At 36.5% G+C, this 214,602-nt stretch overlaps 1 protein-coding gene and 1 long non-coding RNA gene across 3 annotated transcripts; both read left to right on the forward strand.

Moving 5' to 3' along the window:
• The first annotated feature begins 12,426 nt into the window (after window positions 1-12,426).
• On the forward strand, window positions 12,427-200,923 carry LOC119071456 (lachesin). 2 transcript variants are annotated; one of them, XM_037176309.1, is made up of 12 exons: window positions 12,427-12,459; window positions 12,670-13,041; window positions 27,896-28,067; window positions 70,520-70,617; window positions 79,476-79,683; window positions 98,711-98,869; window positions 118,670-118,798; window positions 118,863-119,003; window positions 162,188-162,337; window positions 186,986-187,039; window positions 188,412-188,489; window positions 200,242-200,923. In XM_037176309.1, the coding sequence occupies exons 3-12, from the start codon at window positions 28,004-28,006 to the stop codon at window positions 200,370-200,372; spliced, it is 1,212 nt and encodes a 403-aa protein (XP_037032204.1). In that variant the 5' UTR covers window positions 12,427-12,459; window positions 12,670-13,041; window positions 27,896-28,003; the 3' UTR covers window positions 200,373-200,923. The 2 variants fall into 2 exon arrangements, with proteins under 2 accessions (XP_037032204.1, XP_037032203.1); XM_037176308.1 differs by having other exon boundaries at window positions 12,433-13,041.
• Window positions 153,569-156,719, forward strand: LOC119071457. Its single transcript, XR_005086658.1, has 2 exons — window positions 153,569-153,668; window positions 154,403-156,719. It is a non-coding gene; the product is annotated as an uncharacterized LOC119071457 (long non-coding RNA).
• Window positions 200,924-214,602: the final 13,679 nt, after the last annotated feature.

Consider the following 214,602-nt stretch of genomic DNA (forward strand, 5'->3'; position numbering starts at 1 on the left):
TTATGAGTCATAACGCGAATTCTTCGAACAATTTGTATGGAGGATAAATTCAACGTATCCGGATTTTTGAAGAGTATGGTACCCATCGAATCCTTGTTTCATTACGAGTTCAACGAGGTACATCTCGCCTCTCGCGGAATTGTCGTTTTCGCGCTAGAGCTGTTGGAAATATCAGTGGTTTTCAGGTGGAAATTTTTTCACCCTGATTATCTCGGGTAATAAGGCGTCGAATTTTAGGGGATTGTAGTGCTAGACTAGGCCGATCACACAAGACATCACATACGTCGAACCGTTGGCTGTACTGGCTTCAGTGACTGTATTAACAAAAATGTTTCTCTGACCAGTGACGCCTGCGCGCATCAGCAAACCTGACGGTTGAGGGTTCCATTGGAAGGCATAGACTACCTACTTCCTAAAAGTATAAGAACCTGTGCTGGAGGGACTATTGGCTGTAAGAGATAGGGCAATTTCTAAAATGTCACTTAGTACTCCAAAGAAATTTTGACCGGTTTGTCGACCACTTTCATTTTTTTACCTTAAATTTAATTTACAGTTTGATACCTCAGCTTTCCAATGATGATTTTCCCGACTTTAGTTCTTACAAGAAATGTGATTTTGGTTTACTTTTCCGAAGCAGCTGATTTTGTGGTTGGTTGTATGCGTGCGATAAGGTCCTCGGACCTTGGGCTACATTATGGAACAGTTTGCTGTAACAAGAAAACTAAGTTCACATGAGGGTGGGTGCGAATGGGTTCGAACATACTGTGATGGACTTTAGCAATTAGATTCATCCTTTTACGAATAGGAACGAAAATACTATGTTGGACTTTAGCAATAAGGTTCTTCCTTTTACGAATGGGTCCGTACATTCTGTGATGGACTTTAGCAATTAGATTAATCACTTTACGAATAGGAACGAAAATACTATGTTGGACTTTAGCAATAAGGTTCTTCCTTTTACGAATGGGTCCGTACATTCTGTGATGGACTTTAGCAATTAGATTAATCAGTTTACGAATAGGAACGAAAATACTCTGTTGGACTTTATCAATTAGATTTTTCCTTTTACGAATGGGTCCGAACACACTAGATCGCAACTCAGATATTGAGTTTGAACCTTATCCAAAAGTTATCTACTTCAAAAACAAAGTTCTGTTCTACTACAGATTATCGTATCAGTATGAACAAAACCATCGCCAGTGCTTTGAATTTTCTTGTTTATCTACACATTTCAGGTAATGTGCTGTACTTGCCTCGATTGGTTCCATTTGTTATGTACTGATATTACTGACGCTGCAGCAAAACAAGTAAATGTGACATTCTTTTGCAAATCTTGCAGAATCTAATTTTTTTTTGTGTTCTTGTCCACACTGAAATTCTTTCCTTTTTGTATTTTTGATAATTTTTATCACTAAGTACTTCCTTTGTTACTTTTTAAAAACGTAAGCTCACTCGGAACTTAAACGGCAGCTTTTTCTAATAGTTTCCATATAAAAAAGGCCGTTGCTATTCGCAGTTATCTGCGAATAGTCAATATTAATGCTATTCACAGATAACTGCGAATAGTCAATATTAATACTATTCGCAGATAACTGCAAATAGTCAATATGGATGCTATTCGCAGTTATCTGCAAATAGATGGAATGTGAGCTATTCGCAGATTCACATCCTTACAGGATGTGAATCTGCGAAAAGCTCATATTCCATCTATTTTATGTGTTTTTTTCTTCAATTTTCTTTATGTGAAGGAACTTATATAAATCGGAAGTCATGATTAACGTGGAAAGTGATTTGGAGATGATTTGAATTTTGTCAAATAAACTTTAATTTTTTCTATTTATTCATTTGTTAGAAAATACAATACAGTTCCACGTGGAACTGCAATGCATTTGTCGTGGTACCAGTCCAAACAGCCGAGACACATTATCTGGGTCCCACTTAAGTGTCTCTGACACTTCCGACATGCATATAGTAGTTAACACTTGCACATTCGCCTGCGAAAACATGTCGACACCGCGAATGTGCAAGTGTTAACTACTCATATGGTGTCTTCTTTAAGCGTTCGAGTTCCCCTTCGATGTACTTATATGTTTTCTTGTCGAGATAAAGTTGAATCGATACGAGGTTAATCTGTTTGTGTCTCAAACGGTTAAATGTATGCGGATCTTGTATGATGTCGCTCATTGTAATTTTCTTGTGCCCAATTCGATTTTCAGGCCAATTCAGGGCCTTTTATAAGGAACAAGCGCGTGGGAAAAATCCCCCCCAGGCCCACCTGAATCCCCCCCCACTTTTTATAAATCCCCCCCAGTGCCCCCCACTTTTAAAAAATACTCCACAGTCTCTCACTTACAGTCAGTTACTAAAATTATAAGAAGTTGTTATTCTTTAAAAAAATCGCTGCGCGGCAGCTCATTATTAGTCAACTGCGAAGTATCACAATAAAACTTTCGTCCGTTAAGAGAATTTGAGTAAATGTTATTCGGCTCTCTTTTTTTGTTCCACGTTAGTTAAGTGATTGTTGTGGCTTCTTCAGTTCGTCCTTAAAAATTCGATGGTTAAAGAGTTTAGATTCACAAAATGTAAATAAAAAGGTAACTAAAATTTTAATGAGAAAAGGAAAAGCTTATGAAAATTGGATAGTTTCCAATCTAAGGTCTATTGAGTGACCTAAAGTCTGGCTACTCGACCATAGAAGATTTTTAAAATAGAATCGGAATAATAGAACTAAGAAAAGTTAATCGATTGGTCGCTGAAATGGTGACTTTATGTTCATTGTTCTTTTAGCATTTTAACGGAAGCCCAAAAAGTCGAGGATTATTGGAATTATTAGGAAAATTTTACAATTCTATTTTTTCGTTGCGAACCCAAAAAGCTGAACGGAAGTTGCTTGTGTGGTTACTTGGACAAAGCAACTAACGGATCAAATAGCACAACTCTGATTTCTCTAAAAAGCTACTCTGTAAGCGTAAACTAATTGCCGATTCATTAAGAAGTGTTTGATCTTCACAGTACCAATGATCCCTGCTGGCTTCCGTCAAAATGTTCCAAGAACAAAACTTTGAAACAAAGAAAATCCGGTTCCACTAACTCATTATCAATTATCAATTCCTTAGTATAAAACATCTATTTCGAAAAAGTATGGTATTAAATTCCAGACGGAAAGTTCTGTTAGTTATATAAAAATGTCAAGTACCAAAATATTTAGCGTTAGAAACCAACGTAACTAATTTTCTACTCATAAATGCCTATTCGGATTTCTGATCACCCTCCTCCCAGTAACTAGTAAAAATAAGATTGCGTTGGATCTACTTACAGGGAGACAAAGGTGAAATTCAGCATATTTTCTCATTTGAAAGTTTTGTGGTTTGTGATTGATTCCAAGAAAAGTTCGTTGAACAAGTGAAGATTTTAATTTTTTGAATTTTGATTAGACACGCGCACAAAACAAGGATGAATAAAAAAAATAAACTAGATTTTCATTTGTTAAATAAATTTTTTGTGGAATCATTTACAAACCAAAAAAAATGGCAAAACAGAAAACATGACGAATTACACTTTTCTCTCCCTGTAACTCGTAAAATAACTGCCAAAAAACAAGTAAGGGCCGAAGAACTGACAATAACTCTTTTGAAAACGCCATTAAATCGCGAAAGTTTGACTGAGTTGTCCATGTCCTCCTATGGAAACTTAATAAAGCTTTTTCGGATAGATGATCCATCCTTAGTGTTCCAGGAATTAATATAGAAAATATTGAAAAGATTGTGAAATCATAGTATGTTCTGCAGCTAAAACACACAATATACATGCAACATTAAGCGGCACCTGACAGTACCCTAGTCACTAAAGTTCTCAAATTTGAAACTTGTCTAATTTTTCAAAGAAGGCCCTTCACAATAAAAATATAGGGCCCCTTCACGGAAAAAATTGGGGCCCCCAAATCGAAATCCCCCCCCAGTGCGAAACTCTTATAAAAGGCCCTGGGCCAATTAGTCAACCAAGTGGCGATTAAAATCCCTTGTTCTTTGAGACTTTTATCTTCAAATTTCCTCTTTTTTGGGGGTGTTGGGTTCTGAGATGCTGATGAATTGGATGTTTGTTTTCGTTTCTTTATTCCAATTACGGTATTACCTGCTCCCTTGGGACGACCTAACGGAACATTTTTTGGTGGCAAAATGATTCGTTGGAACGCAGTGCTTGTTTTAAGTATTGGTTGAGACTTGGACGATCCTTCAGCACAATCCGGAGTTGATGATGACGCGAAAGTTTCAAGTTGTTGCTGTGAAAGGATCTGTTGTGGTTGGAATGCTGTTTCGTCTGTTGTTGGATCAAAATTGGCTTGACTGCGCTCAGGTGATATTTCGGTTTCTTTAGCAGAACCACCTTCCTCCAACACATCCCGATTCAATATTCCATCTTGGTTCATTGTTTGTCCATCCGGATTGATTGTTTGTACATTTCGATTTTCAGTTCGTAAAGTGGGAACTTTAGATGAAGAGCTGGAAATTGACGGTTGTGTAGGAATCGGTGCACGATTTACTGTTGATTCAGCTGTAATTTCATTGACGGTTGGTAATCCCTCAATACAAAGTTGTGCGGCGGACGGTTCACCACACATCTCGCTTCTGACATCCTGAACCTTTCCAAGGTAGTAATCGAATTGACTGTTGCTCATATTGGACAGTAAATTGTTAATGTCTTTCGTGATCGTCGCACTTTTTTTGAACTTATCAATTTCCGAAGGAACTCGTAGACGAACGACATGTGTTGGTGGCCGCGGTTGTACGTACTCAAATGAGTTAATTGCTGGATGAGAGTCATAATAATACGACTTATGCCATCGCAACGCACACAGGTCCGGTTGGGCTCTAGGTTAAAATAACCCCAATAAAATATCGACGAGACAAAATAACTACTACCAAAATAACCCCGGTGAAAAAAAAGAGGACAAAACACTGATAATTACCCATAATATTTAGGGTCAGTCTCGAACTCGTTTTCTTATAATTTAAAAGCGGCGAGCTTTTTCATACTTTGCAGACGTTAATGGGGCTCTGCCCTAAACCCCGCTAGGGGCTCCGCCCCTTAGACCCCGCAAGGGGGATAATCCCCCTTGACCCCCTATGCGGGGGCTGCCGCCCCTCGACCCTGCTTTTTTATTTTTTTTAATTCTTCACGGCCTGCGGCGCTAACTTCCCTAAAAATAATAATTGTATTTGCATTTGCGATGTTGTACTTATTGAATTCTGGGCAAGTTCTAGCCACAATTTTTATATCTTCCAATTACAGTCGAACTCGTATATAGTAGATATACTCGAATATAGTCGATATCCTCGAATATAGTCGATATCCTCGAATATAGTCGATATCCTCGAATATAGTCGATATCCTCGAATATAGTCGATATCCTCGAATATAGTCGATATCCTTGAATATAGTCGATATCCTCGAATATAGTCGATATCTTTGAATATAGTCGATATCCTCGAATATAGTCGATATACTCGAATATAGTCGATATCCTCGAATATAGGCGATATCCTCGAATATAGTCGATATCCTCGAATATAGTCGATATACTCGAATATAGTCGATATAATCGAATATAGTCGATATACTCGAATATAGTCAATATCCTCGAATATAGTCGATATACTCGAATATAGTCGATATCCTCGAATATAGTCGTTATCCTCGAATTCTGTCGATACACTAGAATATAGTCATATCCTCGAATATAGTCGATATCCTCGAATATAGTCGATATCCTCGAATATAGTCGATATAATCGAATATAGTCGATATCCTCGAATATAGTCGATAGACTGGAATACTATCGATAGACTCGAATATAGTCGATATCCTCGAATTCTGTCGATATACTCGAATTTTGTCGATATACTGGTCATCTCATAGTAGATATACTCGAATATAGTCGATATCCTCGAATATAGTCGATATCCTCGAATATAGTCGATATCCTCGAATATAGTCGATATCCTCGAATATAGTCGATATCCTCGAATATAGTCGATATCCTCGAATATAGTCGATATCCTCGAATATAGTCGATATCCTCGAATATAGTCGATATCCTCGAATATAGTCGATATCCTCGAATATAGTCGATATCCTCGAATATAGTCGATATCCTCGAATATAGTCGATATCGTCGAATATAGTCGATATCCTCGAACATAGTCGATATCCTCGAACATAGTCGATATCCTCGAATATAGTCGATATCCTCGAATATAGTCGATATCCTCGAATATAGTCGATATAATCGAATATAGTCGATATCCTCGGATATAGTCAATATCCTCGAATATAGTCGATATACTCGAATATAGTCGATATCCTCGAATATAGTCGTTATCCTCGAATTCTGTCGATACACTAGAATATAGTCATATCCTCGAATATAGTCGATATCCTCGAATATAATCGATAGACTCGAATACTATCGATAGCCTCGAATATAGTCGATATCCTCGAATTCTGTCGATATCCTCGAATTTTGTCGATATACTGGTCATTTCGTCATTTATCCAATAATTTTTTTGACATTAGTTATTACTACAATTCGTTATTTTGGTGGGGTTGTTTTGACCGAATACCGTCCGGTTGAAATAAGTCCATTTCTTTCGTCAGCCAAAACTTAAACAAATGTCGACACGGTATCATCATTGCAGAGAAATACATACAGGTGCAATGTCTTTCAGTCACTTTGTGCCCATTTTCATTTTGTTTCACAGTTGTGGCGCTATCGTCTTCTATGGCTGAAAATGCTACCAATTCTGACAATTCGTATTGTAGCTCCAATTTCTTGAAAATGAATGGCGTTAGATGATTGTTGTACTTAGTAAGGAACTCGTCCGCAAAACGCTTCCGGGCAACACGCATTGTCATTTTCACAGCTCGAATATCCCTTTCAGATGCGAGGACAGACACCGTTGTGAAGATATTCTCGAAGAAAGAGAGTAAATTTGCATTTCTGCTGCCAACAATTTTGAACTTTTGGTTGATGCTTTCCGTTCGGTTGTTTATTGCATTTAGATAATTGGCATGAACGTTCCGTCCGAACTGCGTCCATTCATTGCGAATAGGATGCCAATTGTCGTCGAAATATTTAATGACTTTTTCCAGTTTTGTTGCCACTAGTTCTTTGTAAATCGAATTGTACGACTCCTCAGACTCTAAGTACACTATTCGCTGTAATATTTCGAGAACTTTTTGTCTTTGAACTGTTAAAATGTCTCTTTTCGATGTAGTCACTTCACGGTTCATCGCTACGAGCGCATGCCACAGACATATTTGAAGAACTGCGTCCGGATACTTGTCAGTGTAGACACCTCGGTCGGCGAAGTCCTTGTCGCCAAGAATTATTTTTGTTTTTTTCCACGCGGGATACAGCGATTGGAAAATATCCACCATCGATCCAACACTTAAGTAGGATTCGCAGCGTGCGAAGAAAATGCTACATATTTCGCTCTCCGTTACCGTCTACGCACAGTTGTATGATCAAGGGCATGTTAACGTTATTCATTTTGTAGGAGCCGTCGTAGAGCATAAGTTCAGGATACTTGTCAAATATCTGAATCATACGAGCGTCTTGAAAGTATATCCCTGCAATTTTATAATTAAAACGAAATTAATACAAAAAATGTAGCGATCTTAAGTGCTGCAATTATAGTATAGATTAAAGAAGATTCAATTGAATAAGAAAAATGGAAATACTAGTGGTAGGAGCTTTAGGACACGACCAGAGTTTAAACAACAAAATTTGATCAGAGATTGGTGCGAATACATGAATGTTGAATCGATGCTCATGACAGGGACGCTTCTTAGGTAGACATTTTTCCATATTTTCCCGAATTTCTCGACTTTTTTTTCCAATTTTCACAAAAGAAATTGTAAAAACTAAGGAAAACATTGGAAAATCTAGGAAAAGTTCAAGAAAAAAATGGAAAACAGTTTATCGAAAGTAGTACCTTGCTGAATACCAAATAAAGTGACGCAGACGAAAATAGGGCGTATGATATGCTATTCGCAGTTATACATACCAATCAATTCATTTTCTGCGTTCGCAACAACCCGGACGTAGGCATCCTGTATTTGTTCCATTCGTTCGAGTATTTTTTCTAAAATGTCCTTATCATTTGGGCCTTGCTTGCGTCGTTGAACGTTAGTTTGAATGTTGTGCAAATATTTTAACGAAACCACAGTGCTACCATCTGACATCAAGTCAGCCTTCAACTTGTGCTTGTTCACACCAAGTTCAATCATCTTTTCGACGTTTTTCATTTTGTCTGGATCAATTCGCATATTTTCTGGATAATGCTTATAGGTAGCATCGTCCACACTGTGGTTCTCGTGAGTGAGATTTAAATCCTTCACGATCAATTTAGTCTTGTCGAGGGCTAGCCGGATCTATTTGTAAAGATAACAGATTTATCTGTGAGACATTTCTGAAATCAAAAAATGTGAGTTTAGTAAGACCTAACCTTTGCAGGGCATCCCTTTTTGTATGTCGACGATGCACGCAATCCTTTGCTAGTACTTTGTCTTTCCTCACCGGCTTTGCAACGATACAGCAGCCGTTCATAAACCATTTTTTTCTTGATGTCTCCATCACCAACAATAGGTTTACTGCTGTTTTAGGACTGTTTTTGTTGACTGTTCGTATAATTTCTTTGCTTTCAACACAGATTCGAAATCGTCAAACTCTTGGTTCAATGCAAAAATTCCATTTTTGTATCAACTTTCAATCAATTCCGTTATAAAATGAAGCTGGCAACACTTATTAGGAAAGATCACGAATAATGAGAGACAAAATTGAGGTGACAGCTCGTGATCTTTCATAGAAAATTGACGCCACCTACAAGTGTATTTTTAGTACAAATTGAATCCGAAGAGCACACTAAAATACACGGAATAAAAAGTACTAGATTTCATTCTGTGATATAGTAAAGTTTCAACTGCGATATTTTCAAATGGCATGTAATTTTGATCGCAGAGAAAACAAAAAATGGTCTCACGAAAATCAAAAAACGATCGCAGTTAAATATAAAAATGATCGTAGAGAAATTTTTACCCCTGGAAATTGAGAATTGACCAGATTAAAAATAACGGAGTGACTATTCGACACCGGTGTCGAATAGACAAGCAACACAGTGCATGCTATTTGACACTGGTGTCGAATAGCCAAACAACACAGTGCATGCTATTTGACACTGGTGTCGAATAGCCAAACAACACAGTGCATGCAATTTGACACCGGTGTCGAATAGCTAAACAACACAGTGTATGCTATTCGACACCATCACATACTCATTTATTTGGACGAAATGGTTAAAATTCCTATTAAATGTGAAATTCAAATATTGGATAAAGGTTGATGTGAATAGGCAGTGGTTTCCGCCGTTTTGGTATTTCATGAATTTTGAATACAGTAACTGTAATCGAAAGATTTGGTGTCAGGACATAACGTCCAAGGCGATAACGCCTGGTATATTATTAACACCCAGGAGCACGTTATTAGTGCCTTGTGGACGTAGTTACGGGACCAGGGCCATATTGATACTGCCTAAGACGTTTATAACACCCACAGGGATAACTTTTTAAACGTTTCTGGGTTTTTATTAACACTGGGAAGGTGACATTAGCACCCTCTGGCTGTTATTAACGTCCGAACACCGAAAAATTTACCGTCGAAGATGCTATTATCAGCCTGAGTGAAATCGATGTGGACGTTAAGTCTCGTCACTAAAATTTTGCGTCAGTATTCTTTCACTTTATCTTCTCGTATTCGCTTCTATTTTGTTCATCTGAAACAGGTTTTTATAATTAAAAAAGAGCTCAAATCAAGAGGTGCACAATATTATAATAAGGAAACTGCATTTAGTTATTGTTATTAAAAAGTGAAAAATAATAGTATGTTACGTGCTTGGTTAAGTAAGTGAGTCATGATATTACACGTTTGAATGTGTGCGAGAGTATATATCCGAGTGTGAGTGTTTATTGTTTATGTATCGAGTAAGCGCAGCGAACGAGTGGAATAACACTCACACGAGGATATAATACGAGCGCACACATTCAGACACGTGTATTGTATGACTCACTTGCTTCACCAAGAACGTAACACATTTTATCGCAGTTGGCGTACTTGGTAGCGACCTAGATTAATGTGCTAGAAGTGCCGGTATCGAGTCCCGGTTGGGACAATTTTTATTTCAAAATGAATTTCTACTTTACGGTCACTATTCGCAGTGACGGTAAAAACTTTACAATCACTGTTTCAGCTACAGCAGTGACAAAAAGTGACTCTTACCACAGGTGTGGTATCATACACTGCGAACACAACTTACCGATGGCCTTAAAAACAAAAAATGCCGATTCAAAGTGATAACCAAAACCAAATCACTAGCAAAATTATTACATAACGTGTCTGTGGGGAAATTTGTATATCTTCGAGGGGAGGGCTGTATCCCAAGCCGAAGTCTAGATTAGCAACTAAATTGAAACTAAATTTTCCTTTTACGAAATGTTAACAAGGACTGAGGGAATTTTTCTTTTACAAAATTGTGTTCGCACCCCTTTCCAACTTTTACTTTCTTTAAAAATGCTCTAAATCGAGGTCGCACCCATTTCCAACTTTTACTTGACCTAAAATCATCATAAATCAAATTCACACCGAATTCCATAATTCGCGCCGAATTCCAACAACACCAAAAATTCAAGAAATGTATGGGCGCGAAATTACCACTATAGAGTAGGAATTTCGCGCGGCGCGAGATTCCATTTTTTACTATATAAACGTAGGAATCTAGCAACCGTCCTTAATTTACAAACGATTCCCAAAATCTTTTATGAGCAATTCCCTGACGATTTTCGACATCCAACTACAAATTCAGAAAACTGTCAAAAAAAATCATCGATCTGATAGAATGGGAGAGGGATTTCATAGATAGTCTTTCAGAAGCTGAGACCGGATTAGGGAAAAAATTTACAAGCTTAATGGGCATGTGGTTTCCGAAGGAAATTTCAGTCAAGATTTCTCTCAGCTTCAACAAGAAATTACTTCATCAATTTTCGAAATGTTCGAGTGTGACTGTCAGATAAGAGAGAGACTTACAATTACGATCGCTCGATCATATCTTAGTTGAACAAATGAGAACGTGCCATCGAGTAGCATGTCCAGATTAAGAGTTTCGTTTATTCGCACAGTAATATTTCGATCTGGCTTGTACCAACAGTGTTCTCCGGTACAATTACTGCAAATTGTCTGTCAGAACAGAGAGGGAAAATTCGATACGGTCAAAACATCGCTCGCGCGATTTTGAGGTCATTGCACAATAGTTTTGTTTGAAGGGTATTATTTTCCGTTTTTATGTAAAGTGTGTAATTATTACACACTTTTTCCAAAAGTGTGTATTCGCAAAAAGGTAATTACACACTTTTCAAATTTGCGAATAGGTACGTAATAACATTTGAGAAAAACTGTGTAATTTCTCGAAAAGCTTAAAAGTGCCCCTGCTATTCGCAGTTATCTGCGAATAGTATTAATATTGACTATTCGCAGTTATCTGCGAATAGTATTAATATTGACTATTTGCAGATAACTGCGAATAGTCACTTCGTATAAAAAAACGTAATTTCCTTGGATTTTGATATAGTTGGGTGCAAATAGTGTTTATATGACTAATTGCACCCGGGTGCAAATAGTCTTTATATGACTATTTGCACCCGGGTGCAAATAGCATCTACCAATACATTTTTCACTGTACCAACTATGTTATTGAACGATTTAAATGCAAAATGATGCAAGTTAAGGTCATTTTTTTTTGCTGATCTATTAGTTTTGCACATATTGTTACCGTAAGTACAAGATGAGCCAAATAAGATTCCTTCTTCCTTTTCTATACGTCGCTATTCAATGGGCAGCATGTCCTTATAGAAGACTTATTTCCAATTAGATGTACTGGTACCAGCGTGTTGGGCATCACTCAGGACAGTTGTTAGTAGAATCGGCGATGTAGCGACCCGCCGGACTTAAAAAAGAGAAATGAATTACTACTCACGGGTCTTTAAATTATACCCTCAAATTATACCCGTTAGGTTGGCTAAAAATGCTATAAACTAAACATTAACGAATTCATTTTAAACATCTTCATATTCTCATCATTTTCGTTACATATCGCAACTCCCTTTCGATATTTATACCAGACATATATATTCCGTTTACAAAAATTCTTGCAACCGAATTGGTTTTCTCTTTCGCTCTCAACGTTTAACTAGTTATCAAAACATTTATGCAGACGGACGCATGCCTATGTTTTCTCTTGGAGCCACGCGACCGAAAGTCCTTTTTCACGTTATTTGATTAAAATCACAGTCAGTTTATATTCGGTACTTCTTCAGTGAGGATGCAAAAGTATATGGTCTTGTTAAATGGAAGTGAGTTTTATTTTGAAATTTAAACAATGTGCTCGATATGAGCGGTGTCGGAGTTATGATTGCTTCAGTTATGTGTTAGTTTTTTTGGTAATTAATTGAATTTTTTTGTATTTTCGTGACACTGTTCTGCTTGAAGGGATGATGATACGTTTTACAGCCAAATAACCTAAAGCTAATTAAATAATTTAATTATTTGTTTGTTTATATTAGCTAAACCGGGAACTAAATTATATTTGTTATTATACGTTTGATGTGAATAAAAAGGAAACTGAAAGAAATGTTAATGAAAATGTTGTGAAATATCAAAACAAATGAATTATTTATGGAAAACAATGATTTTTATGTTTTTCATTACTTTTGAGGATATAAATAAATCTTTCGCCTGTACAAATCCATGAATGTACGTGTCGAGCATATGTCAGCTAATAATTATTCAAATTCAACGTTCAATTTTTTATTATAAAATTCATCCACTACAAATATTTCATTACTGAAGACATGAATATTTATGGATATTTTATTACTGATGTTAAAATGTTCATACTACAAGTTGTAAACAGTTTTTTGGATTAATTATGTGCCGTAATAAGTCGTTACTACTAATTATTTTTATTTTGTGTGGTTTTTTGAATGATCCCGCAGTAGTGAATACACGCAAAGTTACTTAATTTCACTGTTCCTTATAAAAAAAATCTGAACCGAATTGTTGCGCCTATTAATTCAAAATAACTGATCTCGACGGTTTCTTTGTCACTCTTCCTTTTTTTCTAAGCGAAAAAGTAATAGTAGATTATGCACCTCTGTCCAAAATGTTTATATTTTGACGATTTGGAAGTTAGCTATAATCCAAATCGTCAAAATAAACATCTGGACAGAGGTGCAGACGCTATTTTATATGCCGAGTACAGATACATCGAGATAAACAAAATTGCCCTAGATAGGTATACGAGATACGAAATACGAGATTATCATACTAGGCAGATAAAATAGCAGACTGCACAGGGAAATAATTTCATATCTTGTATCCAGAAAGGTAAAAGTACCTCGGACTGAAGCCTTCGTATACTTTTCCCATCTATCAAATCGAATTGCCTCCCTGGTACATTATTCTAATAATACTCATGATTGTAACGTTTTTTCGTTTAGGCATGGGCGATAATGATTTCGATAATTATCGACTTTTTTTATCGAAAATTATCAAAAAAAAATGTTGACAATCGATAATTATTGATATTTTGATAATTATCAAGATATCGATAATTCGATATTTCGGTCCGAAAATCCGATATTTATCGATATATTCCGATATATTGGTATATTATCATTAATTTTCAGATAAATATCAAAGTATCGAAATTATTAAATTATCGATAACGATATGATTAATCAATTATCGATAATTTCTTTCGATTGATATTATCGATAATTTTGAACGTCTCCCATCCCTACCAAAACGGTTCATTTTCCGACACTTAGTGTTGAGCATCTTTAGTATGCGAAAAAGTGAATCAAAACCAAATAAAATAATTTAAGGGAAAATCTAAGTTTTCTAATTAATTTAAACGTTTTTCGAAGTGAATCAGTAAAATATAATCAAAATTGAATGTGTTTTCATCTTTTAAGTAGCCCGAAATGTTGACACAAGAAACAGTGACTTTTTCGCATGAATTTTCGTCATTTTTGGCTGAAGATTGTTCAACATATAATTAACATAAGAATTTGGGAATCACATTACTAGCATTAATAATGTTTACTTTTAGGAACCAATCTAAAACAACTGTAAAAAGTGATTATTTGCGTGAAATTATGTGATATAAATATTGTTCGCAGTTCGGCAAAATGCATGAAAAATGATGTTCGTACCACAAGTTGCAAAATGCGTGAAAAATGTGTTTAATCGCAGTCCAAAGTTAACAATTTACATTTTATTAGGCTCCAAACTCAGCGCTATTGGTAATTATTTTCGCCAAAGGTACCAATAGCGCATAGTTTGTTTTCCAATAAAATGTAAATTGTTAACTGCGATTAAACGCATTTTTCACGCATTTTGCAACTTGCGTTACGAACATCATTTTCCATGTATTTTGCATGCATTTTTCACGAACTGTGTACCGATCTAAACTAACGATTCACGCGAGTTTTCAGCATATAATAAGCAACAGCAAGTGTTTTTGAACTCAAACTAAATGATAACTAGTTTTTTTTAAATTCATTTAAGGTAAAGTATCGCGATTCGACAAGAATTTTGAAAATCTGAGTTTCAACTCGATTGTTTCCGTTTCTTATAAGAGATATGTACGCGGCGGAAATTGTTTTAGACCATGGGAACAATTAATTTTCTACGAAACTAGCCTAATTATGTTAATTTTAATGTTAATTTCAGTTAATTATTAAGGTTTTAATCGATTTCCGGCTTCGACGTGTTGGATCGCGGTTCGACACGTCATGTTGTTAGAGGTGTATAAAAAAAAATACGAAAATCACAAATTGGTATGGAAAATGATAGTTATCACTTAGTTTGCGCTCAAAAACACTTGCTATTGCGTTTTATAGGCTGAAAACTCACTTAAATCGCTTAATTTTCATCAAAAATCAGCTTTCCATGCAAAATTCAAGGAATACCAACTTTCGATGAATTTTGTATGCACAAACCAAATCTTCCTTGATTGAACTGTTCGTTCAGTATCAATAACTTCTCTAATATCGACTCTTATAATGCAAAAAAACAAAAATTTTCCGATAAAATCGTTGAAGTTGAGCACAGCAATCACTGTCGAACCGCGATTTTTTCCGTGTCGAACCGCGAACCATATTTACTACAGTGTAGTAATTTACTACACATAATTTCACGGGTAATTCCAGCTAATTGGTGACTGTTCGAAATATTTTCACCAATTGAAATGCGATTTCGGCAAACTTTTTTTTCCTTGAAAGCTGTTGACCAGACGCGTCGTTTAAACCCCATATTAGGTCGGTGGCCAAAAATCTCGGGGAGATACCACCAAAAAAATTTATGCTTGTTTTCAGAAATTTTTTGAAAATTCTAGTTTATTTCACGAAACATGAACCGATTTCACTAAACTTTTTTTTTTGCTGAAAGCTATTGACAAGACCCAGGGCCCAAATTTGAAACTTTTTTTGCCATCATTCTATTCGGCATTCAATTATCTCTCAAATAAAACAAAATCTAGCAAAATCGGATGAGATTTACTCGATTTATGAGCAAAAAACACTTAGGGCCGAGTACCGGCCTTAGTCCAAGGGCCCAAATTTGAAACTTTTTTCGCCACGTACTTTTCGGTATTCAATTACCTTCCATAAAAAACTAAATCTAGCAAAATCGGATGAGATTTACTCGATTTATGTGCAAAAAACACTTAGGGCCGAGTAGCGGCCTTAGTCCAAGGGCCCAAATTTGAAACTTTTTTTGCCATCATTCTATTCGGCATTCAATTATCTCTCAAATAAAACAAAATCTAGCAAAATCGGATGAGATTTACTCGATTTATGTGCAAAAAACACTTAGGGCCGAGTAGCGGCCTTAGTCCAAGGGCCCAAATTTGAAACTTTTTTCGACACGTTCTTTTCGGTATTCAATTACCTTCCATAAAAAACTAAATCTGGCAAAATCGGATGAGATTTACTCGATTTATGTGGAAAAAACACTTAGGGCCGAGTAACGACCTTTGAGCCCTTCCAACAAGCTCGCGTTGCATCCTACACAAAAACAATGTTCAGCAACTTTGTTCTACTCGTCAATACCTTTCATTTGATATATCACAAGCAGCTATTGCGTGCGTATTTCGGTAGAAATCGTCGAAAGACTGAAAAACACCTATAGGGCCTTAGCTCTGGAAGGGCCGACCCTGCCATGCCCATTTTCGAACTTGACCTTACTTTTGTCGATACCAATCGGGGAAAAAAAGAATTTTGTAAAAAGGTTGTGATTTGCTCAAGCTAGAGGGTTCACGGACGGACGGACGGACATTTTTTTTATTGCGGATTCGTCATCTATGAACATAACAAAATGCTTTGCCCTTACTGTCTGCTTCCAATTCGACGTGTTACAAACGGCATATTAATCTTATAAGCCCCCAGTACTTCGTACGGGGCTAAAAATATGTGTACAATATGCATTGAAGTCGTCCTGATATTCTTTTGGATTTCTTCTCAGTCCACTCCATATTACCTGAATACAGACTTCGTTTTACCTTATCCTTGCGTGATCCTTGGTACCTCACACAACGCTACGCTGTTCTTGTAAAACGACTAACTTTTATTTCAATGTATGTAAAAAAGAGGTGGTAAAGAATGCGAGCGGAGCGAGCGAAATTTTTTGTGTGATGAAGATTTCGTTGTATTACCGTTCAGAGATTTTCTGACAGAGAAGATTATTAGTTAAATCCGCGCAGCGAAAATTTTTCGTTCTTTAGGTATGAGCTGCATCAAATTTACTTAAATAAGAAGAAGAGCTGAAAAAAGAGGACAAAGACGACGTCTTCTTCAAAAAAGATATGTTCTTAGAATTTTTGTAAAAAAGAAGAACGAGATGAAAAAACAGGACATGTCCTCTAAAAAGAGGACGAATGGGAATTTTAAAAATTTTGTCGAACCGCGATACTTTACCTTACTCACGTTACTTTACTGCTTCAAAATAGCTGATTTGGGTTTTAAAATGAAATAGATGTCTAAATTCTTCATTCTTCAATGGCAATAATACCTTCATTTTAACGCCAATTTGATATCTTTGCGATGTCTGAGGTGAGGTATATATTGAAGGAAAATATCGTCGATGTCGATAGGTTCATATCGGACTTTATAAATTACCACTGCAATAATTTCTATGAGATTTTTTTTAGGACAAGTGGAAAAATATTTTTATATTGTCAGCTTTACTTAATCGAGACTTTTTATATAAACAAACTGTGCATTTTATACTGACACTTCAGCGACTTTAAATGGTCACAGATTTTTTGCTAAAAATATATAAATTTGAATCATTAAAAATAAGAGTTTTAAAGTTCAGAAAGCGTGTCCAAGTAAATAATAGAAAAGAGAAAAGCTTGTTCTTGCTAATTTTTTTTTCAATTATGCCAATAAGTAATTTTGTAATATTTACCGCAGTTAAAAAACTCTGCAATTCATATGAGATCAGAAAAAACATTTTATTAATTTTACTATTTTTGGTTTTAGATAATTTTAAAATATTATTATTGATAATGAACTATTGACCCACAAACAGTGTAATAAAATGTTTTTGTGAAACTTGAAATACATTGTTAGTTGCAAAAATTAAATACTGTGTCAGGTCAGCACTTAAAAACGAAGAAAACATCTACTTGATTTGTGATCAAAGCTTGAATGAGTAATAAGGTATGCTAATATATATATATAATGATGATGCTATCTTAAAGGTCCCTATAATGATTGCTTCGACACTAATTTATTTTACCGGAAAGGTGTACATAATTAACTGATAGCAGGGGGATCTAAAATTTACCTAAAGTAATGGACGTCATTTATGAACGGCCCCTTGTACGTAGCAGCAAAAACATGCTCGCGCTTTGATGTTACAAATTCATACATCAAAAACTGAAATATTCCTTTCAAATGTCTCCAAGTTACGTTATTTCATTTTTAAAAATTTCGCATTGATTTGATTGACTCTTTTTCAAAACATTTTCTTTTATTCTATATACGCTAGTTTCCATACCTTTTGGAGAAACTTTTTCCGTTTTTTTCACAATTTTCCCATTAGTTCAATTAAAACCAGCAAAGGTAAAACATCATCAACATAAATGTAATTGCTATACATATATAAAAAGATAAATAGTTTTGATAAGCTCTTTCATGTCTGAGATATTTTTTTAAACATTCAAATAAATTGTATATATACTATGGATTTATTAGCGGTATGAGACGCCTATCAATCGGTGGAATGATAAAAATTAGATAGGCTCGCTGGTTATATTTGCAGCAAGATCTAAAGTCATATCATAAGATTTAGGACAGTGGCCTTTCTATCAATCGAATGGCTACGAGGCTGTAAAATTGTAATACTGAAAAACGTTGTTCATGAACCTAAGAAGGTCAACCAGCATATTAAACTTTTCTATTTAAGTTTATATGGGTACAAAAAATCTTTAGTAATACACGCCTGAGAGATATGGCCACCGCCACTCTAATCGTGAAATCTTACTCAAAAATCCTTAAGGATTAGAATACAAATTCAACTAAGTTTCAATTTTTCATGCACATAAATCCAATGGTCGGATAAAATTTTTCCAATACTCGTCGGAGACATCTGATCCAGTGTTCGGATACGAATTTAATTAAACGATTTCACTGAATTTTTTTTCATAAATCGACAAAAATGAATTATTAATCATTCGAAAACACTAAGAATCATCTGAAAACACTGAATTACAATAGCCGAAATATATAAAATTGTTATATTAACGTGTGGGCACTACGGTTTTCGCCTTCGGCTCGATCAGCAATGCCCACACGTATCGATAACAATTTTGGCAAGAGGTGCATAATCTTGTATTATACTTTGAGGTATCTAGAATGAAGTAAAAATAAATTTGTAAGAAAATAATTGGAAACTCAGGAAAAATGCTTGCAATTTTTCGGTTTTTCTCGATTTTCCCAAAACACTCAAGTAACATCGAGTGAGACTTCGGGAATATCGTGCAGTGTGGGTCACTAAGATCCATCAAATCCCCAAAATATTGTCTTTTTTGATACTAATTTTTGCAATCACGAAATCTAATGTTCCATACTATCACGAATTTTATATTTTTGTGAAAGAATTAAAACAAAACGTTAATTACACCAAAAAAATGAGATTTTGGATGTACATTAAAATCGCCAGTTTAACGAGTAGCTCGTAGAAAGTACGTTTTAAATGTACAATTTACGGATGAGTGAATCATTGGTCTTATCGTGTTTTGGGGATCCGTACATCGATGTACACTCTATTCGTACACTGCTGTACGAGACTGTATATCCACAAACAAGTTAATTTTGATGTGGTTAGCCAATGCTTAGATTTGTTAAGTAACAACTATTTGCTGACGGGAGACTACCAAAACGATTCATAGTGTCGTGTCAGTTATCAATACAAACGTTCCTTTTTATAGATTTGGCCGACCTCGATTATATGTTTGATTAGTTGGGAAAAATTCAATTGCAGAATAAAACTTTAATAAAATTTGTCAAACATTTTGATAATTAGAAACTGAAATATAAAAAACACAACCATGTTACTGGCCCAATCAATGGTTCACTTTACTTTTCAACCGTGCATTAAAAGCTGTTCGAAATTACATTCACTCTTCTCAGCAGCCCGTTAGCTCAGCTAGTACGTCTGAGCCTGGCAAGCAAGAAGTACTGGGTTCAAATCCAGTGCAAACTTTTTAACTTTTTAGACCCGTACGAAGTACTGGGGTCTTATAGGTTTACGCATACGTTTGTACCACGTCGAATTGGACTCCCTAAGTAAGAAGAAACCTATTGTGGTTGTCCACAGATGCCAAATCAGCGAAAAAAAGTGCCCGTCCGTCTGTCTGCACGATAACTTGAGTAAAACGCATCCGATTTTGAAAATTCTTTTTTTCCCACTTGGTAAAAGACAGGCTAAGTTCGAAGATGAGTGATTTTGGATCGACCCCTCCCGAGCTGGGGCCCAATAAGTGCCTAAGTATTTTTCGACGATATCTCCAGACATTTAAGCACTACACTTGTCGGTGATACGTCAAATAAAAGGTATTTACAATACCGATCGACAAAAAAAAAGTTTATGGAAATCGGATGACCGACTCGTGAGTTAGAGCCCTTGGTGTTAAACAGGCACAGGGCGGCAAGCAGGTTTTGCTTGTAGGTCGGCCATATTTGAACATATTTCGTCTGTGTTAGCTTTATTAGATAGGTTCGACTTCTACCAACCTGTTGAACAAGCTGCTTTCAGATCTGGTTTCAGCACAAACGACCATTTGCAGGTGATGAGAACGCTTATTGAGAAGTATTGACCGTACCAATCAGGGGAAAAAAAGTTTATGAAATTATGTTCTCCGGAGCGTGAGCTAGGTCTCTTGGAGTGAGCTCTTATCTGGCTACTCGGCCGTACAGTGAACGTGGAGTATTTTGTCAATATCTCGAGTAAATTTTGAATTTCATGATTTTTTTTTTGTTTGAAAGGTATTACTATTTCAGGTCTCCTAACAAAATGGCTTCCGGCTGCCATAATGGATTTTAGTAAAATTGAAATATCTTGGGAAAAATGGTACTTAGAGAGTTTCTGTTAACATGGAAATAATTTGTTATGTGTGGGGGTTTTTAGTAATCCCATATGTGGACTTCTATATATATCTATATACAGCTATATTGAGCAATATACAGGCATGTAGAGCTATATAATAGCAAATTCATTTGTGGAATGTTTATTTATAGTGAAATATAGGTAAATATAGCGGTATATAGCTGTTTAAATAGGAATTTATGAAATTTGACTTCGTACAGGGCTGTCTATATTTCCTTCGGAAATTTATTTGTTGATGATAGCAAGGCAAAGAGTGGATAATGCAAGTGATTTTAAAGCGCGAATAGCTTTTCAGCAGAGAAGAAAATGAAGTAAGAGAAATTAAGAGTTTCACATTAAAGGCTTTTGATACGAATAGGTGTTTCGTACGGGTCGGCGTTAGCTATGTTTTTTGCTTGTTTTCTCGTCAAAAACCATAAAAGCAGATGATGTGATATGATTGTTGTTGGAACTTCCAAAGTAATCTTGTTAATTAGTTAACTTAGTAACTTTTCATTCTGATTACGCTACTTCTACAATAAACAATTAAATTCGTCTTGTTCATCGTTCAATAATTTATTCTTCGAAAACGCTAGTTCCTGCAACTTCCAACAGGTTATCGGCCCAATAATTATCTGATAAAGGTTACTGGTGAATAATAAGAAAATCAGAAAATTGGATTAAAAATCGACGTACGGAGAAACGATACATTTTTCCGTTGGTGAAATTGTTGGAAGTCGTATCGAAAATATGCCATGTTTGTGTAGTTGACCGCACGAAATTCCGTACATTTTTCTTCATGGTACAAATTCACCTTCCATGTGCATTGTTGTGTACAAAATGATGTGATTAAAATTCGTTGATATTTTGTGTTTTTATGGGTTTTTAGACCCGTACGAAGTACTGTGGTCTTATAGGTTTACGCATACGTTTGTAACAAGTCGAATTGGACTCCCTAAGTAAGGGGAAACCTATTGTGGTTGTCCAGAGATGCCAAATCAGCGAAAAAAACATAGCTAACGCCGACCCGTACGAAACACCTACTCGTATCAAAAGCCTTTACTGTGACACTCTTCATTTCTTTTACTTCATTCTCTACTGAAAAGCTATTCGCTCTTTAAAATCACTTACATTATCTTTCTTTGCCTTGTTAGCATATACAAATAAATTGCCAGAGGCAATATAGACAGCCCCGTACGAAACCTATAAGACCCCAGTACTTCGTACGGGTCTAAAATCGAAGAAAAAAAATTGGTGGAAAAAATCTGCCATGCGAAAGGGTCATAATTTTCGATGAAAATTGAACAGGCTTGCTCCATGTGCAAAATTCGTAATATGGTTTGTATGGTAAAAAGTCTAGAATTTCAATAATATCAAGAAAAAAAATAACTTTTATAACAATTTCAATCTTTATCGATGGTAAAATTTTCGTGCCTTTGTCATCAAATGCACAAAAAAATCAGTTTGGACCTTAACTATTAAACTGTCAGCTATTAACTCACTTACCTTACATGTCAAATGTCGCAATATTTTTTCCACATTTCCAGTTATTCTCGTTTTGTGCTACATATTTTTTAACAATCTGAGTGAAAATAACTTCCCACGCTTACCACATGTCCATTAGTTCATTTTTAAATCCCGAAATAATTTGACAGTTTTAATAGGGGAATTCCTTGATTTTTTTATACTTATTATTCGCTCGTATATACAGAACTTCGAGTGTATTTGAATATTGCGTATAAAGGGTATAACTTGGATAACTCAGGATCCCGGCAAAGTAATTAGTTTTTCATTCGGACCAATGTGTACCGAGCGATCCAATGACATAAAAGTTAGTATAAATATTATACAAATATTTTGTTCAAGTGGTGAAGCAAAAGCAAATACGAAATATAATTGGTTATAAAATGTGTGTAAAGAGATAGTGACCAGTATAAGTGTAATCGAGAGTAGCGGTTATTTCAAATAAGTCCGCAACAGCTTCACCATCATGTCAAAATTAATTTGAATGTTTAAGTGTGTGTCTCAACTGTATATTACGCTCACTTTATCTTGTCTACGTTATTCCTATCTATTCCAACTTTTATGTCATTGGCGATAACACTTTTAAAAAAGCAGATATTAGTCGCGGTAAGTGAATTCGGATTTGAGGTATATCCATAAAATACATGAGCCGATATGGACCGTGATTTGTGGTAACAAAAAATCACATAAGCCAAATATCGGTTGGTTTTTGAATCCGCGAATCACGGTCAGCGACCCTACCTTTCAGGGCCCCTGAGATCGTTCACTACTCACTGGCAATTTGTTTGACCAAAATCCATGGAGGTAAAATTTAACTACTTTCAGGTGACGGTTGTCAAAGTTATGCTATTTAAGCGCAATATACTCGATATACTGGATAAACGAGCGTGTGTCAAGTATAGAAAAATAAAAGGAATTCCCCTAAAATAATTTAAATTTTTGCTCGATAACTTATATGACTAACAAAAGTTTAAATTGAATAATGAAAACATTTTCAATATTTTATTTTGCGTTGAATAAATCGCATTCTACTGTCAAATTTGTAAATTGGTACAATTTCATGACAATGTAAAATATACTGGCCTTTCTAACTAAATATTTCGTCCAAGGCTAATTTATATTGATACTTCTATAGAATTTTACCAAGTGAATCCTCTTATACACCATTAGTCTCTATAGCAAACCGGTTTCTTCCTTGTACGAAATGATATTCCTCGTTCGAAATTGAAAACACTAGGCTAACAAATATAATAAATTACCGTCGATCTCAGCTAATAACTAGCTGAGTTGTTTTATTTCTTATTTACTACAAGTTCCACATGCGGTGTGGAATACGTTTACATTGCTGAATTTTTTGACATTTGAAATTTTTTGTTGCTAATCTGTTGGTTTCTGGTTTTTGTTTCAAGTGATCAAGTGAAATTTGGTTTTCGATTTTACGTTACAATAGTTTTATCAAAATTCTTAGCTTTTTGTATTTTAAATAAATTTTTTGATTGTTTTTAGCCCCGTACGAAGTACGAAGGGGCTTATAGGATTACAATGCCGTGTGTAATTGATGGAATTCGAAGCAGACGGTAAGGGCAAAGTGTTTGCCTATGTTCATAGATGACGAATCCGCAATAAAAATTTGGGCCGTCTGTCCGTCTGTCCGTCTGTCTGTCACGTCGATATCTTGAGTAAATCAAATCCGATTTCAACAAATTTTTTTTCCCTGAAAGATAGTCAAAATAGTGAGGCTAAGTTCGAAGATGGGCATATTCGGGTCGGCCCTTCGTGAGTTAGGGCCACCTAAGTGATTTAAGGTCTTTTGGTGATATTTATGGCAAAATAAACGATGGAAATGTAAATGAAACGGCAAATGATAGGTATTGTCAATACCAATCCAGGAAAAAAAATCGGGTGAGTGGACCGTGAGTTAGGGCCTTAGAAGTGAAAAGCTACTAGGGCCCTATGTGTATTTTACATAGAACTCGAGTAAATTTCATTCGTTTTTCGTAATTTTTGTGTCATTTGGAAGGTAATCAAAGGCCGAATAGAATGTTGTTGAAAAAAAAATTAAATTTGGGTCCTCGGACTAAGGCCGCTACTAGGGCCCTATGCGTATTTTACATACAACTCGAGTAAATTTCATCCGTTTTTCGTAATTTTTGTTTCATTTGAAAGATAATCGAACACCGAATAGGATGTTGTTGAAAAAAAAATTAAATTTGGGTCCTTGGACTAAGGCCGCTACTAGGGTCCTATGTGTATTTTACATATAACTCGAGCAAATTTCATCCGTTTTTCGTAATTTTTGTTTCATTTGGAAGGTAATCAAAGGCAGAATAGAATGTTGTTGAAAAAAAAAATTAAATTTGGGTCCTCGGACTAAGGCCGCTACTAGGGCCCTATGTGTATTTTACATATAACTCGAGGTAATTTCATCCGTTTTTTGTATTTTTTGTTTCATTTGGAAGGTAATCAAATGCCGAATAGAATGTAGTTGAAAAAAAAAAAATTTGGATCCTCGGACTGAGGCCGATACTAGGCCCTATGTGTATTTATACTCAATAAATTAAAATTTTAGGGCTATTTGAAATTTTTGTTTTATTTGAAAGGAACGTCGTACGGGGCTTCGTAATTGCGCTATGCGCAATTTCTAAGATGTACACATTTCATAATAATTTTACTTTAACTACACTTACGGGCGCAATAGACTTACGGGTTCGTACGGGGCTCAGTCGCAGCAAACGCTTCGACTGTTCTGATGGCTCGTTGTGAAGTTGAATAACGTATAGCTCGATCAATTAATGTAAATAAAAATAAATGTTTTGTTCGTGTTTCGTTAAACCATTCCGAAGTTTTGATGTGTGCCTAATCTAGAAAGTATAAAATTCTACGAATTGCTAAGTCCGCTGTTTCGCTTTCCCAATATTCTAATGAGAACAATTTGCTCTATCAGTAAAGGAATTTACTTTTCTAAATTTTTGTTGAATGAGCAAAAATGTGAAGTGTCTTTTGTCAGCGAATTTAGAGGAATTCTTTTGAAAAGCAGTCCGACCGATTTTCTAGTTGAACAAAGGAGGGACGGATCGATTTTTTTCAAACTTGTACACTTCTTCCGAATTCGTCAGTCAGATCTAAACAGGAAACGGAATAGATCTCTACGGTTGACACTGGCAGTGCGATCGTATGCCAAAATTTGTGTGCAAACAAAACACAGCCAACTTCGCAAAGGGTGGAAATTTTTGAAATATTTTTTAGGAAAATTGAATTAAACAGTTTTAGCAACCGTAAAATGTTGATATTTGAAGTCAAGGAAAATAAAATCGTTGAATTGCTCGAAAAAATGTCTAAAATTTGTTGCTGCATTTGTAGGAATTTAAAAAATATTCCGCTTTTTCGAGGTTGGCTAGATTAGTTTGCACACAAGATCGTCACTGAGCTGTGCTGTCATCAGTTTCGCAAAGCGAGGCGATCTATAGATTTAGATTATACTATTACCCATTGAATTGTATTGAACGAAAAAAAAATGAAAAGCTAGAAAAAATGACAATCTATTGTTGGTGACTGTAATATCAGTAGATATCGCACACAAAATTCACTTTTATTCTTGACGACATTAGCGAAATAGACTGATTAAGGCCCGTCATTGGGAAATGACAGGACAGTTTTCCGAAAATGTATGGAAAATTTTATCACAAAAATTCACGGAAAAAATTCAAAGAAACTCACCTCTTATGCTTTCCATTGTATTCGGGCATAGTCTCTTTAGGTCGCCAAGGCATATTTGAACACTAAACACTTTTTACTCGATGCAAAAACAAAAAGTTTTTTTTTGTTTTGTCGCGACAAAAACACAGAAAATATTTCGACACAACTGTAACACTCCGCTATTATAAGTACTAGAATGAATGTTTGCTGTGTTCACTTCGGCGGTAAAATATTTTCATTCAAAAAAGTGTCCCACACTTCAACGATGGTAGACATTTATTAAAATTGTAACCTCTCCCACTTCTTCAGTATAAGCTAACAAGACTTCGCTGAGCCTAATTATGCCAACTCTTTGAATAAAAATATCGGCTGAGGTCGAACAATTCTCCGCTGAACTTTAACAAACCTCCGCTGAGCTCTAATAATTCTCCTCTGAGCTTTGACAAACCTCTAATGAGGTCTAATAATTCTCCGCTACGCTTCAGTAAGAGTCCGTCAGACCTTAGCACGTTGTAGTAAGGCAATGAAGCTAAGCGAACACTCAATAAGCATCAGCGGATACCTAATAATTGTTGCTATGATTTTATAAGACTGCACTTAGCTTTAACAGATCTCCGCTGAGTGACCGATTCGCTCCATTAAGCCTTCCTGCAACTTGCTTAGACCTAACGGACACTTCCTGAAGCCTAGCGGAGAATTATTAGAGCTCAGCGGAGGTTTGTTAAAGCTCAGCGAAGAATTATTAGAGCTCAGCAGAGAATTATTAGAACTCAGCCGATATTTTTATTCAAAGAGGTGGCATAATTTGACTTCGCGAAGTCTTCTTAGCTTACTAAAGAGGAACGAACATTTATTTACGCTCAGCGCAGACTTACGAGAGGCTAAATTGTTAATGAATACTCTCCCATTGTTGAAAGAATGTCCGCTGAGCTCTCGTAAAGCTTTAAAAAATAGTCGATGAGCATTATTAAATGTATACGCTACCCTTTGTCAACTGTTTCATGATTTTTATAATATGTCCGACACTTTTTTGAATGAAAATATTTTACCGCCGAAGTGAACACAGCAAACATTCATTCTAGTACTTATAGTAGCGGAGTGTCACAGTTGTGTCGAAATATTTTCTGTGTTTTTGTCGCGACAAAACAAAAAAACAACTTTTTGTTTTTGCATCGAGTAAAAAGTGTTTTAGATTTCAATTATGCCTTGACGACCTAAAGAGACTATGCCCGAATACAATGGAAAGCATAAGAGGTGAGTTTCTTTGAATTTTTTCGGTGAATTTTTGTGATAAAATTTTAAATACATTTTCGGGAAACAGTCCTGTCATTTCCTAATGACGGGCCTTAACCGAAAAACCGGGTTTCAGTGCTAAAAACCGCGGTTTTTTCACGGCCAAAGTTGGACAATTAACTGAAAAATTAGATCGGTTTGAATCGGTTTGCATTCCCCATACATAAAAAAAAATTACGACCACAGCTCAATTAAAACACTGAGACCGAAGATCTGATTTCACATTTCTAGATATATTAGAGAACGTCAGATTTTTTTAACGCTAAATGCCACACACTAACGCTAAATCCGTACGGTAATGGCAAATGCCGACGATAAAGGCACTTTTTCATCTCTGAATATATCAACAATCGCTGTTTGAAATTTAAAAATTAATTCATTGCCATAATTCTAAGGTCCATTAATTTGAGATTCGCCATTTATTTGCAAGAAATTTACAAAAATTAAAAATTTAATTATGAAATATGGATACAATATGGTTGCGTACGTCGTTGTGTTTACGTTGAGTCACTTGCTCTCTCCACTGCTTCCATGGCTCAAATGCTCAATCATTGCGCAATAAATAACTGATTAGTATTTGCTATTTTAATTTACTAACATAGTACCATCTAAATATTTCAGGATCGTTTTGGAACAAAATAATAAAAAACTGTGATGCTTACTCCGAGGGATTAACCAAACGAAAACACTACAACTAATAAACTGATTCAGGACGACTATAAACGAACAATGTTATTTTTTTTAACATTTATTTCTTGTACCATACTTAATGGAGTTTCATCGGATATAACAGGTGAATTGAGTTTTTTGTATTACAGTTTTAAGTTGAAATACACTCGCGGAATTTTGAAAACCGACACATTTTCTATTTCGTGGTTTACTGGTTTTTTGTGAATTTTGCATGTATTTTTATATGGAGAAATCAGAAACTCAAGTAAAACACCGAAACAGAAAATGTGTCGGTTTTGAAAATTCCGTGTGTGTAGCTAGTACTTTCACTTCGAGCAAAATCTTTATTTTTCAACTGTCACAACAAAATAATACGGCAGCTCGAATTTCGATAAAAAAAGCTGAGGTTATGTCGATTTGGATCAAAGTCGTCGTTTTTCGGTTGATAAAATTCGTGTTTACAGTTATTTGGAACAAACCTATAGAAATTGGAATTTCTCGATATATTGCATCCAGTTACCATATCCACATATATTAAGAAATGCAATTTTTCAAAACGTATGTTGGTGAAACAGTAACTAATCAGAAAAACAAATTTGAGCTCGATCTACTATTTTCAAAAAAATTGATGAGGTAAAATTTTGGTTCATTTTGGCAGTTTGGCATCTACAAAAAAGATCTATGGCTCATCATCTGGCTATATCAAGTTAGTTTTACTGACTATTATCTCGTAAAACTATAAATAATAAAATTCGCTCGAAAAAATGTTATTTGGGGAACTTTAAAGTTCGAAGATTTTCCAAAATTTGATGGGTTGAGATACATTGTGAAAAATCAACTCCATTTGTATCTGTGATGGTGGGTATGGTAGTGCGGGGTGTCATTGGATAGGGTGTGAAGTAAGTTACAAAACTCCAGGTTAGAGCTTCCTGCTACTTGCTTCCCCAACCACCCAGAGCACTTACAAAATTTCAGTTTTTTGAGGTTTTTCACTTGTTGGGTGGGTCGAACATCGGCGTTTGTTGGTCAATAATATTCAGCTCATCGACCTTCATAAACGTACACAATTTGACATTATTCACATTTTGTATGTTGGAGCTATTGATGAAAAACGATTTTCAAGACAACTCCGGAAAAAAACTTTTCTAAGGGTCGTGTCAGCCCAACAAAAATTTTTCGGGAAAAACGTTGTTCCACGATATTCTCACCATTGAACGACGATTCATTTGAGCCATAGCTTGTTTGGATCGCCGTCGGTTTGAATCCCAACTTTTCGAAGTTATGGCGAATTGACTCTTAAATTCGTAGATTTCCAAAGTATAAAACGGTAAAATTATAATTGTATCTTGTAGCGCGTAAGTGTTTCAGGTCATTATTTTACAAGAACACTATGAACACCACTCATACATTTGGATTTATTTTCAAACATGAACATTGCGCCTGCTCATTTTTGCTGTGCATATTTTCAGTTTATGTTCTCAGATGACATTTCGAATAACCTTGGACTCGATCTTTTGTCAACAACATACAAATGTATGTCTAGTGCGATAGTGCCCTTTTTCAAAATTTCTACCGTCCAGAGTTAATGCTAACTTGTATTACAGATCATATTTCCAAATTTAAAGAAAGCACGACAGGAAAGCAGGACAATTAAAAAATTCCGTAAAATTCTCCAAATTATTATCAGTTGAAAGGCAAACCCTTTCGCGCACCTCCAAAAACTCATCTACAAGGTGATGACCGTGATGAATTCGAAAATTTTATTTCTACTCACTCTACATGTCAAGCTGATGAATATAACACCTTTATTTTGTAATTTAGATTATACAACAGTAAAGCAACGAATGGCTTAAAATTAATTCGATGTATTTTAAAACAAATCAATTTCCATAAATATCGAATTTCACAAAAATTAATTAATGGAAATTGTGGGCAATTGTGGGTAAGATTTCTATACATCGGACCATCTCTGGTTTATATTTATCTCTTGCCTGATATATTTAACGAAACATTGCAGCTTCAAATGTGTGTCTATGTTTATTATGTATATAGTATCCATAAGTATATATATACTTTTAATAGGTTTTATCCATTACATCATTGCCTTTTCATCCGAGGCGAGGGTAGAATAAGTATGCTCCGTTTGTTTGTTCTAATACTCTAAAAATGATTTTTAGACCCGTACGAAGTACTGGGGTCTTATAGGTTTACGCATACGTTTGTAACACGTCAAATTGGACTCCCTGAGTAAGGGGAAACCTTGCATATTGCAAACATCGTGTTTCCAAAGTCTTATCGCTCGGTAAATATTGGTCCGATTGCAAAACTAATTACATTACCGGACTCCTGAGATCGCGCGCTACACACTGGCATTTTGTTTGATGGAAAAACGTCGCGTAGAAAATGTATTTTTTTTTCAGGTGACGGTTGTGAAACTTATACCGATTTATAAGATATACAAGATATACGAAACATAGGACATATACGGAGTATATTTACGTATATTTGACATCGTGAATTCCCTTAATATTTTTTTCTCAAAGTATTTATTTCACTACAAGAGATATCAGTTATTTTGTAAATTAAAACATAAGTAGTTTCGTCACCTTTAAGAGGACTGATTATATATATATATATATATAGTTTTGATAAAGCGGAATTAATAAATTTCACTTTATTTGAGATTAAAGAATGTCCGTTTAATTTAATTAAAGATCTCTTCAGTATCTCTTGCGAATGTAAGTATTCAATATTAAGTATGACAATATGAATCAAGGGGAATTACGATTATGACCCTTCTTGGTTTTCACTATCCAATTAAATAAAGAAATGCGTTTTAATTCTTTATTGTTTCAAAACGAAGTTAACAGTTCAAATGTTAATTTTACACTGGTGTCTTAAATGTTAAAGTCTTACTTATAGTCTGATCAAAACAACTTATGATCAGAGTTTTATCAGATGTTATGATTTAAGTATTTATCTTTGAAAATAGTTTTAATGCTGAATTGCATTTTGGTATTCTTTTAATTAAATGCCAAATTGCATTATGGTGAATTTGATCTTTATTTACTTTAATCTTATCTGCTTTATTTTTGATATTCTCAATCATGAGAATATTTTATGCGTGGGTTCGCCAAATGGATGCGTTGCATTTGGTTCTTTGTTTTCTTCTTGCTTTGGTTCGGTTATCATAACTCTCCCTTTCTTTAATTCAACTACAGGTTGATAAATTTGTAGGGGAACTTTACGTTGTTTACAATAAATGATGCTAGAACCAATAATCACACATAGCAAAAGTGATATAATGATAAATGAACTATTCCTGTATTGAGTTTGTACATACTGTACATCAGTTATTTTGTCCAGGTTATTTATGTTTTGAAAATGTATTTGTTCAAGAGTCATGTTAGAGACATCCACTAACTTTTTCATTTCTTTAAGTACATTTGGTAAAATTACATGATTTACATATTTTTTATTTGAAATTATTGTTTGATTTATCTGAATCTGACAATTTTCGAATTTTAACAGATAAGTTCCGTTTAGTTGAATATTTTGGGTGTTGCAGTTTTGTATTAAGACATCTTTACTATTGACTATCAAGGCCGTATTTTCTGTTATTGTCTTTATAAATGTTTCGCGATTAATCTCGAAGTTACATTCAATCATTGGATTCTCAAAGATAGTCTGGATACATTTGTCATCTATTTTGTTTAATTGATTTTTGTATTTAGTGGGGTAGTATAAAATGTTATTTAGAGAAAGTACTCCTGTAATTTCTGGTTTCAATTGTAGATGACCATTTTTATTAGGGACGGGTTCAATGATGATATTAGCATAGAGTGTTGTTCCATAATTTGGTACACTTAAAATTAGTAGCAGAGTGCTGTTATACATGGCTATTCTTAATTGAATTTCAGAGAATTCGTCTAGGGTGATATTATTATTGATTATCTCATCATAGGTGAGTATGTCTCTACTGAGAATATTTAATCTAGACATTAAAATTATTTCTTTCAGTTTTTCAATTTCACTGATCAAATCATTCATATTTTTTCGTATAAGTATTTCAAAATGAAGTTGATACATTTCTTGCTCGAATTGTGACATAGCGTGAAAGAATTCATCAATTTTGCTCATTATTTTTTTATTAGACTGATTGATGGATGAGGATATGTTTTGTAATTGTTTTGTCATTTTGTCGTTGATAGTAATTTGTTTGTCATTATTTTTTATTAATTTAGTGTTGGTCAATTGTAAATTTACGAAATGATTTTCAATGTTCTGTCTGTCGTTATCGTCCATCGTTCCATAGAGATATTTAAATCCTGTACCAAACGCGTTTACTAGTCCTCTTTTGACACGAGAGTGAGGGATTAGGGTTAGGTACTCTTTTTGTAATCGGTCAAATTCTTGAAGTAACTCGGGGGAATGGTTATTAGTACGATCGAGGCTTGATTTTATCAGTTCAATATTTATTTCGTATTCGGTTAGATTAACCGTGTGGATAATGTATCGATATGAAGACACTAGTTGAGTGTAATTTGTTTGGATCAATGTGAAACCGTTGCCGTGTGTCAAGTCATGGATTTCCAATGTTTGGGATTGTATTTGTGATAGTGTCAGGAGGATCCCTAGGAGGAAGTTCTTCATTAAATTCTTGTTCAAATTTCTTTTTTCGTTTAAATTGATCCTTATGTGAAATTATTTTTGTTGCAGTGTTTTTAATTTTTGTCTTCGAAATGATTTGTCCTTTAATTTTCTTGTATTTGTTTTTCTTATTTTTAGGTCCAGGAATAATTTTCAATAAAGTTGGATTAACGTCCTTGTCTGCTCTATTTTTATTTAATTTGTCAATAATTTTTCTCTTTCTGTTCAATGTCAATTCGTATGTGTCTTGGAAGGTTTGTGGGTTTGAAGAGAAGTGTAAATCGGAGGGTTTCGATTGCGTGGTCAAATGAAGAGTATTGTTATAATAGAAGAGGGCTTCGTATTCAAAGTCGGTATAATATGTGCGATCGTTAGCTCTTTCAGAGTTTCGAAGAACGATTATTTGCTCGTTCAGAGTTCCGTGTAGGCGTTCTATATCCGAATTTCCGGTGTGCCTATTGCTAGTAGTGGAATGATAAGCAATGTTTTTTTCTGTCAGGAATGTAAAGAATTCCAGGCTATTGAGTCCTCCTTCGTTGTCGAAAGTGACATTTTTTGGAGTACCCAAGTAATGGAAGATACGAATAGTAGCATTTAGAAGTGATTTCCATTCTCTTGTTTCTATAGGTTCGATTGCTGCAAATTTTGAAAATTTGTCAATGCAGCTGAGGAATTTTCTTTCGTTTCCTGAGAACCATATATCCATGTAGAAGCTTTGCCTTGGCTTATTAGGTGTTTGCGTTAATTCAAAAGGAAGTTTCACGGGTTGTCGATCGATTTTGGATATTGCACAAGTGTTGCAATTGTTTATCAATTTTGTAATATAAATTTTTAAATTTGGATAATAGAAATCTTTCTTTAAAGTTTGATACGTTTTTTCGATACCTGCGTGATTGCTTGTTTTAAAATGAAATAAATTTATTTTGTCCAGCAGATCTGTTTCATCGAGATTTATCAGATTTTTAGTACATACTTCTAAATTTGTTTTTATTTGGATGGATGCAGTATACGTTTGGAATTGATTATGTAATTCCAGGGTGTCAAATATTATTCCAGTTTTTATATCAGGGTGAGTGGAGATGCATTCAGATAATATTCTGTCAAAGATTTCGTTAGTGTAATTTATTTCTGAGATCGTAATGACTGTGTGGTTATGTACGAATAAATTCGTTTGTTCTGACGGTCCAATAGTCATTTTTATTTGACGAGTGAAATAATTTAAGGGTTTTTCAGAAATAGGAAGGTAATATAGATCGTCTGATTCAGCGCTGTGCTGAGTATCTAGAGATGATTCGTTATCATTAATTTTTAATTGAGACGGTGGGAAAGTCAGCGTTCGTACATTTTGTTTACAAATGTATGAATGGGAATAGAGACTTTTTTTAGTTTGGTAGAAGCGTAAGCAATGGGGACACTGTACGTCTGTCGCGTTTTTTCTTTCTAGAGCATTTATTTCTTCAGTAGGAAGTCGAGATAGAGCGTCAGCTATAACGTTGTCTTTTCCTTTTATGTGTGAGATATCAAAATTGTATTCGTTCAAACGAATTTTCCATCGTTGGAGTTTAGCATTTGGTTCTTTCAAATTAGATAGCCAAATTAATGCTTTATGATCAGTTTGTAATTTAAATTTGACTCCATAGAGATAATGTCTGAATTGTTTACAAGCCCATATTATTGATAAGAGTTCTCTTTCAGTAGTATCGTAATTTTGTTGGGCTTTATCCAAGGCTTTACTTGCATAAGCAATGGGTTTGCCTTTTTGGGATAGGACTGCTCCAAGAGCGAATAAGCTTGCGTCTGTAGTTAATGTAAATATTTCATTAAAATCGGGGTAGACGAGTATAGGGTCAGAAGTTAATAAAAGTTTTAAAGTTTCGAAGGATTTCATACTTTTTTCAGTATGAACTATCTTCTCCGTTTTTCGCGTAAGGTTAGTCAACGGTTTAGCTATTTTTGCATAGTCTTTGATAAATTTGTGATAATAGCCGGTCATTCCTAAAAATGAACGAATATCCTTTAGAGTTTTGGGTAGAGGAAGATTTAGAATGGTTTTAATTTTATCCGGATTCGGCTTGATACCTTCTGGTGTAATTACATGTCCTAAGAGCATAGTTTCTTTTTTCAGGAATTCGGTTTTGTCTAACTGAACTTTAAGGTTAACTTCTCTGAGTCTTTGGAAAACTGTTTTGAGGGCATTTATATGTTCTTGTAGGGATACGCTGAATATGATTATGTCATCCATGTAGACGTAACAAAATTTTCCTATTTCATTTCGTAGAACGTTATTCATCATTCGTTGAAACGTTGCCGGTGCATTTTTCAGGCCAAATGGCATTCGAACAAATTCGTAATGTCCGTCGGAAGTTGAGAAAGCAGTTTTCTCTATGTCTGAGGGGTCGATTTCTATTTGATGAAATCCCTTCGCTAAGTCTAGGACACTGAAGTAATTGCATTTTCCCAGTTTAGATAGAATGTCATCAATGTTTGGAATGGGATATTTATCTTCCTTTGTGGCATCGTTTAATTTACGATAGTCAATTACCATACGCCATTTCTTTTTGGCAGAGGCATCCAGTTTCTTAGGTACTACCCAAATGGGTGCATTATAGGGTGAGTTAGAATGTCTAATTATTCCGTTTTCCAACATTTCTTTTATTTGCCTATCGACTTCTTCTTTCAATGCATAGGGGTATCGATAAATTTTAGTATAGATAGGTTGAGAATTGTTTGTTTGAAGAGAATGTTTTACGTCATTTGTAAATGTAAGGTCGTCGCCGTCTTTATAAAATATGTCTTTAAAATTTTGAGTTAATGTTTTGATTTCTTGGATTTCAAATGGTTTGAGGTGATCAAAACGTAGATCTTCTTCGAAATTAGTAGAACTGTATAGTTCAGGTTGCGGTTCAATTATACATGAATTGATTTCTTCTGATGGTTCTTCATCAGGGTGGAAATATAATGGGGCAATTTGTCCATTGATACGGATGCATTTTTCCGAGAAGCAGATGTCTGCATCATTGGATATCAAAATATCATTTGCGATTAAGCCATCTAATTTTTCATGAAATGGTGTGACGTAGAAGGTAACTTCTTTTTGAGATATGGGGAAATTAAACAATTCTTTTGGGATAATGGCTTTATGATTGATTTCACGATTTCCAGTCATTGTTTTAATATGGAGAGGTTTGTCTAATTGTTGTAAAAATTTAGTTTGGCAAATGCCAGGGTTAATTACAGAAGCTGTTGCACCTGTATCTATAAGAAATCGCATGTATCCTATGCGGGATTTGATTTTTACATATGGTAATTTGTTTGTTTTTCCGAGGCTTCCAAATGAAAATTTTGGATTTCTTCGGGAAGTGAGCTCTCAATTTGTTCGGTTTGGGTTTCAACACATTCTTGATTTTGGTCTTCATAATAATCATTTTCATAATTGTCGTAATCATCATGTTCATCATTAGTGTGTTCGTTATGGTAAAGTCTTCGTACTTGTGAAGAACGTGGATCTATATCCATAGGTTCTGGTTTGTTTTGTTTAGAAAATTCCAAAGGTTTAGGAGGATAATTGTTATTTGGAGGATTGGGATTAAAAGGTCTTGATTGAAAGTTGCTATTTCGTTGAAAATTATTGTTTTGAAAGGGTGGACGTGGTTGAAAGTTTTGTCTTTGAACAAATGGTTTAGGACTAAAATTTTGTTGAACTTGTTTGGGTGGAGACGTTTGGTTTTGTGGATAATTTGATCTTGGATTAACAGTTCTTTCAGGATTAGAACGGTATTCATTCATGGGATTGAATGTATGTTTGTCTTCCACATAGCGGTATTTCGTCAAAATTTCTAACGCTTGGTCCAATGTCTGAACAGTGTTATTTGAAATAACAGTTCGCATATCATTAGGTAAACCCATAGCGAATGTTTCTAATGCTTTTTCACGATACACTTTCAGTAAATTCAATGAATTTGTTTGTTCACATTTTTGAATTAAAGAGCTAAGAATTGCTCTAACTTCGTTATAAAAATTGTATGCGTTGCCTTTAAATTTCAACTCGATCATTTTTGTGTAAAGTCTAGATTCTGAATCTAAACCACCAAAATGTTTGTATAAAATTTCTTTGATTTGATTCCACGTATCAGTTTCACCAATATAAATCTTAATCACTTCGCGAGCTTTCTTAATTAATTTTGACTTAATTTTATTCATGATGATTTTTTGACTATCATCGTCATATTTCAAAATAAAAGGTAAAATATCTTCGATTTCTTGAATGAACGTGCTTAAATCTTTTGTATCACCATTAAAACTTTCTATTTCTTTAATTGCTTTTACAGCGAATGGGTGAGTAATAACATTATAGTTACCCAGGATTCCTGGTTGGATGATGCTTCCTTGAGTCGGCATGATTGCTGTTTCCAGGTTGATTTTTCTTAAGTTTAACTGGTCTTCAAACGGCCCAAATGGTATTCTGCTAGTGCTAAGCCCCAAATTGTGTCGTACTGAAGTTATGAAGAACAATCGGCGTTTGAATAATTCTCTGGAGTTTTATTCAACTTAGGTGATGTTTCTTCACTTAATTTGTGAATCGGGATTCACGGTTTTCTGCCAGGTGCAGTGAGTCACTTTTGCAATTTGTTACGAGTGGTAAGTCCGTAATACTGGATTTACTTTATGGTAAAATTAATTTAATTTTCACTTGGTAAATCCTTCAGGCTGCGCCAGTTTTGATAAAGCGGAATTAATAAATTTCACTTTATTTGAGATTAAAGAATGTCCGTTTAATTTAATTAAAGATCTCTTCAGTATCTCTTGCGAATGTAAGTATTCAATATTAAGTATGACAATATGAATCAAGGGGAATTACGATTATGACCCTTCTTGGTTTTCACTATCCAATTAAATAAAGAAATGCGTTTTAATTCTTTATTGTTTCAAAACGAAGTTAACAGTTCAAATGTTAATTTTACACTGGTGTCTTAAATGTTAAAGTCTTACTTATAGTCTGATCAAAACAACTTATGATCAGAGTTTTATCAGATGTTATGATTTAAGTATTTATCTTTGAAAATAGTTTTAATGCTGAATTGCATTTTGGTATTCTTTTAATTAAATGCCAAATTGCATTATGGTGAATTTGATCTTTATTTACTTTAATCTTATCTGCTTTATTTTTGATATTCTCAATCATGAGAATATTTTATGCGTGGGTTCGCCAAATGGATGCGTTGCATTTGGTTCTTTGTTTTCTTCTTGCTTTGGTTCGGTTATCATAACTATATATATATATATATATTGACAATTTTTTCGAAATTCTTTCTATGATGCTGCAAAAGATTGTCCACAGTTAAGCGCACTTGGGAACTGCCCCCAAGGCCCTGCCTGTGCCCTCTTTTCTTCCCGTAGGAATCGGCGAGTAGTTAGGTCCGAAATTCGGCAATTTTCAGTAGAGTTTGCTTCGCAAGGTGTTAGGTTAATTAATCACCTGTCAAATGATCGCTAACCCGAAAGAAATTCAAAACTAATGCGAACTATATACTACACCGTATACCGGCGGCATTGAGTGCTAAAACAAGACACATTCGCTACACATGTTTGTGCTATGCAAATGGATCAAGTAAGGACACCTATCTTACCAGTGGAGAGTTCACATTAGATTCGAATTTCGTTGCAAAATTGGCCGTTACACATCGATGTGTGACAATTTCCAATGTTTTGGTAGAGATGTTTACTCTTTGACAGCCAATCATCGACTGAAGTATACCAATGTCTTGGCAGAGATGTTTACTCTTTGACACCCAATCATCGACTAAAGTATGTCCTTACTTTGACAGAGATGTATACTCTTTGCCAGCTCATCACCAACCGAAGTATGTCCTTTCTTTGGAAGAGATGCTTTGGTGTACTCTTCGACAGCTGATGAAGCTGATCACCGATTGAAGTTAGTTTAGCATATGAAAAAAATAAATTAGAATGAGATGTAAATTTTTGAATCGGTGATAGTTATTTAAGATGCTTTGGAAGTTTCAGAATGAAAAATGAGCTGATCAAAATTACATTGCAAAAATTATCAGGCAAGCGACTTGTCCCGCCCAAAAGGTGAGACCTAGTACAAATCATATCGCAAATCAATGTTAAAGAGAGTCGTGATTTGTGGTATAATTTATTTTACAAGCAAATTTACATAAGCAAATCATGATCAGATTTTTCGCGTCCGCAAATCACGGCCAGGGACCTTGGTTTGAACGCTTAAAAATCTAAATAATGAAGACAATACTATTTTTGAAGGTCCATACCGAAAAAATCGTGCATTTAATGATAAAAGCGTGAAGTTTTTACCATCAATAAATACTCAAATTCTGAGTGTTTTTGGATATGGTGTCCAAAAAATACCCTACTCCTTCTCCCGCCTTCCCCCCTTCGAAATATTCAGTGTATAGGAAACTTTGGCGAATTCTTGTGAAGCCGCCATTGAAGCTACATAGTTGATATTAGACTCAAATGAAAGCTCAATGTTCAAAGTTTTTTTTTGGTGGAAAAATATTTACCGAATTTTCCATTTTCCACGTGATTTTTCCGGTTTCTCTTTAAAATGAAGTTTTAAATTTGCTGTTAAAAGTAAATATTTTTTTTTTAATTAATTCCAAACAAAAATTTTTTTGTTGCTATTATCGTTCCTAGCCAAAATTGTTTTTCCCAATTTGAATCTGATATTGGTAGGGTTTGCTCAGAATGATTCAAAAGCAAAATAAAACGAGTTCTCCAATTAAAAAAAAGGTTCATCTCTCGAAATCTGCGAAAACCTACAAAATTTTCACCTTCGGGGAACTTTGTCGAGCCCTACAACCAGCAAAATGGACCCAGACAGTAAAAGATGACTTACATCGCAAAGCTGTGACTCTCAACTTTCAAAATTTGCCATGCTAAGAGGTCTAAATTTTCGATGAAAAGTGATCACATTTGCCACAGTTGAGTCACAACCTTTTAGTAAAAAGTTTGTAAACTGGACAAGGAACGATAATAGCAACAAAAAAAATTATGTTTGGAATTAATTAAAAAAAATATTTACTTTTAACAGCAAATTTAAAACTTCATTTTAAAGAGAAACCGGAAAAATCACGTGGAAAATGGAAAATTCGGGAAATATTTTTCCACCAAAAAAAACTTTGAACATTGAGCTTTCATTTGAATCTAATATCAACTATGTAGCTTCAATGGCGGCAAAATTCGCTAAAGTTTCCTATACACTCTAAATTTGGACTCCTTATTAAGGAATTAAGGAGGTTTTAGCACAAAAATAAGGAGAAATAAGGAAATTGTTAGTTGAAATTAAGGAAAAACGAGGAGAAATTTTTCGATAAAAATCGAAATTTATCATGCCCGCACGTTAGTTAGCGGGCGTGACGCAAGTCCACTACCAAAAATGTTTTTAAAAAAATTTTTGGGGACGGCGGAGCATATTTACAGCAACTTTTTGACTTCTCCCCCTTAACTCCAACGACCCCTAAACTAGGATATCTGGAATCTAGGAATCCATACGAGTTCAACGAGCTGTCACACGTTACTGCAGCTTCAAAATTGGCCGAGATATTGAACTTCGAAATATTGATGTTTGTATGAAAATAAGCAAAATTTCGATATCTCCGAACTTAGTCCAAGTCCAAAATTTAGAACCCGCCTCCTGTAGAAGAAGGGACCCGCCTCTTTTCAATTTAAGTTCATAATGTTAACGTTAAAGGTGTGTCTAATTTAAGTGAAATAGCCGTGTCTTTAAAACAGGCAGTCCATTTTAATAAAATAAAATATTTCTTACCGATTCTGGACTGTCCAACTTTTTTCGCAAGTCTTATTTCTGGACTGTCCAACCTTTTCTTCGACTCTTATTTCTGGACAGTCCAATTTTCTACTTACGAATCAATTCTGGACTGTCCAACTTTTTTCGCGAGTCTCATTTCTGGACTGTCCAACTTTTTCTTCGACTCTTATTTCTGGACAGTCCAATTTTTTTCTTACAAATCAATTCTGGACTGTTCATATTTTTTCTTCGACTCTTATTTCTGGACAGTCCAATTTTCTACTTACGAATCAATTCTGGACTGTCCAACTTTTTTCGCGAGTCTTATTTCTGGACTGTCCAACTTTTTTCGCGAGTCTTATTTCTGGAAAGTCCAATTTTCTTCTTACGAATCAATTCTGGACTGTCCAACTTTTTTTGCGAGTCTTATTTCTGGACTGTCCAACTTTTTCTTCGACTCTTATTTCTGGACAGTCCAATTTTCTACTTACGAATCAATTCTGGACTGTCCAACTTTTTTCGCGAGTCTTATTTCTGGACTGTCCAACTTTTTTCGCGAGTCTTATTTCTGGACAGTCCAATTTTCTACTTACGAATCAATAAAAGGTTGAATTCCCTAGGTTTGGAACAAAACGCCTTTACGTTAAATTTCGTAAAAGGATGAATTCCCTAGCCTTCACACAGACTAATTATTAGACGCTGCGAGAGAAAAAAAATTAACTCCTAAGTTACCGACACCGTTCCGGCGCCCGGCTCGCATTGCGGCCCTCCGCTTCGCTACGGGGCAATGGGCCGGATCGCTTGGCGTGTTAAAACGCTTTTTATGTACAATTAAAATTGGTGTTGGGTGGACAGTCCAGAATTGATTCGTAAGAAGAAAATTGGACTGTCCAGAAATAAGAGTCGAAGAAAAAGTTGGACAGTCCAGAAATAAGACTCGCGAAAAAAGTTGGACAGTCCAGAATTGATTCGTAAGTAGAAAATTGGCCTGTCCAGAAATAAGAGTCGAAGAAAAAGTTGGACAGTCCAGAAATAAGACTCGCGAAAAAAGTTGGACAGTCCAGAATTGATTCGTAAGTAGAAAATTGGCCTGTCCAGAAATAAGAATCGAAGAAAAAGTTGGACAGTCCAGAAATAAGACTCGCGAAAAAAGTTGGACAGTCCAGAATTGATTCGTAAGTAGAAAATTGGACCGTCCAGAAATAAGAGTCGAAGAAAAAGTTGGACAGTCCAGAAATAAGACTCGCGAAAAAAGTTGGACAGTCCAGAATTGATTCGTAAGTAGAAAATTGGCCTGTCCAGAAATAAGAGTCGAAGAAAAAGTTGGACAGTCCAGAAATAAGACTCGCGAAAAAAGTTGGACAGTCCAGAATTGATTCGTAAGTAGAAAATTGGCCTGTCCAGAAATAAGAGTCGAAGAAAAAGTTGGACAGTCCAGAATTGATTCGTAAGTAGAAAATTGGACCGTCCAGAAATAAGAGTCGAAGAAAAAGTTGGACAGTCCAGAAATAAGACTCGCGAAAAAAGTTGGACAGTCCAGAATTGATTCGTAAGTAGAAAATTGGCCTGTCCAGAAATAAGAGTCGAAGAAAAAGTTGGACAGTCCAGAAATAAGACTCGAGAAAAAAGATGGACAGTCCAGAATTGATTCGTAAGAAGAAAATTGGACTGTCCAGAAATAAGACTCGCGAAAAAAGTTGGACAGTCCAGAATCGGTAAGAAATATTTTATTTTATTAAAATGGACTGCCCGTTTTAAAGACACGTCTATTTCACTTAAATTAGACACACCTTTAACGTTAACATTATGAACTTAAATTGAAAAGAGGCGGGTCTTTTCTTCTACAGGAGGCGGGTTCTAAATTTTGGACTTGGACTATCTTCGGACATGTAAATTTCGTTTTTTCAGATAACTGAAATCGCCTACGTTAGTTAGTTAGTTACTTACTTAGTTAGATAGTTCCAGGATTCCTGGATCCAGGAACTCCTAAACGTTTCTATAGATTTTCCTGAAATTTTGGTTATAGGCTAATAATGGCCCAAAAATAAGAATGGAATTTTCAAAAGTTGGAAAAAGCGCATATCTTGGGAGCTAGGGCTCCCGGAAGTTTCCATACCTGTCAACGCGTTTACAATTGTGTAGCGGTTGTTTTAAATGCTACAGAGGCGTGCGATACATCAAATGAAAGGTATGGACGGTACGAATCAAAGAAAAAAAAGTTTATGCAAATCGGGTAGCTCGGTGGTGAGCTACAACGCTCCAAGTGGACCATTTTGGAGCTACTCCAACGTACAGCGATCGGTGATGATTTTGAGTTTATCTCGGTTGGTTTGAAAGTTGGACACTTGGTTTCTTCGGCAAAGTTGTTGGGTATAGAAAGAGTGGTTGTGTGGAAGTGACCACAATGTACGCTTTTATGTAATAGTTACCACCCCCTAGATTTTTGTAATTTTTTGTGTGAAGCAGATGGAAAGTTGGTTTCTTCGGCAAAGTTGTTCGGTATAGAAAGAGTCGTTGTGTGTAAGTGACCACAGTGTACGCTTTTATATAATAGTGACCACACCCTCGATTTTTATAACTTTTTGTGTGAATCAGATGGAAAGTTGGCAAAGTTGTTGGCTATCGAAAGAGTTGTCGTCTGAAAGTGACCACAGTGTACGCTTTTATGTATTAGTGACCACCCCTTAGATTTTTGTAACTTTTTGTGTGAAGCAGATGGAAAGTTGGTTTCTTCGGCAAAGTTGTTGGTTATCGAAAGAGTTGTTGTCTGAAAGTGACCACAGTGTACGCTTTTATGTATTAGTGACCACCCCCTCGATTTTTATAACTTTTTGTGTGAAGCAGATGGAAAGTTGGTTTCTTCGGCAAAGTTGTTGGCTATCGAAAGTGTTGTCGTCTGAAAGTGACCACAGTGCACGCTTTTATGTAATAGTGACCACACCCTCGATTTTTGTAACTTTTTGTGTGAAGTAGATGGAAAGTTGGTTTCTTCGGCAAAGTTGTTGGTTATCGAAAGTGTTGTCGTCTGAAAGTGACCACAGTGTACGCTTTTATGTAATAGTGACCATCCCATCGATTTTTGTAACTTTTTGTGTGAAGTAGATGGAAAGTTGGTTTCTTCGGCAAAGTTGTTGGTTATCGAAAGTGTTGTCGCCTGAAAGTGACCACAGTGTACGCTTTTATGTAATAGTGACCATCCCCTCGATTTTTGTAACTTTTTGTGTGAAGTAGATGGAAAGTTGGTTTCTTCGGCAAAGTTGTTGGTTATCGAAAGTGTTGTCGTCTGAAAGTGACCACAGTGTACGCTTTTATGTAATAGTGACCAACTTCTAGATTTTCGTAACTTTGTATGAAGCAGGTGGGAAGTTCCTCTGGCACTTTCTAACTTCCAATGGATTTTTCGATAGATTTGGGTTATTTTCGATATAATTGAAGTGTTTCGAGGTTGATTCCTAAATTTTGGGATGACAGATAATTCCTCTGGCACTTCCTAACTTTCATCGGATTTTTCGATGGACTTGGGTTATTTACGAAGTAAGTAAGGTGTTACAAGGGTGGTTCCTAAATTTTGGGATTACAGATGATTCCTCTGGCACTTCCTAACTTCCATCGGTTTTTTTGATGGATTTGAGGTATTTCCGATATAAGTGAGTTGTTCCAAGGTTGGTTCCTAAATTTTGGGATGACAGATGATACCTCTGGCACTTCCTAACTTCCATCGGACTTTTTGATGGATTTGGGTAATTTTCGACATGAGTGAGGTGTTCTGAGGTTGGTTCCTAAATTTTGGGATGACAGATGATTCCCCTGGCACTACCTAACTTCCATCGGATTTTTTGATGGATTTAGTTTATTTTCTATATAAGGGAAGATTTTGCCAATAACGGTCTGTTGCGTTACAATTTTTAAGGCTGAAAACTCTAGTTTCAAGAAAAAATTGTAGTTTCAGGCATTAGACTGATCCTTCCTCTATTGCCTCAAAGTGTTAAAAATTTGAACTGGTCATACAAAACTATTGCAATTGGCGGAGGTCTGCCTTTTCAAACCCATATTCTACGGCGATCTCCGCTATCAAAATTTTTTCTCCGCCAACAACGGATTTGTTCCATTTGTCTCCACCAAGTTTTATTCGTTTACCATAGAAACTCAGGCGTCCGCTGATAGACGATTTTACAGATTCTGAAAATTTACTATCAGCGAACCGCCGAGTTATGTGGAACTGTGGAACAAATCCGTTATTGGCGGAGAAAAAATTTTGATAGCGGAGAATTGACGAGGCTTTAAAGTTAAAATTCAACAAAATATGCCCATAAGTGAGGTGGTCCAACGTTGGTTCCTAAATTTTGGGATAACAGTTGATTCCTCTGGCAATACCTATCTTCCGTCGGATTTTTTGAAGGATTTGAGCTGTAGTCGACGTGAGATGCTTACAAAACTAGTGACCCTTACCCCTATACTTCCAAAAGAACTGATATCCCCCAAAAAACCCAGAAGGGTAAATGTGACGCAAGTCCTTTATCTTACTTACAAAATAACTGATATCGCTGAGGGTGACGCATTCTGCGCCTGTACGCAAACGTTTTATCAACATAAAAGTGACCCAAAAAGTTTCAGAAAGAAAATTTTACCAAAAAAAAAATTGCGTCACAAGTGGCAGATGTTGAGGAAACCATGGCTATGAAAATAATTAAAATAGGACAAAATCCGTCGTGAAATAATGGAATTTAAACGGAAGAAGGCCGAATCATCTGCCACTTTGTGACGCAATTTTTTTTTGGTAAAATTTTCTTTCTGAAACTTTTTGGGTCACTTTTATGTTGATTAAACGTTTGCGTACAGGCGCAGAATGCGTCACCCTCAGCGATATCAGTTATTTTGTAAGTAAGATAAAGGACTTGCGTCACATTTACCCTTCTGGGTTTTTTGGGGGATCTAAGATACAGTAATTTACATCGGCAGTCCGCCACAACTTTAAAATAAAACGCATTATTGTTTATTTTGACGTATCGTTTTTGTAAAGTTGTATCGTAAAATTCACTTTTATCACGATGAAAATTTGAATATTTTGTGCGTGTTTAAGGCTCGAATTAGATTCTTAGCAAAGCTTAGCTTTACCAATTATCACTGTAAGTGCGCTTCAAAATTCAAAATAAAACGCATCACTGTTTACTTTGTCGTACCTATCGTTGTTGTAGGGTGGCAGTTTTCAATCAGTTTTCGATGCGACAAAATTTTTGAAATTTAAGACGTACTTACGGCGTGAATTCTTACTTGACCCCACCCTCAAGTTTAAAATCTTGCTGGATTAGATTTCGATCTCGTTAACTGCAAAAGCTGTTGTTTGTTATCCCGTTCGAATTTCGAAAAAATAATAAATTGATGAAAGTATAAAAGTATAAATTTGAAAGAAGTAAATGTAAATAAGGCTAAATCCTTCAATTGTTTGTAATAAGGACGCATGTCTGAGACATTGTTAAGGTTGATTTACATGTTAAATCAAATAGTTCTCCTCGAGACTCTCGAGCCGAGAGGCGGCGTGGAACCTCAAAAATATATGTTGAACCAGTCATGTTGGAACGATCATGAGCTACAACACCACCTTTTTATTAGAGTTCTTTGTGCTAAATAGTCAAAATTGTTATTTTTGCCGAGCAGCGTTTTTTTTCTTAATTTTGATTTCCGTCGATGAAATTTGCGAAAAATAAGGAAAATAAGGATTTTTTAATAAAATAAGGAGGAATAAGGAGGTTTTTATAAAAATAAGGAAAAATAAGGAAATAAGGAGGTGTGAGAGGCCTGCTATACACTGAATATTTCGAAGGGGGGAAATGGGGAGAAGGGGTGGGGTATTTTTTGGACCATATCCAAAAACACTCAGAATTTGAGTATTTATCAATGGTAAAAACTTCACGCTTTTATCATTAAATGCACGATTTTTTGCTTTTATGTGAACATGGACCTCCACTATATACAATACAAAAATGTAATAACTGATTGTTTATGTCTAGTGTTGTGGTGAATTCTAGGGGGGTCCAAAATCGTATGGGAAAATAAAGTGGCGATGAAGTTGGCTGACCCCACAGAAAACAAACCTTTATGGCCTCTTGATAAAAAACGTATATGGAGCTGATGCGATCTGAGTTGGTTTAGAGGTCGCGCAAGGACGAAATATGTGGAAAACACGGAAATATGGGTTTAAGAAAAATTGAACGTAATTAACAGATGCTGAGGTTGGTTTATTTCACTTCAGAGTTGTCCGAGTAGACCGATTTAATGATTTGTAAGTGCATCCGCATCTCTCAAGTCAGTCAACGTAGCCCAACCTGTTCACTCAGTCTTTGGGTTCTTCCAAAACCTTTATGGAATATACATCGGATATATTTATATCTAACGATGGCTTACGGCACAAGCTTTCATTGTAAAAAGAAATTTTTTCGAAAACAACTTTTTGAAGCTATATAGATATCGATTTTAGTCCAAAAATACCAGGGTCGTGAACTGAGGGAAATTTCAAATGACTATTAGGACAGTGGCTTTACCTTTACAACGATACCTAACACTAAACTGAAAGAGTAACTTAGCATGACTTTGTATCACTTGGAAAATTGTCTGTGGATTTTTGTCTATACCAATATTGTTAGGTGTGCCCAAACGATGTAAAAATTTCAAAAAATGGAAACAAAGCAATTTTTTGCTAATCTACGTTGTCTGGACCAAAAATGTTTGATATTGTCGAAAAATAATTTTTCCCATAGAAAGTAATGGTAAAAATGTATGGAGAATTTCAGTGTCTTTTCACATATTTCGTCCTTGCGCGATCCCTAAACCAACTCGGATCGCATCGGTCTCATATACATTTGTTATCAGGAGGGCATAGAGATGTCGGGGTCACCATATGTTGTATCCAGAGGCAAAAGGCTACCAGCCAATTGCATAAATTATGGTCACTCTGGTTCTGGTTCTCCGGTCACTCTACTATTTCTACAACTATACTGGTGGGATATTCTCCCCAGCTCGAAAGCGCCAGTAGGACTACTTTTGAGAAACACACACCTTATTTAGGACATGCTACCCGCTCTGTATTTGTTCTGCTTTATTTGGTGCAATTACATCGTATTTATAGGCCAACGCAGTGCCTTTGCGATCAGTTTTAATTCAATGGCACTCTTTGATCAATTTTATTTTGTAGAGTGAAAACACTCGCTGTTCGGGATTCAACAATAGTGCTTTTATTAAATCATTGTAAAACAATTTATATTTTTCTTTTGTTCAGCAGAATCAGTCTCATAGTTTTATATTTTAATGAAAAGAGAAAACAAGTTTTTAGCCCCGTACGAAGTACAAGGGGCTAATAGGATTACGATGCCGTGTGTAATTGATGGAATTCGAAGCAGACGGTAAGGGCAAAGTGTTTGCCTATGTTCATAGATAACGAATCCGCAATAAAAATTTTGTCTGTCCGTCCGTCCGTCCGTCTGTCTGTCCGTCCGTCTGTCACGTCGATATCTTGAGTAAATCAAAATTTTTTTTCCCTGAAATATAGTCGAAATAGTGAGGCTAAGTTCGAAGATGGGCAATTTTGGGTCGACCCCTCCCGAGCTGGGGCCCCATAACTGATTTAACGTTTTCCGAAGATATCTGCGGCCATTCAAAGGCTAAACATGTAAGTGATACGTCAAATAAAAGGTATTTACAATACCGATCGACAAAAAAAAAGTTTATGGAAATCAGATGATCGACTCGTTAGTTAGACCCCTTGGAGTGAACTAGGTACAGGGTGGCAAGCCGTTTTTGCTTGTAGGTTGGCCAAATTTGAACGGATTTCGATGGATTTTGCTTTATTAGATAGGTATTGACCGTACCAATCAGGTGGAATTCATCATGGAATTCGGTTTACAGAAGCGTGAGCTAGGTCTCTTGGAGTGAGCTTATATGTGGCTACTCGGCCGTACAGTGAACGTGGTGTTTTTAGCCCCGTACGAAGTACTGGGGGCTTATAAGATTAATATGCCGTTTGTAACACGTCGAATTGGAAGCAGACAGTAAGGGCAAAGCATTTGGTTATGTTAATAGATGACGAATCTGCAATAAAAAAAATGTCCGTCCGTCCGTCCGTCCGTCCGTCCGTCTGTGACCCCTCTAGCTTGAGTAAATCACAACCTTTTTTCAAAATTCTTTTTTTCCCCGATTGGTATCGACAAAAGTAAGGTCAAGTTCGAAAATGGGCATGTTAGGGTCGGCCCTTCCAGAGCTAGGGCCCTATAGGTGTTTTTCAGTCTTTCGATGATATCTACCGAAACACGCACGCAATAGCTGCTTATGATATATCAAATGAAAGGTATTGACGAGTAGAACAAAGTTGCTGAACATTGTTTTTGGTTAAGATGCAACGCGGGCTCGTTGGGAGTGCTCAAAGGTCGTTCCTCGGTCCTAAGTGTTTTTTGCACATAAATCGAGTAAATCTCATCCGATTTTGCTAGATTTAGTTTTTTATGGAAGGTAATTGAATACCGAAAAGAATGTGTCGAAAAAAGTTTCAAATTTGGGCCCTTGGACTTAGGCCGCTACTTGGCCCTAAGTTTTTATTGTTTTGTTTAACATCCTAAAGTTGTATCAAATTATGGCCCTAAGTGTTTTTTGCACATAAATCGAGTAAATCTCATCCGATTTTGCTAATTTTTGTTTCATTTGAGAGATAATTGAATGCCGAATAGAATGGTGGCAAAAAAAGTTTTAAATTTGGGCCCTTGGACTAAGGCCGCTACTCGGCCCTAAGTGTTTTTTGCACATAAATCGAGTAAATCTCATCCGATTTTGCTAGTCAACCCCTCTTATTACACAAGCGCCGTTTTTAGCTTTTGCCCTGTAAAAGGCGTTTGCGTGGTTCTAAAAATCTGAAACTTCACAGGATGACTCTAAATAGGCGTTAGAATCGATTTTTGATAGTAGGGCCCTACCTTAGGTCCGGCCCTTCGACACGGACCTAACGATTTTTTCGTTGATTTTGGTAGTATTCAATGCGCTGAACACGATGGTGGTGGAGAAAAAAAAAATTTATGTCGTTTTGCCTGTCAAAATGGCCGCCGAAGTGCAAAATTTTGCACTTTTCAATTGCGCATTACGGGCTGTGGTTGATCGATTTCTGCGCGGTTTGTGCCTACTAAGGGGTAATCGAGGGTGTAGATTCCGAAAATCAAGTTTTTACGGCACCTCACGGTGGAAGAAGTGCCGCAAAATGCGAAAAAACCTGTTTTTTTTGGGTACAAAAAATCGTTTTTTTCGTTTCCCATTCAACATTTTTCACTTTATTGAAAACGGCTATTATTAATGAAAAGTACTCTAAAAGACCTTTCAAATGAGTCCCATATCAAGAAAATCCTTGGTGCCGTTTCCGAGCAATTGAGGTTTAAATGTCGAAACAGAGGCCCAACTTTGATCTCAGTACGTCCACAAGATGGCGTGTAAGGCTATAGGTTACTTCGGCAATTTTTTTCTAAATATAAAGTTGAGATAGGTCACAGAACAAACGGATTCAAATCGAAGTCACTGGACCGAGATATGAAAAGATTTGTAAACGAAAATTTTGTGACATTCTTCAGTATATGGCGCACTGCTTCTTAAATGGAAAAATTTTCGTTGTACAAATTTAGATATTGCAACGAAAGAAGTTCCAGCACTTTAGGGTGCACTAATAATTAGAGTGTGAGCGCCACAGCAGTGATTGGGGCAAAACATCCAATATCCGAAGCCTCTGCGTGGAGCGATTATGTGGTCTTAGGGTCATATTTTGCTAAAAGATTTCCACAATAAATTATTTGTTTTACATCTTTTAATGAATTGAATTACCTGAAATCTGATAGAGCCTATCGATTGCACAACATTTTGCCATAAATCACAACACTTTTTGTTGCATTCAATCTATTTGCCATTTTATTATTATTTTTGCAAACAACAACAAAATGTTTTTCGTCTTAAGACGTCAAACGGCAGTGCTAAAGGTACTAGATCAAACTGTGTCATCGTTTGTACGCTTTTGTAGGCGCGAAAATTTAAACAAAAACCAATGCTCGAGATAAATGTACTAAGTGCTTCAATTTTGAGCGTATTTTTGTTAGCGCGAAAATATTCGAAAAGCGAATGGTGGAATAATAACATATTATCGCGTGTGATCGTTCTAAATTTAGTAATGTGCGTTACAGTCTGTCTTTGCAAATTAAATGTATTAGCAGTCGGCAGTTTAACACGTTGCCGGTTATTGTAACTTGTTAACTTTAGGCACACCGGAAAGTTCTAAGGGAGTCGAGGAATACCTCCAAATAAATTTCTAAAAATCAAAAATTTGACTTTTGATTTTTAGAAATTTATTTGGAGGTATTCCTCGACGCCCTTAGCACTTTCCGGCGTGCCTAAAGTGCCTGCTCGAGCATTATCCCCTACGTGTTAAAACTCATAAACTATTCGGTTGCAAAAGTGCGTTGCGGGTGGGTCTAAATAATTTTTGTATTATGTTGATTGCACAAACTCGAGCAAAATTATCATTTTTTTGACTTACACATAGAAACAAGTCTGACATTATTGAATATAAAATAGCGCCAGTTAGCAAATGTACAGGTGAACTTATTCACGCCATAAGTCCGCTGAAAATTCAAAACTTTAAGTGGCAACTACAATTCAAACGCAGCGTCGTATATGAATGATTCACGATATTTTCATATCAGAGTGCGTTGAAATTTATTTTTCAATTCATTTGTTCACCCGAAATCAGCGTTGGGTGGAGTCGGGTGCAAACGAAATGTTTGTTAAATTAATTAATAATTAAGAAATTGTTGTGCAATTTAATTCGGCCGTAATAGATCGACCTCACAAGATTTGTCCTTTTAAAAAATTTAGCAGAAGCACTCATAGAACAAACTCACCGGATTTGACGTTTTACAGATCGCGAAGGCGTTTATAGATCGATATTACCGTATTTTTCCTTCTACAAAATGTAATGAAGACTCTAACCTCTAATAGATCGATCTCACCAGATTTGGCTTTTAGCAAAATCTCTAATGACTTTTCCTTTTGCAAAATGTAGCGATAACGCTAACAGATCAAGCTCACAGGATTTGTCCCTTTAACGAAATGAATTAAAGTTGCTAATGGAATCTCATGGGATCTGTCCTTTAAAAAAATGTAGTGAAGACTCCAATAGATCGACCTCACAGGATTTATCTTTTAACGAAATGAGGCAAAATCGCTAAAATAGATCGACCTCGCCGGATTTGCTATTTTACAAAATGTATTAAAGACGCTAATATATCAACCTCATAGATTTTGTCCTTTTATGAAATGTAGCGAAGGTACTAATAGAACTACCTCAACGGATTTGTTCTTTAACAAAGTGTAAAGGGAATGCTAAAATAGCCCGACCTCATTGGATTTGCCCTTAAACAAAATGTAACGGGAACGCTAAAATCGCTCAACCTCATTGGATTTGTCCTTAAACTAAATTTAACGAAGGCTCTAATAGATCGACCTTACCGGATTTATCCTTTAACAAAATTTAGTGGGATCTCTAAAATAGCTCGACTACACGGGATCCCTTTAAAAAATGTAGCGGGAACGCTTATAGCTCCAACTCATTGGATTTGTCCTTTAACAAAATTAAAGTGAAGGCTCTAATAGACCGACCTTACCGGATTTGTTCTTTTACATAATGTAGCGAGAACGCTAATAGCTCGACCTCATTGGCTTCGCCCTTTTGTGAAATGTAGCGAGAACGCTAAAATAGCCCGACCTCAACGGATTGCCCTTTTACAAAATGTAGCGGGAACGCTAGAATAGATCGACTTCACCGGATTTTCCCTTTTACAAAATGTAGCGGGAACGGTAATACCTCCAGCTAATTGGATTTGTCCTTTAACAAAATGTAGCGGAAACTCTAAAATAGCTCAACTCCACCGGATTTTCCCTTTTACGAAATGTATGCTCAATCTCTATAGGTGAGCAGGAATTTAACAAAAGCGTATACTTCATACATTTTGCTGTACACAGTGGGAAAGGGTCTGATAATCATACTTTTTTGAGCGTGCATTTCTTGAATGACCCTTTAGTCTACATGTCTTTAACGAGAAATTCTACAGCAAATTTGACCACAAAATTTAACAAATGTAACAAACGCAATTACTAAATGAAACCTAGAGTGATGGTTAAGGCAGCTATGCTGCCTTCTCGCATTCAGTTGTAGGCATTGGGTGCAGCTAAAATATACTAGTTTTTGTTTCATTTGAGAGATAATTGAATGCCGAATAGAATGGTGGCAAAAAAAGTTTTAAGTTTGGGCACTTGGACTAAGGCCGCTACTCGGCCCTAAGTGTTTTTTGCACATAAATCGAGCAAATCTCATCCGATTTTGCTAGGTTTTGTTTCATTTGTGAGATAATTGAATGCCCTTGGACTAAGGCCGCTACTCGGCCCTAAGTGTTTTTTGCACATAAATCGAGTAAATATCATCCGATTTTGCTAATTTTTGTTTTATTTGAGAGGTAATTGAATGCCGAATAGAATGGTGGCAAAAAAAGTTTTAAATTTGGGCCGTTGGACTAAGGCTGCTACTAGGCCCTAAGTGTTTTTTGCACATAAATCGAGTAAATATCATCCGATTTTGCTAATTTTTGTTTTATTTGAGAGGTAATTGAATACCCAATGGAAAGTTGGTAAAAAATTTTGGGTTTCTAAAATAATGTCGTAAATTGTTGGTTTTATTTGAGAGGTACTTCGTACGGGCTTTCGTAATTGCGCTATGCGCAATTTTAAAAATGAACACTTTAAGTAAATTTGATCATGCCCAACTTGACTTGCATTTTGGTAGCAGACGCATTAGAGGGTTGTAGACGTATTAGGGTTCCGGGCGTATTACGGCTACGGACGTATTATGGTTACGGACGAAGTAGGATTACGGGTCGTACGGGGCTAAGTCGCAGCAAACGCTCCGACTGTTCTGATGCCTTGTTTGTTAATATATCGAGTAAACTTTGACCGAATTTCATGAATTTTTTTTTGTTTGAAAGGTATTATTGAATGTAAAGCAGCTGTACTAATTTCCACCTCCTAACAAAATGGCCGTCGGCCGCCATTTTGGATTTTTGTAAAAACAATAGAAATCGGTGAAAATGATACTTACAAAGTTACTGATCAGAATAACATATCTTTAGATTAGAGAGCTTACCTGCCATAAGCGTAACAGCTCTTCCTTTCCAAAAAGGATTTGATCGAGATTAACGCTCAATCAGCGCGTCGAACTACCTTTTTATGCCGGTGTTCATGCACCAACATTACCAAAGGTGAGGCCAGAGCCCATCTCAGCCCTTACTGCACTTTCCCCGGGAGCAGTACCCCAGCGCATAAAGCGCAATTGAACCTACAGCCACCACGTTTCAGCCAAGGATAGACTCCTCAACCGACGCTGGGCCCGATACCGAGAGTTTCTCGGGTTCTCGGGGGGCTTCCAGCTCCCGTGGTACCGATACAAACCCTCGGATAGGGTACGTGGTTGGTATGATCAGTTACTGATCAGTGGGAAGTGATTGGTTATGTGTGTGGGGTGTTTCAAGCATCCCAAATATGGATATCTATTTATAAATATATACAGCTATATTGAGCTATATAACGGTGTAGATAGTTCTTTTGAGCTATATAGTAGCATATTTATTCGTAAAATGTTTATTTATAGGTAAATATAGGTTAATATAAATTGTTGCAAAAATTTTTAAGTTTGGGTTACAGTTGAAAGAAACGTCGTACGGGGCTTCGTAATTGCGCTATGCGCAATTTTTAAGACGTGCATATTTCATAAGAATTTTAGGTTAGTAGGTTTAGGGTAAGAGTAGGGCGACCGACGAACTAGGGTCGCGTACGCAATAGATGTACGGGTTCGTACGGGGCTCAGTCGCAGCGAACGCTCCGACTGTTCTGACGGCTCGTTTATTTCAATAATAAAATATAAATATAAACACGAATCATTGCATATGGAATAAACATAACGCGATATCATCATGTACAAATAAAAATTTTCTTAGAAAACTACAAAATTAAATGAAACTTACGTCAAAGTTTTAAAACTGATTGAGTCTGTGTACAACCCTTCATTTCTCAAAGAAAACAAATATTCTTTTGTAAGACGTCGACTGAGCGCACCCTTTATCATGAACCGAAGCAATAGCGGAGGTTTGTGACGCTAGTTCGACTTCCCTAAAAAAGAAAAAAAGAACAACCAACGGGAGAACTAAGGAATCTATATATAGGCGAACATTTCAAATTTTCCATACTAAACCGGATATAAACGAGCCGTCAGAACAGTCGGAGCGTTTGCTTCGACTGAGCCCCGTACAAACCCGTACATCCATTGCGCACGTGACCCTAGTTCGTCCGTCGCCCTACTCTTATAAGAGTATACCGTAAGTCTACTGCGGCCGTAAACGTCGGTAAAGTAAAATTCTTATGAAATGTGTACGTCTTAAAAATTGCGCATAGCGCAATTACGAAGCCCCGTACGACGTTCCTTTCAAATGTAACACAAACTACACTTCTCACTGATCAGTGACTTTGTAATTATCATTTTCATCGATTTATATTGTTTTTACAAAAATCCAAAATGGCGGCCGACGGCCATTTTGTTAGGAGGTGGAATAGTACGGCTGCTTTACATTCGTTAGTATCTTTCAAACGAAAAAAATTCATGAAATTCGGTCAAATTTTACTCGAGATATTAACAAAAAACCACTACCTTCACTGTACGGCCGAGTAGCCACATATAAGCTCAATCCAAGAGACCTAGCTCACGCTCCGGTAAACCGAATTTCATAAACTTTTTTTTCCTTCCCGGATTGGTACGGTCAATACCTATCTAATAAAGCAAAATCTACCTAAATCCGTTCAAATTTGGCCAACGTTCAAGCAAAAACGGGTTGCCGCCCTGTACCTAGTTCACACCAAGGGGTCTAACTCACGAGTCGGTCATCCAATTTCCATAACCTTTTTTTTCGATCGGTATTGTAAATACCTTTCATTTGACGTATCACTTACAAGTGTAGCCTTTAAATGGCCAGAGATATCTTCGGAAAACGTTAAATCACTTATGGGGCCCCAGCTCGGGAGGGGTCGACCCAAAATCGCCCATCTTCGAACTTAGCCTCACTATTTTGACTATCTTTCAGGGAAAAAAAAATTTTGAAATCGGATTTGATTTACTCAAGATATCGACGTAACAGACAGACGGACAGACGGCCCAAATTTTTATTGCGGATTCGTAATCTATCAACATAGGCAAACACTTTGCCCTTACCGTCTGCTTCGAATTCAATCAATTACACACGGCATCGTAATCCTATAAGCCCCTTCGTACTTCGTACGGGGCTAAAAATCAACGTAAACTTGCGTTCGTCATCGAATAGAAATTTCTAATGAGAACTTCCGATAGGAAAACACAACTGTCATTTTCTAAATGAATTGAATGAATGTTCTAGTACAGACGTGGATGTCAGTGCTGTCCAACACGTTTCAAAATTAAATTATTTTTAGCCCCGTACGAAGTACAAAGGGGCTTATAGGATTACGATGCCGTGTGTAATTGATGGAATTCGAAGCAGACGGTAAGGGCAAAGTGTTTGCCTATGTTCATAGATGACGAATCTGCAATAAAAATTTTGTCTGTCCGTCTGTCCGTCTGTCCATCTGTCCGTCTGTCACGTCGATATCTTGAGTAAATCAAATCCGATTTCAAAATTTTTTTTTCCCTGAAAGATAGTCGAAATAGTGAGGCTAAGTTCGAAGATGGGCATATTCGGGTCGGCCCTTCGTGAGTTAGGGCCACCTAAGTGATTTAAGGTCTTTTGGTGATATTTATGGCAAAATAAACGATGGAAATGTAAATGACACGGCAAATGATAGGTATTGTCAATACCAATCCAGGAAAAAAAAGTTTTTTTAAATCGGGTGAGTGGACCGTGAGTTAGGGCCTTAGAAGTGAAATGCTACTAGGGCCCTATGTGTATTTTACATAGAACTCGAGTAAATTTCATTCGTTTTTCGTAATTTTTGTTTGATTTGGAAGGTAATCGAATGCCGAATAGAAAGTTGTTGAAAAAAAAATTAAATTTGGGTCCTTGGCCTAAGGCCGCTACTAGGGCCCTATGTGTATTTCACATATAACTCGAGTAAATTTCATCCGTTTTTCGTAATTTTTGTTTCATTTGGAAGGTAATCAAAGGCCGAATAGAATGTCGTTGAAAAAAAATTAAATTTGGGTCCTTGGACTAAGGCCACTACTAGGGCCCTATGTGTATTTTACATATAACTCGAGCAAATTTCATCCGTTTTTCGTAATTTTTGTTTCATTTGGGAGGTAATCAAAGGCCGAATAGAATGTAGTTGAAAAAAATTTTAAATTTGGGTCCTCGGACTGAGGCCGATACTAGGCCCTATGTGTATTTATACTCAATAAATTAAAATTTTAGGGCGATTTGAAATTTTTGTTTCATTTGAAAGGAACGTCGTACGGGGCTTCGTAATTGCGCTATGCGCAATTTGTTAGATGTACATATTACATAATAATTTTACTTTAACTACATTAACCGGCGCAATAGTCTTACGGTCAAAGTAGGGTGACAGACGCACTAGGGTCACGTACGCAATAGATATACGGGTTTGTACGGGGCTCAGTCGCAGCAAACGCTCCGACTGTTCTGATGGCTCGTTTTTTTGCGTTTTCTAAATATTTTCGAAGTTAGCGGGTTTCAGTATCTGTCGGGTTTCGGGTCACCTCGCTCACCTCCAATGAATAATTCCAAAAAACGCACTTATATGAAAGCCATTATTTCATTTATATGACAAAAATAAATATGACAGCTATAATTATGGTGTATGTAGCATAGCCTATTTTAGGAATTAAATTCCCGAAAATTCTCGAAATTCTCTAAAATTCCCGAAAATTCTTTAAGAAATTACCTAAAATAGGCTATGGATGTAGTAGATCAGTGTTCCCATGCTTCATACAAAATGTGATTATGAAATTATGAAAGATTATGAAATTGAAAAATTTGTTTCTTCACAAAATTTTTGGAACATTTTGGAATTTTAGGTATTTATACATTTGGTTTGCTGGTTTCAATGGGGAATGTGTGTTTAGGGTTAAAATGTCCAACAAAACGGCAGACAGCCACCATCTTGGAAATTGTATCGATTTTTGTAATTAGGCCTATATGGCACGGCACAAACATAGTTGACGTAGATTGCTAATCATATAGTTTCCTTGACGGAAAACTTTTATCGATATTTCAAGAAAATGACGGCCATCTTGAAATTTCGTATTTTTGAGATATTTTTCGGCTATACGGCATGTAGAGAGCTGGGATAAAGCGTCGCTTGTAGAGCTTGCTTAACTCTAAGCATTACCCAAAATTTCCAAAACAACTAATATCCCACAAAAACCTCAAAAGAGGAAGAGGTGACGCTCAAGTGACAGATACTGACGAAACCCCTCATACGACAATTTAAAATCTCATCGGTAAACTTCTCGTTGACATATTTTCTTGTTAAAAATTTCTTGGTCAAAAATTGATTACGTTGAGGCTAGATGTGTGCTCCGGTCAACTTTTGTTCTTTTTTTGGGCGGCTCCCTTCGGCGCAATATAAATGACGAAAAGTATTCTTGGAAATAAAAGTTAGTACCATTCGATAACAGCTTTTGCAAAGACTTGCGGTATTAGTAGGGGGCATTTCGCGAACGTTCATCTTTCGATGATGATTCCACTTAAGTTTCGCGTTGTTCCGTATAAAATGGATATATGCGTGAAACCCCCCCAAGATTACAACCTTGATTATGCACTCAAATGCTTGTAACATCAAAAAAAAAAATCGTAGTTGGACAAACACCTCTTTATGCCTGCGAAAACCAAATATCATTTTCTAAGTCATTTTCTTTTGTAACGAATAAAGAATCAATCGATCACTAAAGTTTCTCAAGAAACTTATTTGTGTTGCTCTAATGGCATGCCGTAATCAAGACAGAAACAGATAGATTATGTTGTTTATGTTTACAGCTTATATTGTGTATTGTTGGGTAAGATAAATATTTCTTTTCTAAAAATTGATCGAATACTCCTCCAGGAATAATTAATGAATATTTCAGCAAATAATAAACAGTAAAAATGTATTGCTACTTATTTGCAGGTATTCTTAGTTTTTAAAGTCTTACAAAGTATTGGAGTCTTATACATTTAGACCTACGTTTATAACGCTTCGAGTTTGACTGAGACTGACTTTCACAATACATGTTCGAGCCGCACTGTATATGGCTCTGATATCACTTTGACAATTGTCATTTCAATAAAAACATTATCAGAGTGTTGAATAAAGTTTCGTACCTAACGAACAGAACAATGAATGAAATAAAATTCAATTTCAATTCAATTCTATTCGCACTTAGAGCGTAATTACTACTAAAATTTCACATTAAAATTGATTGATCAACACAAATAATGAACTTGTTTCGAAGAGAATTTATTTGAATTTGAAAATACGAAATTATATACTCGAGGGATTTTTTTTTCTGAGGTTACCAATTAGAATCCTTTTTCGTAAAAATATTTACCAATATTTTTTCGGGTGTTTACCGTTACAGATACATTTTATACGCTTACGCGTTTGAATGTGTTAATGTATAATGATCATTTAATTTTTTCAATTGGTAATTCGAATGTATGACCATAGTAGAACTGTTTTTAGCCCCGTACGAAGTACAAAGGGGCTCATAGGATTACGATGCCGTGTGGAATTGATGGAATTCGAAGCAGACGGTAAGGGCAAAGTGTTTGCCTATGTTCATAGTTGACGAATCCGCAATAAAAATGTTGTCTGTCTGTCACGTCGATATCTTGAGTAAATCAAATCCGATTAAAAAAAAAATCCTGAAAGATAGTTGAAATAGTGAGGCTAAGTTCGCATATAGGCATATTCGAGTCGGCCCTTCGTGAGTTAGGGCCACCTAAGTGATTTACGGTCTTTTGGTGATATCTATGGCAAAATAAACGATGGAAATGTAAATGACATGGCATATGATAGGTATTATCAATACCAATTCAGGAATTCAGAATTTAAATCGGGTGAGTTAGGGCCTTAGAAGTGAAAGGCTACTCGGCCCTATGTGTATTTTGCATATAACTCGAGAAAATTTCATCCGTTTTTCGTAATTTCGTAACTCAATAAATTAAAATTTTAGGGCTATTTGAAATTTTTGTTACATTTGAAAGGAACGTCGTACGGGGCTTCGTAATTGCGCTATGCGCAATTTCTAAGATGTACACATTTCATAATAATTTTACTTTAACTACACTTACGGGCGCAATAGACTTACGGGTTCGTGCGGGGCTCAGTCGCAGCAAACGCTTCGACTGTTCTGATGGCTCGTTTTTAATGGTAAACTTGGCCTAAAATAACGCTGACGAAATATTTATTTAAAAAATGAACTGACATTACAGTCAAAGTCTAATTACTTGTATGTCAATGGTGCCAATCGACAAAATCAAAAATGGAAATTAATTCGTTGGTTCAATTGAATGTGGCAAGTGTGTAGGATGTAAAAGTAATGCACCCCACACCCCTAGTGATAATAGAATAAATGATGGAATTTGTTTATGTACTGTCCGTTTGACAAGAGGATCGCCACGCTTCAGCAGGGGGTTTTGAACATTTGTTTTTTACACGTTGGCACACGTGCTCTTGTCAGATTCAAGATTCTTTTTACGAATGTTACGCTGATTATACTTTGTGAAAAAGGCCAATACCTTGCAAATATGTCACATCTTGGACAGAATTTGACACTGCAATATCTGCAACATGAAAAAACTAAATGTTCGAAACCCCCTGAAACCCCATGCTTCCACCTACGTAATATACACAAACTAGGTGAGCCAACCTTAATTTATTGGTTAACTGTAGAGAAAACTTAAGCAAAAAAAAATGCGTCACAAGTTGCACTTTTAGTCACAATTTCTTTCCTAACTTATTTATTTCACACGCAAAATTCGTCGCCACCATAGATATTAGTTATTTTGTAAGTTAAAACACAAGGAGTTGCGTCACCCTTTCCTTTAAGGGGAAAGCTGAAAAAGATTGTCCACAGTTTAGCGCACTTAGGAACTGCCACGAAGGCCCTGCCTGTGTGCTCTTTTCTTCCCGTAGGAATCGGCGAGGAGTTAGGTCCAGTGGAGAATTCGCATTAGAATCGAAGTTCTTTGCAAAATTTGTTGTAATACATCGATGGGTGACAGATAAAGGATAACAGATGGCGTTTATGGATGTAGTTTATGCATTCAGTGTGGTTGCGTGCGTAGAAACCGAAATTCTCCATACAGTTTGACACTATGATTTTTGCGTTCCATACAATTTAACAACAACAAAGCGACCTCTTCACTACATTACATCTCAAATGTCAATACAATAATATATATTTCACGAAGAAGTCGAGGCTTGCCGAGACTGATAGTGACAAGTGTGTACTCTATTTTATCACATAAGCGAAAACGAGACAACAACATACAGCCACCTCAAAATGATTAGAAAGAAATTATGTGATTCCTTATATTTTTGAGTTCCAACGTTTCCACACATTTTGAACTTAATACTAGCGTCATCTGTTCGACGCTGATTCACTGAAACAGAACTTTATGTCCACAACGATTCCGCACCAAATTCAAAATTTCTTGACAATTTTTTTTAAACCAATAAATAGTATAAAATCGATAAAATCAAAGAAGAAAATTTGTTTCAGAGCAATCAAACCTTACTGTAAGTTTCAATTACTCACAGACGTACGTATCTCTAATTGAGGAAAATTGAAAATAATATTTTCGATTTTTTCGACATCAACACATGGACGCTAAAAATGTAACAGTGACCATTTAATCATTTGACATGTCTGAAAAGTTACAAAATGTACAAGGCAGTGTCAATGTAAAAATTGCACATACGCATGCATGTGTGTATTTATTGTATTTTTCTACTAAACTAACTAAAGTAACAGAATGTGGCTTCGATATGAAGTAAATTGTTTTGATGACTGTGACTACAACTAATTGGTTAATATTTTGATGGACAAAATGTCGAAATAATTATAAATCATCAAAAGTTGTGTTGTTAACACACTTCAATTAAAATATGGAAAGTGATTCCTACAAATCAATGTACAACACCTTGACGCATGACGTGAATGTTGTTTTTTTCTTCATAATTTCTTTCATTTGATCTATTTATTGTCCAATTGTCAATCAATCGTGTAGTCTTTGAAAGAAAATTTTCGGTGCTTGAATTTTGGATTCCTTTTTATAACTGTGCCTTATAGCAGTAATGTACTATTTTTAAGATGAACCATACACATTTTCATTTTTAGACCCGTACGAAGTACTGGGGTCTTATAGGTTTACGCATACGTTTGTAACACGTCGAATTGGACTCCCTGAGTAAGGGGAAACCTATTGTGGTTGTCTAGAGATGCCAAATCCGCGGAAAAAAAATGTCCGTCTGTCCGTCTGTCCGTCTGCACGATAACTTGAGTAAAACGCATCCGATTTTGAAAATTCTTTTTTTTCCCGTTTGGTAATGTCAAAAGACAGGCTAAGTTCGAAGATGAGTGATTTTGGATCGACCCCTCCCGAGCTGTGGCCCAATAAGTGCTTTACGGTTTTTCGAAGATATCTCCGGACATTTAAACGTTAAACTTGTAAGTGATACGTCAAATAAAAGGTATTTACAATACCGATCGACAAAAAAAAAGTTTATGGAAATCGGATGACCGACTCGTGAGTTAGACCCCTTGGTGTGGAACAGGCACAGGGCGGCAAGCAGTTTTTGCTTGTAGGTCGGCCACATTTGAACATATTTCGTCTGTTTTAGCTTTATTAGATAGGTATTGACCGTACCAATCAGGGAATTTTTTTTTATGAAATTATGTTCTCCGGAGCGTGAGCTAGGTCTCTTGGAGTGAGCTCTTATCTGGCTACTCGGAAGTACAGTGAACGTGGTGTATTTTGACAATATCTCGAGTAAATTTTGACCGAATTTCATGAATTTTTTTATGTTTGAAAGGTATTAACGAATGTAAAGCGTCGGTACTATTTCCGGTCTCCTAACAAAATGGCTGCCGGCGGCCATATTGGATTTTAGTAAAATAGAAATATCTTGGGAAAAATGATACTTAGAGAGTTTCTGTTAACATGGAAATAATTTGTTATGTGTGTGGGGTTTCAGGGATTCCATATACGGACATCTATATATACCTATATACAGTTATGATAACCGAACCAAAGCAAGAAGAAAACAAAGAACCAAATGCAACGCATCCATTTGGCGAACCCACGCATAAAATATTCTCATGATTGAGAATATCAAAAATAAAGCAGATAAGATTAAAGTAAATAAAGATCAAATTCACCATAATGCAATTTGGCATTTAATTAAAAGAATACCAAAATGCAATTCAGCATTAAAACTATTTTCAAAGATAAATACTTAAATCATAACATCTGATAAAACTCTGATCATAAGTTGTTTTGATCAGACTATAAGTAAGACTTTAACATTTAAGACACCAGTGTAAAATTAACATTTGAACTGTTAACTTCGTTTTGAAACAATAAAGAATTAAAACGCATTTCTTTATTTAATTGGATAGTGAAAACCAAGAAGGGTCATAATCGTAATTCCCCTTGATTCATATTGTCATACTTAATATTGAATACTTACATTCGCAAGAGATACTGAAGAGATCTTTAATTAAATTAAACGGACATTCTTTAATCTCAAATAAAGTGAAATTTATTAATTCCGCTTTATCAAAACTGGCGCAGCAGGAAGGATTTACCAAGTGAAAATTAAATTAATTTTACCATAAAGTAAATCCAGTATTACGGACTTACCACTCGTAACAAATTGCAAAAGTGACTCACTGCACCTGGCAGAAAACCGTGAATCCCGATTCACAAATTAAGTGAAGAAACATCACCTAAGTTGAATAAAACTCCAGAGAATTATTCAAACGCCGATTGTTCTTCATAACTTCAGTACGACACAATTTGGGGCTTAGCACTAGCAGAATACCATTTGGGCCGTTTGAAGACCAGTTAAACTTAAGAAAAATCAACCTGGAAACAGCAATCATGCCGACTCAAGGAAGCATCATCCAACCAGGAATCCTGGGTAACTATAATGTTATTACTCACCCATTCGCTGTAAAAGCAATTAAAGAAATAGAAAGTTTTAATGGTGATACAAAAGATTTAAGCACGTTCATTCAAGAAATCGAAGATATTTTACCTTTTATTTTGAAATATGACGATGATAGTCAAAAAATCATCATGAATAAAATTAAGTCAAAATTAATTAAGAAAGCTCGCGAAGTGATTAAGATTTATATTGGTGAAACTGATACGTGGAATCAAATCAAAGAAATTTTATACAAACATTTTGGTGGTTTAGATTCAGAATCTAGACTTTACACAAAAATGATCGAGTTGAAATTTAAAGGCAACGCATACAATTTTTATAACGAAGTTAGAGCAATTCTTAGCTCTTTAATTCAAAAATGTGAACAAACAAATTCATTGAATTTACTGAAAGTGTATCGTGAAAAAGCATTAGAAACATTCGCTATGGGTTTACCTAATGATATGCGAACTGTTATTTCAAATAACACTGTTCAGACATTGGACCAAGCGTTAGAAATTTTGACGAAATACCGCTATGTGGAAGACAAACATACATTCAATCCCATGAATGAATACCGTTCTAATCCTGAAAGAACTGTTAATCCAAGATCAAATTATCCACAAAACCAAACGTCTCCACCCAAACAAGTTCAACAAAATTTTAGTCCTAAACCATTTGTTCAAAGACAAAACTTTCAACCACGTCCACCCTTTCAAAACAATAATTTTCAACGAAATAGCAACTTTCAATCAAGACCTTTTAATCCCAATCCTCCAAATAACAATTATCCTCCTAAACCTTTGGAATTTTCTAAACAAAACAAACCAGAACCTATGGATATAGATCCACGTTCTTCACAAGTACGAAGACTTTACCATAACGAACACACTAATGATGAACATGATGATTACGACAATTATGAAAATGATTATTATGAAGACCAAAATCAAGAATGTGTTGAAACCCAAACCGAACAAATTGAGAGCTCACTTCCCGAAGAAATCCAAAATTTTCATTTGGAAGCCTCGGAAAAACAAACAAATTACCATATGTAAAAATCAAATCCCGCATAGGATACATGCGATTTCTTATAGATACAGGTGCAACAGCTTCTGTAATTAACCCTGGCATTTGCCAAACTAAATTTTTACAACAATTAGACAAACCTCTCCATATTAAAACAATGACTGGAAATCGTGAAATCAATCATAAAGCCATTATCCCAAAAGAATTGTTTAATTTCCCCATATCTCAAAAAGAAGTTACCTTCTACGTCACACCATTTCATGAAAAATTAGATGGCTTAATCGCAAATGATATTTTGATATCCAATGATGCAGACATCTGCTTCTCGGAAAAATGCATCCGTATCAATGGACAAATTGCCCCATTATATTTCCACCCTGATGAAGAACCATCAGAAGAAATCAATTCATGTATAATTGAACCGCAACCTGAACTATACAGTTCTACTAATTTCGAAGAAGATCTACGTTTTGATCACCTCAAACCATTTGAAATCCAAGAAATCAAAACATTAACTCAAAATTTTAAAGACATATTTTATAAAGACGGCGACGACCTTACATTTACAAATGACGTAAAACATTCTCTTCAAACAAACAATTCTCAACCTATCTATACTAAAATTTATCGATACCCCTATGCATTGAAAGAAGAAGTCGATAGGCAAATAAAAGAAATGTTGGAAAACGGAATAATTAGACATTCTAACTCACCCTATAATGCACCCATTTGGGTAGTACCTAAGAAACTGGATGCCTCTGCCAAAAAGAAATGGCGTATGGTAATTGACTATCGTAAATTAAACGATGCCACAAAGGAAGATAAATATCCCATTCCAAACATTGATGACATTCTATCTAAACTGGGAAAATGCAATTACTTCAGTGTCCTAGACTTAGCGAAGGGATTTCATCAAATAGAAATCGACCCCTCAGACATAGAGAAAACTGCTTTCTCAACTTCCGACGGACATTACGAATTTGTTCGAATGCCATTTGGCCTGAAAAATGCACCGGCAACGTTTCAACGAATGATGAATAACGTTCTACGAAATGAAATAGGAAAATTTTGTTACGTCTACATGGATGACATAATCATATTCAGCGTATCCCTACAAGAACATATAAATGCCCTCAAAACAGTTTTCCAAAGACTCAGAGAAGTTAACCTTAAAGTTCAGTTAGACAAAACCGAATTCCTGAAAAAAGAAACTATGCTCTTAGGACATGTAATTACACCAGAAGGTATCAAGCCGAATCCGGATAAAATTAAAACCATTCTAAATCTTCCTCTACCCAAAACTCTAAAGGATATTCGTTCATTTTTAGGAATGACCGGCTATTATCACAAATTTATCAAAGACTATGCAAAAATAGCTAAACCGTTGACTAACCTTACGCGAAAAACGGAGAAGATAGTTCATACTGAAAAAAGTATGAAATCCTTCGAAACTTTAAAACTTTTATTAACTTCTGACCCTATACTCGTCTACCCCGATTTTAATGAAATATTTACATTAACTACAGACGCAAGCTTATTCGCTCTTGGAGCAGTCCTATCCCAAAAAGGCAAACCCATTGCTTATGCAAGTAAAGCCTTGGATAAAGCCCAACAAAATTACGATACTACTGAAAGAGAACTCTTATCAATAATATGGGCTTGTAAACAATTCAGACATTATCTCTATGGAGTCAAATTTAAATTACAAACTGATCATAAAGCATTAATTTGGCTATCTAATTTGAAAGAACCAAATGCTAAACTCCAACGATGGAAAATTCGTTTGAACGAATACAATTTTGATATCTCACACATAAAAGGAAAAGACAACGTTATAGCTGACGCTCTATCTCGACTTCCTACTGAAGAAATAAATGCTCTAGAAAGAAAAAACGCGACAGACGTACAGTGTCCCCATTGCTTACGCTTCTACCAAACTAAAAAAAGTCTCTATTCCCATTCATACATTTGTAAACAAAATGTACGAACGCTGACTTTCCCACCGTCTCAATTAAAAATTAATGATAACGAATCATCTCTAGATACTCAGCACAGCGCTGAATCAGACGATCTATATTACCTTCCTATTTCTGAAAAACCCTTAAATTATTTCACTCGTCAAATAAAAATGACTATTGGACCGTCAGAACAAACGAATTTATTCGTACATAACCACACAGTCATTACGATCTCAGAAATAAATTACACTAACGAAATCTTTGACAGAATATTATCTGAATGCATCTCCACTCACCCTGATATAAAAACTGGAATAATATTTGACACCCTGGAATTACATAATCAATTCCAAACGTATACTGCATCCATCCAAATAAAAACAAATTTAGAAGTATGTACTAAAAATCTGATAAATCTCGATGAAACAGATCTGCTGGACAAAATAAATTTATTTCATTTTAAAACAAGCAATCACGCAGGTATCGAAAAAACGTATCAAACTTTAAAGAAAGATTTCTATTATCCAAATTTAAAAATTTATATTACAAAATTGATAAATAATTGCAACACTTGTGCAATATCCAAAATCGATCGACAACCCGTGAAACTTCCTTTTGAATTAACGCAAACACCTAATAAGCCAAGGCAAAGCTTCTACATGGATATATGGTTCTCAGGAAACGAAAGAAAATTCCTCAGCTGCATTGACAAATTTTCAAAATTTGCAGCAATCGAACCTATAGAAACAAGAGAATGGAAATCACTTCTAAATGCTACTATTCGTATCTTCCATTACTTGGGTACTCCAAAAAATGTCACTTTCGACAACGAAGGAGGACTCAATAGCCTGGAATTCTTTACATTCCTGACAGAAAAAAACATTGCTTATCATTCCACTACTAGCAATAGGCACACCGGAAATTCGGATATAGAACGCCTACACGGAACTCTGAACGAGCAAATAATCGTTCTTCGAAACTCTGAAAGAGCTAACGATCGCACATATTATACCGACTTTGAATACGAAGCCCTCTTCTATTATAACAATACTCTTCATTTGACCACGCAATCGAAACCCTCCGATTTACACTTCTCTTCAAACCCACAAACCTTCCAAGACACATACGAATTGACATTGAACAGAAAGAGAAAAATTATTGACAAATTAAATAAAAATAGAGCAGACAAGGACGTTAATCCAACTTTATTGAAAATTATTCCTGGACCTAAAAATAAGAAAAACAAATACAAGAAATTTAAAGGACAAATCATTTCGAAGACAAAAATTAAAAACACTGCAACAAAAATAATTTCACATAAGGATCAATTTAAACGAAAAAAGAAATTTGAACAAGAATTTAATGAAGAACTTCCTCCTAGGGATCCTCCTGACACTATCACAAATACAATCCCAAACATTGGAAATCCATGACTTGACACACGGCAACGGTTTCACATTGATCCAAACAAATTACACTCAACTAGTGTCTTCATATCGATACATTATCCACACGGTTAATCTAACCGAATACGAAATAAATATTGAACTGATAAAATCAAGCCTCGATCGTACTAATAACCATTCCCCCGAGTTACTTCAAGAATTTGACCGATTACAAAAAGAGTACCTAACCCTAATCCCTCACTCTCGTGTCAAAAGAGGACTAGTAAACGCGTTTGGTACAGGATTTAAATATCTCTATGGAACGATGGACGATAACGACAGACAGAACATTGAAAATCATTTCGTAAATTTACAATTGACCAACACTAAATTAATAAAAAATAATGACAAACAAATTACTATCAACGACAAAATGACAAAACAATTACAAAACATATCCTCATCCATCAATCAGTCTAATAAAAAAATAATGAGCAAAATTGATGAATTCTTTCACGCTATGTCACAATTCGAGCAAGAAATGTATCAACTTCATTTTGAAATACTTATACGAAAAAATATGAATGATTTGATCAGTGAAATTGAAAAACTGAAAGAAATAATTTTAATGTCTAGATTAAATATTCTCAGTAGAGACATACTCACCTATGATGAGATAATCAATAATAATATCACCCTAGACGAATTCTCTGAAATTCAATTAAGAATAGCCATGTATAACAGCACTCTGCTACTAATTTTAAGTGTACCAAATTATGGAACAACACTTTATGCTAATATCATCATTGAACCCGTCCCTAATAAAAATGGTCATCTACAATTGAAACCAGAAATTACAGGAGTACTTTCTCTAAATAACATTTTATACTACCCCACTAAATACAAAAATCAATTAAACAAAATAGATGACAAATGTATCCAGACTATCTTTGAGAATCCAATGATTGAATGTAACTTCGAGATTAATCGCGAAACATTTATAAAGACAATAACAGAAAATACGGCCTTGATAGTCAATAGTAAAGATGTCTTAATACAAAACTGCAACACCCAAAATATTCAACTAAACGGAACTTATCTGTTAAAATTCCAAAATTGTCAGATTCAGATAAATCAAACAATAATTTCAAATAAAAAATATGTAAATCATGTAATTTTACCAAATGTACTTAAAGAAATGAAAAAGTTAGTGGATGTCTCTAACATGACTCTTGAACAAATACATTTTCAAAACAAACTGTACAAACTCAATACAGGAATAGTTCATTTATCATTATATCACTTTTGCTATGTGTGATTATTGGTTCTAGCATCATTTATTGTAAACAACGTAAAGTTCCCCTACAAATTTATCAACCTGTAGTTGAATTAAAGAAAGGGAGAGTTATGATAACCGAACCAAAGCAAGAAGAAAACAAAGAACCAAATGCAACGCATCCATTTGGCGAACCCACGCATAAAATATTCTCATGATTGAGAATATCAAAAATAAAGCAGATAAGATTAAAGTAAATAAAGATCAAATTCACCATAATGCAATTTGGCATTTAATTAAAAGAATACCAAAATGCAATTCAGCATTAAAACTATTTTCAAAGATAAATACTTAAATCATAACATCTGATAAAACTCTGATCATAAGTTGTTTTGATCAGACTATAAGTAAGACTTTAACATTTAAGACACCAGTGTAAAATTAACATTTGAACTGTTAACTTCGTTTTGAAACAATAAAGAATTAAAACGCATTTCTTTATTTAATTGGATAGTGAAAACCAAGAAGGGTCATAATCGTAATTCCCCTTGATTCATATTGTCATACTTAATATTGAATACTTACATTCGCAAGAGATACTGAAGAGATCTTTAATTAAATTAAACGGACATTCTTTAATCTCAAATAAAGTGAAATTTATTAATTCCGCTTTATCAAAACTATACAGCTATATTGAGCTATATACAGGCATATAGAGCTATATAATAGCATATATTTATCTGTGAAATGTTTATTTATAGTGAAATATAGTTAAATATAGCGGTATATAGCTGTTTAAATAGGAATTTATGAAATTTGTCTTCGTACGGGGCTGTCTATATTGCCTCCGGCAATTTAGTTGTATATGATAACAAGGCAAAGAGTGGATAATGTAAGTGATTTTAAAGGGAGAATAGTTTTTCAGCAGAGAAGAAAATGAAGTAAGAGAAATGAAGAGTTTCACATTAAAGGCTTTTGATACGAATAGGTGTTTCGTACGGGTCGGCGTTAGCTATGTTTTTTTTTGATAATCCACCTCATAAATTGCATGAGTACAAAAGCTGTATTGCCAGGTGTTGCTCGTCGAAAATATGTAAACTACCAACACAATACCACTATCAACATTTATTTCATCGACAGATGGCAGTTCTAACTTCGTTATAAAAATTTTTGGTTTCAGCTCTATTTAAAAAAAAAAACTTGTAAGAACAACATTCTATAAAAGTGAATAATTATACTTTTGTTTAATTTCAGCTGATCCAAAATTTAGCGCTCCGATACAAAATGCAACAGCTCCAGTCGGTAGAGAAGCAGTTCTGACATGCGTGGTACAGGATTTGGCATTGTATAAGGTATAAATCTGCATACAATTTTAAGTTTTTAGTTAATACGTTGAAATATTTTTGAGCAATAGGAAACTTTCGAGAGTTTACAAAATTTTTACGTTGAAAAGGAAATACTTGAATTCAAATCAAATTGGCTAAGCCAAAACAGTGGGAAGTGGTTTTCGAATATTAAAAAAATACGATTTTGAGAACAACTTTTTTGTTTAATTTAAAATAATTTTCTGTATTCACCACATATCCGCATATTTTTCCAAATTAACGTGGGAACTCAACTATCATAAATATATGGAAAATTTGGTTTAAAAAAAGTATTTAAAGTGGTATTTTCGTATATACCAGTCGCTTATTAAGGGTGAACCTACCTATCGTGAATAGACGAAATAGAAATCTGTTTGCAGGAAAATATGTTGACGAAAAATATATCTTGCATTGTGGCATTTATTTATAAACCATGAAGCTGTAATACACACAAGTAACGCAAGTCTGAACTCAAAAAATGTATAAAAAATAATTTTCGCACAAATTTCGTCACAAGAAGATTCAGCTTCACTCTTTAAAAATGCTTTTCTTTCGGTGAACGTTTTCCTATTTTCTATTTTCAAATCTTCTTTCACGGTTCCCCTGAACAACGAAGAAGTTATATGGAGAGGTACCCAAAAAACTGATTACGGATTTGAAATTGAATAGAGAACTACTAGAGGAGCTCAGAACCGTGCTCAGTGAAATCGCCCACGTTGCTTCCCTGAACAACTTTTTTTTGTTTGAACTGTAACCCCCCTTGAAAAATGCTTCATTTCAAGGGTTAAGAAATCGCGTTTTTATGCAGTAAATTGATTAGTGTTTCATAGTGGGACCTTAGTGTTTAGGCGTCATTTACCATTAAAAAGGGATAAATATAACGATTTCACCTACGAATATTATGAATTGTTTCGTAAAATTCGTTGTAGCACGAACTTCTAACATTCGGTTGGTCGAAATCAGTATTTTTGCCGAGTCTATCATGGTGATTTTGATTCTGTGGGATAGTTGGAAGGCTATTAGCTAATATGTGGCAAGAGTAAAGTGTAAAAATTTGATTTTTCTTTTTCGTCAGCTACAGATAACTTCTCTACAAAAGCATTTTTGGTTTTTGGTCTAATTGATTCATCTCTATATTACCTACAGACAACATGTAATAACATGTTTGTATTCACTATCACTGATGGATTTTACTTATCGAAGCTTTGATTTTTTTGTCCTCTGTGGTATTGTTCTTATTGCGTTGTGATCGCCGTTTCTGTTTGTTCTACTGCTAAGCCTATTTTAAATTGAAGTTAAGTGAAACAACGAAAACAAAAATCTGTAGCAATTTACCAGATGTACGTTCAGTAGATGTTTGCTGTGTACGTCGCAGACGATCAAGTTTCTTCGAGTTTTTTTTTGTATCTAATCATGTATCTATTTCAACAAACCCTAAGCATGACGTGGTGTTTCTGCAGCTAAAACATATGTTTGCACTAAATCTGTGTTGAGTCATTACGTGTAATTCTTGATAGTTACCGGTTTCACTACCCAAATGGTTGACTGTTGGATGTCCAGTTGTTGCCGGCAGAACATTATCTTTGGCCAGAAGTTGCTTACAGTATTCGGCGATTGAGTTCAGGATCTTCAGTTGTCCTCCGATGAATTGAAAATTTGTCTGGTCGTTTTTAAATCGGCACAGGTACTCGCCCATCGTATCATCGTCAGCTAACATTGCCTGTTTCAGAGTGTATCGCAACACTTTTTCCATGTCTTTTGTGGATGTCTCATCCAATTTGATATCCTTTGGAATTCGATAACCAAGACATTCCTCCAATTTTTCATAAAATTCGTAGCTTCTTCACTTCCATTATTTGATTGCCACTAATTTCAATTAATTTTTAATGACGTATTAACGTTAAAATATCTGCAAAGTTCTTCTTTTTCTTCTTCTTATCGCTTCGCTCGTAAGGAAAATTAGGATATGTGCTGAAAAAATCCATTTCCTGTCGAGGTGCGAACATCGTTTTGTGCACCGGACAACTAAAAACAAGGCATCAGAACAGTCGGAGCGTTTGCTGCGACTTAGCCCCGTACGACCCGTAATCCTATTTCGTCCGTAACCATAATACGTCAGTAGCCGTAATACGCCCGGAACCCTAACACGTCTAAAACCCTCTAATGCGTCTGTTACCAAAATGCAAGTCAAGTTGGGCATGGTCAAATTTACTGAAAGTGTTCATTTTTAAAATTGCGCAGAGCGCAATTACGAAAGCCCGTACGAAGTACCTCTCAAATAAAACCAACAATTTACGACATTATTTTAGAAACCCAAAATTTTTTGCCAACTTTCCATTGGGTATTCAATTACCACTCAAATGAAACAAAAATTAGCAAAATCGGATGATATTTACTCGATTTATTTGCAAAAAACACTTAGAGCCGAGTAGTGGCCTTAGTACAAGGGCCCAAATTTGAAACTTTTTTCGCCACGTTCCTTTCTGTATTCAATTATCTCTCAAACGAAACAAAAACTAGCAAAATCTGATGAGATTTACTCGATTTATGTGCAAAAAACACTTAGGGCCGAGTAGCGGCCTTAGTCCAAGGACCCAAAGTTAAAACTTTTTTGCCATCATTCTATTCGGCATTCAATTGTCTCTCAAATGAAACAAAAACTAGCAAAATCGGATGAGATTTATTCGATTTATGTGCAAAAAATACTTAGGGCCGAGTACCGGCCTTAGTCCAAGGGCTCAAATTAGAAACTTTTTTCGACACGTTCTTTTCGGTATTCAATTACCTTCCATAACAAACTAAATCTAGCAAAATCGAATGAGATTTACTCGATTTATGTGCAAAAAACACTTAGGGCCGAGTACCGACCTTTGAGCCCTCCCAACAAGCCCACGTTGCATCTTACCCAAAAACAATGTTCAGCTTGTTCGTCCGTCCGTCCGTCCGTCCGTCTGTGACCCCTCTAGCTTGAGTAAATCACAACCTTTTTTCAAAATTCTTTTTTCCCCGATTGGTATCGACAAAAGTAAGGTCAAGTTCGAAAATGGGCATGGTAGGGTCGGCCCTTCCAGAGCTAGGGCCCTATAGGTGTTTTTCAGTCCTTCGTCGATATCTACCAAAATACGCACGCAATAGCTGCTTGTGATATATCAAATGAAAGGTATTGACGAGTAGAACAAAGTTGCTGAACATTGTTTTTGGGTAAGACGCAACATGGGCTTGTTGGTAGGGCTCAAAGGTCGTTACTCGGCCCTAAGTGTTTTTTGCACATAAAGCGAGTAAATCTCATTCGATTTTGCCAGTTTTTGTTTCATTTGAGAGATAATTGAATGCCGAATAGAATGATGGCAAAAAAGTTTCAAATTTGGGCCCTTGGGCTAAGGCCGCTACTCGGCCCTAGTGTTTTTTTGCACATAAATCGAGTAAATCTCATCCGATTTTGCTAGATTTAGTTTTTTATGGAAGGTAATTGAATACCGAAAAGAACGTGGCGAAAAAAGTTTCGAATTTGGGCCCTTGGACTAAGGCCGCTACTCGGCCCTAAGTGCTTTTTGCACATAAATCGAGTAAATCTCAACCGATTTTGCTAGTTTTTGTTTCATTTGAGAGGTAATTGAATACCCAATGGAAAGTTGGCAAAAAATTTTGGGTTTTTAAAATAATGTCGGAAATTGTTGGTTTTATTTGAGAGGTAACTTCGTACGGGCTTTCGTAATTGCGCTATGCGCAATTTTAAAATTGAACACTTTCCGTAAATTTGACCATGCCCAACTTGACTTGCATTTTGGTAACAGACGCATTAGAGGGTTGTAGACGTATTAGGGTTTCGGGCGTATTACGGCTACGGACGTATTATGTTTACAGACGAAATAGGATTGCGGGTCGTACGGGGCTAAGTCGCAGCAAACGCTCCGACTGTTCTGATGCCTTGTTTTTATTGCGGATTCGTAGTCTATGAACCTAACCAAATGCTTTGCCCTTACTGTCTGCTTCCAATTCGACGTGTTACAAACGGCATATTAATCTTATATGCCCCCAGTACTTCGTACGGGGCTAAAAATCAAATTTCACATTCACCATATTAAATTTGTTCAATCATATAATCATGGAAAAATTCATTCAAAACAGTTGGCGCACGATAAATCGTAAAGAAATGAATTTTTTCCCGCACGCTATATCGTTCGGGAAAACCTGACATTCATAACAAAAAATCATGGCAAAATATGACGTATTTCAGTTGCCCGGTGCACAAAATATATTTTTTTGATACCAACATTGAAAAATGATACTTTCGCCCCGCATATGAGGGGCGAAAGTAAAAAAATGCATCCCACGGGGAGAAAGTACTTACAGTCGTTGAAAAGTGAAAACTAACATGTTTTCTGTTTTGGGACTAGTTTTGGGTTGAATTGTGGGACAAAAATACTTAATTTAATGAACAACAGTGGCGCTAGTTGTCCAGCAAAGTTTTTATTCAATAAAATTCTGACACTTTTGATTCGGGGTGCTCACATTCGCACCATAAAAAATTCAAACGAGCAGTTAACAAAATCGAGAACATAAATGTACACATTTTTTGCGATGCTGACCCTTCCCAAGAATTGTTGACATTGTATCTTGAAATACACACAATATCCTCATATTTATTTCTGAAATTTAAAGTAAAATTGTGAAATCTTGATGCATTGGAATTGAAGCTGCTGGTCACATTTTTAAATGGTACGGTAATGAGCAGCCAAAATTCAAATGTCAGAACCACTGTTCGCGTAGTATTGTTCTCGCATTCATTATTCTTGTGTCAATTTGATTCGGTTGTGATGTGAGAAAATTTCTGCTAAACTTTGTGCATTATTCGCGATTTTTAAGTGCGTTAAACATTGCAAATAGCCAAATATTTTTGTGAACGGCTAAAAGTGTTGAGGAAATTTCGGAAATATACGTGTGTGGAAGATACACATCAAAACATTGCTGTCGGTTTCAAATTTAAACATCCACAGCCAATGTTTTGATCGTGTTTTCCCATACAAATGATACGAAAAGTGAAATAATAAATTAACTAAGTATTTGGTCGCGGTTAATTGCTAATAATTTCTATTTTCTAATCGAAAATCTTTAAATCGAAGAATTTGACTTCGGAGGAATTTTCTACTTTTGATGTGGTCAGAAATAATCAATAAATTATTTGCTTTTCTTCATCTAAAAAGGTTTTTTTTATCAAACTTTCCTTCAAATCAAGTTAAAGCAGCTGCCGGTTGTTAGACGAGTTTAAGTTCATCAATCCTCTACGTTTTAATAATCGAGGTTTTGTTGATGTGGTGAACGCTTTACCTTCATTTCGTGAAAATAATGATTCAATTATTGCTGATTTCGTGTTAATGCGATAATTTTTGAACGGTTCCTTAAAAGATGGAGAAACAACTTAAAAAATGAAAGATCTCTCTTCTTGACACCCAAGATTCACGCTTGGTTAAAGAAAATTGCCTTTGTTAAATGTCAAAATTAGCCCCTTTCCAGGTCAGTAAGTAAATTTCCAAGTAAATTATGTTTTCATGTTTCGGGGCCAAAATTAGGGCAACTTTTTTGGTTTTATCTGGTTTTCGGCCGTTTACATGAAAAATTACTTGTGTACCAGTTTGGGACGATTGATCTGAGGCACTTTCGCTTGTGGACCTTGCTCTGCCCAAACTACAGCTCGTGAAATTGCCTCTAATCAGTCGTCCAAAACAGCGACAAATAACTAATTACTTCAACAGTAAAAATTGGTAAGGAAAGAATTGTCAAGGTTGTAAGCTTTTGGGAAGATCTGTGTGACTTGAAAATTCACATCATAACGGCGACGAGAATCTTCACGCCCCATTGTATCGTCAACCACGTATTGAGAGCAACACTGAACTGAGTGTGTTATAATCGCTGCACGTGTATTGACTGAATTGATCACAGTCATGAGATTTTGGTCGATCAAACAAAATAATTTAGAAATGGGTCCCTTCGTTTCTTTATGCTGCATAGTGAAATATCCAAGGTGTAAGTTGACTTTGTCAGTGCAGCTGTACCTACCACGGTATAGTACTTTCTCATAAACGTTGTCATGCTTTTGGTAGAACTATACGGTTGATTGATTCTGTTCGAAAATCTCTAACATCACGAAAATCGTTCATATCACTTGCTATAAATGCGTTCCTGTTCCTCGTCTATTTTGATAAATCATTATTCAGCTGTTATGAACTTTGTATTACTAAAAACTCCCAGATAATGAAAAGTCTGATGACTTGAAAGGGATCTCGCTGCCAACTAAAAACGTCCTCATTTAAGACTCGATCTTTTGATAGTAGGAACTTCTTAGAACATAGTATTGATCACAAACCGAACATTCGAATAGCATGCATCGATTTGCTAAGCTCTTGTTTTCGGTGAGAGATACTAACTGTTGATATCAGTGTACAGTTCATATAAAATGCTGATGCACATTTCCAAGTGTTATTAAATATTTCGAAAATATTGACGCGCACAGAGACTCAAAAAGCTTCTTGAACAAGATAACTTTCTTATGAAAATTTGATAAAAAAAACCTTTTTAGATGAAGAAAAACAAATAATTTATTTCTGACCATATCAAAAGCAGAAAATTCCTCCGAAGTCAAATTCTTCGATTTAAAGATTTTCGATTAGAAAATAGAAATTATTAGCAATTAACCGCGACCAAATACTTAGTTAATTTATTATTTCACTTTTCGTATCATTTGTATGGGAAAACACGATCAAAACATTGGCTGTGGATGTTTAAATTTGAAACCGACAGCAATGTTTTGATGTGTATCTTCCACACACGTATATTTCCGAAATTTCCTCAACACTTTTAGCCGTTCACAAAAATATTTGGCTATTTGCAATGTTTAACGCACTTAAAAATCGCGAATAATGCACAAAGTTTAGCAGAAATTTTCTCACATCACAACCGAATCAAATTGACACAAGAATAATGAATGCGAGAACAATACTACGCGAACAGTGGTTCTGACATTTGAATTTTGGCTGCTCATTACCGTACCATTTAAAAATGTGACCAGCAGCTTCAATTCCAATGCATCAAGATTTCACAATTTTACTTTAAATTTCAGAAATAAATATGAGGATACTGTGTGTATTTCAAGATACAATGTCAACAATTCTTGGGAAGGGTCAGCATCGCAAAAAATGTGTACATTTATGTTCTCGATTTTGTTAACTGCTCGTTTGAATTTTTTATGGTGCGAATGTGAGCACCCCGAATCAAAAGTGTCAGAATTTTATTGAATAAAAACTTTGCTGGACAACTAGCGCCACTGTTGTTCATTAAATTAAGTATTTTTGTCCCACAATTCAACCCAAAACTAGTCCCAAAACAGAAAACATGTTAGTTTTCACTTTTCAACGGCTGTAACGAAGAGCGAACGGAACTGAACGAACAGCGAAAGTGACTGACGTCACAGAAAATGAGAGAAATGAGTTGAGTTGTCAACAAAATCCGCTCATATTATGCAGAATACTTTGATCAAAATTGTAAAACACTATGCGCCAGTGTTCTTATTGAAATTAGCATACAAAGTTGATACTTATTGTTACTGAATGATTTGTTAGTTATATCTTAATTTTTGTGTGTGTTATTGTTGTGATGGCTAAATTATTAAATTTTTCATATACCAGGGGGCTGCCGCCCCCTGGACCCCCGCATTTTCTGGCTAAATGCCTTTTTATTTCAACATTTTGTTGCGATGTTTGCGATACGTATCAATTTTCAATGTTGGTATCAAAAAAAATAGTATGAACGACTCGGGGCAAAAGTAAAAAAAATTCAACCGTGTGCGAGAGTTGGAGCCCGCGCCGAAGGGAGCCCCCTTGTCATTCAATGTACTATTACAGTGGTTTTGTGTCGCAATTTTGCACATAATTCAAAGTGAAAATTCCCGAAATTCCAAATTATACTTTTTCAATTAATTAATCTGAACTAGGTGTGTGCGCTGACCGATAATGGTTAATCTTAAAAATGACGACATTGTGCGCTACCAATCAATAAAATTTACAGATTCTGTACAGAAACCAAGCTCCCGATATTTTTTTCACCATCTTCACCATAAACATAATTCAAACACAATTCTACAAAATTTCAAAAATAAAAAACTTCCTTTGTGTACGAGTTATTACTTTTATTCAATTTTCTTGTAATTTTCTCCACAATTTTTAATAGCACTCTGTCATGATTCCAACAAAAAACAATTATTTATTATTTCATAATCTAGCATACATTAGATTGCAATTCTTCGCTTTTATTTATAGTTTTTATTTATACTACCCTCTTGCCGTTTTTCACTAATTAACATTACACCGTTGAAAGAATGGATACAATCAAACTTACAAAAATCTATATAACTTACGTTTTATATTTATCCACCGACAACAACAGTGCCGTGTTTAAACATTTTTGCGCCCTACTTATTTCAAGTAAAAATTTGGTTACTTTTGCACGACTGTAAAATGCGCCATATTATTGTCAAGTGTTATGTGTCACCCGCGTATCTGTGTCAGTGTGTCCTTCCAAAAGTTTAAAGCCTTGGAAATTTGGGCAATTTTAGACTTCAGTACTGCCTGGAAATTTCTAAACCTAAAAAACCGTTGATCGTACTTTATAAGTTTAAAAATCACTACTATGTAGTTGCATACTCTTGTCCAAGTGGTGTCGATTGAGCACGGCACTGACTCAACTAATATGTTACTATACCGTAATTTTATTAATAGAGAAAGCCTCGTGTTCAAAGAAAATACAGACCGACAATCATATAATTTTCTTTCTTTCTTTTTAAAATATTACAGGTAGCATGGTTGCGTGTTGACACTCAGACTATACTTACAATTCAAAAGCACGTTATAACAAAAAATCACCGAGTCTCCATTACATACTCAGAGAAAAATACCTGGCAACTGAAGATTAAGGACATACGAGAATCTGATCGTGGATTTTATATGTGTCAAATAAATACTGATCCAATGAAAAGTCAAATGGGATATCTGGATGTTGTGGGTATGTAATGTTTCATTTTCTTTTGCAGTAACAAAGTTATTTTTCCAAATTTTAATTCGTAAAAATATCAATAAAAGTTTCAGTACAAAGTAGCATTTAACAAAAAAGCCATGTACAGTGGATGTGCACATTAGAGCTGTGCGGGCAGCTCAAAAATTTGGCCCGCCTGATGCCCGCTCTTGCCCAATAGCACCAGGCACGGGCGGGCCTAAATTTTTCGGGCACGACTTCGGGCAACTATATTTCGGGCGGGCATCAGGCGGGCATCGAAAATAATCGGGGGTCGGGCTAGAGCGGGCTCAATAAATTTCTCAAAAACAACATCTTGTTTTGATACAATTCATGCAAAGAAGGAGCAAGCAAATTAAATTCGATGAAATACTGGGTAATGAAATCAACCAACAGCGATAGAACATTGCATAATCGGCAGTTGTGCTTTATTTTGATTCTGTTGATTTGATAATATTGCATAAACAAGGCATACTGAACAATTTTGGTCGCCTCAAAAAAAAATTAGGCAGTCATCAGGCGGGCGCCAAAAACTTGAAAAGAAAATGGGCGGGCGTCAAAAAATTGTCAGGCATCGGGCGGGCGGGCATTTTTTTCACTGGTTAACATCGGTCACGGGCGGGCGGGCATAAAAATTAGGTACGCCCGCACAGCTCTAGTGCACATCCTGGGACGATTAGTGGATTTCTAAAATTTGTTGATTCTTATCATTAAAATAATACTTTTTATAATAATATGACGGTTTCTACAAATGATGAATTTATCAGAGATTAATTTCATCTAGTGGTTTAATACTTGTATTTATGATGCAAAATGAATATTTAATTAAATCTGAGAGATGGTCGTGTTTACCCGACTATACGAAACTTTTTTCCACCCTACCAAATACAGAAACAGGCAAGTTCTGACTATCTAGAATTTGCATCCACATTCCACACTTCACTTAGTCGAAGAATATTTCGTGAAAAAAAAGTGGTTTGCGTACCTATAGCAAGTAAACATAGCTAACGCCTACCCGTACGAAACATCAATTCAAAAGCCTTTATGATAACAAGACAAAGAATGGATAATTTAAAAGATTTTAGGGCTCATGGCTTTTAGCAGAGAAGAGAATCAAGTGGGAGAGATGATGAGTTTCACGGCTATGACATAACACGCCTGACTGCTTTTTAGCCCCGCACGAAGTACTGGGGGCTTATAAGATTAATATGTCGTTTGTAACACGTCGAATTGGAAGCAGACAGTAAGGGCAAAGCATTTGGTTATGTTAATAGATGACGAATCCGTAATAAAAAAAATGTCCGTCTGTTCGTCCGTCCGTCTGTGACCCCTCTAGCTTGAGTAAATCACAACCTTTTTTCAATTTTTTTTTCCCGATTGGTATCGACAAAAGTAAGGTCAAGCTTCCAGAGCTAGGGCCCTATAGGTGTTTTTCAGTCTTTCGACGATATCTACCGAAATACGCACGCAATAGTTGCTTGTGATGAAAGGTATTGACGAGTAGAACAAAGTTGCTGAACATTGTTTTTGGGTAAGATGCAACGTGGGCTTGTTGGGAGGGCTCAAAGGTCGTTACTCGGCTCTAAGTGTTTTTTGTACATAAATCGAGTAAATCTCATCCGATTTTGCTAGATTTAGTTTTTATGGAAGGTAATTGAATACCGCAAAGAACGTGACAAAAAAAGTTTCAAATTTGGGCCCTTGGACTAAGGCCGCTACTCGGCCCTAAGTGTTTTTTGCACATAAATCGAGTAAATCTCATCCGATTTTGCTAGTTTTTGTTTCATTTGAGAGATAATTGAATACCCAATGGAAAGTTGGCAAAAAATTTTGGGTTTCTAAAATAATGTCGTAAATTGTTGGTTTTATTTGAGAGGTACTTCGTACGGGCTTTCGTAATTGCGCTAAGGTAAACGATGTAGTAGCTGACCGGCTAAGCAATTTTTCAACTTTGGTCATCAGTATCTCAAGATGATTTGGATGAAGCTAAGTTTTTCCTTCGTCAGAATTTAATTTGATCTGTTCCCATTCCGTAGAATATCAGAACTATTAACAATTAATTAATTTTTATTGAAAAAAACTAATTTTACTGAAGCACTGCTTTTGGTGCAGTAGCTGACCACAAAAAAACGAGTGTTTTTATACCTGACCAGTCTTGTTGCAGTAGTTGACCGCTACAAAATTAAGACATTTTTCAAATTTTTCGCAATAATTTCGCATTATTCGACACATAAAACACGATAAAAACTCATAAAAACACAAAATAAACAAAATAAAACGAATTTTAATCACATCATTTTGTACACAACAATGCACATGGAAGGTGAATTTGTCACATGAAGAAAAATATGCGGAATTTGGTGCGGTCAACTACACAAACATGGCATATTTTTGATGCAATGTTTTGACCACCATGTAATAATTAATCAAATATTAACTTTTAGACGCTATTTATGTTAATCATATTAATTGTCGAACTATTTACTAACTCAAAACACCAAAACTTTGTCAGTTAATAATTCTTTTGTCAATAAAAACCTTAAATTAGGCCACACCGATCTTACGATTTTCTTAAGAATGGTGCAACTTTGTACTGAGATGGTGCACTGGTTTCATTTTATGGTTTTATCAAATAGGTAAACATAATAATCACATTATTTTCATGAAAAAATTAATCTTTAGGCTCTAAAGATTAATTAGAACGTTAATTTGCGTATTTTCATTCGTAATTATTTTCCAAAACTGATAAATAATGTACCTGGTCAGGTACACCTGCACGGTCAGCAACTACATCGTTTACCTTATGCGCAATTTTAAAAATGAACACTTTCAGTAAATTTGACCATGCCCAACTTGACTTGCATTTTGGTAACAGATGCATTAGAGGGTTGTAGACGTATTAGGGTTCCAGACGAATTACGACTACGGACGTTATGGTTACGGACGAAATAGGATTACGGGTCGTACGGGGCTAAGTCGCAGCAAACGCTCCGACTGTTCTGATGCCTTGTTTCATAGAACGGTTGAACTGTCAAACTTTTTTACATTTGTATGTAAAATTTTGACAGTTTGGTTTTAATAACGATATATCTCGTTTTCGTTAACGACATTTATAGCTTGACTATATGATTGACGTTCTGGTCGCATCGTCTTCAAATTTTTCAGAAAAAATCCGATGTGTTACAAACGTATGCGTAAACCCATAAGACCCCAGTACTTCGTACGGGTCTAAAAATGTTCGAGATTGATTTATTTCATTTTTTAATATTTGACATACGAGTTCGTACTCATGCTCATATTTGGAAAAAGCTTCATCAATCAGTTGGTAGGCTAACTAATCAACTTACATCATTACCTACACCACCATACATATATCCTGATTAAGTATGAGCGGGTCAACGTAACCGATCCGAAGCCGAACCCCGCATTATATTTAAAGCCTCACCCGTCCTAGAAAAACTAGTTTCTGATTCAGAAACTCTGATCAATTTTTCCACTTCACCATACAAGTTATAAAATTTATTCATTTAATCTGTGTCTAGACTTCAGACCAGTTTATTTATACTCAAAAGCATACAGTGGAATAAAATTAAAAAAGGATGTTACCTGTTTCAAGTCCGTTGAACCCCAAAAAAATATTTTAACAACTTGTAAATTGGAACAAGAATCTCTAAAGATTCATTCATAAATCGATAATTTACTAAATAATTTGGCATAATTTGACATCATATATAGAAATAAATGCAACTGCTCTGTTTGCACATTAATATTCGAAATAATACTGTCGACCTTCAAAAGGTAAACCACCCAGGAAATCTAAATTAGACAAATCGGAAATGAAGCCGGAGTGAATTCACCCTATCGTGATAAGTCTATAATCTATAACAGTAGCTCTATTTACCAACGTGATACATATAATGTATTACTATTTCAATTAATATTCATGTATAAATAAGAAATGTTTGTGTTTTGTGTATAGTTGTATACATATACATGCAAATATGCTTTATATTCATATGATATGCATTTGTATGAATACTATACATGGTATGTATCACATACACATAGCTGAATCACAATATATTCTCAAGCTGATATACAACTATTGCAGTTATAGGATTTATGCAAATAAATGCAGAATATACTCATACGCTGTATAACAGCTTAATATGCATTAATTTTGACCGAAAGACGAAATGCATATTATATGCTCTGTAGCGGACTTCCTTTCTTTTAAAAAATTTATTACCATAAATTCCATTAGCCCAGGTTATGCCATGCATAAGTACCATGATATTATATCCTAAGCCTATATCTATTGCTATTGGTAATTCGTGAATATCAGTTTTTCGGATACATAAAAGCTTTATGTTTGTGCTCTCTTTTCATTTTTTTGCAGACGTTTATGAGTTGTTTTTATTGATTTCTGATTTTCTTTGTTTCGATATTAGTTGATAGTTGATACTACAAATTTAATTTAAAAAGTTATTATTCGCTCGCGGAAGGATAAGCCATCTGGTTTGATATGATCTTGTTTAGAATAGTTACCATGTCTGTACACAAGTCCAATACTACAAAAACTAAACAAAATTGAAGGGGCCAAGTGTTAAAATCAATGTTTTATTGAATTCTAATTCAATTAATATTCAACTATGTAGTCGAAACTTATTTGTGCAAAAATTTCTTCATTCTCAATAAATATGTGATACTGCAAGGACGTGTCTAAGTCAGTAGAATTCAGCATCGTTCTCCAGCGGTATAATTGGAATCATTTTACTCTTCTAAGAGGTTATGGGCGTATCTGCAAATGTCCGGTGAATTCAGAGAAATTCTGTTTGCAATTCGGAGAAATTCACTATCTCTGTTGTCAGTTAGAACTACAAAAATCATTGGCACTCGGATACGAACAAGATAACCATCGACAAACTAAACAACAAGAATTATCAGATCTGGAAATTGAAAATAGATTTGGTTTTAATATAACATATAATATAAACATAGCTAACGCCGACCCGTACGAAACACCTATTCGTATCAAAAGCCTTTACTGTGAAACTCTTCATTTCTTTTACTTCATTCTCTACTGAAAAGCTATTCGCCCTTTAAAATCACTTACATTATCTTTCTTTGCCTTGTTAGCATATACAAATAAATTGCCATTTTGTTAGGAGACCGGAAATAGTACCGACGCTTTACATTCGTTAATACCTTTCAAACAAAAAAAAATTCATGAAATTCGGTCAAAATTTACTCGAGATATTGACAAAATACTCCACGTTCACTGTACGGCCGAGTAGCCAGATAAGAGCTCACTCCAAGAGACCTAGCTCTTGCTCCGGAGAACATAATTTCAAAAACGTTTTTTCCCTGATTGGTACGGTCAATACCTATCTAATAAAGCTAAAACAGACGAAATATGTTGAAATGTGGCCGACCTACAAGCAAAAACTGCTTGCCGCCCTGTGCCTGTTTCACACCAAGGGGTCTAACTCACGAATCGGTCATCCGATTTCCATAAACTTTTTTTTGTCGATCGGTATTGTAAATACCTTTTATTTGACGTATCAGTTACAAGTGTAACGTTTGAATGTCTGGAGATATCTTCGAAAAACCGTAAAGCACTTATTGGGCCACAGCTCGGGAAGGGTCGATCCAAAATCACTCATCTTCGAACTTAGCCTGTCTTTTGACATTACCAAACGGGAAAAAAAAAGAATTTTCAAAATCGGATGCGTTTTACTCAAGTTATCGTGCAGACGGACAGACGGACATTTTTTTTCACTGATTTGGCATCTCTAGACAACCACAATGGGTTTCCCCTTACTCAGGGAGTCCAATTCGACGTGTTACGGATGTATGCGTAAACGCATAAGACCCCAGTACTTCGTACGGGTCTAAAAATCGATTTAAAGAATGTCTTGGCAAGAAATATGTCAGTAAGTTTTATGATTCTTTGCGTCACAAGTGGCAGATGATTCGGCTTTCTTCCTTGGTCGTTCGGAAAATGAATGGATTTGTCGATACATTGGTCAAATGGGGCAACAAATCTTCGAAAAGTTCAATTAAACGAAGTGTACGTGTGGCCCTGCCCCGTTTCAAATCGTTGTTCGGAGTAACTCCGACTATCTGTTCGATAATCTGTGAAAAGATCAGGGAAGACATTCCCGAGGGAGGTGAGCCAAAGAACTTATTGTGGACACTACTGTTTTTGAAGCATTATTCTGATGAACACGCGAGACATTCCATTGTGGGATGAAATTTTAAAAAACTGCAAAGAATACATAACAGATTATTTGGGAGAATCGCTTTAATATGTCTGTCGCTGGTCAAACAGCATTCGTTTCACTTGACGGACTCGATAGCTCGTTGAACTCGTATGGATTCCTAGATTCCAGATAGTTCGGGGGCCATTGGAGCCAAAGGGGAGAAGTCAAAAAGTTGCTGTAAAAATGCTCCGCCGTCCACAAAAAAATTTTTAAAAACTTTTTTGGTGTGGACTTGCGTCACACCCGCTTACTAACGTGTAGAGGTGTGCGCCGATCAAAAATTCTCGGCGGCGGCTAGCCGAGTGTAGATATAACGGCGGCGGCGCGCCGAAAACGATATTTCTCGGCGGCTCGGCTCAGCCGCGGCGCGCCGATATATTTTGAATAATTTTAAAAAAATTCTAAAAATTCATAGAAAAGTCAATGTTTTTACAGTTACTCATAAGAATACCTACTTCATTTCTAATCTAATACAAGAATTATGAGTTCCTGTGAACTCTGGCGTAAAACCAACAAATTTTAATTTTTATTTAGTGAAACATACTAGACATCAAAATCTGAAGTGAAAGCATTTTTGCTCATAATGTCCACAGCTGGGCTTGAACTAGCAACCTCTGGTTTATAAATCCAGCCCCTATCCAACTCGACTAACTTCATTTCTTTCAAATTTTGAATCTTTGAAAATTTAATTCGAAGATACCAATAAACTGGGTTTGCTAATAGTCGAAAGAACAACGAAACTTCTAAAGTTCGTTGTTAAAAACTAATTACTTTAGTGGTACGACTCGAGTTTATTTTTCATAAAATGCAGGGGGATGGTCCATAAAGTACGTAACTCGAAAGAGTCACAAGTAGGTCTGGACATATTGTTACAGATAGTGCAAAATATTCAGAACTATATGGAAACGTAATTACGAGATATAATGATAGTCTGGAAAATGCAGATTTTGTGGATCGCCCCAGAGCTTTAAAAAGTTTAGTTTAATTTACAATCCAATCGACGTTATTCATTCCACATACGATTTACACGTTATAATACATACGTAAATGTCATAAAGTTGGAAATGCATGTGGAATGAATAGCGCCGATTGGATTGTAATAGTTACTTCTTATAATTCCGAGACTGTCCTAGACTAGTAACTCACTAGAGAGTAAAAAAAAACTCTTCTTGTAACGCAAGGTGAGGTAAGAGTCGACTAAAATTTCTTTTTAAACAAGGCATCAGAACAGTCGGAGCGTTTGCTGCGACTTAGCCCCGTACGATCCGTAATCCTATTTCGTCCGTAACCATAATACTTCCGTAGCCGTAATACGCCCGGAACCCTAATACGTCTACAACCCTCTAATGCGTCTGTTACCAAAATGCAAGTCAAGTTGGGCATTGTCAAATTTACTGAAAGTGTTCATTTTTAAAATTGCGCATAGCGCAATTACGAAAGCCCGTACGAAGTACCTCTCAAAAAAAACCAACAATTTACGATATTATTTTAGAAACCCAAAATTTTTTGCCAACTTTCCATTGGGTATTCAATTACCTCTCAAATGAAACAAAAACTAGCAAAATCGGTTGAGATTTACTCGATTTATGTGCAAAAAGCACTTAGGGCCGAGTAGCGGCCTTAGTCCAAGGGCGCAAATTTGAAACTTTTTTTGCCATCATTTTTTATTTTTATTTTTTATCGTTTACCGACCAACTAACAGGCCGAGGCCCAATGACAAGTCAGTCCATTCTATTCGGCATTCAATTATCTCTCAAATGAAACAAAAACTAGCAAAATCGGATGAGATTTACTCGATTTATGTGCAAAAAACACTTAGGGCCGAGTAGCGGCCTTAGTCCAAGGGCCCAAATTTGAAAAATTTTTCGCCACGTTCTTTTCGGTATTCAATTACCTTCCATAAAAAACTAAATCTGGCAAAATCGGATGAGATTTACTCGATTTATGTGGAAAAAACACTTAGGGCCGAGTAACGACCTTTGAGCCCTCCCAACAAGCTGGCGTTGCATCTTACACAAAAACAATGTTCAGCAACTTTGTTCTACTCGTCAATACCTTTCATTTGATATATCACAAGCAGCTATTACGTGCGTATTTCGGTAGATATCGTCGAAAGACTGAAAAACACCTATAGGGCCCTAGCTCTGGAAGGGCCGACCCTACCATGCCCATTTTCGAACTTGACCTTACTTTTGTCGATACCAATCGGGGAAAAAAAGAATTTTGAAAAAAGGTTGTGATTTGCTCAAGCTAGAGGGGTCACGGACGGACGGACGGACGGACGGACGGACGGACGGACGGACGGACGGACGGACGGACGGACGGACGGACATTTTTTTTTATTGCGGATTCGTCATCTATGAACATAACCAAAAGCTTTGCCCTTACTGTCTGCTTCCAATTCGACGTGTTACAAACGGCATATTAATCTTATAAGCCCCCAGTACTTCGTACGGGGCTAAAAATAAAAATTCAACACAAGATATTTGTAATATCACATTAAGGCAGATTGCGATTTTTATTTAATTTAATTTAATTTAGTTTTAAGTTGACGTAAAACGAGGAAATTATAAGGAATTTTTCCATACAAATCGAATGTTTTACGTCAAATTATAATAATAAGTAAAAATCGCAATTTTCTTATCATTCCACGCGGTTTCTCAGAAGAAAGTTTACGTTAAACATACATGATGTTTTGCAGCACTCATCGAACCGTTTTATATCGATGAAATATTCCATATACCTAAACAATAATAGAAATTATGCTTTTAAAAGACATTACGTGTTAAGAACGAAGATTTGCGATTGCTACCATTCAAAGAAACGCTAAGCTCCATCGGAGAAATTGAAAATCGTGATATTTAGTTGAATGAGGCCCTCAACTTATTTTGTTGTCCAGCCGATGAAAACAGTCGGCGGCTAATGTTATATTTTTGTATCGGCGGCGGCGCTCGGGTGAGTACCTCAAGCCGGCGGCGCGCCGGCTGAACTCGACGGCGCACACCTCTACTAACGTGCAGGCTTGGTTCGTTACAACAGGCAATAAATTGACGATCAAAAACTTTTTCAAGAACAAATTCCGCGAGGGGTAACCGACTCGGGTAATTGACTACACACCCTCAAAGGAATTGCCGGAGTATCCGGTAAATAATTGGAATTGATGGAATTGATCGGAATTGGCAGGAATTGATCGGAATTGATAGGAATTGACTGGAAATATGTGGAATTGTAAGGAATTGAAAGTAAATGAGAGTAAATGCTGATAAGTGTGATTATCGGAAAGAAGTACCAGCGAATGCAAAACCACATTATTTCCTTTTTGTTTTAATTTTAAAAGCTCCCGCACAATAAATAACAGTGTACAGTGTTGATCAGTTCCATTTTAGAACAGGTCCAACGTCCTTTTATGTTCAAAATATGCACACTGAAGGATTCTTCTTCAGAGGATTCTTGTTAGTCAGATACGGAAAAGTTTGAGCCGCAACAAACAAGTGAATATTCGTCGGGGGAATGTTAGGCTGGGGCATTGCAGTGCTCCAGTTTCAAACCAAATTTACAAAAAAATGCTTCACCGACAATATCATCTATTCCATCAACTTTTCAAAAGCCTAAAATCTTACGATGTCGATCACTTGAACGAAACAAAAAATTGAGTGCTTTGGCTTTTGCTGACGTGTGCAGAACAAATCCATTTCCTGTCGAGGTACGAACAACGTTTTGTGCATCGGACAACTGAAATAGACAAAACACAGCAATTTACTTGAAAACATACACACTTCACATTCACCATATTAATCAATCGTATAGTCATGAAAAAATTCATGTTATTTCTTTGCCGCACCGTAAATCGTAAAGAAATGATGTTTTTTTCATGCCTTGAGCATAAATTACGGAATTTTTCTCGTAACTTAGGCCCTCAGCATGAAAAGTTGTATACGCATCTGTTGTGGACGATTTATTTTAGGCACTTTCGCTTGTCGCCCTCACTTCGTTCGCGCTACAATCCGCGAAATAGCCTAAAATATACCGTACACAACATATACGTAAATAACTATTGAGCATCCGACAACTGAAATACGACCTATTTTGCCATGCTTTTTCATTAAGAAATGTCAGTTTTTCCCGAACTATATATCGTGCGGGAAAAAACTTCATTTCTTTACGATTTATAGTGCGGGAAAAGAATTACATGAATTTTTCTATGACTATACGATTGATTAAATTTAATATGGTGAATGTGAAGTGTGTATGTTTTCAAGTAAATTGATGTGTTTTGTCTATTTCAGTTGTCCGATGCACAAAACGTTGTTCGTACCTCGACAGGAAATGGATTTTTTCTGCACCAGTCCTAATTTTCCTTACTGGCTTCGCTCGTAAGGAAAACTTAGGACTGGTGCTGAAAAAATCGTCATTTCCTGTCTTGGTACGAAAAATACTATTTATCTAAAATAAACAATGATGTGCGATGTGAAATCATTTTAAACAAAACTGCAGTCAATTGGACGGTTTAATCTAAATTGAAATTGAAAAATCTCTTCTAAAAGTATGAGTAAAAATTAAAAAGATTCTAACAAAATGAGTCACAAATATAGGACAACATAGTTGTTCCAAATTTTATCTTGATATAGTCTGACGATTCTTTTTCCAAAATGCTTAAGGGTTTAACTTTGACGTTAAATTTGTATCTATTTGAAAATATCGAGCAATTATTTCGAAAATTCGTGGAATTGAAGGAATTGATTGGAATTATAGGAATTGAAGGGCGAATCCGGCAAGTAGTGGTGTTAATTAACGGATTAAAGAAATAAAAGGAATTAAGAGCAATTAAAAGGAATTGACAGGAAGTAACTTTAGAAATTGAAAGGGAATTGAAAGGGAATTGAAAGAAATTGAAAGGAATTGAACGGAATTGAAAGGAATTGAAAGCAAATAGAGCGAATCCGGCAATTAGACGAGTTGGTCCGGTAATTGAAGTAATTAAACGGAATTGAAAGGAATTAGAAATTGATTTTCCACCATTTTGGTTAGTCGGTTACCCCTCGAAATTCCGTTAACACACTAAGAACGGTCTTTCATTTCTTTATATTGCCGAAATGATTTGATACGTCATTTGACCAAAGCAAATATTAAACCCGGCCAATACTTGAACAATATTTCACAGTACTCTTAATGATTGACGCTGTCGGCAAGTCGGTCACATCTGTCACTTCACCGAACAATATTGTCATGGAAAATGTGATCGAAAATTAAATTTCCTAACAAATGATTTTGATTTTTAAATTTCGTATCTCAAAAGACCGATTCGAAGGCAGTGCCATCGCTAATTTTTGCGGTAACTTCCACAATCTATTATGTAGGAAGCATTTTTAACGTCAATCATATAGGCTACTCTCCATTGATTCGTTGAGTGAATTATATCAATTGCATAACTCCAACATTGAAGACGGGTAAACTTTCACTTTTTGCGCCTATAATTTGACTACAGGAAATAAACGGAAAATGTCCAAAGTCTTTCGATTCCATAAATATTCTACTGGTCTCAAAAGTCCAACTTCAGAGAAAAGTATATTTTTAGTAAGTCAAGTTAATAGTTTACTAGTTTACTCGACATAAACGCATACCTTCATATAGAACAATAAAATAAGCTTATTGAATACTATACATATCCACAAGCAAAAATTATGCTAAAAGCTAATATATGAAATGAATGTAAAAACAAAATAGAGCCATGAGATCAAATAAAATGTTTTTAATATAAAATAAATTTAAAACGGCTATGCTAATCACGTTGTTGTTATACACAATAATAGTAAATTACACTATAAACTTATTATAATGGTAATTTGAATAGAACATAGATAAAATGGTATTAAATTTAATTGGAATTCAAAATTTACTGAAAGTACTAGGAATGATAAAGGGGTTTTACCTATGAATTTATAATTTGTTCTTCATAAAAATACAATAATTTGCATTCCTTTTTTGCATTTCAAAGGTAAATAAAAACTTTTGTATCAGAATAGAAGGTATTACCTTCCGTCGTAAGTCACGTTTGACGTAGCCAGCGTACATAAAGCGAAAGTCAGAACACATAATGCGAAAGTGCGCCGGTGCTCTGATTTAAAGAAACATTCTACGTTGGTATCATTGCTGAATAGTTTTTATATTCGGGTCAGGCGGGCCAAAAACGTCACATTCTCTCACCAGATGGAGACTTAAAAAGACAATTTTCTGTCACTTTTTATTTTTACTTTTTCGTATTATGTGAAGTTTTAGCCAGCGCAGCGTTGCAATAGTTTCACGCTTTTAGTTCGACTATTTTTCTGAAACTAGTAAAAGTGAAACTATTGTAACGTCGCACATATGCAGCACTACAATAGTACCACTTTTTTAATTCCACACGCTAACCATTTCCAAAGCTGGCTAGCTTGTGGAACTAAAAAAGTGGTCTATTGTAACGCTCCATACGTGCAACTTGAAGAGATGGTTTAATGGTTTTTTGACTAGTATCAGTTCTTTTGTAAGTTTTGAGTTTAAAGCTGCCGTTATAGCAAATCAAAAGTTTTTCATATTTGCCACTGCCTTCTACTCCCAAAACTCTGAGATTTTGTCGAAGACACCAACCCTCCATCTGCCATTTTGAAAAAGAGTCTAAAACCCTAAAATTGAAACACTTTTCCATTTTTGGTCATTTCGCCCGTATACTACTAGGGCACATTAGATTTTGAGCTTGCAAAAATTAGTAACAAGCTAATCTTTTCGGGATTCGGTGATCCTTAGAGACCTATACAATATCCCAAAAGTCCCACTCGATCCCACTTGAGCATTTTGAGAAAAGTGATAAAAACCGAAAAAAATTGAGGCTAAGTGTAAGCATTTTTTGGTTGTTACACCAAAATCCGAGTTTCGAAATTTTTTGTTTCAAATTTATTTTTACCTCATCCTAGATACTCCAAAGTATCCAAAACCACTTAAACGCAAGAAAAAAAAATTTTGCCCGCCAGAAATGACTCTTCAAAGTCAAAATTTCATGAAAAAATCGACCTCCACGAAAATATTTTTTGACTTTAAACCGTCATATCGAAAGTCCGTATAACCAAATGTTTGCGGAAAGTGGCTTAAAAACATCGTTGGACTATTCTGAATATTTTATAAGCAGCATGTCATAACTTTTTTTCACAAACAAAAATTTTTGTCGCATGTCGAAAATTTGCTTCTTCTTCTTCTTTTTCAGCCTGTTTTTATCCACTGCTGGATGTAGGCCTCTCCAACTTCTTTCCATTTCGTACGATCCATTGCCATTTGCTGCCAGTTTGTACCTGCAATATTCTTAATTCCGTTTGTCCATCTCTCTGGTGGTCTACCTATAGCTCGTCGTTTATATGGTCGCCAGTTCATGATCTTTTTGGTCCAACGTTCGTCTGTCCTTCTTGCAATATGTCCCGCCCAGCTCCATTTCAGAGATGCTATTCTTTCCATGACATCAACGACCCTGGTTTGTTGTCGAATCCATTGATTCGTCATTCTGTCTCTGAATGTTATTCCAAGCATACTCCGTTCGATGGCTCTTTGTGTCACTCTCAATTTATCTTCGGATGCTTTCGTTAAAGTTAACGTTTCCGCTCCATAAGTGAGCACTGGAAGGACACAAGTGTCGAACACTTTGCGTTTCAGACTATTATTCATTTTGCTTTTGAAAATTAGTCTGAGTTTTCCGAACGCTGCCCATGCAAGACCAATCCTACGTCTTATTTCTGCAGTTTGGTTGTCCAGACCTAACTTCAGTTTATGTCCTAGATATACATAGCTGTCGACTCGTTCAATGACAGTGTCACCAACGTTGATTTCTCTATCGTCCCCGATGTTGGTCATGACTTTTGTTTTCGATAAGTTCATCTTGAGGCCAACTTTGCTTGCCTCTTCACTTAGCTGTTGTAGCATAAGCTGAGCCTGACCTAGATTCGCTGCTATCGGTACAATGTCATCAGCGAAGCGGAGATTGCTCAGGTACTCTCCATTTATCTTTATTCCCATTTTACTCCAGTTTAACTTCCTAACAGGGCGGCATGTGATTTTTCTTCAGAAAATAGTGAAAAAGTGATCAAATTTTCCGAAAATAGTTGGTATTCTCACTATCGATTGATTTATAAAAAGTGACCGAATAGTGAACAAAAACCAGCTCTAAAACGTGAATTTCAAGCACACACTTTTGCTTTCTACTAAGAAAGAGTAAAGTAGCTAAAGTGTACAGGCGGGAGGTTTAAAAATCTTGAAAAAGAAGCACGAAATTCGATTATGATTTATTGGTTACTTTATTGAGACAAAGCCTTTTTCTTTATCACAAAGTGTGATTGGGAGATCAGAAAATAATAATAAACTTAGTTTTGACGATTTGACTAAGAACTTATTGTTATCTGATTACTTGTATTTGTCCCTTAAACTGACATGACTCACAAAATGCAACTTTATTTTTACAAACGTTTTTTTTAGAGCAAATATATCTACGAGACGATGAGTTATCAAAATAACTCCATAATACTTAAAACTCAACGGCACATGTTTAAACAGACACTTTTATTAAATCGATAATATCTGAATGTACCATAAAGGACAGTAAAGGAAGGTGATCAAAAATTTAGAATTGTTTATGGGAAAAATAAAATATCGAAGTTATTGCTAAAAACAAGAGTGACTAGTCCTTTAAAATTGTTTACCTTCGCTTGATTCAAATAGTACATTACTTACCATTGGAACAAATGCTGGAAATGGCACTGCTTGTGCGGATTTTGGCGATCGAATCGTAGCCGAGGTTGGTAAACACACAAGAATTGCCATTTACACCATTTATTCCATTGCCAACTTGGCAATGCCAAGTAAGGTATTTTACTCAAAAACTTGATTTAAAATTTAAATATAATTTTACCTCACGTTCCTTTTTTGAACATGATTCCTCGATAGATTAGGTTTTTCAATTGTTATACGTACATCGGTTTTCCACATTTAGTTTAGTTATCCGTAGATACACTTTTTTAGTCGAAGCCGAGGTCGAAGCTTGTGCGGGTAAAAGCAAAATAAAATCTGGTTTTTGACAGTTGAAATTCAATTGTCAAAAAATAGACTCGATCATTTTATTTTGCTTTAATTTTATTCCGAAAACGTACGAGTAGAGCCGTAGCTGGCACAGCAGCATTGAAGCAGAAACTAAGTTTTGTATTGTCAAGTTCCAAAAATAGGGCGAACCTTTGAGCATTTTTAAGGATAAAAAAATCCCTCCCAAAAGCTGATTTTCACTGTTCCTCTATTTTGAATGTGCTTTTTGTTAAATACAATTGAATTTATGTCAAAAAATCGCATCAGCTGGAGGTTTTCCAGGAGATGATTTTCTCCATTCATGTATAGTCACCCTATTTTTGAACCTTGTCAACACAAAAACTTAAAATGTTTTAAATTTCTGCTTCTTAATATATTTTTGTTTGAATGTCGTATGGGGATGGGGACATCTAGATTGCGTTCACAATAAAACCTTTGCAGACGCATCTGTAGGATACTGGTCGTCTGACCAGTCCCAGAATACAGCTACCTTAGGCTACTTTCTGTTCGACTAAAAAAAATTCTCAGCGAATTTTATTTTCACATGGGATAAGTGGGCTATCGTAAACTACTCTACGACTAAAAAACAGAAAAACTGAGTTGCCCTAATACGTAGGAAAATCGGAAAATTTTCATATAAGGTAACTGACTGAAAGTTGACCTAATTTGACAAATCTCAAACACATTGAATCGTGAGTTGTCCTATCTATACAAAAGTCATAGGACAGATCACGGTTTATTGAATGTTGAGTTGACCAATAATTTTTTCTTCATACAAATTTACACGGAAAACTTAAGATCACTTTTCCACTAGGTCAACAGGTCAACTTTCAGTCAGTTACCTTACTACGTACATCTTTGCGCCGCAGGCAAATTTTGTGATGTCTTTGTGTAATAAATATTTAGTTGGAACAAGAAATGGTTCCGATTTTCAATACTTTTTCCGAAATAGTTAGAAAAGTAAAAAAACAAAAAAAAGTAAGTCACCATCGCTTCTTTTAAAAAAAAGTCAGAATTAGTGAGAAAAGTAAGTCACATGCCGCCCTGGTCCTAAAAATACTCTGCAGAATCGCCGTGAATAATTTCGGTGAAATGGTGTCACCCTGCCTGACACCTCGGCCAATTCTAAATTTCTCCGTGCTCTTATGAAGTTTTACACATGACGTAGCATTTTTGTACACATATCGAATTGTATTGGAGTACCTTGAGTCTACTCTACATTCGTCTAATGCGTCCAATATCGATCATGTTTCCACTGAATCGAAAGCTTTTTCGAAGTCTATGAGTAGCAAGACTATGTCGATGTTGTATTCACGACACTTCTCAATAAGCGTTCTCATCACCTGCAAATGGTCCAGATCCAGATCTGAAAACAGCTTGTTCAACAGGTTGGTAGAAGTCGAACTTGTTAGTGTTCCTCTTCGTAATGATTTTCATAAACAACTTGTAGAGTGTTGACAATAGGCTTATGGGCCGGTAATTTTCCAGCTTTGTTATGTCTCCTTTTTTATGCAGCAATGTAATTACCGCATTTTACCAGGCTTCTGGTACTTCTTCCCATTGGAGACATTGATTAAACAAAGCCGTGATTGCCTTTAATAAGGAGTCTCCACCTAGTTTAATGGCTTCCACTGGAACACCATCTTCTCCGGGAGACTTTTTGTTTTTCATCTCAGCTACTGCGGCCTTGACTTCATCAACAGTTACGTCGGGCATATCCTCCGATCCCACGTTTCTTATTATTGGTCTATCTTCGGTTTCTTCCGTTGGACTCTGTCTTGCTGAAGAAAACAAATTCTCATAAAATTCTGTTGCAATGTTTAATATCGCATTTCGATCCGTTTGGATCGTTCCTGTTTTGTCTCGTAATTTGAAGATTTCTTTTTTGGCGTTTGTCATTTTTCTCCGTAGGACTTTCATATTGCAGTTAGCTTCAATTATGTTTTGAGCCAATTGGACATTATATTTTCTTTCATCTGATCTCCTTGCTTTGTTGATACTTTTAGGGAAGTTCCGGTATTCCACCGAATCTCGCCCTCCGTTTTTTACCAACTCTGCTCTGCTTGTGATCAGGTCTAATGTTTCTCTGCTTAGTTTTGATTCTTTCCCTTGGATTTGGATTTCATGAAACCCATTATTGTATCGACGATTTTGGTATTCAATTCGTCCAATGTTTCACATTGATTGTTGACGTTATCTAATTCGGCAGTCATTTTCGTAGCAAATTCTTCATTTTGTGTGTAAAGCCGTTGTACGTCAATCCTTTCACTTTTTTGAACTAGTTGTGATCTTTGAAATCTGGTATTTAACGTGACTCTTGCACGAACCATTCGGTGATCACTACCTGTCGAAAAATTGTTTAGAACTGTAACATTCTTAACGGTTGACTTACAGCCAGTTATGATGTAATCGATCTCATTTTTTGTTACACCATCTGCACTAGCCCAAGTCCATTTCCTGAAAAAAAAAATGAATTCATTGCGTATAAATTGTGTTGCTCTAGGAAGTTGAGTAAAGTATTTCCACGCTCATTTCTTTGGTCGTTGCTAAAACTACCAATAGAAACTTCGGAGTCTTCTTCTCGTTTTCCCAGCTTCGCATTGAAATCACCGATTAGATATTGGTAATGTGATGGGTTTTCGTTAAGAGCTTTCTCGACATCTTCATAGAATCTTTCTACTTCTTCGTCATCATGGGTGGACGTAAGTGCGTAAACCTGAATTAATTTGACACTGTATCTTCTTATTATTCTTCTTATTTATCTTCAAGCTTACGTATATCACTCGATCGGATATGCTTTTCGTGTGAGTTATGCGATCCAACCACCGCTTGTTTATGAACAATCCGACACCGTGCATCAGCATCTGACTGTCACTTCCTCGGTAGAAGAATGTATGCCATTCGTTTGAAGGTTTTTAGCATTAAAACGCCACGCTTGCTACTGCGGGTTGGTGAGTATGAAAGCTTTACTTTGCTCGCCCCGGTAAAACCTGAGCTCTGACCCGCACATTTCTGCACGTACCGGGACCACAGTGCCTATCAAAGTGCACAGTGCCCGACGTGGTAGTGTTACTCTTTTTGAACATTCTTTTCCATAAAGTTTTGCCCATTCTTTTGAACCTATCTGAGCAAAAGGTTATTGGCGTCTTTTAAAGAATTCTGGGATCGTTCTATCCTTGGGCTTCCTGATCGTGTTGTTTCACCTCAATGTTGGTCTCTTAACCCCAATTCTTTCGGCTTCCAGCTCACGATTCATTCAGCCTTAAGATTGATCTATCTAATCCTATCTTATCTACTGCTACGTCCTCGTTAAACTTCATTCCCTCCACTCTTTTTCAAAATGGCTTGGGACAGTCTTTGGCGGTGTTTATATTACTTTGAATGATGTATAAATGATTTACGATGTTTTTTTTATAAAAAAACATAAATACCTGTTTTGGACGGTTTATTGTAGGCAATTGTGCTTGTCTCGTAGCCCTCATTTCGTTCGGGTTACAACTCACGAAATTGTTTATAATTAATCGTCCAATGCACATCTTAAATAACTAACTAACTATAAATAACTATCAAACAGTTTGTTGTGATACTTCCGATACTTTTAAAAAACACAACAGCGAAGTGCCTTTTTCATAACACATTTTGCTCTTTTCATCTCGTTTTAGTTCCACCTGATATATTAGACTATCCAACCAGTACTGATATGGTCGTCACGGAAGGTAGCAATGTGACTTTAAAATGTGTTGCAACTGGATCTCCTACACCAACTATAACATGGAGACGTGAAGGTGGTGAGCCAATAAGTTTACCTGGCGGTGTTGAAGGTAATTATTGCTCGTCAAATTTTTCTTAAATTTTAATCATTTATCACGCGATTTCTCGATTTTTTTGATTCGCGTGGTTTCAAAAATAATTTTTTCCGGACAAAGAAAAGAAAGAAACATCAAAGTATAAACGGGTTCCGAGCAAAGAAAATTTTTCGGCCGAAGGAACAGTCAGTCGGTTCACCTCCCCACTGCCAACAGTTGGTCTGCATTCCAACTATATTTCGGGTCTGCAGCTAAGAACTTTATAGCTGACGTAGATGTAGGCCTGTATATGGCTAGAGACCACTGATTGAGTCCATAAGACACAAGAATATTCAATGGTTCATTAAAGACGGAATCGGACACGTTTAAAATACAACTCAATTAAATTCCCATATCCAATAATTTAGAGTAACATAACCTTCATCTTGTCTGTTTCTTGTTGGGTAGTTCGTGTCTCCTTAGATCTCTTTTAAAGTAGTTTACACGTGCATCAATGCCATTGCCTAATTTTGTGTCAATATTAATTTTGAACATTTGTTTGTGCATTTTTTTATCTTACTTTTTATCTAACTAACATAAAAGAAGCCCTTCTACTCCATGATTGTAACTCTAAGTTTTTATAGTATTTGTTTTTAAAAAACAAATAAAGAGCCTTTAAGAATACAGGTACGCTAAACGCAAAGTAAATACTTTATTAAAACTTGAGACAGCTTAAGTTTGCCACTTTTGCATATTATGATGCTGAATGGCATAAATGGGCATTGTATAGTCTATATGGTAACATGCTGCTTAGTGAAAAAATAGTTAATCTTCCGAAGATCAAACATCAATTTAATGAATTGTTCGAATCTGGTGATCTTAAGACTCGTGCACGATTACTTGCGTCATCAACTAAAGAATCTTCAAAGTGGCTGCAAGTGATACCATCGAGTCAATTAGGATTATTATTGGATAACAACTCTGCTAGAATTGCTGTTGGACTTCGAGTGGGTTCACAATTATGTGAGGAACACAAACGTATTTGCGGCAAAATGACGGAAAAAGATGGTTTACATGATCTATCGTGCGCTAAATGCGCAGAAGGAAAATTAGTCAGACACGATACTATGAATAACATCTTCTCTCGTGCTTTCTCTAGTGCAGGTGTTCCGAATATAGTACAGCCCCCAGGTATTTCGAGAGATGATGGTAAAAGGCCTGACGGTATGACTTTGATACCATGAAGTCATGGGAGATCAGGCTAGAGATGTGCGGGCCGACCTTTTTTTCAAACCCGACCCAGCCCGGCCCAGACTAACTTTTAATGCCCGAGCCCGACCCGACCCGAGAATTTTGTAGTAAAACCCCGCCCGGCCCGACTCGGCCCGTACATTTTTTATTGAGCGAAAAAACCTAAAATTGGCGCGCCTAACAAGTGGAAATCGATCGGTTACCTATCGTTATAATAATGTAGTCTCACAAATCTATCGAACACTTGAAAGGAAACTTATGCTCGGACTGTATTACAATTTTTCTTGAAGTTTTCACATTTTTTTAAAGACGAACAAATTCGGGCTGGCCCGAATCTTTGTGTTTGAAACCCGAACCCGCCCGAGCCCGGTCGGGCCGGGCTGGGCCGGATCGGGTAGGTGAATTTCGGGCGGCCCGCACATCTCTAAAATAACCACAAAAATTTGGATTTAAAATTAATTAATTAAGCATGTTGTTTTAAAACGCATTCACAACAAAAAAAAACATCATACAGAGAATCCTTTATTTACTTACTCACACACATATACTATCCACCTCAACATTTCGTTCAAATCACATCATTCCGACTACTCTGATTATTTGATCGATGTAGAAGTGACTAACGAACCACTACCGACACCAATTGCATCGCATTATGTGATTTGTTGGCGTAGTGGTCAGCATGTTTAGTTGATATGCTGCTGGTCCCGTGTTCGCTTCCGCCGTTCGGCGATTATTTTTTTTCAAATAAGTAGATGGAAAGTAAATTTACCCTAGGTGGGTTATGTGTGAATTATCCAATCGTATAGGCTGTGGTTATGTATGTGTTTGTGTTTATATGCAGAAACGCGTAATGTATGAAATATCAGCTTGCAGGAGATAAACGAACATAACGGGTCCAGTGCACAAAGAAATTTTTTGCTTTTGTTGAGAGCAACGTGTTCCAGCTGAAACAGTACGAAATCGGCACAGCGTATTTTAAGCAGAAATAACAGCGAGTTATCAGTTTCTAGAATTTTGGTTCGACTTGGTCCGAAGGACGTTCAATTCATACAGAAATTCCCATCCGATTAATACAATGAGTTAACTGTTGGTACGAAAAATAAATTGATCGAGAGGAAAGAGTCGAGTGGCAGATTCAGCATACGGTTGGCGTACACCCATAGCGAATCAACGTTTCTTTTACGAGCTTTCCTAGATGGAAGTTAAGGGGCCATTCACAAATTACGCACTCACCTAAGGGGGGAGGGGGGTCAGAAATTAGACATTTTTATATGAAAAACGCGTGCGAAACGGGGGGGAGGGGGTCAGAAATTTACCGTCCACCGCGTGCGTAATTTGTGAATGGCCCCTAAAGAGAACACGAAAATCATCATGTGTTACAGACGAATATCGAGGACATCAGAGGTCGATTTGGTTCATCAGTGCATAGCCGACACGGCGTCAGACAAAGGTCGAAAATTGAATTTTGGAAACCAGGCGACCGAAGTACTAATAATTACCGACACACCGTTGCACGAGTTTTCCACGAATATTGTGAACAAATTGACACAAAGGATTGGCTTGAACATCTGGAATGTAGTCGAAGATAAAGAAAGAATGAATCGAGAGCCAGTAACTGTAATTCCAATAACCGTCAGCATAAGCATGCATCATCACATTGTGAGCAATCATCAGCAGAGGTGTTTAGTTCATCAATTACCTACGGAAATATGCAATCGTACTAGGCATAAACGTGAAAGTGATTAGAATTTTTGCACTATTTGTTAGATAGAATCGAGGATAGAACCCAACAATGTAAAGTAAATGACCTGGTGCAGCAGTAGAATTAATTTTTATCGCTTAAGATTCTGATTGAGTACTCGGCGGATACAATTGTTTTGTATTAGTTTTGCTAGCCTAAAACGAATTTGTTTTTGAGAATGTTTTTTATTAGTCGCTTTGCTGAAAGGGGAGTAATGTAGTGGCCCGTAAACGAGGCACACATATACAAGTAAAGTCACGTCTCATATCAAACATATCAACGTAATTGCAATCAGCAGTTTTAGATTAGTCTACCATCAGCACTCGATCAAACAACATAAGAATAAATAAACATAACCTAAAGTGCACCGACTCGTCTTACTATTTATAATATCTAAGGATATTATAGATTCATCAAAGAAAGCTCGCTCAATTGCAGACAAAGCTGAGAGACAAAAGCATAACCATTCTATTTCTTTGAAACAGAATTGTTTGCTAACTCCCCTTGCGTTTGAGACTTTAGGATTTCAATCGCAATACAACGTGGAAACGCAGCCTGCATTTTGGTAACATTAGGGAAACAGAAGGTTGATGATTTTTATTTATTGTGATTATGAAAAGATCGATTTTTTTACTGGCTGCACCATTATTATGAGCAGTCTTTTTTGTCGCAATTAATTGAAAATAAAAAAAAATCTTAAAGTTAATATTCGTGCTTGCTGAAGGAGGCGAAAGTAGAAAATGACAATTCAAGGTCCGAAAGTTTACGTAAATGACTAGAGGTAATGAAAAGTCAGTCAAAAAACCCTTAAAGGGTAAATGTGACGCAAGTCCTTTATATTACTTACAAAATAACTGATATCGCTGAGGCAAAAAAAATTGCGTCACATAGTGGCAGACGATTCAGTTGTCTTCCGTTTAAATTTCATCTTTCAGGACTTATTCTTCCATATTTTAAACATGATACATTTTTAGCCCCGTACGAAGTACTGGGGGCTTATAAGATTAATATGCCGTTTGTAACACGTCGAATTGGAAGAAGACAGTAAGGGCAAAGCATTTGTGTTCATAGATGACGAATCCGCAATAAAAAAAATGTCCGTCCGTCCGTCCGTCCGTCCATCCTTCCGTCCGTCCGTCCATCCTTCCGTCCGTCCGTCCATCCTTCCGTCCGTCCGTCCATCCGTCCGTCCGTCCATCCGTCCGTCCGTCCGTCCGTCTGTGACCCCTCTAGCTTGAGCAAAGCACAACCTTTTTTCAAAATTCTTTTTTTCCCCGATTGGTATCGACAAAAGTAAGGTCAAGTTCGAAAATGGGCATGGTAGGGTCGGTCCTTCCAGAGCTAAGGCCCTATAGGTGTTTTTCAGTCTTTCGACGATATCTACCGAAATACGCACGCAATAGCTGCTTGTGATATATCAAATGAAAGGTATTGACGAGTAGAACAAAGTTGCTGAACATTGTTTTTGGGTAAGATGCAACGTGGGGTTGTTGGGAGGGCTCAAAGGTCGTTCCTCGGTCCTAAGTGTTTTTTGCACATAAATCGAGTAAATCTCATCCGATTTTGCTAGATTTAGTTTGTTATGGAAGGTAATTGAATACCGAAAAGAACGTAGCGAAAAAAGTTTCAAATTTGGGCCCTTGGACTAAGACCGCTACTCGGCCCTAAGTGTTTTTTGCATATAAATCTAATAAATCTCATCCGATTTTGCTAGTTTTTGTTTGATTTGAGAGATAATTGAATGCCGAATAGAATTATGGCAAAAAAAGTTTCAATTTTGGGCCTTTGGATTAAGGCCGCTACTCGGCCCTAAGTGTTTTTTGCACATAAATCGAGTAAATCTCATTCGATTTTGCTAGTTTTTGTTTCATTTGAGAGATAATTGAATGCCAAATAGAATGATGGCAAAAAAAGTTTCAAATTTGGGCCCTTGGACTAAGGCAATGGAAAGTTGGCAAAAAAGTTTGGGTTTCTAAAATAATGTCGTAAATTGTTGGTTTTATTTGAGAGGTACTTCGTACGGGCTTTCGTAATTGCGCTATGCGCAATTTTAAGAATGAACACTTTCAGTAAATTTGACCATGCTGAACTTGACTTGCATTTTGGTAACAGACGCATTAGAGGGTTGTAGACGTATTAGGGTTCCGGGCGTATTACGGCTACGGACGTATTATGGTTACGGACGAAATAGGATTACGGGTCGTACGGGGCTAAGTCGCAGCAAACGCTCCGACTGTTCTGATGCCTTGTTTTGAGAAATTCTTAATATGTACTGCGTCGAGCAGGCCCCCTTTTTAAGTTCTGTTCTGGTGCATGGTGTGATTTAAATTGTCAATCTTATAATTCCTTCCCTGTAGGTTCGTTTTTAGTCCGGGTAGTTGTGGCAGAAAAATTCGTAACGTTCTTTCGAAGGTTTTAACGAAATCTAACATTTTTCCCAGCCATCCAAAGTTCGCGGTTTTTTCCGGATCACTTTTTGGGAAAACGCTCATGGCCCCAAAGCACTGCCTGTCTTTTAGAAAAGTTTTTGAGAAAATATAGAAAATTTAAGAAAATTTAGAAAATTTTAGAAACTTTAGAAAATTTTAGAAAATTTTAGAAAATTTTAGAAAATTTAGAAAATTTTAGAAAATTTAGAAAATTTTAGAAAATTTTAGAAAATTTAGAAAATTTTAGAAAATTTAGAAAATTTTAGAAACTTTAGAAAATTGAAGAAAATTCAAGAAATTTTAGAAAATTTTAGAAAATTTAGAAAAATTTAGAAAATTTTAGAAACTTTAGAAAATTTTAGAAACTTTAGAAAATTTTAGAAACTTTAGAAAATTTTAGAAAATTTTAGAAAATTTTAGAAACTTTTGAAAATTTTAGAAAATTTTAGAAAATTTAGAAAATTTTAGAAACTTTAGAAAATTTTAGAAAATTTTAGAAAATTTAGAAAATTTAGAAAATTCAAGAAAATTCAAGAAAATTTAGAAAATTTTAGAAAATTTTAGAAAATTTAGAAAATTCAAGAAATTTTTAGAAAATTCAAGAATTAAAGAAAATCAAGAAAATTTTAGAAAATCAAGAAAAAATTTCTAAAAGATAGGCAGTGCCCCAAAGAGTGCGTTGAGCAGAAGCTAAGATCTTCCATGAAATGTAGATGCCTTCCGAAAAATAACTAAAACAAAGTGTTTCTCGAGTAATTCGTTTTTCGTTTTACAATAAAACCGGTTTTTTGCAGCAATACCGGATCATTACCGCCTTAACCACTCTACAACATTTTTCTTTAAACCTTTGAGAGAGCGGAATGGCCAAATGACAACAATTAAATAAATGTTCAAACAGATGCCTAGTTCTGAAACAATATACTCTATTAAATTTCGTCTGTGTACACATAAAACGGCATAGTCGTATTTTAGTGGATGTATAGCAACTTACAATTATACATATGTTGGCTAAAAATGTAGAAACGAAGAATGTATCAATAATGTATGATCTTTACCTGTGTGCATACATAACACCATGATGGGCATTTAACCAAGCATCCAATTTTTTATAGTTTCGCTGAACCGAAAATCCATAAAATATTTATGTTTGAGGCGATAGAAAGTATAGCAAGGTTTACGTTAGAGCTTCAGTGTTTTCAAATAATCCATTCGCAAGCAGTACGTCGATACTAAAATAATTAATTAAAAGTTTAATGAAGTTTCTTGTGGGAAAGATTTTGCAAAGAATTCAACAAATGTGTAGTGGGGACTAAACTATTTATAGCGGCACTTTCTTAACATAGTATGTACTTTGACGTCGATAAAAATCGATTTTCTGAGCTCAGCGCGATAGGGAGCCTCAGAAATATTCTTACTACTCGTACACAAAGCGATGTAATCCAAATAATCCAAAATCCAAATTTTTATCCTATGACAACACCCAATTCCATTCATAACATCTATCAAACTTGCAACGGTAATAGTGTATTATTACGTCCTTGGGTTAACCCAAAGAATTCCTGCCAGTTGTGCAGGGACTAAACTAAGGAACATCGCAGGTGCGCCACTCTAATTCCCACCTGCGAATCCAGATCTGCCCACAAGAAAAATTACAATTATCTAACTTGAAATAGTCAAATGAATGTAATTTTAATACAAATTTTGCCTGCGGCGCATTGAACCTAGTTGGAAAATGACAATGGCATTGGCGATATCAGTTTTTTTTTTAATCTTTTATCATCATTTAGATGGAGATACAGATACAGATTCAAAGTATTTCACATTTGTAGCTTTCACTTTCCTAAAAACTAAAAAAAATGGAAAGAAAATAGGGTTGGCATGTAAAAAGTGACACTAAAGGAACTAAATCATTCGAAAGGTCTTGGCCTAGAACTACTTTCAGTGGAGTGGCGTATGAAACTCCAAAATGGAGTTATTAACAAAAATGTGAATTTTGTTTTTCATTTATTTCTCTCTGGTGTGTTAACGTAAAAATCGGTAGAAATTCTCAAAAAATGTCTGTATGTAAACATCCGAAATTTTCTCAGATTTTTTGGACCCCTATTTAACGATGAAAAAATTCAACGATTTTTTTCCATATGCTACATGCTACACAAAAGTGCTACTACCGTTTTTGGTCACTTGATTTGTCTTCATGGAATGTGAATACATTATGTAATTAACTCAGATTTTTTTTTAAATGGCGGAACTCACCCTCATTTAACGAAGAATATTTGAAAAAATAAACTTGAGAATTTTTTCAGAATTTTCAGTTACATCCATCGAGAGATATAAATTATAGACAAAACCCACACTCATACCCAAAAACTCACCACTATTGTGATTTTTAGGGCTGATATTCTACCAAAAACACCTTTTAGTCTAGAAAACCGATAATTATCTGCAATTTTCTGGAATTTGATTTTTAGGTCATATTGTGGACGCATTTTCCACAGGTAAAAATACACCCCTAACATGACCGAAAAATTAAATTCCAGAAAATTGCAGATTATTATCAGGTATGATCGGCAACTTGACTAGACTTTACATTTTGACATTTTGAATGATTTTTTGGATGAAAGACCCTTGACTTACGGTCAGGGGAATAATTCCCTTTAAATCGTAATAGTACATTTCGTGGGACCTAGGACCTAGGTCTTTTTTAGCGTGTGAGAAGTTTCCAGACAGAGCCGAAGTTGCACGTTTCGGGTGCTAGGTATCAAAAATATATTTACGTCAACGTCCTGAACCCATGATATTATTTTTGGATAAAAATTTTTACTTTGGCGCCCAAGATTTTGCGTTTAGGCGCCCCTTCGAAAAGTTTCCCACCTGCACAGAAATCCTTATTTTAGTCCCTGCGAGTTGTGCACATTTGTTCTAAAACCCAATGGCTGGCGGCCATTTTGCTGTACACAGTATTGACTGTTGGAACGCCGAATGCACGTTTGCACAGCACTGCTACTAGCATAAACACTGAATTGACAAGTGTCAAATTTAGAGGCTTTAGTGATACGAGCTACCACTTAGGATTGTTTGTATTGTATGTTTTAACTCATACAATGAAAACAAGTCATCTATATGTATAACAGAAACGCAGTGCCTAATGTGATTTCATCAGCCTCCGAATATTTTCTATGTTCGTGCTAGTAGCAATGCTGTGAAGTTTGCCATTAAATTATAAAAAGATCAAGTTTTCTGGGGAAAACAAGGCATAAACAAGTGATCTACTCGATAAAGTATCTTCCTATTATATCAATTCTGTCTAACCAAAATACGTGAATTATAAAAATTGGTATCTGTCCACATATATTGAGAAATGCAATTTTTCAAAATTTATGTGAGTTGGTGAAACAGGAACTAATCAGAAAAACAAATTTGAGTTCGATCAACTATTTTCAAAAAAATTGATGAGGTAAAATTTTGGAATTTTGGTTAATTTTGGCAGTTAGGCCTCTACAAAAAAGATCTATGGCTCATCTTCTGGCTATATCACGTTAGTTTTACTGACTATTATCTCGTAAATGATAAATAAACATAGCTAACGCCGACCCGTACGAAACACCTATTCGTATCTAAAGCCTTTAATGTGAAACTTTTTATTTCTCTTACTTCATACTCTTCTCTACTGAAAAGCTATATTTTCTGATAAATAAACATTTCACAGATGAATATGTTATTATTTAGCTATATATGCCTGTATATACCTACATGTAGCTGTATATAGATATATATAGATGTGCACATCCCATCCTGCAACCCCACACACAAAACCAATTACTTATCTGTTAACAGAAACTGTCTAAGTACCATTTTTCCCACTTTTACTAAAATCAAATATGACCGCCTGCAGCCATTTTGTTAGAAGACCGGAAATAGTACTGACGCTTTACATTCGTAAATACCTTTCAAACAAAAAAAAAATGCATGAAATTCGGTCAAAGTTTGCTCGATATATTGACAAAATACTCCACGTTCACTGTACGGCCGAGTAGCCGGATATGAGCTCACTCCAAGGTACCTAGCTCACGCTTCGGTAAACCAAATTTCATTTGCAACGTTTTTCTGCTTGAAAAGGCCCTGAAACTTAATTTACGTAACCTTAAGGGTTTCAATGCCAACGAGTGATGTCAGAAAATTTATATTCCCTGAATAATTTTAAGCAGAAATACGCTGCTTCGTATTGTTTTAGATACACTATCTTCGAAAAAGTGAACTAGCAGCTAACATTGCTGCAAAAAATATGTTTTCATCAAAAATTGCACAGGCATGAAATTCTTTGAGTAGCGATACTGATCATCAAATTTTCATTTCAAAACCACATTCATCGAAACCCTGCCCATGCATGTTTGGTATTATTGGAAAGCTAAGACCAGTATCATATGGGGAAAACAATTTTTTTATTTTTCTGTTGCTTTTCGGATGCATGGGAACCGTTAGTAGTTCGCCGAAATTATCCATTTTTTACCCATACTTTCAACTGCTCATAACCCAGTGTGGATGAATTTTAAACACAACAAGACCCAATTACCGATTCTAATGACACCCCACACGACCTTGTACGTTTCGTGGCCTACGAGAAATTTCCATAAGAAAGTGATTTTGGCTTCTAGGGAGCAATACCTATCTAGGCACATATCAAAAAATCCACTAGAAAATGCGTCCGATTTGGGCAGGCTATTTTTCAAAAGAATCCCTCCTATTTGTATCTTAGCGTCGCTATTAGCGTCGCTACTAGCAACCTTGGTGATGTCATTAGTTTTCATTATACATGTTTTATTGCCAAAATTCCGCGGAAACATGCGAAAAACCTTGACCACCACTTTTTCAACCCTATCGCTGGACCTACTCGGCCCATCTTGTTCTTCTTGGAACTCAGCTTTCCTTTCGGCGTTTTACTCAAATTAGGAGTCTACAGACAGATATAAATCTTTCACGCTAATTTTGCATCTCTCGTCAACCACAATAGCTTCCCCTTTCTTCAGATAGTCTAGCTCGACGTGTTGCAAACGTAGACGTAAACGTGTAGGACCCTTGTACGGATCTAAAAACATTGTCACAATTACTTCTATTCGCCGTTACATGTTTTGTTATCAGACTCTCAATGACTGGGATCGCTTTCATTTACATTACTTTATTTCTGTTCATTTTATATATATTTTATATTCGTTACATTCTCTCATATTTTCTCATAATAATGAAAATCGGTTATCACCCGTGAAGATGCATGTTTAGCATGCAAAACCTGGTCGGTGGTGTTAAAGTTATTGGTATAATTTAAAATAAATAAAGCGAATATCGACTCATGTAACATTGCGTTTTGTTTTCCCCTTTTCTGTAAGAAATAGATTTTAGCGAAAAGAAGCGGCGTTATATATTCAAATTTGCATCAAATTACAGATTCGTGACTTGAACCTTACCTAAAGAAAAACATTTATTTGATCACATTATTATATTAACGTATTTACCAGCGACGCTTTCTCCAACAACAATACGGGGTCTATATATAAAGCCAACCCCAAACCTTCATTGTATCAATTGCCAATTAATTGAGAATTTAAACCCAAGTTACTTAACCTTCCGCAGGTACGAAAGACTTAGAAAGTATTTAAGTCGTTAATAAAATATTAAAATTGTCGTGAACTACCGTCGCATTTAAATAAAACTTGACTTCAGAACAATACCAAAGGAATAAGTCAAAGAATTTACATTTAATTTCCAAACTAAATTTTTGCATAGAAACAATACAATCACTCAACCCCAAAAATGGAAACAAATTCAGTAAAGACATAAAATGAAATAAAAAGAGTAAAAATGGTGTTGCGTTCCATGACTGTCTTAAGAAAATAAAAAAAGGATATTTTAAAAGTGTGTGCTATTTATATGAAAAAGAAAAAAGTTTTAATTTCATTTCGTCGAACATACGTTGTTTTTCCCACGAACGAAATGAACATTTTTTTTTCTTTTTATTTTAATATCATAGATTGAGCGCCATATAACCTCACTTTCTACTTCATTTTTTCTTCTTTCTTTCTTGTTAAAATAAAATAATGTGAATGTGTTGTAGCTTGGTACAACAAAGCACAATGAATTTTCATTGATCATAATAAAATTGTATATAAAATGTTCAAATCAAATACAGAAAAGCTGTGTGGAATGTTATATTTACCACTCATTCGTACGTATATATATATTAGTCATATATTAACATGTAGATGCCTTTATAATCAGAGCAAACAAATGATTAAAAAAATGAAACAAACTATCCCTTAAATGAAAAATGCGCAAGCTGTAATCCAACCGAATTAAACACGATAATAACGGGGATGAATTCATTATCTATTAAATAGGGGAGGTCTGCAAGCAGGATTTCCGTCAATTGTATTTTTCTATAGCGGGGTAACTAACTAAAAATCAATATTTAGTACACTTGAATTGTAGACACAAAATTATTTCGACAAATATACATGAAAAAATCTCCGGTTGAAAAGTACGAAACAGTTGGAATTTGAAGCGAAGCACTAAACACTAAAATTTTCGTGTCCTACCGCAGGACATTTTTTTTTATTTATGAAAGAAAATAACAGACATTGCAACTATGGTTCAAAGTAGTTATTTATGCCACTGCAAACTTTAGATGCATCTGTGGCATAAAATCTTGTATTTGACACAATGCAAAGTACTTTATTATGCTCACGATGTGTATTATGACAAACGGCCTATTTTAAATTCTAAAATATCAACTAGATAGGCCCTTTAATAAAGTACCTCGATTGCATAGATAAGTATTTTTCTATTTACGGTTTCTGTTTTTTCAATTCTTCGATTTTCGTCTTTGTTCGCTTGATTGCAGCTGTTAGAACTGCATGTGTCTTAATCAATTCACTTATTTCCACGGTTCCGTTGGAATGTACACACGGCGCGGCAGAGTAAAGTAAACCAGGCAGGAGCGCTTGATTTCACTAGGGACCTGAATAATCTAGTAGTCTTATTCTTATGTCAGTGTTCATTTAAGTTCATCTTTATACAGTGTATTAGGTCCCTTATTTGACGTTTCAAAAATGAACCGCTACTGCCTGGTTTATTTTACTCTGCCGTGAATTTACAGCTTTGCTCAAACATTTGTTACTGTCGATCAACACATTAAACGTTGTCAATTCCTGACCAATCGATCTATCGATTTCCCTTATACTGTCTTCCTTCGCATTTTTGTCCTTATGTTCACGATCAGCTCTTTCGTTCTGCTGCTTTTTTCTCTAGCACTTTTGAGCTTAGAATCTTTGAAGATCTAAATAAACCAAGGCTGTAAACTTTGGGGAGGTCACGCAGACCGCCATTTTATTAGATACGCGGGAACACACCACGTCTGATGATTTTACATACAAAAAAAATTCACCACATCACGGCGATGACAATCATCACAGTAGGTGAATTTTTGTATGAAATCCGCCATGTTATCATCAAGTGTGGTGTGTCACCCGCGTATCTGTATCTGCGTGACCTCCCTAAAGTTTACAGCCTGGTAAATAAACCTGATAGTTTGTGACAAAGTGACAGCAGACGATCAGTTATGTGAATATTTATAACACCCTATATAGTAATCAATACTATCCTTGACTGGCTGTTGTTCCTTGTATCGACTCTTTATTTTGCAGAAGGTTTGTGCTGAATACAGCATTTGCGTGGCTCAAACAAAAACACGCTTTTGCCAGTCATGAAATAACTAGATATTCAAAATGTCCAAGAATATCTTTCATCTCTGATAATATAAGTCAATAATCATATGAAGTTAGGTCGAAAACTATTTTAATTTACTCTTAGAGCTCAAAATCCGCTTTAATTCGCTTGATTGTTACTTAATTAAAGTTCCTGACGTGCCCTACGTAGGACAGTAGGACAAATTTCAGTGTAGATGAATTTTAAACCCAATTAGTCCTTATTCGGCTCAATATTACATGTGATTACCTTTCTAATGACACCCCACACTACCCTGTACGGCTCGTGTAACTGGAGAAATTTTTGTAAGAAAAGTGAATTTTTTCGGTTTTTGATCACCTCACTCTAGCCACACAAGCTTCGAAGAATTTTTTTGAAAGTGATTTTGGCTTCTAGGGTCGAAGTCCTTTCTAGGTATATATAAAAAATTCCAATAGAAAATGCGTCCGATTTCGGTAGGCTGTTTTTCAAAAAAAAATCCCTCAATATTATTTACTTTAATTGCACAGTCCGAATTATGAAGATGTTAACGTGGAAAACAACGCAGATCAGCATAATTTAAGTGGGCAATTGAAATAAAATGAACAAAGCATACCGAATCATTGTAATACAGAAAATTTGAAAAATAAAAACATCTTCGTTCAGCATTAATAGAAACGAGAAGAAACAATCAGAAATGTAGAAATGAAAAAAAAAACCTCACTAGGCTTTAGATGGTCTTTTCTTGTTATGTATCGTGCCTCTTTAGTTCGAATATTCCATGACTACAATCACCTATATGTTATTAATGATTCATTTCGTCCTATACACTGCAATTTCAACATTAGCTCTCACTAACAAACAAAAATTTTCGGTTATAAGTGATTTCTTGATATATGGCAAAGCGAAACTCTAATTATGTACTCACTATCAACAATCTGTGCCTAATAATGAGATCTGCGTGTTTACCTTTAATGCTTCATTAAAAAAGTGAGATTAGGAACAGTCTCAGCATTATACCAAAAATACTCATTCAGCAATCTCTGTAATTGAATAACGCAATCCTAGAGATACTGAAACAAATTTGGAAACATATGTAAATATTTAATTTACCTTAATCTCGCTTCCATTATAGCACATAAACACCTTATTATACACATCTCAGTTCATTTTACCGTATAAACCTTAATCATATAGATTACGTATATATATACGAGGCCCCACGTTTTGGGCGGGTCAGGTCCCTTGACTGATAATTTTATTAATATATTTTTAATCAATTTCATTTTATTTTCCGTTGTTAAGCTTCCGAAACATCACAAATAACTGATATAAGAAACTTCGCTTGAGTACAAATTCTTTGGAAAAGTGATTTTTCTATTCTCTATCTTCTTGTAAATGTGCGGCCAGATTTTCAATCAACAATAAATCATAAATAGACAAGGACTCACGTGAATTATGGCCCTTGCTCCGCTCTGCCCGCAAACTTCCCACTCGTGTAAGATGCGAATGTGGAACAATTAGAGGACTCTTTCACTTTAGTAAAGTATAAAATAGTACGGTAGACGTTCTTCCCTTACACTTATGTATAAAAAGGAAGCCCCCGGTACTTACTACATTCACAGTACCTTTAATCGTGAATAAAATAGCACGACTCGTGCGTAAACTTCACACTTCACGAAAACTTCACACTCATGGGAGATTCAAAGTTTTCTGTTTGATTGTGTCATTCCATACATTTGAATAACGATTCAGAAAATGGTTTTTCATAAAATTTTATAAATATTTTATCACATCAGCACCCGGTAAGTTGACTTTGCTGTGTATGATACCACCTCTCGTAAGAGTCACTTGTCATCACTGCTATTGCTGAACGCGACTCAGTGATGGTAAAGTACTTTACGGTCACTGTTTGCAGCGATTGTGAAGTACTTTACAGTCACTACTGTGATGGTAAAGTGCGGCCAATTTATTTCAAAACTCATTGTTTATGTCGCGAAGTGTATACCGATAAATTAATGGTTTGATCATGGTTGGCTATTGCTTAGTTAACTGTTCTCTTAAAATTCAACGTTTTAGATTTTCAACTGTAAATGGATCATTGTCAATGTCGTTTGAGATGTCAAATGAGCTGTCATTTTCACAAAGCTAACCAAAATGTTACAAAAATTTATATGGAGCTGTCATTGTTTGAGGTTAGCTTTGTGAAATTGACAACTCATTTGACACTATTTTGAGAGAAGAACAGTTATTTGACACTGATCTATAGTGTTGTGCAAATAATTTTATAGTTGAATTTTGTGCAGCTCAGTAAATAATCGTAGAATTAAAATAATTGATCGATGGTGTCTTGCGTGTTGTGTGTGTGTGATCAAAATTTATTGTTGTGGTTTCAACGTTACCGAACGCTAATGTGATAAAATGTGTTTCATACGCACTTGTTTGAATGTTTGCGCTCGTAAATATCCTCGTGTGAATTATTCCACTCGTTCCGCCTTCGGCTCCACTCGTTCCACAAACTTTCACACTCAGATAAATACTCTCGCACACATTCAAACTCGTGCAATCATGACTCACTTACTTGACCAAGTATGTCAAATACTATTATGTCATGGTTTGAAATCTGCTACTTTTGCTCGTGATAGCTGATTACCACCGTTATAGAAAACTATCATGCGTGATAGCTGACTTCACCTGACTATCCCAGACTATAGCCAATAGATAGATGGATATAACTAACCGAGAAAATCAAATTCCATCAAAGTAATGTTTTTCGATTGATTGAATTTCCCAAAGTGGAAAATAATGTTTTTCTGGAATAACTTCCAGATCCTTAATCCCACATAGCCCATCTTCGAATTTAACCTCAAGAATTCAATTCTGCATCGATTAAAAAAATAAAATTAGTAATTGGTTGATAATTACTCAAGTTATCGTGTTTACAAGCAAAATATTGGGACTAGGGAATGCAGAACCGGTACCAAGAACCGGTTCTTTGAGAACCGTAACTCGGTTCTTTTTAGTCTGCAACCGGTTCCTACAAACGACATTTTTTCTGGTCGAAAGCTGTTTCCATGCGTAAAGCTCTTGTCACACTTACCAAATTGGTTCCAAATACTCAAATAATACAGCAACCTGGACAACAAAACTTTAAATAAGAAAAACTGTTTTGAAGAGAAAAAGAACGGCACTATGTTATACTGTGCTTGACAACGTTATTAAGAAGACCGAAGCTTCTAAGCCAGCCAAATTTATGTAAAACAGTCAGGCAAGTAGTAAACTTATTGGATAGGGAGAAAATCAATGGCTTATGAATGTCAACCAGCATTTAGTCAGGAAAATTACTATCATTTTTGTTTCCTAACCTGTCATAGAAATTTGGATGGCACCAGTAAAATTATCAAATCTATTACTTCATCAAACTTTTTTCAAATTATTGTGCAAAGTCTTTTGTATCATTTGTTTGTTTTAATTGCTGAAATTATTATGACAAAAACGCGATGTCGTCCTTAGCGGCAAAGTATATTAATTCGGGCTTAATATATAAAAACAGACGTGCTAAGGATTCTCAAAATCGTGATTTTTCAGCATGCACTTCGAAACTTCTTAAAATATGGTAGTTTGAAAAAATCCTCTGGAACCGGTACTGAGTACCGATTCCACGATTTCAGTACCGAGAACCGGTTCCAAAGAACCGCCCCGGTATTTCATTCCCTAATTGGGACAAACAATTCCGTTTTTCATAACATATCATTCAACCTTTCATACAAACATTTTAGGGTATTTTCGGGCATAGGACCCTGACTTACAGTCAAGGGAATAAAAATGTATGTATATAATACAATTATATAAAATTTTACTATCACATAACGTACCGTAGCAAAAATATCTCATTTTTACTTTAATGTAGGCTTCGTTTCATCCAAAGATCCGACTGACCCTTTATAATACAACTTTTTGTTTTCGTGTCATAATTAATCGGTCGGGAGCCAAATGAATCGGTTGTTCAAAAATGAATCTGTTATGACGTTTTCATCAACACACTCTCATCTATTATAATAAAACTATGTTATAAATAGCCCAATACACACAAAGACAAAGTGTGTAATTCCATCTGGCTTCGCTCTCGGTGTACGGACACCCCTTGTGTGTATTGGGCTATGTTAAAATATACTATTTTTAAACCATTAATCTCTCTAGAAAACAAACTTCGTTTGGACGTAGTCAAACACACTACCTTATTTAGAGTTTCCGTTAAAGTAATGTCGACATCACCAAACAAATTAAAAAAACGAGCCATCAGAACAGCCGCGCCGGAGCGTTTGCTGCGACTGAGCCCCGTACGAACCCGCATATCTATTGCGTACGTGGACCCTAGTGCGTGTTTAGAGATGTGCGGGCCGAGGTTTTTTTGAAGCCCGTCCGGCCCGAAGCCCGGCCCGAAATTCACTTTTAAAGCCCGATCCAAACTGGCCCGACCAATTTGTGGCCCAACCCGATACGAGCCCGGCCGGATCGGACCTGGCTTTTTCCGGGCCGTCCGAAAAAGCCCGAAAATTTTCAATCGTTTGAAAAAGTCCTTGAAAAAGTAGACGTATATCAAATATACCATCGTCGCATTTTCAAGTAGCATTAGACGTTAGTCGGATATGATTTGATTATATTCTACAAGTTCAAATGAGTTCAACTGACTGGTATGTACAACTGAATGTTAACGAAACGTACGAAAAATTTCAAAGAAGTTGCAAATTTGTGAAAAGAAAAATTCTGCGGGTACGTTGCATTTTTCTTTTCACAAATTTACAATATTCGCAATGGTACAGAAAAAATAATACAAATTATGACAAATATCAAATCAAACTGTACTAGTTATTCTAATAAGAACAAGAAGGAGTATTGTCAGTATTGTGTTATATCTCTGTCCCAAGGCCACATGAAGTGGCAGATTTCATCCACAGGACATGACAACCTAAACAATTTTTGTATGTCAAATGAGCCCCCTAAATGAGCGCGAAGCGGCTTTAATTTGCAAAATTTGTTAAATCCGTCACAATTTTCGACAAAAAAAATTGAGGTTGGATGAAATCGTCGTCGTTTTTGTAGGCAAGTTCGTGTTTGATAGTCGATGATGGTGTATGCATAAGCATATGATAGTTATTTCCAAAATTTAGATTTAGATTATTTTTACATTTTAAATTTTTTTCGGGCGGCCCAATCTTTTTAGTTCAAAGCCCGTCCGGCCCGGTGCTCGGGCAGGATCTAATTAGAAAAGCCCGCACGAACAGAATATTTCCATTTTCAAAGCCCGTCCGGCCCGAGCTCGATCGGGCCGGATAAAAACTCGGACAGCCCGACATTTTCGGGCGGCCCGCACATCTCTAGCGTGTGTCACCCTACTTTGACCGTAAGCCTATTGCGCCCGTTAATGTAGTTAAAGTAAAACTATTATCAAATGTGTACATCTTAGAAATTGCGCATAGCGCAATTACGAAGCCCCGTACGACGTTCCTTTCAAATGTAACAAAAATTTCAAATAGCCTTAAAATTTTAATTTATTGAGAGTAAATACACATAGGGCCTAGTATCGGCCTCAGTCCAAGGACCAAAATTTTATTTTATTTTTCAACAACATTCTATTCGGCCCTCGATTGCCTTCCAAATCAATCAAAAATTACGAAAAACGAATGAAATTTACTCGAGTTATATGTAAAATACACACAGGGCCCAAGTACCGGCCTTAGTCCAAGGACCCAATTTTTTTTCAACAACATTCTATTCGGTGTTCGATTACCTTTCAAATGAAACAGAAATTAGGAAAAATGGATAAAGTTTTTTCGAGTTATATGCAAGATACACATAGGGCCCTAGTAGCAGCCTTAGTCCAAGGACCCAAATTAAATTTTTTTTCAACAACATTCTATTCGGCCTTCGATTACCTTCCAAATGAAACAAAAATTACGAAAAACGGATCAAATTTACTCTAGTTATATGCGAAATACACATAGGGCCGAGTAGACTTTCACTTCTAAGGCCCCAACTCACCCGATTTAAAAAAAACTTTTTTTTCCTAGATTGGTATTGACAATACCTATCATTTGCCGTGTCATTTCCATCGTTTATTTTGCCATAGATATCACCAAAAGACCTTAAATCACTTAGGAGGCCATAACTCACGAAGGACCGACCCGAATATGCCCATCTTCTAACTTAGCCTCACTATTTCGACTATCTTTCAGGAAAAAAAATTGAAATCGGATTTGATTTACTCAAGATATCAACGTGACAGACAGACAGACAGACAAAATTTTTATTGCGGATTCGTCATCTATGAACATAGGCAAACACGTTGCCCTTACCGTCTGCTTCGAATTCCATCAATTACACACGGCATCGTAATCCTAACAACTTACTTGAAAAGCTCTCTAAAAAGACAATTTTTCGACACTATCGCTGGACTACTCGACCGATAGGCAAAAGTTTTCTTACTCAGGGAATCGAACTCGACGTGTTAAAAACGTGGTAAACGCATCAGACCCATGTACGGGTTTAAACAGCTATTTAGACGCAAGCAATACTACTGAAACGGGCTGTTTTGACGCTCTTCCAAATAACCACAGCCAACAATGTAATCTTATCTATTGTATCACAAAAATACAATTGAACGTTTTTTTGTTGCAGTACTTTCAATGGATGGTTCTAGCTTCACCATACCAAGAGTGAATCGACTTCATATGGGTGCTTATTTATGTATTGCATCCAATGGTTGGCCGCCTACAGTTTCGAAACGAGTTATGTTAATTGTCCATTGTAATGTTCACTAAATTATAACAAATTTGTTTAAAATAATTTTGACCTGCTTTTTTCATTTCAGTTCCTCCAATGATATGGGTTCAGAATCAACTAGTTGGGGCGTACGAAGAGCAACGTATGCTGGTTTTAGAATGTCAATCTGAAGCATATCCGAAATCAATTAATTATTGGACCAAAGATAGAGGAGAAATCGTACCTCAAAGTATGTCAATATTTTAGTCAACATATCCCTTTCTTTCTCATTATCGTTTGGGGAACCATTTAAATTAGATTCAGTAGTAGATTCGCTTTGATACGAGAATCATTTCAAATTAATTCTGATAGTTTTAATGAACTGGATAGGCTCCTATATGTAGACTAACGTCGTCGACAATGCGTATTAAGCATTCTTAGGTCAAGATTGATCAAGAGCGGCCTGAGAGTGCTTTATTCATCGGTTTGACTATGTCTGACAAAGGTTAAAAGTCGGGTAGGCCCTCGTGTGCGTACATTGCTTGTTATAGATTGTGGAAATTGTTATCGTCACTACCGCAAAAATCAGCGATGGCACTGCCTTAGAGTCGGTCTTTTGAGAATTTAAAAATCAAAATCATTTGTTAGGAAATTAAATTTTCGATCACATTGTCCATGAAAATATTGTTCGATGAAGTGACCGACTTGCCGACAGCGTCAATCATTGAGAGTCCTGTGAAATAGTGCTCAAATCCACGATCTATATACTTCATGTAACTGTAACATACTATTAAAACCTTAGCGAATAGTCATTTCACAGTGGATTTGACTACTCGCACGCGCGTGCGAATATCCATTCCACACTGTTTTAGACTATTTGCACGCACATCAATTTTTTTTTCAAATCCAATTCGATTCTAGTATTTCTAGGCTGAAAATTAAAAAGAATTCATCGCGGAATATAGCGTTTCTCTAGAAAAAAAAAATTGGCTGATTCTCTTCGCACGCACCTGCGAATAGCCATTTCACAGCGGATTTGACTACCCGCACGCAAGTGCGAATATCCATTCCACACTGTTTTAGACATTTTAGCCATTTCACATTGGATTTGACTATTGACACTCGCGTACGAATAGTCAAAACAACGAATACTGTCTTTTCGTACGCGCGGCGCGAAAATCATGTTCGTTTTTTCCATAAGCAGTCCTTTTTGCGTACGAATAGCCAATACCCATAAAATTACAGAAGTTTGCAACCAACGGAATAAAACGGCTGTAATTAGGTTCATTTACTTTTGTACAAATCGAATGACTTTTGTACAAATTAAATTCTTTTTTGTACACAAAAAATGACATTTTGTACTTAAAATTTCCATTTTATACCATCCATTTTGTACTAAAAAAAAACATTTCGTACTTAAAAATTACTTTATGAACACAAAATGTAATTGTTTGTACACTGAAAAATTGGCGGAAATGTGCCACAGTGTACATAAAAAAAAAACATTGTACCCAAGGTTGCATTCATCAACCACTTTTTTAACGACGCTATCGCTACCGCTAATTCATTGGATTCGCTTAGTAAAATTAAATGAGCGCGCTAATCCCCCGAACATTCAAAGGGGATACTCCCCCCTTGACCCCCCTCTGCGGGGACTGCCGCCCCTCGACCCCGCTTTTTTATTTTTTCAATTTCTTCACGGCCTGCGGCGCTGACTCTTCCATAAAAATAATAACATTATTAACATTTGCGATGGTGTACGTTCTTATATGGATCAAGTGATTTATAATTACCACCAATTACAATTTCTATATCTTCCAGTTACAATAAAACTTGATATATGATCTAAGCTACTCGATATAGTCGACTATACTCGGTCGGATATAGTCGAAGATACTTGGATACAGTTGAATAGTCTCAGATATGGTCGAATAGTCGAATATATTCGGATAAGTCCAAATAGTCGAATATACTCGGATACAATCGAATAGTCGAATATACTCGGATACAATCGAATAGTCGAATATACTCGGATAAAGTCAAATAGTCGAATATCTCGGATACAGTCGAATAGTCTCGGGTATAGTCGAACAGTTGAAAATACTCGGATATAGTCGAATATACTCGGATACAATTGAATAGTCGAATTTACTCGGATACAATCGAATAGTCGAATATACTCGGATACAATCGAATAGTCGAATATACTCGGATACAATCGAATAGTCGAATATACTCAGATACAATGGAATAGTCGGATACATTCAAATAGTCTAATACACTCGGATACAATCGAATAGTCGGATACAGTCGAATAGTCTCGGGTATAGTCGAAGAGTTGATAATACTCGGATAGAGTCGAATATACTCGGATACAATCGAATAGTCGAATATACTCGGATATAGTCGAATATACTCGGATACGGTCAAATAGTCGAATATACTCGGATACAATCGAATAGTCGAATAGTTAGATGCAATCGGATACAATCGAATAGTCGAATATACTTGGATACAATCGAATAGTCGAATAGTTGGATGCAGTCGAAAAGTCTCGGATATAGTCGAATATTTGAAAATACTCGGATGTAGTCGAAAATACTCGGATTAGTCGAATATACTAGGATTTAGTCGAATATACGCGATCTACTCGACTGTACTCGGACATACTTAAATATAGTTGGATATAGAATTTGTTTTCTGATGTTTTCAGCTGTGGCCAATTTTGCTCATACAGATACAATGTTTTTTTTATGTACACTGTGGCACTTTTCAGCCAATTTTTCAGTGTACAAACAATTACATTTTGTGTTCATAAAGTAATTTTTACGTACGAAATGGTTTTGTTTTAGTACAAAATGGATGGTACAAAATGGAAATTTGTACAAATAAAATTAAACCCTGTAATTATAGTTGTAAAACGATTTTGAGATTTTGAGTAGTTATTCCCTTGACTGAAAGTCATGGGCCTTACGGATGATAAACACTCTAAAATGTTTGTCACACAGTGTTCACTACTATGATTGAAAATACATGAATGTATGACCAAAAACCTTAAATACAGAAAATGTTTGTCACACTTTGTTCATTCCTTGATAACACAATAACTCGAGTAATTTTCAATGGATTTCCAAAAACTTTTTTTTATTCGACGGGGAATTACATTCCTGAGGTTAAGTTCAAAGATGGGTTATAACGGACGGGTGATCTCTGAGATATTCCCAAAAGAATTTTTGTCTTGTCGCTTGATAACACGATAACTCGAGTAATTTTCAATGGGTTTCCAAAAACTTTTTTTTATTCGACGGGTAATTAAATTCCTGAGGTTAAGCTCGAAGATGGGTTATAACGGACGGGTGATCTCTGAGATATTCCTAAAAGAATTTTTGTCTTGTCGCTTGATAACACGATAACTCGAGTAATTTTCAATGGGTTTCCAAAAACTTTTTTTTGTTCGACGGGGAATTACATTCCTGAGGTTAAGTTCGAAGATGGGTTATAATGGACGGGTGATCTCTGAGATATTCCCAAAAGAATTTTTGTCTCGTCGCTTGATAACACGATAACTTAAGTAATCCTCAACGGATTTCCAAAAAAAAAACAGATTATCTGTCTAAATAATAGTCTCCTTATCATACAGAGTAATTTTCGACTTTCCAAGAAAATTTTGTTTTATTGAGCGCGCAGCGCGAAGCGCTGCGCTCTTAATACATGACTTTACAATAATCTAAAAAACGATGTCCGAAGGGCATCGTCGATTTTAAAAATCTAAAAAGTAGGTAGGAGTGTTTTTTAGGTTGGAGAGATGGGAAAAAGTCGAGTTCGGACCTAGGTTAGGACTGAGGCCGTACCTCGGACCTAATGATTTTATCTTTGATTTCGGTAGTGCTTTCGATGCTGATTCAGGAAATGTGTGTCAAAATTTTTTTTATGCGTCGCTTGGCCGCTAGGTGGCTTCAAAGTCGGAATTTTTGAAAGTTAAAATAGCTGTCATTTCGCGTAAAATCAATGGATTGGAGTGAAATTTGTGTGTAAAGAGTTTTTAATGTCGGCGCTTCCAATAAAATACATTTGGGAGCGGCCAGAAGCCTGTGAGCGGCCACAAATAGCAAAAAACTGCTTTTTCTGACAGTTTTTCTCGATTTTCTCTAAAATTTGTCGATGATTTGTCGATGTGTTTTGATATGCCACTGTAAATACCTATCGATTGATGTGCATATCAAAAAAATCGTCGGAAGCGTTTTCGAGAAAAGTCGAAAAATGTGCCAAAACATAGCAACAACTTTGACGTTGCTACAGGGACAAGATGGCGTCGTAGAGTTTTGGTCTCTTCAGAGAAAATGTTCACAAAAGAAAGTTGAGGGAGGTCCTTGAACAAAATTTTTATGTCCGAGGTCAGTAGATCGATTTGAGATTTTAAGTCACTCGATGTTCCAAGAGTCTCAATGTGCGGCACCAAAATTTCATTTTACAGTAGAGATCTTTATGTCGCTTGGATTTTGTATACGACAATATCATCATAACGCATCGATTCTAAGACAAAAATCTATTTCCCAAAGTTTGGACCGTCAATAATCTGATCTAATCTAATGTAAACAGTTGATGCTGGATCATTTTCCTATAAGAATTTGAAAATTTGGATGAGCCTGTTTCGATGCATGTTTATGAATTAAATTACCTGCGAAAAGATAAGGCCTATCGATTCCACAACATTTCGTCATCAAACACTAAATATTTTATATTAAAATATTCGAGTTTTGATTTCAACTCTTACGAAATTCCATCAATACAACGAACCATTTTGTAAACATCAACAATATTTCGCTTTTTCAATACGTCAAAATGGCAGTACTGAACGTACTAGATCAAGAGGTGTAAAGAATCGTTCATTTTTGTGAGCGCTTAAATTTGAAAAAGTTCATACTTCACATGCAACGGGATACTGACTGATTGTTGTACTATTTTGCCATTCAATATGTTTAAGTTGAGATACACAAAATTAACATTGCAAATTTTTAAGTTTATGTAAAAAAAATCAAATTTTTACGGTAATTTGCTGTACATCGATGACGTGGGATCGCTGTGACGATTGTAAATTGTTTGACACCATCTATTTTACTACACTTTCAATAATTTTAAAGTGAAATATTTGCTTCGGTTCAACTGAATTCATCCTTTTACAAATTGTTATAGGAAAGCAGTTTTACCTTTTGCGACGTTCGAACGGATCTTAATTAAATGGCCACGTTACCCCGTTACATGGCGAATGAATCGCATAGGTTATAAATGTAAAGCTTCTTGACCCAATTTTTCAAAGATTCAGAATTTTCAGTCAATTTTTGAAATTAAGAATCATTTTCAATGTTCATGATGTAAAAAGTCGTTAATGGTTAGTACTCTAAATTATGGAGCGGTTATCCAAAGAAAGAAACGCGGGGACACACTACATCTAATGATAATTATTGCTTATTTCAATACAAATAATTCACCTACCGAGATGATTAGCGTTGCCGTGATGATGGAGTGAATTTAATTTTTATGTAAAATCACCAAAGGTCCTACACAAAAGTAAATTATAAGTATTGAAGGATTAATTTCAACAGATTATGCAGACTGTAGTTTTTGCACTGGGTCAGTAATGCAAGAGTGTCTGCTTAAAAAATTTTCACAGACGATTTATTTATCTCATGAAGAAAACCTAGGATGATGGTTAAGCAGCTTTAGCTGCTTGGGATGTCCCTCCTTTTGAGTTTACTACTGTGTTTGGACCATCAGCAACGAATGTGATATATAAGAGACTAGTAAGTACTGAAATAACTCGGGTTAAGTTCGTTAATGGAAAATACTGAAGTAATAATCTGTTATTTATTCCGAAAAGACTTTTATGTGTCATTTATTGTTGTCTATGCTAGAAAAAAATCAACGAGTGTGAACTTTGCGGCCAGAGCGAAGCGAGGGCCGTAATCACACGAGTTTCATACTTTATTCATGATCAAATAAGGCCGAGTTTCAGTAGATTTAATTTCAAAAAAAAATCATAATCTAGAAAATTTTAACGAACGTGAGCTTTACAGCCAGAGCAAAGCGATATAATTTTTTCCATAATTACGAATATTTATTCAGACAGTCAAGGGACCTGACCCACCCATAAGGTGGGGCCTAGTTTAGTAAAATTCGAGTGTCAGTCGAATAATTTCAAAAGATTTTTTTTTGTGAAGAAGTCAATTTTGAGGTTTTGCACATTTTATATCGAAAAATATTTTCTACCTATTTTTAATAGTAGTATTCCATAAATACACGCGTCTACTCTTTTCTTTTCCACTTAAAACAACTTCAGGTCTATACAATCACTGGTCTACGTGTACAGCTTCGAGTTAATCCAACCGTGCTAAAGAATCCAATCCAGATCTTTCATATCCTACTTATCACCTCTTTTCTTTCGTTGAATTCAGTTTTCACTCTCAGACTACTATCAGTTCTCCTTCGTTTCAAAGCTGTTGAAAATGTGTATCAGCCATAAAAACCCTCAAAGGGTATAAAAGTGACGCAAGTCATTTATCTTACTTACAAAATAACTGATATCGTTGAGGGTGACGCATTCTGCGCCTGTACGCAAAAGTTTTATCAACACAAGATGAACCCAAAAAATTTAGAAAGAAAATTTTGCAAAAAAAAATTGCGTCACATAGCGGCAAATCCTCTTCATACTAAAACCATATTTGAAACAGTAAATTCCAGCTGCCCGACATTTTTTCTATTTGTCACTGTCATCTACTCCCGAAACTCTGAGACTTTGTCGAAGAAACCAATGTTCCATCTCCCGTAGGTCCAGAGATAGTCCCAAAAACTTAATTGAAACAGCAAATTCAAACTTTCCAACTTTTGCATTAATGCAGCAGTGTTCTACTCTCAAAACTCTAAGAATTTGCCGAATAAACCAATATTCCATCTGCCATATGTCATGAGATAATTCTAAAAACCTAATTGAAACACCAGTGTCCAACTTCCCGCCTTTTTCATGAATGCGGCCGTCTTCTACTCTCAAAACTCTGAGACTTTGCCGAAGAAACATATAGCACAATATAGCTATATACTAACTATATATAGGTCATTCAGTTTTCGCTCTCAGACTACTATCAGTTCTCCTTCGTTTCAAAGCTGTTGAAAATGTGTATGTCCAATCATCCGATTGCAACTAAATCTAAGAAATTTGTCTTCTATGAAAAATGATTGATTTGAGGTTTTAATGAAAAAATTAGTATAAAAATTTGAATGCGTGCGAATAGTGAAATGGCTATTCGCGCTCTCGTGCGAATAGCCAGTGTAAAATATTCTATGTGTGTTGAATGGTCCCTTCACGTGTAATAATAGTTGTCAATGGTAACCAATCTGGTATGGTTTTCATTTCGTTCTCATTATACTTAAACGTTTGAATAAGAAGGGTTGATTGAAATATTTAGAATGCGTAGTGTGTGTGCTATTATTTGATTATCGTATACTATAGTACGACAATATTATCATATATTATACACGTACATGGTGAGTGTTATCTATTTGTGCATTGAAGTTGTATATTTGTATGAGAATAATAAGCCTGGTATATTATCTGAAGGTGATCATGAATGAATATTTAGGGAAATATTATTTGCCCAAAAACCACTTACCTGGTAGTGTGACACAGGTCCTGTTATCCACAAAAAAGCACTGATACCGGCAGGGACTAAAGTAAGGAACAAGTCTGTGGGCAATTGGCGACAATGCCCCTAAAAGTGGCGACATTGCAATCGACATTTGCCACCACAGAAATTTTACTGTATCATTGGTTTTTCTGACTGATGAGCATATTTACAGCATTTGACTTCCCCCTATGGCTCCAATCACCATGCAATTATTGATTCGACTGGATTTTCAAGAAAATTTTAAGGATAAAATAAAATAACTTTAAAGAAGAAAACCGAATCATTGGTAAAATGATGAATTGATGAATTACCACGTCAAAATTCTTTTTTCAAGTTTGCAGACATAATACACCTATCTATCTAGATATTTCCCGATCAGCTCTTCCCGCTGAGCTGATAGAAATTTCTTCACCAGAAAGTTTCAAACCAATGAATTATTACTACTTTTGGTCAGAAGATTCCCTGTAAGCTGCATAAACCTAGGAATTCAAATATTTTGCCTGCGGCGGCGCATTATTCCTTTAAATGTTTTTAAATACTAGGGTGTACCGGTTTTTACAAAATTTCTTAGTTCTTTTAAACTCAGCTGGAAATCCACTCAGCTGGTCTGATCATTTTATGGAAGATTTTTTTTCTTTCAAACTATGATTTTGTGCTGCCGTAAGATCGATTTTTGAAAATTTCGTCGTTGTCGGTCTTCGTCAGATTTATCGATTTTCAACGGTCAAGTGCAGTGGACATAAAAAGTTGAGTTCATATGTTAATCTAATCTCTACACTTCACAGATTATTTTACAAAAAAGATAAAGCCTAAAATAGTACATCTCATACCTAGGACTTAAAGTCTTTTTTAGCGTGTGAGAAGCTTCCAGACAGAGCCGACACTGCACTGACCGTTAAAAATCGATATATGTGACGAAGACCGAAAACGACGAAATTTTCAAAAATCGAACTGACGGCAGCACAAAATCAAAGTTTGAATTTTTTGTTCGTCTATGAAATGATCAGACGGACCAGATGAGTGGATTTCCGGCTGAGCCTTAAAAGAACTAAGACATTTTGTAAAAACCGCTATACGCAATTAAATAATTAAATAATTATTTACTTGAATCAGAGATTTATTTATACTTTAAGGGTAAGGGTTGGGCAGTTTTCTATTTTTGCATCATCAAAAGTAACTTTTAAAAAAAATATCAATTGCTCCGCTCGCGATTTCTCTTCCTTCAAGAAAAATTCTGCAACTTGAGAGAACCTTCAATATTTAAAATGACTTCGCATTGAGCCTCTCTCAAATTCAGAAACTGAGAACCATTGGTCCCAGTTAAGGAACATGATTAAAATAAAGTCTGTGACTACATGGGCCCTGACAAGATGTGGCTACACCGAAAAAAATCCCTATTTTAGTCCCTGGATACCGGTGTTTACACGTTCCTCATAATCTGCCGTTTGTGCGACACACTTCCACTGCGATATCAGTTCTTTTGTAAATATATGATCATCTTTTCAATAGAATTGTAATTAAAACATAAATGAGATCTTTTTGTCGGGATAGCTCAGTTAACTTTATTGATTAACAAATATTTCCTAATTAAAATATAGCCCTATGCAGACCCGTGCGATTGCATCCATATATCTGAAAATCAGCCGGCTAGACACTCAAAGCTACCAAATGAGCGACTTTTCAGCCCTTAAACTGTAATGTTCTTGTGATTTATAATTTTTAATTTTAATTTCAATTCAATTTTTATCTTTTCTTAACTGTTCCTTTGATTTATACGATTTTGAGACAAATAAACCATACGCTAAATAAATAAATTGAGAAAAACCTTCAAACACATATGTTAACTGTTGTAATTTCTCTTTTAACACAGAGATACACCATGAACACAACTCTTCTTTTCAGTGCTTCTCACTTCTCACGACAGTGACGTTTATTTTACTTCTTGTCTTTTACATTGAGGTCTGGTCAATAACACATTGACTATATGATCAGTTATACATTACATCATTTCAACACATCCACTTAATGAATAATCTGGTCAACAAATCAATATAATGACGTCACAATATTCTTTAACAAAATAAACATAAAATTTCTAATGAAGTCTTTTCAAATGAACTTCTCTTCAAATAAAAATTAATTTCTTTTGAACGGAATTCCTTTCTTTTCCTTATTTGAACTCTTAAACGGAATCATTTCTTTTCCATTAAAATTTGTACTTTCGAACAGAATCATTTCTTTTCCATTAAAACTAAAAACTCTTCTAACCAAATCATTTCCCTTCCTTTAAACTAATTTTTTAGTTTACATTCATCGTCAACAACAAACAACTAATTCATTGTTTCAATTCAAAATCCAGTCTGGAAATTTTTACTCACAAAATTCGCTTTAGGGTTCGCTTCACCCCTCTCTTTGGATTTCACTTCGCTCTTCTCGCAATTTTTCGCCATGTGACCCAATTTTCCGCATTTATGTTCGAAACCACCAGCCAAATGCGATTTTGAATGCAATCGTGTTTCTTGCAATAAAAATGTCTTGACTGTGTTGGATGTCAATTTGGCGGTTGAATTTTCGATAACCATAACCAAAGATTTGTACTGTTCCGGTAATCCTGCTAACATCAGCGAAGCCAATAATTCGTCGTCGATTATCAACCCGGCCTTTTCCACTTTCAAATAGCTGGTGTAGTTACCATTTTGCTGACATATTCTTCAACGGATTCACATGTGTCCGAGGTCATCTGTACCAATTGCTTCAGAAGTTCTACTTTCCGGCATAAACCACTGTCTTATAATGACGATTCGAGTTTCGTCCAAGCTGTGGCGGTGTTTGCAATGTACGTATAAAGATTTTCATGAATCAATAGACTCAATTCAGACCATGCTTTCAAGTCTTTCTCCACTTCCTTCGGTTTGTTTTCATCTGGTTCCTTTTCGACACATGTCCACAGTTCCTTGATAACCAAATACGAATTGCAGGCAATCTTCCAAGTGTCGTAGTTTTCTCGGCCTTTTTACTTTGCCACACGTTGATGAGTGTCCGACGACATGATGAACAATAGGACGATGTGAACAATCAAAAAAAAATCGTGAAAAATTCACGATTTATTCGAACCATTGGCGTTTAAAAAACAATTCGGAAGTATTATTGATCATTGATATTCACTGAACAATATTTATTTAACGTGATAAAGGCCCATGACCTGTTGTAATTTCTCTTTTAACACAGAGATACACCATGAATACAACTCTTCTTTTCAGTGCTTCTCAAGACAGTGACGTTTATTTTACATCTTGTCTTTTACATTGAGGTCTGGTCAATAACACATTGACCATATGATCAGTTGTACATTAAATCATTTCAACATTAACTAAAATTAAAAACTATTTGACTGTGTCCTTGAAATTAGTTTCTTAGAATAACGTCCCTTATTTTTTATTGTTTTTCCATTTATTTGTTCCACGCGTATTCCACCACACAGAAATGACGCTTGTCTTCACATTTCTTCAATTCCAAGCGTACGTGTGAGTACGCTTCTTTAGGTGACAACATGTTGTTCAATGTGGAACAATTAAAACTTTAGAATGCCAACCAAGTAAGAACTTATGATGAGGTCCGTTTAAACATTTCAGCCAAATCAAGAAAGGTTGGTAAAGTCATCAATATCAAAATATATGAAAGTCAATTTCATCATACAAATTTCGAAACTTTGTGTGATAGCCCTTAAGGACGATTAGAATACTTCGGCCGTCCCAGGGGCAAAGGAGAGGAAATTCGTGTTACCGAGTCATGGAAATTGTTTTGTAATGTGTCAGGACTTGCGTCACAGCGCCTTAATAACTTGGCGTCATGATTTTGGGAATACTTATGTATCACCGTAGAATTTAATTTAACAATTTTGAATTTACAATTATATACTATTTCCATGATTTAGGACAAGAGCAATTAAATTATGCTTAGTGGTGAATGAAAGCCATATTAATACTATAACCATGTTCAGATCGACTCAATTAAGGTAATATGACGTGTTCGTTAATTGAAACAGTACAGTTCGATCCTTTCATACTCACAGTGAAACTTTTATGAAGTGGTTTATTGCATGCTTTAGTGGAGTGTGTTAAGTTGTAATGAAAGTTGTTCATATTGATATTCTGAACAAAAAATTGTTCTACGGTATATACCTCGAAAATGCACCGTTGATTTTATAATAATTTTAACAGCAGCAGCAAACCCATTGCAAACAACCAACTTTTTCGAAAATTAGCAAGATTTTTGTTGTAATATTACAAAATGGTATGCTAATTTAGTTGGGTCAATTTTTGTAAATTTTTTTTTAATCGACGTTACAGTTACCCAATTATATTATGACTACGGTTGTGGGATTCATTACTTTTACATCCTACACACTTCCCACATTCAATTGAACCAACGAATTCAATTTCATTTTTGATTTTGTCGATTGGCACCATTGACATACAAATGGGTAGTTCTCATTATCTGCTTGTGGTGGCACCCTATACTTTGCGTGTCCAAGCAGTTAAAGAAGTACTAGGTAGCGTCAATCAAAATTCTGAAAGAACAGGTTAGATCGCATCTGCTTTGATCGCAAAGGCAGTAAGCAATTTAGAAGGTTTTTTTTGTGCACTATATGTATTTTACATGCTACATGCGTCGAAAACGGTACTTTTCATGTTTCACGCACTAATTTCGACTTCCAAAGCATGCAAAAACCACTCGGGATAAAAAGATGAAATGTCTCGTTTTCGCGTGTTTATTGATCTCGACTACGCCTCGGATCAACAAAATTCACACGAAAACCATACTTTTCATCTTTTTATCCCAAGTCATGTAAAATACTAATGCTTTTCTACCCTTTCAAACATGAGGAGGAAATTCGTGTGAAATGGGAGAAGTGTAAAACGTTAATGAAATACATGTAGAATGAATGTAACGAATTACATGAAGAAAACCAACAAAACCGTTAAAAACGTATGTTGATTGTTGAGTTTAAATTGGACAAAAGGGCAAAATTCTAATCATAAGATATTGTGCAACAAAATGACGATCGGCTGTACCTCCACCGTTTTTGATATCCGCCTTCTTGGTATATTACATATGCAAGATTCTTTTCATAACATTTTCATTGTTCATTTGTCGACAGATTGTGAAGTGACATTTCAGTTATTTTTAAGCTTTTCGTGATATCGCAAAAACTGCAGGTTATTTCATTAACTTTGGGAACACGGGTTCTCCAATTCACATGAGTGATAGATCGTTGGATTCGTCTTTCAATTCCAGAGAAGTAGCATCTTTAATTTTTTCGATCAATTTTGTTTGTTTTCGGTGCAAAGCCTCCACAAAAGTTATGACTTTCAGAATTTTGATTGACGCTACCTAGTATACTTCTTTAACTGCTTGGACACGCAAAGTATAGGGTGCCACCACAAGCAGATAATGAGAACTAACCACTTGTATGTCAATTGTGCCAATCGACAAAATCAAAAATGAAATTGAATTCGTTGGTTCAATTGAATGTGGGAAGTGTGTAGGATGTAAAAGTAATGAATCCTACAATCCCATAGTCATAATATAATTGAGTACCTGTAATCATTATTCTAAGCAAAAAACTGTTCTACAGTATGTCTCTTAAATGAACCGTTTTTTTTATAAAACTGTGTAAGTGTCAATCCCGATAGTAAATTACTTCTATGGCATAGTAATATAGCACTGCCATTTTAAGGCCCGTCATAGGGACAGTTTCCCGAAAATGTATGGAAAATTTTATCACAAAAATTTAACGAAAAAATTCAAAGAAACTCACCTCTTATGCTTTCCATTGTATTCGGGCAGAGTCTCTTTAGGTCGCCAATTCATATTTGAACACCAAACACTTTACTCGATGCAAAAACAAAAAGTTTTTTTTTGTTTTGTCGTGACAAAAACACAGAAAATATTTCGACACACCTGTGACACTCCGCTATTATAAGTACTAGAATGAATGTTTGCTGTGTTCACTTCAGCGATAAAATATTTTCATTCAAAAAAGTGTCGGACATTTCAACGATGCTAGACATTTATTAAAATTGTAGCCTCTCCCACTTCTTTAGTAAGCTGACAAGACTTCGCTGAGTCTAATTATGTCACACCTTTGAATAAAAATATTGGCTGAGGTCGAATAATTCTCCGCTGAGCTTTAACAAACCTCCGCTGAGCTCTTATAATTCTCCGCTGAGCTTTGACAAACCTCTAATGAGCTCTAATAATTCTCCGCTAGGCTTCAGTAAGAGTCCGTCAGGCCTTAGCACGTACTGCGGCAATGAAGCTAAGCGAACACTTCATAAGCATAAGAGGATACCTAATAAGTGTTCGCTATAATTTAATAAAACTCCACTTAGCTTTGGTAGATTTCCGCTGTTAATTGAGTATCCGATTAGGACAAGCGGAGGTTTGTGAAAGCTCAGCGAAGAATTGTTAAAGCTCAGCGGAGATTTGCTAATGCTCAGCCGATATTTTTATTCGGAGAGGTGGCATAATTAGACTGAGCGGAGTCTTCTTAGCTTACTAAAGAAGTGTGAAATCTGAACGAACATTTATTTATGCTCAGCGCAGTTACGAGATGTTAAAATTTTAATAAATGAACTCCGCTGAGCTCTTGTAAAGCAAAGGGCATATTTTTAGCCCCGTACGAAGTACAAAGAGGCTTATAGGATTACGATGCCGTGTGTAATTGATGGAATTCGAAGCAGACGGTAAGTGTTTGCCTAAATTCCATCAATTACACACGGCATCGTAATCCTATAAGCCCCTTCGTACTTCGTACGGGGCAAAAAACACCACCTTCACTCTACGGCCGAGTAGCCTCATATAAGCTCACTCCAAGAGACCTAGCTCACGCTCCGGTGAACCGAATTTCATGATTTTTTTTTCCCTGATTGGTACGGTCAATACCTATCTAATAAAGCAAAATCTAATTAAATCCGTTCAAATTTGGCCAACGTTCAAGCAAAAACGGGTTGCCGCCCTGTACCTAGTTCACACCAAGGGGTCTAACTCACGAGTCGGTCATCCAATTTCCATAAACTTTTTTTTCGTCGATCGGTATTGTAAATACCTTTCATTATTCTTCATTTCATTATAAAATTCGATTCACCGGAGCGTGAGCTAGGTCTCTTGGAGTGAGCTTATATGTGGCTACTCGGCCGTACAGTGAAGGTGGTGTTTTTTGTTAATATCTCGAGTAAACTTTGACCGAATTTCAAATTTTTTGTTTGTTTGAAAGGTACTAACGAATGTAAAGCAGCCGTACTACTTTCCACCTCCTAACAAAATGGCCGTCGGCCGCCATTTTGGATTTTTGTAAAATCAATATAAATCGGTGGGAAGTGAGTAGTTACGTGTGTTGGGTGTTTCAAGGATCCCAAATATGGATATCTATATATAAATATATATAGCTATATTGAGCTATATAACGGTGTAGATAGTTATTTTGAGCTATATACTAGCATATTTATCAGTAAATTGTTTATTTATAGGTAAATATAGGTTAATATAGGACTGAGAAAATTTTAGGTCAATTTTTAATTTGTGCTACGTTTGGAAGGAACATCGTACGGAGCTTCGTAATTGCGCTATGCGCAATTTTTAAGACGTACAAATTTCATAAGAATTTTACTTTACCGACGTTTACGGGCGCAGTAGACTTACGGTAAGAGTAGGGCGATGGACGAACTAGGATCACGTGCGCAATAGATGTACGGGTTCGTACGGGGCTCAGTCGCAGCAAACGCTCCGACTGTTCTGACGGCTCGTTTCGGTGAATTTTTGTGCTACAATTTTCCATACATTTCCCAATGCCAGGCCTTAAAATGAAATTATAACTAAATTTCCGAAAGTGCTGAAAGTTATTGTTTTCAGTCAATTTTTTGGTAAAAATTATTTGGCAGATGATGAGATAAGACTAAGCCAGCTTCTTTGAACTAATTGGGTGAAAAATTTAATTTTTGAGTAACGAAGCTGAAAGCGTCAACTCTAGCGATATCATTCATTTTAGAAATGGCTCTACAAAGACTGCGTCACGCTTTTCTCGTAGAGATTTTGTTGGGATATCACTCGTTTTGGAAGTTTTAAGTAAAAAATTTGACGAAAATAAATCATTGGTTGCTACCTCAGAAAGGTACCGATGAAAAAGTATGGGATCACCTAAATTTCATATTTCTCCATAAGTTTTTGTTTGTGTACTGTCAATTTATTGTAATTGAATTGGTAATATTTGCTTTCATTATACGCGCACTGAACAAAACATTAAAAAAACTACAAATTCTTCACTAAATAAGTTATTACGCGCTCTTTTAAATATTTACTCGGTACAAGCTACATTCATAATTCTGTTCCATTCAGTTCGACATTTTATATGTTTGAGCAATTATTGTTGGAAATTGTAGAAAATATTTTATTTATAACTAAGTTATACTATAACTGTGTTATTCAAAAACGAACAACAACGAACGTCGAAAAACCTTAGTAAAATGTTGGTCATTAATATTTATTATAGCCTTTGAAGAAGAAAAATACAAACGATTTTTTTCGTCCCTTTATTGCTTCTTTCGTTATATCATAAAAAAAAACTAACAATAAATAATAATGTCAATAATTCTCGGTTTGTTATATTTCTTAGATTTGTAGATTTCCGTAAAGCAACTAAACCATTTACCCACAATACAAATTTCACACCCGAAAATTATATAATCAGAATAATATCCCCGCACACACCATGAATATTTAACGCTTGAATTCTCAAAGATAACACGCTTCTACATAATACAAACATATAACAAACCACTAAATTGGGTTTATATGCTCCATCTCGCATCCCATTATAATACATAAAACTCTATATGCACGTGGGGTTCATAAATGCGCGCCACCACACTTTAAAACGCTACAATAACTAAGATATTTTATCCAATATCTTTGGGTATATTTCGTTATGCTTGTTGTATGGATAGGCATTCATATAAGTATATAGATATACTATACATACACCCTTTTCTAGGAAACAAAAAAGCAAGCGATACAAAAACGGTAATTGCGGCAATGCATAAAGTACATGTACAACATTTTGTCATGTCCTTCCCTTGAAAATTGGTGTATATTAATTAGCGCAACTTAAATTGTAGTATGAACATTTTACCCCTTTCAAGATATTGAAATAAACGATAGCTGAATAGATTGGATTGACACTCATTCAGAAATAACTTTCAAATTAAAATTGGGCCTAAGTGACCATTTGATAACTTTCTTTTACGAACGCACTTCAAGCATGAGTGGTACCTTAAACAAAGTACTGAAACAGGACAGTGTATATTTCACTGCACTGTTAGAAATAAAAATACGGCTACGAATTCATTCGAGTTAAAATATGGATGGGATTTTAAAATTCTGCGCTGCTGCTCATCGCACTAGACTCTCTTCTCGTAATAGTACATTATAACACATTTTTGAGTACGTTACGTTATACATATACAGAGAAGAATACGAACAAACAATATTTACAATGACTGAAATGAGTGTTCGTAAATATTGTTTTGACGACTCCCTACAAAAACTACTCTATATTTGTAAACTGTCAATCGAAGCACTTTTGCTTGAAGTGCGTTGCTTTTATCCAAAAACGCGAGGTAAAATGTACTTTACTATACGGAGGCGAAACTTTACCTCATTTTTATCAATGGGGAAATGGTACTTTTTGTGTGAAATTTGCCGATCGAGGCGTATCCGAGCTCGGTAAACACACAAGATGTACCATTTCCATCATTTACCCCATTTTTTCAGGTATTTTATTCAAAAACTTGAACTAAAAGTTAACTTTACCTCATGTTTTTGAATAAAATACCTTACTTAACAATGAAACATGTTGAATTCAGAGGCAAAGGCTACCTGCCTGTCACTCTCCTAGTCCTATTTTACTGGTGGGATATTCTCTTCAGCTCGAAACCGCCAGTAAGACTACTTTTGAGAATGAAAACTCTTTATTTAGGGCTTGTTGCCCGTTCAACCGTTAGTTTTGTTCTGATTTTATTTGGTGCAATTTCATCGTATTTAGGCCAATGCTAGGCTAATTTGACCAATTTTAATTTAATTGCACCCTTTGATTATTTTGTTTTCATACACAGAGAAAAATCTTGGATTAGATTTAAATCTTTTTCGGATTACATATAGGACCAAATTTATTTTTGGGTTGAAATCTAATTTTTCGAAGATTACTTGCATTTAATCTTTCGAAAATAATCTGTCGATGGATTAGATCGAAATCTTACAAGAGATTTCATTTTTTTTATTTTGAAATTAAACATTTTTTCCAACATTTATTTGAATATTGAGTCAGATTTATTTATTTTATTTATTCTGAAATTGGAAATTTTCTTTGTTTAGTTGAATTAATTTTTTTTTTACTTACTTTGATCAGGATTTGAACTCGTTCCAGATTCCAGTCCTGTACTTTACAACTGAGCTATTGGGTTCTAAATGTTAGCACGATTTATTTTCGAACCGTTGTTGCGGAGATTTTACTCTTTCAAAGATTACAAAACATAGCAAACGCCGAACCGTACGAAACACCTATTCGTATCAAAAGCCTTTATTGTGAAACTCTTCATTTCTCTTACTTCATTTTCTTCTCTGCTGAAAAGCTATTCGCCCTTTAAAATCACTTACATTATCTTTCTTTGCCTTGTTAGCATATACAAATAAATTGCCGGAGGCAATATAGACAGTCCCGTACGAAGTCAAATTTCATAAATTCCTATTTAAACAGCTATATACCGCTATATTTACCTATATTTCACTGTAAAAAAACATTCCACAAATGAATTTGCTATTATATAGCTCTACATGCCTGTATATTGCTCAATATAGCTGTATATATATATATATATATATATAGAAGTCCACATATGGGATTCCTAAAAACCCCCACACATAACCAATTACTTCTCTGTTAACAGAAACTCTCTAAGTACCATTTTTCCCAAGATATTTCAATTTTACGAAAATCCAATATGGCCGCCGGAAGCCATTTTGTTAGGAGACCTGAAATAGTACTGACGATTCACATTTATTAATACCTTTCAAACAAAAAAAAGTTCATGAAATTCGGTCAAAATTAACTCGAGATACAGTCGTTAAACTTCTTAAAATGTATGTTTTCAGTATATTTAGCTTATCCTTCTGTCACATCTTTTGACAGCTTTTTACGTTTAGTACCTTTTCTCTCCCAGCAGCAAAAACCCTATCCCAGCTAGACGTGTGCGCCGATATACGCTTCATCGGCGGCGGCGGCGTGAGTTCTAGTAGTCGGCGGCGGCGTGCCGATTGAGTAAAATGTCGGCGGCGCCAGCGCGCCGGCGGCGTTGAGCACTTCAAGTTAGAAGCAAAAGCCTTTCACTTCACAATTTCAGTAGTATTGGAACCACGACAATCTTTAACACCTGTACAAAATTTTGCTTCCTCAATAATACCATAATTATTATGGATGAACAGAATACAGTTTTAAGTTATCCGCAAATACAAACGTTTCGAGTGAATAATCATCAGTGCTATTGAAAAATCAAGCTCTTTCGGAGTGCTTGTAGCGGTAATACAAAATAATTTTGCAGCCAAATTCACTAATTTTGGCATTGAATTTAATTGTGAAATCATACATTCACTAATAATGACGAGTCAAGACCAGAGAATTACTACTTATGTCAGCAATGTTCCTTTTTCGTTTGTTACTTACGTTTTTGATGTGAATAATAAATAAATTTAACAAAGTCTAACTAGAATAGGGAACGTTTATTAGAATGGAATTTAATTGATACGTGCGTTTCTGCACAATTTCTAATCATAGACTAATACGGGAAATTTGTTGGTTAGATTAAGTCGATACTGTACAAGATACAAATGAACTTGGACAATTCGTTAGCCGAGAGACTTGTGTGCCTTTCGAAGTTATGTAATTTTTCGAGTGTTATATCCAAGTATGATTGGGAGGCTTCAAAAATAAAAACGGGAACTCAGATCTTTGATTCTTAGTTCCCCTCCCCCGGCTTTGCTTCTTTCATCAGGAAAATTAAACAATTTTCAATAGAAAGTCACAAAGGCCCTAAGTCACTAAGTCGCTAAGAAATGCCAGATCCTCATCTTGTTGCAGATCTCGTGAGCTTCAGAAATACATTGCAGTATGGGTAACACATTAACTATTTACAAAACGAAGAGAAGTAGGAAAAGTCACTTAATTTTTATAATCAATTGAACAGTTTTATGAAGCTATGAAGCCTAGTTCGTATCTTTACATTCGGGCATCAACCGAATTTTTAGACCCGTACGAAGTACTGGGGTCTTATGCGTTTACGCATACGTCCGTAACACGTCGAATTGGACTCCCTGAGTAAGGGGAAACCTATTGTGGTTGTTTAGAGATGCCAAATCAGTGAAAAAAAAATGTTCGTCTGTCCGTCTGTCCGTCTGCACGATAACTTGAGTAAAACGCCTCCAATTTCGAAAATTCTTTTTTTTCCCGTTTGGTAATGTCAAAAGACAGGCTAAGTTCGAAGATGAGTGATTTTGGATCGACCCTTCCCGTGCTGTGGCCCAATAAGTGCTTTACGGTTTTTCGAAGATATCTCCGGACATTTAAACGTTAAACTTGTAACTGATACGTCAATTAAAATGTATTTACAATACCGATCGACGAAAAAAAGTTTATGGAAATCGGATGGCCGACTCGTGAGTTAGACCCCTTGGTGTGAAACAGGCACAGGGCGGCAAGCAGTTTTTGCTTGTAGGTCGGCCACATTTCAACATATTTCGTCTGTTTTAGCTTTATTAGGTATTGACCGTACCAATCAGGGGAAAAAAAGTTTTTGAAATTATGTTCTCCGGAGCGTGAGCTAGGTCTCTTGGAGTGAGCTCTTATCTGGCTACTCGGCCGTACAGTGAACGTGGAGTATTTTGTCAATATCTCGAGTAAATTTTGACCGAATTTCATGAATTTTTTTTGTTTGAAAGGTAATAACGAATGTAAAGCCTCGGTAAAATTTCCGGTCTCCTAACAAAATGGCTGCCGGTGGCCATATTGGATTTTAATAAAAGTGATATATATTGGGAAAAATGGTACTAAGAGTGTTTCTGTTAACATGGAAATAATTTGTTGTGTGTGTGGGGTGTTTCAGACATTCCATATATGGACATCTATATATATCTATATTCACCTATATTGAGCTATATACAGGCATATAGAGCTATATAATAGCATATTCATCTGTGAAATGTTTATTTAGAGGAAAATATAGGTAAATATAGCGATATATAGCTGTTTAAATAGGAATTTATGAAAGTTGACTTCGTACGGGGCTGTCTATATTGCCTCCGGCAATTTATTTGTATATGCTAACAAGGCAAAGAAAGATAATGTAAGTAATTTTAAAGGGCGAATAGCTTTTCAGTAGAGAATGAAGTAAAAGAAATGAAGAGTTTCACAGTAAAGGCTTTTGATACGAATAGGTGTTTCGTACGGGTCGGCGTTAGCTATGTTTGGTTTATTTTGCATTAATGCGATACGCCGACAGATGACCGTCGGCGGCGGCATGACACATTTTCGTCGGCGGCGAGGCATCGGCGTGAAGCTTTTTTCGGCGGCGCGCAAAAAAAGAAACTGTATCGAATGCCGCAATTGCATTTAAAAACGAACATTCGATTTTCTTGTCTTCCTTTTCTATGCACAGAAAATGCACACAAATCGACGACATGGGACATGTGTGCTGAAACGAAAGAAATTGTCGTCTATTTGCGCTAAATGAATTTTACTAAACAATTCGACGTTATTGACATTGAAACTATAAAAAAAATATTTTTCACTTCAATCGAAATTTCTCATTTTCCTAATTTCTCAGAATGCTCACAAAACGATTTTGGTGTTTATAGTTGTGCGACCAACTTTTATGTAATATACAAATATTACGTTGTATGTTACTGGGTGCTGCGGGAATTGGTCCACTTCGGAAATTTTGTATCTTTTGTATCTGACTATAATATGCTTGTCTGTCTGAGTCATTGAAACATCTGCTCACAAAATGAAACGTAAATATTTCCAGACAACATTCCTTTGTGTGGTCCCTTTACTTAAAATGGCTGTTAGCTAAAAATTTCGAATTTACAACACAATACTGAAATGGAAATTTCAAATTTTCAATCAAAATTATTTCCATCGCAACATTTTTTGATTGCATCGCTGCTGGTTACGTCTCAATTCAACATTTCTAAATTTCCAAATCGTTTGCGACCATAACGTATCCAGTCGAGACTACCACTTTATCACATAAACTCTATACAAACAAATTCATTCAAAATCAATCTAGTTACACATCAAATATCGCATTATACACGCGCACAAAGTATGCGCGTATGTTTTCATTGTAGTGTATTCGTGGACAGTTTTGTGGGCATTTTTATGATTTGCTGTTCATGCCCACAAATTTCAAAATTGAATACGAGCTAAAGTATTTACCGTAGTACAACCGAACTGGGGAAGATCGATAGAGCTCAAGAGTCTTCCCCGATCTTCCCCATAATAACATTCATAATTATTGGTTTTGATTGCGAACGAACTCAGTAAAAGGTATCGTTCCCGTGATATATATCACGGGAACGACTATGTTTAGATAGTGCAAATATGTATAAAACCAATAATTATGAATGTTATTATGGGGAAGATCGGGGAAGACTCTTGAGCTCTATCGATCTTCCCCAGTTCGGTTGTACTACGGTAAATACTTTAGCTCGTATTCAATTTTGAAATTTGTGGGCATGAACAGCAAATCATAAAAATGCCCACAAAACTGTCCACGAATACACTACAATGAAAACATACGCGCATACTTTGTGCGCGTGTATAATGCGATATTTGATGTGTAACTAGATTGATTTTGAATGAATTTGTTTGTATAGAGTTTATGTGATAAAGTGGTAGTCTCGACTGGATACGTTATGGTCGCAAACGATTTGGAAATTTAGAAATGTTGAATTGAGACGTAACCAGCAGCGATGCAATCAAAAAATGTTGCGATGGAAATAATTTTGATTGAAAATTTGAAATTTCCATTTCAGTATTGTGTTGTAAATTCGAAATTTTTAGCTAACAGCCATTTTAAGTAAAGGGACCACACAAAGGAATGTTGTCTGGAAATATTTACGTTTCATTTTGTGAGCAGATGTTTCAATGACTCAGACAGACAAGCATATTATAGTCAGATACAAAAGATACAAAATTTCCGAAGTGGACCAATTCCCGCAGCACCCTGTCTTCTTTTGCCACGCATAAAAAATGCATAAAATCGACGTCAAATTAATTTGTCAATTTTTATTTGGTTTACGAGATCTCAAAAATGTTCCCCCGAAGTAATCCATGAATCGGCTGTATTCAATTCTATTTGCATTCAATGCAACATTTCAAAATTTATCTTATGGTTGTAATTTTAACATTAAAAAAACTCAAAAATGTAAAAGAAAAAACTGACAAAGTTGCCAATCACAAAAATATGTCGTCGATTAATATGCATTTTTTATGCATAGCAAAAGAAGACAGGGAAAAGCAACGTAAGATTTGTCTTACAGGAAAGTTGTTACAATACACGGAAAATAATTTGTTATCTCGTATGTATCACAATGAGTAAAAGTACCTAGAGTTGAAGCTACTATTTTTTTATAGTTTCAATGTCAATAAGATGATAATAACGTCGAATTGTTTAGTGAAATTCATTTGACGCAAATAAATGTCAATTTCTTTCTCTTGAGTACACAAATTTGGAAAAAGAATGTGACATTTCTCTTCCATAATGTAAATGTAACACATAAACAATTGATTTGGTTCTGTTTAAATTACATGCAAATCACCGATATTGTGTTATTATAAAGAAGAACATATTTGTATAAAATGATAAACATTTGGTGTGATAAAAAAGTATTTCACCGAATGTTCGTTTTTAAATGCAATTGCGGCATTCGATACAGTTTCTTTTTTTGCTGGGATAGGGTCTTTGCTGCTGGGAGAGAAAACGTACTAACACGTAAAAAGCTGTCAAAAGATGTGACAGAAGGATAAGCTAAATATACTGAAAACATACATTTTTACAAGTTTAACGACTGTATTGACAAAATACTCTACGTTCACTGTACGGCCGAGTAGCCAGATAAGAGCTCACTTCAAGAGACCTAGCTCACGCTCCGGAGAACATAATTTCTTCTTTTTTTCCCTGATTGGTACGGTCAATACCTATCTTCTTCTTCTTCTTCTTTTTCAGCCTGTTTCTATCCACTGCTGGATGTAGGCCTCTCCAACTTCTTTCCATTTCGTACGATCCATTGCCATTTGCTGCCAGTTTGTACCTGCAATATTCTTAATTCCGTTTGTCCATCTCTCTGGTGGTCTACCTATAGCTCGTCTTTTATATGGTCGCCAGTTCATGATCTTTTTGGTCCAACGTTCGTCTGTCCTTCTTGCAATATGTCCCGCCCAGCTCCATTTCAGAGATGCTATTCTTTCCATGACATCAACGACCCTGGTTTGTTGTCGAATCCATTGATTCGTCATTCTGTCTCTGAGTGTTATTCCGAGCATACTCCGTTCCATGGCTCTTTGTGTCACTCTCAATTTATCTTCGGATGCTTTCGTTAAAGTTAACGTTTCCGCTCCATAAGTGAGCACTGGAAGGACACAAGTGTCGAAAACTTTGCGTTTCAGACTATTATTCATTTTGCTTTTGAAAATTAGTCTGAGTTTTCCGAACGCTGCCCATGCCAGACCAATCCTACGTCTTATTTCTGCAGTCTGGTTGTCCAGACCTAACTTCAGTTTATGTCCTAGATATACATAGCTGTCGACTCGTTCAATGATAGTGTCACCAATTTTGATTTCTCTATCGTCCCCGATGTTGGTCATGACTTTTGTTTTCGATAAGTTCATCTTGAGGCCAACTTTGCTTGCCTCTTCACTTAACTGTTGTAGCATAAGCTGAGCCTGACCTAGATTCGCTGCTATCGGTACAATGTCATCAGCGAAGCGGAGATTGCTCAGGTACTCTCCATTTATCTTTATTCCCATTTTACTCCAGTTTAACTTCCTAAAAATACTCTTCAGAATTGCCGTGAATAATTTCGGTGAAATGGTGTCACCCTGCCTTACACCTCGGCCAATTCTGAATTTCTCCGTGCTCTTATGAAGTTTTATACATGAAGTAGCATTTTTGTACACATATCGAATTGTGTTGGAGTACCTTGAGTCTACTCTACATTCGTCTAATGCGTCCAATATCGACCATGTTTCCACTGAATCGAAAGCTTTTTCGAAGTCTATGAATAGCAAGACTATGTCGATGTTGTATTCACGACACTTCTCAATAAGCGTTCTCATCACCTGCAAATGGTCGTTTGTGCTGAAACCAGATCTGAAAGCAGCTTGTTCAACAGGTTGGTAGAAGTCGAACCTATCTAATAAAGCTTAAACAGACGAAATATGTTCAAATGTGGCCGACCTACAAGCAAAAACTGCTTGCCGCCCTGTGCCTGTTTCAGACCAAGGGCTCTAACTCACGAGTCGGTCATCCGATTTCCATAAACTTTTTTTTTGTCGATCGGTATGGTAAATACCACGATACCTACTTGTGATTACCTCGTAACGTCATCTTTACGTTTTTGATTGGGTTTGGTAGATTTTGAACAACATTTGAACGTTTTGATACAGAATTACAGACTGTGAAACCACAGAAGACTCAAAAACTAATGAACGAAAAGAAAAAACTTACACCAGGCTCGGGAACAGTGGGAAAGCGTTTTATTGTTCCAAGTTATTTATAAAAAATTTACAAAAATTAAGGATCTTTTAATTTTCATGTTTAAGCAGGTCGTAAAACTCATGCGAATCTTTAGACAAAATAATCTTCAAGTCCTGCAGATCGTTGTACCGTTTGGCTGAAATTTTTATTTCTTCTGAATACAACGGCTGTAATTGGTCGTAGGTCATAGTTGGCTGTTTTGGTTTGCGAGGTAGTGGCTGCAATGGATCATCGAAATTTATTTTGAAGTTTATTATACCGTCCGGACTGTAGTCGAGAACTCGCAAATCTTGAACGGTATCATCGCCAGTGTTTTTGCCTGGACGAATACTGTTGTATCGAAATAAGCGGGAGTCATCGTAGTTCCTAAAGTCTTGGTGGTTATACAGTTTGGCTTTCAGTGGTACAGTTTTTCGAGCTTTAATAGTGGCTGTTATGTAGTCGCTTGGCAAGTTGATGGGGCGCCCACTTAATTTTTTCTCAATCAAAGCGTGGACATTATCCACTTCCATTTGCGTATGTCCCTTGACTAGAAATTTTTGCTGAACACTTTTATTGTTCCGAACGGCATAATCCAACAATGAGTTGGACAGAATTTGGTTTCTGTTTTGGTATCCGCAACCATCTGACCACACAACAATTGGCAAATCATCATTACAGTTTTCATTCAGAAAGTCGTTCACGCAAGTAGTAAAAATTGATGCATCCATCTGGCCTTCGCCTTCGTGCCACCAGTTATTCATGCAATCCTTAGAACGCAAATCGTAGATGCTAAAGTTGTGGACCTTCAGTTTTTGCTTAAAATAAAGCGCACTGGCATTACTGACTGGACACAGCTTTACAGCTTGGACGTCCCAAACGAATGCATGAATTTCTCCAGCTAATGCTCGATTTTTGTCTTTGTCTTTTTCCTGACGAGCTCGATCTTTCAGTGACACATGCACGTTGTATTCATTGGAGGGAACATTCCCCTTATCATGGCCTTCGCAAGTGTCACATCGATCTTTTTTGGGCTGGTATAGACTTAACTTTCGGTCTTTAAAAAGATCGCAAAAGAACCCGTAGCTCAAACTTCCTTTTTGAGATTCGGAACACAACAATTGATAGTATCGATAGAGTTCCGCCAGGGTTTGGAAGTTGGGCTCGATGTAACTTTTATCCGTACGTTGTCGACAATAATGGGATGGCATTTTCGGTAAGTCATCGAAGAATTTCAGGAGAAAGTCTTTCCTTTCTTTGTCAGCTAATGACTTTTGCGAAGGAAGACGGTTGGCCTTGCGCCGTGCATTGAGAGTAGCTTTAGCTGGGATCATACCGTTGTTGTTGTTTGTTGTCCATTCTCTGACCATCCATTCATTCAGACCGAAAGACGAGAGGAAAAATTTTTTACATACTTGCACACGCCTGTTATCAATTTTCAAGAAGTATTTTGACGAATTCGAGCGACGTGATTCCTCAACAACTTTACGCTGAGTATTGTCCACGTCAACCAAAGACGCGATGTAAATTTTTTTCTGGTCCCAGTCGAGGTCGTCCCAAAAATAATTAAAATTTGCAGCACGCTTGTTTTCATCCACGTCATGACAGTTTCTTTCCTTTGAGGTAAAACAAAATTGCGATGAGCATCGAAGACCGAGCTGTCTTTCTGGTCGATCGACACCATGAACCATTCCCTTATCCGTTTTTGTGTAGACTTTAAACGCTTTCCCATGCTCTCTGTTGTTTTTGGTGATTTCTCTCGGCCAAGCCGATTTCATTTGCTTTCTATGTCGAGTGAACTTTTTCTTCGGTGCTTTACTCGCCTGAATTTCCGTCGTCTTTTCAGGACCGACTGATACGCCAAGGGATACATCTTCCGGCTCGTCTGTATTCACAGGGCCGAACGGTTCGGCATTATGAACAGCCGCTATGACAACATTAACTGGAACGCTACTCGAACTGACGACATCCGATGAAATGTTCCTGTTGCGTTCTCGATCCAATTTGCACTTGAGTCGATTCGACTGTTTCTTCGGAGGCTCATCTGTCGTCACGGAGGTGACCAGTCCGGCATTATTAACAGCTCCTATGACAACGCTGCTCTTGCGATCTCGATCCAATTTGGAATTGAATCGGTTCGACTGCTTCGTCGGCAGTTCGTCTGTATCAACAGGACTGATCGGTGCGGCATTCTTAACTGCCGCTGAGACAACGTTGCTGGTGCGATCTCGATCCAATTTCGACTTGACTCGATTCGACTGCTTCTTCGGAGGCTCGGCTGTCGTCACAGAGCTGACCAGTCCGGCATTATTATCAGCTGCTATGACAACGTTGCTGTCGCGATTTCGATCCAATTTGGACTTTACTCCATTCGACTGCTTCGTCGGCAGTTCGTCTGTATCAACAGGACTGATCGGTGCGGCATTCTCAACACCTGCTGAGACAACGTTGCTGTTGCGATTTCGATCCAATTTGGACTTTACTCGATTCGGCCGTTTCTTCGACACTTCGTCTGTATCAACATGACTGATCGGTGCGGCATTCTCAACACCCGCTGAGACACCGTTGCTGGCGCGATCTCGATCCAATTTGGACTTGAATCGGTTCGACTGCTTCGTCGGCAGTTCGTCTATATCAACAGGACTGATCGGAGCGGCATTCTTAACTGCCGCTGAGACAACGTTGCTGGTGCGATCTCGATCCAATTTCGACTTGACTCGATTCGACTGCTTCTTCGGAGGCTCGGCTGTCGTCACAGAGCTGACCAGTCCGGCATTATTATCAGCTGCTATGACAACGTTGCTGTCGCGATTGCGATCCAATTTGGACTTTACTCGATTCGACTGCTTCGTCGGCAGTTCGTCTGTATCAACAGGACTGATCGGTGCGGCATTCTTAACTGCCGCTGAGACAACGTTGCTGGTGCGATCTCGATCCAATTTCGACTTGTCTCGATTCGACTGCTTCTTCGGAGGCTCGGCTGTCGTCACAGAGCCGACCAGTCCGGCATTATTAGCAGCTGCTATTACAACGTTGCTGTTGCGATTTCGATCCAATTTGGACTTTACTCGATTCGACCGTTTCTTCGACACTTCGTCTGTATCAACATGACTGATCGGTGCGGCATTCTCAACACCCGCTGAGACACCGTTGCTGGCGCGATCTTGATCCAATTTGGACTTGAATCGGTTCGACTGCTTCGTCGGCAGTTCGTCTGTATCAACAGGACTGATCGGTGCGGCATTCTTAACTGCCGCTGAGACAACGTTGCTGGTGCGATCTCGATCCAATTTCGATTTGTCTCGATTCGACTGCTTCTTCGGAGGCTCGGCTGTCGTCACAGAGCCGACCAGTCCGGCATTATTAGCAGCTGCTATTACAACGTTGCTGTTGCGATTTCGATCCAATTTGGACTTTACTCGATTCGACTGCTTCTTCGACACTTCGTCTGTATCAACATGACTGATCGGTGCGGCATTCTTAACAGCGGATGTGTCTACATTAACGAGAGCGCTAAGCGAATTGCCGACATCCGATGTTACTTTGCTGGAACTGTGACTCTGTACATAACCTATTTCTTTTTGTTGATCTTGCTTCAGTTTGGCATTTAAATTGGAGGCATCCAAATCAATCTGCTTGCAATTTTTAACAACGCGATAACTTTGACGATGGCGATTTATATTCGTAGCGATTTTTGATAGCATTGTTCCTGCAATTTAACACATAGGTCCCCACGGCCACATTTTCATACACAATAGAAAACTTACCGCAATGAATTTTTGGTAGAAAAAAAAAACGAATTCTTAGAGATGAATGTAGACTACAATGAGACTGATCTAGAAAATTACGTGAAATTAAACACTGACAATATTTATGTGGAATTTAATTTAATTAAAATACATTTTTCACAGAGCCTTACCAAAATCTGATAGTAATTAAAGCTTATTTTGTAATGTCTAGATCAATCTCAAATTTGGTTTCAATTAAACTTACATTGGTGTGGGTGTGTTGGAACTTATTGTTTAATTGTAATAGTTTGCGTTGATGGTATCAAAACGGATTGCACCGATACAGTTCTATAATTTAGTCAATGCACTTCAAGCATGTGATACTCTAAATAGAGTACTGACTGAACCGGGATAGTGTATCAATCAAATTTTGGCACTATAAAAAATCTGGACAAAATTGTACTATATTCGGGAGCTGTAATTCGCAGCACTTTTGTTTGAAGTGCGTTGATTTAGTTCAATTATTAATATTTTTACATACTGGGAAATAATAATTGAATTCGTGGGAGATTATGAGCACGAGTTCATTGTTTTTTCAATTGTACTTTTTACATCATTACAAAAAGGAAATTTTCCTCTCATTTCTCGCGTACAAAAAACTTAGTGGAAACAAAAAATCTGGAATATCATAAAAATTATTTTAAAAACAAAAATCGACAAAATACAGCTAGCTACCGTCATTTGTATCTCAACGCGGTTACAAAATCAACAAAACTCAACAAAGATGACGTTACGAGGTAATCGCAAGTAGGTATCGACCATTTATTTGACGTAACGTTTAATTGTCCGGAGATATCGTCGAAAAACACTTAGGTACTTATTGGGCCCCAGCTCCGGAGAGGTCGATCCGAAATCGCCCATCTTCGAACTTAGCCTGTCTTTTGACATTACCAAACGGGGAAAAGAAAGAATTTTCAAAATCGGATGCGTTTTACTCAACTTATCGTGCAGACAGACGGACGGACTTTTTTTCCGCTGATTTGGCATCTCTGGACAACCACAAAAGGTTTCCCCTTACTTATTGAGTCCAATTCGACGTGTTACAAACGTATGCGTAAACCTATAAGACCCCAGTACTTCGTACGGGTCTAATAATCTTCTGAACGAAACCAACTAATTATTCAATAAACTATTATCATACAAATCTGTATGAACAATGATAAGGAAGTTGAGCTTGTCGAGCCTTACCTGGCAAAGTACAATATTATAATAAAACGATATTTTGCACCCATATTTAATTGTATCATTGATTAAGAAGTATAACAGACCAGTTTGCATGGAAGAATTATTAACGTTTTTAACGATTTCTGTACTCGGAAATCAACATCCTTTAAGAAAGGAAAAAAAATCTCAAGCATTTGCGTGTGCCTTGGTTTTTACTTTTGAATCGCTAACAGATGACTAAAAATTACACATGGCAGTAGCTTAATCATAAATTCTAGATACCAGAACAACGAACTTTGCACAAAAACAAAACATTTTCGTGGCAAAATCTTTACTTCTCTTTGCTACTATCAATTTTAGTCATTTTAACCCGAAACGCAATCTATCGAAAGATTTAATTTTTTTAATCTTTGAAAAAAGATCGAAACGAAATCTTTTGAATTATTTAAAATACTCGTAATCTTTCTGTAGATTAAACATTTAATCCGACTTTTTCTCTGTGTAGAGTGAAAACACTCTTTGTTCGGGATTCAACAGAACAAATGGAGTGTGAATACACCGACAGTGAATCAAATCATATCAATAATGTGAACAGTATTTACTCGTGCATACTGAAAGTCAGTCTGTCACGAATTCTCGTCGGGGCAACATCCTTGTGAGGTGACATGTAAAACCCATGTTCAAAAATAAGAAAATTCATGTCGTCGTACAGCGTGTTGTAAAGTGAAACAATTTTTTCCAGCTCAATGTCGTTAGCTTCCTACAAATTAGATCGACGGATTGCAGTAATAAAATGTAGATCCGGACGCACTTTCAGAATAAAAAATAAATAGAAAATTTACTTGTCTATGTGTATTAGGCCTGTTCAAATTTGAAAAATTTTTTAGATTGTATCGGCATGCTATCAGATAGTTAAGATGGTTCAAAAAAAGAGACCCTAACGTTTTTTTTATAATTTTTTGAAGCGTTTTTGATCTGGGGAGGTTCGTTTGAAGGAAAATTCTGAGTTTGGCTGGTTTTTAGACAGTTTTCGACACTAAACTCAACCAAAACATCACTTATAAACGTGGTAACTTATTTGTTGTCAAAGGAAATGCAAAATAAGAGTCTCGTTTTAAATATGAGCGAATTTGGTCAAGTGGTGTGAGAGAACGAGCTCGAGAAACTCTTGCAATAAGTGTCAGCGTGAAAGGGTAATCTCGTTTTTAAGTGTTACGCACCTCATCAACATCAGTGATATGGGCGTCAAAAGATGCGTATTGAAACACTTTCAGGGAAAAAAAAGTTTTTGAAAATCGGTCACGTGGTTCAGATGTGATAGTCGTAAGAGTGAGTCTCAATTGGCGAACTCGCATGCACGGCGATGGTTAATTTTCATCAAGTAACTTATGCGATTCGTAGCTTATATGAACATGATTATTTTTCCAGTGTTAAATGCGAGTCTGACTTACTTTCTCAATGAACTTTCATAGTTCGTACTTCATGCTTTCATAGTCAAAAGTGTGAGATAGTAAAAGAAAACCCAGAACGTCGAATTTATCACTAAAAAATTTTTATTGTCTTTTTTCAAAATATAATTATTTTTCGTTAAATCTATCTTCAAATACGTTGGATGTTCTTTTTGATAGTCATCAACAACTACCACCATATCTTGGTATTCTAAGTCATCTTTTTTGATGATGCCAATCAAATCAGACATCAGCTTTACTGATCTTTCAGCAGAATCATTAGCTACTTTCAATTGTTTCACAATGTCCGAACCTTTCTGGTATGATGGTAGTGATGACCATTTCTCTATTGGTTCCCGCAAAAAATCGGTCGCAATCCGGAATCTTTCAAAAAAATTTCGAGTATTTGAAGTTACAAAATCACTAATTTTTTTTTGTTAAAAATGTCTTCGTGATTTCGCTGACGCTTACGATTACTCTGTGATCATTTTGTGGAACGATATTTTCCTCGTCATCATCATCATCTGGGTCATCAAGTTTCAGACTGTCAATCATTACTCAACTTCTTACAGCAACACAATTTGTACGCAATGAATTCATTTTTTGCAGGAAAGCCTCAACGGAAATGGACTTGGGCTAGTGCAGATGGTGTAACGAAAAATGAGATCGATTACATCATAACTGGCTGTAAGTCAACCGTTAAGAACGTTACGGTCCTAAACAATTTTTCAACCGGTAGTGATCACCGAATGGTTCGTGCAAGAGTCACGTTAAATACCAGATTTCAAAGATCACAACTAGTTCAGAAAAGTGAAAGGATTGACGTACAACGGCTTTACACACAAAATGAAGAATTTGCTACGAAAATGACTGCCGAATTAGATAACGTCAACAATCAATGTGAAACATTGGACGAATTGAATACCAAAATCGTCGATACAATAATGGGATTCATGAAATCCAAATGCAAATCCGTCCAAGGGAAAGAATCAAAACTCAGCAGAGAAACGTTAGACCTGATCGCAAGCAGAGCAGAGTTGGTAAAAAACGGAGGGCGAGATTCGGTGGAATACCGGAACTTGTCTAAAAGTATCAACAAAGCAAGGAGATCAGATGAAAGAAAATATAATGTCCAATTGGCTCAAAACATAATTGAAGCTAACTGCAATATGAAAGTCCTACGGAGAAAAATGACAAACGCCAAAAAAGAAATCTTCAAATTACGAGACAAAACAGGAACGATCCAAACGGATCGAAATGCGATATTAAACATTGCAACAGAATTTTATGAGAATTTGTTTTCTTCAGCAAGACAGAGCCCAACGGAAGAAACCGAAGATAGACCAATAATAAGAAACGTGGGATCGGAGGATATGCCCGACATAACTGTTGATGAAGTCAAGGCCGCAGTAGCCGAGATGAAAAACAAAAAGTCTCCCGGAGAAGATGGTGTTCCAGTGGAAGCCATTAAACTGGGTGGAGACTCCTTATTAAAGGCAATCACGGCTTTGTTTAATCAATGTCTCCAATGGGAAGAAGTACCAGAAGCCTGGGAAAATGCGGTAATTACATTGCTGCATAAAAAAGGAGACATAACAAAGCTGGAAAATTACCGGCCCATAAGCCTATTGTCAACACTCTACAAGTTGTTTATGAAAATCATTACGAAGAGGAACACTAACAAGTTCGACTTCTACCAACCTGTTGAACAAGCTGCTTTCAGATCTGGTTTCAGCACAAACGACCATTTGCAGGTGATGAGAACGCTTATTGAGAAGTGTCGTGAATACAACATCGACATAGTCTTGCTATTCATAGACTTCGAAAAAGCTTTCGATTCAGTGGAAACATGGTCGATATTGGACGCATTAGACGAATGTAGAGTAGACTCAAGGTACTCCAACACAATTCGATATGTGTACAAAAATGCTACTTCATGTATAAAACTTCATAAGAGCACGGAGAAATTCAGAATTGGCCGAGGTGTAAGGCAGGGTGACACCATTTCACCGAAATTATTCACGGCAACTCTGCAGAGTATTTTTAGGAAGTTAAACTGGAGTAAAATGGGAATAAAGATAAATGGAGAGTACCTGAGCAATCTCCGCTTCGCTGATGACATTGTACCGATAGCAGCGAATCTAGGTCAGGCTCAGCTTATGCTACAACAGTTAAGTGAAGAGGCAAGCAAAGTTGGCCTCAAGATGAACTTATCGAAAACAAAAGTCATGACCAACATCGGGGACGATAGAGAAATAAAAATTGGTGACACTGTCATTGAACGAGTCGACAGCTATGTATATCTAGGACATAAACTGAAGTTAGGTCTCGACAACCAGACTGCAGAAATAAGACGTAGGATTGGTCTTGCATGGGCAGCGTTCGGAAAACTCAGACTAATTTTCAAAAGCAAAATGAATAATAGTCTGAAACGCAAAGTTTTCGACACTTGTGTCCTTCCAGTGCTCACTTATGGAGCGGAAACGTTAACTTTAACGAAAGCATCCGAAGATAAATTGAGAGTGACACAAAGAGCCATGGAACGGAGTATGCTTGGAATAACACTCAGAGACAGAATGACGAATCAATGGATTCGACAACAAACCAGGGTCGTTGATGTCATGGAAAGAATAGCATCTCTGAAATGGAGCTGGGCGGGACATATTGCAAGAAGGACAGACGAACGTTGGACCAAAAAGATCATGAACTGGCGACCATATAAAAGACGAGCTATAGGTAGACCACCAGAGAGATGGACAAACGGAATTAAGAATATTGCAGGTACAAACTGGCAGCAAATGGCAATGGATCGTACGAAATGGAAAGAAGTTGGAGAGGCCTACATCCAGCAGTGGATAGATACAGGCTGAAAAAGAAGAAGAAGAATCATCATTTCCACTTTGATTTCAGGTGGGATCGACCCATCGAAAAATGCAAGACCAACCGATTCTTGAGGTACCACGAATGTCGACTCATTTTTTTAATGATTTGTGGCACAACAGTTAAGTGAAGAGGCGAGCAAAGTTGGCCTCAAGATGAACTTATCGAAAACAAAAGTCACGACCAACATCGGGGACGATAGAGAAATCAAAATTGGTGACACTGTCATTGAACGAGTCGACAGCTATGTATATCTAGGACATAAACTGAAGTTAGGTCTGGACAACCAAACTGCAGAAATAAGACGTAGGATTGGTCTTGCATGGGCAGCGTTCGGAAAACTCAGATTAATTTTCAAAAGCAAAATGAATAATAGTCTGAAACGCAAAGTTTTCGACACTTGTGTCCTTCCAGTGCTCACTTATGGAGCGGAAACGTTAACTTTAACAAAAGCATCCGAAGATAAATTGAGAGTGACACAAAGAGCCATGGAACGGAGTATGCTCGGAATAACACTCAGAGACAGAATGACGAATAAATGGATTCGACAACAAACCAGGGTCGTTGATGTCATGGAAAGAATAGCATCTCTGAAATGGAGCTGGGCGGGACATATTGCAAGAAGGGTAGACGAACGTTGGACCAAAAAGATCATGAACTGGCGACCATATAAAAGACGAGCTATAGGTAGACCACCAGAGAGATGGACAAACGGAATTAAGAATATTGCAGGTACAAACTGGCAGCAAATGGCAATGGATCGTACGAAATGGAAAGAAGTTGGAGAGGCCTACATCCAGCAGTGGATAGAAACAGGCTGAAAAAGAAGAAGAAGAAGAAGAAGTGGCACTAACAGTACATTCATGGATTGGTCGAGTAAGACAGTTTTCAAAAATTCAAAGTCTTGAAAGGGAGCCTCCGCTGGTATGGGACATCGAAACCAAGCTTTCACATAATGCTGAATTATGAAGATTGACACCTCCCTCAACCCATTCAAGTCTGTTGAATTCAGGCCAAATTGGTGACGAAACATAAAAATCTTTAGACTATAAATGGCCTTCGACATCCACCTCGCGTGATGGTTTGCGCCGGGTGGATGAAAGACCACTTGGCCTTCACTTTTTTCTAGTTTCTCCCCAATGAAGAGTAGTGCCAGCTCCAACAGCTCTCTATAGTCAGATCTGTCGCAAATGAAAGAAAGTTAGATGTCATCTTCTCACGGCGGCGATATTCCACTTACATACCTAAAAAATTTTCCTCTCATTTTATCTATTATGAATTCTTTGATGCGGGCTCTGAATTGAGGCGTCAAGACTGCTGCAACTTTTTCATCAGAAGTTCCGGGACTGTACTTTTTCGGGTCGATGTTTTTCCAGGCATTTTTGAAATCGTCGAAAAGTTTCACCTTGTCCGATTTTGTTTCGCCCATGAAAAATTCGTAAACTAGCCTCAAAATCAGCTCGTATATGTGGTGACGACAAGGGAAAAACTGTAAATGTTTGCCAAGCATCCTTTCTAATCTGAGAGCAGCCCCTTTGATCTGGCCAGAATTTACATAAGTGGTATCGAAGCATAGTGAAACTATAAATTCGTTAAGATCCCAATCTTGAATTAACTTGAAAACTGTTTCCGCCACATTCAGTCCTTTCTCTCCAGATATTGGACAACCCAAGATTTGTTCCTCATTGTCACACAGCGCTTTTACCACCACCCGTTCTACTAACTTACGATCAGTAATGTTCTGAACACATTTTCCATCCCAGTGTATTTTTACTAACTTTTCAGCTCCCTGCGATACATAATTCTGTTTAACAATGACACGGTTTATAGTTAGCCTTTGCTGCACAAAAAAATCCAAAAATAAATTTAGACTTACTATGAAATTGTCTTGTATCTCATGGAACTTCGTTCCTCTATTTGCCTGCCGTTTACGTCTTATTGTTGAAGTGCTTAACACATAATGGTTCGGATTCAATTTCAATGCCTTTCAAATAAGAATGCTATCAACTTTAACGAATGATGAGAGAAACTTTGCAAATACCTTTAACGTCGGTACTAGCAAACGCATCATACAAGGGTTACTGACTCTACATTTGTCAATTGCAGAAGCCATGTCGCTGTTAATGAATTTAATTTTGGGGCTTGTCGCAGACTCTGCTTGATAGTCTTCGTCACTATCGGTCGCTGTGGCTGAGGCACTTTTACTGGATGCACTTGATTCATCCCTAGGAGGTACTTCAATATTTTCATTGGTTTGTACATTTGCACTGGAAGTCGGTTTCGGTGCTTCTTGTTCTGTGCGTTTTCTTTGTCTGCCTAATTTACCTATCACACCTGCAAATCAATATGAACATCTGTGTAATAATTGACAAGGCAACCACGAAAATGATATTTTTATACCAGGCCGACCAGGTTTTCGTTGATTTTCCAAAAACGCTCTAATTTCCTTGTCATCAATGATGTCCAGCGCATTTATTGTCGAAATGTCGAACAAGTTTTCCAGTTCGACGATAAATTTTTCTGTTTTAGTTTTCTCTACAGGAAACATTGGACGAGTGCGTTTTAATGATTTCTTAACATCCCGATATTCTTCGTAAAGGTCACATATGTGTTTTGTAACAGTTTTGTAGTGCTTTAAAGCAATTGTTGGAATGTTTGCATAAAATTTAATTATTTCGTCGTAAACTGCTTTCGCAATATCATTTTGACTCATTCTTGTATTGGAATTGAGAAGGTGTGAAAAGAATCCTAACACTCGTCTGTTTGACGGCAATTTTATACCAGCTATTTTCCTTATTGGCTCAATCGACAATTCGGATTCTTTACTTCCTCCGGAACTCGAGGAGCGACCTGACGAGCTTCGAGATCCCGAAGTGTGGCGAACTCTGTCTCGCAATTGAGTGGAGACAATAGTAGTTGACAATTCAGAAGAATCCGCCTGAGACGTACTCGCCGAAGTTGCGAAAATGGAGGAATCTTGAGTCGAAATTGAACAGCCCGTCGAACTTTCACTTCCTGCCAAAGTATTGCTTCCACTTTCAGACAGACTGGAACTCGAAATTTCCGTCGGCACTTCACTTTTCGATCGCTTTCGAGCTCTCTTGGAACTTGGATCTGAAATCCGTTTACTAGTTCCCGGTTTATTCGACATAGTAAATCTTCAAAAAAAAAGGATCAAAAATCAAAATGTAATTCACAGCTATGGCGCCGGCTTACTAGACTTACTACTGCGACTGCTTTGATTTTGACATTCTAACACTTTTGACCACGAAAGTATGAAGTACGAACTATGAAAGTTAGTTGAGAAAGTAGTAATTGTTGCATAATGGATTTTAGTAAAATCGTGGAACCGGTCCTGAGCACGCTCAAACAGAACGCTTTTCGGTCACTTACCAATTGACTTATGAAGCCAATTTTATGAGTCAGACTCGCATTTAACACTGGAAAAATAATCATGTTCATATAAGCTACGAATCGCATAAGTTACTTGATGAAAATTAACCATCGCTGTGCATGCGAGTTCGCCAATTGAGACTCACTCTTTCGACTATCACATCTGAACCACGTGACCGATTTTCAAAAACTTTTTTTCCCTGAAAGTGTGTTTCAATACGCATCTTTTGACGCCCATATCACTGATGTTGATGAGGTGCGTAACACTTAAAAACGAGATTACCCTTTCACGCTGACACTTATTGCAAGAGTTTCTCGAGCTCGTTCTCTCACACGACTTGACCAAATTCGCTCATATTTAAAACGAGACTCTTATTTTGCATTTCCTTTGACAACAAATAAGTTACCACGTTTATAAGTGATGTTTTGGTTGAGTTTAGTATCGAAAACTGTCTAAAAACCAGCCAAACTCAGAATTTTCCTTCAACCGAACCTCCCCAGATCAAAAACGCTTCAAAAAATTATAAAAAAAAACGTTAGGGTCTCTTTTTTTGAACCATTTTAACTCTCTGATAGCATGCCGATACAATCTAAAATAATTTTTCAAATTTGAACAGGCCTAGATGCCTTCACAATCGTCGCCATTTTTAACGGGGCATTATTGTTGGGAATTATTTTTATTGTCGGACATTATCGTTTTTGTCCAAAAAAGCTGGCTTCCTTAGTTGTTGGTACACTTTACTCGACGGCAGCATTTTTCGACGAAAACGATAATGCCCCACCTGTTTTGATTTTTCCTCGATTTATCGGTCTTGTCGAATATAAAGAAATTTGTTGCGAGACGTTTCGCAGCTTATTGCTGCATCATCAGTCTTTATTATGAAATAATTTATTTCAATCGGCACCAGTCCACCGACCAATTTTGTCACTACATTACTCCTCATTGAGTCAAATGAAAGGTATTTACAATACCGATCGGCAAAAATGTTTTTTTATGAAAATTAGATAACCGACTCGAGAGTTAGAGCCCTTGATGTGAACCAGGTACAGGGCACGAAGCAGTTTTTGCTCGTAGGTCGGCCAAATTTGACCGGATTTCGACTGGCTTTCTTCTTCTTCTTTTTCAGTCTGTTTCTATCCACTGCTGGATGTAGGCCTCTCCAACTTCTTTCCATTTCGTACGATCCATTGCCATTTGCTGCCAGTTTGTACCTGCAATATTCTTAATTCCGTTTGTCCATCTCTCTGGTGGTCTACCTATAGCTCGTCTTTTATATGGTCGCCAGTTCATGATCTTTTTGGTCCAACGTTCGTCTGTCCTTCTTGCAATATGTCCCGCCCAGCTCCATTTCAGAGATGCTATTCTTTCCATGACATCAACGACCCTGGTTTGTTGTCGAATCCATTGATTCGTCATTCTGTCTCTGAGTGTTATTCCGAGCATACTCCGTTCCATGGCTCTTTGTGTCACTCTCAATTTATCTTCGGATGCTTTCGTTAAAGTTAACGTTTCCGCTCCATAAGTGAGCACTGGAAGGACACAAGTGTCGAAAACTTTGCGTTTCAGACTATTATTCATTTTGCTTTTGAAAATTAGTCTGAGTTTTCCGAACGCTGCCCATGCAAGACCAATCCTACGTCTTATTTCTGCAGTTTGGTTGTCCAGACCTAACTTCAGTTTATGTCCTAGATATACATAGCTGTCGACTCGTTCAATGACAGTGTCACCAATTTTGATTTCTCTATCGTCCCCGATGTTGGTCATGACTTTTGTTTTCGATAAGTTCATCTTGAGGCCAACTTTGCTCGCCTCTTCACTTAACTGTTGTAGCATAAGCTGAGCCTGACCTAGATTCGCTGCTATCGGTACAATGTCATCAGCGAAGCGGAGATTGCTCAGGTACTCTCCATTTATCTTTATTCCCATTTTACTCCAGTTTAACTTCCTAAAAATACTCTGCAGAATCGCCGTGAATAATTTCGGTGAAATGGTGTCACCCTGCCTTACACCTCGGCCAATTCTGAATTTCTCCGTGCTCTTATGAAGTTTTATACATGAAGTAGCATTTTTGTACACATATCGAATTGTGTTGGAGTACCTTGAGTCTACTCTACATTCGTCTAATGCGTCCAATATCGACCATGTTTCCACTGAATCGAAAGCTTTTTCGAAGTCTATGAATAGCAAAACTATGTCGATGTTGTATTCACGACACTTCTCAATAAGCGTTCTCATCACCTGCAAATGGTCGTTTGTGCTGAAACCAGATCTGAAAGCAGCTTGTTCAACAGGTTGGTAGAAGTCGAACTTGTTAGTGTTCCTCTTCGTAATGATTTTCATAAACAACTTGTAGAGTGTTGACAATAGGCTTATGGGCCGGTAATTTTCCAGCTTTGTTATGTCTCCTTTTTTATGCAGCAATGTAATTACCGCATTTTCCCAGGCTTCTGGTACTTCTTCCCATTGGAGACATCTATTAAACAAAGCCGTGATTGCCTTTAATAATGAGTCTCCACCTAGTTTAATGGCTTCCACTGGAACACCATCTTCTCCGGGAGACTTTTTGTTTTTCATCTCGGCTACTGCAGCTTTGACTTCATCAACAGTTATGTCGGGCATATCCTCCGATCCCACGTTTCTTATTATTGGTCTATCTTCGGTTTCTTCCGTTGGGCTCTGTCTTGCTGAAGAAAACAAATTCTCATAAAATTCTGTTGCAATGTTTAATATCGCATTTCGATCCGTTTGGATCGTTCCTGTTTTGTCTCGTAATTTGAAGATTTCTTTTTTGGCGTTTGTCATTTTTCTCCGTAGGACTTTCATATTGCAGTTAGCTTCAATTATGTTTTGAGCCAATTGGACATTATATTTTCTTTCATCTGATCTCCTTGCTCTGTTGATACTTTTAGACAGGTTCCGGTATTCCACCGAATCTCGTCCTCCGTTTTTTACCAACTCTGCTCTGCTTGCGATCAGGTCTAATGTTTCTCTGCTGAGTTTTGATTCTTTCCCTTGGACGGATTTGCATTTGGATTTCATGAAACCCATTATTGTATCGACGATTTTGGTATTCAATTCGTCCAATGTTTCACATTGATTGTTGACGTTATCTAATTCGGCAGTCATTTTCGTAGCAAATTCTTCATTTTGTGTGTAAAGCCGTTGTACGTCAATCCTGGTTTTGCTTTATTAAAATTAATTTGATTGACCGTACCAATCAGGAAAAAAAAAGTTATGAAATTCGGCTCAACGGGACATGAACTAGGTTCCTTGGAGTGAGCTCATATCCGGCTACTCGTAGCCAGTGAACGTGGTGTTTTTTTGCCAATATCTTCAATAAATTTTGACCGAATTTCATGATTTTTTTTTTGACGAATGAAAGACGTTATTACTATTTCCGGTTTCCTAACAAAATGTCTGCCGACGGCCATATTGGATTTTAGTAAAAACAAAGTGAAATTCATTCGTTTTCGCCAATTTTTGTATAATCTGATATGTACTTGCAGTGCACACATAGCGTTATGTGGATAAATTTCTAGAAGCAGGTCATTGGACTGAGGCCACTACTCGCCTTTAAGTGTATTTTGCCCATAAATCGAGTAAATCTCATCCGATTTTGCTTTTTTTTGTTTCATTTGAGAGGTAATTGAGATGTGATTTTGGGTTTCTAAAGTATTATCGTAAATTGTTGGTTTTATTTGAGAGGTACTTCGTACGGGCTTTCGTAATTACGCTATGCGCAATTTTAAAAATGAACACTTTCAGTAAATTTGACCATGCCCAACTTGACTAGGTGGGCAATAATATCAAAAACGCAATCGGGTTACGGAAGAATTTTGGGAACAGACGCATTATAGGGTTGTAGACGTATTAGGGTTACGGGCGTATAAGGCCTACTACGGACGCATTATGGTTACGGACGAAATAGGATTACGGGTCGTACAGGGCTCAGTCGCAGCAAACGCTCCGACTGTTCTGATGATTTGTTTAAAAGAAAGGTTAGTGCCGATTGGAACAAAATTGTAGACAACCCGATGGAGAAGGGTCATTTGACAAATGAAGAAGGACATTTTGTTTACATCTTTGCTAAATATCCCGATTGTTTTATATGTAAATTTTCGCAATTTCGACTGAATAAAAAGATGGCGCGCTGCACACATGTTGACCAAGGTTTCTGACTTTGCTTATTTTTCTTATTTTTTCACGATACTTTACTGAATTAAAAATTAATTATGCAAAATTTCCATGCATAATATAGTTCAAAAATACTTCAAATAACGTTCGGCATCGAAATAAAATATAAAAATGTTTTGTTTGGAACTTAATTATAGACCATTTTTTATATTTCCCTGTCATGGGTGATATGCAAACGCTTACCCATTTATTTGTGTATAATTGTTCTAATCCGCCCTATATGTTATTGAATTAATTTGTAATTTCCACAATTAACATTTCACACAGTACACTTTCCATTTATATGTGTATTTTATGTGGGTTTTGAAGTTGAAGTGGAAAATGAAGAACATGTTTCTTCTTCTTTTTCAGCCTGTTTCTATCCACTGCTGGATGTAGGCCTCTCCAGCTTCTTTCCATTTCGTACGATCCATTGCCATTTGCTGCCAGTTTGTACCTGCAATATTCTTAATTCCGTTTGTCCATCTCTCTGGTGGTCTACCTATAGCTCGTCTTTTATATGGTCGCCAGTTCATGATCTTTTTGGTCAGAAGTTCGTCTGCCCTTCTTGCAATATGTCCCGCCCAGCTCCATTTCAGAGATGCTATTCTTTACATGACATCAACGACCCTGGTTTGTTGTCGAATCCATTTATTCGTCATTCTGTCTCTGAGTGTTATTCCGAGCATACTCCGTTCCATGGCTCTTTGTGTCACTCTCAATTTATCTTCGGATGCTTTTGTTAAAGTTAACGTTTCCGCTCCATAAGTGAGCACTGGAAGGACACAAGTGTCGAAAACTTTGCGTTTCAGACTATTATTCATTTTGCTTTTGAAAATTAGTCTGAGTTTTCCGAACGCTGCCCATGAACATGTTTACGTCGTTGGAATTTCTATACAATTGTGTTATATGATGTTGTAATCTTGTAATCAACATTTATAAAAACCATAAAGATCACAAGAATGACAAAGTCGAAATAATTTAAACATAATTATCCTAAACAATGATTACGCAGTATTTAAAATTAAATGTTTAGAAAATTTTTACTTTTGCTTCTTTCAGGTGAAAAATATGAAACTATGTTGGTAGATAATGCTTACAAAGTGGCGATGAAACTACTGGTTAAAAAAGTTGGCCCAACTGATTTCGGTTCATATAAATGTGTTGCCAAAAATTCTTTGGGTGAAACAGATGGAACGATAAAATTATACAGTAAGTCATAACTTCTTCCAATGCCTAGGACCTAGTAGTGGTGCAATAATGGCGTCCACATATTTTATCAATTTACTCCCAATAGCCTTTTTTCCTTAAACCATTTTTTATTTATATAGCTTGAGTACCTGGAAATATTTCCTGATTAGAAATTATATTTCATTAATATTTTATTAGAATAGTTATTTGCATCACTTCGTTTGAAACCACGAAATTACAGTATACGTGGAGAATTCGTATACAACGAGAATAGTTTGATACGAAGAATGGATGGAACTTTCTTCGGTGTTGTATTGCTGGACGGATGATTAGAATTGGACACTTGAGACAGATGTTGTGGTCTCAAGTCCTTGTGTAGCTCATTGTCCTCGACCAAAGAATAAAAACAACAGAATAATTTTTGCAAACGTATGCATTCAGACACATACTGTGATTGAGTGGTTTCTAACCTGTAATGCACAAAATTTTACACTTGCCACACCATGAAATATACAAATAACAAAAACAAATACAAAGCATTTCTATCGCGTATCTATCGTATCGAAAATACGCGATACAAAGCAGAACGAGTCGATCGTTCGATGTTCATAAGTCTGTTCCAAGGCCATATGAATTGTCAAACTTCATCCATAAAGACATAACCTCATCAATATTTATATGGAAACCGATCTCTGTGGATGAAATCGTGTTCGTTGGGCCAGTCAAAATTCGTGTTTACAGTTACTTGGAACAAACCTATTATAATACGGAGAGTAAGCTCCGCCTTCGTTTTAATTTAAAATCAAATTTCTCTCTTTGACGAAACACGTAAATAGCCACTGGAAATGCCGCTACTAAGTAAAATATTGTTCACATCGCTAGACCTGTTTACAAGGTCTTCTTCTTCTTCTTCTTTTTCAGCCTGTTTCTATCCACTGCTGGATGTAGGCCTCTCCAACTTCTTTCCATTTCGTACGATCCATTGCCATTTGCTGCCAGTTTGTACCTGCAATATTCTTAATTCCGTTTGTCCATCTCTCTGGTGGTCTACCTATAGCTCGTCTTTTATATGGTCGCCAGTTCATGATCTTTTTGGTCCAACGTTCGTCTGTCCTTCTTGCAATATGTCCCGCCCAGCTCCATTTCAGAGATGCTATTCTTTCCATGACATCAACGACCCTGGTTTGTTGTCGAATCCATTGATTCGTCATTCTGTCTCTGAGTGTTATTCCAAGCATACTCCGTTCCATGGCTCTTTGTGTCACTCTCAATTTATCTTCGGATGCTTTCGTTAAAGTTAACGTTTCCGCTCCATAAGTGAGCACTGGAAGGACACAAGTGTCGAAAACTTTGTGTTTCAGACTATTATTCATTTTGCTTTTGAAAATTAGTCTGAGTTTTCCGAACGCTGCCCATGCAAGACCAATCCTACGTCTTATTTCTGCAGTCTGGTTGTCCAGACCTAACTTCAGTTTATGTCCTAGACAAGGTTGCACTCGCTAATCACTTTTTTTAGCGACGCTAACGCTAACGCTAATTCAGAAAAATATTAGCGTCGCTAATTGGATTCGCTAAGTAAAATTAAATTAGCGCGCTAATAGCGGCCGCTACTAGCGACCGCTAGTCATCGCTAATTTCCAAAAATCACGCAAGTGGAAAATTCAGAAAAATGACCACATTTTTACAAATTTTTCGTTCTAAATATCGTTCCTTTGAATTCGAATTCACATTTTGAACAGACACGTTACGATTTGGATAGGAAAATAATATCAATTGGACTGAGTGCATCTCGGTCGCTTGTCAAGAGTGTGACGAAATCAGGGAGTCAAGTGTCGATAGAGATCAATGAACCAAATATACGAATACAAAACTTATAGAGTAGTTGATTTATCCCAGTCACTCTTGGCCGGTTAAGCTCTCGAATTTCGAATTTAGATGTTGACAATAACAATAATGACAAAAACACAATTTTTCCTCTCGTAAACAAACGTTCACATGGACTTTAACCTGAATTATTTATTTTTACAAAGAAGACGTCTGGCTCTTTCTATTCGAATACAAACGAAAATATTTTTGGGCGAGATTTGAGTGACTCATTCTTATAAATTTCTAATGTTATTTACTTCACTGTAATATGACAATTACCAAATTAAAATACCGAAAAAATAATTTTGATTAGTCGAATTATTTTGCTATTTTTGAACAAATTTTTAGCGAATGGATCATTGTCAATGTCGTTTGAGATGTCAAATGAGCTGTCATTTTCACAAAGCTAACCAAAATGTTACAAAAATTTATATGGAGCTGTCATTGTTTGAGGTTAGCTTTGTGAAATTGACAACTCATTTGACACTATTTTGAGAGAAGAACAGTTATTTGACACTGATCTATTAATTAGCGACTAGCGGAAACTTTTCCGCTAACTACGTTTTAGCGACCGCTACTCGCTATAAGCGAGACTTTTTCGAATTTAGCGTCGCTAATAGCGGCGATACATAGCTGTCGACTCGTTCAATGACAGTGGCACAAATTTTGATTTCTCTATCGTCCCCGATGTTGGTCATGACTTTTGTTTTCGATAAGTTCATCTTGAGGCCAACTTTGCTTGCCTCTTCACTTAACTGTTGTAGCATAAGCTGAGCCTGATCTAGATTCGCTGCTATCGGTAGAATGTCATCAGCGAAGCGGAGATTGCTCAGGTACTCTCCATTTATCTTTAATCCCATTTTATTAAACTTTAACTTCCTAAAAACACTCTGCAGAATCGCCGTGAATAATTTCGGTGAAATGGTGTCACCCTGCCTTACACCTCGGGCGATTCTGAATTTCTCCGTGCTCTTATGAAGTTTTATACATGAAGTAGCATTTTTGTACACATATCGAATTGTGTTGGAGTACCTTGAGTCTACTCTACATTCGTCTAATGCGTCCAATATCGACCATGTTTCCACTGAATCGAAAGCTTTTTCGAAGTCTATGAATAGCAAGACTATGTCGATGTTGTATTCACGACACTTCTCAATAAGCGTTCTCATCGTTTGTGCTGAAACCAGATCTGAAAGCAGCTTGTTCAACAGGTTGGTAAAAGTCGAACTTGTTAGTGTTCCTCTTCGTAATGATTTTCATAAACAATTTGTAGAGTGTTGACAATAGGCTTATGGGCCGGTAATTTTCCAGCTTTGTTATGTCTCCTTTTTTATGCAGCAATGTAATTACGGCATTTTCCCAGGCTTCTAGTACTTCTTCCCATTGGAGACAGACATTGATTAAACAAAGCCGTGATTGCCTTTAATAAGGAGTCTCCACCCAGTTTAATGGCTTCCACTGGAACACCATCTTCTCCGGGAGACTTTTTGTTTTTCATCTCAGCTACTGCGGCCTTGACTTCATCAACAGTTACGTCGGGCATATCCGCCGATCCCACGTTTCTTGTTATTGGTCTATCTTCGGTTTCTTCCGTTGGACTCTGTCTTGCTGAAGAAAACAAATTCTCATAAAATTCTGTTGCAATGTTTAATATCGCATTTCGATCCGTTTGGATCGTTCCTGTTTTGTCTCGTAATTTGAAGATTTCTTTTTTGGCGTTTGTCATTTTTCTCCGTAGTACTTTCATATTGCAGTTAGCTTCAATTATGTTTTGAGCCAATTGGACATTATATTTTCTTTCATCTGATCTCCTTGCTTTGTTGATACTTTTAGACAAGTTCCGGTATTCCACCGAATCTCGCCCTCCGTTTTTTACCAACTCTGCTCTGCTTGTGATCAGGTCTAATGTTTCTCTGCTGAGTTTTGATTTTTTCCCTTGGACGGATTTGCATTTGGATTTCATGAAACCCATTATTGTATCGACGATTTTGGTATTCAATTCGTCCAATGTTTCACATTGATTGTTGACGTTATCTAATTCGGCAGTCATTTTCGTAGCAAATTCTTCATTTTGTGTGTAAAGCCTTTGTACGTCAATCCTTTCACTTTTTTGAACTAATTGTGCTCTTTGAAATCTGGTATTTAACGTGACTCTTGCACGAACCATTCGGTGATCACTACCGGTTGAAAAATTGTTTAGGACCATAACGTTCTTAACGGTTGACTTACAGCCAGTTATGATGTAATCGATCTCATTTTTCGTTACACCATCTGCACTAGCCCAAGTCCATTTCCGTTGAGGCTTTCCGGCAAAAAATGAATTCATTGCGTACAAATTGTGTTGCTGTAGGAAGTTGAGTAGAGTATTTCCACGCTCATTTCTTTGGTCGTTGCTAAAACTACCAATAGAAACTTCGGAGTCTTCTTCTCGTTTTCCCAGCTTCGCATTGAAATCACCGATTAGATATTGGTAATGTGATGGGTTTTCGTCCAGAGCTTTCTCGACATCTTCATAGAATCTTTCTACTTCTTCGTCATCATGGGTGGACGTGGGTGCGTAAACCTGAAGGTCTGCTGAAAGAGAACTAAAAAAGTGGGGGTTCCAAAGCACGTGATATTCAGTGTTTTCATGGTGTGGCGAGTGGAACTCAAGAATTTCATACTCGTTAAATGCTTCTTTTTGCGGGTTGAAGATGGTATTTAAAAGAACAGAACGCATTGCATTTGCTTGTTGGACCCGTACGAAGTACTGGGGTCTTATAGGTTTACGCATACGTTTGTAACACGTCGAATTGGACTCCCTGAGTAAGGGGAAACCTATTGTGGTTGTCTAGAGATGCCAAATCAGTGAAAAACAAGGCATCAGAACAGTCGGAGCGTTTGCTACGACTGAGCCCCGTACGACCCGTAAACCTAATTAGCCCGAAACCATTATACGTCCATAGCCCTAGTAAGCCCGTAACCCTTATTCGTCCGATATCAAAATGCTTCCGTAACCTTATTGCGTACTTGACATCATTGTCTATTTTTGCAAATTGTAAACTGTAAGCGTTCATCTTTAAAATTGCGCTTAGCGCAATTACAAAAGCCCGTCGAAGTACTTCTCAAGTATAAAACAAAAGTTTACGATGTAATCTTAGGAATCCGAATTTACAACTTTTTTTTATCCCAATTTTCTTTCGGTATTGAATTATCTGTCAAACGAAACAAAAAGTAGCAAAATCTGATGAAATATACTCGATTTATGTGCAAAAAACACTTAGGGCCGAGCAGCGGCCTTAGTTCAAGGGCCCAAATTTGAAACTTTTTTAGCCACGTTTTTTCGGTATTCAATTACCTTCCATAGAAAACTAAATCTAGCAAAATCGGATGAGATTTACTCGATTTATGTGCAAAAAACACTTAGGGCCAAGTAGTGGCCTTAGTCCAAGGGACCCAATTTGAAACTTTTTTCGCCACGTTCTTTTCGGTATTCATTTATCTCTCAAACGAAACGAAACAAAAACTAACAAAATCGGATGAGATTTCTCGATTTATGTGCAAAAAACACTTAGGGCCGAGTAGCGGCCTTAGTCCAAGGGCCCAAATTTGAAACTTTTTTCGCAACGTTCTTTTCGGTATTCAATTACCTTCCATAAAAAACTAAATCTAGCAAAATCGGATGAGATTTACTCGATTTATGTGCAAAAAACACTTAGGGCCGAGTAGCGGCCTTAGTCCAAGGGCCCAAATTTAAAACTTTTTTCGCCACTTTCTTTTTGGTATTCAATTAGACTCCATAAAAAACAAAATCTAGCAAAATCGGATGAGATTTACTCGATTTATGTGCAAAAAACACTTAGGGTCGAGTAGCGGCCTTAGTCCAAGGGCCCAAATTTGAAACTTTTTTCGCCATCATTCTATTCGGCATTCAATTATCTCTCAAATGAAACAAAAACTAGCAAAATCGGATGAGATTTACTCGATTTATGTGCAAAAAACACTTAGGGCCGAGTAGCGGCCTTAGTCCAAGGGCCCTAATTTGAAACTTTTTTCGTCACGTTCTTTTCGGTATTCAATTACCTTCCATAAAAAACTAAAACTACCAAAATCGGATGAGATTTACTCGATTTATGTGCAAAAACACTTAGGGCCGAGTAACGGCCTTTGAGCCCTCCCATAAAGCCCACGTTGCATCTTACCCAAAAACAATGTTCAGCAACTTTGTTCTACTCGTCAATACCTTTCATTTAATATATCACAAGCAGGTATTGCGTGCGTATTTCGGTAGATATCGGCGAAAGACTGAAAAACACCTATAGGGCCCTAGCTCTGGAAGGGCCGGCCCTACCATGCCCATTTTCGAACTTGACCTTACTTTTGTCCATACCAATCGGGGAAAAAAAGAATTTTGAAAAAAGGTTGTGATTTACTCTAGCTAGAGGGGTCACGGACGGACGGACGGACGGACGGACATTTTTAGCCCCGTACGAAGTACTGGGGGCTTATAAGATTAATATGCCGTTTGTAACACGTCGAATTGGAAGCAGACAGTAAGGGCAAAGCATTTGGTTATGTTCATAGACTACGAATCCGCAATAAAAAAATGTCCGTCCGTCCGTCCGTCCGTCCGTCCGTCCGTGACCCCTCTAGCTTGAGCAAATCACAACCTTTTTTCAAAATTCTTTTTTTCCCCGATTGGTATCGACAAAAGTAAGGTCAAGTTCGAAAATGGGCATGGTAGGGTCGGCCCTTCTAGAGCTAGGGCCCTATAGGTGTTTTTCAGTCTTTCGACGATATCTACCGAAATACGCACGCAATAGATGCTTGTGATATATCAAATGAAAGGTATTGACGAGTAGAACAAAGTTGCTGAACATTGTTTTTGTGTAGGATGCAACGCGAGCTTGTTGGTAGGGCTCAAAGGTCGTTACTCGGCCCTAAGAGTTTTTTCCACATAAATCGAGTAAATCTCATCCGATTTTGCCAGATTTAGTTTTTTATGGAAGGTAATTGAATACCGAAAAGAACGTGGCGAAAAAAGTTTCAAATTTGGGCCCTTGGACTAAGGCCGGTACTCGGCCCTAAGTGTTTTTTCCACATAAATCGAGTAAATATCATCCGATTTTGCCAGATTTAGTTTTTTATGGAAGGTAATTGAATACCGAAAAGAACGTGGCGAAAAAAGTTTCAAATTTGGGCCCTTGGACTAAGGCCGCTACTCGGCCCTAAGTGTTTTTTGCACATAAATCGAGTAAATCTTATCCGATTTTGCTAGATTTAGTTTTTTATGGAAGGTAATTGAATACCGAAAAGAACGTGGCGAAAAAAGTTTCAAATTTGGGCCCTTGGACTAAGGCCGCTACTCGGCCCTAAGTGTTTTTTGCACATAAATCGAGTAAATCTCATCCGATTTTGCTAGATTTTGTTTCATTTGAGAGATAATTGAATGCCGAATTGAATGATGGCAAAAAAAGTTTCAAATTTGGGCCTTTGGACTAAGGCCGCTACTCGGCCCTAAGTGTTTTTTGCACATAAATCGAGTAAATCTCATCCGATTTTGCTAGATTTAGTTTTTTATGGAAGGTAATTGAATACCGAAAAGAACGTGGCGAAAAAAGTTTCAAATTTGGGCCCTTGGACTAAGGCCGCTACTCTGCCCTAAGTGTTTTTTGCACATAAATCGAGTAAATCTTATCCGATTTTGCTAGATTTAGTTTTTTATGGAAGGTAATTGAATACCGAAAAGAACGTGGCGAAAAAAGTTTCAAATTTGGGCCCTTGGACTAAGGCCGCTATTGGGCCCTAAGTGTTTTTTGCACATAAATCGAGTAAATCTCATCCGATTTTGCTAGTTTTGGTTTCATTTGAGAGATAATTGAATAGAAAATAATATCGTAAATTGTTGGTTTTATTTGAGAGGTACTTCGTACGGGCTTTCGTAATTGCGCTATGCGCAATTTTAAAAATGAACACTTTCAGTAAATTTGACCATGCCCAACTTGACTTGCATTTTGGTAACAGACGCATTAGAGGGTTGTAGACGTATTAGGGTTCCGGGCGTATTACGGCTACGGACGTATTATGGTTACGAACGAAATAGGATTACGGGTCGTACGGGGCTAAGTCGCAGCAAACGCTCCGACTGTTCTGATGCCTTGTTTTTATTGCGGATTTGTCATCTATGAACATAACCAAATGCTTTCCCTTACTGGCTGCTTCCAATTCGACATGTTACAAACGGCATATTAATCTTATAAGCCCCCAGTACTTCGTACGGGGCTAAAAAGTCCGTCTGTCTGTCTGTCCGTTCTCTAACTTGAGTAAAACACATCCGATTTCTAAAATTCTTTTTTTTCCCGTTTGGTATTATCAAAAGACAGGCTAAGTTCGAAGATGGGTGATTTCGGATCGACCTCTCCGGAGCTGGGGCCCAATAAGTGCCTAAGTGTTTTTCGACGATATCTCCAAACATTTAAGCACTACACTTGTCAGTGATACGTCAAATGAAAGGTTTTTACAATACCGATCGACAAAAAAAAAGTTTATGGAAGTTTATCGGATGACCGACTCGTGTGTTAGACCCCTTGGTGTGAACCAGGCACAGGGCGGCAAGCAGTTTTTGCTTGTAGGTCGGCCAAATTTGAACATATTTCGTCTGTTTTCGCTTTATTAGATAGGTATTGACCGTACCAATCAGGAACAAAAATGTTTATGAAATTATGTTCACCGGAGCGTGAGCTAGGTCTCTTGGAGTGAGCTCTTATCTGGCTACTCGGCCGTACAGTGAACGTGGAGTATTTTGTCAATATCTCGAGTAAATTTTGACCGAATTTCATGAATTTTTTTTGTTTGAAAGGTATTAACGAATGTAAAGCGTCGGTAAAATTTGCGGTCTCCTAACAAAATGGCTGCCGGTGGCCATATTGGATTTTAATAAAAGTGATATATCTTGGGAAAAATGGTACTTAGAGAGTTTCTGTTAACATGGAAATAATTTGTTATGTGTATGGGGTGTTTCAGGCATTCCATATATTATGGACATCTATATATATCTATATTCACCTATATTGAGTTATATTGAGCTATATACAGGCATATAGAGCTATATAATAGCATATTCATCTGTGAAATGTTTATTTATAGGAAAATATAGCGGTACATATATAGCTGTTTAAATAGGAATTTATGAAAGTTGACTTCGTACGGGGCTGTCTATATTGCCTCCGGCAATTTATTTGGATATGATAACAAGGCAAAGAGGGGATAATGCAAGTGATTTTAAAGGGCGAATAGCTTTTCATCAGAGAAGAGATTGAAGTAAGAGAAATGAAGAGTTTTACATTAAAGGCTTTTGATACGAACAGGTGTTTCGTATGGGTCGGCGTTAGCTATGTTTTTTATTAAAATAGTGATATTATCCGAATACACGAACACGCATGGCGGCCTCCGTTCTGTATGGGACTATTTTACTCACTATTCGGTTGTTTTATTTGCTAATTCAACTGAGCCTGAATGTATAGGATATTTTACCTATGGTGATGAGCAGAGGTCTGCAAGGTTAACTGTTTCACTCGATTTTTTCTGGTTTTACAAAGTACCAAAAAACTATGGTATTTATGTTAACCAAATAAAAACGGTTAAAAATAAGACCATTAATTTTTTGGTCATATGTTTCACTAAAGAAATATTTGGTATTTGAGAATACTACGAAGTAAAATGGTTTAAATTAGTACCATAATTTTTTCTAGTTAATATTTCAGAAAATAGTAAATTTAGACGTTTCGCATCAAATTATGACGATTTGCAGAAGTTTTATTTATTACTGCAAATTTTTTGGTTCTATTTTATACCATTTATCTCGTAGTTAAATGTAATACCATGAAATTCATAGTTATCAATTTAACCAAATATTTTATGGTTTAATTTTAAACTAAAAGAATTCCTAGTTATAAATAAAACCATTTTTTATTTTGAAAAAAAAGTGAAACAGTTAACTATGCAGACCTCTGGTGATGAGTTGTTTATTAAAACCGAAATGACCAGTGACCGCTCAAATGAATATTTTCTTCGGTTTATTTCTGTTTGAATTGTTAAGATACTTCATTATTCGGACAGAAGTGACGTCATTTTCCAATGAGTTTCATCTTCCATAATTGAAAATAGGGGCCAAGAAACTATACCAACCTACCAATACAGGCCTCCCGCTGCTTTTTTAGGTGTCCTACGTAGGAAATTCCGGACATTTAAAAAAAAATGTTAGGACAAAGTTGGATTATTTTTTCCGTAAAATTAGGACAAAGTTGGACAATTATTCTTTTTATCGGGTAAAATTATAGATGACGAATTATTAGGTAGTTTGACTTTATACGTACAACTGTTTTAGCAAATACCTTACAGCGTATAAATTAATTTTCCAAAAAACATAAAAAAACGAATAATTATAAATTATTTATTGAAATTTTGGCCCAAACTGCCTAGTGCCTATCAACTTATACGTCCAACCAAACCGAGTCATCTCCGAGTCTTCAACATTCAACTATAACTACAAATGCATTTGTACGCAGATGCGCCGGGCTTATATTCGCAAAAATATTTTCGCAATTTTCTTAAATTTTTGTGAGCTTTCGCTAAAAGTTTTTCAATAAAACTTATTACTTCGTGCCTAAACTGAACGCTCAGAGTCTCTTAAGGTAGTTCCTAAAAATTCTAATATAGTGTTAGGGTTCACGTATACATTTGCAAATACTGATTTCGTTCATCATATAGTCATTTTCATTTTATAGAAAACTTTAGATCAATAAATAGTCTTTTATAATTTTTAATTTTTTTTTTCGGTGACACACATTTTAGCACAATTAATAACAAACCCTTGAAAATTGGGCCACCTTTGCTTCTACACCCTCCAAAAAAAACTCGTGTGCACCATATTTGTACTTTAATAGTTATTTATGACATCGAGTGCAAAGGACTTTATTAGGCTCTAGATGTGCACACATCGTTAGCCTCATAAAGTACTTTGCAACTATATTCATACAACGTTTTATGCAACAGAGGCATCTAAAGTTCGCAATTTTTGAACATTATGATGCTGAGTTGCATAAATTAATGAAAAGTTGTCATGAATATTAAAACGAAATTTTACTGGGTTTTTAAAATGATAAATCGACAACTATCAAAAATGTCAACGCATACATGTGTTGGTGTAACATTCTACGTAAAATCCTACGAAATGTTCATCTGATACAAACTGTTGTTGGGGACACATTTATCGTACGAAATACCACTCTGGGTAACCACACAAAATAATATGAAATGTAAACAAATCGACGAAACTGATCTTTGTGCTCTTTTTTTCATACGATTGTTTTGAAATACATTTGAAATGATAACGAATTATGAATGCATTGTTTTTAGCCCCGTACGAAGTACAAAGAGGCTCACAGGATTAGGAAGCCGTGTGTATTTGATGGAATTCGAATCAGACGGTAAAGGCAAAGTGTTTGCCTATGTTCATAGATGACGCATCCGCAATAAAAATTTTGTATGTTTGTCTGTCTGTCTGTCACGTCGATATCTTGAGTAAATCAAATCCGATTTCAATTTTTTTTTCCTGAAAGATAGTCGAAATAGTGAGGCTAAGTTCGAAGATGGGCATGTTCAGGTCGTCTCTTCGTGAGTTAAGTGACTTAAGGTCTTGTGGTGATATCTATGGCAAAATAAACGATGAAAATGTAAATGCAAATGATCGGTGTTGTCAATACGAATCCAGGAAAAATAAGTTTTTTTAAATCGGGTGAGTGTACCGTGAGTTAGGGCCTTAGAAGTGAAAAGCTACTCGGCCCTTTCTGTATTTTGCGTATCAGACAAAAACCTCTTAAAAGAGGAAGGGTGATGCAAGTCCTTTACTTACAAAAGTATTGATATCAGAAAGGGTGACGCTCAAGGCTCCGATACGCAAAAATTTAAGTTTAACACCAACTCTTTACATTAAAACGAGCCGTCAGAACAGTCGGAGCGTTTGCTGCGACTGAGCTCCGCACGAACCCGTACATCTATTGCGCACGTGACCCTAGTTCGTCCGTAGCCCTACTCTTCCCGTAAACGTCGGTAAAGTAAAATTCTTATGAAATTTGTACGTCTTAAAAATTGCGCATAGCGCAATTACGAAGCCCCGTACGATGTTCCTTTCAAACGTAACACAAATTTCAAATTGACCTACAATTTCCTCAGTCCTATATTAACCTATATTTACCTATAAATAAACAATCCCGGCAAAAACTCTTTCAGAGCAAAGTTGGACGCAGTCTACAGTCTATATGTGTGATAACTTCTAAAACAATTGATATCGCTAGAGGTGACGCTGTCAGCGTCGTTACGCAAAATTGAATTTCACAGCCAATTAATTGAAATTAGCTGATCTAGTTTTCCAAACCATTCGCCAATTTTTTTTTTTTTTTCAGAAAAAATTTTAACCAGCGACGCAGATTTTTTTGGTAAAATTTTGGTTGTTTCCAGTCAAATTTTTAGCCCCGTACGAAGTACTGGGGGCTTATAAGATTAATATGCCGTTTGTAACACGTCGAATTGGAAGCAGACAGTAAGGGCAAAGCTTTTGGTTATGTTCATAGATGACGAATCCGCAATAAAAAAAATGTCCGTCCGTCCGTCCGTCCGTCCGTCCGTGACCCCTCTAGCTTGAGCAAATCACAACCTTTTTTCAAAATTCTTTTTTTCCCCGATTGGTATCGACAAAAGTAAGGTCAAGTTCGAAAATGGGCATGGTAGGGTCGGCCCTTCCAGAGCTAGGGCCCTATAGGTGTTTTTCAGTCTTTCGACGATATCTACCGAAATACGCACGTAATAGCTGCTTGTGATATATCAAATGAAAGGTATTGACGAGTAGAACAAAGTTGCTGAACATTGTTTTTGTGTAGGATGCAACGCGAGCTTGTTGGGAGGGCTCAAAGGTCGTTACTCGGCCCTAAGTGTTTTTTCCACATAAATCGAGTAAATCTCATCCGATTTTGCCAGATTTAGTTTTTTATGGAAGGTAATTGAATACCGAAAAGAACGTGGCGAAAAAAGTTTCAAATTTGGGCCCTTGGACTAAGGCCGCTACTCGGCCCTAAGTGTTTTTTGCACATAAATCGAGTAAATCTCATCCGATTTTGCTAGATTTTGTTTTATTTGAGAGATAATTGAATACCGAATAGAATGATGGCAAAAAATGTTTCAAATTTGGGCCCTTGGACTAAGGCCGCTACTCGGCCCTAAGTGTTTTTTGCACATAAATCGAGTAAATCTCATCCGATTTTGCTAGATTTTGTTTCATTTGAGAGATAGTTGAATGCCGAATAGAATGATGGCAAAAAAAGTTTCAAATTTGGGCCCTTGGACTAAGGCCGCTACTCGGCCCTAAGTGTTTTTTGCACATAAATCGAGTAAATCTCATCCGATTTTGCTAGATTTAGTTTTTTATGGAAGGTAATTGAATACCGAAAAGAACGTGGCGAAAAAAGTTTAAAATTTGGGCCCTTGGACTAAGGCCGCTACTCGGCCCTAAGTGTTTTTTGCACATAAATCGAGTAAATCTCATCCGATTTTGCTAGATTCAGTTTTTTATGGAAGGTAATTGAATACCGAAAAGAACGTGGCGAAAATTTTTTCAAATTTGGGCCCTTGGACTAAGGCCGCTACTCGGCCCTAAGTGTTTTTTGCACATAAATCGAGTAAATCTCATCCGATTTTGCTAGTTTTTGTTTCATTTGAGAGATAATTGAATGCCGAATAGAATGATGGCAAAAAAAGTTTCAAATTTGGGCCCTTGGACTAAGGCCGCTACTCGGCCCTAAGTGCTTTTTGCACATAAATCGAGTAAATCTCAACCGATTTTGCTAGTTTTTGTTTTATTTGAGAGGTAATTGAATACCCAATGGAAAGTTGGCAAAAAATTTTGGGTTTCTAAAATAATGTCGTAAATTGTTGGTTTTATTTGAGAGGTACTTCGTACGGGCTTTCGTAATTGCGCTATGCGCAATTTTAAAAATGAACACTTTCAGTAAATTTGACCATGCCCAACTTGACTTGCATTTTGGTAACAGACGCATTAGAGGGTTGTAGACGTATTAGGGTTCCGGGCGTATTACGGCTACGGACGTATTATGGTTACGGACGAAATAGGATTACGGATCGTACGGGGCTAAGTCGCAGCAAACGCTCCGACTGTTCTGATGCCTTGTTTTTTGGTAAAAATTATTTGGCAGATGATGAGAAAAACTAAGCCAGCTTGTTTGAACTAATTGGGTGTAAAATTTAATTTTTGCGTAACGAAGCTGAAAGCGTCAACTCCAGCGATATCATTCATTTTAGAAATTGTATTTCAAAGACTGCGTCACACTTTTCTCGAAGAGATTTTTGTTGGGATATCAGTCGTTTTAGAAGTGTAATCAACACTGCTTTTTATAACAGTTTACAGTTTTAATTAAAATTTTTTACGAAAATCGAAAATTTGACGAAATTCGAAAATTTGACGAAATTTGACGAAATTCGAAAATTTGACGAAATTTAACGAAATTCGAAAATTTGACGAAATTTGACGAAATTCCAAAATTTGACGAAATTTGACGAAATTCGAAAATTTGACGAAATTCGAAAATTTGACGAAATTTGACGAAATTGGAAAATTTGACGAAATTCGAAAATTTGACAAAATTCGAAAATTTGACGAAAATCGAAAATTTGACGAAAATCGAAAATTTGACGAAAATCGAAAATTTGACGAAATTTAAAAATTTGACGAAATTTGAAAATTTGACGAAATTCGAAAATTCGACGAAAATTAAAAAATTTGACGAAATTCGAAAATTTGACGAAATTTAACGAAAATCGAAAATTTGACGAAATTCGAAAATTTGACGAAGAAAGTAATTCTCTATCTGCCACCATTCAAGAAATATCTCTAAAAACATAATTGACCCACCCATTTCCAACTTTCGACATTTTTCACATATGCCAATGTGTTCTACTCGTAAAACTCTGAGACTTTGCCGAAGAAAGTAAATCTCTATCCTTTGCTTCTACACCCTCCAAAAAAAACTCGTGTGCACCATATTTGTACTTTAATAGTTATTTATGACATCGAGTGCAAAGGACTTTATTAGGCTCTAGATGTGCACACATCGTTAGCCTCATAAAGTACTTTGCAACTATATTCATACAACGTTTTATGCAACAGAGGCATCTAAAGTTCGCAATTTTTGAACATTATGATGCTGAGTTGCATAAATTAATGAAAAGTTGTCATGAATATTAAAACGAAATTTTACTGGGTTTTTAAAATGATAAATCGACAACTATCAAAAATGTCAACGCATACATGTGTTGGTGTAACATTCTACGTAAAATCCTACGAAATGTTCATCTGATACAAACTGTTGTTGGGGACACATTTATCGTACGAAATACCACTCTGGGTAACCACACAAAATAATATGAAATGTAAACAAATCGACGAAACTGATCTTTGTGCTCTTTTTTTCATACGATTGTTTTGAAATACATTTGAAATGATAACGAATTATGAATGCATTGTTTTTAGCCCCGTACGAAGTACAAAGAGGCTCACAGGATTAGGAAGCCGTGTGTATTTGATGGAATTCGAATCAGACGGTAAAGGCAAAGTGTTTGCCTATGTTCATAGATGACGCATCCGCAATAAAAATTTTGTATGTTTGTCTGTCTGTCTGTCACGTCGATATCTTGAGTAAATCAAATCCGATTTCAATTTTTTTTTCCTGAAAGATAGTCGAAATAGTGAGGCTAAGTTCGAAGATGGGCATGTTCAGGTCGTCTCTTCGTGAGTTAAGTGACTTAAGGTCTTGTGGTGATATCTATGGCAAAATAAACGATGAAAATGTAAATGCAAATGATAGGTATTGTCAATACGAATCCAGGAAAAATAAGTTTTTTTAAATCGGGTGAGTGTACCGTGAGTTAGGGCCTTAGAAGTGAAAAGCTACTCGGCCCTTTCTGTATTTTGCATATCAGACAAAAACCTCTTAAAAGAGGAAGGGTGATGCAAGTCCTTTACTTACAAAAGTATTGATATCAGAAAGGGTGACGCTCAAGGCTCCGATACGCAAAAATTTAAGTTTAACACCAACTCTTTACATTAAAACGAGCCGTCAGAACAGTCGGAGCGTTTGCTGCGACTGAGCTCCGCACGAACCCGTACATCTATTGCGCACGTGACCCTAGTTCGTCCGTAGCCCTACTCTTCCCGTAAACGTCGGTAAAGTAAAATTCTTATGAAATTTGTACGTCTTAAAAATTGCGCATAGCGCAATTACGAAGCCCCGTACGATGTTCCTTTCAAACGTAACACAAATTTCAAATTGACCTACAATTTCCTCAGTCCTATATTAACCTATATTTACCTATAAATAAACAATCCCGGCAAAAACTCTTTCAGAGCAAAGTTGGACGCAGTCTACAGTCTATATGTGTGATAACTTCTAAAACAATTGATATCGCTAGAGGTGACGCTGTCAGCGTCGTTACGCAAAATTGAATTTCACAGCCAATTAATTGAAATTAGCTGATCTAGTTTTCCAAACCATTCGCCAATTTTTTTTTTTTTTTCAGAAAAAATTTTAACCAGCGACGCAGATTTTTTTGGTAAAATTTTGGTTGTTTCCAGTCAAATTTTTAGCCCCGTACGAAGTACTGGGGGCTTATAAGATTAATATGCCGTTTGTAACACGTCGAATTGGAAGCAGACAGTAAGGGCAAAGCTTTTGGTTATGTTCATAGATGACGAATCCGCAATAAAAAAAATGTCCGTCCGTCCGTCCGTCCGTCCGTCCGTGACCCCTCTAGCTTGAGCAAATCACAACCTTTTTTCAAAATTCTTTTTTTCCCCGATTGGTATCGACAAAAGTAAGGTCAAGTTCGAAAATGGGCATGGTAGGGTCGGCCCTTCCAGAGCTAGGGCCCTATAGGTGTTTTTCAGTCTTTCGACGATATCTACCGAAATACGCACGTAATAGCTGCTTGTGATATATCAAATGAAAGGTATTGACGAGTAGAACAAAGTTGCTGAACATTGTTTTTGTGTAGGATGCAACGCGAGCTTGTTGGGAGGGCTCAAAGGTCGTTACTCGGCCCTAAGTGTTTTTTCCACATAAATCGAGTAAATCTCATCCGATTTTGCCAGATTTAGTTTTTTATGGAAGGTAATTGAATACCGAAAAGAACGTGGCGAAAAAAGTTTCAAATTTGGGCCCTTGGACTAAGGCCGCTACTCGGCCCTAAGTGTTTTTTGCACATAAATCGAGTAAATCTCATCCGATTTTGCTAGATTTTGTTTTATTTGAGAGATAATTGAATACCGAATAGAATGATGGCAAAAAATGTTTCAAATTTGGGCCCTTGGACTAAGGCCGCTACTCGGCCCTAAGTGTTTTTTGCACATAAATCGAGTAAATCTCATCCGATTTTGCTAGATTTTGTTTCATTTGAGAGATAGTTGAATGCCGAATAGAATGATGGCAAAAAAAGTTTCAAATTTGGGCCCTTGGACTAAGGCCGCTACTCGGCCCTAAGTGTTTTTTGCACATAAATCGAGTAAATCTCATCCGATTTTGCTAGATTTAGTTTTTTATGGAAGGTAATTGAATACCGAAAAGAACGTGGCGAAAAAAGTTTAAAATTTGGGCCCTTGGACTAAGGCCGCTACTCGGCCCTAAGTGTTTTTTGCACATAAATCGAGTAAATCTCATCCGATTTTGCTAGATTCAGTTTTTTATGGAAGGTAATTGAATACCGAAAAGAACGTGGCGAAAATTTTTTCAAATTTGGGCCCTTGGACTAAGGCCGCTACTCGGCCCTAAGTGTTTTTTGCACATAAATCGAGTAAATCTCATCCGATTTTGCTAGTTTTTGTTTCATTTGAGAGATAATTGAATGCCGAATAGAATGATGGCAAAAAAAGTTTCAAATTTGGGCCCTTGGACTAAGGCCGCTACTCGGCCCTAAGTGCTTTTTGCACATAAATCGAGTAAATCTCAACCGATTTTGCTAGTTTTTGTTTTATTTGAGAGGTAATTGAATACCCAATGGAAAGTTGGCAAAAAATTTTGGGTTTCTAAAATAATGTCGTAAATTGTTGGTTTTATTTGAGAGGTACTTCGTACGGGCTTTCGTAATTGCGCTATGCGCAATTTTAAAAATGAACACTTTCAGTAAATTTGACCATGCCCAACTTGACTTGCATTTTGGTAACAGACGCATTAGAGGGTTGTAGACGTATTAGGGTTCCGGGCGTATTACGGCTACGGACGTATTATGGTTACGGACGAAATAGGATTACGGATCGTACGGGGCTAAGTCGCAGCAAACGCTCCGACTGTTCTGATGCCTTGTTTTTTGGTAAAAATTATTTGGCAGATGATGAGAAAAACTAAGCCAGCTTGTTTGAACTAATTGGGTGTAAAATTTAATTTTTGCGTAACGAAGCTGAAAGCGTCAACTCCAGCGATATCATTCATTTTAGAAATTGTATTTCAAAGACTGCGTCACACTTTTCTCGAAGAGATTTTTGTTGGGATATCAGTCGTTTTAGAAGTGTAATCAACACTGCTTTTTATAACAGTTTACAGTTTTAATTAAAATTTTTTACGAAAATCGAAAATTTGACGAAATTCGAAAATTTGACGAAATTTGACGAAATTCGAAAATTTGACGAAATTTAACGAAATTCGAAAATTTGACGAAATTTGACGAAATTCCAAAATTTGACGAAATTCGAAAATTTGACGAAATTCGAAAATTTGACGAAATTGGAAAATTTGACGAAATTCGAAAATTTGACAAAATTCGAAAATTTGACGAAAATCGAAAATTTGACGAAAATCGAAAATTTGACGAAAATCGAAAATTTGACGAAATTTAAAAATTTGACGAAATTTAAAAATTTGACGAAATTTGAAAATTTGACGAAATTCGAAAATTCGACGAAAATTAAAAAATTTGACGAAATTCGAAAATTTGACGAAATTTAACGAAAATCGAAAATTTGACGAAATTCGAAAATTTGACGAAGAAAGTAATTCTCTATCTGCCACCATTCAAGAAATATCTCTAAAAACATAATTGACCCACCCATTTCCAACTTTCGACATTTTTCACATATGCCAATGTGTTCTACTCGTAAAACTCTGAGACTTTGCCGAAGAAAGTAAATCTCTATCCCTCATAAGCCAAAAAATATTAGTCCTTTCATCCTACGCTCGAGTAGCTCAAAATTTGGTCACTCTGACCACTCTAGCTCAACCAAATCTGCACCAATTTTTCTAATTATTTTTTTGTTCGATTCGTGTGGGGAATACCTTTCATTTGATGGGTCACACGCCCCTGCAGGTTTCAATACAGCTGAGCTACAGCTGAAAACGCGTTCCCGACCCTCGAAAACCACACTCAGAAACCACTTCGAGGCCAATAAAACAAAATTCTGGTTTTTCCTGGGGTAATGGCGTATCACATTTTCATTTTTATGCCCACCCTGAGGTTCCTGCAAAATTTCATGGAGATTGGCTGACTAGTTTCCGAGATCGACCGTCGATAGATAGACAGATAGATAGACAGATAGATAGAAACATACAGAGTAAGTTGAAAGATTTTGATTGTTTGGAAAACGTTAATTTGGTGCATTTTCTATCAAAATGACCAACTTCAAAACGATGTATCTCCGGCAATTTTAAAGTTACATAGTCGAGTGATAGCTCGTTTTGCTCGTATTTGAAGCGCGAATAAGATAGAATATGATTTGTGGTGATACAGGCCAAAGGAAAGAAACTTAAATTCTCGCCTATATATAGTTGCCGCGTCTCAAAAAATTTTCTTCGTTCTTTTTTTGGAAGTTAGACTGCGTCAAGTCCTCCGCTATCGCTCCGGACATGATTTACTGATAAATATGCTAGTATATAGCTCAAAATAACTGTCTATACCGTTACATAGCTCAATATACTATATATATTTATATATAGATATACATATTTGGGATCCTTGAAACACCACACACACATACCCAATCACTTCCCACTGATCAATAACTTTGTAAGAATTATTTTCACCGATTTATATTGTTTTTACAAACATCCAAAATGGCGGCCGACGGCCATTTTGATAGGAGGTGGAAAGTAGTACGGCTGCTTTACATTCGTTAGTACCTTTCAAACAAAAAAAAATTCATGAAATTTGGTCAAATTTTACTCGAGATATTAACGAAAAACACCACCTTCACTCTACGGCCGAGTAGCCTCATATAAGCTCACTCCAAGAGACCTAGCTCACGCTCCGGTGAACCGAATTTCATGAACTTTTTTTTCCCTGATTGGTACGGTCAATACCTATCTAATAAAGCAAAATCTATCTAAATCCGTTCAAATTTGGCCAACGTTCAAGCAAAAACGGGCTGCCGCCCTGTACCTAGTTCACACCAAGGGGTCTAACTCACGAGTCGGTCATCCAATTTCCATAAACTTTTTTTTCGTCGATCGGTATTGTAAATACCTTTCATTTGGCGTATCACTTAAGTGTAGCCTTTAAATGGCCAGAGATATCTTCGGAAAACGTTAAATCACTTATGGGGTCCCAGCTCGGGAGGGGTCGACCCAAAATCGCCCATCTTCGAACTTAGCCTCACTATTTTGACTATCTTTCAGGGAAAAAAAATTTGAAATCGGATTTGATTTACTCAAGATATCGACGTGACAGACAGACGGACAGACGGCCCAAATTTTTATTGCGGATTCGTCATCTATGAACATAGGCAAACACTTTGCCCCTACCGTCTGCTTCGAATTCCATCAATTACACACGGCATCGTAATCCTATAAGCCCCTTCGTACTTCGTACGGGGCTAAAAATTGCGTCACAAATGGCAGATGATTTCGGTGATATTTCTGAAGTAATTCTACTTTCGACTATACGAGAATTCAGTTTTCTCTTTTTTTAATTCCACTTATTTAGATTATTTTCATTCGCTTTTGTTTTTTTTAATTAAAATAAAATTATAAAGATTGAAGTTAGACGTGTTCAAGAAACCTCTATGGATATTCAAAATGTTTGCTCTGAAGTTTTAAGAGGTATTACTTCGGATTGCACCTGTGTAAGCTTAGTTTCTTGTGCCACGACAATTAATCACTTAGTTAGGAGGACGACAAAAATAATTTTTAATAAATTTGTTGTTTGGTTGTCCTCATCATCTGCCATTTGTGACGCAATTTTTGTAATATAAAGAATTGGTGTTAAAGTTAAATTTTTGCGTATCGGAGCCTTGAGCGCTACCCTTTCTGATATCAATACTTTTGTAAGTAAAGGACTTGCGTCACACTTCCTCTTTTAAGAGGTTTTTGTCTGATATCAGTACTTTTGTGAGTTTTAAGGTTAAAGCGCCAGTTATAACATATCAAAAGTTTTATTTAGAGACGAAGAAAGCAGTTTTATATGTCCTGTAACACAAAAGATACCAAAACCACATTTGAAACAGGAAAATCCAACTACCCGACAATTTTCATATTTGCCACTGTTTCATGTTTCTAAAACACTCAGACCGAAGGCACCAAGCTTAAAATTGAAACACTTTTCCAGTTTTGGTCATTTCGCCCGTATTCTACTCCCAAAACTCTGAGACTATGCCGAAGACACCAATTCTTCATATGCCACACATTTCGAAAAAAGTCCAAAAAACATAAAATTGAATGCCTTTGCCAGTTTTGGTCATTTCGCCCGTATTCTACTCCCATAACTCTAAGACTTTGCCGGAGACACCAATTCTCCATCTGTCAATGACAGATTCTGTCATACATTTCGAAAAAAATCTAAAAACATAAAATTGAAAGACTTTGCCAGTTTTGGTCATTTCGCCCGTATTCTACTCCCAAAACTCTGAGACTTTGCCGAAGAAACGACCGTTCCATCTGCCATAAATCCGGAGATAAGATCCGGAGATTCCAATTTCAATTTCAGAAGAGCTAGAAAAGATAAAATTCGATGTTGTGGGAGTGAGCGAAGTGAGAAAACCTGGAGAGGAATGTCTAAAATTACAATCAGGGCCCTATGTGTATTTTACATAAAACTCGAGTAAATTTCATTCGTTTTTCGTAATTTTTGTTTCATTTGGAAGGTAACCGAAGGCCGAATAGAATGTTGCCGAAAAAAAATTAAATTTGGGGCCTTGGACTGAGGCCGATACTAGGCCCTATGTGTATTTATACTCAATAAATTAAAATTTTACGGTCTATTTGAAATTTTTGTTACATTTGAAAGGAACGTCGTACGGCGCTTCGTAATTGCGCTATGCGCAATTTCTAAGATGTATACATTTCATAATAATTTTACTTCAACTACATTTACGGCCGCATAGGCTTACGGTCAAAGTAGGGCGACTGACGCGCTAGGGTCACGTACGCAATAGATAATACGGGTTCGTAGGTTTTGTAGGTTCTTAGGCTTGTTTTGTGAACTTTGTAAATCTTTAGCTGAGCTCCAGTGATCCATTTTATATTTTTTTCGAAAGGATACTTTGGTCTGTGACTAAATAATTTTGTTGAGCCGATGGCTGGAGTGAAAACTCTTGTAAAGTAGCTGTAAACAATTCAGAATTATTGAAAACATGATGTGGGCGTATATGGCAGGGCATAAGTCTTCGAGAGTTATTTAATTTGCAATTTCTTTTTAGCCCCGTACGAAGTACTGGGGGCTTATAAGATTAATATGCCGTTTGTAACACGTCGAATTGGAAGCAGATAGTAAGGGCAAAGCTTTTGGTTATGTTCATAGATGACGAATCCGCAATAAAAAAAATGTCCGTCCGTCCGTCCGTCCGTCCGTCCGTGACCCCTCTAGCTTGAGCAAATCACAACATTTTTTCAAAATTCTTTTTTTCCCCGATTGGTATCGACAAAAGTAAGGTCAAGTTCGAAAATGGGCATGGTAGGGTCGGCCCTTCCAGAGCTAGGGCCCTATAGGTGTTTTTCAGTCTTTCGACGATATCTACCGAAATACGCACGTAATAGCTGCTTGTGATATATCAAATGAAAGGTATTGACGAGTAGAACAAAGTTGCTGAACATTGTTTTTGTGTAGGATGCAGGATGTAGGATGTAGGAGCTTGTTGGGAGGGCTCAAAGGTCGTTACTCGGCCCTAAGTGTTTTTTCCACATAAATCGAGTAAATCTCATCCGATTTTGCCAGATTTAGTTTTTTATGGAAGGTAATTGAATACCGAAAAGAACGTGGCGAAAAAAGTTTCAAATTTGGGCCCTTGGACTAAGGCCGCTACTCGGCCCTAAGTGTTTTTTGCACATAAATCGAGTAAATCTCATCCGATTTTGCTAGATTTTGTTTTATTTGAGAGATAATTGAATACCAAATAGAATGATGGCAAAAAATGTTTCAAATTTGGGCCCTTGGACTAAGGCCGCTACTCGGCCCTAAGTGTTTTTTGCGCATAAATCGAGTAAATCTCATCCGATTTTGCTAGATTTTGTTTCATTTGAGAGATAGTTGAATGCCGAATAGAATGATGGCAAAAAAAGTTTCAAATTTGGGCCCTTGGACTAAGGCCGCTACTCGGCCCTAAGTGTTTTTTGCACATAAATCGAGTAAATCTCATACGATTTTGCTAGATTTAGTTTTTTATGGAAGGTAATTGAATACCGAAAAGAACGTGGCGAAAAAAGTTTAAAATTTGGTCCCTTGGACTAAGGCCGCTACTCGGCCCTAAGTGTTTTTTGCACATAAATCGAGTAAATCTCATCCGATTTTGCTAGATTCAGTTTTTTATGGAAGGTAATTGAATACCGAAAAGAACGTGGCGAAAATTTTTTCAAATTTGGGCCCTTGGACTAAGGCCGCTACTCGGCCCTAAGTGTTTTTTGCACATAAATCGAGTAAATCTCATCCGATTTTGCTAGTTTTTGTTTCATTTGAGAGATAATTGAATGCCGAATAGAATGATGGCAAAAAAAGTTTCAAATTTGCGCCCTTGGACTAAGGCCGCTACTCGGCCCTAAGTGCTTTTTACACATAAATCGAGTAAATCTCAACCGATTTTGCTAGTTTTTGTTTTATTTGAGAGGTAATTGAATACCCAATGGCAAGTTGGCAAAAAATTTTGGGTTTCTAAAATAATGTCGTAAATTGTTGGTTTTATTTGAGAGGTACTTCGTACGGGCTTTCGTAATTGCGCTATGCGCAATTTTAAAAATGAACACTTTCAGTAAATTTGACCATGCCCAACTTGACTTTCATTTTGGTAACAGACGCATTAGAGGGTTGTAGACGTATTAGGGTTCCGGGCGTATTACGGCTACGGACGTATTATGGTTACGGACGAAATAGGATTACGGATCGTACGGGGCTAAGTCGCAGCAAACGCTCCGACTGTTCTGATGCCTTGTTTATATATATTTTGATATGTGGAGATTCGCACCGCTCATTGTGGTTCAAGGAAATAAAGCGCTTGAATCACTCGGAATTTTATGTTTACCTGTCTCTAGCTAGTAAAAGCCAGTAAAATAAAGTAGGTTTAATTTAATTTGTAAAATTCAGATGGCCTCTGCACAAATTCAATTCTATTCCACATGTATCCTTATCCTATATGAACGGCGTTATGCACTAACCGTATTTGTTTTTTGTATCCTGAAATTTCATGGGTATCCTGATGTGTATCTTTTGGATCTTTTTCAAGTACGGTTACTGCATAACGCCAAAGTTGCTCGAAGCATTTATAATGTTATGTATCTATGTTATTTTTAGGAATACCTCCGAATACGGTCAATGCAATTGAATCCTCAGAGAAGAGACCCAGAGGTAAGGTTAAAATGATCACAATAGACCGTTTAAGATAGAGTTGTTTCCGTAAAAATATCAGTTTGTCTCATTCTCTGCTGCGGGAATTCAGGCATGAGGGGCCGCGCTTATCATTTCTCTGGTTAAATGATATAGGTATAATATTTAGTGAAATACAAGCAAATCATAGTCAACCATTTTAAAAGAAGGTGTCATTAGCATCGAACTACTAGCACGCTTCTAGCCGCGCGTCTGAATGACATTACCTCCTCCCATATATTTACCTTGGGGTTAACCTCCATGACATAAACAAAAGACGGATGCTAATCCGAAATGTGTATGGTATGACACTTCTGTACAGGGAAAATATTTTTGGTCGTTTTGTTTTTGGTTAAATTCCCAGATTTGCTGAATTGCTTCTTTTTTGCTAAAATTTGGGCTTTTACCGAATTCCCGCAGAATATTTGTTTTTGTTTTTTTTGCTTTGTCGCAGGCATTTTATTTGACTTTAGGTCGTAACCTTTCTTCAATTTTCACTTTTGCCTTAACACAGGAACTGTCATTCATCTGACTTAACAGAAAAGGACAGCTGCTAAACTTGAAAAAGCACAAACACAAGTTCAAGTATGACTTGATTTAAATAAAGTTTGAGTCCAGCAGTACCATACTCGACGGTATTGCATTTACTTCTCACAGAGCATATTTCCTGTTGTAAATTTGGATCTGCTGCTACTTGCCCTAACGTTTTTATTGCATGTACGTTGAGTAAATTAGATACCGAGGTGTACCTACTAGACAAATGTAGATTTTTATTAATTCATTTAAAATCCACGATACAACTATTTCGGATAGGCCCGTTAGCGTATTCCAACCAATTCGTTTACAAAGGACCAAACAATCGCCAATATATCAGGTTGTTTAATAATTATTTGTTAAGCTAAGGGGCCATTCACAAATTACGCACTCACCTAAGGGGGGGGGGGGTCAGAAATCAGATATTTTTATATGAAAAACGCGTGCGAAACGGGGGGGGTCAAAAATTAACCGTCCGTAATTTGTGAATGGCCCCTAAGCTAGTAGAGGAAAAACATAATTCCAACCAGAGCGGAATGAAGCTCGGTCGGATAAAAATAGTCATTTGTGTACCTGTTTTGGACGATTGATTTTAGGCAATTTCGCGGATTGTAGGCCGAACGAAGTGAGGTCTACAAGCGAAAGTGCCTTAAATCAACCGTCCCAAACAGGTGCACATGTGAGTTTTCATGCAGAAGGCCGGAAACCCGAGAAAATTCGAAAAATGGCCCTCATTTTCGGCCCCGAAGCATGAAAAACAATTTTAATGGCTACTACTTTTAATCTCTGTTATTAGTAATCCATTTTCTTTCTCCACCAGGAAAAGTCCGCAAAGGAGGTAATAGTTACGATTCTAACGACATCGTGGATGACCCGGAAAGTTTAAGCAAACGGAAAGGTGTGTGCGAATAATAAAAAAAAATCTCTTACAGTTTTTGACATTGAAAAGTATCGTCATATTAGGCATGTTCGAGTATATGGAGAAATTAGGCGAATTGTCAAATGAAGTGGCTTCGCTCATATTGGATGTGAAAATCAATTTTATTGTTGTCAAGTTGATTATTGTAGATAGAGGGACAAGGAATTCAGCGCCACAAATTGAGAAGCCGATTATTGACCGATTTATCTAAACTAAACGGATTTAAATTCTCTGGTCCTTGCTTGACCCTACAAAAATATAAAAATAAGTCTAAATTTCTAGATCTATTAATAAAGGTCAGTTATGCAAAAACGGATGTAATTCACGCAAATCAGGAGAAAACTCCGGCTCGGTTTCGATATCGCAATAAATTTGTGTCCCAGAGTAATCGGAAGAATCAATAGAAGGCAGGAGCGCTTGATTTGACTAGAGACTTGAATTATCTAGCAGCCTTATATTTTGCGATCCCTTATTAGATCACTTATTTGACTCTTCAAAAATGAACCGTTCTATCTGGAAACACAAAATTTAAAGAGAACTTGATTTTTCTTATCCGAAAGTGTCTTGTTTCTCAATACGACGAATGCTCCGACTCGGTTTGTTAAGATTTACATATCAAATTCTCACTGTCTCACAGTGTAACTCAAATATATGGCAAAATCAAAAAAGTAGTTAGGAGTGTATTTTAGGGTGGCTATATGGGAAAAAGTCGAGTTCGGACCTAGGTTAGGACTGAGGCCGTACCTCGGACCTAATGATTTTATCATTGATTTCGGTAGTGCTTTCGATGCTGATTCAGGAAATGTGGGTCAAAAAAAATTTTATGCCTCGCTTGGCTTGGTTTTTCTCGATTTTCTCTAAGATTTATCGATGGATTTTTTTGATAAGTACGTCAATCGATAGCCACTGGAAATACCTATCGATTGATGTGCATATCAAAAAAATCGTCGGAAGCGTTTTTGAGAAAAGTCGAAAAATGCGCCAAAACATGGCAACAACGTTGACGTTGGTACGGCGACAAGATGGCATCGTAGAGTTTTGGTCTCTTCGGAGAAAATGTTCACACAAGAGGCCGAGGTCAGAAGACCGATTTGAGATTTTAAGTCACTCGATGTTCCAAGAGTCTCAATGTGCGGAACAAAAATGTCATTTTACAGTAGAGATCTTTATGTCGCTTGAATTTCGTATACAGCAATACCATCATAACGCATCGATTCTAAGACAAAAATCTATTTCTCAAAGTTTGGACCGGCAATAATCTGATCTAACAAGGCCTTGGATCTAATCTAATGTAAGCAGTTGATGCTGGATCATTTTCCTAAAAGAATTCGAAAATTTGGATCGGTGCATGTTTCGATGCATGTATATGAATTCAATTACCTGCGAAAAGATAATGCCTATCGATTCCACAACATTTCGTCATCAAAAACTAAATATTTTATATGAAAACTCAAATGTTTTGATTTCAACTCTTACAAAATTCCATCAACACAACGAACCATTTTGTAAAAATCAACAATGTTTTTGATTTCGTTTTTTCAATACGTCAAAGTGGCAGTACTGACCGTACTAGATCAAGATCTGTAATAAATCGTTCGTTTCTTCTTCTTCTTTTTCAGCCTGTTTCTATACACTGCTGGATGTAGGCCTCTCCAACTTCTTTCCATTTCGTACGATCCATTGCCATTTGCTGCCAGTTTATACTTGCAATATTCTTAATTCCGTTTGTCCATCTCTCTGGTGGTCTACCTATAGCTCGTCTTTTATATGGTCGCCAGTTCATGATCTTTTTGGTCCAACGTTCGTCTGTCCTTCTTGCAATATGTCCCGCCCAGCTCCATTTCAGAGATGCTATTCTTTCCATGACATCAACGACCCTGGTTTGTTGTCGAATCCATTGATTCGTCATTCTGTCTCTGAGTGTTATTCCAAGCATACTCCGTTCCATGGCTCTTTGTTTCACTCTCAATTTATCTTCGGATGCTTTCGTTAAAGTTAGCGTTTCCGCTCCATAAGTGAGCACTGGAAGGACACAAGTGTCGAAAACTTTGCGTTTCAGACTATTATTCATTTTGCTTTCTAGTTTATGTCCTAGATATACGTAGCTGTTGACTCGTTCAATGACAGTGTCACCAATTTTGATTTCTCTATCGTCCCCGATGTTGGCCATGACTTTTGTTTTCGATAAGTTTATCTTGAGGCCAACTTTGCTTGCCTCTTCACTTAACTGTTGGAGCATAAGCTGAGCCTGACCTAGATTCGCTGCTATCGGTACAATGCCATCAGCGAAGCGGAGATTGCTCTGGTACTCTCCATTTATCTTTATTCCTATTTGATTAAACTTTAACTTCCTAAAAACACTCTGCAGAATCGCCGTGAATAATTTCGGTGAAATGGTGTCACCCTGCCTTACACCTCGGGCGATTCTGAATTTCTCCGTGCTCTTATGAAGTTTTATACATGAAGTAGCATTTTTGTACACATATCGGATTGTGTTGGAGTACCTTGAGTCTACTCTACATTCGTTTAATGCGTCCAATATCGACCATGTTTCCACTGAATCGAAAGCTTTTTCGAAGTCTATGAGTAGCAAGACTATGTCGATGTTGTATTCACGACACTTCTCAATAAGCGTTCTCATCACCTGCAAATGGTCCAGATCCAGATCTGAAAACAGCTTGTTCAACAGGTTGGTAGAAGTCGAACTTGTTAGTGTTCCTCTTCGTAATGAACAACTTGTAGAGTGTTGACAATAGACTTATGGGTCGGTAATTTTCCAGCTTTGTAATGTCTCCTTTTTTATGCAGCAATGTAATTACCGCATTTTCCCAGGCTTCTGGTACTTCTTCCTATTGGAGACATTGATTAAACAAAGCCGTGATTGCCTTTAATAAGGAGTCTCCACCCAGTTTAATGGCTTCCACTGGAACACCATCTTCTCCGGGAGACTTTTTGTTTTTCATCTCGGCTACTGCGGCCTTGACTTCATCAACAGTTATGTCGGGCATATCCTCCGATCCCACGTTTCTTATTATTGGTCTATCTTCGGTTTCTTCCGTTGGACTCTGTCTTGCTGAAGAAAACAAATTCTCATAAAATTCTGTTGCAATGTTTAATATCGCATTTCGATCCGTTTGGATCGTTCCTGTTTTGTCTCGTAATTTGAAGATTTCTTTTTTGGCGTTTGTCATTTTTCTCCGTAGGACTTTCATATTGCAGTTAGCTTCAATTATGTTTTGAGCCAATTGGACATTATATTTTCTTTCATCTGATCTCCTTGCTTTGTTGATACTTTTAGACAAGTTCCGGTATTCCACCGAATCTCGTCCTCCGTTTTTTACCAACTCTGCTCTTCTTGCGATCAGGTCTAATGTTTCTCTGCTGAGTTTTGATTCTTTCCCTTGGACGGATTTGCATTTGGATTTCATGAAACCCATTATTATATCGACGATTTTGGTATTTAATTCGTCCAATGTTTCACATTGATTGTTGACGTTATCTAATTCGGCAGTCATTTTCGTAGCAAATTCTTCATTTTGTGTGTAAAGCCGTTGTACTTCAATACTTTCACTTTTTTGAACTAGTTGTGATCTTTGAAATCTGGTATTTAACGTGACTCTTGCACGAACCATTCGGTGATCACTGCCGGTTGAAAAATTGTTTAGGACCGTAACGTTCTTAACGGTTGACTTACAGCCAGTTATGATGTAATCGATCTCATTTTTCGTTACACCATCTGCACCAGCCCAAGTCCATTTCCGTTGAGGCTTCCCTGCAAAAAATGAATTCATTGCGTACAAATTGTGTTGCTGTAGGAAGTTGAGTAAAGTATTTCCATGCTCATTTCTTTGGTCGTTGCTAAAACTACCAATAGAAACTTCGGAGTCTTCTTCTCGTTTTCCCAGCTTCGCATTGAAATCACCGATTAGATATTGGTAATGTGATGGGTTTTCGTTAAGAGCTTTCTCGACATCTTCATAGAATCTTTCTACTTCTTCGTCATCATGGGTGGACGTGGGTGCGTAAACCTGAATTAATTTGACACTGTATCTGTTATTTATCTTCAGGCTTACGTATATCACTCGATCGGATATGCTTTTCGTGTGAGTTATGCGATCTGACCACCGCTTGTTTATGAACAATCCGACACCGTGCATCAGCATCTGACTGTCACTTCCTCGGTAGAAGAATGTATGCCCTGATTGTAATTTCAGGCATTCCTCTCCAGGTTTTCTCACTTCGCTCACTCCCACAACATCCCATTATATCTTTTCTAGCTCTTCTTCCATTTCTTGCATTTTTTGTCTTGACGACAATGTTCTGGCATTATATGTGGCAATGTATAATTCGTTGTGGCTTCGGTTGAAGGTTTTTAGCATTAAAACACCACGCTTGCTACTGCGGTTTGGTGAGCTTTACTTTGCTCGCCCACGGTAATCTCCGAGCTCTGACCCGCACATTTCTGCACGTTCCGGGCCTATCAAAGTGCACAGTGCCCGACGGGGTAGTGTTACTCTTTTTGAACATTCTTTTGCATAAAGCTTTGCCCATTCTTTTGAACCTATCTGAGCAAAAGGTTATTGTCGTCTTTTAAAGGACGTCCTTTAAAAGCTTAACCTAGTAGCTAATAAGAATTCTGGGATCGTTCTATCCTTGGGCTTCCTGATCGTGTTGTTTCGCTTCAACGTTGGTCCCTTAACCTTAATTCTTTCGGCTTCCAGCTCACGATTCATTCAGTCTTAAGATTGATCTATCTAATCCTATCTTATCTACTGCTACGTCCTCGTTAAACTTCATTCGCATTCTTAAATTTAGCTAACTCTTCTAAGAGAGTCATTGCCCGGGGGGTAAGACGAGGACTTAAAAAGGAGCACTTGTAAGGTAGATAGTTGCACGCCTGACGCATATGCATTCAAGCGCTACCCTATCTATCTACCCCACACACCCTTCGTTTTTTGTGTGCGCTAAAATTCGAAAAAGGTCATATCTTCACATGCAACGGGATACTGACTGATTGTTGTACTAAAGTCGGAGCATTATAATTTGATCGATTCTACTCATTTAATTCATTTTTAAATAATTGTAGTTTTCGAAGAAATCATTTCGAAAACATTACAGTATAAAAGCTTAGACACGTGCATTTGAAAGGATTACCCGCAGGTATACCGCGAGTAAACAGCTCTAATGCGCATGTGTAAGCTTTTATACTGTAATGTTTTCGAAATGATTTCTTGAAAAACTACAATTATTTCAAAATGAATAGAATCGATCAAATTATAATGCTTCGACTTTATTTTGCCATTCAATACGTTTAAATTGACATACACAAAATTAACATTGCAATTTTTTCATTCTATATAAAACGAGCCGTCAGAACAGTCGGAGCGTTTGCTGCGACTGAGCCCCGTACGAACCCGTACATCTATTGCGCACGTGACCCTAGTTCGTCCGTAGCCCTACTCTTCCCGTAAACGTCGGTAAAGTAAAATTCTTATGAAATTTGTACGTCTTAAAAATTGCGCATAGCGCAATTACGAAGCCCCGTACGATGTTCCTTTAAAACGTAACACAAATTTCAAATTGACCTACAATTTCCTCAGTCCTATATTAACCTATATTTACCTATAAATAAACATTTTACTAATAAATATGCTAGTATATAGCTCAAAAGAACTATCTACACCGTTATATAGCTCAATATAGCTGTATATATTTACAAAGAGATATCCATATTTGGGATGCTTGAAACACCACACACACATAACCAATCACTTCCCACTGATCAGTAACTTTGTAAGTATCATTTTCACCGATTTCTATTGTTTTTACAAAAATCCAAAATGGCGGCCGACGGCCATTTTGTTAGGAGGTGGAAATTAGTACAGCTGCTTTACATTCAATAATACCTTTCAAAAAAAATATCATGAAATTCGGTCAAAGTTTACTCGATATATTAACAAACGAGCCAAACGAGCGTTTGCTGCGACTGAGCCCCGTACAAACCCGTATATCTATTGCGTACGTGACCCTAGTGCGTCTGTTAAAGTAAAATTATTATGTAATGTGTACATCTTAGAAATTGCGCATAGCGCAATTACGAAGCCCCGTACGACGTTCCTTTCAAATGAAACAAAAATTTCAAATCGCCCTAAAATTTTAATTTATTGAGTATAAATACACATAGGGCCCTAGTACCGGCCTTAGTCCGAGGACCCAAATTTAATTTTTTTTCAACAACATTCTATTCGGCCTTCGATTACCTTCCAAATCAAACGAAAATTACGAAAAACGAATGAAATTTACTCGAGTTATATGTAAAATACACATAGGGCCCTAGTAGCATTTCACTTCTAAGGCCCTAACTCACGGTCCACTCACCCGATTTTAAAAAACTTTTTTTTCCTGGATTGGTATTGACAATACCTATCATTTCCATCATTTGTTTTGCCATAAATATCACCAAAAGACCTTAAATCACTTAGGTGGCCCTAACTCACGAAGGGCCGACCCGAATATGCCCATCTTCGAACTTAGCCTCACTATTTCGACTATCTTTCAGGGAAAAAAAATTTGGGCCGTCTGTCCGTCTGTCTGTCACGTCGATATCTTGAGCAAATCAAATCCGATTTCAAAAATTTTTTTTCCCTGAAAGATTGTCAAAATAGTGAGGCTAAGTTCGAAGATGGGCGATTTTGGGTCGACCTCTCCCGAGCTGGGGCCGCATAAGTGATTTAACGTTTTCCGAAGATATCTCTGGCCATTTAAAGGCTACATTGTAAGTGATACGTCAAATGAAAGGTACTACTGTGTTTGGATCATCAGCAGCGAATGAGATATATAATAGACTAGTTACGTGATAGATGAATTTGTGATGTGAGCCGAAAAGCGATTGAAACCATCTATCAAATATTTTTCAGGCACTGTCTCACGAGCTGTGTACTAGTGTTATTTGAAGATGATTGGTTAAATTTGTTAAAGTTTGTCATCAAGTCTATAAAATTTGATGTAATCTATATATAGAATCAGGCAAGGCCGTAGCCTAATAAAGCATCCGACTTTTCTCAACGTAAACGAATCAAATTTTATTTAAATCTTTCTTCATCTACGGTTCGCCTGAAACTGATTAACAATCATACTCTCTCGTGTCAACAACTGTTCTAGTTAACAAAGGGATATCTGCATTCGAATAGTTAATTGACCTGTGCCAACTACTCGGTTCCCACACAACCCCCTCTTAACAAAACATTTGTCCTCAAATGTGTTCAACCACACAGCCCTCTTTACAAATGTAACGAATGGTAAATCCACATATGTAACGAATGACAAATCCAACGAATGCCATATTCATCGCCATTGCAACGTTTCATATTCACATCAAAATCGTCCACATTCACATTCCTCGTATATTCGAAATTCAAAATTATCCAAGTCGTCGCATCGTATGATCCGAAAATTATACAACCAGCCTTGCCGCACGATTCCGATTTACCAACCAAATCGAAGTTCAATATATTAGCGACAATTGTACTGCAAGTCACTGTTCGATCTGTTTTTTGTTGTTGTCTCGCCGATCTGCTTATTGTTTCGAATTGTATACACCACGTTGCTGTCGATTCGATGTTTCTGGCACTTTCAAAGTTCGTATGCCAACTTTAAAATTACTTTTTCGTCGCGTTGCGTGTTCGTTTTCTTTCCAGCTTCTTTTCGTCCCATCTCAGTCTTTACTTCTTAGCAGTTGTTTGTTATCTTCATTTCGATTTGTTCGGCGTAAATTCACTCAGCATTCACCCGGACTCTTTGCGGTTTGTTCGGCGTAAATCCACTCAGCATTCACCCGGACTCTTTGCGATTCTTTTCTCCACGTGCTTCTTTTCATTTACTTTCGGTTTTCTATTGTTCAAAATAGTCTTTACACAATTCACTTTGCAAACTTTAAATGGATTTTCTCAATTGTCTTTTAATTTTTCTCACAATTTACATCCCTTAAAGGTCCAAAAGCGGGTGAGCCCCCATATAGGATCAGGCAAGGCCGTAGCCTAATAAAACATCCGACTTTTCTCAACGTAAACGAATCAAAACACCGCCAAAGACTGTCCCAAGCCAGTTTGAAAAAGAGTGGAGGGAATGAAGTTTAACGAGGACGTAGCAGTAAATAAGATAGGATTAGATAGATCAATCTTAAGGTTGAATGAATCGTGAGCTGGAAGCCGAAAGAATTGGGGTTAAGGGACCAACGTTGAGGTGGAACAACACGATCAGGAAGCCAAAGAATAGAACGATCCCAGAATTCTTATTAGCTACTAGGTTAAGCTTTTAAAGGACGAATAACCTTTTGCTCAGATAGGTTCAAAAGAATGGGCAAAGCTTTATGGAAAAGAATGTTCAAAAAGAGTAACACTACCCCGTCGGGCACTGTGCACTTTGATAGGCACGGTGGTCCCGGAACGTGCAGAAATGTGCGGGTCAGAGCTCGAGGATTACCGGGGGCGAGCAAAGTAAAGCTTTCATACTCACCAACCCGCAGTAGCAAGCGTGGTGTTTTAATGCTAAAAACCTTCAAACGAAGCCATAACGAATTATACATTGCCACATATAATGCCAGAACATTGTCGTCAAGACAAAAAATGCAAGAAATGGAAGAAGAGCTAGAAAAGATAAAATGGGATGTTGTGGGAGTGAGCGAAGTGAGAAAACCTGGAGAGGAATGCCTGAAATTACAATCAGGGCATACATTCTTCTACCGAGGAAGTGACAGTCAGATGCTGATGCACGGTGTCGGATTGTTCATAAACAAGCGGTGGTCGGATCGCATAATTCACACGAAAAGCATATCCGATCGAGTGATATACGTAAGCCTGAAGATAAATAACAGATACAGTGTCAAATTAATTCAGGTTTACGCACCCACGTCCACTCATGATGACGAAGAAGTAGAAAGATTCTATGAAGATGTCGAGAAAGCTCTGGACGAAAACCCTTCACATTACCGATATCTAATCGGTGATTTCAATGCGAAGCTGGGAAAACGAGAAGAAGACTCCGAAGTTTCTGTTGGTAGTTTTAGCAACGACCAAAGAAATGAGCGTGGAAATACTTTACTCAACTTCTTACAGCAACACAATTTGTACGCAATGAATTCATTTTTTGCAGGAAAGCCTCAACGGAAATGGACTTGGGCTAGTGCAGATGGTGTAACGAAAAATGAGATCGATTACATCATAACTGGCTGTAAGTCAACCGTTAAGAACGTTACGGTCCTAAACAATTTTTCAACCGGTAGTGATCACCGAATGGTTCGTGCAAGAGTCACGTTAAATACCAGATTTCAAAGATCACAACTAGTTCAGAAAAGTGAAAGGATTGACGTACAACGGCTTTACACACAAAATGAAGAATTTGCTACGAAAATGACTGCCGAATTAGATAACGTCAACAATCAATGTGAAACATTGGACGAATTGAATACCAAAATCGTCGATACAATAATGGGTTTCATGAAATCCAAATGCAAATCCGTCCAAGGGAAAGAATCAAAACTCAGCAGAGAAACATTAGACCTGATCGCAAGCAGAGCAGAGTTGGTAAAAAACGGAGGACGAGATTCGGTGGAATACCGGAACCTGTCTAAAAGTATCAACAGAGCAAGGAGATCAGATGAAAGAAAATATAATGTCCAATTGGCTCAAAACATAATTGAAGCTAACTGCAATATGAAAGTCCTGCGGAGAAAAATGACAAACGCCAAAAAAGAAATCTTCAAATTACGAGACAAAACAGGAACGATCCAAACGGATCGAAATGCGATATTAAACATTGCAACAGAATTTTATGAGAATTTGTTTTCTTCAGCAAGACAGAGCACAACGGAAGAAACCGAAGATAGACCAATAATAAGAAACGTGGGATCGGAGGATATGCCCGACATAACTGTTGATGAAGTCAAAGCTGCAGTAGCCGAGATGAAAAACAAAAAGTCTCCCGGAGAAGATGGTGTTCCAGTGGAAGCCATTAAACTAGGTGGAGACTCATTATTAAAGGCAATCACGGCTTTGTTTAATCGATGTCTCCAATGGGAAGAAGTACCAGAAGCCTGGGAAAATGCGGTAATTACATTGCTGCATAAAAAAGGAGACATAACAAAGCTGGAAAATTACCGACCCATAAGCCTATTGTCAACACTCTACAAGTTGTTTATGAAAATCATTACGAAGAGGAACACTAACAAGTTCGACTTCTACCAACCTGTTGAACAAGCTGCTTTCAGATCTGGTTTCAGCACAAACGACCATTTGCAGGTGATGAGAACGCTTATTGAGAAGTGTCGTGAATACAACATCGGCATAGTCTTGCTATTCATAGACTTCGAAAAAGCTTTCGATTCAGTGGAAACATGGTCGATATTGGACGCATTAGACGAATGTAGAGTAGACTCAAGGTACTCCAACACAATTCGATATGTGTACAAAAATGCTACTTCATGTATAAAACTTCATAAAAGCACGGAGAAATTCAGAATCGGCCGAGGTGTAAGGCAGGGTGACACCATTTCACCGAAATTATTCACGGCGATTCTGCAGAGTGTTTTTAGGAAGTTAAACTGGAGTAAAATGGGAATAAAGATAAATGGAGAGTACCTGAGCAATCTCCGCTTCGCTGATGACATTGTACCGATAGCAGCGAATCTAGGTCAGGCTCAGCTTATGCTACAACAGTTAAGTGAAGAGGCAAGCAAAGTTGGCCTCAAGATGAACTTATCGAAAACAAAAGTCATGACCAACATCAGGGACGATAGAGAAATCAAAATTGGTGACACTGTCATTGAACGAGTCGACAGCTATGTATATCTAGGACATAAACTGAAGTTAGGTCTGGACAACCAAACTGCAGAAATAAGACGTAGGATTGGTCTTGCATGGGCAGCGTTCGGAAAACTCAGACTAATTTTCAAAAGCAAAATGAATAATAGTCTGAAACGCAAAGTTTTCGACACTTGTGTCCTTCCAGTGCTCACTTATGGAGCGGAAACGTTAACTTTAACAAAAGCATCCGAAGATAAATTGAGAGTGACACAAAGAGCCATGGAACGGAGTATGCTTGGAATAACACTCAGAGACAGAATGACGAATCAATGGATTCGACAACATACCAGGGTCGTTGATGTCATGGAAAGAATAGCATCTCTGAAATGGAGCTGGGCGGGACATATTGCAAGAAGGACAGATGAACGTTGGACCAAAAAGATCATGAACTGGCGACCATATAAAAGACGAGCTATAGGTAGACCACCAGAGAGATGGACAAACGGAATTAAGAATATTGCAGGTACAAACTGGCAGCAAATGGCAATGGATCGTACGAAATGGAAAGAAGTTGGAGAGGCCTACATCCAGCAGTGGATAGAAACAGGCTGAAAAAGAAGAAGAAGAAGAAGAAACGAATCAAATTTTATTTAAATCTTTCTTCATCTACGGTTCGCCTGAAACTGATTAACAACCATACTCTCTCATGTCAACAACTGTTCTAGTTAACAAAAGGATATCTGCATTCGAATAGTTAATTGACCTGTGCCAACTACTCGGTTCCGGGTTCCCACATATATTCGACCCACCACGGCGTTTTAACGTCGTTAAAATAATTTTACATTTTACACATTTCCATCGGTCTCCGACAATTTAGACCTCAGTAAATGTCTTTACCAGAATATTAAATAATTTTTTTTTATATATTCTAGAATTGATGGTTGGTGAACACGTGGAGCACTACGAAGTATCATTGTCTTTCAGCGTTGAATTAAATGGGTCGTCGTCTTTAGTTTTTGTAACCGTTATATTATATAATGTAATATTATTAAACAATCTCTGATAAATTTATACAGGTTGTTATAAATGAATAAGAAGTCAATAAGGAAACATGTGTAACTTACCATGATAAATGTTTTAATATTAAGTAAAGCTCGGAATAGGTCAGGACTGATCCGACCCGAACTTAAATAAAACCTGATCCGACCTGAAATGGAATAATTAGACCTAATAGATCAAGTTACCAGACCTTTTAGGAAATCCCTTTACATTTACACTAGAAAGATATAGATTCAATTCAGGTCAGGTAGGATCAAATATTTCTCATTTCAGCTCAGGTTAACGAAAAACTGACCTGCTGCAAGCTCTATTATAAAATTAAAAACATGCAAAGTTCGAATGTTGACGATTAAAGTTTTGGTTTTGTTAGCGTAGATAACAGTTGGTAAACAGCATTTTCGTGTTATTTGTTTGTAGTTGAGCAACGTTGTCTGAGATTCGGCATTTTTGATTTTCTGTGAGGTAAGTCATGCGCTCGGTCATAGGCATTTTATAAAAATATGAATTATGCTTATGCATCTGAACCTGTTGGAAATAAGAGAATTCAAATGATACTTAAGTGATAAAATTTGATTTATAGAAATGCGAAGACAAAAATGAAAAATAGCTATTTTTCTTACATGTGCCTAAATGGAAATTTTGCGCAATAGATGTGAAAATTCGTATGCGCGCAATTCCAGTTTAGGCACAAGTTAGCAACAAGATTTTATGCAATGTCGTATGAACGTATTTTATCGCACTAGTGCGATAAAGGATTTGCAAGGGGTTTTTTCGCACTTGTGCGATAAAAGCCATGTGACATTGAAGTCACACTAAGATTATCTTCGATATCTATTCGATTTTCTTCATTGCATTCGATTCGATTCGATTCAGCCACATATAATTGATGATAAGGCTCGGAACGGGTTCGGGTTGACCTGTTTTAGTTCAGGTTGACCTGAACCGGATTCATGACCCGAACCTGAAAAATTATTTCAGGTTCAACCCGAACTTTACCCGAACTTGAATTTTCGATTTCGGGCCTAACCCGAACCTGACCTGAACACGAAATTGTTCAACCCGAATTTGACCTAAACCTGAATTTTCAAATTCGAGTTCGACTCGAACCTGAACTGAACCCGAAATTTTAAATTTAATCAGGTCGGGTTCGGGTAACCCGAAATTTGTGACTTTTTTAGTGTAATAAACGCTCAAAATTTCGGGTTACCCGAACCCGACCTGATTAAATTTAAAATTTCGGGTTCAGTTCAGGTTCGGGTCGAACTCGAAATTGAAAATTCAGGTTCAGGTCAAATTCGGGTTGAACAATTTCGGGTTCAGGTCAGGTTTGGGTTAAACCCGAAATCGAAAATTCAAGTTCGGGTCAAGTTCGGGTTGAACCCGAAATAATTTTTCAGGTTCGGGTTAAATCAAGTTCGGGTTCCGGTCTGACCGAACCCGACCCGTTCCGAGCCTTAATTGATGACTTACTCATCTGGTGGTTGAAAATTCAACAAATGTAGATACATTGCACTTCGTATCTATAGAAGAATCAACCCAAGTCGCATATGTGTGGCTTATGATGGTTTGATTTTTTTTTCATTTGTTCACATTCAAACATATGTGCAAACTTTGCTTTGATTCGCTCAAGTGTGGCTTTTGGTAAAAGAAACCACGGACTGGCCACGAGTTAGCAAATTCGGTGATGAGTTGAAATTTCATTTCGACTATGATTCGCTAGACTTGTTCGTGTGCAAATTGGTATAGTGGTGTTAGAGCACTGTATCGAGTACCACTGTCGCCATGGCCTGATGAGAAATGGTATTTTTGAACTGAATATAAATGCAAAACGTCAAAAGACGTATTTGAAATTCTCTCAGATCGAAACAGTGGTCGAATGTCTTATGTGCATTGCATAAACGTTGTATGTAACACGAATCGTATGCTTGTATATTATCGCACAGGATGTCTTGCCAACCGTGATGTCTCGCCTAGTGCGATAATATACCTCCATACGATTCTTGTTACATAAATAACTATTAGTGTTCAAAAGTACACATGAAAATCCATTTACGCACTACTTTGATCGCACAGACTCTATGATAGCTTATTTAGAAACACACACGAGTATTCAAATCAATCAGTCTTAGCCAGATCCGCTGAGCCGATTTTGAGAAACAGGAAAACCGTGCCCTGGCTCAGTGGGACTCGCTGGACACGTTCTTGAAATTGGAGTTGATAGAGCGACAAATTCTAAGATCTATTAATGTTATATTCTCAATCGCCAAGTGATAGCAGTAGTTAGTCACAATTTCACCATCTTATCAGGATTATAGCACGTGATTGCAAAATGATTATTTATGACGTGTAATTATGACACGAGCACGCAGCTGACCCTTTGCCATATGTATGTAAAAAAGTATGCGTACAGGTACAGGACGGTTACAATTATTAAAGAAAACGCATGCAAATTTTAAGCATGATAACAAAGAATTTTCACTAAAAATTCAGGATGAATATCCAAAATTATTGTATTATCATGATCTAGGACCTAGGAATCATGAATATCAGAGATTTTTAAAACAAAGTTAGCCATTACATCTGGATAACGAAGAATTTTAAGAGAGTGACGTTTAAAATTAATTAGGATTACGATACCTCAAATAACGGTCAACTAACTACCTTACCAACCAATAACAATTTATTAATGTTTGAAACCAACGCACACCGAGGAAAAAGTAGTTAAGTGCTACAGCTGCGATCTGTGTCCAGCTGTAGTTTTTGAGAAAATACAGCTGTCACAGAAAATATTTCGGCCCGTAGCTGTCACAGCTGTATTTTTCTACTTGCTATTAGAGCTGTAGTTGTGATTACCTACAATAGCTGTGTGATTGCCTACAATCAAAATGGTGTGATCGATAGGCACGGGTTCGAATCATGTTTGATCCTGTTTTTTTTTAAATATTTTTAAAAATAATTTTGGTTTCATTTCTGATAAAAGTCAGTTCGAAATTAACTCACAGTACTGGTGAGTATTTTGATATTCTGTTGTATTACATCCGACGAGTTAATTTTGAACTGAATTTTAGCTGAAATTAAACGAAATTGACTTTTTTATTAAGAATTATTTGAAATAAAAACTTTCCTTGTTGGGGCGCGAACCCGGGACCTCTCGATCTCCAGTCCAGAATAATCCACATGAGCTACGGAACATGTATGCTACAAATGCCTTATGTTAATGTAAGCTACACAATGCATATTCCCGTTGATAGGTAATATACATCCCTGTATTAGCTGTATTGCGGGTGTAACATTACCTACATGAGATACACATATGAAAACTGTGTATACAACACGTAATGTGTCATTAATAATTGAAAGTTATTATTGCAATCTTACAATATTGATTCACGTAAAAATGAAAATCATTTTGAAAATCAAAATATTAAGGCTAAAGTCTGGAAAAATGGTTCAACGAACACAGGCTACAGACCCGCCGACACTTTTTAACCCAACCGAGTCGCCGGTTGTTCTTAGATTGCCTCAGCCGGCTGGAAGAGAAAGTTTTTTTCAATAAAATAAAATAAATTTCCACTGACCGAAATCGGCGCTATTTTTTCCGGGACTTTGTTATATATGCCTAGTTAGGCCTTGGGGCCTAGGAACCAAAACCAGTCTCATATATTTTTGATCTTCCATAACTGGATGGTGGTAAGCGGCCAAATATCGAAAAATGAGGTTTCGTAGTCCGGAATTCATTTCCGTAAGGTGGTGAGGACACGGACGTGTATGGGCTCGTTGGAAATCTGAGGTCGAGTACCTTGAAGCAAATATTACCTTCTAGTCTGGTGCGAGTTGTCCTTTCGATCATATTGAATTTCTGGTGCGAGTTGTCCTTTCGATCATATTGAATTTAAAAAGCGATTTTATGGGTGATTATCGTAGGTGGGTCTGCCACGAGCTCGAATCGCAATGTTGCCAAGCTGGGATCGACCTGGTTTGGGTTAGGGAGCCGCCGTCAGCTAGAACTTCTTTCGGCTCTATAAAATTAAATTTTGATCAGAATTGAGTGGAAAAAAAATCTTGTGTTCCTTGAACGTTTCTGCATACGAGAAAAATATAAGTGCTTGAAAAAATATGCAGGTGGCGCTGTAATTCAAGATGGCGCCCATCAATACAAAAAAATGTGCAAATCTGGAATTCCGGTAAATGCTTTTTTTAAAGTAATTAATGTTTTTTATTTTTAGCATAAAATAGCCACCATTCGGAATAATTTCGCCTATGGAACCATGTCAAAAATATTTCATTTTATATTTTTAAATAAATTTTCAAAAATCAAAATTTCATAGAGCGAAAAGAAGTGTTAGGCAACGTCGGCCCCCTAGACCAAACCAGGCCGATCCCAGCTTGGCAACATCGCGACTTGAGTTACTGGTCGATCCATCTACGATAATCAACCATAATATCGCTTTTTACATTCAATATGAGCGAAACGGCTTTTTTGGACAACTCGCACTTGACTATTCGTAAAGTTTGATGATAAACGGCCGAAAATATGACATCCGAAAAATTTCTAAGAATCGATGGAACTTCGGTGAACTTTGACGAGGGCTGTGACCTCTCTAATGCAATTATTTGACTAAATTATTATATATTATGAATGTGGAGGACCTCAGCTTTAAAAAAATGACTAATACGTAGTAGTTTGGCGGGGTGGAATACACAGTTTTGATCTGAAAGTAGTCACGTGCCAAACTACTACATGTTGGTATTGCTATAAAGCTGACGTCCTCCAGATTCATAATAAATCAAACAATTGCATTAGTGAGGTCACAGCCCTCGTCAACGTTTACCGAGGTTCCATCGATTCTGAGAAATTTGTTGGATGGCATATTTTCGGCCGTTTATCATCAAACTTTATGAAGATAATATTTGCTTCGAGAGTACTCGATCTCAGATTTCCAACGAGCCCATACACGTCCGTGTCCTCATCACCTTACGGAAATGAAATCCGGACTACGAAACCTCATTTTTCGACTTTTGGCCGCTTACCACCATCCAGTTATGGAAGATCAAAAATATATGAGCCTAACTATCCATATAAGTCCCGGAAAAAATAGCGCCGATTTCGGCCTGTCGAAATTCAAAAGAACCCTCGAAATAAAATTGAACTGAAGAAGCAGATCGAATGACTTCCATATTTTTGCAGCGTGTAGTCTATTACAATAACTAGCTCCCGCTAATTGCGTTTTTTTATTAAAAATTTCGATAAGCGGACAATAAGTAAGGCGTGTTAAAGTTTTATCTTAATTTTTGTTGTCCAATTTTCTCGAAAGATTTCGTTTTTTTTACTCACCACAAGTAATACGTTCCTTTCTGTGGGTAATTTTTACATCTATTACCTGCTGCAGCTGTAGTTTTCAAATCTTTTTCCTCAGTGAACTTCAAGCATGAGTGATACTCTAACGGGACAGTGTATCGAACAAATTTTGGCACTGTAAAAAATTCGGGCAATTTTTCCATACAAAATAGTACTCTACTTGGCAGCTGTCATTAATAGCACTTTTGCTTGAAGTGCGTTGATTAAACACTTTAAGATAATTGATTTAAACTTTAATTTATCATCACTTATTGACACAAAAACGATAAGAAAGTTAAAATGCCAAATAAATCTGCAACAAAAACAAATCAGAAGAAAAATGTCCAATGTGACAGAACATCACTGCCAATGTTGCCCTCCTAGTAACAGCCGTTCAGCGTGACATTTGGAATTCGTAGTAAATAAGAAATCAAATAACACGAAAATACTCTTATTGATTGATATCGACGGTAAAATAATAACAATTTTTATTATGCATTGAAGTAATTCGTAAATGGACTTTTGCGTTCCCACTGCCGTACATAAAACCTTGTTCCAAACTTGTGCGTTAACCGGAACTTTGCGCGAGTGTTGCACATCTTTTGCGTAAAGTTTCCATTAAAGTTAATGTTTGGAAAATAGCTATATCATACATATATAACACGTGCATGTGCATACAATTATATATATTATGCACCTGTTGCCAAGATTGGTATTTTGACGTGTAGGACATTATTGCCCTAGCCGAAGGCGTGGGTCAAAATGCCTACACGTCAAAATAACAGTCTGGCAATAGGTGCATATCATATTTTATCTGTCGAGAACAGATATATCGAGATAAACAAAAACTCCCTAGAGGGATAAGCTCGAGATTATCGTTCTAGACAGATAAATATTATTACACATCTTTGTTTAAGAACTGGCGCAGCAAAATAATAGACAACGTCCGATTTTTTTAACGCTAAATGCCACACACTAACGCTAACGCTAAATCCGTACGGTAATGGCAAATGCCGACGATAAAGGCAACATTAAGATAGCATACTACTTATTGAGAGCCATCTGTTGAAAAGCTTCGTATAAACAGCGTCTTTTGTATAAAATAAATCACAATTTGTGTAATCATTATAGAACGGAATTCACATCGAGACACGTATCGGACTACAAAATATTAAAGTTTGGACCTTTAATCACCAAATTGCAGAAAAAAAAATGTTTAAAATAATTTATGAAACGAATAACGTTTTAAAACAGCACTACACTGGTCACGAAACATGTAGAATTTCACATTATTTACACATACAGATGCTTTGGGACCTTCATTTTGTTATTGAAATCGATATTCCAAATATGCCCAAGTGGAATTTGATTAAAATCACTCCTTAATTAAAAGTAGGAAAGAAAACCCGAAATGATTGAAGAACTGTCATTTTTCATTTCTGGAGCTTTCATTTTGAGAGTATTATGAATCCACGCCATTAGTCGTATAAATTTATACGTCAGAGAGAGCTTTTTAGCCCCGTACGAAGTACAAGGGGCTAATACGATTACGATGCCGTGTGTAATTGATGGAATTCGCAGCTGACAGTAAGGGCAAAGTGTTTGCCTATGTTCATAGATAACGAATCCGCAATAAAAATTTTGTCCGTCCGTCCGTCCGTCTGTCACGTCGATATCTTAAGTAAATCAAATCCGATTTCAAAAAATTTTTTTTCCCTGAAAGATAGTCGAAATAGTGAGGCTAAGTTCGAAGATGGGCGATTTTGGGTGATTTAACGTTTTCCGAAGATATCTGCGGCCATTCAAAGGCTACACATGTAAGTGATACGTCAAAAAAAAGGTATTTACAATACCGATCGACAAAAAAAAAAGTTTATGGAAATCGGATGATCGACTCGTTAGTTAGACCGCTTGGTGTGAACTAGATACAGGGCGGCAAGCCGTTTTTGCTTGTAGGTTGGCCAAATTTGAACGGATTTAGATGGATTTTGCTTTATTAGATAGATAATCAGGGAAAAAAAAGTTCATGGAATTCGGTTTACCGCAGCGTGAGCTAGGTCTCTTGGAGTGAGCTTATATGTGGCTACTCGGCCGTACAGTGAACGTGGTGTTTTTTGTTAATATCTCGAGTAAACTTTGACCGAATTTGATGAATTCTTTTTTGTTTGAAAGGTATTATCGAATGTAAAGCAGCCGTAGTACTTTCTACCTCCTAACAAAATGGCCGTCGGCCGCCATTTTGGATTTTTGTAAAAACAATAGAAATCGGTGAAAATGATACTTACAAAGTTACTGATCAGTGGGAAGTGATTGGTTATGTGTGTGGGGTGTTTCAAGCATCCCAAATATGGATATCTATTTATAAGTATATACAGCTATATTGAGCTATATAACGGTGTAGATAGTTCTTTTGAGCTATATAGTAGCATATTTATTCGTAAATTGTTTATTTATAGGTAGATATAGGTTAATATAAATTGTTGCAAAAATTTTTAAGTTTGGGTTACAGTTGAAAGGAACGTCGTACGGGGCTTCGTAATTGCGCTATGCGCAATTTTTAAGACGTGCACATTTCATAAGAATTTTAGGTTAGGTTTAGGGTCGCGTACGCAATAGATGTACGGGTTCGTACGGGGCTCAGTCGCAGCGAACGCTCCGACTGTTCTGACGGCTCGTTTCTCCTTTGTTACGATCTGTCTGTTTTTTTATTTTGCTATTTTGTATGGAAATGAAAACTAAAATTGAGATATCTTTGCTGTTTCAAGTGGTTTTTCACATTTTTTGGACCAAAATGTTTTAAAATGTGTTTGGAATCGATTAACATTAACAAAATAATAAAAAAGAACAAAATATTTTCACACAATCTGTTAATGCCAATCAATTTCGAACACGTTTTAAAACATTTTGGTCCAAAAAATTTAAAAAACCACTTAAAACAGCAAAGATATCTCTATTTTAGTTTTCATTTCCATACTAAATCGCAAAATAAAAAAACTGACAGTTTAGTAAATTTATACGACTAATGGTGTGGATTGTATAAAACTAGTTGATGGTTTAAAAAAAGCGCGACAACGCTTAATACAATTCATAATACTCTCAAAATGAAAGCTCCAGAAATGAAAAAATGGCAGTTCTTCAATCATTTCGGATTTTCTTCACTATTTTTAATTAATTAGGAGTGATTTTAATCAAATTCCACTTGGAATATCGATTTCAATAACAAAATGAAGGTCCCAAAGAATCTGTATGTGTAAATAATGTGAAATTCTACATGTTTTGTACCCAGTGTAGAGCTGGTTTAAAACGTTATTATTATTCGTTTCATAAATTATTTAAAACATTTTTTTCTGCAATTTGGTGATGAAAGGTTCAAACTTTAATAATTTGCAGTCCAATACGTGTCTCGATGTGAATTCCGTTCAATAATGATTACACAAAATGTGGTTTATTCTATACAAAAGACGATGTTTACATGAAGCTTCCAGCAGATGGCCGGTGTAGTAAGCAGTATGCCCTCTTAATGAGTTAGTCGACGCCATGTTGCTTTTAAGTTTAAGTCATCTGTGAGGCCGCCAATATTAGGCACTTTCTCATCTCTGAATATATCAGCAATCCCTTAAAAATTAATTCATTGCCATAATTCTAAGGTCCCATAATATGAGATTCGGCATTTATTTGCAAGAAATTTACTGAAATTAAAAATTTATTTATGAAATATGGATACATGCTCCGCCATTTTGATGTAAGAGTAATGAATTCAAATGCAGTGCAATATGGAATAGAATCAATTCGAATTGGAATCAAAAATGGCCGACCATGTGTCCATATTTCATAAATTAATTTTTATTTTTTGTAAATTTCATGCAAATAAAGGACGGAACTCATATTAATGGACCTTAGAATTATGGCAATGAATTAATTTTTAAATTTCAAACACCGATTGCTGATATATTCAGAGATGAAAAGTGCCTGATTTTTTAGTGGCCTCACATAGGGTTCCCATCTCACAAAATTTGAAAAGAGGACATTTCGATATCGGAAAAGTGAACAAAAGAGGACGATTTTAAGGTGTAAAAAAGAGGACAAAAGAGGACATTTTGAACATGAAAAATTGGACAAAATTTCGACCTTACCTATATCTTAACTAGACCCCAAAAGTGCAACAGTTTCCATTTTTCGTAAATAAAAAAATTGTGTCACAGTAAGCCCTAAATATCTGAATATTTATTCGGTTACGTTGATGTTGAACAAACAGTTAAACTAAAAAAATCACAAGTCCTTATTTCTACGTTCGTAAAAATATTTTTCTTTGCTTTTTACTTTGAATAAAACATCTTTTTTTTCACGTATGCTTTCAAAAAAATCTAAGCAATCAAGATCCTTAAAATTATATTTCACTATCATTATTTGTTTGATGCTTTCAATTAAAAGCCGATTTCTTTCATCGGTCCATTGAAATCCCATCAAACTAAAAATACGTTCTACGTTCGCGTTGTGCGCGGGAATCGCAAAAAAATATTCGCAAATAATTGAAAATTCTGAATATTGTTCGAATGAACGATACTTGTCGAAAAAACTCACCCATTTCTCGTGAGCTAATTTTTTGACAGATTCGTCGCTGTCTTTTACATCCGCGATGAATTGTTTCAATTTGGCGAATTGATCGAAGCATTTATCTTCACTTATATCGACATTTTTTTGACGAAGGTATGCGATACACGCCTGAATCTCTTCGAACTCGGGCACTTCCTCCAGGTTCATCCATGTGAATACTTCAAACTCCCTGAATTGTTCGGTCCACATGTCAATATAATCTAATGCGTCTGAGTACATTTTCAAAAGTTGGCCTTTCAAATTTTTACACTCCTCAGTATCATTCGCAGCGAATATGGTTCTAACGGCAAATGGTATGAACTTCCCGTCTTTTCTTCCAGTCAGTGTCTGGAACAAGAGAAAAGGAACTTAGATTTTCAAAAGCGAGCTCATAATCGATTTTTCAACAAACATTTTTTACAGAGCGGAAGATTTTCATAGTTTCCAAAATAGACCCCTTCTCCTTTTCCATTTTCGCTGCATTGCAATGAAATATGGAGGCGAAAGAATGAATGAAGAATAGAACAGCTTCGCTCAAAGGATTTTCGAAAAATTCAGCTATGGCCACTGGTGGAGCAGCTATTGATAGAAAGTATTCTTTCAAAGGCTGATACATTTTTAAGATCCGTTCAACTCCAGGCATTATCGATAAAAAGCGCGTTTTTGTAGAGCTTAACAAGTTTTGAAAGTTGATATCAGCATCATCACAGAATTCTTTCAAAGATTCCACTCTGACTGTGTAAATCGAAAAATGTTTGTGGATTTTGAACACAATTGAATCGATATCCACACCGAATAATTCAAGCGCGTGATGTGCTGCGTTGTTTAGGATATGATCACCACAGCCAATGCCAGTTATGTTGCGCTTGAGAGCGATCTGCAGTTTCGTGTAAATATTGTCTCCAGGATTCCTATTTATGCCTCCAAAATTCGTGTTTGTATTGTCAGCTCCAAAAGCGATGCATTTTTCATTTAATTCAAAATCATTTAAATTTTGCATAATGAAGTCACTAATTGTGCCGGATTTTTCATTTTTTAATGTCGTCACATCTATTAATTTGTGCTGAATTCCTTTTTTCTTGTCGAAGTATTGAATCAAGGTCGGAAAAACTTTTTTGTTTCCAAAATTACTTCCATCGGTAGAAACACCAACAAATTTAATTCCGCTTAAAATGTCATGGACAGTTTCCAATGAATATGGAGCTAATACATTATCCACAATGGCCTGTGTCTTCGTTTTTCCACACTGAACTTTAGTCGCAATTTTCGAGTCGTCGAACAACTTTGAAAGTAATTGGTGCGTACAATCAGTTGAATTATAGCTTAAATGATGGTAGACGGTGTGGTAAGCTAATGTAGCTTCGATGGCAGAAATCAGATCACTTTCTTCAGATTTAGTTAATTTAAAAGTGTCAACTAGCGGAACGGTTTTGGTCGCGCTTCTAATGTTTTTTTTATGTTTTTCACTGGCAATATGTTGCACTAAATCATGTCGGCCTTTGTTGCTGATATTGATTTTCGCGTTATTACATATGACGCACTCAACTTCGTACTCTAATTTTGTCTTAACAAACGTCGGAAATTCTTTTTCCAAATCACGTGTAAACTTGCATTTTCTTGATGGCATTTTGTTTTCGGTCGCTCACGGGACGAGCAGTAATTCTGTTGAAAATTTTTAATAATCCGGTATTACTTGAATTATCATGAATGGTTTTTTAATTTTCAACCTACCTTTACAGACAAAATGAAAATTCTCAATTGAAAAAGGCACAAATTCACATAAAATGGCTAGAACTGACGATTGTTTTGAAATTTTCTCGGTAATCCCGTTACATTTTGACATGCGATAAATAACAGTACCAGATTTTTTTAGATATGTATATGTCATAGAAGAAAATACATCAAAGATTTAAAATTATGCCGCGCAGCGATATTTTTACGGTTTTTTGGCAGAAATCGACTGTTGTTTGTTTTAACGACTGTATAAGGCTAAAAAAGAGGACAAAAGAGTAAACTTTGACTAAAAAGAGAGGTTCTAGAGTCTGGCAGTGAAAAGAAGAATTTAAGCGAAAAAGAGGACATGTCCTCTTTAAAAGTGACATATGGGAACCCTACCTCACAGATGTTAGATTTAAAAGCAACATGGCGTTGACTAACTCATTAATGCCTTTAACGTCGGCAATTGCCATTAGCAAACGGATTTAGCGTTAGCGTTAGTGTGTGGCATTTAGCGTTAAATCTGATGTTCTCTCATGAGTTTAGTGCTTATACCAAAAAGCATTCTATTCTGCGAAAACTCCTCGAAAGGGCGATTAGACAGCTGGCGTTTTGGACAAACTTGCATACAATGTTTTTGGCAATTTATACAACCGAGACATCTAAAGTTTGCAAAAGCACGTTATGATGCTGAGTTACAAAAATATACAAAGTATGTTTCTTATTCTTATCACGTTAAGATTGTGAATTTCCATACAAAAATACACTCACGGAATTTTGAAAACTGACATTTTCTGTTTGTGTGTTCTACTATATGAAAATACATGGAGAATTCACAAAAAACCAGTAAATCACGAAGCAGAAAATGTGTCGGTTTTCAAAATTCCGTGAGTGTACTGTTATTTGACCAGTTTTGCGCCAAGCTTTAAAAATCAACCAAGATAAATCAAATTTACAGTTAACCCTAATTTCCACCGCTAACGCTAAAACCAAGATAATGCCCTGTCAGAAAATGACGATAATTGTGAATGTGAATGCATGTGAAGTTCGCATTGTGAATGTACGAATGGAATTTCAATTTATTTTGTAATCATCACTTCAAGAATGGGGTTGGACCAATATTTTGTGAGTAGTCAAAGACATTTACACAGCGATGTTCAACGACAAACATCAACCACTGAAATTATAGTATTTTTCATACCAAGACAGGAAATGGCGATTTACAAAATCCTTTTCTTGTCGAGGTTACGACCAACGTTTTGTGCACAGGACAGCTGAAATAGACAAACGAAATAAACGTCCAAGCCACTTTTTAATGTCTAACAAAATGGTTAAAAGTAACATAAGTAATGACATACGGGTTATCATATGACTCTACTCAAGATATAGGGAAATCCCTTCAAATTTTTATGTTTTATATCTTCAATACCATTTCAGGTGGTGTGAATTTTGAGATGCTGAGAAAATGTGAATTTGACATAATATTGTTAATGCCATTTTACAATACCTGTTTTCATAACATGTGCCTAAATGGACATTTTGCGCAAAAGATGTTATCGGTGAAGCCGAGGGATGTTATAGGTGAAGCCGATGTTGACAATATTTCGTAGGCGGAAAATACCAGCTAAGGCACAAGGTAGGAACATGATTTGTCGTAACAAAGCAATTTCATGATTTTGTTTTCCGGAGAAGGATTTAGTTTTTCCGCACTAAAGTCTGAGTTAAGAAAATAGCTATTTTGAACCTCAGATATTGAACAATGTATTCCCAAAAAAGCGAGTCTGCTGAAATGCTATTCCTTCACTTTCGACTTCTACTAACGTTTCGCGTTAAAAATTAGACAATCATTTCGGAATACGATTGAGCTTAAGGATTCATACAATATCCCAGAGAAAGAAAAAAGAGCCTGTATTTTTTCTCCAAACGTCTCCCTCAAGTAGGACATCTGGGATATTGTGTGGTTACTTAAGCACAATCGGATTCCGAAATGATTGCCTTGGTTCTAATTTTTGTAATTGGTAATGTGCCAATTGCCCACGAGATTAGAATAGAACGAGTAAGGCTTACTATCCGAATCAGAGTGAAGGTTTCCTTCAGCATTCTACAAAAACTCTTTGTTCGTGTTCGCGTTGTTCTGAGGTGATAAATTTGGAATTTTCCTGGATATAAAGCTTAGTAAATTAGCAAGGAAAAAACGAGAGTAGGTGTGTGAGACAAGAAAGTTCTTAAGTATAGTTTTTACTTAAAAAGAGCCCTCCGTTCAGCCCCCGTTTACATGACAGTTGTAAAATAGTACAAAGGAACTGTCACGTAAACGGAGTAAAAAATTTAAATAAATACAATTTACACTCCGTTTGCGTGACAGTTCTTTTGTTCTATTTTACAACTGTCATGTAGACGGAGGCTAAACGGAGTGTGGCTCTTTTTAAGTGGAAACTATACTTTAATGTTAAATACCTATTTATTGGATTTTATCATTGACTACTAATACAAAAGAATATCATAACGCTAAAATCGATTGCAGTTGTCGATTGCACAGACTTTTAATAGCATTTAAACTTTTAGCTTTCAAGAATCTAATTGAATT

This window comes from Bradysia coprophila (genome assembly GCF_014529535.1).
Source record: "Bradysia coprophila strain Holo2 chromosome IV unlocalized genomic scaffold, BU_Bcop_v1 contig_5, whole genome shotgun sequence".
Taxonomy (NCBI): Eukaryota; Metazoa; Arthropoda; class Insecta; order Diptera; family Sciaridae; genus Bradysia; species Bradysia coprophila.

Excerpts from the sequence above, each read along its gene's own strand:
- LOC119071456 (XM_037176309.1), top strand. The coding sequence starts at position 28,004 with ATGTTATTTTTTTTAACATTTATTTCTTGTACCATACTTAATGGAGTT. Across the intron at positions 119,004-162,187 it reads AGGAGAAATCGTACCTCAAA|GTGAAAAATATGAAACTATG; the intron begins GTATGTCAATAT and ends TGCTTCTTTCAG. Across the intron at positions 188,490-200,241 it reads AAGTTTAAGCAAACGGAAAG|AATTGATGGTTGGTGAACAC; the intron begins GTGTGTGCGAAT and ends TATATATTCTAG.